Genomic DNA, 288,358 nt, shown 5'->3' on the forward strand with positions numbered 1-288,358 from the left:
TATGCCATTGAACTGTGAACTGGCCTCTCCAGGTCCGAAAAGGTTTCAGTTCTGATGGTGACAGCCCTTTGGTTTCCCCCATCCCCACCAGCTGTTTCAGTTTGGCCAGGACCAGAGCTTTCTGCTTCCAAAGTCTGATATTGTCAGCTGTGACTGCAAGTTCATCCAGAAAATTTAAAACTATTAAACCACTGGTGTTGTATCTGCCAATGGGAAGCAGCTCAATTCATCTGTATTGGCTATGTGGGCTCCCAAACGGTGTTCCAACTTGTAATTAGACCCCACCACATAGTATTAGAGCCCACCACTGAATTCAGCCAGAAGCCATGGGCGGTACTGTCTTCTCCTCTTTAAATAGACCGAATTATTACAAATTTACCTCCATAAAGATATTGATGGAACTTCCTGACTCCAAATATGACCGCCAAACCTTCCTTCTCTATCTGGCTGTATTTATGCTCTGCATTAGCCAAAGTCCTGGATGCAATGAGTATTGTTTGTCCCTCTCCATTGGGCCACTTATGAACTAATACTACCCTGATGCCATATGGGGAAGCATTGCATGTCAATACCAGATCTCATTTGGGATCATAGTGTATCAACACCTTAGAGAGTGAGAGCTGTTTCGTCACTTCCCTGAAAGCTATGGCTGACCTTTTTTTAAGAGTTGATGCAAAAGTGCCAGGATGGGGGCTAGGTTATGTATGAACTTTCCATAATAATTCACCAGCCCAACAAAAGACATAATCTCCAATACTGATGCGGGAGCTGAGGCACCTTTGATTGCCCTCACTTCATTTTCCAACGGGTGTAACCCATTTTGGTTGACTCTGTAGCCCAGGTAGGTCACTAGGGGTGCCTGCAACACACATTTTTCCAACTTCTCCAAGTCCTCCTTATTGGCCTTCCCTGTTATTAACACATCATCCAGATAAATGGCAACTGAGTAGACCTTGTAAAATGTTCTCAATTGTTTGTTGAAAAATTGTGTAGGCAGACAATACCCTAGTTGACAATCTCATATATTGGTACAAACCCTTACGGATATTAACCGTAGCATATTTCCGAGAATTCTCATCTAACCACAATTGGAAGTATGCATGGTTCATGTCTAGCTTTGCGAAGGACAGCCTCTTGCCAGCTTTGTGTATGGGTCATTTGTGTAAGGGATTGGGCATTTATACGGCTGCAGAAAGTGGTTTTCCATTTGTTTAAAATTCCCATAAAGGCAAACTGACCTGTTAGGCTTCACAACTGGTATGACCAGTGCTGCCCATTCCACAAACTGGGCTGGTTTGATGATTCCCTCACTTTCCAGAAATCTGATTTCTGCCTCTATTTTTTCTTTATCAGCTAAGTCTTGTCAATTTTTGTATTGGTATCTGAGACATTGGCACAGTTAATATGAAATCAGTACTTACAAGCCATACAAAAGACAGCCTTGTGAAAGTTTTGGTAAGTAATTCATTAACCCTGCATTCAGTGTTCAGTCTATTTGATAAGATAATCAGGAGGAGCACTATAACTTCCTTTCCATGATTTGGCCATTTCTTTAATACAAGGTAAACCTGCTCTGTTTGACATCCATTATTAGCTCATCAGGAGTGAGGCAGAGTCTAACTTTGTTGCCTGCATGCAGTGGAAACATGTCCAGCAGGTGAACACCATCGAGGATTACTAACAGCCATAAGAAATCAATATTTTGTTTGCACAACACAAAATAAAAAAAAGTCTGTTACATTTCACGATAAACAAGTAGAAATGGGGAGTTTATTTAACAATGAGGTTGTATTCGGTAATCTGAACTTGCTGTATAAATTCCAAAGCTGCTCCCTCCTCCCTACCTCAAGGATGTCACTGGGGAGTGGGGGGAATGATGGTGGAGGTGAGTGGCACATGACCATGGAATTGGAGGCAAATTATTGACTAGGTTGAGAGGTTTATTAGGTGATAGAAGACAGCAATGGACATGTATTTAAAGGCAGTGACTTGCAATTTCTCACTAGGATCTCGGCACCTCAAATGCTTACTACATTTATCAATGACTTGCGTGACACGAAGAGCCACATGTCCAATTTTGCCAAAGGCACAGAGATTGATTGTTAGTAAGTGTACAACTAAGAAAAATAAATTGTGAAATGGCATTAATAATTAAGTGAGTGAGACAAAATATGACAGATAGATTTCAATGCAGGTTAGCATGATGTCATCCACTTGAGATCAAGTTTGGACCAGAACATTATTTTAATGACAAAAGCTGGTAATACTGGAGGTTGAAGAAACTTATGGGTTTATGTATGCAAATACAACACACTCGATGTATCTACTCGCATGGGCTGAAGTAGTTAAAAAAAAACACAGATTAGAAACTGAGGGTGGAATTTTCCCAGCCCCTTGTTGTCATGGGCTATGGTGAGAAATATTGCCAGGTCAGGTGAGATGTCCAACAAACCTCTCAATGTCAAGGCCAGAAATTCCCACTTCCAACCAAATATTAGACAGTGAGATAAGATTCTAGATAGTGAACTTTAAAAGGCCAATTAGCATGGATTATCACACACTATCACTCAACACAACAAAATCATAAATCATTAATATGGAGGCTTTCTTTTTCCTACATGTCAGTTGAAACTAGATGCCAACAATTTCCCAGATGAAAATCAACGTGGGTGCCAGGTGATGCCAGGTGACTTTCAAGTTCCCCGGTTCACTATTATCTTGCTGTTGTCGCTGAGAACCAATGGCTTGAGGGATGGAATACAGGCCAGTGTGCATGAGAACCAGAGAGTGCTGGACAGGGTTTCCTGTCATCTGCCAACCTGTTATTGAGGTAGCCAGACAGTCACAAGGCTGAGGCAGCAGCATCCCAACCATTTTACAGCAATCCTGTCTGTCATGTTGAGAGTGTGTTGCTGGAAAAGCACAGCAGGTCAGGCAGTATCTGAGGAGCAGGAAAATCAACGTTTCAGGCAAAAGCCCTTCATCAGAAATGAGTCTGGGAGCCTTGGGGGTGGAAAGATAAATGGGAGAATGGGAGGGTGGTGGGGCTGGGGGTTAGGTAGCTGAGAGCACGATAGGTGGATGGAGGTGGGGCTAATGGTGATAGGTCAGAGGGGAAGGTGGATCGGTTAGGTAGGAAGGAAGATGGACAAGTAGGACAGGTCATGAGGGTGGTGCTGAGCTGGAAGGTTGGAACTGGGATAAGGTGGGGGGAGAGGAAATGTCAAAACTGGTGAAATCCACATTGATGTCATGGGGTTGGATGATCCCAAGGCAGAAGATGAGATGTTCTTCCTCCAGGCGATGGGTGGTAAGGGAGTGGCGATGGGGGAGGCCGAGAACTTGCATGTCCTTGGCCGAATGGGAGGGGGAGTTGAAGTGGTCCATCACGGGGGTGGTGCAGTTAGTTGGTGCGGGTGTCCCTGAGATGTTCCCTGAAGTGCTGTGTGAGTAGGCGTCTGTCTCCCCAGTGTAGACGAGACTGCATCGGGAGCAACAGATACAGTAAATGACACGTGTGGAAGTGCAGGTGAAACTCTGATGGATGTGGAAGGCTCCTTTGGGGCCTTGGACAGAGGTGAGGGGGCAGGTGTGGGCGCAGGTTTGCAATTCCTGCGGTGGCAGGGGAAGGTGCCAGGAGGGGAGGGTGGGTTGATGGGGGGCATGGACCTAATGAGGGAACAGTCTTTACAGAAAGTGGATAGAGTGGGGAGGAAAATATATCTCTGGTGGTGGGGTCTGTTCATAGGTGGCAGAAATGGCGGAGGATGATGTGATGTATACAGAAGTTGGTGAGGTGGAAGATGAGGACCGGGTGGTTCTGTCCTTGTTGCAGTTGGAGGGATGGGGTTCAAGGGCGGAGGTGTGGGAGGTGGAAGACATAAGCTGGAGGGCAACATCAACCACGTGGGAGGAGAAATTGTGGTCTTTAAAGAAGAGGCCATCTAGTGTGTTCTGTGGTGGAACTGATCTTCCTGGGAGCAGATGTGGAGGAGGTGGAGGAATTGAAAATAAAGGATAGCATTTTTACAGGAGGCAGGGTGGGAGGAAGTGTAATGCAGGTAGCTGTGGGAGTCAGTGGATTTGTAGAAGATGTCAGCGTTGAGTCGGTCACCGTTGACAGAAATGGAGTGGTCCCAGAAGGGGGTCACTGTTGATGGAAATGGAGAGGTCCAGGAAGGGACTTATGGCAACCCCACGGCATCAATGTGGATTTCACCAGTTTCCTCCCCCTATCTAATTCCAGTTCCAACCTTCCAGCTCAGCACTACCCTCATGATCTGTCCTACCTGTCCTACCTGTCCATCTTCCTTCCCACTTATCTGCTCCATCCTCCTGTCTGACCTATCGCCATTAGCCCAACCTCCATCCACCTATCACACTCTCAGCTACCTTATCCCCAGCCCCACTCCCCTCCCATTTATCTCTCCATTCCTGAGGCTCCCAGCCTCATTCCTGATGAAGGGCTTTTGACTGAAACGTTGATTTTCCTGCTCCTCGGATGCTGCCTGACCTGCTGTGCTTTTCCAGCACTGCACTCTCGACTCTAACCTCCAGCATCTGCAGTCCTCACTTTCACCAGTCTGGCATGTTGCCCTCAGAGCTGCCCTGTGTATGTGTGAGCCTGCCAATGAAGCCATGAATTGCCACCAAACGATTATCTCCTGCCTAGGGCTAAGCAGCTGCTTAGTTTCCAGCAGTCTGCTGAGTCCCAGTGACCCAGAGTATTTCTTTCACAGCCAGTTGTGGAGACATAGCAGTGACGTGCTCACCAGCTTGTGCTCCCAACTCCAATCTAACTAACATAGCCCCAGTATTTGAGCTGCCAGCACCAAGAATCCTGGGATATCCTGGCAGTGTTGAATATATCTACATACAATGAGTCGGAGATTGGACTCGCGTCAGATGAGAGAGGCACCATAGGTATTAGTAAATAGCTAATGGGATACATTTGGGATGATAGCACACAAAAAAAACCTCATTTAGCTTTGTGAAGAGAAATTCTCCATGTTCCTCAACAAAAATGCCATTTGCCAATTTCTTGTAAGATTCAGCCCACAAAAAAATAGGAGCCCCATTTGGCTCGTCGAGTCTTCTCTGCCTTTCCACACGAATGCAGCTGATCCCCTATCTCAATGCCATCCTGTCCCCTGACATCTTCAACCTCTTCAAATCTATTAATGTCTTTCCTCAATATTTTCATTGAAATTGAAAATTTTCTGTCACAGAGAATTCCAAAGATGCATCATTCTCTGAGTAAAGCAATTGCTCATATCATGATATGTCCTATCGTGTATCCTGAGACCATAATTCCTTGTTCTGGATTCCCGGTCAGGAGAAATTTCATCATCAACAAATCTGTCCAGCCCCATCAAGATGTTATGTAAACAATAGATCCTGACCCATTCTTCTGAACTGCAGTGATTACAGGCCCAGTTGACTCAATCTCTCTTTTTATGACAAACATCACGTCTCAGATATTCCTCTCTGAGGAATATGTCTAGGAATTTTCATTGCACTCCCTCAATAAAGAGTGCAATAATTCTTAGGTAAAGAGACCAACAGCACCCAGTATTCCAGGTATGGTCTCACCTAGGTCTGTAAATTTCCAGTACAATTTCCTCGCTTCTACTCTCAAACCTTTTACATTGAAGGCCAATGTTACCATTGCCTTCGTGACTGCTTGCTGGATTTATATACTTGCTTTAAGTGACCAATGTACATCAGCACACAGGTCTCTTCCACAGCTTTCCACATCATTGACCCCCAACACCCCACAGCCTGCTTTGACCTCCCTCCCAAATTCCACAAACCAACTGCCTAGGCAGGGACATGTCTGTCTGTCCCTGTTCCATTGAATTTGTTTCTTCTGACCTTGACTCTAGCTGTACGCCCCCTCCCCTACCCCACCCCACCCAAGAGCACATGTTCAGCTTCTTCCCACCTACAGGTATGATTATTCTGGCGCTTTATATCCGTTCCACAAATTCCAACTTCTTGATCTGTCCATCCATTCTCCATCAGGCAAGTCTGAAGGCTTTCTGCTTCTTCTTTGGAAATAGACCAGAATAGTGCCCAACCAACTCTAACCTCCTTCACCTGGCTGAGCTTGCTCTCTGTGAGAAAATTCTTCTTTAACTCCTCTGACTTTCTCCATGTCAAATGGTGGGTGGGGTTCACATGGCTCCCAGCTATGCCTGTCCCTTTGTGGAGTATGAGGGACATTTCTTGTTCCAGTCCTACTTGGGCCCCTACCTTCAACTCTTTCTCTGATATATTGTTCATTTCTTCGGTGCTGCATCCTGTTCTCATATGAAATTGGAAACGTTCATCAGTTTTGCTTTCAGTTTCAATCTTTTCTCATCTTCACCTAGCTCAGCTCTGATTCATCCCATTCCTTCCTTTGCGTTATTGTTTCCATTTCTGGGAATAGCCTGTCCACAATATCCATTACAAACCCACCAACTCCCACAGTTACACTTCCCCACACTTGTTTCCTACAAGGATTCCATTCCATTTTCCCAGTTTTCCATATCATCTGTTCTGGTGATACTATCTTGCACCAGGGTGCATCTGATACGACCACCATTCTTCTCAACGGAGGATTCCCCTTATTGTTGTTCATAGGGCTCTCAACCATATCTAACCCCTCTCTGTGCCCTAACCCTTTCCCCTCTCCTTGTCCCCACTTCCTACCCCAGCAGTCTCCGTATTCAAAGGATCATCCTCCATTCTCTTCACCATGTCCAACAGGATGCCACCACCAAATATATCTTCCTCTCCCCTCCATTGTCATAATTCCACTGGGACTATTCCCTCTGTGACACCATGTCCACCTCTCTATCACTCCTAACACTTCCTCACCACCCCCATGACACCATCTCATGCATTTGCATATTATGTGATACTTATCCACTCATTTTCTTGTCCACATTTGTTCAAACATACAGAATACTGAATAGCCTGGACAGAGTAGATGTTAGGAATATGTTTCCTTTGGTAGGAGAGACTAGGACCCAAGGGCATTGACGTAGAGTAAAGGGAAGACCTTTTAGAATGGAGATCTAGAGAAACTTCTTCAGCCAGAGAGTGGCGATTCTATGGAATTCATTGCCACAGAAGCTGTGGAGGTCAGGTCATTGAGTATATTTTAAGTCTGAGATAGATAGGTTCTTGAGTATCAAGGGGATCAATGGTTATGGGGAGAAAATGGGCAAATGGGTTTGAGAAACTTATCAGCCATGATTGAATGGCCGAGCAGACTCAATAGGCTGAATGGCCTAATTTCTGCTTCTGTGTCTTATGATCTTATGGTCTTATTTCCTCCTTCCACATTGTTCAAGGCCCCAAACACAACTTCCAGTTGAAGCAAAATTATACTTGTATTCTTTCACTCAAATCTACTGCATTTGCTGCTCACAATTTGATCCCTTTTGCATGATTGAGATCAAATGCAGACTGGGTGACCACTTCTCCAAACACCACTACTCTCTCCATAGGTTCCTTCCTATCCTTTCCAGTTGCTTGCCATTTCAACAAACTATCTTGTTCTCGTGCTTGCATTTCCATCTAGCACAGATGAATGCAAACTAGAGGAACAACTCTTCATTTTCCACTTGACCACTTTCGAGGACTCAAAATTGAGTTCCCCAACTTCAGAGCCTAATCTATGTTCTCCATTTTTCTCACAAATTCACCACACCCCCAACTATTGCCAGCTCTTTTCTGTGTGTCTTGTTTACTTTGGCCTACAGATTAGACCCATATTCTTCTTTTTAAACCTATCATTTACATCCGATGTATCACAATTTCTCCTTCACAATGGGTACTCCCTTTGTCTTTTATTTTGGGATCCTCATAATCTGTTCAACTTGCTCCTCATCCCCCTTGGTATGACAACATAAAAGCTATAATTTTTCCAGCCCATTTCAATTCTGAAGAGCAATATAAAACTTTAAACATTAACTCTCGTCTCTCTCCACGGATATGGCCAGACCTGCTGAGTTTTTATGTCAGGAAAATGCAGGATTTTGTTTTTATTTAACAAGTGTTCCTGCCAGTTAGTCGTATTTAAAATCATTCCCATCACTGAATGGATTAAACAATGTATAACGATATTAGCAGAGATTGTGATATTGAAACGATGGAATATGGCCACTAAAATGCAAGAACATTCATCAGGTTTAGAGTTAGTGGAGACGTGGCCAAGGTATGATGGTGTTGGAAGTAAACAGGCAGTTAATGTGTTTGTATGGTATTCCTTTGTTCTCTCTCTCAATAGGAGTATGCATCTGTAAACCAAGCAGGTTTATGCCTGCATTAAATAGCTGGCAGTGAAATCTTATACAAACCCATTAAGCCACTAATATCATGAACAGTAATTTCAAGTCTATATCTGGATGCTACAATATGAATTATTGCTGTAACTCTAGCTTCTACAAACATTTATCTTCACTGGCATATCAATGTGCTGCTTCATAGCTTTTTAAAAATTTTGTCAATTTTCTTTCTTCTTCTCCTGAAAATATTGGGGGAAATTGGATCAGACTGGAAAACAGGCACAAGAAGAGTGATGAAGAATTAGCTTGCACTTGTTTGTTGAACACAGGCAACACAAAGTACATGTTATCTGCTAATTTTTATGACAACAAATGCTAGCTAAACACACTGCTGAGTGGTTCCATACCATAACATGGGACTATGATAGATGTTGCTACCACTAAAAGCTAGTTTGTACTACTTAACACCAGCCTGTACTTCTTAAAGCTGAAAATGTGTTGCTGGAAAAGCGCAGCAGGTCAGGCAGCAGCCAAGGAGCAGGAGAATCGACGTTTCGGGCAGGAGCCCTTCTTCAGGCTCATTCACATTTTCAGCTCTGATCTCCAGCATCTGCAATCCTCACTTTCTCCTGTACTTCTTAAAGGGCAAGTGCATTCTTGCTACAGTAACAATTTATTCTCAGTGATCCAGGAGCATCACTTAAACTTTGCCCTTCTCCCCCAACGTTTTCACAATGTCAGAGGCCTGACAAAAAAAAAGTACCACAATTCAGCAATACCTCCCTATGTGTTCTCCAGAAGGTTGTCCAGGAAAAAGGGAAATGCCATTCCCAGGAATGACAGCAAGAGGTCATCCCAATTGATGAAGACAGCCTGGACAGAAGTGACTGCAAAACTCAGTATCTTTGGGCAGCTCAAATGAACCTGCCTGCAATGCCATGAAAGAATGAATGATCAGCTCTGCTCTGCCAGGGTATCTGTCACTGTCGATGCAATTCTTCATTTTCTAAATGTGTGAATTAGCTTTATAAGTGCCACTGCAGAAGACTGTCTCGCACAAATGTCAGGCATTTCTGTCTTGCGCTCATTCTAAACATCATTGCAGCTCCCAGTGCAACACAACATGCACCACAGTTTTCGTGGTTATCATGTATTTGCCAAGGCTTTCATGTAAAACATCAAAGGAGCTACAACTTAGCCGCTCACTTATTACTCACTCACTGAGGCCCATCTACCTTCCTTATGGAGATAAAACTATAAGATATGGCCATTTTCCTTTCTTATTGCCTTTGTTTCTTGTATTTCTGCTTTATTTTAATTCTCTTTTTTCTGTCTAAAATGGTTATTTTGTTTTTTTGTCTAAGAGAATTGTTTCTGTTCATTCTGGTTTTTTACATCTGAGATGACACTGGAGAATAATGGCACTGCACACTTTTCACTGCACTCCTGTACCCCTGTACTGTGCACATGTGACAATAAAACCTAATTCCAATTGACATTTCTTCACTACAAGGGGAATGTTTACATTTGATAGCTTTTCACCGATGATTTGCATGGGACAAGGACACAATCATAAATGATGACATAACATTGAACACGTCTCAGATATCTCAGCTACTTAGATCATTCAATGTTTTATTGATTTACGTTAACTAACCCTTTGATGACAACTTTCACTCAAACTCCTTTAACTCCTAACTTGTCTCTACCATATTGTTCTTACTAGTACATAGACAATAATAGCTCTAAGAGTTAACATCTCTACCTATATGAATGCAGGCAAAATACCCATGTTGCCATGCTACGCTATCTCCTTCAGGAGAACAAAATGCACAACCAGAGCAAATATGTACAGGCAGGGGGTGTTTCTTGATGTAAAGCTTCTCATCCATTCTAAGAACCGGGCTACCAGGCTGTTGGGACAGCTTGAGGAACTTGTCTGTGCTACAGGAAGAAGTTGGATGTCTAGAGCCATCTAGCAATAAAGCATCTATCCAATACTCTCAGCTCTGTAGCAAACACTAATGTCTTCATTAAAACATTGGAAAGGGCGATGGCTCATCACTCAAACAGATCTTTTTTTTAAGCAGCCTCCAGATCCTACTTCTAATTTGGGACTATAAGAAGAACAGCCTCAGCCTCCAGTCCCATTTCTTAATAGCTCCTCACAATATTTCACTGAGGAGTCACAGATGATACACTATCAAGGCATTCCTCCCCGTCCTCCACTTGCACAGAGACATTCAGCTCAGTGAGTAAGTGATCTAGAATAGACTCAGAGGTCACATCCCAGTGAATACAGCTAGAGGAGAAGAAATGGTCAGGGTCTTTGACTATATTGGTGAACAGGGACCTGCAAAGCCTGATACAGATGATGAGCCTCTGGACTTAACCATTGGTGAGTTGATAAATATTCATAGTCAAACAGGGATTCATTTGGCAGGGATGCCAGACATTATGTTCAGATTAGAGTGAAGGACAAGTCTGTCTGATGTCTAAATTCCTGCTGAGTGCATGACTGCTCACATGGAATGGTTGGAAAATTAGGTCAAGCAGAACAATCAGTATCTACTGGAAATGTTCAGGGAAATTCAATCCATCACTGAAGCTAAGGTTGCATTCATTCACTTGGTAGGTGAGAGGAATCTAAGGGAAATCACCTCCCTCCAATCTATTTCACCCTCTTTATTGGTGAAGGAGATCCATAGTGCACAGGAAGATAAAATGGCAGAAATCCACCCAGGGATTATCATCTCAATACAGTGCAGATGGACGCTACCAAAATACCTCTCTCTGTCGAGGACTCAAAAACCTTTATCAGGTCAGGCTGGGCAGGAGATGCCCCAGCTTCACTGCAGTCTGGAGTGCTGTAGGCCCTGAATCTCCAGATTGTCCACACCAAAGTCTTCTGAAGCAAGGCAGCAAAGCAAACAACAGATCAACTGTTTCTTTTAGTGGCAGCAAGATGCAGCAGGAGGAAAAGAAAGATTAGAGAGCATTGATGTCACTTGGAGTGAAAGGACGTCAACCCTATACACAATATGTCACTTCACACAAATACGTCACTTTGTATGGTCGTTCTGTGATCTTTATCAATGTGTTAAGACTCTGGCCATTTTTGTCCTCCTTGAGGGGTGATGATCACCCGAGGTTCTCAAATGTGCATTTTATGCTACAGTGGAGTGTGCACAGTGGCTTTCATTCACTGTGTGTACTGGAATACCACCTGGAAAGCAGAACAGTTTGGGTTTGAGAGTTATTCAGCAAAGGTTAGCCCCTCTAGAGTCCAGTGATGGATGATTGCCTGTTGCAATTTAAGGTGACAAGTGTATCTCCTGATGTAATGTTATGTAACTCCATAATGAAGCTTCATCCAGAAAACTGAATAGGAGGCTATTGCATCAGGGGAACAATTTTTGTCAAAGTATCTTAATCATTTAAAGCTTAAGAAAATTATCTTGAAAGCAGGAATGCCTTTCAATAATTAGCTCATAATTCTGAGTGTCCATACATAATAAAGCAAAGTCTTTTGCCCTCAAATATAATCACTATTGGCTTATTTTGGGCTAGTCTGCTTCATCTCGTTACTGCCCAGGCTCCTTCAGCATACTTCTCATTATTGTTGGCTTGCTCATCCTGTCTGTCAGACCTGGCCATCTTCTTCACTGTCTGATGATATAGGTGGTGGCCCATCTCCCCTTTTCTAAGTTACATTTTGCAGGGCACAGCAAGTGACCACTCATCTGGAGATCCAGTCTGATGAGTGCTGGAGTACTTCTCTTGAGCTATCTGGGCGATAGAAATGCATCTTCAGAGGTCAATTTCATGTTCAAAGACAGTCTTAATTGATGCAAGGACACCATTGTAAAACTATCCAGCATCTATCAGAGGGTGTCCACTGTTGTCATTAGCTTTTATAGAATAACCAATATCATCCCTGAACCAGCCCCAGAGACGATGTGGGGAGTGAAATTCCTTCCTGTCCAGGAACCTCTGAATGTCATCTTATGTCACTGAATGTCAGCTGATGGCATCTTGTACTTGAGGGAAGCCAGCGATGACTGCAAGTTCAATCCTTGGTCTATTATGATCCCAGCTACTGGACAAGTTGGATCTCAGAATGAAGCCTGTATTGATTTTTTTTCCTGTTAATTAGCATGATGGTTCATTTCAGAAACATTTTGACATGAGGTTACAAATGTTCTTTAACAACTGAACTTAAGTTAAATTTATAATTGAAAAAAACTACTAAAGAAAGCTTCACATATATTATATTGAGAAAGACCTTAATGTAATCAGTAAAACAAAGCTCCAGTTCCCAACACTATCCATTACAGAATTTAAGTCAAGAGAAAAGAGTCTTACCTCAATTCTGTAATTTTCATTTTAATTCATTCATTCTAATTCTTTTTCGTGAACTGTACATAATTTTATAATTCCTCCCTGCATCTGATACTAAGAACTTTCCACAATTGTGGCCCAACCATTTCAATTATAATAACTCGAAGATTTCTATTCCAAACTGACCCAGCTTGGAAACCTCTCAAACTTGGGAAAAGAAGCATTCTGCAGTGCCTGATTCCCTCTGAACTGAATTACAAGTACATGAGCAAGGAACAAGAGTAGGCCATTTGAGCCTGCACTTCAATAAGATTGCGGCTCATCTGATTTTAGCCTCAACTCTATATTCTGCATATCCCCAGTAATCTTTCATTCCCTTCGTAACCAAGAATCTGTCCATCTCTGTCTTCAAAATATTTAATGATTTTGCATGTTCTACCTTTTGAGGAAAGGCATTCCCAAGACTAACAGACCTCTGAGAGAAAGAAATGTTTCCTAATCTCTGTCTTAAATGCATGATCCTTTATTTTAAACTATAGCCCCTTGCTGTACCTTGCCTCACAATAAAAAAACTTCCATTCAATATCCATCTCGCGAAGAGCCCTTAAGATCTTATTAGTTTCAGTTAAGTTATTTCTTACTCTTCTAAACTCCAAGTGATATGGAGTGAGCCATTCTAACCTTCCCTTTCAAGTAATCCATTCATTCTAGTTAATAACCGAGCAACCTTTTTCTGAACTGCTTTCAATATATTAACATCCTTCTGTAAGTATGGCGACCAGTACTATTCACAATATTCCAGATGTGGTCTTGTAACCTCTCTACTCTTGCATTCAATTACTCTCCCAATAAAATGTAACATTTTATTTGTTTTCCTGATTATTTGTTTTACCTGCATTTTAACATTCAATGGATTAATGCACTATGACACCCGGATCCTTCTCCATCTAACAGATCTGCACCCTCTCACCATTCAGTTTTTTAAAAAATTCTTTCTGCCAAAATGAACAATTTCATTCTTTCCCACATAGTTCTATGTTTGCAGGATCTTTTCCCATTCAGTTATCCTAAACATATCCCTTTGTAGGCTCCTTATGTCTTCTTTACAACTTACTTTCCTACCAACCTTTGTGCCATCCACAAATTTAGCTCTCGCATCTTGTCCCTTCAACCAAATCAACTAAGTCACACCACTTGTGAAATCCTGCCAGCCTGGAAAAGACTCACTTATTTATACTTTCTGCTTCCTGTTCACCAGCCAATCTTCTATATTCATCAATAGGTAGCCCCCTATACCACAAGCTTTTATTGTCTACAATAACCTTTGTTGTGGCACCTTATCAAATGCCTTCTGGAAATCTACATCCACTAGTTCCCCTTTACACAGCATAAATTACTGCTTGAAAGAACTCCAGTGAATTAGATTACAATGATATGCCTTTGACAAAAACATTTTGGCTTTGCCTGATTACCTTGAACTTATCCAAGTGCCTTGTTCTAACATCTTTAACAACAGTTTCTAACATTTTCCATATGACAGATTTTAAACTAACTGGTCTCTAGTTTCCTGCTTTCTGCTTCTTTTTGAATAAAGGAATTACAATAAGATATTTTAAAATATAAAGGCATTGTCTCTGAACCTGATGAGTTTGTATTTAAAACCAGTGCACAAATGCATAGGTTTCTCTGGGCACTTCGGTTTCCTCCCACGGTTCAAGAATGTGTGGGCTAGACAGATTGGGCCATGCTAAATTTTGCATGGTACCCAGTGGTGTAGCGATGGATTAGCCAAGGGAAATGCAAGGTCACACGGATAGGGTAACTGGGTGGGTGTGGATGGAATGCCCTTCAGACGGTCAGTGTGGACTTGATAGGCTGAATGTAGGGATTCTACATTGTATGAACTATCTCATTCACTACTTCTTAGTCTTAACATGAACTTAAACTTAACACTCCATCTTAGCCACCTCAGAGACTCTTTAGAACCCAAGGAACAATTAACCTGTATAATTTGTCCATGTTTGGTGATAGTAAGAGATCTGACTTTAATTTCCATTAGGAATACAGGTGAAGCAGATTTACTTTGGCAGCATGTAAAATGGGTAGGCAACACACTTTTTTAAAATACCCATGCTTTTGAATTACAGTGGTAATATATCTGTCTCTGAACCAAGAGAACTAAATTCAATTCTTGTCAACTCAGATGTGTGATAGCATCTAGAAAACAGGTTAATTTGGAAAATAATCTATCCAGCAAAAGTTAAGGCTAGCCTCTGTGTACTGATGTTTGCTAGAGAAGTAAAAGTATTATATTTTGTGACAATATTCCAACAAAAATATTGAGTCTGAATATCAAGTTTTTTTTTGTTTCAAAATACTTGTAAAGTGATTTGGAAATCAAACGGTTTGATTCCAAGTTTAGAGTAATATTAAATTTGCAACAACATTCTAATTATGTGTTTATTTTCCCCTGAAACGTTATTATGGTGGATAATTCATTAAGGAAAGATAATGAACATTTTCACTCAAGGCTTGCCTAAAATTCAGTTTGACAAGATCTTCCATTGTTTTGGAAGAAATTTGGTGGTACAATGTTGGCACAACACTTAGCAGAAGCATCTCCTGGAACCTTTCCTCAGTTCGTTGGATTATTTGGTTTCAGGTAAAAAAAAGTTCAGCAACAGGTTTCCATGAATTATTTTTGTTCATCATCATAATGGAAGCATTGACCCCATTAGCTAATATATGGGTGAATGTTTTCACTAATGGTCATAGAAATTAGGTATAAATATATTAAAGTGTAATGTCAGTGCTCCTATGTTACCAGCATACTGTAACCATTCAAAGGGACCTACAATGTGAGAGCATTGATTCTCCAATCCAGGCTTCCTTTGATTTTGGCTCTCCTTCCAGGATTCATCGGATTTATCCTGAAATGTTCATATCCTTCATCAAACAGTGCAGTTTTGTGAGGCCAACAACCGTATACATATATTTACAAATAATGTTAGGTATTTACAAACATTACTTCTTATCAAACAATTAGCTAAGAATGAAAATATAACTTGTAAACTATATGATCTCCATAAATGATGAAATGCCTCAATAATGGGTTGTATTACAAGATTTTTGGTTTGTTAGTTATGATAATTCAATTCTGTTCCAGATTTAATGAGGCTTCACCTGTTTCAAGCGTAATTGTCTCATTCACCTTGAGATTCAAGTTGTCATTTCATTTGCTGTAAGTATAGATATTGTTGAAATGTGTGAATAAAACATCCCATTGCAAAGTGCTTAATTATTGCTATCATGTGAATCCTGATGTTAATTATTAGGTTTCTGCATGCAATTATCTCAGTGTTATGTTGTTGAGAAATTTAGCAATTCGAAGAATAATAGATGATTTTGGTTTGGGTTTCCAACAAGTGGTCATGCAGACTGAGTTTATCCAGACATATTTAACTCTGTATATATAGTCAGCAACAAACAATAGGTGATGGTAACAACATTACAATTCTGATATCTGTTCTATGTTGAACATAAACTTCATTTCAGAAAATATAGTAAATAATTAGGAAAGTCAAAAAATTGCACACAATGGTATTTGATCTTACTCAATGAGTTAATACAGATTATTGCTCAAATAATTTAAGTCATGAGTATTTTTAAAGTAGCTATGAATATGATCAGTAAGCTAACACCACAGAAGCCAGTATCCTGTTACCAATACTACCTTTATTTACACATGGAGAGCCGTTGGTACTGATCCAGTTCCCTCAGAGCTAGCTCTCAGAGTGAGCATAACCTCTGACACTCCTCAAGAACAGGAATATTATACATCATCTCCTCTCAAGCTTTTTTCTAGTTACTAACTTCTTTATGCAATTGCTTGAATAAAGGAGTTAGATTAACCAATACCCCCATCATCCTGCAAGTGCCTGACTTTTATAAAATCAGTCAATCCAGAATTCTGACAATCCTTCCTGATCATATTTCATCTTCAAGTGAGGACAGCAGTTTGGTTGTTGATTTCATGTTGGAGTTGTTTGTGGCTGCTCAAGCTCTTGGCATTATTTGGTGGACTTATTCCATTGAACTGCCAATGTTTATTTAGTAAGACAAGATATGTATGGCTTTGACACATCATTTCATCTGCTGTGCTCATGAGATATGACCAATGTTGATTTAGTACATGTTGCATGACAGTACTCTGCCTATTGTATGTTTCATCTGCACTGTTTCAACTTGTTCCAAATTTGGTGAGACATGAAATTATCTGTGGTCAGATTAAATTCTCACTGACAAATTTGTTTTTGTTTAATCCAGGAGGAATTATTTATGGAAGCAACACTGTGGAAGAATAGGAAACTGTTTTTAGTTTTGTCCCCATGATTTTCTAATAGTGAATAGCCATATTGGAGTGCTGTGGAAAGATAATTTAGTGTGAAATAATCTGTCTTCTTTGTTAAGGTGCTTTTAACTATCTGGACTACGCTTTCAATTTTTCCATTTGACTAAGGATATATGTCAATGTCCTGAAATGGTTGTAATGTCAAATGCTTTATTAGCAAACTATGGTCCAATAAGTGATATAATCTGAGATTCTATAGATATTAACAAGTTTACGTAGAACCTTGATGTCCCTGTTGGTACAGCATAATTTATTTATTTGATCTATCAAGAGAAATAGTCAACTACTATTAAATAAGAATACTTCTCACACAGGATGCATTTACTATCTGAACAGTCATTTCTTTTAAGAGAATAGAATTAAGTCCATTATGACCTGAGGACTTTTCCACCTTTATTTCAAATAATTTAACTCAAATTATTTTCAAAATACTCTTTCACTGGTGGATGTAATTGATTTAAGCTTTTCCCTCCTTTTTTACCTGTCGGTTTATGGCTATTTGGGAATGTTATTTAAGCCTCAGCATACTTTTTTCCCCCACTATTTTCCATTATTTGTCAGATTTTCTCTTTAAAATACCAAAGCTCACTTGCAAATTTTATCAAAGCAGGAAATGCTAGAGAAACTCAGTAGTTCTAGCAGCACTTCTAGAGAGAGAAAAACAGATGTAACAATTCAAGTCTGGGGACTCTTCTTTGGAACTTTATCAATGTTGATTTTACTTAACCAGTTTCTTTTTAAATATTGTATAAACTCTTCGAGTCTGATTTTATACTTCCAGCTAGTTTTCTCTCATACTCTCATAAAAAAGGGAGAAATTGGTTATTCTTCACTGCTTTATATATTCTATCCAATCTTCTGACCTGTTATTAATGTTTGCAGACCTTTTTTCTTTGAATATGTAGAAATTATATTTGCTGTTTAGGTTTCCATGTGGATGTGAGTGGCACAACTCAGAGTCAAAAGTCTCACAGCATGTCACTAAATCAACAATGCTAAAATAAACTAAAAGTTTAACTGAATATCTTTATATATACAATGTTTTTTTAATGGAGGGCATTGTTAGCATTCTTATCCAGCAAACAGCTTTCCCTCAACCATTACAGGAAGAGGGACCTGTAAATTTCCTAAATTTCCTGTTTTCCAGTCATGGATCCATTTTTCTTTAAGGGATGGGAGTGATATGTTTTTTTTCAAAAATCATCTTCTTGTGGGAACATGTGGGCTTGGTGGGTGGGAAGGGTTCAATTGTCTGGATTGATTTTCACTGAGATCACAATTGTCCTTGTACAGACTGTCTTCATTTACCTCACTCTATCAATCCTGACAGGTTATCTCCCCACCAAGGCCTTCCCTTCTGTTGTAATTTCCTTCCAGAAATGAATGACCATAATGACAGATTTTGAGGGCTGTCAGATGACCTCAAAAGGACTTTTATCAATTCTTAATGAAGGACCATTAAGTGAATAAAGTGTCAAACTCCCAAGATAGTTCGAGTAAATAAATCAAAGCCCATCAAAAATTAACAGAAGGAATAAAGAAGATGAAGGCAGAGATCTCTACTGGTTTAGGTTAATGTTACTCTGATCTTGATTGGACGTGGGTAGAGGGGCATAGGTTGGCAATGAAGGGTAAGAGGGCCACTGGGGTCATGTGCAGGTTATGTGTTGGCATGGAAGGGACATGGGTAAGATGTTCTGAAGTAACTCTGCCTCTCTGTGTTGAAACTGTCACTCATTTCATCCACTTTGCCTTGTTGGATAGACTCAAATCACTTCATCAGTAGTCACCCTTCCTCTGCAGGAAGAATGGAACAGGATGAGGCTAGCAAAGCAGCTCGAAGTTATTGTTGGAGAGAGTGATAGGAGAGTGAAGTTGACTCCTTCCTCCTTATGGGTACAGAAAGTTTCTTGTCCCCTGATCTCCTCAGCAAGGACCTACATTGTTAGTGTTAAGAAGCTATATACTTCTTTTCTTTCTCAGTCTCTGATGCATTCTGAAGTACATATCAGCATTTCAGCTAGCACACTCCACACTTTCAGTGGAAGTGGGACAACGGATCAAAATTTGCTCCTAGTCACGTCCTCACAGCAAAGTTAAATTATGATAATCAGCAATTAGTACCAAAATTGCACGATAAATCCAGACTTTAATTAATAAAGTGAGATTAAGTAATCATTAGGGTGATAATGAGTGATAATCCCCATTAATAGTATCTTGCCACTCACTAGCAAGAATCTCATCGCAACAACTGAAATTTATTTGGAAAATGCAATGTTATTCTTGCTCTTGTCAGCAATTCAGTTTTATGCAATTCTCACAAATGTCCTATTATAGTCTATTGTTCAGGGTGTGGGAAGATTCTGTCTCATGAATTAAGGCCTTTGCTACAGTATAATTGAATCTGTTTGAACTCAACACTAACTTCAAATGATGTTTACGAGTTTTCACTTTCCTATACAGAGGAACCTCGGTTATCCAACGACACGGACGGGCAGTATTTTGTCAGATAATTGAATGTTCGGATAATCGAATGCCAGACAACACAGTTTAACCAACTAACCTTGCGATCTTATTTGGAAAATCCAAAATTCGGATAATCGAATGCCAGATAATTGAGGTTCCTCTGTATTTCTAAGTCTTCCCCATACACTTCGCACAACCACAATGGGATTTGCTGTAAATAAGGGTCCCACTCATTATTTTTCAAGATTGTTGGATTCAAAACTTCAACTATTGTATATGCTATTCTGACAGAATAAGTAGTGAAAATGTTAGTCATACACCACTGAACTGAACTGATTCGTCAAATTCTTATAATACATATATCATTTAAAAAGAAGAACTTGTAGTAAGTTCACTCGCTAAAAAAAATCATAATATAATTGAAAGGATTATGGTGGTCAAATGGTATGAAATGTTGATTTTGTTTACATCAGAAATATCTGGCCATCATGTAGACAACTCTTCAGGATGCCACATATGTGCGCCGACCTGCATTCTATTGTTGTGGCTATGGGTGCTAGCCAAGCGGGGACAAGATTTTCCCAGTAACTCCCTAAAAATGATCTGCTGGGAAAGAAATTATGAATCATAGAATAGAATCACAGAATCCCTACAGTGTGGGAACAGGCCCTTTGGTGCAACAAGTCCACACCAACCCGCTGAAGAGTATTCCCTATTATTTTACATTTACCCCTGATTAATGCACCTAACCTACACATCCCTGAACATTATGGGCAATTTAGCACGGCCAATTCATCTAACCTGGATATCTTTGGATCGTGGCAGGAAACCGGAGCACCTGGAGGAAACCCACACAGACACAGGGAGAATTTGTAAACTCCACACAGACAGTCGCCCGAGGCCAGACTTGAACCCTCGGGCACTTGATGCCCCCAAAACACCTGTTACCTTTAGGACTACAATTGGATAGGATTGTCACCCAGTCTTTGTGCCCTCAGTCCTGGTCCAGTCTTTCTGTCCTCATTCCCAATCCTGTCCTTGTGTCCTCAGGTTCTGGTCTAATCCTTGTGACCTCATGTCCTAATCCCCTCAGGTCCTGGTCAAGTCCTTGTTTCCTCAGGTCCTGTTACAACATTTGGTATAAGTGTGTCATGATGGCTTGGGAGATCTTGTGCCATCTTTTGAACTGCTTCTCACTCACTTGCAGATAGCTGCACCTAAGCCTGTTGATCCCATTTTACACAAGTGCTCTTCTCTTCTGGGGTAGCTCTTGTCCTGCTGCCTCTCCCTCCACTGTCTATTCAGCAGCTAATGTTGGCTGTTGCTATTGCTGCTGTAGATAACTCAGTTGTCTTCTGCAGCAATTCCTGCGCAGTAACATGATCTCAAATACAACTGCTGAGTTTTCCTATGACTTGTTTTATTAATTTTCAGTACAACTGTGGGAACATTAGGTGAAAGTACGCAGTCTTAGAAAAGGGGCACTTTATCGTTGTGGTTCTGTTCGCCGAGCTGGGAATTTGTGTTGCAGACGTTTCATTCCCTGTCTAGGTAACCACCTCAGTGCTTGGGTGCTTCCTGTGAAGCGCTTCTGTGTGGTTTCCTCCTGCGTTTATAGTGGTTTGTCTCTGCCGCTTCCGGTTGTCCATTCCAGCTGTCCAGTTTGTACATAGGACAAACAGGAAGACAGCTAATGATCCGTATCCATGAACACCAATTAGCCACGAAACGACACGACCAGCTATCCTTAGTAGCCACACACACAGATGACAAACAACATGAGTTCAACTGGGACAACACTACTATTAAAGGACAAGCTAAAAAGAGAACAGCCAGGGAACTCCTAGAGGCATGGCACTCATCCACAGATTCTATCAACAAACACATCGACCTGGACCCAATATACCGGCCACTGCAGCGGACAGCTGGAATGGACAACTGGAAATGACAGAGACAAACCACTATAAATGCCAGAAGAAACAACACAGAAGCGCTTCACAGGAGGCTCCCAAGCACTGAGGATGTCACCTAGACAGGGGACGAAACGTCTGCAACACAAATTCCCAGCTTGGCAAACAGAACCACAACAACGAGCACCCAAGCTACAAATCTTCTCACAGGGGCACTTTATTCCTGACATGAAGCTCCAAGTTGTACCCTCATACAGGATTGTCCCACACTTGGCCAAGGCCCCAAGTAACTCACATGATTCTGCATTCTATGGTTCTTGAAAGCTATTTGCCACAAATGTCATAGAAGCTTTCAGGCATCTGTTACTGTCAGAATATCTCCTAGCCTGACACTACCCCATCTTATGCACAATAGCCCGCCTCTCCATCATCAGCAAGATGGACCAATAAAGTGTTAAACGTGGCTTTGGCATGAAATGGCTGCCAAGAGTCTCTCTGCCAGCACACATCCCAACCGTCCGACATGAACCCTATCCTACCAGTCTTAATCTTGTGTCTGAAAATATGGCAAATACAACGTAATGGTTTGCAGCCCTCAAAACTATGCCTTGGAAAACTGGGGTTGATATGTTTCTTCATGAATAGCCCTCGCTCCAATGACTCTTGCTGACATAAGAGATTACAAGATGCCCATTAGGTCACTGTATACTCTTAGTAAGCATTTTATAACATCAGAATTGATCTGAAAAATTAATTGAAACGAACTGAATCAAATGAAAGAGTAATGGCCTAATAAGGAGTACTGTAACAAAAGTAAATGTTCAAATTACATTAAAAATTTGAAAATAAAAATTATGTTTTTAAGATAATGTGCTCCAGTCCCTGTGACACCCATTACTCAAGAGGCCCTTTAATTAGCCTTAAAGCCTCAAATACTGAAGCCTACCCTATTTTGAAAAGATTGACTTATTCCTCCCAATATCAGTGTGATGTTTGTTAATACCAACTGCTTATTGCACAGTTCAGATCAATATGGTGAGCTTTAGAATTTTGTTCGCTGCATTGATCTGCAACCTGTGACCTCCATTATTCCCCATTCATCACTTTTCTACTGTAACTTGACCCTATTTCCCCATTGACCATTCACCTTTCTCCATCTTGGTGGAACCTCTTTATGTTACTGTATGACTAATTTATCCCTGACAGCTATGAATATCAAGGTGTTGACGTCCTTGCTGGGCCTGCACCCTCTCGACATATGACCTGAATGAACTTGAATACCTTTGACTTTTCCTTCAGACAATCCAATGATCTCCCCTATCCTACCTGCTCCAATCCTACAATCTTCAAATGCCCCTTTTGACTGTAACCATTACCTTCAGTTAGCTAAAATACCTTGGCCAATCCCAAGACTTGAGCCATCCCAGCCTCAATGACACATGAGCAGATCTGAAAACCCATCAAATTATGCACAAAGTACCCTCCTGACTTACTGTGGCCTACCCTGACTGAATTTGCAAGGTACCCCAAACTGACCAATCAGTAAGGCCCAGAATGACTTTGCTTGAATGCCAGGACTGATCATGGCCCAATCCTTTGAATGAGATGCAGCCAATCTCCAGGCTTGCTATGGCCAATGCCACTATCCCAGGCTAGAAATGATCGAGAAGAAAGTGAGGTCTGCAGATGCTGGAGATCAAAGTTGAAACTTTATTGCTGGAACAGCACAGCAGGTCAGGCAGCATCCAGGGAACAGGAGATTCGACGTTTCGGGCACAGGCCCTTCTTCAGGAATGAGCAGAGAGTGTTCAGCAGGAGAAGATAAAAGGTAGGGAGGAGGGACTTGGAGGAGGGGCGTTGGAAATGTGATAGGTGGAAAGAGGTCAAGGTGAGGGTGATAGGTCGGAGTAGGATGGAGGCGGAGAGGTCAAGAAGAAGACTGCAGGTCAGGAAGGCAGTGCCGGGCTGGAGGGATTCGGCTGAGACAAGGTGGGGGGAGGGGGGGATGAAGAAACTGGTGAAGTCCAAGTTCATCCCCTGTGGTTGGAGGGTTCCCAGTCGGAAGATAAGACGCTCCTCCTCCGACCGTCGCGTTGTTGTGGTTTGGCGGTGGATGAGTCCAATGACCTGCATATCCTCGGTGGAGTGGGAGGGGGAGTTAAAATGCTGTGCTACAGGGTGGTTGGGTTGGTTCGTCCGGGTGGCCCAGAGGTGCTCTCTGAATCGCTCCGCAAGTAGGCGGCCTGTCTCCCCAATATAGAGGAGGCCACACCGGCTGCAGCGGATGCAGTAGATGATGTGGGTGGAGGTGCAGGTGAATCTGTGGCGGATATGGAAGTTTCCTTTGGGGCCTTGGAGAGAAGTGAGGGGGGAGGTGTGGGCGCAAGTGTTGCACCTCCTGCGGTTGCAAGGGAAGGTGCCGGGAGTGGAGGTTGGGTCGGTGGGGGGTGTGGATCTGACAAGGGAGTCGCGGAGGGAGTGGTCTCTACGGAAAGCTGATAGGGGAGGGGAGGGAAATATATCCTTGGTGCTGGGGTCTGTTTGGAGGTGGCGGAAGTGACGGCGGATGATGCGCTGTACATGGAGATTGGTGGGGTGGTAGGTGAGGACCAGTGGGGTTCTGTCCTGGTGGCGGTTGGTGGGGCGGGGCTCAAGGGCGGAGGAGCGGGAAGTGGAGGAGATGCGGTGGAGGGCACCGTCGACCACGTCGGGGGGGAAATTGCGGTCCTTGAAGAAGGAGGCCATCTGTGTTGTACGTATTTTGAACTGGTCCTCCTGGGAGCAGATGCGGCGGAGACGAAGGAATTGGGAGAATGGGATGGCGTTTTTACAGGGGGCAGGATGGGAGGAGGTGTAGTCCAGGTAGCTGTGGGAGTCGGTTGGTTTGTAGTAGATGTCCGTGTTGATTCGGTCGCCTGAGATAGAAACAGAAAGGTCTAGGAAGGGGAGGGAGGAGTCCGAGACTGTCCAGGTGAATTTGAGGTTGGGGTGGAAGGTGTTAGTGTAGTGGATGAACTGTTCAACCTCCTCGTGGGAGCACGAGGTAGCGCCGATACAGTCATCGATGTAGCGGAGGAAAAGGTGGGGGGTGGGGCCAGTGTAGTTGCGGAAGATGGATTGTTCCACATACCCTACGAAGAGGCAGGCATAGCTGGGGCCCATGCGGGTGCCCATGGCTACTCCTTTTGTTTGGAGAAAGTGGGAGGATTGGAAAGAAAAGTTGTTCAGGGTGAGGACCAGTTCGGTCAGTCGAAGGAGGGTGTCGGTGGAAGGGTACTGGGTGGTACGGCGGGAAAGGAAGAAGCGGAGTGCTTTGAGTCCTTCGTGATGGGGGATGGAGGTGTACAGGGACTGGATGTCCATGGTGAAGATGAGGCGTTGGGGACCGGGGAAGCGGAAATCCTGGAGGAGGTGGAGGGCGTGGGTGGTGTCACGAACGTAGGTGGGGAGTTCTTGGACTAATGGGGACAGGACCGTGTCGAGGTATGCCGAGATGAGTTCGGTTGGGCAGGAGCAGGCTGAGACGATGGGGCTAGAAATGAGCCAGTCTCTGAATTAAATTTGCTCACGAAGAGAATCCACTCCAATCCAAAACAAAATATACCTCCTTTGTCCCTTTTTACACATTGTCATGTTAAACAAGGACATATATGCTTGCCATATCAGCTGCAGGCACAAGCACCACTTCTGACATTGACACACTGCATGTGCATATCTCCATGTTCCCCATTTCACATTGACTCTTTACTGTTTCCTCCAGATAGATGTTTCTGCCATGCCTTCTGCACTAAAGGACACTCCGATACAAAATCTTCTTCCTGGTCTTGTCCATGAAAGTACTACCTGTAGATCTGAAGCTGGTACATTGCTACTTTCCAGTTAGGTCCAGGGGCACATCCTGCTTTAGTAATAACTGTAGACATGCCTAATGGAGTTGGAGAGGCTGCAAAAATGTGAAGACGCAGACCTTTGAGAAATTTTCAATGGAGGCAGCTAAAATTAGGTACTCACCCAGACTGGAGTCCAAAGCCCAAAATCAGCAGGTATATACTTGGATTATGGATTAAGCTTTTGAAGAATCAAATTTCTTGATTGAGCAGAAGTTAATTATGAAGGGAAATTTAATCCCTGAGAGTTGTATAATTAATTTATTGCAAACACACACATATATATCTAAGCTTCTTGCCACCTAATGATGAGAAATTCATCTCACTGTTTAAAAAGAGAAGACTTAATTGTTAAAGCTTATCTCAAAGACGAGACTCTGCTTTTTGGAATCTTGCCAAATTAACTCAGTATGCTCATCATATTTTTGCTACTCCCGGTAATGAAAATTCACACACCAAGTGTTTTCTTTAACTCTGTGCAAAGTCCTTATTCATGATAGATCTAGTATTTGGTGAGAGAATGTAGTCCATTGGGGCTATGAAATATCCTGAAGTCAAGCAAAAAGTATAAAAGACAGGGACAGTATTTGAACAAACAGGTTTGAGTATCTCACAGATTCTTTGCTGATTTCTGTTGTCAGAGAAACATTGCAAAGCCTCAAGTGCAGAGGTGTCACATCCCCAGTCTTTTAAAGTGAGCAGCATGTAGGCATTTTTTTTCTTCCAGCACCACAATGAAGTGTACTATACTACAGAGATTCCCCTAAGCGTCAGGGGATTGAAGCTCAGCACGCACTGACAGCATAGGTACTGAACAGACCAGAAAAAAATTGCTTTCTCCAGAGCTTTGCAACTCTCAGATCACAAAGCTGTACATTATTAGTGTTTCACTGTCAGTAAGGACTTTTTTGCTGAGCTGTTAGAATTTTAGATGAGACAAACAAAATACATTTCTTTTTAATACAGGCACCAATCAGCAGCCTCCAATGTTTGCCCATACTGCACAACTGTTCATGATGACCTGTATTTACACACTGAAGAATTGACATTTGTAAACTACAATTTATTGGAAACTATGATACATATTACAAAATAAATAAGTAAATAAATATTACCGTTAAGACATTATTCCATTTATAATATAAATAGTAAGTCTGGCAGAAGAGGGAAAGAAAGATTTTGAGCTCAAAATGGCTCTTCTTCATAACTGAAGAAAGAGTTGCAGAAGTGATGGTTTTATACTGTGGAAAAGGGGAGGCACAAGCAAGTAGAACAGAGGGAAAGGTGAAGGGAGATTACGTGCCACAGAGTAAAAAGCAAAAGGAGTGGAAATGGTTGTAGGAGAGTCCAGAGTAGATGTTAGTACAGTAATGGTGTAAATGCCAGAATATAGGTCAGTCCTGCAAAACCAAGAAATCCAGAATCTGGTGTGGGCTAAGGAATCAAAACAGAAGACAGTCTGTGGTCTGAAGTGAACCTGATGTTGAATCCAAAGGCTGTAAAGTGCCGAAATCAAAATGAGGTTTCTCTTGCTTGTGTTAGATCTAACTAGAATATTGCAGCGGACCTAGGCCAAAAATATAACCATGACAGTAAGATGGTATATTAAAATACAAGCAATATCAATCAAGTCAAGGTTTTGCTTGCAGGCTGAATGGAGGTTCTGTGAAAGACAGTCACCCAGTCTGTGTTTGGTCTTCCCACTATATCAGAGACCACATTGTGAACAATTAATGCTGGAGATCAAATTGAAAGCAGTACAAATAAATGGTAGTTTCAACTGTGATTAGGGCTTTGGACAATGAAGAAGGAAGAGCTAAAAGGGAAAATCTTACACAATGTACAATTATATGGGGATATGTTGTTGAAGAGGCATAAAGTGTTGGGCATGATCAAAGAGTGATCGAGGGTATGATGGGGGATCAGTCATATAGTCATAGAGATGTACAGCATTGAAACAGACCCTTTGGTCCAACCTGTCCATGCCGACCAGATATCCCAACCCAATCTAGTCCCACCTGCCAGCACCCAGTCCATATCCCTCCAAACCCTTCCTATTCATATTCCCATCCAAATGACTCTTAAATGTTGCAATTGTACCAGCCTCCACCACTTCCTCTAGCAGCTCATTCCATACAGTACCACTCTCTGTGTGAAAAAGTTGCCCCATAGGTCTCTTTTATATCTTTCCCCTCTCACCCTAAACCTATGCCCTTTGGTTCTGGACTCCCTGACCCCAGGGAAAAGACTTTGCCTATTTACCCTATCCATGCCCCTCATAGTTTTGTAAACCTCTATAAGGTCACCCCTCAGCCTCCGACGCTCCAGGGAAAACAGCCCCAGCCTGTTCAGCCTCTCCCTATAGCTCAAATCCTCCAACGCTGGCAACATCCTTGTAAATCTTTTCTGAACCTGTTCAAGTTTCACAACATCTTTCCGATAGGAAGAAGACCAGAATTGCACGCAATATTTCAACAGTGGCCTAACCAATGTCCTGTACAGCCGCAACATGACCTCCCAACTCCTGTACTCAATACTCTGACCAAAAAAGGAAAGAATACCAAACGACCTCTTCACTATCCTATCTACTTGCGACTCCACTTTCAAGGAGCTATGAACCTGCACTCCAAGGTCTCTTTGTTCAGCACCACTCCCTAGGACCTTATCATTAAGTGTATAAGTCCTGCTAAGATTTACTTCCCCAAAATGCAGCACCTCGCATTTATCTGAATTAAACTCCATCTGCCACTTCTCAGCCCATTGGACTATCTGGTCAAGATCCTGTTGTAATCCGAGGTAACCCTTTTCACTGTCCACTACCCCTCCAATTTTGGTGTCATCTGCAAACTTACTAACTGTACCCCTTATGCTCGCATCCAAATCATTTATGTAAATGACAAAAAGTAGAGGGCCTAGCACATGGGAGGGAGAGGAAGATGGGTTTGGTGGTGGCATCTTGCTGGAGGTGGCATAAATAGCAGAGAATGATGTTTTCAGTATGGAGTTTGGTGACCATGAGGATAAGGACTCTCTTGCCCTCATGCTTACATTTCCCTTCCTAGATCTGCAACAGTGTTCCAGTTAAGTCCAAAGAAAGCTAGAGGAACAACTTTATTCTCCAGTCAGATACCTTACAGCCTCTGGACTCAGCACTGAGTTCACTGCAAACCCAGAACTCTATCTTCCAGTTTCTCTCAAAGTTTTCAGCATCAAAAGTGTTTCTCTTTCATTTTATTGTTAAATGTATGCTAAATAACATGTAGAATGAGCATTGGACTTCATTGACCTTGTTACCATTCTAGCTATAGTCCCTGGTAATAAGGTAATTCACAGTTTGTTTTGACATTATAATAGCAAAGAAAATATTCCAGTCGTAACACCAAATCATATTCAGTAAATAAGTTAAATAAGTTTAGTTTAGACCTGCAAAGTAAATCCTACTTTAGCAGTTTCTCAATTTTATCAACTTAAAGATTTTTCTATTTGCAGAAGACTTACTGGAGTCCTCAAACAAGAACAGCAATCAGTCAAACTGAAACATAGATTCAAGAACTAGTCCAGGCGACTGTTTGTGATGAAAGTGTTCCGGCAGCTTCCTAACTCAGTTGGGCACCTGCAGCTTTGGATAATTATTGATGTGCAGTCTTTCTTTTTAAGTAGCAGATTTAAGTCATTGGCCAAATTTAAACTGAACTATTCTTCTAAGGAGGTGGTTCACGAGGAGCTCATCATTTGTAAATCACAACAATTGCATCACATTTGTTGAAGTAATGTAAACTTATCTTTGCTTCTGTACAGTAATGCAAAAGATCCTGTGAGGCAGTCTGCAGAATGTATTTCTCTGACACCAGAGGTGTTGCAAAATGAGCAAAACCAGAATATTCTAACAGGTGAATGGCTTAAATCTCCACTCTGGGATGATTATTATTTCATTTTGTTCCATTCTTTTGGCCGTTTAACAAATAGTTTTACAAAAGATCGGAAAGCTCAGAAAAAAAAGAAATCTGTTAAAAACTTATAATGGAATGTTTAAAGCAAAACTGTATTGCCCTTTCTGTCTCATGGCTGAGAGTTTTTTTTAATCCCTACAGTGTGGAAATAGGCCCTTCAGCCTAACAAGTCTACACCAACACTCCAAAGAGTAACTCACCTAGACCCATTCCCTTACCATGTATTCACTCCTGACTAATGCACATAATCTACACATCTTTGAATACTATGGGCAATTTAACATGGCCAATTTACCTAACCTGCTCATCTTTGGATTGTAGGAGGATCACCTGGAAGAAATCCACACAGGCACAGAGAGAATTAACAGACAGGCACCTGAGGCTGGAATTGAACCCAGGCCCCTGGCACTGTAATGCAGCAGTGCTAACCACCAAGCCACCATGCCACCCCTATGTATGTTGATGAAAACTGTTATCCTATGCATCATAACATACAACGACCGAACAAATTGTCATAAATTAATCGTTGGACTCCAAGAATATCCTCCTTCATCTGTCCCTGGAAAATTGTAATTGCACCTTTTAATGAAAGCTTCTGGCAGGCAAAAAAAACGTCCTGTTACCGAAGCGGCAGCTCAGTGTCATTGTACGGCTTTTCACATCAAACTACAGAGCAAATGTTCCACTTGGCAAAATTAATTGCTCAGTTGTACTTTGAGGCCAGTGGAAACAGAAAATTTGGTGTTTAGGCCTCAGGCATGATGCTCACTCTATTCCTTCTGCTTGTGAGTTTTCAACTGTTTATTTTTTGAACACTGTAGTGATTCCATCCAAGGCAGAGTAAGCTTTCAACTTTGGGGTTTCTGCTGCAGAGTATCATACATCAGAACCACATAATGAATTGGAACATTTGACATTCATATTTTTCTGTCCATTCACATGTTCCAATTTTGCAATTCCAGATTTGCACTAAGTTCATAGTAGTGGGGCTTTTTAAAAGTTATTTTTTTCAAAATTTCTGGAATTTTTATTGGAAAGAAATTGTAGAAGGGATGTTGGTGAGTACGCATTCTAATTCCTTAATTTTTCAAACTATCCCAAATTATTTTGCAAAATAAAATCTACTGCTGCCAACTAAAATAAACAGTTGAGGCCAGACAGCAGCAAAAGTTCAATACATGGTCCATGAAGGGGAGATTTTTTCTTTAATTCTGACTTGCATAAATACAACTATCAGGGTCAAGTTAATATTTAGGGCTACTTTGTGCTGCTCCAAATGCTTTGCTTTTAGGTGAAATGTGTAAGCTGAACGAGCCACATGTTTCGTTAATGTATAGACTACACACTCATCCAAGAGGAGAGTGATTCACCAGTGAAGTTGGTCAACACTTCGACCTTTTTTCTCATCAAACAGCAAGCCCATAAATAGCTATTCAATCCTAACACACTATTTGACTTTGAAAAGTATAAAGCTGTGATGAAGCCTTGTTATATATCCATTAGTACTTAATCATATCTCACAGCTAAACAATGCATTGCTGGTGGTGATTTTCAATTGGCACCTACCTCCTTCATGTTCAAAAAGCTGACAGTCAGCTATTGAAAACTGGGGACAAAGCGCTACTCAGCTGCCTCATTGATGCTCAATGCCCAGCCAATAACATTTTGAATACCATTTCTTCCTGATGAAGGGCTTTTGCCCGAAACGTCGATTTTGTTCCTGATGAAGGGCTTTTGCCCGAAACGTCAATTTCGAAGCTCCTTGGATGCTGCCTGAACTGCTGTGCTCTTCCAGCACCACTAATCCAGAATCTGATTTCCAGCATCTGCAGTCCTTGTTTTTACCTTGTTAATACCATTTTGAGACCAGCCTATTAATGAATGAGCAGCCTGTCTGTCTGAAGCAGGTTGGAGGCTGTTTATACATGTAGATCAGGCCCTTGTGCTAGGTATAAGACTCTAATTGCAATTTTCAAGTGCAATTCAGGTGCAGTGGGAGCATGCCAATGTACATTCTTCACACATTCGTGCCAAACATTAAGAAGACTCACAAACAGACCTTAAAGGGATTAAAGGAGATTGCTGAAAAAATGGCCTGAACAGCTTTACCTCAGTGGGACCAGGAAGAATGGAATTCTCTTGATATTCAGTCCACCTGTGATCCTTCCTCATGGGATTGTCTCCCATGCCAGTTGGTTGTCAATGGCATGTTAATGATGCTCAGACCACTTCATCAGCTACCTTTCCCGTCCATAAATAACATTAAATCGGCCCATACTCCCATGTGAAACCATGGAAAATGTGACTGCAATGTGGTTTCAACTGTAAGCTACAGCTTGAATGATTACACTTGTCTAAGTGCTTTAGAAAGTTTTTCTACAATAAAGATGGAATGTAAATGCAAGTTAATAATCTCCTGCTTCACCTGGACAGGCTCTTCAGCCAGCTAAGAATAGATCCTTGTGAATATAGGATCGTATTTTTCTATGGACTTTGCAACCCTGACATGATGACCATGTGGAGGTCCTGAGACAACATTCACTGGCAGTAAGACAGTGATGTTTCTGGAAGCAGTCTCCTATTTGGCCACTTCTGTGTTTGTCATTCAATCAAGGGAGAGGTTTGCACTGTTCTGCTGTGTTGGAGATTTTCAGGGCACCTCACCATTCCTGATGAAGGGCTTTTGCCCGAAACGCCGATTATCCTGCTCCTCAGATGCTGCCTGACCTGCTGTGCTTTTCCAGCACCACTCTAGTCTAGGCTCACCATTGAGGCCTACTTGGAGGGTTAACAAAAATTACTAAGTCAGGAAGAGAATATGTCCCTCAAATCAGAGGGATATTTTATTACCCTTTTTGGTCCATTGAGCCTCTGGCTACGAGAGTACCCCAGCTGCTTCAGACAACGGCCTATGTGGTATCTAAACTGGTTATTGCCCAAAACCTTTATATACAAGTGATGACCTCAGAGATCATATCAGCATGACAGATCAACAATGTACATGCATATTTCTTCAAACATTTACCTTTTCACAAAAACTAAAATAAAATGTATACTTTATAATTTTCAAATTACTCTGGAGAACTAGTTACTTAGATACAGAACTAGCTCAAAGGTGGAAGATAGAGGGTGGTGGTGGAGGGTTGCTTTTCAGACTGGAGGCCTGTGACCAGTGGTGTGCCACAAGGATCGTGCTGGTTCCACTGCTTGTCATCATTTATGTAGATAGGAGGTATAGCTAGTAAGTTTGCAGATGATATCAAAATTGGAGGAGTAGTGGATAGCGATAAAGGTTACCTCAGCATACAATGGGATCTTGATCAGATGGGCCAATGAGCTGAGGAGTGACAGATGGAGTTTAGTTTAGATAAATGTGAGGTGCTGCATTTTGGAAAAGGAAATCAGAGCAGGACTTATACACTTAATGGTAAGGTCTTGGGGATTGTTGTTGAACAAAGGGACCTTGGAGTGCAGGTTCATAGTTCCTTGAAAGTGGAGTCTCTGGTAGATGGGATAGTGAAGAAGGCGTTTGGTATGCTTTCCTTTATTGGTCAGAGCACTGAGTATCGGAGTTAGGAGGTCATGTTGCAGCTGTACAGGACATTAGTTAGGCCACTGTTGGAATATTGCTTGCAATTCTAGTCTCCTTCCTTTCGGAAGAATGTTGTAAAACTTGAAAGGGTTCAGAAAAGATTAACAAGGATGTTGCCCGGGTTGGAGGACTTGAGCTATAGGGAGAGGTTGAATAGGCTGGGGCTGTTTTTCCTGGAGCGATGGAGGCTGAGGGGTGGCCTTATAGAGGTTTATAAAAACATGAAGGGCATGGATAGGATAAATAGACATGGCCTTTTCCCTGGGGTGTGGGAGTCCAGAACTAGAGGGCATAGGTTTAGGGTGAGAAGGGAAAGATTTAAAAGCAACCTAAGGGGCAACCTTTTCATGCAGAGGGTGGTGCTTGTATGGAATGAGCTGCCAGAGGAAGTGGTGGAGGCTGGTACAATTACAACATTTAAAAGACATCTGGATGTGCATATGAATACGAAGGGTTTATAGGTATATGGGCCAAGTGCTGGCAAACAGGACTAGATTAGTTTGGGGTATCTGATTGGTATGGATGAGTTGAACTGAAGGGTCTGTTTCCGTGCTGTACATCTCTTTGACTCTATGACTCTATATATGTGGTTCATAAAGAAAATTAACAAATTGAACAAAACAAAATTGTTTGTTCTTTCTGTGTGGTCCCAGTCTCATTTGACCCTCCACACACATTTTGAACTATTGAAAGCAAGAACGTCTTTGAATGGTATTTCTGTGAGTTGTTGTTGACTGATTGTCTGGTGTCTGCTCACTCATTGGATGCCATGTCCCTACAATTATCAAACTCCACTCAATCCCAAATGTACTCTTTTAACACTATATTCCTTTTGGTGTGTAAAATGGCTACTACGCATAACCTTTATTGACATAACCACAACATCAGAGGTCACATTAGTATGAAAAGCTACGGTTATACAAACATGGATGAACCCTTCAGTCTCTATATGCGTTAAGGGCCACTCAACTGTGAGCAAGATGCTGGTAGGCCCTTTAAATCACCTGTTTGGGGATTTAATTAACTACCTCCATACTGCATGCAGCCAAACTATATTCCTGCTTGTATTTCGGAAACTTCGATGTTGGTAGGAATATTTCCTCCTTACCTCCACCCCGCTCCTATCCCTGGCCCCAGTCCCAGTCCTCCAGTCTCCACTTTCCTCTCAAGCCTGCTGCTACCTGACTGGAAGCATTCTATTTCTAGAATCAACCCATCCATTTGATATCCCATTTCCACTCAGTCAATAGCCCTTAAGACATTCTGCTTCACAGATGTTTCCTGCAGCTCTCTTAACAGGATGAGGGATAATGATTGTTTCTTCAACAGAAGTATTTTTTAATGCACAGAATATTGGGTATGAGAAGGACCCAAACAAGGCACATGCTTAAACCACTCATCACTATCAATGTCTTTTTAAAAATAAATCACACCATTTTGGGGTAATTTCAGATAAAAAATAATTGAATCTAACTTTCTGACTCGTGGGATTCCTGAGATTGTGCTATTAAAATCAATGAACTCAGAATGACAGATGTAGGAAATTCAGCAGATTTATGGAAAAACACACTAGTTCATAAAGTTTCAGAAATGAATATCACTGTACAATTTCTGAATAACAGATTAAAGTGAAATTAGCATTCCTGCCTCCTCTTCTCTAATTAGTGCAATTGCTGTCAGACAAACTGAATACAACTGGGACACATCGAGGTAGCATTTCAGGAAATGCTGAATTTAATATATTAAAAAGTCAGAGTTCGTCCATTTGTTAACTGAATCTTATGTTTAATTAAATACTTTTTTTTTAAACACTCACCTATTATTTCACCCTTGGGGTTTTGAAATAAAACATAATTTTGCTATCATGTTGAATGAATGTTCCCCATTCAAAGCGTATTATGAAACATTTTCAATAGTTGTCATAAATAATAAATATTAAGAAATGGTTTTATGGTGTGTTTCCTTCACACAAGCAGTGAAAAATATGAAATAACAGCTCAGTAAAACAATATCTTTATGCTTTTGAGCCAAGCATAGCAGTTTGGAATTTATAAAATACCATCAATTTGAGTTCTAATCATGAAATATGGTTCAGCATAATTTATGTATTTAAACATATCATTGACATTGAATGTTCACTCCAGCTTCAGAGGAAGGCATGCTAGCTGCCAACCTGATGTGAACATCTGCATTTATATATGGCTTCTTTTTAACTTATCCAGCGGGACTTCTGGATATCTGAGATGGGTAAGAATTATCCTTCCCTGAGTAAGTGGTCCTAATGATACAATGCGATCAGTTTTAAGTTGCGATGTGCTCAGGGCGAGTGGGTGTGGAGTGGGTGGCAATTCCAGCAAATCTGAAGCCAAGCTCAGTTTAACTTGACAGTGACATCAGTGCTGACATGAGTGGGAGTTGGCATGGGAACCCATATTTCTGGGGTTCCAAAAGAACGGGTCCCAACATGAAGTTTGACATTTTTGTTGCATTTGTACAACATTTGAATGCAAAATTGATTCTCATCTTTGATGGGCACCTCTTTTGAATATGTTTTGAAGTGAGTTAATATGATAGGTAAATAGTTAATACATTGTATATAGTAACTGCACAGTATAGTATATAGTAACTGCAATAAAGTAACTGCTCAGCCACTTAAAGATATTTTCATGTTTTAAACATGATCCTTTGATTGCACATAAGTTTCTGAATCATGGTGGTTTAATGATCACTGCTTATCACCAGCAGTTAACGTGAGCTGCAAAGCAGCCCCAAAGTCATCTCCATTTTGAGTTTCCAGGATATGCATCATTTATATTTCATGGATTTTCTTATATCAGGGAAAATTTATATCAAGAAAATTATATCAAATTTTCTTCAAGCATCCTCAGTTAGAACACTCCGTTTTGACTTAACTTTGTCCTCCCTCCACAAGCTACAGTTACTCCAAACATTCATTAAAATTCCACACAGTCATCCTCTCATCTTTAAGAATTTACATTGGTGCTTAATTGAACAACAAAAATTTTAGGTTTCTGCTGTTATTTGTAAGTATATTGAGAGCTTCGTCATTACATTTGGCTTTGACTTGCTTCCACTGACAATAACCTCTTGATTCATCCTATTTTTTTTTCCCTCATCTCTCTCTTGGTGACAAGTCTTAAGTTATTTTCAATTAAGGCCACATGTTCCTTGAATCCCTTTGTCTATCAGTCTCTTTTCACTTCTTCGAGTTACGTCTTAAAACTAATTTCTTTGCACAAACTTTTATCCTTTTCTTTTATTTTCCTTTTCCTTAATTTACTATTTCCAACTACAGCTTGATAAACCTTTTTGAAGCTAAAGACTGTGTATAAGTCAAGATCTTACTGAATCTATGGAAAACAGATAATCAGATCATTTTGTTCGTACTAAAGTTATTCATTAAGTTTATTGCAAGAAGAAAAATGTGCAGCAGTGAAAAAATGTATCAACAGATAACTGGAGCAGATATATAACTTTCCACCATTTGTTCCAAAATAATAAAAGAAGATTCCATGCAATGAGTCCAAGACAAGAAACTTCATGAAATTAACTTCATGGGGCCATTATTAGATTCTAGCTTGTTTAATGCCACAAGGAAATAAGATACAGAGAAATGTGGTTAAATTTATTTCTTTTCTTAGCTCCATTCAGATATTTCTGGACTACATAAAGCACTGTCAGGTCTGGCTCATATCTGCTAAAACCACTTATTAATTCAGAACCATCCTGCAATACACAAATAGCCATGACTTAATTTTCTCATCTGCAAACTATTTCCTTAAACACCACTCCTGACTCCTCCATGCTCACCTCCAACGTTAAGTTTGAGAATGCATGGACTTCTTTGTCAATAAGTTCTCAATGTATTTATCAGCTTGATCTGCTGCATGCTTCTCTTCCACTGGCCTACTTAGTTAAAATTCCTTTAATGCTCTCTCTTCTCCAGCTTTGAACCCATATCTTCATGCTATTCCTATCTCCCCTCGTTCTCTTTCCGAGCTCACCTTGTCCACAAGTATCACCTCCTTCTCCTATTACTGTATTCCCAGTAAATTGATGATGATTCAATTTGTCACCTGAGGTCCTTGTTATCCAAAATGCTTCTTTCCCTTCAGGTGTTATCCTGTCTGAGCTGAGGGCTAACAGATATCTTGTCCAAGTCTAATATCACCTCCTTGCCCTTGTAATCTGTGTCGAGAGAGTGTGTTGCTGGAAAAGCACAGCAGGTCAGCCAGCATCCAAGGAGCAGGAGAATGGATGTTTCAGGCCGGAGCCCTTCATCAGGATTCCTGAGGAAGGGCTGCAGTCTGAAACATCGATTCGCCTGCTCCTCGGATGCTGGCTGACCTGCATGTGCTTTTCGAGCAACACACTCTCAACTCTGATCTCCAGCATCTGCAGACCTTACTTCCTCCTTGTAATCTGTGACTTATTAATAAAGCCAAGGGCACTGTATGTTTTATTAACATCTGTGCATCTGTACCTGTCCTCCCACCTTCAATTTCCTGTGCACATACACAGCCAACTCTCTCTGCCCCTGCAACCCCTTTAGAATTGTACACCCTATTTGTATTGTCTTTCAATGTTCTTCCTGCCAAAGTACATCACATAACACTTCTCTACATTGAACCTCATCTGTCACCTATCTGTCCACTCCACCATCTTGTCAATGTCCTTTTGGAATTCCACACTGTCCTCCTCACAGTTTATAATTCTTCCAAGTTTCATGTCATCTGCAAAATTTGTAATTGTTCCCTGTACAACAAGCTCCAGATCATAAATACTTATCAGGAGAAGCAAGAGTCCCAATACCGACCTCTGAGGAACTCCACTACAAACCTTCTTCCAACCTGAAAAACATCCATTACCTGTTACTCTCTGTTTCCTATCATTCAACCACATAGCTCGTGTCATCCAGGTTTCCACCTAATCCCACTACTAAAAAGGCACTTATCAAAGTCACAAATGACATCCTATGTGTCCGGATAAGTAAATATGTCTTTCTCCTCCATTTTGATCTGTCTGTAGCCTTTGTCTAGGATGACAGTTCATCTACTCCAACAATTTCCACCAGTTTGCTGACATTATTCTCACCTGGTTCCATTCTGATCAATCTAATCGAACGCAGAGTGTCACTTGCTACCCTATTGTTTCTCTTCCCACACAAATACCATTACCTCTGCTGTCACCTAAAGAATCTATACTTGAAACCATGACAATTTCATATCTCCTTGCCATCCCTCAGCAAATTCAGCATTAGTTTTCACATGAATGTTGACAACGCTCAGTGATACTTCACCATAATCTCTCTTGACTCCTCCATTGTTGCTAATTCATCAGATTGCCTTCCCAAACCTACAACTATGTGAACAAAAATATACTTCCGTTAAATATTGAAAGGACTGTTTCCCAGTTGATGATCTCATCTCTCTATATGACCATTGACTGGAACCTAACTAGCCTGTTCCCAGCCTTGGTGTCAGATTTGACCCCGAGATACACATTTAATCCCATATGCACACCATCACAAAGACCATCTACTTCCACCTCTGTTAGATTTTGGAGGTTCATGATCATTTGTAAGGAATTTTTAAATAGTTTATTATGTTCGTTAAGAAGCAGCGCTTTGGACTTGATACAACAGCTAATTAGACAATAAACATTTTCAACCCATGACAGTTAAAGATAGTTCACTGATACCATAGGACATACAAGCTGTTAGCATAGAGTGTGTTTATCTCATAAAGTTTTGAAGGCAACATCTCTATCTTCAACTCTCTAACCACAATCTTCTCTGTTTCTCTCGTGGATTATCTTCTATCTGAAGAAGACAGCTTCCTGATGAGGACTTCGCCTACAAGCACAGTCTGCTCAGGACTGCCCTTTGAGTATTTGGTGATGCATTCTATTTCTATAGGCTGTCAATCACCTATTTAAAACTTACTGGCCAATGAACATGGGATAGCTACTCATGACATCAGCATGTCTATTCTCCACTTTACTCGCCTTCAATTGCAGGTTAGTTTTTATTCTTTTTTGGAGCAAAACTTCTATATCTATGAACACTGCAATGAAAATAGGGTACATATTGTGCCATTTGTTCTTTGATACAATTTATGGAACATAATGTTCTAGATGGTCCTTATAGCCGGTTTCCTTTTGTCTTAAGATTAAATGAGTTCACGTGCTTTGCAGAAAATACAAGAAAATTTCAGATTTAAAGGGACCTTATTCTCTAATACATTTGTAACAATGCCTGACTTTTTCCTGTCTCAACTGAGCTGCTGCCAAAACCCTCATTCATGATATTGTTATCTCTAGGTTTAACTGTTCCAAAGTGGTCTTGGCTGGTCTCCACATGGTCACCTCTATGAACTTCAGGTCATCTAAAACTATATTGCTCCTGTCTTTACTCAGATCAAGTCCCATTCACCTAGTGCTCCTGTCCTTACTAACATATGTTGTTCTTAGGTCAACAGTGTTTTGATTTTTAAATTTGCATTTCTCATTTTAAATTGCTCGTTGGTCTTGCCTTGTGTACCTCCGTAATCTCCTCCAGCCCTAGAAACCTTCTTGATAACAATTCTCCATTAATTCCATCCTCTCGTGAATTCCCAATTTTAATCACTTCACCATTGGTGGCCATGCTTCAGCTTCTTTTGGTACAAGGGTAATGTCCCTACCTTTGGACCAAGAAGCTCGGGTTGAAATCCTCAGATGTCAGAACATCTCTGAACAGGATGTTTAAAATTATTTTAAATTCTGGAATTGCTTCCAGAAAGCATTTTGCTTCTCTCCTTAACTTTCTTCTTTTAACACTTTCCTTAAAACGATCAACTTTGACCAAGTTTGTGATTATCTGACCGTATATCACTTTAAGGAGCTCAATGCCAAATTTTGTTTTGTAATGCTCCCATGAAGAAGCTTGATTTGTTTTATCATGCTAAAAATGCAATACTAAATTGTCGATGTTCACATTGATGCAATGAAAATAAAATAATATCCTTCAGCAATCCTCAGAAATTGTCTTTATATTGAATTAAAGATTGCAGTTATGAACCAGAGACAAAACAAATAGGAGAGTGTAACATCAACCACAAACAGCAGGCTACCTAAAAAGGATTGGAGTTAACTTGATTAGGATTCCCTTGAAACTACCATTACAAGCAACTACCCTAACTGTATTTTACAAGAGAAACCTCACACACTCTGTCTTTGAAAGCAAGTAGACCTTTTTGTCCTGACAAGGATCTGTCTATGTATCATTAATACAAACACAAGAGTACAGTAGCACTCAAGGTGTGGATGATTCCTGAACTAGGGGCACTGTTCTAAATCTAGATGTCACTTTTCATTGAACAGAGATGAGGAAATTCTTTTTCTCCCTGAAAATTGTACAAGTTTAGAATGCTCGACATCAGAAGACAATGGATATGGGATGTTTAGATATTTTTAAGGCAGCGGTAGATAAGCAGGGGAATCAAAAGTTCTTGGAGGTATGGAATTCAAAACGCAATCAGGTCAGCCATGGTCTTGTAGAATGGCAGAGCAGGCTTGAACAGTCGAATAGCCTACTTCTGCCCTTAATTCGTATGTTCCGATGTTTGTTTGTATGTCAGTGATATCAAACCACCATGAAAATCTCTAATAAGATTAAAATCAACTTGACCGACTAATATCAAATGACGCAACAAACAGAAAAAAACATACCTTGCCCAGTTAAGCCTTTGAATAGAATAGAACAATATAGAATGGCGTATCCTTCATTGACAGGTGTATTCAAGTACAAAGGTACAGGACTACAGTGAAAAGCTTCACAATGTCACCTTTTATGGCACCATCTTAGATATAAGTACCTAGGTACAATCTTAGATACAAAAGAGGAATAAAAAAGTGATTGCCTTACTTTGCAGTGTTTAGAGAATAAGTTAGAAATAAGACATAGTTAAAGGTTTGACATAACAGTCAGATAAAAAAACAATTTGAATAAGCATTATGTTACAGTAGTTGAGCACAGGGGATTCCATGTAGCCTTACCACCCACTCCAACAACTACCTCACACCAAGTCCCCAGTATGCTCGGCATTGGCTCTCAGCTGCTCCAAGGTAAGTTTTCTCTGGGACTGCTTCCCCTCACTGGCCTCCACCCAGGGCTGCTTCCCCCCACTGACCTCCACCCAGGGCTGATTCCCCTCGCTGGCCTCCACCCAGGACTGCTTTGGCTCACAGCCCTCTACCCAGGGCTGCTTCCCCTCACTGGCCTCCACCCAGGGCTGCTTCCCCTCACTGTCCTCCATCTAGGACTGTTTCCCCTCGCTGTCCTCCACCCAGGGCTGCTTCCCCTCACTGGCCTCCACCCAGGGCTGCTTTCCCTCGCTATCCTCCACCCAGGACTGCTTCCCCTCACTGGCCTCCACCCAGGGCTGCTTTCCCTCGCTATCCTCCACCCAGGACTGCTTCCCCTCACTGGCCTCCATCTAGGACTGCTTCCCCTCGCTGTCCTCCATCTAGGACTGCTTCCCCTCACTGTCCTCCACCCAGGGCTGCTTCCCCTCACTGGCCTCCACCCAGGGCTGCTTGCCCTCGCTGGCCTCCACCCAGGGCTGCTTCTCCTCACTGGCCTCCAGCCAGGACTGCTTCCCCTCACAGTCCTCCATCCAGGGCTGCTTCCCCTCACTGGCCTCCACGCAGGGCTGCTTCCCCTTGCTGTCCTCCACCCAGGGCTGCTTCCCCTCACTGGCCTCACCCAGTGGCGCTTCACCTGCTCCGACTGCTGCTCTGGGAGTGCTTCCACATGCTGGCTGCTGCTCTGGGGTTTGCCTCCAGGGCTCACCAGCTCCTCCATTCAAGGCGAGAAAAAAAGAGAGAAAAAAAAAGTACAGGCAGAGCTGAGGAGCTCCGGCTGGAGTGCCTTACTTTGCTGCCATTTTGGATTCTCTCCCATTTACCAACTCATCAAAATTATGAGGTTTGTCCTACATAGTTATACTCATGAAATCATTCCTTTCGCCATTCTTCTTTTGTCTGAGGTGTCTACCCCATCCACAAATCAAACCCACAAGTGGAAGTGGGACCATGGTACTTAGTCAGGTGGGAGTAACCATGGGAGTTCTCGACATTCATGCCAACGCCACTGAAATCTCATGATATCCTGTCAAACATGGGCAAGTAACCTCTTGCATGGGTAATCTACCTGAGCTCCTCCTGGGGTCGCCATCATAATAGATGTTGGTCTTCAGCCAATTCAGTACTCTCTACATAGCATTAAAGTTTAGTTGAGTACATTGAATTCAGTAATAACTATGGGCTTGGGGACTTACCCTGGAAGTAAGAGAAATCTTATATCTATTCATCAAATATATCAATCAGTCATACATTTCCATGAAACTGATGTTAAGTCAGAAATTCAGAAAGGAAACTTCCATCAAGGCCATTCAAGTCAAGGCACAAGAGTTTAGAGCTAACTATTGGTCTAAGTCTGATATGGATACAATGGGCAGCTATGAAAGCTTTTGACATATTGAGCATGGAATATCGGCATTTGGAGATGGGGGAAGATAGTGCAGCATCTAAAAATGAATGAGAAGATGCTTGAAGTCATAGGGCAGGTTTCAATGTTTGAGTTTTAAGAGTTAATGTCTGAAACTGTGTGAATAAAACCACCCAGAATGATAATATAACGGAACATATGATAGAAAAAATTGAAAATAACTTGATCATGGCTTCAATGGTATAAAATATGCTCATGTAAAGCTGTCTATAGTTTCTTAGTATGTAAAAATGTATTAATGTTTAATCCTGTTGAGGTCTCAGTAAACTTTCCAAAGCTAGAATAACATGTCATATCCTGTCAGAGCTGGATAGACCAGATGCAAGGTTGATGTTTCTCTTTGGCAGGAGGGCTCTAGAACAAAGGGTCGATGTCTCAGGAGATGCCAACTTCTGTTTCAGACTGAGAGATAAAACTTTTTCATTCAGAGGATACTGAACCCGTGGCATTCTCTGCCACAGAAAGACATGGAGGCCAAGTTATTCAATATGTTTCAGAAATAAATTGATTGATTCCTACAGGCTATGGTGTCAGACGGTGAGAAAAGAGTGGGAACATCACATTAAGAAAGACATCCATGATCACACTGAATAGTGGACCCAGCTTGATGGGCAGACATGTCTACACCGGCTCTTATTTTCTATGTTTCTATGTTGCAGAAGCAACATAAGTATTGACTCATCAGGCATAAATAACCAGTGAAAGGTAAGCTTACCACTGTTACAGATATCACTATAGCTACAGCAGATCATAATGGCAGACACATCTAAAGAGCATTAATTGCTTTTAACGATATTACAATTAAACATTACAGTGGCCAGCTGAAGCTTGTCTTGCAAATCTGAAAATACTTGGATATCAATTATCATCAGCATAGCTTCTGCCTGGCAAAATGTGCCTGTTCATCAGGATGTCAGAGATTGCAGTTCGGGAACCTTCTAGTTTATACTATGCCAAATAATGCAGATCCTCTTGTATCAGGCTTAATCGATGTCTGAAATATGTCCAATCCCAGTCTGAGACAAATGGAAATGTATCACCTGAACAGCCAATTAAAATAGAAATTGGATCTACTTTATAAATTACTGAAAAAGCAAGCATCATTACTCCTAAATTTGTCAACATTGAAAATAGTTAGGTTACAAATAAATGCCTATATCATTGTTTCAACTTATAAATGACCCAGTTTTGTAACTTCTGGCACTTACAAAGTCAAGAGCCATTTTGGAGTTAAAGTATGATTCTGAGTGTATTAAAGATCGTTACTTCCACCATGACCCTGAGGCGAGTTACTTCACATGATCACATGCGTTTTAACATATTATCTATGTGTGCGATAAGTTGGTGAATCATTTGGAGCCAGAAGTGTTTGCCCTGGAGGGAAGCTTTTCAGGTCATAGGTTCTGCTGCCATATTTAAAGGCCAGTTAAGTTCCACTGTACTCACTGTGGGACAGAAGCTTCCATTTAAGTTGTGCTGGCCACTCCAACCCCAGTGAAGATGCCACCCAAGAGGCAGGAGCACAGCACATGTTCCAGTGCCACTTTGCTACAGATGTTGCTGGATAAAATAAGGGACAGAGAGGAGGACTTCTTCCCAAGGAGTAGCACCTGGAGATCCTCCCATCATACACATCTAGCCAGGAATGGGTTAGCGGTGAAGGCCAGTGCCACTGACATTTACAAGTGCTAATGTCAAAGGTAAATGAATGAATTGCTCTGTTCTACAAAGGTATGTGGCACTATCTTCTTTCTGCAGCTCACATTCGTAGTTTAACTCTGTAAAGGCACTTACATCTAATAAAGCCTTATGACCAGCATGCTTCAACATTGCATGCATTAACTGAGCTAAAGGGCTCACACCTAATGCTCTGAAAATACTAACCCTTTGTGGACAGTGCACTTCCTCTTCACTTACTGAGAATGATTCTCCATCTGGCAAGTTTATGAAGGTTCAAAAAGTCCTCCTGCTCTGATTACCATCATACTCAATCCCTCTCTTTATCTCATTGCAGGATAAACTGGTCCACAACAGTGCAGAGAGGGTCAACACCAGAAGCGGGTGCTGGTTATGAACATCTTCACTAACATTGAGAAACAGGCGATAGAGCTAGCTAAGGAAGACCAGAACCATTCCCATGGTGACAGGAAAATAGGTGTGGCCCAGGAACCCAAGAAGCAAATTTGCTGTCTGTTCATCTCAGACTTACATGGAGGCAAACAAAGTGATCTGCACACATTACTGTGCACCTTCACCTACTGATTCTTTGTCCTCTCTTCTACATGGGCTGGCAGTATCCAGGAGCATGCCCAATGATTGAGGCCATGGCCTGAACATTTCAGCATTACCTGTAAGGATGAGCTGTGTACACATTCCGAGGGAGCCCCGGAAAGATATTCACTGATACCCTCCACCAGCTCCCAGACAACCATCTCAGTCAGTAGTCTAGCTAGGTTAGACATGAGGATCTGATCCTATATGACCACACTGAGAATTTGGGTGACTGTGTTCATGGGAAGTTGTGAGGACACACAAACGGCTGAGCACCTCATTGACACAGGTCAGTAACTGGCAGCATAAGAAAGACTCCAGGTATCCAACATTCAGCTAACTGGCAGTTACCAAGCTGCTGCTCAGCTCCATGCAGAAGTCAGGCCTCTGCACTCAGCCATAAGTCACATGATCAACCTGAAGAGAGAGGCAAGAAAACATCAAGCCGATGTGACAGAGGGTCTCTGTAGACACAAACAAAAGATGAAGGAATCCATCCATATCCAGGTTCTCGCTGTTGTAGTGACTCCAGCATGAGGATACTTTGCCAACCTCAATAGAAAGCGTGGTATCTACCTTGAAAACACAAACTGCTCAATGTTGCCAGACCTGCATTCTCTCGCTCCAGCTTAGCATAAAAAATAAAGTAACAGGGAGATGAGATAGCTCAACCTCACTCAGGTGCCCCTCCTTGTCAAGGAGTCAGTGCAATGTTTGAAATCTTTGAATAAAGCTTAAAATGAGAGAGTTAATAGTTAAATTGAAGGTATAATTAAAAGCAGAATCTTGTAAGGATGAGATGAAAACAAAATGCTGAAGAAACCCAACAGGTTTACTAACATTTATGGACACAGAAATAATGTTAACATTTCAAGTCCAAAATGACTTTTCCTCAGAACTGAAAGAGTCTGGACAATGATGCTTCTTTACTGATGACAGAGGGTAAGGCTTTCTCATAAGAATTAGATATTTCACGTGATTGTCCATTATTTAGAATTGTAAGAAGGAAGCATGAATTGGTATTTCCCAATTGGAGTGAGCCAGCATACAGCTGAAGGTGAAAAGTTTTGAATTGGTGGAGAAAGATGAACAGAGACCAAGGGCCATAGAGTGAAGAAAATGTGACATGGAAAATGGGGATGGATAAACAGTGAAGGATGAAAATAAATATTAATGGATCATGGAAATTGGAGAGAATAAAAAGCAGAGAAATCCTGGAGCATGCATGCAAGAAGCATCTCTCACACTTTCTCTTTATGAGTGAAAAGGCAATAAACCTATAGGTTTCATGAAGAACGAATTCCACTCCGTGAGACTTGGGTCCACCTGATCAGCTATCGAATTGAAGATCAACTATCTCTCTGTGGATAACATCGGGTCACCATTTCTCAGATCAAAAGAACAATGAGAAGCCAAATGGCTTCATGGTGGAATCTGTTATGCATCTACAGGTTCTGGGAGTCAAGATCTGTTCCATATCTCAAAGCCATATCTGAAAGCCTAAGGGTATGAGGTTGGCAATAACCATATCTCTTAATTCTAGTTAAATGGAGGGTATAGCTCAAAGCTTTGTGACCTATCGCAGTGGAAGCATTGTGAGTGAGGTTGCTTAGGCATTGCAAGTGAAGGAACATCGTATTCTGGAGCACCACAAAGAGAATAATGGCGTAAGATAGATGAGAAGCAGTCTCTGTATTTGGAACATTTTGGTAAGATTCACCACAGAGTGGACTTGTTCATGACACTTATATGCCTTCGATACAAAGACCATTTCAATGCAACCATAAAGAGTGTGAGGTAGATGAAGTGCAAACTCAATCAAAGCTGCTTTAGTGCAAACATCGGTTCAATGCAAGTTTTGTGTACACACTTTAGCTTTTACAGAAGTGATTATATTAATATCAGGAATGGAAAAGCAGCATTTTATTCCAATGTTAAAGGAAATTAAAGTCCATCTCAAATCATGAAGAATGTTGAATACAGGAAGCAAAGATCTGAAAATCAACTATGTAAATGAAAACATAAGCAAAAATGTCTCTGGATAGTTCAGTCATCCAAAAGTAGGGTGGCTGTAAGATTATCTCTGGTCTCTGTCTTCTCAGCAAACCATTGCCCTGTCTTTTTCATCTCTTTAATGGTTATTCTAGCTCAGGATCCTCACCATCACCTTCCAAGTTACAACTGGATAGTATGAGTTCACAAAACAAATTTTAAATCAACTTATTTGCACATGGTACAACACAACCTTGAAGCAGGTGTAATGTGAACACAGAACTTCCAGCCAGATAATAGAGACATTACCACTACATTGAGTTTGCACATTTTCCCCATGTCTGTGTGGGTTTCCTCCGTGTGCTCCAGTTTCCTCCCACAATCCAAAGATGTGCAGGCCAAGTGAATTGGCCATGCTAAAATTGCCCATAGTGCTAGGTGCATTAGTCAGAGGGAAATGGGTCTGGGTGGGTTACTCATTGGAGGGTCGGTGTGGACTGGTTGGGCCGAAGGGCCTGTTTCCACACTGTAAGTAATCTAATCTAATTACAACATCTCATTGAGTGAGTGATATGAGCTACTCTTGTTTTAAAACAGGAGAAACAAATTAAACAAATTAAACCAAACTGATGGCCCTTAAAAGGGTTCATCTTTTAAAGCAATTTTAAATTAAACATCAAATTAAACAAAATTAAAGGGTATCACTCCCTTAAGGGGGCATGGCAACTAATTAAAATCCCAAATGAAACTTACAAATTCAATGAAGATGTCTTTTTGGGGCCTAATAATGTAATCCAACCCCCACGAAAGGTAAGAGCTACACTTTTATAAACTTCTATGTCTTTTATGAACCTCTCTCCTCTTAACTTAGAAATGTGTCCCCAGTCTTGAAATCCCCCATCTGAGGGAAACAACACCTCAGATAATGAGAAGTATAGATAGATTTAATGAACGTCTATCAAATCACCTCTCAACGCCCTATGCTCCAGTGAAAAAAGTCCCAGCCTATTGAGGCTTTCTTTATAACTCAAACCTTCCATACCTGGCAACATCCTGGGAAATCTCCTCTGGACCCTCTCCAGCTTTGTAATCTCCTTCTCATAACTGGACAACCATAACTGGACACAGTATTCCAGAAAAGGCCTCACCAATGTCCTGTACAACCTCAACATGACTTCTCAACTTGTATACTCAAAGGACAGAGCAATGAAGCCAAAAATGCCAAATGCCTTTTTAACCACCCAGTCTATATGTGTCACAAACTTCAAAGAATTATGTACCTGAACCCTTAGGTTCCTCTGTTCTACAACTCTACCAAAGGCCCTACCATTTATTGTGTAAGCCCTATGCTTGTTTGTCGTACCAAAAATGCAATACCTTGTGTTTATCCAAATTGAACTCCATCTGCCATTTTTCAGCCCATTGAGCCATTTGATCAAGATCCCTTTGTAATCTGAGTAAACCTTCTTCACTGTCCACAGTGCCATTAATTTTGGTGTCGTCCCCAAACTGATTAGAAAAAGAGGTTAAATTAAAAGCAGAAGGAAATTTTGGGGTCCTCTCATGGTGCAGTGGGAGTGTCCCTACCCCTAGACTGAAAGGCCTGGTTTCAAGTCTCACCTTCTCCAGAACTGTGTGATAACATCTCAGAACAAGTTGATTAGAAAAATAGGTTAAACAAAAAAGACATGTAAAAGTCAAAAAGAAATTTTGGGGCCCTCTCATAGTGCAGTGGGACTCTCCCTCCCTCTGGACTGGTTCAAGTCCCACCTGTCCAGAGGTGCATAATGGTATCTCTGAACAGGTTGTTTCAGAAATTAGGTTAAATGAAAAGAAAATGTTGGAGTTCTTATGGCACAGTGGTAGTGTCCCTACCTCTGGACCAGAAGCCCAAAGTACAAAGCCCACCAGCTCCAGAGGCATGCAAGAACACTTCTGAAAAGGTTGATCAAAAATATCCTCAAAAAAAAAATTATTACTCCCATTTGGGTGCAGCCTTGTCAAAATGGTAAATGCATTTGAGCAGTTTGTGTTTCAGCTCAACATTGCGAGCTTCAAGACTTCTGTTCACTGCAAAGAATTTCAGGCTTCCCCTTTAATCCACAATATTGGCCCTATTCTCCACCTCTGTACCTTTTGGTATTTAGTGGGATACACATTTATGTTTCCATATTATCGACTGTATTCATTAAACACTTTTTGCGTCTTCACTTAATATATTTTTTTCAAAATGAATGTCAATAATTGTGTGTTTAGTAAAGAAACCTGATGGAGCTTCTTATTTTAACACTAATATAGAGAAAACATTTGATTAGCCATTTCTGAAACTGTGTACAATATTTAAATTTATGTTGTGATCCCTGGAGTTGCAGACTATGGAAGGCCAATACACCCACCTATCATAACCATAACACCATTCCCTCAACCAGCCAATACAACGAGGCTAGATCCCAGAGTTGGACTGCCCACAACCCTGACAATACCATGATCAGAGCTTAACACCCTCTAAACCTCAGCTTCTGTAATACACAATCTCTGACTGATTATGTCCCACCTCCCTAGACAGATCTTTCAAGACATATCTGATAGACTGTGGCCTATCCCCTGGCTGACTGATCAGCAAGGCTTGGACTAATGTTGCTTAACTTTCAAGACTGCCTGTAGCCTAATTCCGAGACAGAAATAATGCTAATCCCAAACCTGTATTGGACTAACTGCCTGACTGTTCATGGTCAATTACCTGGACAAAAAATGGCTAGGGAATCTAGGCTGTATATGGTGGTATCTCTTGACCATAATTGCCCCATTAACTATGTGTTCCCTTTCCTGTTCATGCATCACTATTCAAAGCACGTGGCAAACAGCGTACTTGTTTGCCACGTACACTGAAGACATATGCACCAACTCTGAGGAATGCCCGTTAGCCATGTGTGTCCACCCTTTCATGTTGTCTTATCATTATGCCCAAAGGCCACCAGTTGAAACCTGAGCTTCTGTGTATGACTATTCCCCTGATCCACAAGTTGAAATGTTGCCATTTTTCAGCTGTGTCCTATGGAGGCCAAGGTACACATCCAGCCTTGGTCTCCTTGGATGTGTCCACTGCAGTTTTTGAGTTCTGCAGCAAAACTGCAGACAATGAACATTTGTAATGTTTTGCAAAAAGGGGAGAAGGCAGATAACTTACCTGGGCTGGAGGCTGTAGATCAAACAACTAGGTTTTCTTTTGTTATCCATGGTCAAGGATCTGAGGTAAAGATCTCAAACGAACAAAAATTAATTGGGAAGGATAAGTTTGTTCCAATTACACATAAGATTCAAATGTATGCATTTTAATTCCTTGCCACCTGTTGACAAGAAAATTAACTCACCTTCTGAGGACTTGATTGTTAAATTTGACCTTGATACAAGAATCTATTTTCTCTACTTTTACCCAATTAAGTTATCAAGATCACTATCACTATCACCACCCCTGGGAGCAAAAAACTTTGCCCTATCTCCAAATTCTTTTCCAAGTCACACATCAGCTGACTTGGATATATACAGGTGTTCTAGTATTATCAATAGGTCAAAATACTGGAATTACCGTGGCTAACACCGTTATGAGTGGTGCCATTATCATTGGGACTGCAGTAGTTCATGAGAAAGATTCACTTCCATATTGTCAGGGTCAACAGTGTGCGGAATAAAAGCACCCATGATATTTTAAACATCACATCTTAATTCTGTACAAAAGATAATTTTAAATGACAGATAACTTCCAAACATTATCACCTACATCCAATTCATTCTCACATCCCACTGCCAAATAAGCTTCTCCATATCCAAAGTATCTGAGGTTCAATTCCTAGTGTTTTAGGCCTTTGCACTCAAGCCATGCTAAACATGTGCCAATTTTCAGCAGAAATCAAATTATTGACTAATATATCAACAAACCAATGTCAACACTGTGTAATGCAAAAGTGATTTAATTAAACATACGTGATTGAGATCTGTTGGAAACTGGGGAATGAGATTAACACAACTGCGGCCACTGAGGTATTAGTGTTTTAATTCTCCTGTTACTTACGTAATAGATAAACATCCAGACACCAATCCTACATAAGGAATTGATTAACACGAAAGAGTATTTAACTTCATTTATAACAGAATTGAAAAGATGGCGGGAGTAATACTCAGTTTGAGAACTTGTGCACATACCCGAGTTGATAGCATCCTCAGAATAAGCTGCAACTATTTCTGAAAAACATAATACATTGCACAATTTCCAGTACTATACACAGAAAATGTAGCCAAGCCATTTTAAATGTGTGCCATAACAGGAGCAGTACTTGAGCAAACCTTCATGAGGGAACAATAAAATTTCTTTCCACACTACTACCAATCAGAGTCCACATGTCAGACAAACAACACTGTCTTCATCCAATGTAAAATGTAGTGTCCCCATGACATTGGTACTTCTTGCAAATGTTCTAATCAGTACAAAATGCAAAATTTCAATAAAATATATCATTTTTTCAGCAAAACTCAAATTCTGTACTAGAAAAAGACTATAACAACATGATTAATTAAGATAACTTCAGAAATTTAACCAGGATAATAGTTTTCTTCTTTTTTAGATTAGATTACATTACAGTGTGGAAACAGGCCCTTCGGCCCAACAAGTCCACACCGACCCGCCACCCACCCATACCCCTAACCTAACACTACGGGCAATTTAGTATGGCCAATTCACCTGACCTGCACATCTTTGGACTGTGGGAGGAAACCCACGCAGACATGGGGAGAACGTGCAAACTCCACACAGTCAGTCGCCTGAGGCGGGAATTGAACCCCTGACTCTGGCGCTGTGAGGCAGCAGTGCTAACCACTGGGCCACCGTGCCGCTTTTATAGAGCTTTGTCAAAAATGAGCTACAATTATAAAAACAGAAAGCATTGGGGAAACTCAACAGGTCAGGCAGCATCAGTAGAGAGAAAAAGGGAGTTAACATTTTGATTTTAGTACAACTTTTCTTTAGAATACCATTCAAAGTAGTAATTTAGTCACCTTGATTAGAATTGTTATTATAAATCTGAATTGCAACTGAGAGGTGAACTTAGACTTTCAGACTAAGCAATAGGGTCATTAGCACTATTGCAGCCACTCGCTCCCACCCCAAGCCCCCTGCCCTTCCACTACCTCCAAAGCACCCAAAGCAAGATCTAAAATGAGATGCCAATTACCTATTGCTTGATTTCTGTTTCAACTGTTAAAATTAATGCAATAATATTGTGTTTCATTTCAGTCTCTCACTTCTGCATTTCACAGTAGAACAAAATACTCTTAGATCTGATCAAATAATTTACACTTTAGTACAAAACAGACTGGCAAAACAAAAAATTTTGTGGAAAAGGTACCTTACAAAAAATATAACATTAACTTTTGATGTGCATTTCTTAAAAATATTTGGGAAGGAGGGTATTCTGATTTCAGAGCTCTGTGACTCTAACAAGTAATATAATTCACAAGGCCAAAGATTCACAAAAATTTGCCTGCACACATTCAGAGGTTCCAAAACCAAATGGAGGACATTAACATTTGTTAAATTTAAAGAAAATAAAATAACAAATTGACTTAAATTAACTGAAAAAGTCAATAACAAATTAGTAGCTGGGCAGCCATTTTGGACACTACAGTTTTCTTGTCAATTGATTACTCTTACAGCTTGGTTGGGGGTGGTTACGACGAGTCTATCAATAGTAATTATGCTTCATCTCATTTCCTAAAGAAAATCAACCATATAGCCATCTGTAAATGCATGTCAATTTAATTTTGATACAACCATTGCTATATTTTCATAGAACCATATACAGGTATTTTCACCCTGTGTACAGACAAACGTGTATCTGCTCACAAGCAAACTGACACAGCAATAAACCTTTCTCTATTCACTTCACACAAAAAGCAGCCTGATATGGTACTGCAAAGGTAATTCCTTCCTATTACCCTTTAATTCAAACTTCCCAGATGCTAAAGGAAATGTTTGATCAGTAGCTCAGTTCTTTACAATGAATGGGGAGACTTTATAAAATTAGACTTTGAATTTTTGTTTATCCATGGCTTTTAACAAATATTTTATGTTTGTTATTACCTGGTGTTTGAATTAGAAATACATAACACTCCAAACTCAAAATCTCAAGATTACATATGTGCAGTTACTGAAGGGATCAGAAAGACAACCACCTTATATTAGAAAAGTTGCAATAAAACCATATTGTAAAAGTCACAAGGATGTTGGTGTTTATGAATCTTGGTTCAGTGAATGTTTTATGTACACAGCGCTGCTGAATTGCAGTGAACCTTTCTTTCCAACAGACAATTTAGCTATGACTCAACACATAAAAACACTGAAAATTTGTGCTGCAAGTAAGCTCAGGGTTATATTGAAAAAAATCCATGCCCCTTTGTAAACACAACAAGTGTTGGCTTGTTGGCTATGACAGAAAAGCAACGTCAAAGGATACTGCATGTAGAGCCTCAGAGGAAAATATGATGTATTGCAGAAGGCAGGGAATAAATCATAGCTACTGTGCCTGGACAATAAGATAATTCACCTGAACAATCTTTTTTCAAGGGTAAAAGGAAACAAAGTAATTAAGTAGAGAGATTGTGCAGGTTGGCTCAGTGTGTGAGTGCAACGAGCTACTGTTATTCCAAGTTTCTAATATCAACACAGCGACAGCTTCCACCACTGAAGATGCAAACCACATTTTATCATCTGTTTATCTCATTATCACTATGACAGGAATGAAAGTACACCTATGCTTTTGACAAATAAATACAAGTATACTCAGAATCGCACATACCTTACGCCCCAAAATTTTGTAAAGCAGCTTGAATGCCAGGATTTTAAAGATTTATCAATGTTACTGATACACACAGTACAGCAAAATTAAATGGAAATTGAAGATGTCAGAGTAGAGAAAAGAAGAGAGGTCAGCATGCAGGTATGGCGTAAACTAAGTTATCTATAAATATATACACAAAACACAGCTTCAAAATTGTTCTTTATTCATTGCCATTGCTTTCAATGATCCTATTAAGACATCTTGCTGGGAAAAAAGATATATATATAAAACAATCATGAAAGCAAAATGTTGTGAATGCTGGAAATTTCAAATGAAAATAGAAAATTCCAGAAGTAGAGTACTGCTGTGTTCTAATGCAAGTTCATCAACTTAAATGTGTCCAATATGAGCCAAATATTCTGGTCCGAGCACGGAGACAGCTGCATGATGAATACTACATACTTTCCAATAAGCAATCAGCCAGCATCTAGAACCCTCCAAGAAAGTCTCCATCTCACATACCTCAGAAAAGATGAAGGTATTAAACCCTGTTCTAACTCCTGGCTAAATATTAAACTGACTCCCAGTCACTCTCACTACCTCCCCTCCAAGGAGCACTCAGCTGGGGAGGTGGCATTATTGATAGATTATTAAAAGCCGGGTAACGCATTGGGGATCTGGGTTCTAAGCCCAACACAGTAGATTGTGGAATATGAATTTGATTAAAAATCTTAAATTAAGAGTCTAATGGTGACCATTAATCATTGCCAATTTTCAGGAAAAACCTATCTGGTTCAATAATGCCGTTTAGGGAAAGAAATTTCTGTCCTTACCTGGTTTGATCTACATGGAACTCCAGCCCCACAGCAATATGGTTGACTCTGAACCACCCTCTGGGCACTTAGGGATGGGCAATATGTGCTGACCTAGCCGGTGACGTTCACATCCTGTGAATGAATAAAGAGATCCGATTGCATGCTCACCCTGAGAGACCCACCAGCAGCCATTTCCCCCACCAACTCAGAACCAGGTACTCAACTGTGCCCCCATCAACATGTGAAAACTCTCCCAAGACACGATATCCACCCCGTCAACATTTGACCAAACCTCCCAAAATTCAACTGCCACAGGAGCTGGCCCATTTCTTTACTCTCACCCACTTACCTGCCACCTTCATCCTCAGCTCAGTGGTTTGCACTGTTGCCTCACAGTGCCAGGAAACTGGTTTGATTCCAGCCTAGGGGACAGTCTGTATAGATGTTACACGTTCTCCCCATGTTTGTATGGGTTTCTTCCAGGTGCTTCAGTTTCCTTCCACATCCAAAGATGAGCACATCAAGGCCATGTTAAATTGCCCATAGTGTCCAGGGATGTGTACGCTATGTGGGTTAACCATGGTAAATGTGGGGTCATGGGGATGGGGGTTGCTGGGTCTGGGTGGGATGCTTTTTGGAGGGACAGTGGGGACTTGATAGACCAAATGGCCTATTTCAGCACTGTCAGGATCCTATTATTTATGAACTACCTTCTAATCTAACACCTCTCCTACCCCCATCTGTCCACCAACCAACTTACCCACCTGACACTGTCCCCTCACACATATGCCAAAATATCTACTCACCCACCTACTTAATCTACCTTCTTTGTTTAGTCATATCCATGTGTCTTCGAATTGCACTGTACTAACAATGTAATCTTCTCATTTCAGTGCATTCTAACAGCTACTGACCCTATGGTATTTATACTCAGTGATGTACATGCAGTGATTGTAACAAGGTCAGCGAGGTGAATTTTATAGAATATGAGTTTCCTGTTTCGGACTCTAACTCTGATCCAATCAGGGAGCCATGGCTTACAGAAATAAACAGGAGTGTCAGAGGTTCTGTTCACTCTGAGAGCTGGTACTGAAGGAGATAGATTAGTGCCAAGGACTGTCCATATGTGAATAAATTGATGACAGGATACCAGTCTCTGTGGAGTTATTTCAGCGCAGTTTCCTGAATCATTGTAAAGTTGCTCCAGCATTCTATATAGAGACAAAAAAAAACTACACATGATGGAATCCAAGGTAGACAGGAAGGAGGCTAGAAGAACACAGGAAGCCAGGCAGCATCAGGAGGTGAAAAAGTCAACATTTTTGGATGTAACCCTTCTTTGGGGTCCTGAATGCCTTGCTCAATGCATTGCATCTTTGGGAAGAATCATGCTTTGGAAGTCGGGCCCTAAAATGGTTGAAAGGTTAAAAGGTAAGAAGGTGATTACAAAGTAACTTTTGTCTGAACTGAATTGAAAATCGGGATTTTGACCCAGACTGGAAGACCATCGACCCTGATATTACAATACAGCATTGAGTAAAATTAAACATTACATTATAAAGTCAAAAATCACCAGGTTATAGCCCAACAGGTTTATTTAGATGTACTGCCTTTCAGAGCACTGCTCCTTCATCATGTGGTTTTGGAGAGTAAGATCGTAAGACACAGAATTTATAGCATAAGTTTACAGTATGAAATTACGTATTTAAAAAGACCTGGATTGTTTGTTAAGTCTCTCATCTTTTAGAATGACTATGTTGGTTTCAGTTCTTTCAAATGTATAGCCCAGAACTTTTTTTTAAAGTTACATTCTCAAGTGAACTTTAACAATAGGTGCCATGTCGTCCCAGATAATGTATTGAAGGTATGAGGTGCTCTGTGTGAAGCTGTCTGTGCCCCAACGTTCAGATTGATTCTATTTCTAAAAAAGGAATTTACAGAATCTTACATGGATTCATGTAATGTAACAAAATATAATTCATGTACTGTAACAAAATGTAATTCTGCAAGTACAAATTCACCCAACAAACGAATATGGGTGTGTGTGTACAGGGGGTAGTTATAAGTTTCTGTGAGAGAGTGTGTGCATGTGTATGAGTGTGAATGTAAAGGGGTATAAGTCTGCGAGAGGGTGTGCGTGGGTGTGAGTGTGGGTGTGTATGTGTGAGCGTATGAGAGAGAGCTTGTGTGTGAGAGGGTCTGCGTGAGTGTGCGTGTGTGTGTGTGCACAAAGTTAGCTGTCAGCCACTGCTCAGCCACTTTGCGTTGTTGCCTGTCCCAAAGTCCGTCTTGGAGGATGGTCACCCAAAGGTCCGAGGTCGAATGTCCTGGACCACTGAAGTGTTCTCTGACTGGGAGGGAAGACTCCTGTCTGCTGATTGCTGTGCGGTGTCCAATCATCCATTGCCATAGCCTCTACTCGGTCTCGCTAATGTACCATGCCTTGGGGCACCCTTACTTGCAGCCTTACCTACAGAAAATTGCAACATTAGTCATTGTGCCAACAATGTTGCCTAAATAATACCTAAATGACTTATTTTAAACATGCTGCACAAATGGAGACTGACTTTTCTCTGTTTGAATTATCCTACTTCCACTTTTGGCCTCTCAAAGTTTTTAATGCATACGCTGTTTGCAATATTCACAGTTAAATTGCCGTGGCTGTTACTTATGTGGTTGAGAGTACAGTATATTGCCCCATTAAAAGAGCAGGTCAAGTGACCCAGAGATGGGAACAAAGTAGGCAGTCTAAAAACTGACGGTGGAGCTAAGAGGGCACGCAATAAAGTATTCCCTGTTCTCGGTTATCCTCTACCTCCCTTGTGTTCTATTTATGGCTCTGGTGAACCACAAACACCATAACAGGTGATGAGGGTGAGATCCAGCCCAGAAATTATATGCGAACGCCATTTTTTGGGGATGGAAGGACGTCACCCAGACTTGGAAAAGAGTGCAGGATTATAGAGATAACATCAATGGAAGCAATCGCAAGGGGGCTTAGGCTCTGGTTGACACCGGAGGAGGGGAGTACTCACTCAGAAGCTACCAAAGTCTCGCAGAGCGTGGTTGTGGGGAGACCCAGCTGTGGGCAACATCAGGGAAGAAAGGTATGCTAATGCGATCAGTGGAGGAGTGGCTGGGGCGGACAGCATTCACTAAGGGGACTTTGGTTGTGAACTTCTCAACTCAAGTGATGGGAAAAAGTCTTACCAGTGGAGAAACAAAATGGCAGGCCAATTTGAAGCAATGGGAATGATTGACAAAGAAACAGAAAGTTGGATTCTGTACACCGGATGTTTTGATATTGTAGGGTTCTGGTTTGTCATCAATTATTTGCTGATTTTAGGTGTTGGAATCACCTTCAGATCCCTGGTTCTGACAGTGAAATTATTTAGGACATGTGAAGCGAAGAAGGCAGTAGACAGGTGTTTTAGGGCAAAACATCTCTGCGTTTATTTTAATACAAAAAGTTAAATATAATACAAGAAATAAAGGCAAGTGTAATAAACATGAAATTAACACAATTAACAATGCAGAGGATGGCAATTACAAAGAACAAAGAACATTACAGCTCAGGACGGGCCCCTCAACCCTCCAAGCCTGTGTCAATCCATATCCTCTATCTAAATCTGCTGCCTATTTTCTAAGGATCCATATCCCTCTGCTCCCTGTCCATTCGTGTATCTGTCTAGATACATCTTAAATGATGCTATCATTCCTGCCCTACTACCTCCACTGTAAACGCATTCCAGGCACTCACCATCCTCTGCGTGAAGAACTTTCCTTGTATATCTCCCCTAAACTTTTCCCCCCTTACTTTGAACTCGTGACCCCTAGTAATTGAGTCCCCCACTCTGGGAAAAATGTTCTTGTTATCCACCCTGTCTACACCTCTCATAATTTTGTCGGCCTCAATCAGGTCCCCCCTCAACCTCCTTCTTTCCAATGAAAATAATCCTAATCTACTCAATCTCTCCTCATAGCTCGCACCTCCAACCTGAAATAAACCCAAAAAAGGATGTCAGAGCACAGTCTACAAGTAAGAAAGTGGATATGCAAGTTTTTTTTTACATACCTGGGCCATGTAATCAATAGTAAGGCACCGTAGAAGACAGAGGCTGTCATGGAAGTCCCTAGACCCAGAGAATGTGTCTCAACTGAGATTGTTCTTGTGTCTTATGGCAAGTTTGTATCTGATCTCACAACCATGCATTAGTTACTGGGAAAAGGGTGACCATGGAAATGGACTCAGGAATGTGAGGAAGCTTACCAGGTAGTGAAGCAAGCCTTAAAACGGTCGGAAGTGTTGACTCATTTCCACCCAAAGTTGCCCCTGCAGTTGGCGCATGACACCTGGCCTTATTGGCTGGGTGTTGCACGTTACACATCTTACCCAACAGAGAGGAAAGGCACATTGTGTACACATTGAAGTCTCTAACAAAGATGGAGGAGAAATATGCCCAAGTGGAAAAGGAAATCGTGTTCAGTGTTCAGTCGTTCACCCATTTCTTTATGGCAGGCACTTGGTGCTGCTGACGGACCACATGCCGCTAACCTGTATTTTTAGCCCATATATGGGGATACTGTCGATGGCAGCAGCACACCTGCAGAGATGGGCATTGGTTCTGACAGCTCACTCATATGAAAACAGATACCGACATTCGGAGAAGCGCAGCAATGCAGATGTTTTGACAAGGTTACTACTACCAAGGAATAACAATGTTCCTGACTGGAACCTGAAAACCTACTTTTCCCCAGGAAGAAAAGGTACCAGTGTCGGCAAATCAGGTGCAGAATGTTACCTGGAATGACCCAGTCTTGAGCCTATTAGTGGACTTAGTCTGGAGGAGAAAGACTTGTCATAGAAACAGCCCAGAATTACGCCTTTACCTGTCCAGGAGTTGGGAATTGTCCATATCAGATGAGTATTTAATGTGGGGAATGAGAGTTGTTATCTTTCCCCATTAAGGTAAAAACTGGTGGAACCAGAGCACCAAGGGCACCCCGTCATGGCGTAAATGAAGAAAATAGCCAGGAACACTTCCAGATTGAGGAGAAAACAGGATTGTGCAAATCCTGTGCATTAATATAGAAGGCATGCAGCTGTGGCAGCAGATTCATATTAACTTTGTGGGAACCAATCGAGCAACTAATTCTTTTAGTGATCTTGGATACCCACTCTAAATGGCATAAAGTGGTTATGTAATCCTTTGTTATCAGTGTAGCTTGAATGGAGCTGTTGGCATGTCTTCCTTCTTCTGCCCACATCTCAATATTATCGAGGTAAAAACAATGACAGCAGATGCTGGAAACCAGATTCTGGATTTGAGTGGTGCTGGAAAAGCACAGCAGTTCAGGCAGCATCCGAGGAGCAGGAAAATCGACGTTTCGGGCAAAAGCCCTTCATCAGGGATACAGGCAGAGAGCCTGAAGGGTGGAGAGATAAGTGAGAGGAGGGTGGGGTGGGGAGAAAGTAGCATAGAGTGCAATAGGTGAGTGGAGGAGGGGATGAAGGTGATAGGTCAGGGAGGAGGGTGGAGTGGATAGGTGGAAAAGAAGATAGGCAGGTAAGACAAGTCATGGGGACAGTGCTGAGCTGGAAGTTTGGAACTGGGGTGAGGTGGGGGAAGGGGAAATGAGAAAACTGTTGAAGTCTACATTGATGCCCTGGGGTTGAAGTGTTCTGAGGCGGAAGAAGAGGCGTTCTTCCTCCAGGTGTCTGGTGGTGAGGGAGCGGCGGTGAAGGAGGCCCAGGACCTCCATGTCCTCGGCAGAGTGGAAATGTTGGGTCACAGGGCGGTGTGGTTGATTGGTACGGGTGTCCCAGAGATGTTCCCTAATCACTCTGCTAGGAGGCGTCCACTCTCACCAATGTAGAGGAGACCGCATCGGGATCAACGGATACAATAAATGATATTGGTGGATGTGCAGGTAAAACTTTGATGGATGTGAAAGGTTCCTTTAGGGCTTTGGATGGAGGTGAGGGAGGAGGTGTGGGCACAGGTTTTGCAATTCCTGCGGTGGCAGGGGAAGGTGACAGGATTGGAGGGTGGGTTGTAGGGGAGCGTGGACCTGACCAGGTAGTCACGGAGGGAACGGTCTTTGCGGAAGGCGGAAAGGGGTGGGGAGGGAAATATATCCCTGGTGGTGGGGTCTGTTTGGAGGTGGCAGAAATGTTGGCAGATGATTTGGTTTATGCTAAGGTTGATAAGGTGGAAGGTGAGCACCGGGGCATTCTGTCCTTGTTACGGTTGGAGGGGTGGGGTCTGAGGGCGGAGGTACGGGATGTGGACGAGATGCATTGGAGGGCATCTTTAACCACGTGGGAAGGGAAATTGCGGTCTCTAAAGAAGGAGGCCATCTGGTGTGTTCTGTGGTTGAACTAGTTTTCCTGGGAGTAAATATGGCAGAGGCGGAGGAATTGGGAATACAGGATGGCGTTTTTGCAGGAGGTAGTGGGAAGAGGTGTAATCCAGGTAGCTGTGGGAGTCGGTGGGTTTGTAAAAAATGTCAGTGTCAAGTCGGTCATCATTAATGGAGATGGAGAGGTCCAGGAAGGGGAGGGTGGTGTCAGAGATGGTCCAGGTAAATTTAAGGTCAGGGTGGAATGTGTTGGTGAAGTTGATGAATTGCTCAACCTCCTCGCGGGAGCACAAGGTGGCGCCAATGGAGTCATCAATGTAGCGGAGGAAGAGGTGGGGAGTGGTGCCAGTGTAATTACGGAAGATCAACTGTTCTACGTAGCCAACAAGGAGACAGGCATAGCTGGGGCCCATATGGGTGCCCATGGCTACCGCTTTGGTCTGGAGGAGGTGGGAGGATTCGAAGGAGAAATTGTTAAGGATGAGGACCAGTTCGGCCAGACAAATGAGAATGTCGGTGGAAGGGTACTGTTGGGGACGTCGGGACAGGAAGAAATGGAGGGCTTAGAGGCCGTGGTCATGGCGGATGGAGGTGTAGAGGGATTGGATATCCATGGTGAAGATGAGGCGTTGGGGGCCAGGGAAAGGGAAGCCTTGGAGGAGGTGGAGGGCGTGGGTGGTGTCTCGAACTTATATGGGAAGTTCCTGGACTGGGGGGATAGGACAGTATCGAGGTAGGTAGAGATGAGTTCAGTGGGGCAGGAGCATACTGAGACAATGGGTCGGCCAGGGTGGTCAGGCTTGTGGATCTTGGGAAGGAGGTAGAACCAGGAAGTGCGGGTTCCCAGACTATGAGGTTGGAAGCTGTGGGTGGGAGATCTCCTGAGGTGATGAGGTTCTGTATGGTCTGGGAGATGATGGTTTGGTGATGGGGGGGTGGGGTCATGGTCGAGGGGGCAATAGGAAGAGGTGTCCTCAAGTTGGCATTTGGCTTCAGCGGTGTAGAGGTCAGTGCGCCAGACTACCACTGCGCCCCCTTTATCTACTGGCTTGATGGTGAGGTCGGGATTGGAGCAGAGGGATTGGAGGGCTGCGCGTTGTGAGGGTGAGAGGTTGGAGTGGGGGAGGGGGGTAGACAGGTTGAGGCGGTTAATGTCCCGGCAGCAGTAGGAAATGAAGAGGTCGAAGGGGGGTAATAGGCCAGCACGGGGTGTTCAGGTGAATGGAGTGCGTTGGAGGTGGGCGAAGGGGTCCTCTGAAGATGGGTGGGAGTCCTGATTGTAAAAGTAAGCTCGGAGGCGGAGGCGACGGAAGAATTGTTCGACGTCACGGCGTGTATTAAATTCATTGATGTGTGGGCGGTGGGGGGTGAAGGTGAGTCCTTTGCTGAGGACTGATCGTTCATCCTCAGTGAGGGGGAGGTCAGGGGGAATGGTGAAAACTCGGCAGGGCTGGGAGCTGGGATCTGGTGTGGGTGTGGAGCTGGGAGTGGGGGCGGAGCTGGTAACTGGAGTGGATGAGATGGTGGGGGGAATGGGGGTGGAGTCATGAGCAGGGGTGGTGTTCCCCTCAGGGTTCTGGGGTGCGGGGATGGTGACAATGGGATCTCTGGGGGGCATGTCAGCAGAATGCAGGTGAGTGGCGTTGGTGGGGGCGGAAGTGGTGACAAACATGGCAGTGGGGGGGTGGAAGTCACTGAGCGTGTGACATCAGCGATGGTGTGAGGGGCGGAAGTGATGTCACATGTGGTGCATGAGAAATTGTGAGGGGCAGAAGTAGCCATGATGGGGGCGGAAGTGACATCATCAATCAGCGTGGGGTTGGTGGCTGCATGAGCCGCACGGCTAATGGCATTCGAGCAGTTCCAGAGGCTGGGGGAATCTTCTGGAACGTTTGAGGAGCGCTGGTTATGGAGCTGGGTAGATAAAAATTTGTTGTACTTACAGTTTTTGGTGAGATGGAGTTGAAATACTGTTTGTTGAGAGTATGAATTCTCCTGAGGATGTAGTACAGAAGGGGTCCTTTGCAATTCTGAGAGAGTGTGGCCCTCAGCTGAGGCAGGGCTGACTGTAGAGAGGTTAGGTGCCGGCGCATTACTGCAAGCGTGGAGCAGAGGATCTTGAAGGAGAACTGTTGCTGGTGTTTTTGAATCTGTAGTCTGTACTGTTTGTCCTGTTTGGTTCCGAACTCTGCTGGTTTAAAGGTGGTCCGGAATCCATGTGGGATGAGTTGGTTATGGAGGCAGGCACTGAGGAAGCAAATTTCTCACTCACTGTGGTAGCGAGTTTGTTTCAGGACATGGTTGAAGAGCTTCAGGGCAGAGGAAATGACCTGGGAGTTGAAATGGGAGAGGGACTCTGAGATTCTTGTAGAGAATCCAGCACCACTCTAATCTCAATACTGTCTACCCTATGCAATTTCTCGCTGTCCTCACCTTCATTTTTTTTTCAAATTCACTCCTTCAAAATAAGTTGTGCCAGGACGATGCTCCTATGTCTTTGTTCCAAATGTCAGCCCTTGGCTATCTTTCAAAGAAAATAAGAGCAGGAGTAAGCCATTCAGCCTATCGAAACTGCTCTCCATTTAACACGATCATGGCTGGTCCTCTACCTCAATGCCATACTCCCTCTCTCTCCCCATACCAGTTGGTATCTTTAGCTTCTGAATATGACTTACATTTTTCTAAAATGTATTCAGTGATGTAGCACCCACAACTTTCACTAGTAGAGAATTCTGCAGGTTCACCAACCTCTGAGTGAAGAAATTTCTCCATATCTCAGTCCACAACTTACCTGCTCCATAGCAACCCGAAGCTTCAGCTTTTATATTCGATCTAATCAATTCGTTCGGTTTTCTGTTCTGCAATTTCTAATGCACCACTAAAGTAAAACAAAGCACTGTCAATGCTGAAGATCTGAAACAAAAACAGAAATTTCTAGTGAAATTCAGTCGATCTAGCAGCACCTACAGAGAGAAAGCACAGTTGACATTTCAAGTCCAGTGAGTGGAATAGTATAATATTTACCATACTTGGATCAAATTTTAAATTGAACTGTGGCCCTAAATAGTCAGAGGGAAATTGAGAAACAAACTTGTAAGGAGATCTCAGCTGTCCGTAAGAAAAATAGGGTGGTTATGGTAGGGGATTTTAACTTTCCAAACATAGACTGGGCCTGCCATAGTGCTAAGGGTTTAGATGGAGAGGAATTTGTTAAGTGTATACAAGACAATTTTATTATTCAGTATGTGGATGTACCTACTAGAGCAGGTGCAAAACATGACTTACTCTTGGGAAATAAGGCAGGGCAGGTGACTGAGGTGTCAGTGGGGGAGCACTGAGGGGCCAGCGACCATAATTCTATTAGATTTAAAATAATGATGGAAAAGGATAGACCAGATCTAGTAGTTGAAGTTCTAAATTGGAGAAAGGCAAATTTTGACGGGATTAGGCAAGAACTTTCGAAAGCTGATTGGGGGCAAATGTTCGCAGGTTAAGGGATGGCTGGAAAATGGGAAGCCTTCAGAAATGAAATAACGAGAATCCAGAAAAAGTATATTCCTGTTAGGGTGGAAGGAAAGGTAGAGGAATGCTGGATAACTAAAGAAATTGAGGGTTTGGTTAAGAAAAAGAAGGAAGCATATGTAAGGTATAGACAGGATAGATCGAGTGAATCCTTAGAAGAGTATAAAGGAAATAGGAGTATACTTAAGAGGGAAATCAGGAGGGCAAAAAGGGGACATAAGATAGCCTTGGCAAATAGAATTAAGGAGAATCCAAAGGGTTTTTACAAGTACATTAAGGACAAAAGGGTAATTAGGGAGAGAATAGGACCCCGCAAAGATCAGCAAGGCTGCCTTTGTGTGGAGCCGCAGAAAATGGGGGAGATACTAAATGAGTATTTTGCATCAGGATTTACTGTGGAAAAGGATATAGACTGTAGGGAAATAGATGGTGACATCTTGCAAAATGTTCATATTACAGAGGAGGAAGTGCTGGGTGTCTTGAAACGGGTAACAGTGGAAAAATCACCAGGACCTGATCAGGAGTACCCGAGAACTCTGTGGGAAGCTAGAGAAGTGATTGCTGGGCCTCTTGCTGAGATATTTGTATCATCGATAGTCACAGGTGAGGTACCGGAAGACTGGAGGTTGGCAAATGTGGTGCCACTGTTTAAGAAGGGCGGTAAGGACAGGCCAGGGAAGTATAGACCAGTGAGCCTGACGTCGGTGGTGGGCAAGTTGTTGGACGGAATCCTGAGGGACAGAGTGTACATGCATTTGGAAAGGCAAGGAATGATTAGAGATAGTCAACATGGTTTTGTGCATGGGAAATCATCTCGCAAACTTGATTGAGTTTTTTGAAGAAGTAACAAAGAGGATTGATGAGGGCAGAGCGGTAGATGTGATCTATATGGACTTCATTAAGGCGTTTGACAAAGTTCCCCATGGGAGACTGATTAGCAAGGTTAGATCTCACGGAATACAGGGAGAACTAGCCATTTGGATACAAAACTGGCTCAAAGGTAGAAGATAGAGGGTGGTGGTGGAAGGTTGTTTTTCAGACTGGAGACCGGTGATCAGTGGAGTGCCACAAGGATCAGTGCTGGGTCCTCTACGTTTTGCCATTTACATAAATGATTTGGAAGCAAGCATAAGAGGTACAGTTAGTAAGTTTGCAGATGACACCAAAATTGGAGGTGTAGTGGACAGAGAAGAGGGTTACCTCAGATTACAACAGGATCTGGATCAGATGACCAATGGGCTGAGAAGTGGCAGATGGAGTTTAATTCAGATAAATGTGAGGTGCTGCATTTGGGAAAGCAAATCTTAGCAGGACTTATACACTTAATGGTAAGGTCCTAGGGAGTGTTGCTGAACAAAGAGACCTTGGAGTGCAGGTTCATAGCTCCTTGAAAGTGGAGTCGCAAGTAGATAGGATAGTGAAGAGGACGTTTGGTATGCTTTCCTTTATTGGTCAGAGCATTGAGTACAGGAGTTGAAAGGTCATGTTACGGCTGTACAGAACATTGGTTAGGCCACTGTTGGAACATTGTGTGCAATTCTGGTCTCCTTCCTATTGGAAAGATGTTGTGAAACTGGAAAGGATTCAGAAAAAATTTACAAGGATGTTGCCACGGTTGGAGGATTTGAGCTATAGGGAGAGGCTGAACAGGCTGGGGCTGTTTTCCCTGGACCGTCGGAGGCTGAGGGGTAACCTTATCTAGGTTTACAAAATTATGAGGGGCGTGGATAGGATAAATAGGCAAAGTCTTTTCCCTGGTGTTGGGGAGTCCAGAACTAGAGGGCATAGGTTTAGGGTGAGAGGGGAAAGATATAAAAGAGACCTATGGGGCAACTTTTTCACTCAGAGTGGTACGTGTATGGAATGAGCTGCCACAGGAAGTGGTGGAGGCTGCTACAATTGCAACATTTAAAAGGCATTTGGATGGGTACATGAATAGGAAGGGTTTGGAGGGATATGGGCCAGGTGCTGGCAGGTGGGACTAGATTGGGTTGGGATATCTGGTCGGCATGGACGGGTTGGACTGAAGGGTTTGTTTCCATGCTGTATATCTCTATGACTCTATGAGATGTGTAACTTTGGAACTTTGGATCTTTGAATATAAGATACATTAAGAAAGTAAACATTTTGTATGTCCTTAAAATGTCCATTTATATAAGAACACATGAAATAAGAAAAGGTTATTGGCCCACCAAATCCACTCCTTTTTCAGACCATAAATGGTCAGTAATGTCCATGTGATTGTCTAAAGGGAAATTCTGCTTAAATGCTCTGTAACAATACATTGATATCGAAAGCATTTGAAGCAAGAAGATTAACTCATTATGTTTCATTCTGTGTATCTGACGTCCTGTTACATAGACATAATACATTTCAGCACACACTCAAGTTGTCAGTCCATTCTTTTCAAAATAAAAGTATTATCTTGAGTAATACGTGCACCAACACTACTCTCATCATCCAAGTTACCACTCTGATCGGACACAATCATAACTTCATTGTGTAGAATTTCGCAACATTCCAAATGCATCCACATATACACGAGGCAAATTACTGCCAACTCTCGAAGGTCATCGAGACAGATGATTCCAGCTGTGTGCATCTATGCCTGGCAGGTTTGTTATTATAAAAATAAATGTCTTCTTCCGGTAGCTAAATCTGTTTTAAATTCTGTTAATATCCCTAAAGATGGTAACATTTTGAAGCTGGATTACTAAGCTCATGAGAAATTTTCAGGTGAGTGAACTCCGAAATAGCCAGCTGCCTAAAACTCAACTTCTGAGCCGTCAAATTATCCTTTGGGAAAGTCCACAGCACGGCAGATACACAATCTCATGAATGTGCTCCCTGGTCATGCCCACATCTCAAGATAATTTTTTATCTCTTCCAGTGACTCATCTCACTCTATTTTACTATATTTTAGCAGTTCAATAATAGCAAATGTACAAATTATTTAATACAGCTTCTCACCTTTGAGGCTTGCATAAGTCAGGAATAAGTTAATCATTTAAATAAATTGTAAAGATTCACTTCATTGTTTGATTTATTTCTCAGATTGTGTGGTGCTACAAATGTTTTTAAAAAGTATAAACTTGAGGTTTCTAGCAGGAAATTAATCAGCCAAAATAAAATACCTGGAATAAGCAACAACACGAATCAGTGTTACAAAATGCTTGTGATGAAATCATTATATAAAATATGGTATGACAGTACTATTATCATAAAACAGCAATTTGTCATGAGCCACACCAACAAAGCTATATATGGCTATATAGAACTTCAAAGGATTTATAACACAGAAATGGACCATTTGACCCAACAAACTCACACTCTACTTGAGCTTCCTCATATCTTTCCTTATCTATTCTCTTCTCCAAAATATGTTTGGCTATCACCTCCTTCAATGCATCTATACTAATCACTTTAACCTTTCCCTGCGGTGCTGCACTGGTATATTTTCATAGAGTAATAGAGATGTACAGCATGGAAACAGCCCCTTCAGTCCAACTCGGCCATGCCAACCAGATATCCCAACCTAATGTAGTCCTATTTGCCAGCACCCGGTCCATATCCCTTCAAAACCCTTCCTATTCATATACCCATCCAGATGCCTTTTAAAATTGCAATTGTAGCAGCCGCCACCACTTCCTCTGGCAGCTCATTCCATACACGTACTACCCTCTGCGTGAAAACGTTGCCCCTTAGGTCTCTTTTATATCTTTCCCCTCTCACCCTAAACCTATGCCCTCTAGTTCTGGATTCTCCCACCCCAGGGAAATGACTTTGTCTATTTACCCTATCTGTGCCCCTCATTATTTTATAAACCTCTATAAAATCTCCCCTCAGCCTCTGACACTCCAGGGAAAACAACCCCAGCCTGTTCAGCCTCTCCCTATACTCAAATCCTCCAACCGTGGCAACATGCTTGTAAATCTTTTCTGAACCCTTTCAAGTTTCATAACATCCTTCCTATAGAAAGGAGGCCAGAATTGCACGTAACATTCCAAAAGTGGCCTAACCAATGTCCTATACAGCTGCAATATGACTTTCCAACTCCTGTACTCAATACTCTGACCAATAAACAGTCATAGCGATATACAGCACAGAATGAGGCCTTTCAGTCCAACTCGTCCATGCCGACCAGATATTCCATATAAATCCAGTCCCATTTACCAGCATTTGGCTCATATCCCTCTAAACCCTTCCTATTTATATACATATCCAGATATCTTTTAAAAGCTGTAATTATACCAGCCTCAATTACCTCTTCTGGCAGCTCATTCCATACGCACACCACCCTCTGCATGAAAGTGTTGCCCCTTAGGTCCCTTTTAAATCTTTCCCCTCTCACCATAAATCTATGCCCTCCCATTTTGGACTCTGTCATCCCAGGGAAAAGACCTTGTCTATTTATCCTATCCATGCCCCTCATGACTTTATAAACCTCTATAAGGTCACCCCTTAAGCCTCCAATGCTCCAGGGGAAATAGCCCCAGTCTATTCTCGCTTTCCCTATAGCTCAAGCCCTCCAACCCTGGTAACATTAAGTCACTGGAAAGACCAGCATTTATTGCCTAGTCCCAAATGCCCTTAAACAGAATAGCTTGCTGAGTTATTGCAGTGGGCAGATCAGAGTTAACTACATTGCTATGGTCTGGAGTCACATGTAGGTCTGATTAGGTAAGAATGGCAGATTACTTTCCCTAATTGACATTAGAGAACCAGTTTTATTTTCTACAACAACTGATGATAACTTAATAGTTACCAGTACTGAAGTAAGCTATTAATTTCAGATTTTTTCATTGAAGTTAAATTACATCAGTTGACATTGTGGTATTGAACCCATTCTGCTAGAGTATTATCTGGATTACTTGTCCAGTGACATTACAATTATAACAACATCTCCACTTGTATTGTCTTTGAAAGGATTGTGTTTAACTGTGTTTTTGAATACCTACATTTTATGTAGGTACGTTCACAATGCTGTTAGGTAGAATGTTTCAGCAATTTGACTCAGTCACAACGAAGGAAGATCCTTTAATTTCAAGTCTAAATGGTCTGTGACTAAGAAAGAGACATTGGAGGTTAAACGTGAAGGTGCTCCATTTTTCCAGAGGATTTCTGAGCCTTCCCGCAAAGGTGGATGCAAATTTTGCTAGTTTACTCAGTCAACCTGAGACATGACTGGACGCCATCCCTATTGAATGGCATGGTGGCTCAGTCGTAAGCATTGCTGCCTCACAGCACCAGGGACCTGGGTTTGATTCCAGCCTTGGGAGACTGTCTGTGTGGTGTTTACACATTCTCCCCATGTCTGCGTGAGTTTCCTCTGGATGCTTTGGCTTCCTCCCACAATCCAAAGGTGTGCAGGTTAGGAAATTGGGCATGCTAAATTGCCCATATTGTTCAGGGATGTGTAGATTAAGTGCATTAGTTAGAAGTAAATGTCAAGTAATAGGTTAGGGGAATGGGTCTGGGTGGGTTACTCTTTGGAAGGTTGGTGTGGTCTTGTTGGGCCGAAGGACCTGTTTCCACACTGTAGGGATTCTATGATTCTGTTTTCCCCCCTTGTTCTTCTAATTGGTAGAAGTAATGAGTTTGGAAAGTACTGTCAAAGGAGGCCTGGAAAGTTATTGCAATGCATCATGTAGATTTTGTACATTGTTGTCGCTGTGAACATGTGATGGGGGGAGTAAATATTTAAAGTGTTGGATGGGGTGATGAGCAAACATTGTCCTGATGGATCCAGGCTTCGTGACAGCTTTCGGATCTGCAATCATCCAGACAAGTGGATAGTATATGATCACGCTCTTGGCTTGTGCCTAGTAGATGATGCACAGGTTTTGAGGAGTCAAAAAATGAATTACTGTAATAGAATTCCCAGTCTCTTGCCTGTTCTTTTAGTTGCAGTGTTATATGGTTGGTCCAGTTAAATTCCTATCTAACAGTAATCCCCAGGATATGCATGTTGGGAAATTTATTGAGGTGCTGGTGTTGGACTGGGGTGGACAAAGTTAAAAATCACACAACACCAGGTTAGAGTCCAACCGGTCCACTTGGAAGCACAAGCCCTCTGAGCTAGCTGCCTGATGAAGGAGCAGTGTGCCAAGAGCTTGTACTTCCAAACAAACCGGTTAGACCACAACCCAGTGTTATGGTAAATTTAATGATATTCAATGCTGACAGAGTTCAATTTTAGATTCTCTCTTGTTAGAGATGGTGACTGCCTGGCACTAATTAGGCCAAGTCTGAATGTCACCTGGGTCTTGCTGCCACGTAGACATAGCCTGTTTCAGTACCTGAGGACTTATGAACGGTGCTAACCATTGTGCAATCATTAATGAACTTCCCCATTTCGGATATCATGATGAAAAGGTCATTGGTGAAGCAGCAAAAAGTTTCATTGTGAATCTCCTTTCAGATTTCTTGATGACTATATTACAATAATGGCCTCTAGCTATGATCCACCCAGCAGAGGATATATTCTCTTTATTCACTCCATCAGAAAACCTTTCCTAATTTTAAAGATCTCTCTTTGGACTCCCATCAGTCTTCTTTTTTCAAGCAAAAAGAGACCAAGTCTGTCAATCTTTAGTTGTATACATCTTCATTTCCAATATAATCAGAGAGTCATGGAGTCATAGAGATGTACAGCACAGAAACAGACCCTTCAGTCCAACTTGTCCATGCCGACTAGATATCCTAAACTAATCTAGTCCCATTCGCCAGCATTTGGCCCATATCCCTCTAAACCCTTCTTATTCATATACCCATCCAGATGCCTTTTAAATGTTGTAATTGTACCAGCCTCCACCACTTCCTCTGGCAGCTCATGAGTGGGTTGAACAGGGTTAATAGAGTAAAACTGTTTCCACTTGTAAAAGAGAAAAGAATGAGAGGGCAGAGATTTAAAGTGACATGCAAACAAAGCAATTGTGACAGGAGAAAACTTTTTCACACTGCAAGTTGTTAGGATTTGAATGCACTGCCTGGAAATGTGGTGGAGGCAGGTTCCACTGAGATATTCAAGAAGGCATTGGATGTTTGGGTAGTAGTGGTGAGCATGGATATGGGGAAAAAGCAGGAGACTGGTACTAGATAATAGAAATGGGTGAAATTATAGGACCAGTGTAGGTACAATGGGCTAAACAGCCTCCTTCTGTCCAACACATCACCCTCTGCATGAAAAAGTTGCCTCTTGGGTCCCTTATAAATTTTTCTCCTGTCACCCTCACCCTATGCCCTCTAGTTCTGGACTCTCCCATCTCAGGGAAAAGACCTTGTCTATTTACCCTATCTATGCCCCTCATGATTTTATAAACCTCTATAAGTCCCCCCTCAGCCTCTGACGCTCCAGGAAAACAGCCCCAGCTTATTCAGCCTCTTCCTTTAGCTCAAATTCTCCAACTTTAGCAACACCTTTGTAAATCTTTTCTGTACCCTTGTCATGTTTTTAAAATATTTTTTCTAAAATAGGATAGCCAAAACAGCAAATAATGCTTTAAATGTGATGCGAACATGCGATTTAGGTTTAGCATATTTTTTCTACTTTTCAACTCAGTCCTTCAAGAAATTAAACCTTATGACTGGATTGTATTTTTTTATAGCCATACTAGTATGTGTTGAAGAGCTTGGTGCATTTGTACTCCACTATTGTTCCTACATCCCATGTATTCTTGGGCTTTTCACATACTTCATGACTTTTCTATTCTTCCTAATTGTTACGATTTCAGTTGATTTTATCTATGGACAAGTCAAATTCCAGACCAAAATCTGGCTTGATAAAAATATTTTGTTTTGTTTTTATTCAACAAGATGGTCTTTCACTGAAATATAAGTATGCAATATTAGTGATATAGTTTTAACAATAAATCAGACGTTTGTTACACAAAGCATATGGAATGAACCAAGCTATTTACATATAGCATAATTTGAAAGATTTTGAAACACAGTAAAAATATGCCATTTATCCCAACATCATCGTTTAACAGTATCCAAACATCAAAAAGAGTTTCTTTCTCTATCGCATTCATAGCTTGAATGTAACTATTTTTTGAATGCCTGGTTATGAATGGTCTTTCTTGATTTCACAATCACAGAATTGTTATGGGACAGAAGGAGGCTTTTTGGCCCATTGTACCTACACTGGACCTATAATTTCATCCATTTCTATTATCTAGTGCCAGTCTCCTGCTTTTTCCCCATATCCATGCACACTACTACTACCCAAACATCCAATGCCTTCTTGAATATCTCAGTGGAACCTGCCTCCACCACGTTTCCAGGAAGTGCATTTCAAATTCGAACAACTCGCCGTGTGAAAAGGTTTTCTCCTGTCACACTTGCTTCGTTTGCATGTCACTTTAAATCTATGTCCTCTCATTCTTATTTCCTTTATAAGTGGAAACAGTTTCACTCTATTAACCCTGTTCAACCCACTCATGATTTTGAAAATCCCTATTAGATCTATTTTCAGCCTTCTTCTATCCAGGGAAAAAAGTCCCAACTTCTTCAAACCATCTTTAGTTTATGACGTTTCTCTTTATTGAAAGCATTCTATTAAATTGCTCAGTAAATTAGTCACACACCTAATCTTAGACTTGCTCAGCTTCAGAGTTATAGCCAAACAATACTGATCTGGACTTTTCCACTAAAACCCAACCCTTACACAAAGGCAATCTATTGCCTAACTTTTCTGAACCACTTCCTTTCTCCAGGCGAAATAGTTCTGTATTTTTAATTTCAACCAGGATTTCTATGAACTGAAATGAAAAACTTTCCAAGCTATGGGTTTATCCCCCTAAAGAACAAAATCAATTCCTCGTTATTCTAAACTGAAAGCAATCATATGATTTTCAATGTTTATTCTATCCAATTGTAAATCTCACACAATGCAAGCAAATTCCCACTATCATTCCATAGACACTCTCTCTCTCTTTCTCTCTCTCTCCCTCTCTTGCATACTGGTTTAAAACTACTGACTCCAAAAAACCTGAAAAGTTATTTATTATCCTCTTATATATGCACATACCACAAGTTCAAAGTCCAAAAACTGAAGTAAGTTATATAAATATAATTTTTAAAAATATCATGCACCCTACATCACACTAACAAAATGTACCACTTCACATTTATCTGTGTCAGCCAATTTTTTTGCCCAATTTACAAGTATATTAATGTCCTCCTGTAATTTGGTACAATCCTTCTTAGTGATGACATTCCTGCCAGTTTGGTGTCATGCACAAATTTAGAAATTGCGACACTTATATCAACGTCCAAATTGTTCATGAAAATTATAGAAACATTGAATCGTAAAAGGTAGGAGTACGAGGAGGTCTTTCAGCCATTTTAACCTTCTCCACCATTCATCACGATCATGGCTGATCATTCAACTCAATATCCTATTCCTGCTTTCTCCTATAATCTTTGATCCCTTTCACCACACATGCTATATCTAGCCACTTGTTCCATACATTCAATGGTTTGGCATCGACTACTTCCTGTGGTAATGAACTCCACAGGCTCACCATTCTTTGGGTGAGGAAATGTCTTTTGATATCCGTCCTAAGTGGTCTAGCCTGAATCCTCAGACTGTGATGCCCAGTTCTGTACACACCTACCGTTGGGAACATCCTGCCTGCATCTACCCTGTCTAGTTGTTTTAGAATTTCATAAGTCTCCCCTCATTTGTCTGAACTCCAGCAAAAGCAATCCTAACCTAGTCAATCTCTCCTCAGACATCAGTCCTGACATCACAGAATCAGCCTGGGAAACCATCGCTGCATTCCCTCAAGAGCAAGAGCATCCTTCTTCAGAAAAGGAGACCATGTACAGCATTAACCCTTGCACTGAATACTGTCTAATGCCAGTTTCTCCTTCTCTGCCTTTGAAAACCCACCCTTTGGTCCTCTGCTTTGTGTTTCAAAGCTAGTTAGTATTCCATTCTGCCAATCATTCTCTGACTTCACATCCTCTGACCTTATTCAATAGTCTATTTGGAGCATCTTATCAATATTATAATACAAATAATTATATAAAGAGGGGGTGATGGGCCGCAGATATGGATACAGTCAGAATTTCAAGATGAGAATTCTGGAAATATAGATTTCACACACATCTTATAGGTGTTACCTGCAGGACAACATTTATCAGCTTTCATCAGACTTCCTGCCTAACACGCAGGTTCATTGTCCACCTCTTATAAAGAGTGCTTTAAATATCTTGCCAGTTATTTATCACCTAGTCTTTATATAGGTCATCTAATACTTTACAGAAATCACTGTTTTCAGCTTTGATTTGTAAAAAAATCAGAATTGCAAATAGGAATGCCTATATAATTCTGACAACTTTCTACTGAAGCTCTTTCCCTGTAAAGGGATAAAAGAGATATTGATTTGAAGTCTAACTCGGTGTATTTTGATGCTTGAAGTTTAATCAAAAAGTAACAACATCCCTCAGGGGGACAGGAGTCTTTTAATACAACTTAGAGAGCTATTCATCATATCTTGCTGCTGGATATGACAATTTGTCTTTTATGAAATAAAAATATGAACTCCTTTCACAGTTCAGTTCCCACGAAAAAAAATCTGTAGAGAACTTCTATACTAATTACTTAAGATGAGTATTGCTTAAACTGTTCACTGTTAGTGCAACAGCTCTAGTAGCTCATTTGCATCAACACGTGTCACGCACGATGGAGATGGTTACTGAAGAAGTTGCAGCAGACTATATTACAAACCCCAGTAACTCAGTGGAACAATACATAAAGGCAAGGTAGTCCCAGAGTTGTCTTATCAATGGAAAAAGCACATCTGCTGTCAATCATAGATAACACTATAAGGTGATAAAGACCAACTGCCTACTGAAGCGCACTTCATTTGGTCAAATATACAACAAGGCATCTGTAATATTTCTACTAATGTTTTCAATTGTTCTTGATAAAAGTGGAAATTTCTGCTTTCTAGCTGTATTTTGCACATCATGAAAATAAATATGATCATAAAATTATAAGATGTAGGAGCAGAAGTGGGCCATTCAACCCGAGTCTGCTCCCCGATTTTACAAAGATCATGGCTGATCTGATAATCATCAACTACACTTTCCTGCCCTTTCCTCATAACTTCTGATTGCCTTAATAAATAAAAATCTGTCTACCTCAGCCTTGAATATACGAAATGATTCAACCTTAACAGTTCTCTGCAGTAAAGAATTCCACAAATTCATATCCCTCTGAGAGAAGAAATTCGACCTCATCTCTGTAGATGTCTTAAAGGAGCAACCACTTACACTGAGATTATGGCCTCTGGTCCTAGATTTTCTCACAAGACACATCTACCCCATTAAATTCCCAAAGAATTCTGTATATTTCAATAAAGCCACCTCTCATTCTTCTATATTCAAACAAGTGCAGGCCCAATCTAGTCAACCTCTCCTCACAAGACAGTCTTTCCATAGTTTTGGCAGTGTCTACAATATATGGAAGGATTGTACTGACTGGGTAGAGTATTGACTTCTGACAGCTTTGCAGTTTGCTTTTCATCAACTTACACTCGTGTACAAATAAGTATTTGTATATTGAACCTGCAGTGCTGCATGTTTAATGACAAGCTCTGCAAATTTGCTTAATTCCATTCATCTCTTTATGGTTCATTTAATCCTAGCTTGACCAGCAACACAGTCACTGTTGCAGCCTGTTCAAAATTTTACAGGGTTACACATAACAGGATTTTTCCCTACCCACTTACCAACAGACAATATTTTGATAACTTTTCTCAATCATGCTGAATATATAATTTTGCAAACACATATCTTCACACATTTCTACTTTTCCTGACCTGTCACCAATAACTCTAAACATACAATGGCACCTATAAATGTCACATACCTTTTCCTCTGAACTAACTGAAACTTGAATGCTGAGAATAGGTCTCAGATAAAATACCTGCCACAGTACTTCCCAAACAGTTATAATTAGTTCACCACTTTAGTCAAAAAGTCTTAAGTCAGTTAGTCAATTTTAATATAATTTTCCAGAACCCAGAATTGTCTATAAAACAATTATGAAAAGAGAACCAATTTCATCCCCTAAACTAAACAAATGAAAATATTAATGTATTCACGTTTTCACTTTGGAAGAATAAACCTTTTCATATTTCCAATTGAGTTTGATGCTAGGAAACACATTGGCATGTGGATTTTGCAAGTAATTTGTGAAATTTACATGTTATCTTGTTTTATTTGCCAAAAGAAATGATCAAATGCTAATTTGGATTTGAGGAAGCAACATCTTCAATGAATATGCTAAATGTTAAATACTTTTGCAGTGTGATAAACATATAAATATTGAGCATTACAATACTGTGCTTTTGTTAAATAAGTTGTTATTTTGTTTTGTGCTATCCTGAGATCCAACATCTTTGTGTGGTCTTCTATCAGATTTGAAATACTATGGATTAGTCCACTTGTCCCAAGATATCAGGACAACTCAGCGGTTCTATTTTTTTAAATAGACATATAAAATTCTTTGTTTTAACAGTTAATAACTTCTGTTTTTGTTGCTACTGCCTTTATGTTCCATGTGTTTTCCCATATCCTATTTGTTTAACTTTGTATGCATTCCAAACACCCACTCTAAAATTAGCGATCAGCTTTGCAAACATTCAAAATTATCATGTCTATAATCATAGAATTAAAGAGCACAGAAGCAAAACTGACAATCCTCAAACAAATTTAGAAGATTATTATCATCCTTCCCCCTCTATTCCCTATAAATTGTAGATCATATGTAATTAATGCTATATTAAGAAGGTTACCTCAAGTTTGGCTAAAAATATTTGACTAAGAATGTTACTAAAGTATGAACATTGACAAAAATTCTCAAATTCTTTCTGGACCACTGTAATTTTAGTCCTTCTGGAAAATAAAAAGTGCCTCTGAAGCAAAACCTGTCACTATGAAATATGTAGGTGATCTTGAGAATTTGGTGAGAAATTTAATAGCATTTTCTCATGTTTATACATCTCATCTTGGGAAAATAAAGAAACTGAAGTCATTAATGATGTGAAATGTGTGATAAACAAAGGACATTCTTCTCATTACATTCTGTATTCCTCAGTTTATCTCATATTTCTAAGTGAGGAGATTTTGAATTTGAGCTTAAGACAAATACATTAACACATAGTTAACCTTGATACTTCAGTGTAGTCTTAAAGACTACATTGTTAGAAATGCTCTATTTTGGATGAGATGTTACATCTAACTGATGTGAAAAACAGGCAGGATCGTGATGTGGGATTACTAATGCAACAGCACAGCGACATTGTGAAGCTGGCTAATTTACTTGATTTTTCTGTGAGCTCAATGGTAACAGTGCTGTCTTGTGACAGCATGTGTTAGTAGGGGTCTAAAGCTGAGAGGTAAAGCCATCCTGACCTTTCAAAGTGGATTTGCAATGTTGCTGTCAGGCAGAAGATATAAAAGTTTGAATACAAGCATGAACAAATTCAAGAATAGCTTCTTCCCCGCTGTTGTCAGACTTTTGAATGGACCTCTCAATGTTAATTTTGATCTCTCTATCTCTGCACCTTCTATGCGGCTGTAACAGTGAATTCTGCAGTCTGTTCTGATATCCCAGTATTCTGATATTCTGCACTTTGTATGGTACAATCTGCCTGTATAGCACGCAAGACAACACTTTTCACTGTAATTCGTTACATGTAACGACAATAAATCAATCAAGGAACTTACTCTGAAATCAAAAAAGACATAGTAATGGTACAACATACTGGAGGGCAGGCCAAATGATCTCCTTACACAATGCTAAAGGATTTGATCAAAGGAAAAGGGGTGTGTTTCATCTATGGGGGACAGAAAGTCCTTCAGACATACTTTTAGAAATCAGGTATAACATGTGGCCAAGGCTGTCAGTGCCAGGAGTCAAGCAGCAGTGGCCTAGTCGAATGTCACAACATGGTCAATGACTTCCACGAGTGACAAGATCAGTAATTCAAATGCAATATTCCACCAAATGCACTACTACTCTCACCTTGGTCCAACTGCCAAGTGCACCACATCATACTCTCTCATCTACTAAAAATCTCTATCAATCACAACTCATGGCTAGCATTCATAACATCAGCTCACCCTCAACACTTGCTCATCAGGGATTGATTGACTTTGTGGATTAGTTTACTTAAATCAGTAAAGTATATTACAAATCATGAAACAGGCATTATAACAAATCAACTGACTGGAACAGAAGTAAGGAGAAACTTCTTCAGCCAGAAAGTGATGAATCTATGGAATTCATTGCCACAAGAGGCTGTGGAGGCTAGGTCATTGAGTATATTTAAGACTAAGATAGATATGTTCCTGAATATCATGGGGATGAAGGGTTATGAGGAGAAAGTAGAGAATGGAGTTGAGAATGGGGATTATCAGCCATGATTGAATGGTGCAGCAGATTCGATGGGCTGAATTGTCTAATTTCTACTCCTATGTCTTATGGTCTTATGAATTCCTATGTCTGCAGCTGGTAAACCCACAGTAAACATATTAGCAAGTGTTGTCATAACTTTGTATGCATCAATGTGGATTTGTTAAAGATGAACTCTCTTAAAGGCAAGGTAGATTAGATTAGATTAGATTACTTACAGTGTGGAAACAGGCTCTTCGGCCCAACAAGTCCACACCGCCCCGCCGAAACGCAACCCACACAGACTCCTACATTTACCCCTTACCTAACACTACGGGCAATTTAGCATGGCCAATTCACCTGACCTGCACATCTTTGGACTGTGGGAGGAAACCGGAGCACCCGGAGGAAACCCACGCAGACACGGGGAGAATGTGCAAACTCCACACAGTCAGTCACCTGAGGCGGGAATTGAACCCGGGTCTCTGGCGCTGTGAGGCAGCAGTGCTAACCACTGTGCCACCGTGCCGCCCACTCATACAATAACCCCTCTTTTCCAAAATAAAGTTTAACTATTTACAATAATAAGTGAATCTACAAGTCTCCACAATGTAAAGACAATTTTCTGATATGTCTAAATTTCATGATGATGATTTTACCGGGTAATGGTACTGTTTTCTCCAGTCACCAGTTATATTTTCAGTCATTTCTCTTTGTCACATTTTTTTGTCATGCACTGCAGTAGCTATTCTAGGACTCATTTACTGGATTAGTGGTGCTGGAAGAGCACAGCAGTTCAGGCAGCATCCGAGGACAGGCAAAATCCGAGGACAGGCAAAATCGAAACGTCGATTTTGCCTGTCCTCGGATGCTGCCTGAACTGCTGTGCTCTTCCAGCACCACTAATCCAGAATCTGGTTTCCAGCATCTGCAGTCATTGTTTTTACCTTAGGACTCATTTATCCTAATACATTACAGCCAGGCTTTCCTTCAGATTAACCATTGTCTGATTTTGTTCCTCAAGCTGCTCCAATGGAGCCTAATCTGTTTTATTGCAAGTTGCTCCAGATCTTTCTGTAAATTGTTAATTTTCTCACCACATTGATGATGGATTTTGTTAACTTTCTTTCTCTTCCAGATCTTCATTCATCTGTATGAGCTGAGGTATCCCTTAGAGAAGATGTCATCATCAAAGAGATAGAATTTTCAAATTTGGATTTTTTCTCAGTCTCTTCTTCATGAACTTTATTTTTCTTCTCTCCATAACAGAAAGATTAGATTTTGGTTCCTCTAATTCAGAAAGAAGTGTAATTTTCCATTCCTTCTTCATACAAAGTTCTGCAAGTATTTCTGGAAGATTTGGATGTGGTTTCTGTCGTTTCTGTGCTATTTGACTTCTTCCATGAATTACATCCAGAGTGAAGTCACAGCATGCTGATATACCTGCAGTTGCTGTCCAACATCTACAATAGAGAACATCTGAGGTATCCAGGCATATTGCATATTTACTCTCGCACAAGTGATGTTGCACATGGAATTGGTGAACAGTTGAATACCGAACGTTTTATATTCATACAATTTATGGCTTCTTGTATCTGTAGGTTTCTTACAATTTGCAGGAGTAGTATATTGGCACTTGTCCCTGTGTCAATCTTAACCAATAGTGAATTGTCAGCAGTTTTCTGAGAATGGTTCATTTGAATTTTCACAAACACATTAGGTAGTGTGATGACATTAATGTGAAATGTGATCATTCTTTGTCTCTAAATTCTAAGGCTCCTATAACTTAAACTCAAATGACAATATTAATATGCTCATTTAAGATGTTAAGTAATAAGGTAACAGGAGGCACCATCTGCACAAAACTCCACACAATAACTCAATCTCTGTTGTTATCATATCTATTGATTCTGTCCCTGTTCATCTTTTCTTTATTTATTTCAGCCTTACAAACATACTCTTGGTTTGATTTTAGTTCTGATGCAGAGTGTGCTCAGTTGGCTGGACAGGTAGTTTGTGATGCAGATTGATACCAACAGCTTGGATTTAATGCACACACCAGCTTGTCATTTGTAGAATGTGGGTGTCACTGGCAGGCCAGCATTTTTTGCCTGTCTCTAATTGTCTCTGTTTGAAGTTTTCCTGAACTCTGCAGGTGTGAAATTCCATGGATCCTACAGGGGATTTTTGCCAGACAGCAACTGAATTTACATCTGCTGTCCTCTTTTGGCCTGTAGCAGACTTCTTCTAAAAAACACATTTTGAGATTAAAGTTAACAATTTCTCCCTTGCTTTGTTTTTTCTGATTTCTAACAGTGAACGTAGTACCCCAGATGTGATCTCACAACCATACCTGTACAGCTGCAGTAAAATTTTGTACTTTTACATCTCATTCCTCTTGCAAAAAAAAGTTCCATTATGTGCTTAATCACCCACTGTACTGCAAACTGACTTCATCTGATTGATGTACCAAAAGGCCTACAACCCTCTGTATCACTGATTTCTGCAATCTTTCTCCATTTATTTTCCTATTCTTCCTTTCCAAAGTGGACAAGTTTACCCATGTTATATTCCGTCTGCCAAATGTTTGCCCATGTCTGCAAAAGGATTACCTCCTCCAATCTGAGGCATCTGTAAGGAGAGAAAAGAGCTGATCGTTCGAGACTAACTGACCCTTTGTCAAAGCTTTGACAAAGAGTCAGTTAGACTCGAAACGTCAGCTCTTTTCTCTCCTTACAGATGCTGCCAGACCTGCTGAGATTTTCCAGCATTTTCTCTTTTGGTTTCAGATTCTAGCATCCCCAATAATTTGCTTTTACCTCCTCCAATCTATCTGACTTCTCCAATCTTTGTTCATATCTAACATTCCTCATCCCTCATTCTCATGAATCTTTTCTGCATTCTCTCCAATGCCTTTACATCCATTGTTAATTCTGGCACTCAGAATTGGACACAATGAGCCAGCTGAGCTGAAATGTTCACGTACAACAAGTTCAGTGTAACTTCCTTGCTTCCATATTTTATGCCCCTATTAATAGTGCCCTACCACCTTCAATGACTTGTGCTTATAAACATTCCACTGCACATTAAAAACATTGCTCCAGCATTGTTCCAGTAACCTTTTTTGAATTACACCCTGTTAAAAAAAATAACTTAAACAAAAATGGGACACTAATTGACTCCCTCTACCTGAATTAGCTGTTATTAATCCATCATTATGTAGTGATTAGATTTAGACGACAACAGTAAATAACTTCATGCACAAATGAAGTCTTGTACAAATGTAATCCACTGATATATCCATGGTCTGTACTATTGATGGCAAAGAGTCAGATAAAAGGAATTCCTCAAGTCCACAAACATAAGTCCACCATAATTCTCTAGTCCATGTTTAAACTTTAAGGTCACAAAAATACATTAAAATAATCCAATCCCAACCCTCCCACCTTCCTCCAATCTCAAATTTAATTTTCCAATAGGATTGATCGATCAAGTTCAGATTGGGAAAAACATCAGATGAAAATGGACACTATTTTCTGAATGTAAACTATGAAAACTTAATGATATCTGATAAATCTACTTCATTGTATTTCCATTGGAATGTGGTATTCCACCTGATATATCAAAGGGTAAATAAATCCATGGTTATGGGCCATTATCAAAGTACCAAATGATTCTTGAAAACCTGGCTTTAAAATATATTGAAATGGATATTGAAATGTGCAAGAACTATCAGTTTAAAAACTACGCTATTTGAATAATACGGACAGTGATTAACTTTGCAGGTAGATATGGAATTGAGGCAAAATACTATAATAAATCTTTCAAGTCTAATGATATATTATTTCAAGATAGAAGTTCATTTAATCCTGACTGAATAGCTTTTGGAAAATTCAAGTCATTTCTCTTAAAGCCAGATGTTTATTAAGAAAGCAATCAAAATAACTTAAGCCATGCTGCGAAAAAAAAATACTCATTCTGATACCATTCTTCCTAAGAAACTTAGAATTATGTTGTTCTCTGCTGAAAGATGAATAATTATCTTACCTTGTATCTACTGTAGCACTGCATTACTTTATAAAGAAAACCATGTCTTCCCCACTCATTTTGAATGATTTTAATTATTATTTTATCTTGTTTCAAAATTCTATTATTATGACAATAAAAAGGGATTAATGCTACAGACAAAGAAATGAAGGCTGTTTCTGCTCCCTGGGTTCATTATCTCAACAGTACGTGTGCTATGGCAAAGATTATTGCAGGTGCCATCATTGATGCATCATAAGATGTATTTCTCATACCTGAAGGTCCTGCAGTATAGAAAACAAAACAAATATAATCATTGAACCATATTGTCATAAAAGCAGTAAAGTCCTTGGAAATTCCAACATGGGATCCAAACAATTTTTACTCCTGAGTTGTATTTTAACAAGGACAACATCGCTTCTTCTCACCATATTCTTTTCTCTCTTGCCATCATATTAGATTCTTAAATGTTAGCAGATGAACAATCATTAATTCTTCCCACTACTCCTTCCTCAACTCACATTATAAACAGTCCTCTTTATATTCATCATCCACCCAGCCTCATTCCTGCTTTTGCTTTCTTCAGCTCTCATATTTAATAAACCTATAACTCTATCAGCTTAACTTGACCACGCATAATACTATGGAGTGGAAGAAAATAAGTAGCAAAAGTGCTATCTAATTGTCCTTTTAAAGCCAGAAGCCATGGCAGAGCAGAGTCATGAGGATCAGGGAAAGTGACGCTCACAGCTTACCTTAACAGGGCATCTGCATACTACTTAAATCCAAAAAATGCAGCAAGCTTCTCAACATCAAGCTGTATTCTCATCACCATCCTTATAAATATCCCTTCCCTCTTCCTACGTGTCCTCTGTAAATGCAGGAGGACCATGCAAAAGAAAGGAGTATTTCTGAAGACGAATTGTCACAACTTAATCTCTCAAAGCACCTTCACAGATACGAGAGTTTCATGTGGAGTAGATAATGAACTTGATTTTTGTACATGGTGAAACTTCCAGGAGCCATAGCCAGCAGCAGAGGCCAGTAGTAATAATAACTAGGGCAATGGAAAACAGGCTAAAGGACAAGACCCTCTCCCAGCTCTTCTAAAGAGGAGTAACATGTGTCCAGGTTTGGGAGGGAAACTGCTAGCCTTAGATATACAGGTTTTGGAAGAATGCTTATGCAACCGTTTCCTGGAACACTACATTGTGGAACAAACTAGGAATAGAGCTATTTTACATCAAATCTTGTGTAAAGAGGCTAGGGTTTATGAGTAATCATAATAAGCAATCTTCTGTGAAAAACAGGACACAATACAATGGAATTCCATTTTAAGGTTGAGACTGACAAATCTAAAGCTTAAATCCAAATACATGCACGTGAGGAGGAGCTGTCTCAAGTTGACTGAGTAAATACACTAAACAAAGCTTAGCAAATAAACAATGCAAATATTTAAAGAAGCATTTCAAAATGTTTGGTAAAAATACACTCCATTATAAAAGAAAAACTCAGTGAGAGAGATCCATTTATAAGTTGCAAGAGTAGTTAGGGATAGTGTAAAATTAAGAGAAGAAGCTGATAGCGTTGCAATGAAAAGTAGTAAGCGTGAGGATTGGGAAGGTGTTTTGAAATGAGCAACAATCTCCAAAATATAAAACGCAAAATAAATAATATGCAAGTCATCAAGTCAGAAGTATAAAAACAGAATGTAAGGACCATGACTAGTGCATGAAAAGCTGGAGAGTAGCTAAAGTAAACAATAGTCCCTTAGCAGCAAAGATAGGAAACATTATCATGAAAATGAGGAAATAGGAAAGACATTAGACAAATATAGTGGAAACTCCATTATCTGAACGAGATGGGCGGGCACTATTTGGAAAATCGATTAAATGCCTTTCCTCTGGGGCTCGGAGTTTTAAAACCTGCTCCCCGTTCAGGAGACTGCAGCAGCACACAGCGTGCGAGGCCCGCCCCCCCCCCAACAGCCCCCGCCCCATCCAACACTGCCCCCGTCCCCCAGCATAAAGCGTGCGAGCCCCCACCCCCAACGCCACCTGCAACCCTGTCCAACCCTGCACCCCCCAAACCCGATCCGGCCCAAACCCCACTTCCCCGCCCCCAACTCCTTCCAACCCTGCCCCTAACCCGGTCCAATACCACCCCCGCTCCCCAGCACAAAGCACACGAGCCCCTGCCCCCCAACAGATCCCCATGCCCCTCCCTCCCACTCTGGCCCCTCTTCGGGTCAGCTGGACTGCACACTAACAAGAACACTGCTGCTTTAGCTGCCTTTGTGGGGTAAGTCTCCAAATAGCGCACACACAGCCACAGCCACACACACAACGTTTCACTGCAACATTTTGACAGGTTGCACATTTGCCCTGCACAGGACAATGTTGGAGAGATTATTCCTGGGAAGCAGGGAGTGGGTTAGGGTACACCCCTCTGTAGAACTCCAGGGAAAGTGTGGAGAGAGAGAGGGCGGGGTGGCGGGGTCAGTCATTTGGAGACGGTGCCTGTTTAATCACTGTAACAAAAGACGCAATCACTGTTGGAAACACATCTTTGATGTAATGTTTCCATTGGGACCTTGAGACCTCCTTCAGATAATCCGATTTTCGGATAATTGGTATTCAGATAATCGAGGTTCCACTGTATATTATGCCTGGTTTTGGGTAGAAGATATAAATTACATGGCAAACATTAAGGGTAACCAAGAGGCTAATACAAGTAAAGAAATTAAAGTAATTCATAACAATAGAAAAATGTTATTAGATAAACTTTAGGGACTTGATGACCTACACCTAAGGTATATATGGTGAAAATGGATGGGCTAATTACGATTTTCAAAGCATCCCCAGATAAGTCCAGTGGATCCAAATTTAGTGCTGAACTACATCCATGGTTAGTGCAAAAGGGTGCAGGTCTGAATATATATCTGTTAGGCACTTTCTGTTCTGTTGTATCTTGAGTCTCCAAAACAGACACAACCATTTTCAGGAAGGTAGCCAAGTATTTGCCTGCTGGAATTAGACCAACAGACAGAACTTGTATACAATCCTCCTAAACCTAAGAAAAGTCTTGATAGAATTTTCAAAATCAAAAGGATCTGATCAAAGTAGACAAGAAGAAACTCTTCCCTCTAATAAAAGGATTGTGAATGAGAGAGTACAGACTTAAAATGTTTTTAAACAAAGCAAATGTAATATGAGAAAAAAAATCAGCAAGTAATTCGATGGAATGCACTGCATGGAAATATGGTGAGGCAGATTCAACTGGGAAATTCAAGAGGGCATATCACAGTTATTGGAATAGAAATAGAGTGCAAGGTTATGGAGAGAAGGTCATAATGCTTGTTCCGAGAACAGGTGCAGACAAAATGAGGTAAACAGCGTCCTTCTGTAGAATAAAAGTCTATGATTCTGAGAACTTTATCAGTTGCACCTATCTGAGCATGGACTCTAACATCTCTGCCAGACATGACTCCTTGATGCCCATTTGTCAACAGCAGACTGGAGGTAACCTCATTGGCTTGCTGTGATCTTTGGTCTCAGTCCCAGTCCCTCTCTGGCAGCCTACTCCTTCAACCACCTCCTCAAAGGAATTGAGGATTCTTATAAAAGGTGATATTCCTGCCCTCCAATCGTAAGCTCTATTCTGCTGCAAACAGAGGGAATGCTGGAGTTTTTTTGAGCATGTAGAACTCTGACAGTTTCCATATTCAGTGTTCCAAAATGACACTGTCCTGGACTGGTAATTTTCACAACATGAAGTGGGGCCTGTACATCTGCTTGTTTCATTTGACAATGAGGCCTACAACGCAAACCCTTATCTGACAGCCATTCACACTTTCACAATAGCACCATGTGTTGCCCTCATCAGTTTTTAGGGCCTTTTTTGTAGTTCTTGGGTCAAACATACAAGAAAAGTAAGCAATGTTTATGATTGGAAAACAGAAAATCTGACACCACTGTTTAAAAAGGAGATGGACAAAAGATGAGGAATTATAGACAGGTTAGCTTAACTTCTGTACTGGGGAAAATGCTTGAATCTATTATCAAGGAAGAGATAGCAAGAAATATAGATAGAAATTGTCCCATTGTACAGATGCAGCATGGGTTCATGAAAGGCAAGTCATGCTTAACTAATCTATTAGAATTCTATAAGACATTATGAGCACGGTAGACAATGGAGGCCCAGTAGGTGTGGTGTATCTAGATTTCCAAAAGGCATTCAACAAGGTGCTGCACAAAAGGCTGCTGCATAAGATAAAGATGCATGGCTTTACAGGTAATGTACTAGCATGGATAGAGGATTGGTTAACCAACAAGAAGCAAAGACCTGGAATACATGAGTGCTATTCTGGTTAGTGATCAGTGACTCGTGGTGTGCTTCAGGGATCAGTGTTGGGACTGCAATTATTCCCAATTTATATAGATGATTTGGAGTTGGGAACTACGTGTAGTGTGTCAAAGTTTGTGGATGACACTAAGATAAGTGGTAGAGCAAAGTGTGAAGAGGACTGTGAATCTTTGCAGAGGGACATAAATAGTTTAAGTGAGTGGGCAAAGGTCTGGCAGATGGAATACAATGTTAATAAATGTCAAGTCATCTATTTTGATAGGAATAACAGTAAAAAGGACTATTATTTCAATGGTAAAATATTGCAGCATGCTACACTGCAGAGGGACCTGGATGTCCTTGTGAATGAATCACAAAAGGTTAATCTGCAGATGCAGCAGGTAATTAAAAATGCAAATAGAATTTTGTCCTTTATTGCTAAAGGGATTGAGTTTAAAAGCAGAGAGGTTGTGCTCCAGCTGTATAAGGTGCTGGTAAGGCAACATCTGGAGTACTGCATGCAGTTTTGGTCTCCTTACTTGAGAAAGGATGTACTGGTACTAGAGGGAATGTAGAGGAGGTTCACTGGGTTGATTCAGAGTTGAGGGGATTGGCTTATGAGGAGAGACTAAGTAGACTGGGATAATATTCATTGGAATTTAGAAGAATGTGGGGGTATCTTAGAGATACATATAAAATTATGAAGGGAATAGATAGGATTGAAGTATAGGGGATGTTTCCGCTGGCGGGTGAAACTTGGAAAAGAAGACATAGCCTCAAAATTAGGGGGAGCAGATTTAGGACTGAATTGAGAAGGAACTTCTTCACCCAGAGGGTTGTGAATCTGTGGAACTCCCTACGCAGTGAAGTAGTTGAGGCTTCATCATTGAATGTTTTATAAAGCTAAGATAGATCATTTTTTGAACAGTAAAGGAATTAAGGGTTATGGTGGGAGGGCAAGCAAGTGGAGCTGAGGCCACGACAAGATTAGCCATGATCTTATTCAATGGTGGAGCAGGCTCAAAGAGCCAGATGGCTTATCCGCTCCTATTTCTTGTGTTCTTATGATACACGGTCAGGTGTATCATAAATTTCAGAAAACAGATACTTATTCAATGGAGGAGCATCTCTTGGATAGATAACTTTAACAGATTGCATAAGTAATTGGCAAGATCCAATTTGAGGATCTCTAGATCAGTACTAATATTTAATTGTGTATTATATATGGTTTACTGTTGATTCCAACTGGTGTTAGGCTATGGAAGAGGGAGACATTGTTGGATCAGATGGCTGGAAGTACTCCCAGTGAATCAATCAATTACTTCAGCCTTTGTGGGACAAATGGAACATACCAAAGTTAAACAAAGAATAGAGGATGCAACCATTGCCAGATTTTTAAATGGGAAGACCAGCATTTATTGAAGTTGGTCTCAAAAGATGTTTGTATGAATTGCTTTCCCAAGTTTATTGAACTGCATTAATCAATTGGACCTGTTCCATTAGTGGAACTGATTTAAAATTTTAGCATTGGAGCCACCTTATTTATCTGCCAAACAGATATGCACAGACTTTATGATGATATATATGAAATAGTTTTCATAATCGTCCTCATCATAGCATAAATTCAGCTTCAAGAAGCAAAATGGTGTTTAATAGGTTATTCGATAGCAACCTCTCAATTCATTATGAGGAGAAAATTGCTTTGTGTACCACTTTTACCTAAAGACAAAGTTATTTACTCACTCACTCAAATGTTTTGCACAGTGTGTTTGTTTTGTTTGTGGGTTTGTTTTCACCTCAGTTAGGTTTTGTCATCAATGGATCAAAATATTAGGTGATCTTCTTTTGAGTCTACTGAAATTTAATTGTGGTGTACTGGCATAGCATCATATTTAAATGGTTAATGGCATTATCTTTAGATATCTACATTGCACGCTGTGGAAAACCCTAATTAATGTGATATGAGAAATACTGCCAGTGAAAATTGGTCATTTTCTTGCCACTACCATGGCAACTCATAATGTAGAGATCCATCACGTTCTGTACATCTCAAAATGTCCTCCTTGCTTCCTGAGCTCTGATATTACACCTGTTCATCCTGCTCCTCTGTGCTGTGCCCTGTCTGACGATGCTGCTCCTTTAACAAGGATATGTTGTCCTTTTTTTTTGAGAGGTCATAAAAGACACAGACTCTGAAAAGTCTAAGTTGAAACGTTTCAGGGCCAATTTGATTCTTGCTAACAGATACTGTCTCAGGCAAAAGGCTTTTAAGTTTAAAAAAACACTTGTACAATGCAAGGGGAATCTCCCAGCTCAGTTTTTCTCTGATTTGGGTTGGGTTGGTTTTAGCAATAGTGTTTGGAAGCTGCTGAACTAAAAGAAGCAGGTCCAAGCTGATATTGTCTCTCTGACTTCTCTCCTGTAAAACCCTGTGTTTGATTTTATCTTTTATGCCAAGGGGTATTTATGGAAATTGTTGCCAGTATTGGGAACAGTATTATTAAGTTAGGATTATCCATTGGATTTTTGGATAGATTAAGTTATTCTGTATTCTGTCCTTTTTTGTTTGTGTTTCATTCGGAATTTTGTAAATAAATTCCGTTTGGTTTAACACTAAATGGTTTGACCAGTGACATTTCTCCTAGAATATCTACTTTCCACCTGTAAAGCAGTTCACAAAGTTACGGTTTGGTATACCTTCTTGAAATGTTTTGAGGGTGTCTGATCTGGTCCATAACACCTGTGACAGTCGCTGTGGTGGTCATTGCCAATAACTCCTGTCCTGTAGCCCACAACTTCATTCTGCATGACCCCATTCTCATTGGGTACTCCACACTCCCTCACCCCATCACAATTTTCATCCTCACCAAATCCCTCCCATTAACTATGCCCTCTCTGCCCGACCACTGACCACTGACCTTTTCTTGCCCCACTTCTCTTGGTGGTGATTCCCCCTCAATGGCCTGACAGGACCCCCTCACTAGCTATCAGCACAGCTAATATTCCCACCTCCATGCAGACTCTTCATTCCTTTGGAATGCCTCTACATCTTTGTCTCTCGTACTCCAGCCCTAACTGCACCATCATCCACTTCCATTTTACTATTCACTCCTTTTATATCATTACAGGAAAGGCAAGGTCTGCTGCAGCTTTGATGTGGAGACATCTTTGCCCCAACACCCGATTCAGTGACAATTTGTCATCCCATTGCAACAGTCACATTAACCAGAGATCAAACACTATGACTAACCAATGGCTGCAAAGATGTCTGTCTCTTCTGTCTTACAGTGGATCCTCGTCACAAGGACCAGCCCATCTCCCACAGAGAAAATATCCCTGAGCTCCTTGGATGATTATGCTGTCATAATGGAGGAGCCATTGTCTAACCCCCAGATAATGATATCTGACTGGGCTCTGAGAGGTTGCCCACTGAGTTCCACACTGACAGCTCCACAGACAGGTGAGAGAGGAAGACTCCAGGCCACTAATATCTAGAGAAGTGCAGAGACCAGGCAACCTGCTGAGCCCTTGGCAGGAAGATGTCCCCGAGATGCTGGGGCAATGCAACTAATGTATCGATTCACTGTCTGTTATCACTCAGGCAACTCAATGCAGCCTGTCCTGCAATCATCTGACTGCTGCCATGGAGATACAGGCTCAGCACCCTCAGAGGCTGCTGGAGAGTTGACACTGCTTGTACTCCGTCGCCCTCAGGACTGAAGACAAAATAAGAGTTGGGATGGGGAACCTGGAGCCTAGTTCATGTATCCTGTCCTTACAAAGAGGCAGGGCAATGCCATATGGCAGCCAGCAGGAGGAAGAGCCACACACAGGCCCCTCGACAGTCTTCCCTCCACCTCTACCCTGACCTCTGACTATTGGAAGTTGCAGCTGAGAAGGATCTGCTTCCCCGGGGAAGAGGACCTCAGCCTGTCTGGCCATTCAGATACAAACATCCTCTCATCAACCGATCAAATCTCCATAACCAATAGGATCCCTCACTCCAGCTGTGGAGCAAGGGAGCTCTGCGCATCACATTTGGAGGGTCAGAAGGAGAAACGTGTATAAATCTCAAATGCAGACGATAGCCGGAAAACCTGTACAATTTGTTATATCAGATTATATCTAATGCAAAGACTTCAGATACCATGTTATATCCCCCATTTATTTAGAAAATAGTTTCATGTCAAAAGTTTATTTCAAAATCCATGGTATGTAAACAGTTTTAATAATTAACATACCCTTGAGTTTCATTATTCAGTTGGTTGTCCCTGTCTCTGTTTTGTGTGTGAAGACACTTTGTAGTCTCCTGCCCTTCACTCATTGTCCAGCTGCGAAGATTTGGAGATGCCGGTGTTGGACTGGGGTGTACAAAGTTAAAAATCACACAACACCAGGTTATAGTCCAACAGGTTTAATTGGAAGCACACTAGCTTTCGGAGCAACGCTCCTTCATCAGGTGATAGTGGAGGGCTCGATCGTAACACAGAATTTATAGCAGAAGTTTACAGTGTGATGTAACCGAAATTATACATTGAAAAATTGATTGTCTGTTAAGCCTTTCATCTGTTAGAATACAGTAATAGTTTCACTTCTTTCATGTGTAAATCACAAAACCTTTTTTTTAAAGTTGCATTCTCGGGTTAGCTGTTAACAATGGTGATAGCTAGCAATATGTTGAAGGTGTTGGCCCCCTGTGTTCTCCGAGCTTACTTTCACAATCAGGACTCCCGCCCACCTTCCGAGGACCCCTTCGCCCACCTCCAACACACTGCATCCACCTGGACACCCCGCGCTGGCCTATTACCTGACCCTCGACCTCTTCATTTCCAACTGCCGCCGGGACATTAACCGCCTCAACCTGTCGACCCCCCTCCCCCACTCCAACCTCTCACCCTCACAACGCGCAGCCCTCCAATCCCTCTGCTCCAATCCTGACCTCACCATCAAGCCAGCGGACAAAGGGGGCGCAGTGGTAGTCTGGCGCACTGACCTCTACATCGCTGAAGCCAAACGCCAACTCGAGGACACCTCTTCCTACCGCCCCCTTGACCATGACCCCACCCCCCATCACCAAACCATCATCTCCCAGACCATACAGAACCTCATCACCTCAGGAGATCTCCCACCTACAGCTTCCAACCTCATAGTCCGGGAACCCCGCACTGCCCGGTTCTACCTCCTTCCCAAGATCCACAAGCCTGACCACCCTGGCCGACCCATTGTCTCAGCATGCTCCTGCCCCACTGAACTCATCTCTACCTACCTCGACACTGTCCTATCCCCCCTAGTCCAGGGACTCCCCACATACGTTCGAGACACCACCCACGCCCTCCACCTCCTCCAAGACTTCCGTTTCCCCGGCCCCCAACGCCTCATCTTCACCATGGATATCCAATCCCTCTACACCTCCATCTGCCATGACCAGGGCCTCCAAGCCCTCCGTTTTTTCCTCTCCAGACATTCCCAACAGTACCTTTCCACCTAAACTCTCACTCATTTGGCCGAACTGGTCCTCACCCTTAACAATTTCTCCTTTGAATCCTCCCACTTCCTCCAGACCAAAGGGGTAGCCATGGGCACCCATATGTGCCCCAGCTATGCCTGTCTCCTTGTTGGCTACGTAGAGCAGTTGATCTTCCGTAATTACACCGGCACCACTCCCCACCTCTTCCTCCGCTACATTGATGACTGCATTGGCGCCACCTCGTGCTCCCGCGAGGAGGTTGAGCAATTCATCAACTTCACCAACACATTCCACCCTGACCTTAAATTTACCTGGACCATCTCTGACACCTCCCTCCCCTTCCTGGACCTCTCCATCTCCATCAGTGACGACCGACTTGACACTGACATTTTCTACAAACCCACCGACTCCCACAGCTACCTGGATTACACCTCTTCCCACCCTACCTCTTGCAAAAATGCCATCCCGTATTCCCAATTCCTCCGCCTCCGCCGTATCTGCTCCCAGGAGGAGCGGTTCCACCACAGAACACACCAGATGGCCTCCTTCTTTAGAGACCGCAATTTCCCTTCCCACGTGGTTAAAGATGCCCTCCAACGCATCTCATCCATATCCCGCACCTCCGCCCTCAGACCCAACCCCTCCAACCGCAACAAGGACAGAACGCCCCTGGTGCTCACCTTCCACCCTACCAACCTTCGCATAAACCAAATCATCCGCCGACATTTCCGCCACCTCCAAACAGACCCCACCACCAGGGATATATTTCCCTCCCCACCCCTCTCCGCCTTCCGCAAAGACCGTTCCCTCCGTGACTACCTGGTCAGGTCCACGCCCCCCTACGACCCACCCTCCCATCCTGGCATTTTCCCCTGCCACCGCAGGAACTGTAAAACCTGCGCCCACACCTCCTCCCTCACCTCTATCCAAGGCCCCAAAGGAGCTTTCCACATCCATCAAAATTTTACCTGCACATCCACTAATATCATCTATTGTATCCGTTGCTCCCGATGCGGTCTCCTCTACATTGGGGAGACTGGGCGCCTCCTAGCAGAGCGCTTTAGGGAACATCTCCGAGACACCCGCACCAATCAACCAAATCGCCCAGTGGCTCAACATTTCAACTCCCCCTCCCACTCTGCCGAGGATATGGAGGTGCTGGGCCTCCTCCACCGCCGCTCCCTCATCACCAGACGCCTGGAGGAAGAACGCCTCATCTTCCGCCTCGGAACACTTCAACCCCAGGGCATCAATGTGGATTTCAACAGTTTCCTCATTTCCCCTTCCCCCACCTCATCCTAGCTTCTAACCTCCAGCAACTCGATCCCCTGACCTGTCCGGACTTGTCCGACCTGCCCAGCTCCTTTTCCACCTATCCACTCCACCCTCTCCTCCCTGACCTATCACCTTCATCTCCTTCCCCACTGACCTATTGTACTCTATGCCACTCTCTCCCCACCCCCACCCTCCTCTAGCTTATCTCTCCACGCTTCAGGCTCTCTGCCTTTATTCCTGATGAAGGGCTTTTGCCCGAAACGTCGATTTTGCCTGTCCTCGGATGCTGCTGAATTGCTGTGCTCTTCCAGCACCACTGATCCAGAAGAAGGTTTCCAGCATCTGCAGTCATTGTTTTTACCCCTGTGTTCTCTGTCTATGCCATGATGTTTAGATTGATTCTAATCTAAAAAGTGAGATAACGGAGTTTTACATAAATTCATGCAGTTTTTGAGCTCAGAGTTCTACATGAATGCATGCAGTTTTTGAGCAAAGTACAATGTAACTCTGCAAGTACAAATTCACCCCACAAAATATATGTGTACATGTGGGTCTTTGTCTGTCTGTGTGTGTGTGTGTGTCTGTCTGGGGTGGGGGTTGTGAGTGTGAGAAAGTGTGTGTGTGTAGTGAGTGCAGAGTGTCTTAAGTCTGTGAGGGGCTGCATGTGTGAGTGTGGTAGTGTGTGGGTCTATAAGGGTGTGTGTGGGTGTCTGTATGCGCGTCTGTGTGTACCTGTGTCCGTGTGTATGTGAGAGTGTGTGTGTGTAGGAGTATCTGCGTGTGTGTAGTGCAATGATGATCACCTGTAATGTGACATGAACCCAAGGTCCCGGTTGAGGCCCTCCCTATGAGGCGAGGTGTTTGGGGGTCTCTGACGATCACAGAATGCAGTTAGCAGATGGTGTACTTGGCATCAGCTCGCAACGACACCTGAACCACCGCCCCTCATCATTGCCTACTGTTTGCCTGACTGTGTGCTCAGGTGTGGATAGCTCAGAGAATTCTCCAGCAGTGATGGTGACAGGAGGTTATAGCTGAGACCATCAATGTTGCAGGATAGCCAGGAGTTAGGCACATTTCATGTCTATGCGGCCAATTATCGTGTGCTGGAGGACAATGTTGTTTCCTTGTGAATGGTTCCAGTATGCAGCCCCCTCCCTCAGAAGTCAGCTCTCATACTCTCCCCATTACAAATCATTTCACAATTGTTCTCCTCAACATAAGTGCCATCCATGTGATTCATGATTAGCATGATAATGAATGGACTCTGTGAGTGACTTTCAGCCTCAATATTAACATGCTGTTGAGACCCAACCATTAAACTCCTTTTTAAGTGCCTAAACCATTAATCTCACAGGCTTTGCACTTCTCCGGGTCATCACCTAAGACATGTACATGTGACTAAAGTTGCCTATCTTCCAAGTCTTGTTTGCAGAGCAAGCACATTAAATGGAAGTAATGTTGGTTTCAAAGGTATTCCATGTTTGGCCAAATGTGTATCTTAGGTTGTTCAATGTCTGCAGAAATGATATACACTGTAGATATTTAAAATGTTACTAGTGCATGAAATTGCCTCATATGATCTGTAAATGTTTGCCTAGAAGCAATTAAACTTATGCTCACACTAATTAAGCATTGATTTGCTCGTGTTATATTGCAATGAGGTTGTAAGTGCTGAACATAAATATTCCCTTTTCACGTTAATTACATATTTCCCTGCTGCAATTGTGAAAGTCTATTGATTCTACAAATAATTCTCCAGGAGGTGCTGCAGTGCATTGTTGAATCAAAAGCTGCAGGTCTTCTCTTTCTGATAACCTGTCACCAAATTAAGTCTAATTTGTGCATTCTGCCTTTAAAATGACACTAAGCTAAATCTTGTCTCAGTTTTTTCCTGCTTTGCCAGAGTTTAAGTGGAAATGGAATTTTACTATAATCACTGCAATTCACTGAACCTCTACTGATGTCACAATGGGTGTAACTGCAATAGGAACAAAGAAATTTGGCCTCCACATAGAACAAGGTGAGCTCAGAATTTCCAACAATGACACAATCATCCAAATTGTCCCCACCCCTTGATCAGCATGGGGCAATAGCTTAAAATTTGGGAGAATATGGGGTGAATGAAACAAAATCAGATTCTAACATAGAGAAAAAAAAGACTGATTTTTTTTTCCTTAAGTTTTCAGCAACTGTAGAAGAATCATGCAATTAAGCAGCATCTACCTTTGTTTACATGGATTTATTTTTCATTATTAGTTAACCTCTCCTTATGCCCATGTAGTTCATAATTTTCCCAGGTGTGAAACTGGATGGATCTAATTCCCAAATTAAACTTCAAAGTCAAAGCAAAACTGCGGAATGCTGGAAATCTGAAACAAACACAGAGAATGCTGAAGAAACTCAAGAGGTCTGACAGCATTTGTGGAGAGAGAAACAGAGTTAATGTTCTGATTCTGGTATGACTTTTTTTTAGTTCTTAATATGGTGAAAATTGCTCAAAGTTCCCTTCACAGCAAGGATAATCATTAGCCCTTTCTCATTACATTATAGTCATGACAATAGCCAAACTCCTAATTGATTCGTCACTGTACTGTTTCAGAAACCCAACTTGTAACAAAATATAGGAGATTGGCAACGTTATTTCTTGTCATCAATGCTGGGTCATCCACCAAAGCCATGGAAGATGAATTTACTCTGATCTATTGCAATATATTATGTTTGGTCTGACCACGAGAGGTGTCAAAAATTAGCTGCAGTGTTTGTTTCAAATCTGTTGTCTTTCCGAGTACAAGTGGGCGGCACGGTGGCACGTGGGCGGCACGGTGGCACAGTGGTTAGCACTGCTGCCTCACAGCGCCTGAGACCCGGGTTCAATTCCCGCCTCAGGCGACTGACTGTGTGGAGTTTGCACGTTCTCCCCGTGTCTGCGTGGGTTTCCTCCGGGTGCTCCGGTTTCCTCCCACAGTCCAAAGATGTGCAGGGTCAGGTGAATTGGCCATGCTAAATTGCCCGTAGTGTTAGGTAAGGGGTAAATGTAGGGGTATGGGTGGGTTTCGCTTCAGCGGGGCGGTGTGGACTTGTTGGGCCGAAGGGCCTGTTTCCACACTGTAATGTAATCTGTAATCTAAATCTAAGTGCTGACCAGCAATTACATTTGAGAAATTGAATCTTTCCTTTTAACTTTGCCACAACAACTGGAATAGTTTAAACCTAACTGATTCATTTTAATTCTGGTCACTAGATATTTGAATAATTAGTTTTGGTAAACAATTTAAATCAATTAATGTTGGAAGTTCCCTTCACAATACAGAAAACGTTAAATAATTTACATTGAAGTATTTCCATTTCCAAAGAGAATAAGCTGAAATTCTCTCATCTTTTATTCCAGTATATATTTTAATATCATCTCAGTTGAAAATTTCTATGATTGGGAGATTAGAAATGAATTCTGTAGATGTGGTCCAACTAGGCATGGACAACAATAAAATATTTTTAATTCCATACCTCTGGGTTAATTTTGAATCACCAATAGTGTTTTCTCTCAGATTCTGTATTCTTGTAATTCAAAAGGAGCTTACAGATAAGAATTCTGCAGAGCCTTTATAAAATATTTTGCTCTTCATCTGGACTCTACCTAGACAATCCAAAATTAACAGATGGTGAGAATGAGATTGGCTGCTTAATTAAATTTGTTGATTCTGTCTTTCCACCAACTGTTTAGCCTCCAGAACTTGGCCACATTAGAACATAAGAAAGAAATATAAATAATAGGATGATTTGGAGATGCCGGTGTTGGACTGGGGTGTACAAAGTTAAAAATCATACAACACCAGGTTATAGTTCAACAGGTTTAATTGGAAGCACCCTAGCTTTCGGAGCACCGCTCCTTCATCAGGTGACAATCACCTGATGAAGGAGCAGTGCTCCGAAAGCTAGTGCTTCCAATTAAACCTGTTGGACTATAACCTGGTATTGTGTGATTTTTAACTATTTAATAGGAGCAAGACTAGACCAAACAGTGCCTGGGGCTTGTTTTGCTATTCGATAAGATTTTAGCTGAGCTTCCAAGTCAGCTCCATTTTCATACCCTATCTCCACATTTCTGGAAGCCCTTAGTAATCAACACTCCTTCCATCTCTATCTTGAACATAATCAACAACTCCAGTATCGACAGCAACCTGAGGTAGAGAATTTCAAAGGTTCACAAAGTGATGAATAAAATTTTTTATCCTTAATTGAATCAGAATTCGTCAATCTCTAATCCTGAAATTATTATCTGTCAATTGTCCAATGAGAGAAATGAGTTTAAGCATCAACCCTATTCCAGCACTAAGAATGTAATATACTTCAACGAGACAACCTCCAAATCTTCCAAATTTCAGAGAATGTGGACCCAATTAGATCTCTCCTCATAGGACAATTCTCTTAACCCATGAATCAGTTTAATGTGCCTTCATTGTACCCCTCCAAGGAAAGAATTTCCTTCTTTGATAGAACTGCTAAAACTGATCACCATGCTCTTTTTAATTAATATAAATTACTTCACTCTTACACTGCAATCCCTTTGTAACATAAATTAAAATACAATTTGTTTTCTTAATTGTTGTACCTGCACAATAACTTCTCATGATTCATAGACAGACACCAAATACCTCCTTTTAACAACAGTTTCTAATCCTTTAAAAGTAAACATTTCTATTCTTCCTACCAAAGTGTATAATTTCCCCATATCATAGCCCACCTAGTACATTTTTGCCCCAACACCCACCCCTAGATATAAATTCCTTTATTGCTTCTTTGCATCCTTTTCACTGTTTATTTTCCCAGCAAACTTAGTTGCATTACACTTGGTTCCTTTAGCTAAGCTATTCTTCTAAATTATAAATAGTTGAAGTCTAAGCTCTCATCCATTCAGCACTCCACTCATTACCTATCATTCCAAAAATGACTTTTTGTTCCTAATTCCTATTTCCTGGGCATTAACCAAATCTCCAAATATGCTAATATTTTACCGGAATCCCATGAGATCAATCTTGTCTGATAACTACTTATATAGGGTCTACTGAATGCCTTCAGAAAATTTAAACTTACAACATCAACTGATTCCCCTTATCTATGCTGTTTATTAAATCCTCAAAGCAAACAAATAACAAATTGAGCAAGCATGATTTCCTAAAACTATATTGGCTTTGTCCTTAAAGATAGATTGATAAGTGGGTGTATGTAAATATAAATTCTATAGGAGAAATGGCAAAAGAAATTTATCAACAGTATGGTGTTCCTTTATGTGTGGCACAAGCACATGCAGTTCTGATGCTAAAATATCTCATACATCTTCCCAAGAAAGTTATCTCCATAGAAACAGAAGTAGGCCATTCAGTCCATCAAGTGTACTCCCCCATTCAGTGAGATGTGATAATCCTCAATTCCACTTTCCTGCCTTTTCCCTATAACCTCTGATTCTCTTAATGATTAAACATTGCCTTTCTCAGCCTTGAATACACTCAATGACCCAGCCTCAACAGCTCTCTGTGGTAAAGAATTCCACAAATTCACAATGTGATGAGTGAAGAAATTCTTCCTCACCTCTGTCTTATATGTACGACCCCTTATTCTGAGCTGATGCTCTCTTGTCCTAGACTGTCCCACAAAGGGAAACGATCTTTCTAACCTGTCAAGTTCTCTAACTATCTTGTACATTTTAAAAAGATCATCTCTCACTCTTCTGTACTCCATTGAGTACAGGCCTAACCTACATCACTTCTCCTCATAAGACTGTACCTCCATATCTGGTATCAGCCGAGTGAACCTGCTTTGGGCTGTCCCTAATGTCAATATATCTTTCCTTAGATAAGGAACCCAAAACTGTTCGCAGTACTCCAGTTGTGGTCTGATTAGCACCTTGTACAGTTTTAGCCAAGCCTAACTAGTTTTATATATTATTCCCTTTGAAATAAAGGTTAAAATCCACACCCTCTCTGTTACCCACCCTACTTCGATGCTAGCTTTTTTCTGGTTCATGGATGAGGACTTCTGAATCCCTCTGTTGTGCAGCTTTCTGCAGCCTTTGTCCATTTAGATAATATTCAGCTCTTACATTCTTACTGCCAAAATGCAGAGCTTCACATTTCATCACATTATATTCCATCTGTCAAGTTTCTGCCCACTCACTTGACCTGTCAATAACCCTGTGCAGGCTCTTTGTGTCATTCTCACCACTGTCTTTCCACTTATGTCCTCACATTTTTGTGTCAGCCACAAATGTGACTGTATGACTGTTGTCATTCAGTTACACCATCCAAATCAATGTATATTATAAATAATTGTGACCCCAGAGCAGATCTTTTGGTCCACCACTAACTACACTGAAAACAAACCCTTGTCCCAACTCTCTGCCTTCTATTGATTCCTGATAAAGGGCTCATGTACAAAACATCAATTCACCTGCTCCTCGGATGCTGCCTGACCTGCTGTGCGTTTTTCCAGCACCACACTCTCGACTCTGATTTCCAGCAACTGTAGTACTCACTTTCTTCTATCAATTAGGCAATCCTCTATCTGTGCTTATATAATATGTCTAATGTGTTGCACTAGATCAAGAGCCTTCTGAAATCCAAATATATCATGTTCACTACTATCCCTGTATCCATACTGCTTGTTACCTCCTCAAAGAATTCTAGCAAATTTGTCAAACATCATTTTCCCTCATGAAACCATAATGGCTCTGCTTGATCATATTATGCCTTTCTAAATTCTCTACTACTACAACTTTTATAACAAACACTGACATTTTCCCAATAACAGATATTAAAAGCAAACTGGCCTCTAGTTACCTTCTTTTTATTTAATATGTAACATTTGCAGTCTTCCAATCCTCTGGGACTTTTCTAGGATGTAAGGATCACTGGAAGATTATTACCCGGGCATTCATATTATCTCTGTGTCTTCATCCTTTCATACAGTCGTTCTTCTATAATGCGATGGTTGCATTCTTGTCCAATCCTGTGTTATAGAAAAATTGCACTTCAGAAACAGCACTTTAAATGTTGGCAATGTAATCACATTACAGCCAACACTTGCTTTAAAAGTTGGTGCTTTAGAAACAGTGTCCCCAATTTGTCAATCGTATTATAGTGAATTAGCATTAATGAAACGTGCATTATAGCAGAATGACCTGCATCCAAAGATGCATCCAATCAAGTTAAGGGAACCTATTGGTTTGTAGCCCCATTAGTTTTCCTATCACATTTTTTTCTACTTGGAAATGCCGGTGTTGGACTGGGGTGTACAAAGTTAAAAATCACACAACGCCAGGATATAGTCCAACAGGTTTATTTGAAAGCACTAGCTTTCGGAGCACCGCTCCTTCATCAGGTGGTTGAGGAGTATAAGATCATAAGACATAGAATTTATAACAAAATAAATCGTGTACGTGGCAGGTACTCATGCAACTCAGTCAATGTTGTCTATCTCATATTGCAGGTAAGGATACATGGTATACGTTGGTGAGACCGAGCAGAAGCTACAGCAATGGATCAATGGACACCATAAAACAATCAACAGACAGAAGTCTTCACTCCCAGTCAGAGGAGACTTCAGTGTTCCAGGACATTCGACCTTGCACCTTCGGGTTACCATCCTCCAAGGCGAATTTCAGGACAGGCAACAATGCAAGGTGGCAGATCAGAGGCTGATAGTCAAGTTTGGTACCCATGGGGATGGCCTCAACTGGGACCCTGCGTTAGTGTCGCACTACTGGTGACCCCATTGCACTATACACACACGCACGCATACACATCCCTATAGACACATACACACTCCTCCAGACTCACTCACGCAGACACTCTCTCATACACAAGGTCTTTCTCATACGCTTACACATACACAACCCCCACGCACACATGCACGCACACACACTCACCCTCTTATAGACTTATACCCCTTTATACTCATACTCAGACATATACACACACTTTCTCACAGACACTCATAACCACCACCACCCCAACAGACACTCCCACATGCACACACATATAAGTTTGTGGGGTTGATTTGTACTTGTAGAATTACATTTGTTTTGCTCAGAAAGTATACGAAACCATTTAAGATTTTGTAAATCCATTTTTAGATTAGAATCAGTCTGACCATTGTGGCACAGACAGTATCACACAGGGCAGCTCACACCTTCAATGCATTATCCGGGCTGACAAGATACCTATTATTAAAGTTCACTTGAGAATGTAACTTTAAAAAAGTTCTTGGATTAACATATGAAAGAACTGAAACCAATACGTTCATTCTAAAAGATGAGAGACTTAACAAACAATCCAGGTCTTTTTTAATATATAATTTCAGTTACATCACACTGCAAACATTTGATATAAATTTTGTGTCTTATGATCTTATACTCCACAACCACTTGATGAAGGAGCAGTGCTCCGAAACTAGTGCCTCCAAATGAACCTGTTGGACTATAACTTGGTATTGTGTGATTTTTAACATTTTGTCTCGTGTTGGTTGTTGTATTCAACTCCCATCATTTTGCCCTTTGACTATTGTGTAAATTTGAGATGCTATTTGTTTTAGTTTAATTCAAGGACTGACTACACCAAGCGTGCAAAACTTAATGTGTCCAGAGAAAGCCAGAGGTGTCACAGCTGCAAAGATCCACCAAGTACCAACAACAATGACTGCCACTTCTGAGAGACATCTATGCCAATCACACATCAGTCATCAGATGATCAATAGAATACAGTGAAATCACTTATATCTTAGACATACTCAAATAACAGGAGATACCATTGGACTAACGTACTCATTAATAGGAGCTAATTCTCACTCTATTGCCTTGGCTTGAATATTCATGCACATTAGTCTCATGGCCAAATCGATTTTCAGCTAAAGTAACGTCCTAACCTATGCTCAGTGAAGTTTCACTTAGTCCACTAGCACAGCACATTGCACCGACAGGAAACTGCCTAATGACTCTGACAGGAATTCATTATGATCTGATAAGCAATGCTTCAGTTGAAGTTACGTAATTAGAACAACTCAGTTCATACAATTGACATTGCTGCTCAAGTACATAATTTTTTTTAAAAACTTGTTTCATTCAGCAGAATCCTCACACAGCCTCAGTGACAGACACTCACTGCAATATCACCATCTTGTTTTAGGCAAATTTAATGCCTTAACATTTCTAAGCAAGCTCCACAAATTTGAAATCTCACATACATAACAAATTAGTATAAAGTATCGTAACAGCCTTAGGGAAATGCAAACAATTCTAGTTGTTTTCTCTATCATGGGAGTAGTCAGTTCAGTTGGTTAGGTTGTTAACATGTAGTTGAGAATGCACATGGGGTCAATTCTAATTCTGACTGGGGAAGACTTGAGACCTGCCTCATGACTGTTTCCTTGAGAATACAAGACAATAGGAAACCGAATGACAAAAAAAACCTGCCGTGAAAACAGTTCAGGATGAAGCATCAGCAGAAATGAGCCAAGGACCTGCCTTTGGGCAGAAAACACTTGAATAAATGGATTTTTTATCCCAGCTGTTTCTTATATGGAGAATATCTCAAATACCTAACTTGATGGACATGGTAATAAACCTTACAATTTTTTTTATCAGTCCCACTACCACCTATTATAATAAATATGAAATTAAATGTAATATTTGTCACCATTATTTGCAGAATAATTTTTCACAGCTTGGGGCTGAACAATTAACAATGCATTTTTGCCAACTGAAACTTGACGTAACGATCACACACAGCACAGCTAGGTTTCAGATGTGGCAGGGAGAAATGGTCACCCAGTATCATGAGTGGTACATTTTTTGAGAACAGTGAAACCCCATTCTACTACTAATGTCAAAAGTCAACCCTTTAGTAAAAATCATGATAAAAGCATGTAGGTAAAATTTGTTTTGATATTCCAGGGCCTCCATTTGTGCAGCATGACTGCAGTGCCTTTTGTTAGCTATTAATCCAGTTAGGTTATGTTGCAGCAAAGTGTGTAGTCACTGGTAGGTGAATTACAAGCAATTATAAAAGTAAAGCATATGTCACAGGAGCATGTATCTTAAATTTAAGGTCAAATAGGAAGGCATAACTGTTTTACTATTGTTGAAAGTCTCCATTGAACCTCTATAAAATAATAATCAAAATGATTCCAAAATGTCAAAACTGGATTACTGTGGGATTGATATCTTATCTGTAGATTTCCAGGATTAAGTTGTTCAGCCAAAGTGAAGAGCAACCATCTTGTTTGCACCTAGAACAACACAGTTTCTTTAATAACCTTCAGCTGCACTTATGAGCAAAGTGAGTAGAGCACGTTTCCCATTACCTGTCAAGCCTGTGTAGACAGCTATTTTCCCCTACAGTAATAGCAGGCTGCTGTTGAACAGGGTAATAAACACCTACTGAGTGGGATGTAGCGTGAAAAGATCTCATCACCTGCCATTAACACGCTAATGAATAATTCAGCAAGGCCTGTCGTATCTGTCAGAAAAGCTCACGTCTAACCACTCTGCTGTGTGCAGCCTTGCACCAAATGAGCAGAGACAGAGTCACTGAAATCCACATGACAAATTGGTGGCTGGGTGCTGTGTATTTCAGTGATGGAGCAGGTGTGTTTACCTCAGGACGACTGTCTTTACTACACCGATTCACTCTGATGAGGACCCTAATGTGTAATATCTCACAATAAAGGGAGCTTTTGTGAAAGCATTAAATTATTTATTTCCAGTTCACTCTGCTGAAGATAAAGACTATCGGTTGAGGGAATGGGAAAAAAGAAATGTAATTTACATTTGTCCTTTCTATTGCCTCTGCATGAATAAAAATACTTCACCAATAAAAATTCTAAATATCGACAATTATATTTATGTCTTGCTTACAAGGCCACATTTTCAAATTTTCTGCATTAATATATTGTGAGTAAATATTTTGCAGTTCACTACAAAATAGGGAAAAAAAACTTAGATTGTTCTGAAATATATAATAAAACACATACAATTTTTATTTGCAAGTAAACAACACATAAATGTAAATAGCATATGATTATTTTATGTATGTAGATAAAATTTGAAAATATGTTTAAATATTGAATTAATGCATTAAATACTTGACATAATGTAGTCAACATTGAAGATTTAACCCACAGCAGTATCACAATCTGTTACAGTTCATACAGCACAAATGGAGGAGCAAGTCCTTAGATTATGGGTTCAATGAAGAGGGATTGTTTACTTAATGGCAATGCAATACATTTTTTATTCTTCAAGTTCCATGATGATAAAGCACACTTGACCTTTTTACAAAATTAATCCTTGAAGAAACTCAGTCATTCATATCATAGAATCACATTCGTATATTTCACTTAGTCAAAGAAGTTTAAAGATTAAATGAGAAAAAAAAGGCCAATAGTCGATTGCAGAGATAACTGAATATATTAGTTTGATTACCAGGATGTTAAACCAAGCATACGATTGCCTCAGTACAATATTGAGACACAAAATTAGGATACATTAAAGGAACACAGAAGGATGGGTTTGCAAATTTACACTTAAACTTAGTGTTCCCAGGTGAGAAAAAGTAGCAGCTGGAAATCACTATACTGTAAGTCCTCCTGGGGGATGTGCCTACATCATGCAGGATTGGATTTGTCTCTGACCCTCTCCTTAGAGAAATAAGCTGTTGACATTCAACGTCTAGGCTTGCTCATGAAGAATGATTACTTGACTAAAGTTCTGTCAGCCTACTAGTATCCAGAAAGCATTCCCAACAAACCTTTGCCTTGAAGCTTAAGTATCAACAAAATTCAACCCACGTCTAAACTTTCCACCTCACTCCAGACTCAGTGGACTTTGTCTCCACTAATAGTTTTGAAATCTTAACTTTTAGTTCATTCATTGAATAAGAATAAAGCTGCTAGTATTTATTATATAACCCTTCAGTGTGGAAGCAGGCCATCAAATCCACACCAACCCTTTGAAGAGCATCTCTTCCAGACCCATTCCACCTAACCTACACCTACAACCCTGCATTTTCATTGGCTAATCCACCTAGCCTGTATATACCTGAATACTATAGGGAATTTAGCATGGTCAATCCACCCAACCTGCATATCTTTGGACTATTATCAATTGGGATTGTGAGCATTAAGTCAGTGTTAACCACATTGTTGTGTGTCTGGAGTCACATGCAGGCCAGCCCAGATAAGGAAAGCAGATTCCCTTCCTTTAAAGATATTAGGGAACAAGATGAGCTTTTTTTTTCTGTCGATCAATGAGGGTTTCATGGCACCATGACTGAAGTTAGCTTTCAATTCCACATTTTAATTAATTAATTATTTAATTGCATTTTAATTCCACAAACCTGTTGGTTTTGAACCCATTTGCCCAGGATATTAGCCCAGGGGACTTGATTGACTAGTCCAATGATATTACCACTAGTATCCCCTAAAAAACACAATCCTTCCCAATTCACCATGAACCCTGAACCAGTGGCACAAAGTTCAGAAATCAAAGAGCTGTCACCATGGTAAAGGCATAATAAAGACAGACAGCTACCAGCAGCACATTTGTTGAGGTCATCCATCAACTGAAGACAGCGCTAACAACTGATTTAAAAATCACACAATGGCAGGTTATTGTCCAACAGGTTTAATTTGAAGTACTAGCTTTCAGAGCGCTACTCCTTCATCAAGTACCTAGTGGGGCAGGATCATAAGACACTAAATTTACAGCAAAAGATCACAGTGTCATGCAACTAAAACAAGACATTGAACAAGCCTAGATTGCCGTTAGGGATTTCATCTTTTAGAATGGGTTGCAGGCTTCGGTTCATTAACATGTAAATCCCAGAATTTCCTTTAAGTCACATTCTTGAGATAACTTCAGGTTTTATAAAGAAAGGTGACATCTCAGTTCAGGCAATATATTAAAGGAGTGAGGTTGGAGTCTGTCTGTATCCTAATCCTGAGTCAGACTGGTTCTATTTCCAAAGATGAAATTCATAAAATGTTAAATGCTGCATGCAAGGATGCCCTGAGGTATGGTACATTGGTGAGATCAAGTAGATGCTACACAATGGATGAATGGACACTGCGCAACAATTGCCAGACAGGGATGTTCCATCCTAGTCAGGGAACACTTCAATGGTCAGGAACATTGGGCCTCAGATCTTTGGGTGACCATCCTCCAAGGCAGATTTCAGGATATGCAACAATGCAGAGTAGAGACCAATAGCCAAGTTCAGTACCCATGAGGGTGGCTTCAACCGGTACCTTGGGTTCATGCCTCACTGACCCCACTACACTGTACACTCTCAAGCACACACAAAAGCACACACACACTCTTGCATGCTCACACACTTATGTACACCCTCTCTCATATACACGCTCTCTCTCAGAAACACACACATACACCCCCACACTCACATCCATGCACACACCCTCTTCCAGGCTTATACTCCATCACACTCACACACACATCTACCAAGCATGCACACATGCAAACACACACTTTCTCACACTCAAACGCACATACTCACATATACACACTCACATGCACATACTCACATGCACACATTCGCATTCTGTCTGTCTGTCTCTCTCTCTCTCTCCCTCACATGTACATGCACACACATAGGTCTATGGGGTGAATTTGCATTTGCAGAATTGTTTTTGCAATACATTTCATTCTTGCTCAAAATGTACACAACCTGCAGGCAGTCAATGCAGGCATTAATCCATATCATATTTTATAAATTCCAACTTTGGAAATATAACTAGACTGATTCGCAATCGGGATGCAGACAGACTCTAAACTCACACCTTTAACATATTGTCTGAAATGAGATGTCATCTATTTTTATAAAACCTTACATTATCTCGAGAATGTGACTTAAAAATGTTCTGGGATTTTCATATTATTGAACTGAAACCTGCAACCCAATCTAAAAGATGAAAGATTTAACAGCAATCTGGGTTTGTTCAATCTGCCATTTTAATTGCATGACACTGTGATTTTTAACTATAAATTCTGAGTCTTATGATCCTATCCCACTAATTACCTGATGAAGGAGCAGGGCTCTGAAAGCTAGTACTTCCAAATAAATCTGTTGGACTATAACCTGGTGTTGTGTGATTTTTAACTTTGTCCACCCCTGTCCAAAACCGGCACCTCCATATCGTATCAACGGATGTTAGAACACACTGACAGCTGACAAACTGAAGATACCTGTTTTCAAAATACCTCCCTCTTCCTCTTGGCAGACAGATTAAAGTTTGATATACCCTCTCAGATGAGGTCCACTTCAGGTCGAAGATTCTTATTGAGGTCTGTTGCTTTGTTTGCCTGCTTTTAACATCAACAAGGAATGGGAGATATCATTAAGAAAAATCTTGAAATAACGCTATTAAAATGTTCCCAATAATAATTTTTAAGCTTAAAATGCATTCTAACCAAGTCAAAAAGTAACTTCTTTGAATAAATATTGCTGAATGTGGAAGCACAGCAGGCTCTTTACAGCTTTATGCAGTATCTTGAACAGATAAAACCAACTCCTGCCAATTTTAGACACATTTCTTCTGCCATGAAATATTTCCCATTCCTGAATGTGAAGTGGAGGTTTGTATAAACTGTCACATGCACATGTCACTGTCACTGAAAAGACAGTTTTGTCCGTTTCTGAAACAGTCTATAATAGGTTCAATTATGTATAATGGTTATTTTTAAAATAGCTTCTATTATGAATAATCTCCCTGTCAAACGGTTGTTATCTGACTTCTACTGCTGCAAGTTATTGTAATGGCCACATTATAGACAGAGACAGTCAAACTGTCAAACTTTAACAATGGGTGTGTTTTTTTTCCCCAAGAGAAAAATTGATAATCATCATCATTTATCTACTAACAGCTCCATAAGGTCAGTGCAGGGAGAATGACCATTAGTACTTCTACAAGTAATAGAAAAATTGCATGAATCATCTACAGCTGCATGAAAGTGCAGCTTAAACAGTGCATCAACAGGAAAATGCAAATGTGGTCCTCTCATATATGATTTTAGAGCATTTCCAATGTATTTTTGTGGGCTCACAAGTCTCAGTTTGAGTCAGTAGACACTGATCTCAGGGTAGAAGAGTGTGGTGCTAGAAAAGCACAGCTGGTTAGGCAGAATCCGTGGAGCAGAAAAACCAATGTTTTGAGCATAAGTTCTTCATCAGGAATGAAGGGGTGCCCCAAGGGGGCTGCAAGATAAATGGGAGGGAGTGGGGCTGCAGTGAAGATAGCTGAGAATGCAATAGGTAAATGAAGTTGGGGGTGAATGTGATAGGATGGAGAGGAGGGTGGAGCGGATAAGTGGGAAGGATTTTGGACAGGTTGGACAGGTCAAGAGGGCTATGCCGAGTTGGAATGTTGGATCTGTGATCAGGTGGGGGGAGGGGAAATGAGGGAGCTGGTGAAATCCATATTGATCCCATGTGGTTGGAGGGTCCCAAAAAGGAAGATGAGGTGCTTTTCCTCCAGTCGTCGGGTGGTATGGGTCTGGCGATGGACCTGCATGTCCTTGGCAGAGTCGGAGGGGGAGTTAAATGCTCGGCCACGGGACAGTGGGGTTGTTTCGTGCATATGTTCCAGAGGTGTTCTCTGAAGCGTCCCTCAAGTAGACATCCTGTTTCCCCAATGTAGAGGAGACCACATCAGGAGCAACGGATACAGTAGCTGATGTGTGGAAATGCAGGTAAATCTCTGACAGATGTGGAAGGCTGATCTCAGGGTAAACAGTTCTCCATTGCTTGTTAAAGCTGCTTGCCCAAAAATGTCACCAAGTTATTTTAGAATATGTGCCATAGTTGTAAGTGAGCTGTATAATGCTGTACAGTCACTATAATGCTGAAAACCTGTGCTTCAAAACTACCTGTTTCTCTAACCAAGCTATCCATTTAGAATGCATCCATACTCCATTAATTTTGAGTAGTGTAGTTTACTAAGAAGATGTTAAGGGCCAACATTTTCAACCTCAACACATTATATCATGAGTTCTCAGGATGTTGTCCCAGGAACAACCATCTTCAGCTACTTCATTAAAGAGCTTCTCTCCATCATTAGGGTCAGAAGTGAAGATTATCACTGATGATCGCACAATACTCAGTTTCATGCACAACTCCTCAGATACTGATGTTGTCCTTGGTAGCAGTCAATAATACCTGAACATCACACACAATTAGATTGATAAATGGAAACATTTGATATCAAGATTCATGTATAGAAGTGTCAGCGAATAGATGGCACAGTGGCTCAGTGGTTAACATTGCTGCTTCATAGAACCAGGGATCTGGGTTTGATCACAGTCTCAGGTGACTGCATGGAGTTTACACATTCTCCCCAGACCTGTGTGGGTTTCCATCAGGTGCTTGGGTTTCCACCCGCAGTCCAGCAATATGCAGGTTAGATAGTTTGACCATGCTAAATTGCTCATAGTGTCCAGGGATTTGCAGGTTAGATGGATTAGCAGGTTACAGGGATAGGGTAGGGGGTTGGTCTGTGTGAGATGTTCTTTGGAGATTTTAGTGTTGACTCGATGGGCTGAATGGCCTACTTCCCCACTGTCAGATTCTATAATGCTCAAAGTATCATTTCCAATACAAGAACCTAATCACCACCACCTTCCTTTGACAAAAACATTCCTAATGCTAAATCCCCATCAACAACATCTTATAAGTCACCACTGACCAGAAACCTAACTCAGCCATATGTATTATGGCAACAAGATCCAGTCAAAGACTGAGTTGTCGACAGCCAATAACAAATGGCCAATGGCCAGCTACAGCTTGTCAAGCATCTACAAGGCACAAGTCACCGATGTGATAGAATAATTTTGTTTACCTGAATGAATGCAGCTCCAAGAACATTTAGAAAGTTGAGTCATCCAGAACAGGTAACCTGTTTGATTAGCACTTCATTCACCAGCATGCAACCATACATGCAGTCTGCCACTGCAAAACTGCGGCTGCAACAACTCACCAATACTTCTTTGTCAGCACCTTCAAAGCTGCTGCTTTTACACCATAGAAGGTCAAGGTAGCTAATGCACAGGAGCACCTCCAACTGCAAATGATTTTTAAACAGTGATTCCTCGTTCTAGATTCTTCTATAAGAGAAAACACCCTCTCCACATCTATCACATCAAGCTTTCTCAAGATCTTTATGTTTCAATGAAATCACCCCTTACTCTTTTACACTCCAGGTACTTGTCTAGTAAACCTTCTCTAAACTGCATTCAATATATGTGCATCCTTCCTTAAATAAAATGACCAATATTGTTCATAGTACTCCAGATGCTATCTCACCAATACTTTATATAATTGAAGCATAACCTACCCACTATTGTATTCATCTCCGCTTGCAATAAATGATAAAATTATATTAGCCAGAGGCTAGAAAATAGATCAGGAAAGAAGCAGTGACTGACAGTTAAAGGGATATTTAAAATGCTCAGAATAAGTACATTCCTACTACAAAGGAAAATTCCAAGGGGAGAACAAGCCTTCTGTGGTTAACTAAATAAGTTAAGAAGAGTATCAAATTTAAGGGAAAAAAAATACTTGTGCAAAGATAAATGGCAGATTAAATGAATGGTCAGTATACAAAGAATGTCAGAGAATGACTAAATGGTTATACAGTTGAAGAAACTTTGAGAGGAAGCTACACAGGGATGTAAAACCAGATAGCAAGAGTTTTGACAGATAGTTAAAAAGGAAGAGATTACATGAGTCCTCCAGACCATGAGAATTGGGAGTTAATAGTGGTTAATGATAAAATTATGGAAATAATGAATACATATTTTGCTTCTGTTCTCAGCATAGAGGGTGTAATAAGTACTCCAATAACACCTGTAAGTCAGGAGGTTGAAGGAAGGCAAGCATTTTATGACATTATAATCACTAGAGGGAGTATTACTCAGCAAATTAATGGAGCTGCAGATTGATAAGTCTCCAGATTCTGATAGGTCTCACCATTGGCTTTTAAAAGTATTGACGAATGAGTTAGTGAATGTATTAGTGTTAATTTTCTAAAACTTGGCAGATTCTGGAAAGGTTCCATTTGGCTGAAAAGTAGCAAATATCATTCCTCTATTCAAGCAAGGAAGGAAGCCAAAAACAGGAAATTATAGGCCGGTTAGTTTGAGGTTTGCCATGGGAAAGCTGTTGGAATCAATCATTAAAAGACAATTGCCGCACACTTAGAAAATCTCAAGGTAATCATGAAGAGTCAGAATGATTGTTAAAAAATGGAAATTGTGTTTAACCGATTTATTGGAATTCATTGAATAAATAACATCCTTGTGAATAAAGGAGAGCCAATTGATGTACTCTACATGGATTTCTAGAAGGGATTCAACAAAGTTCCATTTAAAAGGTTATTGTGCAAAGTAGGAGTTTATGGTACAGTGGTAACATTCGCATGAATACAAGACTGGCAGGCTGGTAGATAACAACGAGTATACATAAATGGGTCTTTGTCTAATTGGTAGAATATGATAAATGGGATCTCACAGGGACCTGTGTTGGCCATCATCTTTTTACAATTTGTATCAGTGATGTAGATAAGGGAATCAAAGGCAATATGGTTAAATCTGGAGATGACAAAAAGATAGTCACGAAATTAAATTGTGAGGATGATGTAACACAGATGCACACTAATCTAAGAAATTTGTCCATAATCAAGCAATCCAGACTCTAACAAAACAAAAAACTGCAGATGTTGGAGATCTATAACAAAATAGAAATTGTTGGAGAAACATTTTGCCTACAGCCCTACTAGTATGAAGTTGCCTGATCTCTAAAGCTAAGTAGACTCAGGCCTGGTTAGTACTTTGAAGGGAGATTGCCTGGTCAAGGTGCAGTAGGATAGGGGCCCTTTGTGGTACAGTAGTAGTATTCTTATCCCTGAATTGGGAGGCCAAAATTTAAGCCTTACTGCATCCATAATATCTTTAAATAATATGGTTTAAAAAAAAATTAAATAAAACAAATTAAGTGAGTAGGTATAAATCTGGCAGATTGTGAAAATGTGAAATGCTTCACTTTTAGATGAAGAGTATTTTAGATTAGATTAGATTAGATTACATTGTGGAAACAGGCCCTTCGGCCCAACAAGTCCACACCGACCTGCCGAAGCGAAACCCACCCATACCCCTACATTTACCCCTTACCTAACACTACGGGCAATTTAGTATGGCCAATTCACCTGACCCTGCACATCTTTGGATGGTGGGAGGAAACCGGAGCACCCGGAGGAAACCCATGCAGACACGGGGAGAACGTGCAAACTCCACACAGTCAGTCGCCTGAGGCGGGAATTGAACCCGGGTCTCTGGCGCTGTGAGGCAGCAGTGCTAACCACTGTGCCACCGTGCCGCCCACAGTATTATTTAAGTAGAGAATGATTGCAGAATTCGGAGGTGCTGAGGGATCTGGGTGTCCTAATGCATGAGTCACAAACAGTTAGTAAGCAGGAACAGCAATAAATTAAAAAGGAAAATGAATAATAAAAATTGAACATGAAAGAAAAGATTTTATGTTTCAGTCCTGCAGGGCATTCGATAGCTATCATCTCAACTACTGTGTCTAGTTTGGACTCCTTGGAAGGATGTAAATGCATTGGAGGTGGTTCAGAAGAGGTTTACCAGATTGATACCTGAAATGAGCAAGTTGTCTCAAGAGGAAAGTTTCAACAGACTGAGCTTGGTTTACAGCAGAGTTCATATGGATGAGGAATGATTTGATTGAAGTTTATAAGATCCTGAATGGCCTTGACAAGACAGATGTGTAAAGGATGCTTACTCTTGTGAGTCTGTCCAAAACTAAGGGGCATTGTTTTTAAGTTAGGACAGAGATGATAGGAAATTCTTTTCTCTCAGAGGTTGTGAGACTTTGGAACTGGTTGCCACGGGCAGAAGTGGAGAAGAGGTTGTTGGATTTTTTTAGGCTAAGGTAAATAAATTATTGCTAGGCAAAGGAATTAAAGGTTATTGGAGTTGATGGGAATATGAAATTTGAAACCTAAACAGATCACCATTATCATATTGAATGGCAGAGTATGCTTTAAGGGCGAAAGGGCCTTGTTCTGTTTTGAATTCATATTTTCATAATTGTCCTGCTTTTTGTGAACAGGGCATACCTCAGCAAATTTCCACATTGCTGGATGTATTATCAGGTTGAAAGTACTTAAGGAAATCTTTTAGGTTTGATCAAAGTTAATACAAGAAGACACTTGCATTTTAATATGAAGCAAATTTATTAGCTTAATCTACTTTACATATATTCGAGACAGATGCAAGCTAATAAGTGAATCTATTAGCTTAAACTACTTAAAATACATATCTTTTGTATACTTAATATACATATACATATCTCACTAACTCCAGCCTGATGGTGAAAAGTTCAATAAGTGGGGCAATGTCTCTGATATTAATATTATTCTGAATCCAATATGATGTGCTGAATCTCCATTTTGTAATGACTACACTACTTTTCTAACCTTAACGACAAGCTAAGGAACAAATCCAGGGGCCCATATAACAAATAAAAACCGGACAGTTCTCACAGACAATTCAGTTGTCACAGACTTACCTCCCAGGCTGTTTTTGCCTTTGGCCTGATTTTCATGTACTTTTCCACTTTCGTTCAATTGCTCAATGCCATGGGCATTCTAATGATTCATACTTAATGGTCTGGTTTGAAGAAACCATTTTCAAGTCCAAAACAATACTAGGTGATGTGCAGCCAATTCTGGAACACACCACTTCAGTACTATTGCCAGGGTGTTGTCTAGGCCCGTAGTCTTCAGCCATTTCTAGAAATGAAGTGCAATGAATTGTGCTGAGGCAGTCAGGAGGAAGCTGAAATGGATAAGCCACTCAGTACTTTTAACAGACAACGATTGCAAATACTTCAGTCTTATCATTTTGCATTGATGTCTTTGACCCCCATGTTGTTGAGGATAGGGATATTTGTGGAGCCTCCTGTTAATTACTTAACTGCCAACATCCTTCACATTGAATGTGGCAGGAGTGCAGAGTTTAGATCTTTGGTTGTGGGAACCCTTAATCTTGTCTATCAAATGCTGCTTCTGCTGTTTAGCATGAACGTAGCCCACTTTTGTAGTTTCAATAGGTTCAGCCCTTAGTCTTAGTTTGTCTGATGCTGCTCTTGGCATGCACCCCTACACTCTTCATTGAATCAGTGTTGGTTACCTGATCTATGATCTCATCATATTGTGTCATATTTTGTTGGATCATGCTCCTGTGGTGCACTTTGGAATGTTTTATTATATTAAAGGAACTATATAAATCCAAGCAGTTATTTTGCATAGGTTACTTGGGGCTATCACAGACATAATTATTGCCTTAAAGGTTAACATTGGCTTAACTTTTGCATAGTTTTTATTTAAACTTTAAAAAGTTTAAAGACAGTGAAACAAATTTGTTTAGAACCAAAGCCGTACCTGCATCTGCGTACTTTTGTCACTCTATCGTCACTGCCAGGAATTAGTGGAAGCATGAGAAAAATAGAAGAGCTTTGTTTGGCATAATTTGGTGTGACTTTCCATAGTAAGAGTCATCAAAACAGCTAACGACCATTGAATTACTAGCAATGAGCCTTTATGTGTACAACGTGTGAGACACAAGAAACCCCCATTTAGTGTACAGAGCTTTGTTTATTATTATTCACAAGCATGTAACAAAAATAAGTTACATGGTTCGGAACCACAATTGAAGTGAGTGAAACTTGACAGGTCTGATTCAGACTCTCAGAATCAATACAGCTATAAATATACAATTGTCAACATTAATATACACATTTCCTTATTCTGTACTCACTGTACACTGACAGCCACTGTAATAAGTCACATTTGTTGTGCCATACTTCCTCTATTTTTTTCTCTCTCTACTCCTCTCTATTATTGAAACAAAGGGGCTGTATGTCTTCGTCTATTGTTTAAACAGAGAAGCAGTCGGATGGCTTGCTCTGCGGTCACAATCAAAGTTGTTTGGTGGATGATTGACGGAAGATAGAAAAGATGAATTTCAGTGTGTTCAAATCTATCCTGACTGCTAAAAGGAGGTGTTCACTGACGGCGACGTTAATGAGAATCCACAGCAATTGTCTACAGTCTTTGACCTCTCAAGCCACTGATGACTAACAACCTTCACATGCAGTTCATGTTCCTTTACAATGCATGACTGAATAATACAGTCACATATCAGCTCCTGTAAAGGAGTCTCATAAATGGAAAAAATAATAGAAACCAAAAGAGGGTGCTGAGTGCTATGTTTATAGCATTGAAGTCTGTTATAACGTGGTTCAATTGACCACAAATTCACTTATGGCATTGTGATCTCATGGCTCCCAAAAGAAGTAATTCTCTATTTAAATTTTTATTTTGCTAATTAAATATAGGAGAAAATAGGAGTTTTTTTTTTGTTAATGCAGCCTAGCTATAACAAGGTTTCACTTTTTGAACCTAAAATCTACATTATTATGGTCTTCATCTGTACATGTGAGTCATGAATTTCATTCAATAACATGAGAATCTAAAATGGACATAATGTTTAAAAGGATGTATTTGTGCAGAAGATGGTGTCGGTCCCACTGTTGGGTATGAATAATGGCACAGAATTAGGATGAGTGATAGTGCACCTTTCATGTGATGCCATTAATGCAGACATTGTGAAATTAATTTCAGAATGCCTTATGAGATTGCAACAAATTTCCTTTCAAAATGTCAGTATTTGTTTAGCTGTCTTGAATAGATATTGTTTTTAATAGTTTGAACTATACCCTTTTTTCAAATCATCAAATGAGGTGTTGCATCTTAAAGAACAAAGTAAAAGCACAGAACTCTGATATAATATCTCATTAGGAAGGAATGATCAAATTGAATTTCATGTTCTGAAGGTTTACGTGGAATCACTGTAATTTTATTTGAGTCCCAAGTCTCTCCTTTCATTTCTACTGACATCAGCAGGAGTTTGGCAACTTGCCAGTAAAACCACACATTAGAAATGGCACAGTTTTCATATCTGATTGTATAAAATGACTTCAGCAGAAATGCAGACCTGGCAAGTTTGTGGTTTTCCTATAAATTACACTAACACTGTGTCCAATTGTATATATAATTTCAGATTTTCAATTTAAACTTGCTGCTGTGTCAGCTTTGCCTATTCTGATATGTCTAACACATTTAACTTAAAATGAAGGGTATGGCATTTCATTACTTTGAAGATAATATTGTCAAATGTATTTGCTGTAGGGCAGGAGCCCCCTCTTTTGCCATTGTGATCTCTCAAGTGTGCAGTAACTTTTCAATTGCTTGTTTTTTTTTGTTGTTGCTCATACAATTGCAGTAATATTTTTATAACTGGCTCTGTAAGTTCAATTTAATGCACTTGAACATGATTTAATATAATGTTAAATTATATGCAGAAAAGCAACCAAACCTGTATGAATTAGTGAAGCTGCTTAAAGGATTATTTTTCAGGGTGATAAATTTCATCTTGTTTTTGTAATTTCTTTAATCTCTATGTTTTATATGTATGCATCTTTCCCTTTTATTGTGTCAGTAACCCAAACAGAAAATTCCTCAAAAGATCTTAATATCATTTAAAAGTAACTTAGATTCAAATTTTGCCACTTAAATAGAACAAAATTAATTTACAAATATTCTATTTTAATCTGTTAACAGCATAGCTTTTTCCAATGATCTGAAACCTAACCAAGCAGATCAATCAAATTAATATCAAATATATAATTTAAATGTGATACCTTATTTTTCTTTAGTCAGTAGATAAACCTGTTTATCAGCATGTCAAACACAGTGATTATTGAGCTGGATATTTAACATGCTGATAGACATCAGAATTATCTCACAATGGATCTATTCTCCTGGTGCAAGTTATTCACCAAATTTCCTGCAATTAACTAACCAGAGAGATAAATAAAAGCAAAGTACTTCAGATGCTGGAGATCAGAAACGCAAACAGAAATTGCTGGGGAAATTCATCAGCTCTGGCAGCATCTGTGAAAAAAAATTCATTAATGTATCAATTCCAAAGCCTCTTCTTTGGAAAAGAGTCCTGAAGAAGAATCAAATTGGTTTCAATACGTTAAGTCTGTTTCTCTCTTCACTGATGCTACCAGACCTGATGAGTATTTTTGACATTTTCTGTTTTTAACCACACGCTTACCTAGCATCATCCAAACTGTACAGTGTTGTAATGTCACCATACTTTTGCTTGACTCTACACTTTGGTTTTCTTGTAATCTAATCCTCTACTTTCTATACTCCAGGCAATCAATATTCCACATACCAGTCTACCTTTATCCCGTACTCTACAATCCAGACATTTTGTAATTCCATGCTATAATTTCAAAACATCTAACTTAATTATATTCACTGAACAACCCTTATTCACTGGTTTATTTAGCTCTTCAACTAATTCCCACAGGTCAGTCAGTAATGACCTATTGTTTTGAATTTCATGTTGATTATTCCATTAGGCCTGAAAGTCTCTTTAGATGAGTACTGATAGCATCCTTTATAATCCTCTGAAACATTATCTCCACTTGCCCTTTAATTGGCATAATTTTGCCTTCCAAAATGCCTCTTGAAAACCTATCCTGAGAGTTTCACTTCCAAACTAATGTCAATAGCTGTTAAGCGTAAAGCATTGAGGTGGGTCAGGATTTGGTTAAGTAGGAAAAGAAGAGACACTAGATTGCAATGATTGGTGATATTGAGGCAGTTGCCCAGTGATCCAAGCCAAGGTAATATAAAGAAAATTTAATACAGTCTGTAATTTTACTGCTCTTGGCACACTAAACTAAGCAGTCAAATATAATAATTTGATATACTAAAAATAACAATGAGAGATTTACAGTATTTATATGTGAGATAGAATCTAAAGTCTTAGAGAACTCTTACTCAACCCTTGCAACACCAATCCAACCACTACCCACCCACTACCTTTTTCAACCTGACAGAATTTCCCCCAACTTGAACACATCTCCTTTAATGCAGAATATTTCCTCAGATAAAATTGATCACTACAGTAGCACCAAAGAATATCAGCTTCAGTCTTTGTTCAAATATAACGCATTCTGGATTTCTTTTCTCATTACATTGTTAACCAGGTCAGTGCTGTTTCTGGCTTTGTCCCAGTTTGGAAAATCTCATGCTCTTTCCTTCAAATGTTGACCTGTCCTTTAGGTTTAGATAATCAATGTGTCACCCTTCTTGTTTTATACCAGACCTCCTTCCCTTCAGTATTCAATATGATTCTTCTTCAAAACTGCAGAAGAGTGTTACATCATACTCAAAATGTTAACTTTATTCCTCTCTCCACAGATGCTGCCAGACCTGTTGAATTTCTCCACCACGTTTTGTTTTCATTTCAGATTTTCAGCATCTGCAATAATTCATTTTTATTTTACTATTGCCATTGAACTTCCAATGTGGATTACATTTCCTTCTCCATGAGTTCTCACAAAGTAGCGTTTAACATCAATATTTCTAAGATGTTCTTTTGCCTCTGCCAAAGGTTCTCCATTTCCTGGGGCTGTGACCCAACCTTCTCATCTCCATCTCATTACCATGACAGGTTTTGTCTTGTTCTCATCTTTTGCCATTCCATCTTGCCAATACCACTTAAATAGTACAGAATTTATTTACAAATATTCTATTTTAATCCGTTAACAGCATAGCTTTTTCCAATAACCTGAAACCTATGTATGTTTCTGCCATTTCCAATTAAATAGCTTCCCATTTGTCTCCACTTACTTTTCAAAATGATTGACTGTTTAGTCACACACATACACACACTCACACACACACACACACACACACATACCCCTTCCCCTGTCCACCACTACTGTCAGTCACTACCTTTTCCTGGATACTATCTTTTCCTGGACACATGCAAAGTAAGTAACATCCATTCATTCACAATCACCTACACCACAGCACTGGACCTCAAATAAGTCTTACATATGACTTACAACTTGGCAAGCTGTACCAAGTGGGAATTAGAAAGGACTCTTCTGTAAAGAGAAGAATATGCACACCTTTTTTCACCAGAAGGTAGTGGTAATCTGGAAGGCACTGCCTGGGAGGGTAGTTGAGGTAGGAAATCTCAATCTTTAAAAAGTACTTGAGTGTGCACTTGAAATGTCATAACATTCAAGGCTACAGGTAAAGTGATAGAAAGTGTGTTGATGTAGCTTTAAAGTAGCTTAGTCAGAGCAGGCTCGATGGCCCAAAATGCCTCTTCTGTACTGCATGATTCTATAACTGTCATTCTATGAGAGTTTAGTTGACTGTTTTGCCTAAAACTTGCATCTGAAAATGAAACACAGCTCTTTGTCATTCGTCACTTCAATTATTCATTTATTACAAATATGAGACTTCGTAAGACGATGGCATGCTTTAAACTGTCTTCTTTCAATTTAAGGTAACAAAAAGAACCAAATGCCCTGGAATTGGAAATAAAATGAAATTGTGCTGAAATCTGTCCAATGATAGATCCATCTGATTCAGTTGCCATAGGTACAGATTGAAACTCATAAAGCTCAAATGCTAGCATTTTTACCCTGATGAGGTCAGGTCTTGTTCAACATAGACTAGTAGTCAAAGTCAAACAGAGAGATTTAGAGAGAAAAACTGAATGCAGGAGTTATCATGAGAAGCAGATGGGGAGACTGTTTTATGCTACAATCAAGCAGAAGTTTGGCGAGAATAGATTTGCTTTTTGAAGAGAAGCAACTTGAGATTTAAACATCCAAGAGTCACCAGAGGGAAAAGCAGTAGAAGGAAACTGATTGGCTTTTGGGGCTTCGGTTGCACATCAAGCACTACTGCCTTAATGAAATTTTGAGTAAGGATGGAGACTAAAAGATTTTTTTGTTTCTCTTTATGCCACCTTTGGATCCCACTTCCAAACCGAAACAAATAAAAAGAGCTGTGCCTCTGAGGCGATTTCTGCCAGCCATTTGAATATACCTTTGACGGAGAACAGTACGAGCCTCAGAAGATGAATCATCAGGCTTTTCTCTTCAGCCAGTACATACAGGGGTCTACTGAAGAACTGGCTCTTGCTGAGTCCAGTCAAGATAATAAGCCTCTGGACCCAGCCATTTGTGTGGGGATGGAGATGTGCAGACAAGCAACGGAATGACTGGCAGAGGTTATGTGCAAACTGGAACAAAGGGCAGAGGAGTCTGTTCAAGTCTTATTTGTTGGAGTAGCTGCAGCATCCACGTGTATAGCTGCTTCCATGGAATGATTGATGGCTGTCCAGGGAAAGCCAGGTCCAGTGGAGCAATCAGCATCTCCAGGATATGCACAGGGACCTTCATTCCATTGCTGATGCTAAATGGGTGAGACGGGACGGAAGGACATTGATAGGTCTTCAGGTACTCATCACTTCAAAGGGTGAAGGAAATGCCATTGAGCACCAGCAAGGAGGGTGGAGCAACTAACAGGCACACAATGATTGACATCTCAGGGTACTTCAGGGTTTCACTTCTGTACCCTCTTCCTTCTGCCAGGGAACGAAATATTTCCATCAAGTCAGGCTTATCATTGAAGTTTGTTTATTGTATCGATAGGAATGGTTAAAAATGTGTTTAGCACACTTGCCTTCATTGTTCAGTATAGGAGTTGAGAAGTCATGTTGAGGTTGTACAGGATGTTGGTGAGGCCACTTCTGGAATACCATGTCCAGTTCTAGTTGCACTGTTATAGGAAGGGTATTATTAAGCCAAAGAAGGTCCAGAAGTGATTTACCAGGATGTTGCTGGGTATGGCAGATTTGAGTAATAAAGAAAGGCTGAATAGGCTGGGACTTTTTTCACTGGAGCATAGGAGGTTGAGAGGTGACCTTATGGTGGCTTATAAAATCATGAGGGTATACATATCATTAATGGGATGCTTTCTCTTCCCCAGTATATGGTTTTTAAAGGTTAGGGTTTTTTTTTAAAGTCAGAGAACAGACATTAAAAAACAAAATGAGGGGCAAGCTTTTTACACAGAGACTGGTTCATGTGTGGAATGAACTTCCTGAGGAAGTATTTTACTGCAGACACAGTTACAACATTCAAAAGACACTTTGATAAGTTCATGAATAGAAAGGTTTGAAGGGATGTGGGCCAGAAGCAAGCAGGTGGAACTAGTTTATTTTGGGATTATGTTTGGCATGGACTGGTTGGACCGTTTCTGTGCTGAATGACTCTATGTTAGTGCAAGTAATTTGCCTTCAACTCAAACTGCTGCCAGAGATAAAAACAGAAAGTTCTGAAGAAAGTTCTGGCAGCATCTGTGGAAAGAGAAAGAGGATTAAAGCTCCAAATCCAGTAAGACACCTCTTCAGAGTCAAAAGAAGCTGGATTGGCTGAGACTTTTTTTCACTGGAGCGTAGGAGGTTGAGAATGGCAGTTTATAAAATCATGGGGGTATGGATATTGTTAATGAGGTGCTTTCTCTTCCCCAGCAGAGGGGTTTTTAAAGGATAGGGGAAAATGCTGATTTTTATGCTCTAAACATAGGGGAGGAGGAGCAAATGGAACAGATGGTGAGCATTTCCAGACCAAAGAACTAAGGCAGTAGTATGGTGGTAAAGGAGAGATCAGATTTATAAAACGGGTGTAAACATTACCTGTGGAAAGGAAATAGTGGGTCCACTCTGGTGAGATCAAAGTCAGTAAGACATATCTAGGGGAGAGGTGGGAGTATAATGCAAACAGAGGACAGAGGGCATAGTTTGAAGTTGTGGAACTCAATATTGCATCTTACAGACTGTAAACTTTCTAAGTGAAAAATGAGGTGCTGTTCCTCCAGCTTGCATTGAGCTTCATTGAAACTGTAGCAGGCCAAGGGCAGACATGTTAGCATGGGAGGAAGGTAGCTTATTGAAATGATAATCAACTGGGTGATCAGGGTTATTCCTACACAGTGGAAGTGTTCCACAAAGCAGTTACGTGTCTCAAAGGAGTCTCAGCTTGGTCTCATCAGTGTGAAGGAGACGCCAACATTAGCCATGAATACAGGGGACCAGATTGAAAGTAGTACAAGCAATCAATAAAGCAATCAGTAAAATGATCAGGAAAGAGAGATCATGATTAGTAAGGAGAGATCACATCTGGAGTAAGGCACAGCCCGTGTGAGTTTATTGTTGGAATTTTAGAGCAGTATGGGAATTCAATGCAGCAGTGAGGGGGTACATTTTGCTTATTTTTCAATGTATAGTTTGTTAGATTTTTTTTAACAGGATAAATTGAAGCCCAAGATTGAGGGCTGAACACAAAGTAAAGAGGGACATCGTAGGAAAACTGTAAGTTTATTGGTTGGTAATAGCTACTAGTTTGACAATCAATTATAGATTTAAAACTATAGGATAAGTAGGAAATTGTTAAAAAACTAATAACTAAGTAAATAAATTAGAGAAGCAGGGCCAGATGATGTATTGTAACTGCATGATATGAGGGCTGGTGGACTCTATTGTGGTTCAGAGTGACCACAACTGGAGCAAGTATTGATTGCTCGAGGAACTCAAGCTCAGAATTGATGAGCTAGAATCTGTGCTTCAAATACTGTGACACGTAAACAAGGGGGAGAGTTATCTAGGCACAGTTATTCAGGAGGCAGTCATATCCCTGAGATTAACTACCTTAAATTCAGTCAGTGGTCAAGGACAGGAGGGTGTGACTGCAGGTGAGGCAGATAAAGGAATCAAGGAGGTTATGCTGAAGAAGTCTCAGCCGTTGATCTTGTCAAACAGGTTTAAGATTCTTGCTCTCTGTAAGGATGAGAGTGGGGCCATAGGGGGAATGAATGAACTGACTACAGCACCATGGTACAAGGAGCCATTCAAGAGGGGGGAAGAAAAGACAAATGTAGTTATAATCAAAGATAGTATGGTCAGGGAAATAGACACTGTTCTCTCTGGGCAGGATTAAGAGCCCCAAAGGCTGTGTTGCCTAGTTCAGGATCTTTCATCTGGGCTGCAAAGGAGCTTGGAATGGGAGGGGATAGATCCAGCTGTTGTGGCCCACATTGGTAGAAAGAGGAAGAGGTTCTACTGACGAAATATGAGCAGTTAGGGGTTAAATTAACAAGTAGATCCAAAAAGGATTACTACCTGAACCGTGACCTGTCTTACCCACCAGATCAGACCCCTCAAAACATTTCAAGAAAGTAGTCCAGACCCTAACTTCACTAGTTGTTTTAAACAGGTGTAAAGTGGATATTTCAGGAGAAATGTAGCTGATCAAACCACTTAGTTTTAAACAAAACAGAATTTATTTACAAGATTACCGAATGAAACACAAACTAAAGAGAACAGAATAGTGAACAACTTAACCTATCCGAAAGCCCATCAGATTATCCCAACTTAATGATGCTGCTCCAAATACTTGCAACAATCTTCATATATACCTTTGGCACAAAAGATAAAATCAAACTTAAGGTCTTACACGAGAGGGAGAGAGATGGTAGCATGGAGCACCTTCTTCCATGTAGCTGTTTCTTGGACCAGTGCCTCAAACTGACTGACTGCTTTCAGAGAATAGCCAGACTGCTAAAATTAAACCAAACCAGAGAAAAGCTGAGCTGGAAAAACTGGCCACTCCCCTTTCATTGTGCAAGTGTTTTTTTTTAAACTTGAAAGCCTTTTACCTGAGGTAGTCTCTGTTAGTTATAATTAAATTGGCCTTAAAACCCATCTAAGCCAGACATTTCGGAGTTGCTGCTTTTACAACCTCTCTGGAAAAAAAGGACAGCATACTCGTGTTAAATCAGCAGCAGCATCACATCTGATAGACACAGAATGAACAAAATTAAAAAGGTAAATGCAAGGCTCAAAGATTGGCATCGGAGAAATAGGCTCAAACTCATAAGACATTGGCACCATTACTGAGAAAGAGTGAAGCTGTTCCAATGGAAAGGGGCTCCACTTGAGTCATGCTGGGACCAGAGTCTTGGCAAATTGTATAACTAGGGCTGTGTATTGGACTTTAAACTAAATAGTAGGGGGTGAGTTCAGTGGCATGGAAAATGATAAAATTAAAGATGGAGAAGGTATGAGTGCAGGTTAGTGATGAGGCTAATTGCTGCCGGAAAGTAAGAATATGTGAATGTTATATTCTACCAAGGAATTCAAAATGTAGAGAAATTTTATAATAGAACAAAGTTAAAGGCTTTGTATCTTAATGCATGAAGCATTCAGAGTAAGTAAATGAATTTACAGTGCAAATTGAGGTAAACGAATATAATCTCATAGCCATTACAAAAATGTGGTTACAAGTAAATCAAAACTGGGAACTAAACATTCAGGGATATTTGACCCTTCAGAAAGACAGGAGGAATTGAAAGGTTGGTGGGGTAGCACTGTTAATAAAGGTGTATTGGGGACGGTTTTGAGACATGGTTTAGGCTTGGAAGACATAAAGTTCATTTGGGCCGAGGTAAAAAGCAGCAAGGGAAAGAAAACATTGTAGGAGTAGTCTACAGTCAGCGATAGCCCTGAACACTGAAATAAATTCAGAATCCAGCAAAGGAGGACTAAAAAGGGAACAAAGAAACAGAACATAAGCTATGAGGGTAAATGACATTAAAAGCTGCTTTAAGTACATAAAAAGAAAGAGTGAAGTCAATGTGAACATAGAACTCTTAGAAAATGAATCTGGGGAGATAGTTATGGAAAATGACAGAGGAATTAAACAGATACTTTCCATCAGTCTATATGATGGAAGATTCTGAGCACAGCATATTAATTCAAAAGAATTAAGTACCATCACCATCACTAGTGAAATACAGTTACACAATTAATGGGGCTAAAGGCAGATAGGTCTTCTGGCCCTGACAGCTTGCATCTTAGAGTCCTAATAGGGACAACCTCAGAGTTTGTGGATGCATTGATTATAACTTTCCAAAAATCCTTGGATTCTGGAGAATTAACGGAGGATTAGAAAACTGCTAATGTGACACACCTATTCAAAAGGGAGAGAGGCAAAAGCAAGTAACTATTGATTGATTGGCTTAACATCCATTGTTGGAAAAGTTTTATTATTAATTAATAAGGATGTAAAAGAAGAACATTTGGAATATCATAATTTAATCAAGCAGAATCAGCATGGCTTCATGAAAGGAAAATTACATCTGACTAATTTATTGGAGTTTTTCAAGGAGGTCTCAACCTGAGTGGATAGAGAGGAACCAGTAGATGTGTTGTATTTGGACTTCCAGATGGCATTAGACAAAACCCCACAATATTGGAGGTAGTATATTGACATGATAAAGAATTGACTCATGGGCAGGAACCAGTAACTAGGGACAAGGTTTTTTTTCCGGTTTGTGACCTGTGACCGCTAAAGTTCCACAGGGGTCAGAGCTGGGACCTCAACTCTTCATCTATTAATAACTTAGAGGAAAGAAGTGAAAATACTGCAGTCAAATTTGCTGATACAAAAATAGATGGAGAGGCAGCTTGTAAGAGGGATGCAAACACTTCACAGAGAGATATTGATAGGTTAAGTAAATGACCAAAACATAAGTCAATGAAATATAATGTGGGGAAATATGAAATTGTTCATTTTAGAAGGAAGAATAAAGAAGACAGTTTTATTTAAAAGGAGAAAAGTTGCAGAAAGCTGCAACACAAAGAGACTTGGGGGTACTTGCACATGAAACACAGAGAGCTAGCACACAAGTACAACAGGTAATCAGGAAGTTAATGGAATGTTGGCCCTTACTTCAAGGGGGTTAGAGTATAAAAGTAGGGAAGCCTTACTGCAACTGTACAAAGTGCTGGTGAGAACACATCTGAAATGCTGTGAGGTAGTTTTAGTCTACTTATTGAAGAAGGTATATCATTTCTTAAAGGCAGTTCAGAGAAGGTTCCCAAGAATGATTTCTGGTATGGAGGGATCAACTTACCAACAAAGATTAAACAGATTGAGATTCTATTCATTGTAGTTTTGAAGAATGCAACGAGTTCTTATTGAAATATGTAGGATTCTTAAGAGGCTTGACAAGATAAATGCTGAGAGAATGTTTCTTCCCAAGGGAGAGACTAAGACCACAGGGGACTGTCTCAGCGTAAGGGAGTGCCAATTTAAGACTGAGATGCGGAAGAATTTCTTTTCTCACAGAGGTGTAAATCTTTGGAACTCCTTGCCATGGAGAACTGTGGAGGCAGAATCTTTGTGTATATTTAAAGCTGAGGTAGATAAATTCTTCATCAGTAGGGGGAATCAAGGATTACAGGGAAAGGGCAGGAAAGTAGATGTGAGGAGTATTGGATCAGCCATGATCTTACTGAATGGATGAACAGTTTCGCAGGGCCAAGCTGCCTACTATAGTGCCTATTTCTTATCGCCTTTTGGTCTTCTTGTCTGAGTAAAATGCTGTATCACCTGGAAGGTGTGTTTGTGCCTTTTGACAATGAGGAGGGAGGAGCTGAATGGGCAAGTGTTCTTTCTGCTGTGATTGCATGGAGTGGGTAACTGTTAGGAACAATGAAAGAGTGGAACAGGAAGTTACAGAGGGAATGGTCAGTGGTATGCTGACAATTGAGGGAAGAGAAGATATGTTTGGTGGTGGTATCCTGCTGGAGGTGGGAAAAATGGTGGAAAAGAATCCTTTGAATGCAGAGACTGGTGAGTTGGAAAATGAGGACAAGAGGACCATATTTTTGTTCTGGGGGTAGGGGGGAAGAAGTGGGGATAGTTTTGCAGGAGATAAATCAGATATTATTGAGGGCTCAGTCAACCTCGATGGGGGATGCTCACGGTTGAGAACAAAGGAGGACACAACAGAGGCATGCCCATGTAAGCAGACATTGTTGGAACAGATATGATGGAGATGAGAAACTAGCCACTCTCAGGTTCTCTCAGGTCTGCCTCATCAGTACTCTCCTTGCTTCTTTTGCATGTTTGTCATCAGCAGTGGTTGCCTCATCATCTCTGTCAGACTTGGTTTCTTCTCCATCTGAGGAGATGGGTGATTGGTCTACCTGCCTTCAGCTACGTTCTCACTCCATTGCAGAGCTATTTTGTGCAGAATGCAGCAACCAGTCACTAACTGGAGACATTGACTGGCAAGTACTGAAGTGTCCTCCTGAGTGGTCCAGGCAATGGAAGCACATCCTCAGAAGACAAATTGTTTATTCAGTGTTAGATGACCAGCAGTCTGGCAGATGTAAGTGCTGACATTGCAAGTCATCCGCATAAACACCTCTCTACTCCCTTAAGTAAATAATCCTCTGTCAGTACTGTCCTTTATCTCTTTTACATCATTTCCTGACAGATGGCCCCACATGATGCTACAGGCTTTGTTCTTGCTGCACTTCTCCAAGGATCCATCACCCTCACTCATATCCAGTACAGAAAACTGGTGAGTAAGCAGGATCTCTGGGGGATGCTACACTACCTGCCTGTTACTCTTGGACTACTGTTGCTCTCTGCATTCCTGCCCCTAAGTTACTGTATGACCACCTCGCTGAACATGCTATTGACATAATTCCATAAGACCAGAAGACACAGGAGCAGAAATAGGCCTTTCAGCCCAACCAGTCTGCACCACCACTCAATGAGATCATAGCTAATCTGAGAACCCTGCCTTTCACATAAACCTGGTACTGCTAGTAATTAAAAAATCTGTTAGTTTTATTTTTGTTACTCATTCATGCGATGTGGGTGATTTATTGCTTATCCCTAATTGCATAGAGCACGGTTAATATTCAATCACATTTCTGCGGGCCTAGACTCATTGTAAGCCAGACCAAGTAAGGAGGGTTACACCCAAAACATCGACTTCTGCACCTCCTGATGCTGCTCGGATTGCTGTGTTCTTCCAACCTCCTGCCTGTCTATTTCGGATTCCAGCATCTGCAGTTTTTTAGTCTCAGACCAGGTAAGGACAGCAGATTTCCTGCTCAAAAGGGTATAGTGAACCAGATGGGCATTTACAATGATTGATAATGGTTATATGGTTGTCATTAGATTACCTTTTTGATTTTTTTTACTGAACTCAAATGTTATTCACATCTAAATTTAACTTACTTTAACCTTAATTGTGGGCGGCACGGTGGCACAGTGGTTAGCACTGCTGCCTCACAGCGCCAGAGACCTGGGTTCAATTCCCGCCTCAGGCGCATTCTCCCCGTGTCTGCATGGGTTTCCTCCGGGTGCTCTAGTTTCCTCCCACAGTCCAAAAATGTGCAGGTCAGGTGAATTGGCCATGTTAAATTGCCTGTAGTGTTAGGTTAAGGGGTAAATGTAGGGGAATGGGTCTGGGTGGGTTGTGGGTCGGTGTGGACTTGTTGGGCCGAAGGGCCTGTTTCCACACTGTAATGTAATGTAATATAGTTAATCTTGTACTATTAACTAAGGACTGAGTGGGTATTCGGCAAGATGGCAGCGATTCTGTGGACGGGTCTGCCTAACAGCCAAGGCATACTGGTGTTTTTTCCCATCTCTGGCCAACTTATGTGGTGGAATTATTAGTTTAAAACCTTACAGAACACATATTTGTTAATATTTGGGAGTGGGAAGAATCCCAAAGGTAAAAGGATTGAGCAAACAGCAGCAGGGAGAACACTCTCCTGCAGCACATACCACACCATAGACTGCAGCAGCAACAGCCTCTCCTGAACCCCCTGGGACCTGACAGACTCACAGGAATTGGCTGCGGCAATGGAGAGACTTACCTTGAAAGTTGGGGCTGCGATTGAGGACAACGGTGGGGAGATTCGTGCCCAGGTCCAACCTATTGCATCCATGCTGCAGAAGCATGAGCAGGAGATCCAGGGCCTCAGGGAGAGGCTGGAGGAGGTGGAGTGTCGAACTAAGGCCTCGGAAGCTGAGATGGAGTCCTCATCCAGTCGGATTCAGGTGCTGGAGCGAGAGGTGCGGGCCTTACGAGACCATATCGACGACCTCGAAAATCGAGGTCGGAGGATAAATCTCCGAATTGTTGGGCTCCCTGACGGTGAGGAAGGTGAGCAGACAGTCAGCTTCTTTGAAAGCTGGCTGCCGCAGTTTTTGGGCCTTCACATCGAGTCCAGCAGGCTGCAGATTGAAAGGGCTTATCGGGTTACAGTGCGCAGGTCAGGGCCTGTGTAGTGCCCCCGCCTGGTCCTAGTGCACTTCCACTCATATAAGGACAAGCAAAAAGTAATAGAAGCTTCCAGATCCCTGGGAAAAGATCCACAGGCACTGCTGCACAAGGTGTCAAAAATCATGTTTTTCCAGGATTTCTTGGCAGCTTTAATTCAAAAGAGGAAATCCTTCGATAAAGTTAAAAAGAGGCTGAGGAACCTGGGCATCCAGTACTCCACGAGATACCCCGCAGTGCTCCGTTTCAGCCACGAGGACTCAGTTTATACATTTGACTCGGCGGATAAAGCTACAAACCTTGTAGACACTTTAAAATAGATGGATCAGCCTGAAGAATATGGTTAATGTTTGTTCTCTTTTCCTTCTTTTCCCATATTTTCCCTTCCTTTTTGTATTCCTTTCTTTCTCCCTAATAATTTCTTTTTTGGAAAGGGGGATAAATAACTTGGAATAAGTTGTTCCTATTTTCTTTAATAACTGGGTTTTCTAATGGGAAATGTTGTGTATGTTCTTTGTTGTCTCTCCCTTTTTTTTGTTTACTCTGTTTCTCTTTTAGTCACAAGTAGGGGTGACATGAAGCCAGAGATGGGTGGAGTGCTCATCCTGACTGTCATTTTTCTGTTGATTTAAGGATCATCTCCTTGTTTTTTTTCTGGTCTAAGGCTGGGGCACAGTCCGGGTTTGAAGGAGCTATGAAGGAGGGGATGGGTTGGGTGAGTGCTCCCTATGGGCAGGGGGAAGAGTTTTCCATTCAAGGTTTTATAGTTGGTTTCCTTTGTAGTTTTTTGGTAGTAATAGTTGTTTACAGTTATGATAGAGTAGTTTTTGTATATATAGTTTTTCAACTCTATGAGTCTTTATTTATTTGTGCTCGGCACTTTGCAAGTATGATTCTCCCTCCCAAGGGTTCAAGGGTGTCTGAAAGGGGATATGGCTAAGTGACTTATTAAATGGTGCACCTGGAACATTAAGGGAAGTCATTCGTCTGTTAACAAGAAAAAAGTGCTTTCTAGCCTTAAGAGGAAAAGGGTTGATATTGCTTTGTTGCAGGAAACCTATCTTGATGATGGGGAACATTTGAAATTACAACAGGGGGGTTATGACCTGGTATTCTTTTCATCCTTTACTACTAAAAGTAGGGGAGTGGCGGTACTCATCCAGAAAAATCTTCCGTTCACATTATTAGAGCAGGTGAAAAATGAGCAGGGACGGTTTGTGATACTTAAAGCCCTGATACTTGGGGAGGAATTTAGCATTTTAAATGTCTACTGTCCTCTGGCGCATCCCCTCAAATTTTTGATTAGTGCATTCTCTAAGCTGAGTGCTTTTAGAAAATGGCATATTATTATAGGGGGGGATTTTAATTGTCTTTTGGATCCGACAGTGGACAGGATGCCTTGTGGGCCGCCAACTATTTCTTCGCAGGCCAAGCAGGTGGTTGACTTATGTGAGGAATTGGGGCTGGTGGAAATTTGGAGATGTCTTCACCCTACCGGCCGGGACTTCACCTTTTTTCAAACCCACATAAATGTCACACAAGGATTGATCTCTTTCTGGCTCCCTCGCCCTTCTGGATTCGATTATGGGTTGTAAAATTGGGAATATAGCTATGTCTGATCACACGGCAGTATATTTGGAGGTTAAAGCCAAGAGTGAAAGGCTAGGTTTGCGGCACTGGCATTTGGACCCTTTTCTCCCTAGGGATTCCAAATTTGTCGACTACCTTTTGAAGGAGTTTTAGGAGTTCTTGGCTATCAACTCAGGCATGGCTAGTAGTCCATCTATGCCACGGGAGACTGCTAAGGCCTTCGCTAGGGGATTAGCTATTTTCTATTCGGCTAGCCGGAAATGACAGAAGGAGGAACAGCAGTGTCTACTTGAGACGCGGTTGAAAGCCGCTGAGGCGGCATATTTTGCGCAGCCTTCGGTGACTAAGCAACAGCAGATCACAGCCCTCCGAGCTGCCTTGAATTCAATACTGACACAAAACGCAAAGAAAGAACATGTTTTTGCTAGACAAAGGCTGTTCAAATATGGGGATAGGCCAGGGAAGTATTTAGCATCCCTGACTGGGAAAAATCGTACTCCCAAATCCAATACTTCAATCAGAGACTGCGCTGGTGTCCTTACATATGATGCTAAAAAGGTTAATGGGGCTTTTTGGAGCTTTTACTCTGAATTGTATCAGTCTGTAGGTTGTGAGGACAGCAGGGCTAAAATGGACACCTTTTTTAAGAACCTGGACCTCCCGGGGGTAACCTTGGGACAGGCCTCTCTCCTTAATATCCCCTTGACAGTTCAGGAAATACAGGAGGCAGCTAGGCAACTTCAGAGTGGGAAAGCGCCTGGCCCTGATGGTCTCCCAGGTGAGTTTTATAAGGAGTTTATAGGGATTCTGTCAGGGCCGATGTTAGAGATGTACAATCACTCCTTTTTGCTTGAATGCCTACCACCATCTTTGAGAGAAACTAATATTTCCTTAATTCTTAAGAAAGGGAAAGTTCCTGAGGATTGCGCCTCATACAGGCCCATCTTCTCTATTAAATTCAGATTTCAAGATTCTGTCCAAGATCCTGGTGCCGAGATTGGAAAAGGTGTTGCCCTATATTTTTAAAGAGGACCAGACAGGCTTTATAAGGGACTGTAGGTCCTCTAATAATATTAGAAGGTTGTTGAATATTGTCCAAGCATGTCAGCAATGATTGATTCAGGGATTGGTGATTTCCTTAGATGCAGAGAAAGCATTTGACCGGGTGGAATGGCCGTATCTTTTCAATTTCTTATAAGAGTTTGGGTTGGGTGGGGTCTTTGCTAAGTGGGTGGAGGTTTTATATCGCCACCCTCTGGCCACGGTCATCACCAATGGGGTGAAGTCTGGGAATTTTAGGATTGGTAGGGGTAGTCGGCAAGGCTGCCCCCTCTCACCTTTGTTGTTTACATTGGTGATAGAGCCATGGCAGAGGCCTTTCATCTGAACGTCCACATAACCGCTCCGGAAGTGTGATCGAGGGCACACAATATTATACTGTATGCGGATGATGGCCTTCTGTTTTTATTGAACCCGCTGACCTCCGTACCCCATTTGATACAATGTATCAATTCATTTGGGGCTATTTCATGATATAAGATTAACTTTGCAAAATCGGAGGCTATGTCTTTGGGGAACCTTAAGGATGTGCCAGAAGTTGAAGTTCCCTTTTAAGTGGTCACGTGCAGGGTTCCGATACCTAGGCATTTTTATTACCCCCAAGTTTGGTCTGTTATTTCAGATTAACTTTCCTCATTTCCTCGACAATATTAAGCGAGATCTCCAGAGATGGGAGGCTCTTCCAATTTCATGGCTGAGCCGAATATCTCTCATTAAGATGAATATTCTTCCTCATTTGCTTTATCCCATGCGTATGCTCCCCATAGTGTTTCCCAGGTCAACGCTGCAGAAGCTTATGGGATGGTTTGGGTCCTTTGTCTGGCATCGTGGGCAGCCCCTCATCAAACTTACTAAATTGCAGTTGCCTCCAGGAAGGGGAGGAGCAGATTTCCCAGACATCAGGAGGTATCAATTGAGTTCCTTACTGTCCTTTGTCTGCTATCCGAACTCAATATGCTGGATATTGAGGCCTTGCAGGCAAAGTGCCTCCTTATTAATCTGTTGTTCATGGATAAGATGAGGACAGTTATGGACCACTGCCGGAACACCATTGTCTTTACTACAGTCAAGGCATGGAGGGCAAATACGGGTTGCCCAGCAGAGATCTTTTCTGTTTTTTTCAGGTTAGGGATTTCATCCAGAAGAAGACTACGCTTCTCACTAAGCCCTATAAGCCCGATACAGAGAGGTTGTTGCTACATTCCACAAGCACCCTTTCGGCTAGTGACCTCTATCAACTGCTGGGTGGCAGAGCCTGGCAGGATATTAACTGGTTTTGTGAGGTCTGGGAGCAAGGGCAAGGAGTGGAGATCTCTTCTGAAACATAGGAGAACATTTGGGAGAATGCTCAAAAGATCTCAATCTGTAATAGGACATGCGCTACACAGTTTAAAGTTCTGCACAGGGTTCATCTGGCACCAGACCATCTGGCGAAGTTTAAAAAAGGAGCATCTTCAGTGTGCTCCAAATGTAAAATAAGTGTAGGTACTCTTACCCATTGCTTCTGGACATGCCACAGGCTCCATGTTTATTGGAGTGCTGTGGCAGGAGAGATAGGGAGATTATTGAGGACTAAAGTCAAAGTAGACCCAATATCTTAGGTCTACCAAATTTACCATCTTTAGACGGACATGGGAAGAAACTATTTAACATTTTTGCATACTGTGCACAGAAGAATATTCTGATGAACTGGGTGTCTGAGAACCCGCCGGGCTTGCTGGGGTGGCAGAAATTAATTATGGAGCACATTCCCTTCGACCTTTTTTACAAACATGGTTAAACACACAACAGACCATTTTTATTTGGATATAGATTTGTCAGTTATCTTAACTAGGGCGTTTGTTTAACCAGGATGGTTAGGTTTGTCAAGCCCTGGGCCCTGGAGGGGTCTCCTGAGTTAATACAGGTATATATACAATGCTCTCGTTGTTCTGTTTGGGAGATTTGCGCCGAGCATAGCTGTTCTGTATTCTGTGGGGTTTTTTTTGCTTTTCTTTCTTTTTGTTGATCTATTAGTTATTTACTTATCTATTGGTGCTGCTTTGCACAGTGTTAGGGTTTTCTTTTGTATTATAGGGTAGGTTAGTAGTTAGTAGACAGTAGTTGTAATATAATTTCTGTTTTGTTTTCTTTTTATTATACTGATATTTGTTATTGATTGTAATTTTCAATAATTTTATATGTTTGTAAAGTTAAAAAAAAATTGCTAATAAATATATTTACAAGAAAAAACCAAGGACTGAGTATTAATAGGAAGTACAAACTCTTCACCTTGTCTCACAAAACAGATCCCCCTCTTGTGCCGATAAATTCTTTCCTGGCTAGTTTAAATTTTTCAAACTTACTGGAGTCGAAACACAGTTGCTAAAGTTTCAACAACAAATTGATTCACGATTTTCCTGATACCATCTTGGCCTTTTTTTTATTCTCATTCAGCTATTTTATTTGTTATGCACTTCCTCTTCCTATTTTGATCTTTGAGGTGCTGCTCTCTTCAGGTTCTGCTTTCACTCCACTCCTCTCTCCTCTGTCCCACCGCAATACAATGAGTCTCCATCTTGCTATAACATGGATACTCTCAAATCTGACCCAGCTGTTCTTTGCTTCTTCATGCTTCACAGTTTGTAAATTTTAGAAAGGCAATTCTTTAAGGTTATCGTGCAGTCCTTGACTGGCCACTGGTTCCTGAACATCTCCCACTACTGATCTGGGGTAATCCAAGAAAATTCAACAAAATAACCAGAGCAAATTCTTCAGCAATATTTGTTGCAAACTGGTAGGAACAGCTCTTTATTAATTTCTTTAAGTTTTGTGTGTTTTCAAAGTACTGTACAGAACTATATCTCAATGTCAAATCAAGTAAAGACATTTTGAATGTTCTACATTTACTCAATTCCACCAAGAAATGTAATAAAATTATATGTGCATATTTTGAATTACAAAAAAGGTTTTGATTTCCCTTTGAGATTTTTATATGCTTATTTGATTTATTTTTGCCATCTCTTTATTCAGTGTCTTCTCTCTCATGCCAGTGAATCACTTTCATTTAATATATAGATTTAGAATTTGCAACATCTTGCTTTTTCATTATTCTCTGTACAACTTCTATGGTTCCTCCAAGTTTTTTTTCACACAGGGAACTTTTTTATCTTATAGAAATCACTGCCATTAATATGTGCATGTAGAACATAGCTTATGCCAATTGAAACCTACAAACTATATTCTTCACAAACATATTGCAATTGTATTTCTTTCTTTCAGTATTTATTCAGAGCATTGCAGTAGTACAATGTTAGACAAATAGGTTTCTTCACCCATTGAACTAAGCATCAGTGCTGGAAAACCTATTTGTGTCATTTCATGTAGTAGCACAGTTTAAATACTTATTTTTAATTGAGAATTCCATCAAGTATGAAAAGGATGTCACTGAAACTATTACCTTAAGTCTATCAGAACTAATAAAACTTGCTTTCAGTAGAACATATTGTACTGCTGGCATAAAGGTTTTGAAACACAAGAATATGCCTAGTTGTTTAAACAAATTCAATTCCTCACTTTATAATTAGCCAAATTCGCTGAGTTTGATTCCCTGACGATAATCATTCATCGTGTGATACATTCAGAATATCCATACTGCTTTAACTTATTCCAAACACCTTCAATGTCTAAATTGCATTTATTCATCAATATTTATTTAGCAAATTCATAAAATTGCAAATAACGGCCTGATAACATGATAAAAGCTTAGAAGATAAATGGAGGATGCCATTTAATAGTGAAAAATATGTCTAAAAATAACAAAACTATAAAATGAATGATTTTGTGTCCAGTGCATCAATCTTTTAAAGTCCCACAGCTCAAGTGTACCTTCTCTAAAGCCATTTGTACTGAGAAAGGAAAAGCCTAAAGTATTACAGTGCAGTTCAGGCCTTTCGGCCCTCAATGTTGCGCCAACCTGTGGAACTAATCTGAAGCCCATCTATCCTACACTACTCCATTTTCATCCAATAGCCATTTAAATGCCCTTAAAGTTGGTGAGTCTACTACTGTTGCAGGCAGCGCGTTCCACGCGCCTACCTCTGACATCTGTCCTATATCTATCACCCTTCAATTTAAAGCTATGTCCCTTGTGCTAGCCATTGCCATGTGTGGAAAAAGGCTCTCACTGTCCAACCTTTCTAACCCTCTGATTATCTTATATGTCTCAATTAAGCCACCACTCAACTTTTTTCTCTCAAATGAAAACAGTGTCAAATCCCTCAGCCTTTCCTCGTAAGATCTTCCCTCCATACCAGGCAATATCTTAGTAAATCTCCTCTGAACCCTTTCCAAAGTTTCCACATCCTTCCTGTAATGCAGGAACTGACCAGAACTGTATTGAATTGAATTTACTGTCACATGTACCGAGGCACAATGAAAGGCTTTGTACGGAATACTTCAAGTGCGGCCGCACCAGAGTTTTGTACAGCTGCAGCATGACCTCATGGTTCCAAAACTCAATCCCTCTACCAATAAAACTAATACGCTGTATGCCTTCTTAACAAGGCATATCAACCTCGTGGCAACTTTCAAAGATTTATGTAGCTGGACACCAAGATCTCTCTGCTCATCTACACTACCAAGAATCTTACCATTAGCCCAGTACTCTGCATTCCTGTAACTCCTTCCAAAGTGAATCATCTCACACTTTTCCACATTAAATCCCATTTGCCACCTCTCAGCCCAGCTCTGCACCTTATTTAAGTCCCTCTGTAACCTACAACATTCTTCATCACTATCCACAACTCTGCCGACCTTAGTGTCAGCCGCACATTTACTAACCCATCCTTCTATGCCTTCATCCAGGTCATTTATATAAATGACAAACAGCAGTAGACCCAAAACAGATCCTTCCAGAATACCACTAGTAACTGAACTCCAGGATGAACATTTCTCAACCACCACCCTCTGTCTTCTTTCAGCTAGCCAATTTCTGATTCGAACTGCTAAATCACACTCAATCCCATGTCTCCATATTTTGCGCAATAGCATACCATGGTGAACCTTATCAAACACCTTACTGAAATCCATATACACCACATCAACCACTTTACCCTCATCCACCTGGTTGGTCACCTTCTCAAAGAACTCAATAAGGTTTGTGAGGTATGACTTACCCTTCACAAAATCATGTTGACTATCCCTAATCAACTTATTCCTCAATGGATGATTATAAATCTAATAACTCTAATTAATCTCTAAAATCTCTTTCCAACACTTTATCCATAACCAAACTAAAACTCACAGGTCTATAATTTCCAGGATTGTCTCTACTCCCCTTCTTGAACAAGCTGACAACATTTGCTATCCTCCAGTCTTCTGGCACTATTCCTGTAGACAATGACAACATAAAGATCAAATCCAAAGGCACGGCAATCTCCTCCCAGAGAATCCTAGGATAAATCCCTTCCGGCCCAGGGGACTTATCTATTTTCATACTTTACAGAATTGCTAACACCTCCTACTTCTGAACCTTAATCCTATCTAGTCTAGCAGTCTGTATCTCCATATTCTCCTCAACAACATTATCTTTTTTTAGAATGAATACTAACAAAGAGTATTCATTTAGCGCTGCCCCCATCTCCTCTGACACCACATACAACCTCTCACAACTATCCTTGATTGGCCCTACTCTTACTCTAGTCATTCTTTTATTCCTGATATACCCATAGAAAGCCTTAGATTTTCCTTAATCCTCTCCGCCAATGATTTCTCATGTCCCCTCCTGGCTCTTTTTAGGCCTTCCTTGGCTAACTTGTAACTCTCAAGCGCCCTAACTGACCAATCACATTTCATCCTAACACAAGCCTTCTTCTTCCACATGACAAGAGATTAAACCTCCTTAGTAAATCACAGCTCCTGTACTTGACAACTTCCTCCCTACCTGACAATTATATAGTTATCAAGGATCTGCAGTAACTGTTCCTTAAATAAGCTCCACATTTCAATTGTGCCCATGCCTTGTAGTTTCCTTCCCCATCCTATGCATCCTAAATCTTGCCTAATCACGTTGTAATTGTCTTTCCCCCAGACACCTGGCCGGGTACATTACCCAGCTGCTGTAGTCTCCTGAACAGGGAGCAGTCTTTAAAACTCCGAGTCCCAGAGGAAAGGCATTTAACCTATTTTCGAATAATCAATTATCCAAACGAAATAGTGCCCGCCTATCACGTTCGGATAATCGAGTTTCCATTGTATATGGAGGCCTATAGAAAACTCCCAACAGGGTGACCTCTTCTTTCCTGTTTCTAACCTCAGCCCATTCTACCTCAGTAGATGAGTCTCCAAATGTCCTTTCTGTCACTGCAATACTGTTCTTGACTAACAATGACACCAACCCCCCTTTTACCATTTTCTCTGTTTTTACTGAAACATCTAAATCCTGGAACCTGTAATAACCATTCCTGTCCCTGCTCTATCCATGTCTCCAAAATGGTCACAATATCAAAATTCCAGGTACTAACCCATGCTGCAAGTTCATCTACCTTATGCTTCTGGCATTGAAGAAGAGAATCTTCAAACTAATGTCTTACTTGCTGGTGCCTTCTTGCAATGCTGAAACCTTAGTTCTGACCTCAGTACTCTCAACCTCCTGGATACACGAACCACAATGTAGGTTCCAATCCCCCTGCCAGGAGCTATGTAAATTTGGGCAGGGCGCAGCTCTCCACTTTACTAGAACTTCACTCATTGGCAATTCAGCTGCACTTGGCAGTTGGTTCCTATCTCCATTGGTCCTGCAAAAAAAAAAGAACAGGTGTCCACATCTACAACTAAGGAAGTTTCTCACCAGGACAAACAAGAACTTAAAGAGCATATAATACTGAAAGTCCTAACTGACAATCTTTCCAAAATTCATTAATTGGAAATTTCATTGAAGCATTTCTGGTATGTGATACCAATTATCATGCAAATTAATATCTATGACACTAGTTTCTAACCTGATATTTTGCTCTCGTGACAATCCAATGATTGTTATAACTCAGATCGATATAACAGTATGATTAATTGTTCACAACTATATCCACGTCATGAATTATGACTGTATAGCCATGTGAAGAAGTATTTGTATGTATATAGTACTTTAGACACAGATAAATGTCTCATGGTGCTTCATTGAGACAGATGTAGAAGATGGAATGCTGAGCAGACAAGAACTTGCTAAGAGCTAAATCTTAAATTTTCTGGATTAGTGTGAGTTGTATCAGGCTTTTTGAAGGACTAGTCACAACAAGGCCAGCATGTTTTCTCACCGTATCTTACCAACTCACCTCATTAATTACCTACCCTATCCTTATGGCATTCCTCACGTCCGATTTCAGTCCTTACGTACCATCTGCCTTTCCAAGGACATCTCACTCCTACTGGGCTGTCCAGAATTAACCACTGTCCTTTGTGCCAGTGTCATCTTTAAAAGTCCATTGCAGTCAGTGACCTGGAGGTTCTGCTGCATTGTGTGGTGCACAAGCAAGACTTCCTCTTCCCTGAGCACAAGCAGTGGGCCAGCAAATTATATCAGCCTGGTCCAAAGTTGCTATTAAAGTAGTCTCAACCCTTTGGGTAATGCCCAGCAGTATAAGAAGAAAGTCAATGACCTTCTCCATTCCACCAATATTGGTGCCACCATCTTCCCCCTGATACCTCACTTCAGTCTATCTCTGCTTCTGAACCCATCCCCACCGAGGCTCATGCTCCACCACTCTCACTATGGCCTACATCATATTTTCTTAATCACATGTGGGCGGCACGGTGGCACAGTGGTTAGTACTGCTGCCTCACAGCGCCAGAGACCCGTGTTCAATTCCCGCCTGAGGTGACTGACTGTGTGGAGTTTGCACATTCTCCCCGTGTCTGTGTGGGTTTCCTCCAGGTGCTCCAGTTTCCTCCCACAGTCCAAAGATGTGCAGCTCAGGTGAATTGGCCGTGCTAAATTGCCCATAGTGTTAGGTAAGGGGTAAATGTAGGGGTATGGGTGGGTTTCGCTTCAGCGGGTCGGTGTGGACTTGTTGGGCCGAAGGGCCTGTTTCCACACTGTAACGTAATCTAATCTAATCTAAACATTCATCCATTTCCAACCCCTGACCCTAGTAACCACACTTGCCCTCTGTGCATCCTCCTCACTCACTCAGAACCATCCCTCCCCCCCCGCCACCTGCAGCAAACGTAGAACTGTGCCACCCATTCTCAGGTAGTCTCAGAGTGAGTGAGTGCTATGACGATGAGTGAAGAGACCAGAGATGCAACATAGTCCCCTTTATGAGCTGGATGCATGTCTGTGAGTGCCCAGAACCCTTACTGCAATGTTGCATTGTCAGATGCTGGAGCAGGCCAGGGTCAGCATTGCAGAGCAGAAGTGTTCTGTGGTTGGATCAGAGATGCACCATGTGGGTTCTTAGAGACTGGCAAGAGTTGGAAACCAATATTTGTGAATGCAGTGGGCATGTGGCCAGAATTCATGGAGTATGCCCTGAGATGTTGGTGCCCATTATCCAACGTGGAAATCCTTCAGAGTAGAGTTTTCACGATGTCCAGCTTGTTTGGCACTTTTGTTAAGATTGGGGCTGAATATTAATGAGGTCAGTTGAGCAGTTTAACAAACAACAATCTACCTTATTTGGCGGCTCAGCGCTGACTAGTGAGAAATCATTGCTGTTGGTTGTCAAAAGCATAAAAGATGAAGTGAGATATTCCCTTAGTCAAGATAGGCCTCACTGGGTTTCTTGTCTGATCTTGCCATAGGCCACGTCGCTCAGACCCTGATAGGTTTTCATCCTAAGATTTTGCATTACAGGAAAAGTCTTGGCTTCCCTTTGAGATTTATACAATCCTCTGATTTATTTTTTATCATATCTTTATTCAGTGTCTCCCCTTTCATGTAGAGAATCACTTACATTTAGTATAAATATTTGAGATTTGTAGCATGCTGTTTTCTCATTATCTTCAGCATAACTATGTTTTCTATAATGCTCTGTTACATGGCACACTCTTTTACCCTAAAGAAACTTCTGCTATTTAAATTTGATCAAAGTGAAGAGTCTTAAAGGAGGAGAAGTAGTTGGATATACTAAGGGATTTTCAGAGGAAATTATAGCATCTGGAGCCAAGGCTGCTGAAGGCATGACAGGTTATAGTTGGGCAAGAGTGAAGGGAAAGATTCACAACACATTTAAGGCTGACAGAGGTTTTAGAGATGGGTGAGATGGGTAAGGCCCTGAAGGAATGTCGTGACAATAGAATTTTAATGTAAGTTATAGGGCACAGAGTTCATGAGTGAATAGCATTTGATGCAAAATATGAGCTAAGGTGGAGCATGGAATGTTGACCAGGACACTGTGAATCTGTAGATGACAAAGACTTGATTGATGGTTTTAATAGCAGCTAAATTGAAAGCAATTCACTGTCACCACATTAGTTACCGCATAAGGCTGAATGTTGGCAGACTCTTAACTCACAGATAGGGCCCTTTCTAACACGAGCATTTGCATTCCAACAGAATTCATAATCAGTAATGGGAACCCTGACAAATTTATATACTCCATGATCTAGGAATGCTGATAGAACATAGAACATAGAAAAGTACAGCATAGAACAGTCCCTTCAGCCCACGATGTTGTGCCGAGGATTATTCCTAATCTAAAATAAAATAACCTAACCAACACACCCCTCAATTCACTGCTGTCCATGTGCATGTCCAGCAGTCGCTTAAATGTCCCTAATGACTCTGCTTCCACCACCACCACTGGCAATGCATTCTATGTATTCACAACTCTTTGCATAAGAACCTATCTCTGACATCTCCTCTATACCTTCCTCCTAATATCTTAAAACTATGACCCCTTATACCAGTCAATCCTGCCCTGGGGAAAAGTCTCTGGCTATCGACTCTATCCATGCCTCTTATTACCTTATACCTTGATCACGTCACCTCTCTTCCTCCTCCTCTCCAGAGAGAAAAGTCAGAGCTTAGTCAGCCTTTTTTCATAAGGCAAGCCCTCCAATCCAGGCAGCATCCTGGTAAACCTGCTTTGCACCCTCTTCAAAGCCTCTGTATCTTTCCTATAATAGGGCAACCAGAACTGGACACAATATTCCAAATGTGGTCTCACCAGAGTATTGTAGTGCTGCAGCAAAACCTCGTGGTTCTTAAACTCAATTCTCTGTTAATGAAAGCCGAAACACTATGTTTTCTTAACAACCCTATTCACTTGGGTGGCAACTTTGAGGGATCCATGCACTTGAACACTCCACACTGCCAAGAATCCTATCTTTAATCCTATATTCAGCATTCGAGATAATGTCACTTATTGTGGCCTCACTTGCTCCATAATGGAATGTGAACATATTTTGAACTAGGTTATCAAACCTTATTTGAGAGCTGTTACAATATCTGGCAACAGATATTTTGAGCAGTTAAACAATAGGTAGCCTCAATTATTGAGCAGGTAGGCCTAATACATCAGCACTAGAAAATTACAGATAACACTGTAAACATTGACCTGGGGACATTCACAGATGAGATTCCCTGTAGTATGGAATAAGCCCTTAGCCCAACAAGTCTACTCTCACCCTCTGAACAGTAACCCACCTCAACCCTATATTTACCCTGATGAATACACCTAACACTTTGGACAATTTAGCATGGCCAATTCACCTGACCTGCACATCTTTGGACTGTGGGAGGAAACCGGAACAAACCCATGCAAACACAGGGACAATTCACAAACTCCACACAGTCACCCAAGGCAGGAATTGAACCTTGGCCCCTGGCGTGGTGAGGCAGCAGTGCTAACCATTGAGCCACTGAGCCACCATGCCACCCTGTCACAGCTGAGACAATAAACTGGCAATGTTTCGAATACTATAAAACCAACATACGAACATAAAAACTTAAAAACCAAGCTTAGAGATCAGCAATTTGGAAACTCAAGCCTTCTCCACTATTCATGGCTGATCTGAATGTGACCACAACCCCAATTTCCTGACTATTCCAATACCCTTTCACTCTCTTAATAATCAAAATCAAACCTGCCTTCACCATCTCTGGGGAAGAGAGTTTCACAGATCCATAGACCCTCCAAAAGAAAATAAATTCTCCTCATCTCCATCTTAATCTTATATTTAAACTGTGTCCCCTAGTTTTCTACTGTCTCCTACAACAAGGAACATTCTTTCAATATTTACCCTGTAAAGTCTTCACAGGACCTCACATGTTTCAAAAATTACCTCTCATTCTTCTTAACGTCAGTGAATACAGATCAAGCTGTCCAACATTCATAACAAAGCTCATCATCCCAGGAATCATAGAATCCCTCCAGTGCAGAAACAGGCCTTTCAGCCCAACAAGCCCACGCCGACCTTCCAAACAGTAACCCACCCAGACCCATTCCCCTCCCCATTACTCTACATTTACCTTGACTAATGCACATTGCCCACACATCCCTGAAAACAATGGGCAATTTAACATGACCAATTCATCTAACCTGCACATCTTTGGCTAGGAATGACAGAGTGGACCAATAATATATCAGAGCACAAGCAACAATTTATATAAAAACTGAAAGAACTGCAGTTGCTGCAAATCAAAAACAAAAACAGAAGTTGCTGGAAAAGCACATGAGAAATCAGAGTTAACGTATCGGGTCCAGTGACCTTTCCTCAGAACCAATGGTAGGTAGAAAAATGTCAGTTTATATACAGAAGACAGGGGGTAAGGAGTAAACAATAGATGGGGACAGAGCCCAAAGAGATAAAAAAAAAGTTAGACAAAAAAGTCGATAACGATCTGGCTAAGAGGGTGAATTGCTGTTAATGGAAACTGTTAGTGGCAAACAATAGGTAGTGTGTAATGGCAGACTATGTGAGAGTCACTTAGGTAGACAGCAATTTATCTGTTATTTTTAAACATTTTTGTTTAGGTAAAATTATTGCACAGTTGGACGATTATCCTGTTCATGTCTCAGTGTTTTATAAACTGTCCAAAATCAGTACCACAGCTTGTTGCTAAAACTGCCCTCAGTACTGAAAACTACACTTCCCTGAACAGACACAGGTTTAATACAAATGATTGTATTCTGTTCTTTAAAAAATGAACAAAAGCATCGAATGTTTCACAGCAACACTAGACGGGAGCAGTTAGCTTCAGTGGGTTGTATTGATGATTCATTCAACCCAGAGGACTACCCAAACAGACATTTCTAAGAAAACATTGTAGAATACTGTTGTTACTACTGCACTCAGGGGCCATAGATTCTGCTTGCTTTTCTGAAATGCGAGTATAATTACTGCACTTACTGATGTTGTAACATTCCCGCTGTTCCAGATATTTCCAAGGCCTCTGTAGTTCAGGTTATTATTTTTGTTGAAACTCTGAGTTCCTGCAGGTGTTCAGTGTTAGGTGCATCAAAATTCCAATAATTGATTGATACATTTTGACTCGGTTTTTTTTTGTCAGCTGTACTGCACAAGGAATATCCTGTGAAGCAAAAGAAAATTCACAGTAAATGCTTTGATCTAACAAGAATTATTTAAATCAATGAATGGTGATGTTAAATAAAGACCACTTCAAAAAAAAATAGACGCACATAACGCAGTTATAGGTTCCAATTTGTTCTTCTATAGAGAGGGGGAATATAAAATATGTGCATAGGTTTTGTTTTTTCCACTTTTATGGTGTGCTGTTTTCAAATATGTTAGAGATTGAGGAAAGCATTTGGAGTTTCAAAATTTATGGCAGGGATGAACGTTTATGTTTCCCATTCTCAAATTTCTCTAGGTCTTTCTCCTTGGATAGGCTTTGCACTCCTCTATACTACTGTAATTATTGCTCAATCTTTTTAAAATGCAACTTGAACTCTGTACATAATGTTACAACCGGCATACTTTTGCACCAACCTTTGCACTCCATTCTCATTTTCCTTTCCTTATGATTTTTAGTTACCATTTCTAACTCTCAATATCTTTACACAAGCCACTTCTACTGTTAATCTTTCATCCTTGAATTCCTTTTCTCGCTTTCCTGATGAACTCTTTGAAGTTGATCACATCAGCAACAGCAGCATTGTGATCAGTGCAGTCGGCGAGCTATCATCTGCATTTCTGTGATTATTCACTGTAACTCTTTCAAGCAATTGTTTTGGTTAAGATTATATCTGGCCACACTTTTATTGACTGCTTCTGTATTGTAATGGTGCCACAGCCTACTGACTGTAAATGCAGCATTGAATTTGAGAATTAGTTCACCTTCCTCTGGGTGTAATTTCTTATACCAGAGGTTCCAAACTCAGTCCTAGGCTTTGTGTACCCAAAGATGACCAGTTATAGTTAGGGCTATCCATTTTCATAAATAATGAAGACAGAAAATGCTGAAGAAACTCGGCAGGCCTGATAGTCTGTGGAGAGAGAAATAGAGTTAATGCTTAAAGTCCAATATGACTTTTCTTCAAAACTGAATTGAGCGGGAAAATTGTGATTTAAACACTGTTGATAAAGGAGGAGGAGCAAGTGGAAAAGATATGCAGGTGCCCAGAGGAAAAGACAAACTAAGTGAGAATGATTGTAAAGCAGAAATAGAAATGTAAAATTGGTGTAAGTGATAGATGTCAAAAAGAAAAAGTGAGTTGACTTTGATGAGAGTCGAGCATGTGGTGCTGGAAAAACACAGCAGGTCAGGCAGCATCTGAGGAGCAGGAGTCATTTAGGGTATAAGGTCTTCATCAGGACTGAGGGGCTTGTGCCTAAAACATTAATTCTCCTGCTCCTTGGATGCTGCCTGACCTGCTGTGTTTTTCCAGCACCACACTCCTCAACTCTGATCTCCAGCATCTGCAGTCCTCACTTTCTCCTGGCTAACTTTGATGAGAGCAAAGCCAACAAGGCACGAACAATCCAATACTCACAGATGTTATAATCGAAATAGTCGGACAGAGGTTATGCTCTAACATATTGAATTCAATGTTGAGTTCTAAAGGCTGTAAATTGGCTAAATGGAAGAGTTATAAAGAAAGACTGGAAAGGCTGGGACTTTTTTCACTGGAGCACAGGAGGTTGAGCACAGAAAGTTTAGGGGAAAGTGAGGACGGCAGATGCTGGAGATCAGAGCTGAAAAATGTGTTGCTGGAAAAGCGCAGTAGATCAGGCAGCATCCAAGGAGCAGGAGAATCGACGTTTCAGGCATAAGCCCTTCCTCAGGAAGGGCTTCCTGAAGAAGGGCTTATGCCCGAAACATTGATTCTCCTGCTTCTTGGATGCTGCCTGACCTGTTGCGCTTTTCCAGCAACACACAGAAAGTTTATAAAATCATGAGAGACATAGAAAGGGTTATTGGTAGCTGTGTTTTCCCTAGGATGAGGGATTTCATGATTAGGGGGAACATTTTTAAAGTGACAGGACAGAGATTTAAAAAAGACATAAGGGACATATTTTTTACATAGAGGATGGTTTGCGTGTGGAATGAACTTCCTGACAAAGTGGTGAATGTAGACACAATTACAACATTTAAAAGACACTTGGATAAGTACATGGATAGGAAAGTTAAAAATCACACAACACCAGGTTATAGTCCAACAGGTTTAATTGGAAGCACACTAGCTTTCGGAGCGATGCTCCTTCATCAGGTGATTGTGACAATCACCTGATGAAGGAGCGTCGCTCCGAAAGCTAGTGTGCTTCTAATTAAACCTGTTGGACTATAACCTGGTGTTGTGTGATTTTTAACTTTGTACACCCCAGTCCAACACCGGCATCTCCGAATCATGGATAGGAAAGGTTTGGAGGGATATGGACCAGGAGCAGGCAGATGGGACTATGTTCAGCATGAACTGGTTGGACCAAAGGGTCTGTTTTCATGCTGTATAATTGTAAGACTTTATGAGGTGTTGTTCCTCCAATTTGTGTTGTGCTTCACTAGAACACTGCAGCAAGTCAAGGATGGGAACGTTAGCATGGGAACAAGGTGGATTATTGAAACAGTAAGCAACTGGAAAGTCAGGATCATCCCTATAGTCAGAGCAGAGGTGTACCACAAAGCAATCACCTATTTACACCAGTCTGTATTTGGTCTTGTCAATGTAAAAGGATGTTGCATTGTGAGCAGCAGATACTGTAGTCTAGTTTGAAAGAAGTTCAAGTAAAATGCTGCTTCTGATGAAAGGTATGATTTGGGGCCTTGAGCAGTGAGGAATGAGGAGATAAAAGGGTGAGTGTTCTAACTTTCACAATTGCTTGGGAAGGTTCCAGGGTGGGAGTTGGGTGGTAAGGGGGTGTTCGAAAGTATGGAAAAGTCAATCAGTCTGCCAGGTTTGGGAATTACGGTATCCACATTGAATGCTGACAGGAGGGGAGAGGGGAAAATATGTTTTATATGGTATCCTGATGGAGGTGTTTGAGATGGCAGAGCATGACTCTTTGTGTGCAGAGACTGAAGAGGTGGAAAGTGAGAGCAAGGGGATTTCCATCATTCTTCCGGGAAGGAGGGGAAGGAATGAGGATAGAAATGGAAGATGGATCAGATACAGCTAAGTGTGCCATTAGTTATGAGGGAGCATGCAGGGATGGGGGAGGGGAGGGGGGAGCGTGTTGGTTGGTGGTGATGGCAGGGACGTGGAATCGCATGTTAAGGAAAAAGGAGAACATGTTGATGAAGATGGCATTAGCGGAATAGATGCGACAGAGGTGGAGAAGCTGGGAAAATGGAATGAAGCCCTTGCAGGAAGTAGGATGTGAAGAAATGTAGTCAAAAGTTTTTGGAATTTGCTATCTATTCTCATAATTGCAGCAGGTTTTAATATCTGACCTGACATCATTCAATTCCATGGACTTCATTTATTGCCCTTGTACATTAACCTTTATATGTTGATCATCCATATTCATATCAGAGCACAAATAACTGAAGTTATCCAAGAAAATCTGGGAGGAGCAGATAGATGGTTATCTCAGAATAACATGGGGAACAATGACATGTAAACAACTAACAATTGACATTTGTTCAATTAAACCACATTATATTATAGATGCCAAGGTTTAATATCATATGCTGAATGGTTCATCTAATAAAATGGATTAGCATGAATGGTTGGCATGAATGAGTTGGAGGGAATGAGCATCCCCTCCTGTTTCCATGTTGTACACCTCTATGACTCTATAGACAATGTGATCCTTGCCTGAGGTATATCTGTATATCTTCAATTCGTTTATCTCAGTTGCGTGAGTCACATGAGTTCTTTATCAATCACTAGAGGGAGCAGCACAGCACAGACTCATATAAAGTATGGAATTCCAGCTCTGGCCTGAGGAGCTGGGGGAGAACACACTGACCATATGAAAGCATCTCCCACTACCTCATTAAGGAGTGACACTGTCTGTCATGAAACTAGTTCACATTCAGATGCTCAGCAGAACACATTTTTCAATCTCGAGGAAAAGGAAAGGTGGAAAGATACATTAATTGAAATATAAATGGCAAAAATAGTATAATTACTAAAGAGTGCAATTACTGTACTTAAAAGATAAAATTAGTAGTAAGCTGAAACAATACATGTGGTTATCTGTGACTTTAATACTTTGCAGATTTGAATTTTGCTTGCCTTTTTATCAAAGAATGACAAAGCTTTTACCTTCCCATATGTTTTTCAATGCATTGTTCATTTTAATTTAACATCCCATTCACTTTTTTTTTTACTTTTGAGGTCTTTCAAACCAGCTTTATTAATAATTATACCTTATTGTGTGATTTTTATTTTTATAAATTACCCATTGCTGTCCACCACTGCTGTCACAAACCTGACCAAAAAATGATGCTCAATTGAACATAAAAAAACAGTTCTCTGTAAACCTCAATTAACCATGATGTCTTATGACAGTCAGCATTTACAAGGTATAATTACACGATCACATCTGACATTTCAAGACTAAAGATAATTTAAACGACCTCTGCTTCAAGGGCTCCGTGCAAGCACTAATAATAACATCAATTAGCTTGGCACCATTACAATATAATGAGACTTCACTTAACTGAACCATTAGCTGCAGCAAAACTCTTCATTTAACACTCTTAATTTTCCAACTATCATCAAGCTCAACACTTTGTTAAACTTGATGAAAGGATAGTACATTTGCATGGTATTCACATATGACCACAAGACTTAGGAGCAGCAATAGGTTATTCAGCTCTTCAAGCCATCTTGCAATTCAATAACGTCATGGCTGATCTACTTATATTTCCAATTCCACATTCCCATTTTTCTCCAATAATCTTTAATTCCCTAGCCTATCAAGTAACTGCCTACCTCCAACTTAACAAGAACATTCAATGACTCCAACTCCACTCCACTACCTTCTGAGACAGTTACAAGAACACCTGACAAGAATTCTCATCATCTTTGTCCTAAAAGTGTGACTCTTAATTTTAAAGTAGTGTCCCCTAGTTTTGAACAGACCCACAAGAGTAAATGTCCTTTCCACATGTATTATGTCAAGGCTATTCCTGAAGAAGGGCTAATGCCCGAAACGTCGATTCTCCTGTTCCCTAGATGCTACCTGACCTGCTGCGCTTTTCCAGCAACACATTTCCATATTCAGAATCTTATAAACTTTAATCGAACTATCCCTTACTGTTCTGAATTCAAGTGAATAAAAGCCCAGTCTGTCCAATTTTTCCTTATAAGATAACTCATTCATTCCAGGTATAAATCTAGTTAACCTCAACTGAATCACCTCCAATTATGTTTTTCCATAAATAAGGAAACCAAAACTGCACATAATATTTGACATGTAATTTCATTTGTGCCTTGTAAAACTGAAGCATAACATCTTTTTTTCTGTTCAACTTCTCTTATAATTAAGGCTCACATTCCATTAGCCTTCCTGATTACATGCTGTGTCTAAATGCTAACTTTTTGTAACTCGCACACTAGAACAGTAGATATCTCTGCACTTCAGAATTCTGCAGTCAATCTACAGTTAATCAATATCCTGCTTTTTTATTCTACCTGCCAACATAACATTTTTCCATATTATACTCCATCTGTCAATTTTTTTACCCAGTCACTTAACCTACCTATATCAGTCTGCATCCCCATCCTGCCTATTTTATATCATCTGAAAATTTAGCCACATGCCTTCACTCCCACAACTAAGCAATTGATATAAATTCTAAAAATTGAGGGTTCAGCACAGACCCCTTTGGGACTCTGCTTGCATCATTCTAAAAATCCAAAAATGTACATTCTGTTTTCTGCCTGCCAGAAATCTTTCTCTCCATGCTAAATGTTATCCCTACATCATAACCTCCGAACTTATGCAATAATTCTTTCTGTAGAACCTTGTCTAAAGTCTTCTAGAAATTCATGCACAGCACATCAATAGGCACTTTTATAACATTCTCACTCCTTAATTTTTTTTTCAATATCTATTATTGTCTATTTTTATATTTCTAGCAAATTGCCTCTTATGGTCTAACTGATTTATTCATATTAAACTTTTAGTCATTCGCTGCCAACGTTTACATTCTGATCAATCATCTGACCTCTCATTCACTTTGCACAATTATGTGCTTTTGCCCTAAGTTTGACGTTCTCTTTAAATTCTTTAGTTAACTGCAAATGTGGGTTCTCTCAAAATTTTTCTTTATAGTAGATACTTACTCTAAATATTTTGAGATATCCCTTTAAATGTCTGCTATGTTTCTGTACTGATCTATCTCCGAGCCTTATATCCTAGATCGCTTTAGCTAGCTCAGCTTTCATGCACACATCATTGCATTTTTTTCAGGATTCAAATACTAAATCTTAAACCCATCCTTCATGCTTTCAAATTGGATGCAAAATTCATTCATATTGTGATTGCTGCTACCTAGAAATGCCTTTGTCCTGAACCTTTTAAGTAATCCTGTCATATTACACAATGACAAGTCTAGAATGTCTCTGGCTTGTTCCAGAATGTGTTGCTCTAAAAAACAATATTAAAAGCATTTTATGCTCTCTTCTTTGAGGCCACTACGGATGAAGGCTATTCCTGATAAAGAGCTTATGCTTGAAATGTCGACTTTCCTGCTCCTCAGATGCTGCCTGACCGACTGTACTTTTCCATTTCCACACTTTTTGACATTGAGGCCATTACTGCCAATCTTAGTTTGCAAGTTTATACGTTGATTTAAACCTCCCATAATTATTGTTGTCCCTGCATTGCAAACACCTGTTAATTCTTCAAGTATAATTCAACTGAATTGTGGTTACTGTTTGGGGTCCTGTAGACCATTCCCACTATGACGTCTTTCCCCTACAATTCTGCATCTCTAACCAAACCGATTCTACATTCGGTCTCCGGAACCAAGGTCATCTCTAACTATTATACCAATACCAGCTTTGATTAGGTGAGCTACTCCTCTGCCTTTATCAAGCTATGTATTCTTCTTGAATGTCATATATGCCTCAATATTCAGAATCCAATCCTTATCATCCTGCAGTCATGGATCTGTATTCCTTATTCAATATGCACTATCAATTCATTAACTTTGTTGTGAAACCCATATGCATCCAGAAAATGAGCATTTAGTATTTTTGTCATTTTTATAGCATCTAGTATTCAATGCCAGTTAATTCTTAGAACTTTTTCCTGCCATTCTTTGACCTTCTTTGTTGATATTCATATTTTGTTGCCCTGCCTCAACTCTATCCTTTGATTTGTTATAATCACACAAGCTTGATCACACACTCTCTACTTCCCTAGGCATGCAGCTCATGGAATCACCAATCCCAGCACAGTTTAGGGGTAGACCATCCCAAATGTATGGAATCCTTGCCCCCATACTCATGCCAGTACAACAACTCACTTCTCCCACATCAGTCTTTAAGCCATGCAATCTCCAACTTTTTTCATCCTATACCAGTTCACATGTAGCTCAGCCATTTATTGCACGTGATTCCTTTTTTTGTTGTTTCAGCACCCAAACTCTCATACTTCCTCCTATTCTATTAATATCTTTGGTATCAATTTGGACCATGATCAGTGGATCCACCCTTCTTCACTGCAAGCTCTTCTCTTCTTTTCCCATCGTAAGTTTATATCCAGCCCAGAGCAGATATCCTGAATTCTAGCATTAGGAAGACAATGCAGCCACTGGACTCATAATCTTTGCGTCAATATTAGAGTGGTGGTGAAGATGCACAGCAGGTCAGGCAGCATCCGAGGAGCAGGAAAATCAAGGTTTCGGGCAGGAGCCCTTGATCAGGAATGAGGCTGGAAGCCTCGGGGGTGGAGAGATAAAATCACATTCTTTGTGGCAGAGAACAGTGTCAATCCCCCTCATGATACTGTCCCTTACTAACACTACAGAGTGGAGAGTGGGCTGGAGCATCAAGGAGCTTTAGCAAAACTGGAGTTAATAGAAATTGGGGATAGCTCTCAAATGGTTGAAGTCATACCAAGCAGAAAGGAAGGTCTTCAAGACCAATCATCTGAGCCCTGGACATCCCTGCAGGAATTCTTTAGTGTAGCAGAAAGTGAGGACTGCAGATGCTGGAGATCAGAGCTGAAAATGTGTTGCTGGAAAAGGAATCCTGAAGAAGGGCTTATGTCCGAAATGTCAATTCTCCTGCTCCTTGGATGCTGCCTGACCTGCTGCGCTTTTCTTTTTTAAAATTGTTACATAATGTCCTTTACATTCACATGTGAAGGTAGATGGAGATTTAACTTAATATTGCAACCAAAAGCAGTACCTTCAACATTGTATTTTAACACTGTGGGATTAACCGGACCTATGTCCAGGTTAGGCCCAATTAAGCTGGGCAGCATGCTTCAGGTCTCCACTGTCAGTTTTCTCTGTGACACAAGGACAAGTTGGTGTCATAGCTTTCTCTGTTACTCCGCATGTCATAGAGTCTACAAAGTTTCAGCATAAACTGAAACGGGCATGGCCGGAGCTGTTTGAGAAGTATTGTGTCATGCTCCTGGATCCAATGGAAAAAATGCTTTAATAATTGAATGAGGCCAGGAAATGTAACTTCAGTTTCTCATTCACTTATATCTTACATTACCTCACGCCACTCTGCCTTATGAAGCCTACTCCACCTCTTTATTCCCTATGCCCACTAATTTTCTAAATGCCTCCATCAATTTTTTCTTGTGCACTTCTTACCAACTTTACATCATCCACTAACATTCATCCTGATCCTTATGGCATTTGAGACCTATCCATTATTGTCACCTTCATCAAATGTATGCATTTTACCAGGGAAACACATTAAATTACTTGAGTCTTCTCTTTACGCTCTGGTAAAACAGGGTACAAAACAGAAGGTGAGAACTAGAGGTAACCCTCCACGTAACTGATGATGAAGAAAATGCTGGAGATCAGTGGTATCTAAGATTCTTCCACAATGCAGACAGAGAAATAGGTTCTCTGGTTACCAAGCGGCAGAATGAAATATAATGCACCAAAGTGTCATGAACTGTTCAATCACATTGATTTGATTTTGCAGTAATTCAAATATAATCATCTTGACAGCCACTGCTACAAATGCAAGGTTTTGTAATCAAGATTTGGAGATGCCGGTGTTGGACTGGGGTGTACAAAGTTAAAAATCACACAACACCAGGTTATAGTCCAATAGGTTTAATTGGAAGCACACTAGCTTTCGGAGCGTCGCTCCTTCATCAGGTGATAGTGGAGAGCTCAATCCTAACACAGAATTTATAGCAAAAATTTACAGTGTGATGTAACTGAAATTATACATTGAAAAATTGATTGTTAAGCCTTTCATCTGTTAGAATACAGTGATAGTTTCACTTCTTTCATGTGTAAATCACAAAACCTTTTTTTAAAAAGTTGCATTCTCGGGTTAGCTGTTAACAATGGTGATAGCTAGACAATATGTTGAAGGTGCTAGCCCCCTGTGTTCTCTGTCTATGCCATGATGTTTAGATTGATTCTAATCTAAAAAGTGAGATAACGGAGTTTTACATAAATGCATGCAGTTTTTGAGCTCAGAGTTCTACATGAATGCATGCAGTTTTTGAGCAAAGTACAAATTCACCCCACAAAATATATGTGTGCATGTGGGTCTTTGTCTGTGTGTGTCTTTCTGGGTTGGGGGTTGTGAGTGTGAGAAAGTGTATGTGTGTGTGTGTAGTGAGTGCAGAGTGTCTTAAGTCTGTGAGGGGCTGCATGTGTGAGTGTGGGAGTGTGCGTGTCTGTAAGGGTGTGTGTGTATGTGTGTCCATGTGTATGTGTGTATCGGAGTGCCTGTGTGTGTGTGTGAGTGTGTGTAGGAGTATCTGTGTGTGTGTATAGTGCAATGGTGGTCACCTGTAATGTGACATGAACCCAAGGTCCTGGTTGAGGCCCTCCCTATGGGTACCCAACTTAGCTATCAACCTCTGCTCGGCCACTTTTCTCTGCTGCCTGTCCCGAAGTCCACCTTGGAGGATGGTCACCCGAAGGTCCGAGGCTAAATGTCCTGGACCACTGAAGTGTTCCCCAACTGGGAGGGAACCCTCCTATCTGTTGATTGTTATGCAGTGACCATTCATCCATTGTCGTAGCCAATGTACCGTGCCTGCAACATATAAGATAGACAAAGTTGGCTGAGTCACATGAGTACCTGCCATGTACAAGATGGGAGGTGTCCCCACGCGTAATGGTGGTATCTATGTCCACACTCTGACACGTCTTCCGCAGTCACACTGGCACCATCCCCCACCTTCTCCTCCACAACATGGATGACTGTATTGGCATCACCTCTTGCTCCCACGAGGAGGTTGAACAGTTCATCAGCTTCACGAACACTTTCCACCCTGACCTCAAGTTCACCTGAACTACCTGGACCTACCTACCTACCTATTATTTACTATCTATGCTACTTAACTATGTGATCTGCCTGTATTGCTCACAAGACAAAGATTTTCACTGTGCCTCGGTACAAGTGACAATAAATTCGATTCAATTCAATTCAGATACCTCCCTCCCCTTCCTGGACCTCTCCATCTCCATCTCTAGCAACCAACTCAACACGGACATCTATTTCAAATCCATAAACTCCCACAGCTACCTGGAAACACCTCCTCCAATTCCACCCCCCCCTCCCCAACCACTGTATAAGCCCACAATTCCTCCACCTCCACCGTATCTGCTTCCAGTAGGAGCAAATCCACTCCAAGACATCCCAGATGGCCTTCTATTTCAAGGACCCCAATTTCCCCTCCCATGTGATCAACAGTGCCCTCCAGCACATCTCCTCCACTTACCCCACCTCCGCCCTTGAGTACCATTCCTCTGACAGCAACAAGGATAAAGCCCCCACACCCATGCCGGTCCTCACATTCCACCCCACTAATCTCCAGATACAGTGCATTATCCTCCACATTTCTGCCACCTACAATCTGACCCCACCACCAGAGATATATTTCTGTCCCCTATATTTGCATCCCGCAGAGACCATTCCCTCCATGACTCCCTCATTACGCCCATGCCCCCCCACCAGTTCACCCTCCACACATGACACTTTCTCTTGCCACCACAAGAGATGTAAAACCTGGGCCTATATCTCCACCGTCCCTCCATCCAAGGCCCAAAGAACATTGTCACATGTGGCAGAGATTTTCTTACACATCCATACACCTCATCTACTGTGTCTGTTGCTCTTGATGTGTTCTTCTCTATACTGGGGAAACAGGACGCCAACTTACACAGCAGTTCAGGGAACATCTCTGGAACACATGCACCAAACAACCCCACCACCTTATGATCGACCACTTCAACTCCCCCTCCCATTCCACCAAGGACATACAAGTCCTGCACCTCCGCCAAATCCAAGCCACCCGACGACTGAAGGAAGAACACCTCATCTTCTGCCTTGGGACCCTTCAACCACACGGCATCAACATTGACTTCACTAGTTTCCAAATTCCTCCCCCCCCAATTGCTCCCCACCTTAGCCCAGATCCAACCATCCAACTTGACATCGTTCTCTTGAACTGTCCTACCTGTTCATCTTCCTTCACATCTATCCACTCCTCACTCCCCACCAACCTATCATAATCACCCCCCCCCCCCCAGCTGTATCTACCTATCACCTTCCCAGCTACCTTACCCCCAGCCGCACCTGCAGCCTCCTATTTATCTCTCAACCCCTATCCTCCCCTCACATTCATTATAAAGGGCTTATGGCTGAATTGTCAATTCTCCTGCTTTTCGGATGTTGCCTGACCTGCTGTGGTCTTCCAGCGCCATACTCTTTGATGATGATCTTTAGTATCCTAATGTTCTCTTAATGATTTAGTGCCAAAGAGGAGACCCGCTTGTTTTACTGATAAGAAAGGGCAAAATATTCCCATATTTTTAGCAATGGCGAAGGCAGATGTGCTGATGGTGGCTAGATGTTGGTTGTTGCCTGGCTGGAGTATTTTAGCTATGAAGAGCAATTGCAAGTCTGATTATTTTCCTTGCAGCACAGAGGACTGAGGGTGGGACATGATAGAAATGTATAAAATTGTGAGGGATATAGATAAAGTAAACGGGAAGGAACTTTTTTCCTTGATGGAGTGATCAATGACCAGGGGGTATAGATTTAAGGTAAGGGCCAGGAGGTTTAGAGAGAATGTGAGCATTTTTTTTTACCCAGAGGGTGGTGGGAATCTGGAACTCACTGCTTGTAAGGGTGGTAGAGACAGACACCCTCAGATCATTTAAGAAATATTTCAATATGCACTTCCAATACAAAGCATACAAGGCTATGACCGAAGTGCTGGATAGCTAGGTTAGATTAGCTGGATTAAATTCATTAGGAGGTTGTTTTTTACTGGTGCAGACTCCATGGGCTGAAGGGTCTTTTACTGCACTGTAGATCTTTGTGACTCTGACTTCAGAATTAATTTAACTTCAAGATTGAACAGGGAGATGATAGATAACTAACAATTCTTCTGGATACAGGCCCATGTGATTTATATTGCCATGCAGTTAGGCTTTGAGGATGGGAAGAATCTATAGGAGGCCATTTCAATATCGAGTTACAGGCTTTCCTCATTACTGCTGAACCTTACAGACAGAGCCTGTCTGCGAGAATATAACATGGGCAAAATACAGAGAAATTGAGGCAGTGAATCTCGATCATTCACCACATAAAATGTAGGTGGGAGCACAAGCTTGGATTGAAGAGACACAAGTTGTGGGAGTTAAATATAGTTGGATGATTTGTGTAGCCTTAATTGATGGAAGACAATATTCCTAATGAAGAGTTTATGCTCGAAACGTCGATTCTCCTGCTCCTTGGATGCTGCCTGACCTACTGTGTTTTCCCAGCAGCACACTCTTTACTCTGATCTCCAGCATCTGTTCTCCTCACTTTCTCCCCCTGGAAGACAATATTCCAGGATAACTTATACTGTGAAAGTTAGTTCCAGGATTGGAAGTTATCCAGCTGGAGAAAAAAAACAAAGGAGTTAAGAATCACTCCGGATTAGATCTGGGATCATACAATTTATGTAAGAGACAGAATAATGTGAAACTATGGGGGGAGCATACCAAATGGGTAATTTTTTCTGTAAATTAGAATGCCAGTTGCTAACTGAAATGATGTTTAGACAATTTTACTTTAAGTTTGTTTGCTTTATTAAAAATTTTATGAGTGAAAATTCTATTATGTGATCCTTTCGGCAATCACTGGAAGCTTGAATTTATTTTAAATTTGGTTGTTGGCCTGTATGGGCATTAAGTGAAGCTGCAACTCCCCTACCTTGCCAGTATTCATTCATATCTTGTGTCTCCGTCAGATCTTTCGGTTGAGCAGCAGCAGTTGGTGGGCTTTGCCAATGACAAACCTGCAGAGGAACTGTACCTTTCTGAAGCTGTGATCATCAACGGTTGAGTATAAACTATGAACAGAGCAGTATTCTCACTTCCACGGCACCAGATAGGCAAATAGCTGGACTTTCACCTGGTGATTTGCATTTCACAGGTGACCAAGATTAACTTCTACTAAGAAGGACAGCAATGGGAGAGTCTGTGTCAGAGGCTGTAATGCTCTTTAAGTTATTCACTGCTGGGCGTAGACACTGCATCCTGAATCATTGATGGAAAGAGTTCTCATTAAGGGCTGCCAAAAAAGGTAGACATTTGACACTCACCGCCCACGATTGCAGAGAGAATAGATGAGTTCACCTCAAGCATTAGTGAGTTGATGGTTTACATGGATATAGTGGCAAACAATATGGACCAACTGATATTCCAATTAACTGAGTCCATTCATGTTTTTAGCAAAGACTTGATATGTCAACAAATGTGGTAACTTAGACTTCATCTTCTTCAACTCCTTTCTCTGCAGCTCCTCTTGCTGATACCCAGGTTTAGCCTCCTGTATTCCAACTTACCGTGTTGACACCATTGGATCATACTACTTCTCACATTAAAGTTAATCAAAGGCAACCAAAGGACTATTCATTTTGATGTGATTTTTAAAATGTCCAACGTGTAGAAGGCAAATTCTTAACAAAACTGAAAATGTGTTGCTGGAAAAGCGCAGCAGGTCAGGCAGCATCCAGGGAACAGGAGAATCGACGTTTCGGGCATAAGCCCTCCTTCAGGAAGGGCTTATGCCCGAAACGTCGATTCTCCTGTTCCCTGGATGCTGCCTGACCTGCTGCGCTTTTCCAGCAACACATTTTCAGCTCTGATCTCCAGCATCTGCAGACCTCACTTTCTCCTCAAATTCTTAACAAAAGTATTGCTTTTGCCATTGTTGGACTTCAATTATCCAAATAGAGATTGAGATACAATTAGGGTAAAGGACAGTAAGAGGCAACTGTTCCTAGATGTGTTCAGGAAAGTTTCCTATAGCAGTGTGTGTCCAGTCCATCAAGAAGGAATTGTTGAACCTGGTCTTTGAAAATGAAGTAGGCCAAGTGGATCAAATGTTGGGGGGGAATAAGACTGATATGCAACAATCCAGAGTAATAAAGATTAATTGGCAGAGACCTGACTTCAATGGGGTAAGAACAGAGCTGGGCAGGATTGACTGGAACAAGAGGTTGGTGGAGATAACAATAGCTGAACAGCTAGCTACTTTCAAAAAGTAGATGGTACAGATATAGTAGAGGTACAATCCCTCAAATGGGAATTGTAGGACAAACAAATCTAGAGTTTCCTGGATGACACAGGAAGTAGGAATAAACATTAGAAAGAGAAACTGTGCTCATGATATGTGTATGGCAGAAAAATACAACTGACGACCAACCCAAGTACTGAAGGTTTAGAGAGGAGGTGAAGAAATAAATAAGAAATGTGATGAGGAATTACGAGAAAAGACTAGTCGTTAGCATAAAGTGGTATTCCAGAGTCTTCTGTAGGCATATAAATAATAAAACAGTGGTTACGGTGGGGATAGTACCAATGGTAATGCCAAAAATGGATTATACATCAAGGCAGGGGCCTGACAGGGATGTTGTGCAGTCATAGAGTTATACAGTGCGGAAACAGACCTTTCGGTCCAACTCATCCATGCTGACCAGATATTCTAAACTGATCTAGTCTCATTTGCCAGCATTTGGCTCGTATTCCTCTAAACCCTTTCTATTCACATACCCATCCTTTTAAATCTTGTAACTGTACCAGCCTTCATCAATTCCTCTGGCAGCTCATTCCATACACGCACCACCCTCTGCATGACAAAGTTACCCCTCAGGTCCCTTTTAAAGCTTTCACTGCTCGCCTTGAACCTATGCCCTGCAGTTTTGGATTTGCCTACCCTTGAAAAAAGATTGGTAATTCACTCTATCTGTGCCCCTCATGATTTTATAAGCATCTATAAGGTTACCCTTCAGCCTCCGATGTTCCAGGGAAAAGAGCCACAGTCTATCATAGCTCAAACCCTCCAATCACAGCAACATTTTTATAAATCTTTTCTGAACCTTTTTAAGATAACAATATATTTCCTATAGCAGAGAGACCAGCACTTAATGCAGTACTGCTTAAGATGGAGAAAGATAGGTTCTTGAGTATCAAGGGGATCAAGGGTAACAGGGACAAAGATGGAGAATGGGTTTGAGAAACATATCAGCCATGCTTGAATGGTGTAGCAGATTCAAGGGCTGAATGGCCTAATATCTGCTCTATGTCTTACAGTCTTATGGTCTTTTGGTCTAAATTGGCATTGTCCCAGATATTCCAACCAGGCATGTTTCCACTGTGCAGGGAGGGAGCATGTAAGATTAAATAGCTAGCCAACTACCTTCCCATGTACTTCGGAGCTTTCCCTCATTTTACTGGAATGGGCGAGCACCGAAATCAATAGGTTATTTGCCACATGTCAGTAAATAATTATTGGTCAATTGAAAGCTTGTTGAATAATGCCCTTTATGCTGCAGTGGCAACCCCAGAAAAGAGTGACTCCTCTTTCGTTCCAATTTGCTTATATCCCCAAGATATCCTGCTAAATAACATCACTTAACTTGGTCCAGCAATCCATGTCTGCTTTCTTCCCAGGTCAATGAGCAATGCTGACAGCATCTCAGCTGGGATGCTGCAAGGACTGAAAGGCAGGAGCTCCTCCAACTGAAGGGCAGACATCCCACGATTATCTTATTAATGCTGTCTGCAGCATAATATTGTGCCTGACCAACATTTTAGTCCTCCCTCTTCCCCATCCTTAACCTTCCTTGGGCTTTGCAAATGACCTTCTAATGGAGGACCCTTCAAAACTAACTCAACGCCCCATACCTCAGTTGAAGTAACTCTGAGAATCAATGCAGGAGCTGCATCCCACCTTTACGCATTAGCTGACATAAGTAAAGATTTTAAGTGTCCAAAAACTTCTTTCAAAAACTATGGAGAGAAGGTAAGTATGGCAGGCATGTGCATAAGATGGTGGCATAGGTAATGATGAGTGAAGTAAGTGAGTATGGGGACAGAAAGGCAAAACCCCTTTGTTCTCGTCCCTGAGTGCACCCAGTGCTCTCCACGGTTGTCAATCTTCCATACTCTGAATGTCAACATGGATCATGTTACTAGCCTATTGTATGTTCAAATCTAAATTAAGTTTAACAATCAATACTGTACCTAAAACAGAAGACAGAGGATAGGGTGTTTAATTTCATTGGAAAAAGTGGGAAGGACTGATTACCAATAGCATAGAGTCTGGGGCTTGCTATAGTAAAACCAACTGTATACATGGGTTAATAAGATTTTCGAGAAAGAAGACCCAAATGAATTAATTTAGGACTAGTTACCTTAAGTTTTAAAGCCTGAGTCAAAAATAATAAGATTGGAAAGAACTCATAGGGTTGGAAAGCAATACCCCAAATCTAATAGGATTCAAATGACCGCGATAATGCAATTTCACGATTACAAAGATTGCTAGAAGGCTCTTGATATGGAGCCAGGCTAGAAGGAGAAATTAAGATGGATGGCAACAGGATAATAAGTTCTTCAGACATTTCACCACATTTTAAAAAAAGGAGAAAATCTGACAAGGTTAAGAAAATACTTTGGAAATCTGGCCTTCAATTTAGATTGTGCAGTAAATGATTTGACTCCTTTTTTCACTGAATCTTGAATTTTATTCACAAAAGAAAGCCAACAAAAATGTAGGATAGGGAACGCCTAATAAGAACAATTACTTGGCAAAATAATCTTCCTTAACATAAAAGGTATATAGATATGAAAATAAACATAGCCTGTGCAGTATAAAGCATTTATCAATATTCATGCTTAATGTTGAAGGGATAGCTATTTGTAAGTATTTTCATGAGCTATTTTAAACACTGGTCTCCCTTCTATATCCTTTATTACATTGTGTTACAGTCTGATCTTTTCAGTTTATTACACAAAATTAACAAAAACAAATTGGCTATATAAATACAGAAGAGAAAGTGAGGTCTGCAGATGCTGGAGATCAGAGCTGGAAATGTGTTGCTGGAAAAGCGCAGCAGGTCAGGCAGCATCCAGGGAACAGGAGAATCGACGTTTCGGGCATAAGCCCTTCTTCAGGAATGGGGAAAGTTTGTCCAGCAGGCTAAGATAAAAGGTAGGGAGGAGGGACTTGGGGGAGGGGCGTCGGAAATGTGATAGGTGGAAAGAGGTCAAGGTGAGGGTGATAGGTCAGGCTGGGGTGGGGGCGGAGAGGTCGGGAAGAGGATCTCAGGTTAGGAAGGCGGTGCTGAATTTGATGGATTTGACTGAGACAGGGTGGGGGGAGGGGAAATGAGGAAACTGGTGAAATCCGAGTTCATCCCTTGTGGTTGGAGGGTTCCTAGCCGGAAGATGAAGCGTTCTTCCTCCAACCGTCGTTTTGTAGTGGTCTGACGATGGAGGAGTCCAAAGACCTGCATATCCTTGGTGGAGTGGGAGGGGGAATTGAAATGTTGAGCTACAGGGTGGTTGGGTTGGTTGGTCCGGGTGTCCCAGAGGTGTTCTCTGAAACGCTCCGCAAGTAGCCGGCCTGTCTCCCCAATATAGAGGAGGCCACATCGGGTGCAGAGGGTGCAATAGATGATATGTGTGGAGGTGCAGGTGAATCTGTGGCGGATATGGAAGTTTCCTTTGGGGCCTTGGAGGGAGGTGAGGGGGGAGGTGTGGGCGCAAGTCTTGCACCTCCTGCGGTTGCAGGGGAAGGTGCCGGGAGTGGAGGTCGGGTTGGTGGGGGGAGTGGATCAGACGAGGGAGTCACGGAGGGAGTGGTCTTTACGGAATGCTGATAGGGGAGGGGAGGGAAATATATCCTTGGTGGTGGGGTCCGTTTGGAGGTAGCGGAAATGACGGCGGATGATGCGCTGTACATGGAGATTGGTGGGGTGGTAGGTGAGGACCAGTGGGGTTCTGTCCTGGTGGCGGTTGGAGGGGCGGGGTTCAAGGGCGGAGGAGCGGGAAGTGGAAGAGATGCGGTGGAGGGCATCGTCGACCACGTCGGGGGGGAAATTGCGGTCCTTGAAGAAGGAGGCCATCTGGGTTGTGCGTTTTTGGAACTGGTCCTCCTGGAAGCAGATGCGGCGGAGTCGAAGGAATTGGGAGAATGGGATGGCGTTTTTACAGGGGGCAGGATGGGAGGAGGTGTAGTCCAGGTAGCTGTGGGAGTCGGTCGGTTTGTAGTAGATGTCCGTGTTGATTCGGTCGCCTGAGATAGAAATAGAAAGGTCGAGGAAGGGGAGGGAGGAATCTGAGACTGTCCAGGTGAATTTGAGGTCGGGGTGGAAGGTGTTGGTGAAGTGGATGAACTGTTCAACTTCCTCGTGGGAGCACGAGGCGGCGCCGATACAGTCATCGATGTAGCGGAGGAAAAGGTGGGGGGTGGGGCCAGTGTCGTTGCGGAAGATGGATTGTTCCACATATCCTACAGACCATCTTTTCCTTTATAAAAAAACAAACTATCAAATAGGTTTGAAAAGTGTCCACAGACAAAATCAGGTACATTTTCAACTAACTGTTAGATGAATAAATTTCTTGCAATGTATGCATCCAGCAAAGGAACATGATATCAGTACGACTTACTCAGAACACGTTTGCGCTCTGTTTTTATTAATGTACTTTTCTGCATAATCGTTTTAGTACTCATTCATGGAACATGGATATCACCAGCAATTATTGCCCATCACTAATTGCCCTTGATAAGGTGATGAGCTACCTTCTTTAACCACTAGATGCCTTTGGGGCTAACGCAGTGCTGTTAGGAAGGGAATTTGACCCTTTGGAGGTAAAAGAATGGCAATACAGTTGCGTGTCAGGGTGATGTATGACTTGGAAGAGTACTTGCAGATGGTCACCTTCCCATGCATCTGATACCCTTACCCAGTTTTAAATTTCATGACCTGTTTAAACTCTGTCCCATTTAGCATGGTGGTAGTGCCACAGAGAAAAGATGGTGAGTATCCTCAATGTGGAGAATGGACTTTGTCTTCACAAGGCCTGTATGGAGGTCATTCCTGCAGATGCCATTGTAGACAGAGGCATCTGCAATAGATAGATTGCTGAGAATGAGGCTTTTCCTTTATTGTCTTTTCCTCACCACCTGCTGCAGAGCCCATCAAACAATTATGTCCTTTAGGACTCAACCAGCTCAGTCAGGCATTGAAGTTCCCCACACAAAGTATATTCTGTGTCCTTGGTACCTTCAGTTTTTCCTATAAGTGGCATTCAACATAGACCCATTACCTGAGGGGAGATGCTTGGTAATCAGCAGAAAGTTTCCTTACTCATGTTTGATCTCATATCATAAGACTTCATGGTGTCTCTGGTGGTCAATGTTCACATCAAATTGCCCTATGTCCAATGTCTCAATCATGCACTATACATTGCAAATCAAGGGAATACCTATCCCTACCACACCCTCAAATGCACTGCATTTAACCCACTAGTGTCAAGCAACCAAACAAAGGTAGTGGTAACAGTACATTAAAGCAACAAAGCTATATCAGATGCAGTAGGAATGGTTACATAGAAATAAACTGGATCAAAAACTGAAAAAAAGAAAAATCACGATTGTATTATAGAAATGTAGCAGTCAGTTTGCTTAAAGCAAATTTCTCAAGAACAACAATGTAATAAAAACCAAATCATCTATTTTAGTAGAGTTGCTGGAGGGATAAGTATTGAGCAAAACAAGAGGATAATTTCTCTCCTTGTTTTCTTTGAATTGCTATGGAATGTTTACATTCACATAGGAGGGACACAAGGCCTTTGATTAATATTTCAGCTGAAAGATGGAACCTCTGACAGTGCAGAACTCCCTCAGTACAGATATGGAATAGATCTTGAACTGACAGCTTCAGTCTCAGAGAAGAGAGAAGTACCAACTGAGTCATAATGAGAGGCACAAGTATATTCACAGTGTTTGAAGAGGAAAGGGTGTTTGAAGTTAGGTTGCATATTCCTGCAGGAACACATGGGTGAAGAGAGTTTTTTGAGGAGACAGGTGATGAGATGGCAGGTTTGAAAGGGAGGGTATAGTACCTGAATTGGGTATATTGCTGACAATATCAGTTAACACGGCCAACTAAGGCATTATTTGAAATCTTTATTGTTTCAAGGGCAAGCTTTGCATGCTTGAAGGCTCTCTTGGTAATGCGCGTGTGTTTGACAACCACAGTTTGCTAAATATTAAACCTAATGAGTGGAAATTCAAGGGTACGAGAATGCATCCAAATTGCTAATTTGAATAAAATAAAACAAAGAACTGCAAAAGATAAAAATCTGAAAGAAAAGCAGAAATTGTTGGAGAAACTTAGTAGCTCTGGCAGCATATGTGGAGTGAAAGCCAAGTTAACGTTTTAAAGTCCAGTGACCTTTCTTCAGAACTGATAGTAGCTACGAAGAGATGGCATATAAGCTGCAAACAGGGACTGGGGGAGGTGGGGGGGGAGAGGGATGGAAGCTGGTTGGAGTGATGGAATTGGAAGGAAGGTGTGGTTTGACTTCCTGATGTGATTTGAACGAAAGTTAAAAATAAAAGCCATAATTTATTGTCTCACCTTGTATCAGATGTGAAGAGAATTAGTAAGTTTACAGTGAAACTTTCTCTACTGTGTTTGATCTAGTCCCTAATTTATATTCAAAATATTTTTCCAGTTGAAGGGGTAAGTAACTCAAATGTTAAGTATCAACATCCATTTTACTGTGTATTTCCTTCTGTTCCTATCTGAAATTGATTGTCAGCTGATTCAGTTGCTTGGTTGATTGGTCTTGTTCAGTTCGGAGAAAGTGAGGACTGCAGATGCTGGAGTATCAGAGTTGAAAAATGTGGTGCTGGAAAAACACAGCAGGCCAGGCAGCATCCGAGGAGCAGGAGAATCGACGTTTCGGGCATAAGCTCTTCTTCAGGAATGAGGCTGGTGTGCCAAGCGGGCTGAGTTAAAAGGTAGGGGGGAGGGAATTTGGGGGAGGGCCGCTGGGAATACGATGGGTGGAAGGAGGTGAGGGTGAGGGTGATAGGCCGGAGAGGGGGTGGGGGCGGAGAGGTCGGGAAGAAGATTGCAGGTCAAGAGGGCGGTACTGAATCCGAGGGTTGGGACTGAGATAAGGTGGGGGGAGGGGAAATGAGGAAGCTGGAGAAATCTACATTCATCCTGTGTGATTGGAGAGTTCCTAGGCAGAAGATGAGGCACTCTTCCTCCAGGCGTCGTGTGGCCATGGTCTGGCGATGGAGGAGGCCAAGGACCTGCATGTCATTGGCGGAGTGGGAGGGGAGAATAAGTGTTCAGCAACGGGGCGGTTGGGTTGGTTGGTGCGGGTGTCCCAGAGGTGTTCCCTGAAACGTTCCGCAAGTAGGCGACCTGTCTCCCCAATGCAGAAGAGACCACATCGGGTGTAGCGGATACAGTAAATGATGTGTGTGGCAGTGCAGGGTACTGTATCCGCTGCACCCGATGTGGTCTCCTCTACACCTGATGTGGTCATCTCAAGCTCAGATATTGTCCAGGTTTTGCTGTATTTGGATATGGACTGCTTCATAAGAACAGAGGAACATAAGAAATAGGAGCAGGAGTAAGCCTGCCCTGCCATTCACAAGATCATGGCTGATCTGCCCCAGGCGTGAACCTCCCAGAGGGAGGTTCAGGCTCCTTATAGTCTTCAACTCTCTGATATTTCAAATTTATCTACCCCCTTTAAATATTTCAATGATCTCGCCTCCACAACTTAAGGAGGTAGAGAATTCTAGATACACACTATCCTCTGAGAGAAGAAATTACTTTGTATCTCAATTCTATATAAATGCCCTTTTATCCTGTAAGTTTTTCCCCTGTTTGATATTTTTCCACTAGTCTTAATATCTTCTCAACATCTAACCATTCAACCCACTTCAGAATCTTGTATGTCTTAATAAGATCACCCCTCATTCTTTTAATCTTTGATGAGTAAAGGCCTAACTCGTTCATTTGTTCTTTATAAATTAACCACAACATCCCAAGAATCAGACAAATGAATTTCTTTTGAACAGTCTCCATTGTCTGTCCATCCTTTGTTAAATTCAGGGATCAAAGTTAAACACAGTGCCCCAGGTATGGACTCACCAACACCCTGTACAGTGTAACAGGACTTCTCTGTACTTAAACTCCAACATTCTGGCAATAAAGGCCCAAATTCCATGATTTACTTGCTACATCTGCAAATCAGAAGTCACATGACACCAGGTTATACCCAATCATCAGGCTTACCTGATGACAGAGCAGCGCTCTGAAAGCTTGTGATTTCAAATAAACCCATTGGACAGTAACCTGGTGTTGTGTGACACCGTACTGTTTATTGTGGAGATGCTTTTCATTTAAATAATTGGCAGGTTTTTATTCTTCCTCACAAAGTGCACGATCTCACACTTTACTACAATAAACTCCATCTGCAAGCTTTTTGGCCATTCACTGAACCTATCTGTATCATTTTCCCTCCACCTAATTTTTGGAACAACAGAAAATTTAGTTGCATTATACTTTACCTCCTCCTTTAAGTCATTAACATAGTCTGTAAATAATTGTTCCTTGTAACACTTCACTAGTTTTGGTTTTCCAACGTGTAAATAAAATGCATCGCAACTCACTCTCATTCTGTGTCATAACTAATGCTCAATCCATGCTAATACATTACGTCCAATACCTGTATTGCCCATCTAGTGTGATAATCTTCCACGTGGCCCTTTTTCAAATGCCTCCTGGAAATCAAAATACACTCCATTCAGAGGTTCCCTTTAATCGACTCTGCTTGTTTTATACTCAAAAGGACTCCAGCAATCCCTTACAGTGCAGAAGCAAGCCATCCAGTCCATCGAGTCCACATCACCCTACCAAAGAGCATCCCAGCTAGACCTAACCTCTTACCCTATCCCTGTAACCCTGAATTTCCCATGGCTCACGCAACTAACCTGCTCATTCCAAGACATCATAGGCAATTTAGCATGGCCAAACCACCTAACCTGCACTTCTTTGGACTGTGGGAGGAAACTGGACGCTTAGAGGAAACCCACACAGACACAGAGAGAATGCGCAAATTCCACATAGACAGTCGCCCAAAGCTGGGATCGAACCTCGGTCCCTGTCGTTATGAGGCAGCAGTGCAATTCACTGAGCCAGCTTGCCAAATTTTTCAAGCATGGTTTTATTTTCACAAAACTCTGTTTATTCAGTTTGATTGTGTTAAACTTTTTCATATGTTCTTCTATTTCTTCTTTAATACAAGACTCTAGCATTTCCATACGACTGTTATTCTGCAAACTGACCTACAGTTTCCTCTTTTCTGTCACCTGCCTTTCTGAGCAGTGGCATTGCATTAGCAGCTTTCCAATCTGCTGGAACCCTTTTGGAATCCAGTGGGTTTTGGAATATTTTGAGCAATGCCTCTAATGCAGCCATTCCCTTTACAATCATTGGTTCTGGGAACCTGCCTGTCTTTCGTCACATTAGTTTGTCCCTCGTGATAGAGGCTGTTACATAATCTTTCCTCCCATTAGCCACAGTCTTTCATTGCAAAAATTTATAAAAGCTCTTGTTGTTTGTTTTTATATTTCTTACCAACTCACTTCCAGAATTAATTTTCTCAGTTTTTATTAGATATTTAGCTATCTGTTGGTACCGAAACATTTCCTAATCCTCTGGCCTACCATGCATTTTTGCTACTTTGTATGCCTTAGTTTTTTATTGGATTCTCTCCTTGATCACTTTTGCTAACAATACATGTTTCACCCTTCATTTTACCAGAACACATTTTTGTTCAGCATCTGTTTAATACCTCTGGAACTTTGTTGAAAAATGCTACTTGGTGCAAGTAAGACCTTACGTGACTTGTCACGCAATTCTCTTAGATTCCTTGGCACAGCCCATATCATTCAGAGCTTGGTAAGATTCCAGCCAAACTATTTGCAGAATAAAACAATTAACATCCAACACACATGGCATGATGATGATGTAGTCATTATGTCAGAGTCCTAGGATTACATTGAGAGAATTAAAAGGAGCAGAAACTCTAGCCTTGTGTGAAGAACACGTATGTATTTAGATCAAATTGTAAGTGAGCAATTCTCTCCGAAAGAATCATAGACTTCAGCAAACAGAATCACAATTCAATTTTTATTTTGACATCTTGAGGAAAGTATTTAAAACAACACAGAAACATTTGCTTAGATATTGACAAAGAGCTATGCATAAGGCCAACATTTACAGATATCAGCAAAGGAAAAATTAAGATTTTACCTCCCAGTAAAAAGTACAATAAACATTAATATATAAAAATCATATTTTGTAATTTCTTAAGACTTGAACACAGCTAGTAATAAAATATTTTCAAGTCTTTAAAGTGCACGTCAGCCACTGATTGTTCATCGTCTCAGCAAATATCTCGCGGAAATCAGTTGATCAGTGAATCGATAACTTAGTGTTGAAATTGCTTCACAAATCTTGATTTACCAGTGTATATCTAAAGCTGAGCTGAGTCTGTTGTCTTTTCAGAGGTACGAATTTTGAGAAGTTCTGAAAGACTGAATTTTGAGAGTAAAATTTCCTTTAGGTGCAGCTGAACATTTTGTATAGTTATTCTATAACTGTTTCCTGTTCTACTCAAATCAGACACACTTTTAAAATAATTAGTTATAACAATTTCTTTTTGTTAGCTTCAGTATTAAAGACACATAGAAAAAGCCAGGGGCAAACAAAACTAGTTGGCCCAAAGCTCTGATACGTTCATTTTTTCAACAGTTGATTGAATTTGAACAGTCTATGTGTTCTGTGCTGCAAGGCTCACCAATATTCCCAGTGATTTTGGAATATTGCAACCAATTCTAGACCCCCACTACAGGAAAGTTGTTGATTTAGAAAACATTTACAAAGATATTGCCAGGGCTGGTGAATTTGAGCTATAGGGAGAGACTGAATAGGCTGGGGCTACTTTCCCTGGAGTGCCGAAGGATGAGGGGTAACCTTACAGAAGTTTATAAAATCATAAGGGACATGGATATGTTGAATAGTCAAGGTCTTTTCCCACGAATACAGGAGCCCCAAACTAGAGGGCATAGGTTTAAGATGAAGGGGGAAAGATTAGAAAGGGACAACTTTTTCACACAGAAGGTGGTGCATGTATGGAATGAGCCACCAAAGGAGGTTGTGGAGGCTGGTATAATTACAATGTTTAAAAGGCATCTGGATGGGCACCGGATTAGGAAGGGTTTAAAGGATATCATGGAAAGGATGGCACATGGGAATAGATTAATGTAGAATATCTGGTCTGCATGGATGAGTTAGATAGAAAGGTCTGTTTCTATGCTCTGCATGTCTATGACTATGATTTTCCTCCTATTTTTGTTTGACTATTCCACATTTGAAGGATTTTTCTGATATGTGTTCTAACTTATCAGGTCACAGCGACATTGTAGTTACAATTATAACATTGGACTTGCAATTCGGACATGTGAGTTTAAAAATGTATCACCCTAAGATATGAAATTGAAGCCTGCAAATCTGGTCATTTGTGGGCTGACACCAACAAACATCTTGAAAACTAATGGATTGCTGAAAAAAAACACATTTGGATCTCTCAGCAAATGGAATCTGCAACCCAAAACCAGCTTGATCTCTGTGTGACTTTAATCCATGCTGCATGGTTGCATTTTGATGGACTCTGATGTGGTTGAGCGAGAAAGAATAACTAAAAGCGGGCAATGATTGTAGTAACATCACCTACACTGAGAAAAAAAATCACTTGTCAGTCATTTCTACTCTTTTCTCTGCTCCAATATCCTTAAGTTACTTCAAACTAATCATCTGATTTGAGCTTGTCTTTAAATATTTATATATTTTCAGGAGGCTGCCTTTTAAAAGAGCAGTTTGCGACATCACTTAGGCTGAATCAATGATGTAGCGCCAGAACTGTAATTTTCATCTCTTGATACCCAGGCGACATCTTCATTCGTACAGCTAAACACGCAGCGGGAACGACCACAACTATTTAAGGAGGCCATCATCTCTTTACTGGTTAGTTTCTGATTGATTTCTGCTGTCTCTCGCTGCATCTGTAAAAGTGTTTGGTATTATATACTGCTATTGAATTCCTTATAAGTCCCTTGGTTTGAAGCATGACAGGGAAAAGCAACTGAGAAGACATGAAGAAGGGCAAGCCATTCGAAGAAGGAGGAGAAGAAGCCTGAGACAGCTCTCAGAAGATGGTCTTTCGAGAAATGCAGAAATGAATATTTAAAGACTGAGACCTCAGACCAAAGACTAAGTTCATTGCTTACCAAGCATTTAAGATCTCTAACAACCACAATGCTGAACTATAAACCACCACAAAACAAGTATTCCAACAGCTTTATAAATCAAACCATAGCACTTCTGTGAAAACAAAAAAATGTTGAAGAGTCATCTAGCCTCGAAACATTAGCTTGCTTTCTCTCCACAGATGCTGCCTGACCTGTTATGATCTTCAGCATTATTTGTTCTCAGCACAGATTCCAGCATCTGCAGTAATTTGCTCCTGCATAGCTCTTGTGTGATCCTTAATGCCTATCTAATGTCTTTCCCTACGATAGTGTTTCTATACCGTGCTAACACTGTAGCTGTAGCAAAGCTGGTGGAAGACAGATAACCATAAGTGAATGAGGCTACAGACCCTTTGCAGGATGTCCTCATTAACATTAGTAGACAGCATAAGGTTTGTGCGCTATCTGCATCACAAGGAGCGTGCACAGATTAAATGCATGTTATAATCAGTTCCTGTTGTCTCTGGCTGTGAAATTTTGCTCCCATGCATTTCAAATCTTGTCTAATAGATTATTTCTTTTATACTTCTGTTCTCCCTACTCTTTCCATGTATATATTGTTGTTTTGTGTAGTCTGGTGACAAACATTGATGGCATTAACTTATGCGTGTTTTACAAAGTAAATTGTAAAGCTTAACATTTTCTTTGTACATTTAAAATCTATGCATTAGACTTATCCTTTTTTTAACCATAGCTGCATCCCCACATTCCCTGAACACTCAAATGATATATATGCTATTGCTGTCTGATATATTTTTAAATCTCTTTGAAAATTCACATTTATACTGTCCCATTGATTTTGACTATGTGTAACACTTTGGACTTAACAATCTTAAATGTTATCTGCATTGTGAATGAGGCAGTAAGCAAACAAAATCTACCAATCTAATTTTCACGCTGACTTGGTATATGTAACAAATTAGGCTGAGGTCTCAGCGAATTCTTAAATCAGTGCACTTTACTACATTTGCTGTCTAAGTGGAAGTTGTGGCATAATGCTAATGTCACCAATAATCCAAAGGCCCCAGTGCAATTATTCTCTTCTTACTCCCTACACCTTCCATAGAGGGGAAGTAAGGATTCAGCAGTCAACCCATATTGCATTGATTTTCAGAGAAAAACAACTTCAGTTGTTTTTTTTAGATAGGACTATTCTAGATTTTCCTTTTGATCTGTAACCTTGCGTAGCGTTGTGAACCCCTTACAATTTCTCACTTCTGGCTTGAGACCACATACGAGCTGCTGGATTCCCCTCAGCAATACACCAATCAGCAAGTTTCCAACTGGATCCTAAAGAAAAGGTATATATGCTTTTTTAAAAAAAATTATGATCAGTCGCCTTACAAATGGGTCCACAGGGGCACATGATTTTAATATACTGGGCAACATCGATGCGCTTAGTCAGCCTCATTCAGCAGGCGGACCATTTACAATGATTGTGACAAGGTTGAAGAGGTCCTTGATACAAAATAATGAAATTCTAATTGGGACTGAATTTAAGTCATTTAAATTGAGCTTTGACAATTGTGGTATATCATTCTGACTTTAAAATTGCCTATTGCAAAATGCAATTTGCACAAATCAGACCCACAAAGCTGATTTTGTACCACAAATTTGACATCATGTTGCAAATCTCTGACTTCCAATGTCAAAGCCTCACAAAACCAAACCTTGAATTCTTTATTTTAATGTACTTCAGAAAATCTTATTGCTCTTAACACTCTTCCTTTTAACTTTGCTTTTGGTTTTATTCCATCCTGGTTGATTGTCTCTCCCAGTTTGACATCACTCTTTTTTTGCCCAGAATCATTGTGTTGGCCTACAGACAACATTCTGCTGTTGATCTAATACATTTAAGTAGTTTTTATAAAGAACCATATCAGCCCAATCCCAACTCAACATTTTCTCAATTATAACTGATCACTGCTGTCATCTGCAATATAATAATTGCAATAATAAAGTCAGAAAATGCTGGAGAAACTCAGTAGATCTGGCAGCATCTGCAAAAAGAGAAACAGAATTAAAATACTTTTGTTTAATGAATATAACTCTAAATGTTTTGAGGTCATGATTGAGTTATCGGGAGTTGTCTAGTATTTCCACGTTTTATCAATAAGCTATCTCTGTGAGTATATTAAAGATAGCTTTCAAGATAGGATTCATGCATTTTCAGTTGTTAATGATAATTTATACTAGGGTGCTGTGAATAGAAGGACACCAGCCTGAAGCATTACACAGACGTTACACTTAGGGATATTTGGCTGAATTGTTAAAGAGTGTGGACAGAGTTTAGCAGTTGCCAGCTGGCAGCAAACATAGAAAAACATTAGGGCATTTCTCATGGTTTCTGGGGAATTGTAGGTGGTATTGCAGTTAATGTGGCTGTGGATTGTAGAGATCTAAGGAGAACTTGATGAACAGAAAGTAAATATGTTTGGTCAAAGTATGTTTACAGTCAATCAAAAGAGATGCTTGAAAGACAGGTATTGTTTAGGCATATTATGTTTTTTTCTGCATATCAAGAGATTATTCTATTTAGTACTGAATTCTTTATGCAAGCAATCTCAGGACTGATTGAAGTAAACGTTAATAGGGTGAATGTGCAATTTCTCTTTGGTTTCTAATTCTGCCCAGTGAACATTATTTGTGAATTTGTAATTGGATGTCATCTCTTTCATGTCTCCTCTAACTTAGAAACTGCACTCTGAATATGCATCGCTTTTAATGAGATAAACTGAGGTAAGCAATTTTAAAATGAAAGTGAGAAAATCTAATTTAACAGTAAAATGGCGGAAATAAAGATCAGAAATTAAGGCATACTTTCAATACCAAGAGCAAAAGAAAGATATTTCTCATCATTGTAGATTTATTTGTTTGACAGTGTGAATGAAATGGAATAATATAGTAAGCAAAGGGAAACTAATCAGAGAAAAAGCATCAGCCATTGAAGCGGATATACCACAGAGAGCCTTTGTAGAATGTCTAACACTAAATGTATTTCAGCAGGATATTAGTGACCGTACATTGGATGCGGAGTGGGAGCTGAGGCAATTGGACACAAAAGATAGAATCTTGTAAAGGCCTAAACAACTTGGATGGTGGTGAAAAATCTGGGAGAATCATGAAAGAAATTGGGTAAGGCTTTTCTCAACATCAGGAGCAATATTTTACATATTCAAAGTTCCAGGCATTGAGACAAGTTTTTTGCTGGAAATCAGCAAGATATTAATTAAGGTGAATTATTGTTTGTTAACAGCCTCATTATCAACAGATCTGACCTCATCAGATGCAGCTTCTTACTCTACTAGCTGCCATGAGGAAACTGGACCTTGACAATTCCCAAAATGAATGTCAGAATAGTTACCTGGCGACTTCTGCCTGTTGCTTACTCCTCTGGTACATAGTATTGCACAGTTGGAAACAATATGTCAGGGCACACCCCAAAGGCACCAGTTACATGCACCGCACATTCACAGTCTCTGGCAACCAATATCGCCAGGCTTTCAGGACCCTCATAGCACTTCTCTGATCCCACTTATAGGAAACATTTGCAGTTTGAGGTTGTTAACTTCCTCGCTGAGCTGGTAAGTTTGTTTGCAGATGTTTCATCACCATTCTAGACAACATCATCAGTGCGCCTCCGGTGAAGCTCCGGTGTTCTGTCCCACTTGCTATTTATGTGTCTGGGTCTACTGGGGTTGGTGGTGACACTTCTGGTCAAAACCTGAAGGGAGAGACTCTAGCAAAACCCCGAAGCAAAGCCAAGTCTCAGCCAAATGGTTAAAAACATTTTCCAGATTCCGGTCGGCAATCCGTGGTAGTTGCTGCCAGTATTTGGACTCAAGACAACAAGAAGCTCACCAGACCTAACTGGAGTACAACAATGCATAGGCCAATATCCAGGAGAGTGAACACCCTGGAAAGTCTACTTACATCTGGCTTGGAATAGTTAAATTGCTTAGCAACATCCAAATCAGAACCAAAGTCTGGTTAAGCGGTCACCCAGTTCTAATGGAGGTTGATTCCAGCACAGCCACTTCAGTGATTGCAGAAGCAGTCATTAACAAAATTCGATTTGGACTCCAACCCTTAAGTTTGCACAAAACCTAGATGGATAGACAGAGAACCTGGGTGTGCACCTGGAGCAGTTCATTGACTTTGCCAACAACTTCCACTCTGCCCTTAAATTCACTTGGTCTATCTCAGACAACTCCCCCCCCCCCTTCCTTGGCCTCTCTGTTTCTACCTCCAGGGAAAGTTTAGAGATTGACATTTACTACAAACCCACAGACTCTCATAACTATCTGGACTGCACCTCCTTCCATATTGTATCCTGCAAAACTCCATCCTATTCTCCCAATTCCTCTACCTCCATCGCACCTGCTGCGACAAGGAGACATTCCACTCCCAAGTATCCCCGATGTCCATTTTAAACAGTGTGATTTTCCTCCTGCTGCCATCCAGACAGCCCTTCACTACACCTACTGCATTCCCCACTTGACTGTTCTAAACTCCACCCTGTCCAAACATAATAAAGACAGGATCCCCATTAATCTCACCTAGCATCCTTCCAGTCTACGCATCCAAAATATCATCCTTAAACACTTCCACCAACTCCAACTAGACCCTATCACCAAGAGCATCTTCCCCTCTCCACCACTCTCTGCCTTCCTCAAGGACCATTCCTTTCGCCACCCTTGGTTCATGCCAATCTTCTCACCCACTCCTCCGATCTCCTGGTACCTTCCACTGAAACCGTAAAAAATGCAAAACCTGCTGGCACACCACCTCCCTCACCTACATCCAGGGCACCAAACAGTTCTTCCAGGTGAGATAGAGGTTCACCTGCCTCTCCTCCAACCTAGTTTACTGTATCCGGTGCTCCCAATGTGGTCTCTCGACATCAGTGAGACCAAATGTAAACTAAGGGCACGTTTCGCTGAAGATCTCAGCCAGGCCCGTAAGGGCAAGTCTGACCTCCCAGTGACAGCTCATTTCAATTTCCCTTCCCATTACCTCTCCGACATGTCCACCCTCAGTCTCTTTCATCGCCACAGTGAATCAGACCGCAAATTGGAGGAAAAACACTTCATTTTCTGCCTGGGCAGCCTACGGGCCGTACAACTCAACATTGAGTTCATCAATTTCAAATAACCATTCCACCCACCTCCGCTCCATTTCCAGCCCTGCATCTCCCCTCCATCCCGCCTACCAACCCGTCCTTTTAATTACTAAACAGATTCATTCCTCCTATCGATCTACTGGGTTGTGCCCACCATCTGTATTTACCTATCACTACCTTACCATTCTGCCCCTCTCCCACCCCATAACCCTTCTCCCCCTTCTTCATCTGCAGTCCCACTATCCCCACCTCCGTTCTTGAAGAAGGGTTATATCAAAATGTCAACTTCTCCACCTCCTGATGCTGGCTGGCTTGCTGTGTTCTTCCAGCCTCCTGCTTGTCTACTTTGGATTCCAGCATCTGCAGTTTTTTTGTCTCTTATTACCTTGTATGGGCAGGTTATCATATGAGGAAAGGTTAGGGTGGTATCTCCTCGGGTTTAGAAGAGTAAGTGGTGACTTGATTAAAAGGTAGAAGACCCTGTGGGGTCTTGATAGGCTGGATATGAAGAGGATGTTTTATCTTATAGGAGATTCTGGGACTGGGATGTTGGGGTGGTGTTACTGTTTAAAACTCAAGGGACAACCATTTAAAACAGAAATGAGGTGAAATTTTATCTCTCAGGCTTATAACTTTTCGGAACTCTCTTCCTGATAAGATGGATGAGGCAATATCCTTGAATATTTGTGAGACAGAGTTGGATAGCTTCTTATTCAGCAAGGGAACAATAGGTTATCAGAGGTAAATAGGAATGTGGACTTGAGGTTATAATCAAGTCAGCCATGATTTTATTAAATGGCAGAGCAAGATCGAGAAGTTGAATTGTCTACTCCTGCCCCCAAGTCAGATGTCTGTTTACCCATGTGACTTGTTGCCATCATTGGTAGTCTGAAGATTCAATATAGCTGTAGCATTGTGACAGTTCCACAGATGAGGAACTTCGATTATGAAGGTAGGTTGGTGCAGTTAGGACTGTTTACCCTGGTGGAGACTGAGAAGAGATTTGATAAAGTTATCTGGAGTGATTGGAACCAGATGAGCATTGCTGACTATGAGATCCTTGATTAGGGTTGTTAACCTGCGCCAGTCAGAGACTGACTCCAAACTGGATGGCCATACTCAATGTACTGTGTACATGTAAATAAAGAGTGACATGGTGATAGGATCCCAGCCTCTTTGCAGTTATTTCAGTGGCGACTAGAGAAAACAGTATGTGCCTGAAGAACTTTACTTGCCACAGTCATCTTTGAGTTGGGGTAAGCATCTCTGGCATCATGCCTTTATTTGGGAAGCTTAATTCATTCGATCCTGCTACCAAAGACTGCGCCCAGTATGTGAAAAGAATGCAATATTTTTTCCAGGCATAAGAGACTGGGGCAGATGAAGAGCAACGAGTAATCTGGCTGCTTGCAGACCCACAGCATTTTCAGTTATTAGGCGCTTAACTTCCAGACACCAGAGGCACCAGACACTAAAACCTTCCAAGAGTTGACAGATTTGGTTAAGGAATATTACAACCCCATACTTCCTCTAATTCTGAGACACTATCAGTTTTATTCAGCTGTTCGAGAACCATGGGAATCGGTATCGGAATGGGGTGAAGACAACAGGCAAAGGCATGTGAGTTTGGGTTAACCTTGAATAACATGTGAGAGACTGTGTGGTATGTGGGATTAATGACATAACTGCAAAAATGCCTACTAGCTGAAGCCCAACTGGACTTCAAACAGACACTACAGCTGGCTTTGTCATTAGAGCAAGTGGAGCATGGGAGCTACAGGACATCCCAGTGGAAGTGGACACCCTCGCCTGTCCAACTGAGCTTGTGGAACACTACTCGAGTGTAGTCAATCACAAAGCCTTACACAGGGTATATCCTGAGCAGAAGGACCCTAAGACAGTCCACAGCAGATTCCCACAACAAAGCTGAGTCTCGGCCACAAGAGTTAAAAAGGTCTTCATGGTCTGGCCAGCAAGCCATTGTAGTTGCTGCCAGTATGCGGATTTGAGAAGCAAAGGACTCCTACAATGCCTGGCCTGATTAATAAAACTTATAGGCCGGTATCAAGGAGGTGTACGCATGTGGATTGGAACAACTAAATTGCTTAGTTACGTTCAATTCAGAACCAATTAAAATGAATGTTTGGTTAAATGGTCATCAAGTTCCGGTGGAGATCGATACCAACGCAGCTCTTTCTGTAGTTGGCAGAATCTGTCTTTAACATGTTTACATAAGACCTCAGCCAGACTAGGGAAGCATTGCATTTTAAGGGCACAACTCTGGTTCACATCTCTTATGAGAAGGAATTGGTGAATTACCACTGGTGGTAGTAAAAGGCTTGGGCCCAAACCTATTAGGGTGGAATTGGTTGAGAACAATTCACCTCGCTTGGCTCAACATTTTTTGAATAGAAAATGACTGCCTCAGTGAAATCCTCATAAAATACCCAAGGATTTTTCATTAAGGGCTAGGAACTATCAAAGAGGCCAAAGCCACTTTACAATGGTGACCAGGACCCAGTTCTGTGATTCTGCAAGGCCTGCCTGCTGCTATTTAGATTAGATTAGATTCCCAACAGTGGGCAAAAGTAAAGGTGGAAATCAGGGGGCTGGAGAGTGAAGGAATCATCAAAACAGTGCTGTTTGCAGAATGGTAGCACCCGGTCATACTGACTGTGAAGCTCAGTTCGCCTATGTGGGAAATTTAAGCAAACGGTAAACTGTTTCTTCCAGCTAGATAAATACTGAATCCCTCACATAGAGGACTTGTACATAAAATTGGCGAAGGGGCTGTCCTTCACAAAGGTGGACATGAGCCATGGCTCCATGCAAATGCAATTGGATGGGGAGTCCCAGAAGTACGCTACAATTAATGCCCAAAAGGGTTATACCAATATACAAAGCTGCCATTTGGGGTATCATCTGCTGCACCCTTTTCCAGTGGACCATGGAGAACATTTTACAGGAGCTCCCCCAGGTTACCATTTATCTGGATGACGTACTAATAACCGGGAAGACCAATAAAGAGCACTTGGAGAACTTGGACATAGTGGTTAAACATTACTCCCAGGCAGGTATATGCCTTAGAAGGGAAAAGTGTGTGTTTCAGGCACCCCAAGTAACCTACTTGGGTTAAAGAATTGATAAAATCAGATTACACCCATTGGAAGAGAAAGTAATGGCGATCAAAGGTGCTCCAATTCCCACATCTTGCCTGAAGCTGAGGTGTTTCCTTGGGTTGGTGAATTATTACAGAAAATTCATACATAACCTGGCCTCCACCTTGGTACCCTCACACCTGCTATTGAAAAAAGGTCAGCCTTGGAAATGGTCACGTAGTCAAGTAGCCTTTAGGGAAGTGAAAAAGCAGCTGTCATCATCTAAAGGTGTTAGCCCACTACGATCTGAAGTGAGAAGTAGTACTGACATACGATGACTCCCTGTACGGTATTAGGGAGTCCAACGGAAAAATAATGCCTAACAGCATACGCTTCCTAGACTTTGGTTGATACCAAATGCAAATATACCCAAATAGAGAAGGAATAGAGATAGGTTTGACGGTCATCTTTCATGTGAGGAAGTTCCACCAATACCTTCACAGACGTGAATTTGTCATTGTAACAGATCACAACCCCCCTGCCAAGGCTACTGAAGGAAAACAAGGAGGTGCTGCCCATAGCTTGCAGTTGAATTCAGCGGTGGGCCCTTATGCTCAGTACATACAAGTTAGAACACTGTCCAAGAAGCCAAGTGGCTAATGTGGATGCATTCAGCCAGCTCCCACTGGCAGATACTCCACTGTTGGTGCCTCTCCTGGAAAAGTCTGTTCTGGCTTCAGAGTTCCTGGATATCCTTTCAGTCACTGCGGCCAATATCTGACTATGGACACAGAAAGATCCTGTCCTAGCAAAACTGAAACAGCTGGTGGGTAATGGGGAAACAGAAGGGTCATCACAACCTGGATTGAAGCCTTTCTGCACCTGGCAAGACCAGATCATCGTGGAGGGCAACATATTGCAATGGGTCACTAGAGTGATAGTCCTGAGTAAAGATCATCGCCAGATACTTGCAAAATCCCACCAGAGTCATCCAGGGGTCACCAGGATGAAGATGCTGGCAAGATGTTATGTCTGCTGGCTAGAGTTGGATGCTGACATTGCTGCATTAGTGGGGCAGTGCCCAGTGCCCAACAAGGACAAAAATTGCCACCTGTGGTGCCCCCACATTTGTGGGAATGGCTGGGTAAACTCTGGACTCAGTTACATGTCGATTATGCCAGCACTTTCATGGGCTCAATGTTCCTGATCATTGTGGATGCCCATTCAAAGTGGTCATTGGCAAAAGCAGGGATGATGATTAAAATGCTGCAAGCATTGGACTCCCGGAAGTAATGGTCATGGAAAATGGGACATCATTTACCAGCAGGGAATTCGAGTATTTCCTAAAGTTGAATGCCATTTGGCACATAAGGACAGCTCCATATTATCCATCATCTAATGGTCTGGTAGAAAGAATGGTCCAAATGTTGAAGGGTGGCTTAAAAAAAGTGCCAATAGCATCACTCAATACCAAACTGTCCTGGTTCCTGTTCATTTACAGGACTACAGCTCTCACAACTAGAGAGATAGCTCCAGCAGAAGGCTTCAGGGAGAAGACCATGCACCAGGTTAAACCGGATATTTCTTGAGGTGGTGGGTAAAATGGCAGCAGGAACTCCAATAGCAGCCACATTCTTCCTAGAAGCAAGAGAAACAATTTACTTCAGGGGACTAAGTTTAGTGCCAGAACTGTGGAAATGGCCTTGTATGGGTAGAGGCAAGGTTGCTGCAAAGTCAGGACCCATAACTTACAAGGTTCAGGTAGGTGGGATAGTCTTGAACAAACACGTGGATCACCTGAAAGCTGCTATGTTGTAAAACATATCTGGCCCCTCAGGACAACCAGAAGGCTTGTCAGAAACCGTGGGTTCTTCCCCTCCATCTAGTATCAAGGAAACCTCAGAGTCTGAGATGAATGCAGCCTCAATACAGTTAATGCCAGAGGAGAAGGAGAAACTCTTCCAAGGACACTCCGGATGCATGAGATGTGCCATGGCCTGTACACCACTACCTGTGTCAGAGTCCAAGTCAGAGAAACCGGACCTGGAGCAAAAACATTGCTGGAAAGCTACAAGAGAAAGACCAGGCCTATATCCCTGGACTTGGTGGGGGTGGGGGAGGGGGGGGGGGGTGGTGGTGGGAGCGAGGATCTGCTGATTGGAACCAGGTAGATCACAGTGACTATGAGATCCTTGATTGGCATTGTTAACCTGGACCAATCAGATAGCCCTGGCTGACAAATGTAAAGAGGGGATTCGGAATTTCCTCAGTACAGGGACTGATTCTGAACTGACAGACCACAGCCAGTACACTGGCCACGCGTAAATAAAGGGTAACTTGGTGACAGAATACCTTTCTCCGTACTGTTATTTCAGTATTCAAAATCATGAGGGGTCCTATAGTAAATACAAAGTTAGGAGAAACTGTTCCCAAACTGCTCATAAAGGAACAAGAACCAGTGGTCACCATTTTAAAGTAATTAGCAAAATAATCAATAACAATAAGAGAGAAAGCTTTTTTTTCACACAGTGAGTTGTTAGGATCTGGATTGCAATACCAATGAGGCAGGTTCAATTAATGCATTCAAAAGGGAATTAGACAGCTATTTGATAAGGAAAAGCACACAGGGTTACAGATAGCAGACAGAAGAATGAAAATAAGGGAAATCTTCATTTGGAGAGCCAGTGCAAATACAAAGAAACAAATGGCCTCCTTCTGTGCTGAAAAGATTCTGCGATTCTGAGAGTGTATGTTTGCAATCTGTGGAAACCAGGTCATCCTGCAAATTCCCTACCTCTAGAAACAGCTTTCCAGTAACATTGTTCACCATTTTGGCCAGCTTTTTTCTCAGAAACAGTTTTGGAGCAGGGTGCATTTTTAAAAATTGATTTACAGAACATGAAAGGCTTCATGGAATTTCAATTTGGATTTTAGTAAGCATGAAATAAAAATGTTGTTAAAGAGCCTCTTTGTAGTTACACTGCTACAGGTTGGAAATAGAATGAATCATGTCCTACTTTTGAAAATTGTTTCCTTTAATGCCAAACTGCACTGCCAGTTTTATATTGACCTCTTGGCTCTAGGAAGCTGTAAACACTGGCACAATACAGGTGCCAGAGCTTTTGTAGTAAGACAGCGTTATCTTGCTGACCAAATAGAAATTCAACATAATTAATACAACTAAACACAATGCTGGCAAGAGCTCAATTGATGGTTGAAAAACTGAAAGAATTAAAAATAGAGAACTAAAAATAGTTCACAGAAATAGCCTAGAAAAAGAGATGTTTGCTAATTCTAATATTTCATAGTAACTTACAAAACTTGACTGGAGCTTTAAGCTATGAACTCTAAATTGAGAAATTTTCAGATGGTCTCATTCCTTAGCACATTCAGCAAGGTCAACTTTTGAAAAATTGTCATGAATTTTCATGACTGTCAATGAATCTTCATTCATGTTGGGGGTTTCAAATTAGTATGTTCATAACCTGATTTGACTGTAAATGGGGCTTCAGTTTACAATTTGCAAACATTTAAATAATCAAAATCAAAATCAAAATATGATTAAAAGCATTCAGTGTGAACCAAGAAAACAATTGCCTTTGTACGATTTGATGGGACTTAAGCAGAGTATAATCAAAGCACAGAATTCCTTTCTGTTTTGTTGAACACTACATGTTTTATCACCTGAATTCCACAACAATGAATTAAAACAGACTTGGTTTTGTTTGTTAAAACATGCTTATTACAATAATATAGCACATTCCTTACCACAATCATAAACAAACACCTTGCTTCAGTACATAACCTATTCTTGGTTAGGGGGTGGAGAGGTAGAATGGAGATGAAATTGGTCTATTCCAGTAACACAACTTGATCTCATTGCGAAACGCTGTTTCATTGGACTCAATATTCTATCCATTGAAGTTGACAGAATGATACTGCTAACATTTCTTGGATACTTGATTTCTCGTGCTACTATTCTTTTTTCTTGGCTTGCCTTGAAAGTACAACCTTACCAATATTTTCCAACTTAATGGAAAGTAGAACTGGCACTGTATGTACATGGTTGCTGATTCTCTACAAGTCCATTTCACCCTGCTGATGTTGACCAATGTGATCTCAAGGGAGAATAATTCCAATTACTCCAAATTCTCCACATAAATATCCCCGGTATCATCCTAGCAAATCTCTTTATCCTTGACATGCATCCTTCAGTGTGAAGCCCAGATGTGCATGAAATACTCCATCAGGGGCTTAATCATTGACTTGTAAACGTTTCACATACTTTTCTTGCTTTTGAATACAATGTTGCCATTTACAAAGTTTCTGAATAGTCTCATCAACTTGGACAGTCAATGTTACAGATTTGTAAACTTGCATCCACACACACATCCACTGCTCACTCCACTTTCCCCACCCCACCCCTCCCTCCCCCCGCTAGGTCCTTCTGCTCTTGCACCCACCTCAAAGTAATAGAATGTTACATTGCTTAAAGTATGCCAATTCACACTTACCTGCATTAGTTTACTTTTGAATTTAGAAGCCTTGAGTTCCAAGTTCACACAACCCTCTGAAAAAAGAAAAATTGCTTCTTCTCTAACTAAAAAGAGCAATCTCTAATTTTTAAACAGTGCCCCTAGTTCTGGACTTACCCACAAGAGGAACCATGACTTTGTCCAGATCATTCCGGATCTTATATAATTCAATCAAGTCACTCCTCACTCACCTTAACTCAAGCGGAAAAAATCCAATTTGCATCTTCCAGTCTGTTTATGTCCTCTTGCTGTTATTTTGCTCAATGTTTACCACAACTGGTTATTTGAAAAAGTGTTATTATCCTCAAAATTCAAAATCATACCATTTATACCCGAGTCCAAGTTATTTAATGTAACAAGAAAAGTAATAGTCTTGATACTGAAGCCTGGGATTCCACAATATATTTATCTCCAACTAAAAAATGTCCATTCGATATCCTCTGTCACCAATTCCTTAGCTACTGTCCCTTTAATACAACATATTGCTTTATTTCTAAATAGATCTATTTGATGTGTTAATCAAAAACTTTCAGAAATACATGCAAAAAATGTCTACTACACTACTTTTATTTTTTCTGTTACTTCATCAAAGAACTTAGAAGAGATTTTCCTTTAACCTACAGGTAGTTCTCCTATAATGCAGTAGTTGCATTCCTGTACAACACTGTTATAGAAAAGCACATAATATAAATAATGGTGCTTATGGGAAAAACATAGTTGGGGCAAAAATATCAGTAAAAATCAAAACAAAAATAATAGCCTAACACAAATGATAGCACAGTCTCAGTACATAGACCATAGAACATAGAACAATACAGCACAGAACAGGCCCTTCGGCCCAAGATGTTGTGCCGAACATTTATCCTAGCTTAAGCACCCATCCACGTACCTATCCAATTGCTGCTTAAAGGTTCTGACTCTGCCACTCCCACAGGCAGCGCATTCCATGCCCCCACCACTCTCTGGGTAAAGAACCTACCCCTGACATCCCCCCTATACCTTCCACCCTTCACCTTAAATGTATGTCCCCTTGTAACACTCTGTTGTACCCGGGGAAAAAGTTTCTGACTGTCTACCCTATCTATTCCTCTGATCATCTTATAAACCTCTATCAAGTCACCCCTCATCCTTCGCCGTTCCAACGAGAAAAGGCCTAGCACTCTCAACCTATCCTCGTACGACCTATTCTCCATTCCAGGCAACATCCTGGTAAATCTTCTCTGCACCCTCTCCAAAGCTTCCACATCCTTCCTAAAGTGAGGCGACCAGAACTGCACACAGTACTCCAAATGTGGCCTAACCAAGGTCCTGTACAGCTGCAACATCACTTCACGACTCTTTAATTTAATCCCTCTGCTAATGAACGCTAAGTAAATCTTTAAATCATATATTTTTTATGGAATAATACAGTAAATTTAATACTTTAACACTAAAATCACTGACTACAGCACTGTACCTTTCACGAAGCTCTTCACCAGAAAACGCACAAGCTGACTGACCACATGATGCCAAGATTCACCCCTGGTTTGAAGTAAAGTTCCTTCTAAAGTAGACTACAATTCCCAGTTTCAGGCTAAGTTTCAAGGCTTGCAGAACTGATTACGTTCCTGTTTTATCTAAACAGACTTAATTTGCATTTTGCAGACAGGATCGTGAGGCTGCGTTTTGTTGTTCATGTAAGTGCATGGGATGGAATCGTGTTATAGCCAAATCACATTTAACAAACATGTGTTATAGGAGCACTACCTGCATCTGTTTTCTTTGCTTATTGTTCTTGAATTGAGACTTAATTGATCATTAAAAATGGTCTCTGGTATAGGGCTTTCCAAACTGGGTGTCAGATGAAGAGATGCAGGTTTGCAAGTTCTGAGGCAGCAATTGCTGCCACAAGGTCTGACACAGTGCTAACAGCCGGGAGGGCTTTTTAAATCTTCATGTGTTTTTTCCATTGGTGGGTTGTGGCTTAATAGACTACTCTCTCAGGTCCCATTGCTGGGCAACAACACAAGAAATAGAGTAAGTTAGTCATGTTTTGGCCAATCAGGTTTGCTCCACCATTCAATACGATCATTTCTGACTCATATTATGGGCTCTACTTTTCCATCTTTACTCAATAACCATTGACTTAATTAATTATAAACAAAACTATGCAACTGAGCCTTGAATATATTCAATTATCCAGTCTCCACCACCCTCTGAGGAAGAGGATTCCACAGGCTTACAAGGTTCTAAGAAAAAGAATTTCTCCTCATCTCTTAAATCGGAGACTCCTAATTTTAAAACTATGTCCCTTAGTTCTAGACTGTCATACAAGGGGACACATTCTTTCAGTATTCATTCTCTCAAGATCTCATATATTCCAATAAGATGACATCTCTTTCTTCTAAATCTCAATGGGTAACGGTCCAACTTGCTTAATCTTTCTGCATAAGATAACTACTTCATCCCAGAAATCAGTATAGTTAGCTTTCTCTGAACTGCTTTTAATGCAGTTATTTCCTTTTCTAAGTATGGGGACCAAAACTGTACGCAGTACTCAAATATGATCTAAGGCCTGTACAACGAGAGCAAAATTTCCCAACATTTATAGTTGCTTCTGCCTGCAACAAAGCATGCCATCCTATTTGCCATCCTGATCACTGCTGTACTGCATACCAGCTTTTTGTGATTCATGCACCAGAACAGCCAGAATCCTCAGGACTGCAGAGTTCTGCAGTCTCCATCCATTTAAATAACATGCTTCTTTCCAAAGCAGGCAAGTCATATTTTCTCACATTATACTCCATTTGCCAAGATTTTACCTAGTCACTTAACTTATCTAAATGATGGATGATAGTAAATTGAAGGGTATGTAGGTTAGTTTGATCTTAGCGTAAGATAAAAGGTCGGTACAACATCAAGGGCCAAATGGCGTATACTGTGACATACTGTTCTATGTTCTAAATCAATTTATAGTCTCTTTATGTCTTCTTGATAACTTACTTTAATATCTTAGATGGTGTCATCAGAAAATTTAGCAACCATACATTTGGTCCCCTTGCCCCAGTCATTGATACAGGCCTCAGTCCTGACCACTTTGGCACTCCACAAGTAACAGCTTGCCAAACTTAAAATAGCCTTTTTATCCATACTTTCTGCTTTCTGTGAGTAACCAATACCTTATAGAAACTGTCAAGATAGTTCATTGTATTACATTGTTGCTTGGGAAGTGAGATTCTCAAGTGAAGAAAAAAAAGATTGTAATTTTTAATTCTGTGAAGGTCTGATTTTTGTTTAATAGTTCAGAAAGTCATTTTGAGCAATGAAACAGCATTTCCAAGAAATCATGCTGTTAAAACTATGTGTCTAATGGGCCCCTGGGGAGTTCATTGCTAAGATTGCTGACCTGAGTATTACAACCCATGGACAGAGGGTCAGCAGCAGGTTCATTCAAAAGGAAGAAGTCTGTAACAGCATAGGTGCTGTTCGTAACAGTTTCCAAAAACAATCAGCACAAGGCATGTACCATGACTGACCCCCATGGTGAGCAAAAAGAAAAGTAAACTTGTGGTCTATATAGCTGAAAATGTGTTGCTGGAAAAGCGCAGCAGGTCAGGCAGCATCCAAGGAGCAGGAGAATCAACGTTTCGGGCATGAGCCCTTCTTCAGGAATGAGGAAAGTGTGTCCAACAGGCTAGGATAAAAGGTAGGGAGGAGGGACTTGGGAGAGGGGCGTTGGAAATGCGATAGGTGGAAGGAGGTCAAGGTGAGGGTGATAGGCCGGAGTGGGGGTGGGCGCGGAGAGGTCAGGAAGAAAATTGCAGGTTAGGAAGGCGGTGCTGAGTTCGAGGGATTTGACTGAGACAAGGTGGGGGGAGGGGAAATGAGGAAACTGGAGAAATCTGAGTTCATCCCTTGTGGTTGGAGGGTTCTGCAATGCTGGAAGGTTCTATCTCAGGAGGCAAGGTCATTGTGTATTTTTAAGGTGGAAGTCAACAGATTTTGGTCAACAAGGGAATCAAATATTATCAAGATTAGATAGGAATATAGAATTTGAAACACAAACAGCAACCATAATCTTATTGAATGGTGGAGTAGGTCATGGGCAAATAGTCCACTTCGCCTAATTCATATGTTTGAATAACTGCTGTTGTACAACCATCTCTGGCTCTGGAAAATCCATTTTATATATTTGTATGATTTTGGATTTTTCCATTTTATTCAACTTGCAAAATGTTAAAACTTTAAGCTAATTAATGATATTTTATTTCAAAAATTTTTCTTTCTCTAACATTTATTAAGTGAAGACTAGTCAGTGAAGTTTACTTCATCTTTGCTGTCTGATAATTTTTCAGCATAATGATTAGATTACTTACAGTGTGGAAACAGGCCCTTCAGCCCAACAATCCACACCGATCCTCCGAAGAGCAACCCACCCCCCTACATTTACCCCTTCACCTAACACTACGGGCAATTTAGCATGGCCATTTCACCTAAGCTGGACATCTTTGGACTGTGGGAGGAAACCGGAGCACCCAGAGGAAACCCACGCAGACACGGGGAGAATGTGCAAACTCCACACAGACAGTTATCTGAGGCGGGAATTGAACACAGGTCTCTGGCGCTGTGAGGCAGCAGTGCGAGCCACCGTGCCGCCCTATCTGTTGGCTTATCTTTTATGATGACAAGAGTCACCTGGAGATCCCCTTGACTGGTACCAGTCAGGTTAACTTTCAGTAAGATGAAATCCACACTTCAGAGGTTTTTTTTCTGTGGGTAGTTTTCTCAAGGTCAGCTGAAAATGCCACTGCTTTGCCACTGACTGCAAGATCTGGAAGTCATACCCTGTCTGGTTAGCGTTCATACAAGACTTTGATGAAGTAAGTTCGGTATTGGAACAAAAACAGAAATGTTGTGGTTCTGTTCGCCGAGCTGGAAGTTTTTGTTGCAAACATTTTGTCCCCTGTCTAGGTGACATCCTCAGTGCTTGGGAGCCTCCTGTGAAGCGCCTCTGTGGTGTTTCCTCCGGCATTTATAGTGGCCTGTCCCTGCCGCTTCCGGTTGTCAGTTTCAGCTGTCCGCTGTAGTGGCCGGTATATTGGGTCCAGGTCGACGTGTTTGTTGATGGAGTTTGTGGATGAGTGCCATGCTTCTAGGAATTCCCTGGCTGTTCTTTGTTTCGCTTACACTATAATGGTAGTGTTGTCCCAGTCAAATTCATGTTGCTTGTCGTCTACGTGTGTGGCTACTAGGGATAGCTGGTCATGTCATTTCGTTGCTGAAAATCTCAGCAGAACTGTTCTGAAGAAGGGTCACTTATTACAAAATGTTAATTCTGCTTTCTCTCCACAGATGCTGCCAGACCTGCAGAATTCCTTCAGGAGTTTCTGTTTTTGTTTCTGATTGCCAGCATCTGCAGTCCTTTCAGTTTTTTGTTCTGTATTGGGAATATCAGATTAGGAATATGCCATGAGAATCTTTAGTCTATTCCACTGTTTGCTGAGATCAACCTTTAATTCCATATACTCTCCTTCTACCACTTTCATTAATACCTTTGGCTAACACAAATGTTTAAAATTAAAAAGTGATCTAATGTCAACTGTTGTTTCTAGATTCGGAGATGCCGGTGTTGGACTGGGGTGTACAAGGTTAAAAGTCACACCACACCAGGTTATAGTCCAACAGGTTTAATTGGAAGCACACTAGCTTTCGGAGCGACGCTCCTTCATCAGGTGATTGTGGAGAGCTCGATCGTAACACAGAATGTATAGTTGTTTCTAGAAGTGGTCCAAATTCAACCATCCTTTGTGTCAAAGTGTTTCCTTATAGTACTCGACTTTAAGTAAAACAGACTTTATTCTTAGCCTACAGTTAAAATATAAACAAAAGAAAGAAGAACAAGTATAACTTTACTCTATTGGAAAATTTGACTGAATAATAAAGTATTTAGCTACTAAACAGCAACTGTTCCAATATAGAAACAGCTATAAACACACCCCTGGCAAAGTCAAATTCAGTAAAATAGATTGTCTCACGTGCAATGTTTATCCAATACAGGAGGAAAGAATACCAAGAGAAAATTCTGTTAGAGAAATAGATTTGGAAGCTTCCACAACCAACTTCAAAACCTCAACAACTGCTGAAAGCTAAACTAAAATCCTGGTTCTGTGGGAGCCTGCTCCACCCTTCATGCTGCTTCTATTGTTCCAGTTTTTAAAAAACAACCTAAGGCCCCACAGGCTGTTTACTTTATTGGCTTGGAAGAGACACCTCTCCACCTATGGCTCAAAATCTATATTTAAAAAAAACTAGGACAAAATACATCTCTTAAAGCCATCATATCATCACAATTGTTAGAGCAATTATAGTGGTCAGCATGGATGAGTTGGAGTGAAGGGTCTGTTTCCGTGCTGTACATCTCTATGACTCTGTGACTCTAATTGGTGTAAGAGTCAGGAGTTTTATCACAAAAGAGCAGGGTTTCAGATAACATTTGGCCAAATAGCCTCTTTTGTATTTTTTCGTATTTTGTGAACAAAATTTGTGTAGAATTAAAAGTCAACTCTGATTCTTTCGGTCATATCACAAGAATAGTATCTGAGTAAAACAACTTTACACAGAAACTGGTTGAACTGTCCAAAGCACGTGCAACATTTGGTCAAGTATTGTGTTTTCACGTACTTAGTTCACAGTCCAACTTCAATGAGAGTGGTCTTTACACATTCTATGTCTATAACTCAGGAGATTCAACAGTGAATAGATGAGTAATTTTTATATTTAACTTGGAGAACAGGAGTGGTGGGGTCTGGGAATCAGGGTAGTCAGAGGCATGAGCAGCTGGTTTTCAGAGGCAGCACCTTTGTCCTCAAATCATGCCCCCAATTGCCCATAACTAACCCAGCAACAGGTTATTATATTTTCCTGCCATCATTTCCCACATGCTGAGGAGGCATTTCATAGGAGAGTTGACAAGTCAAGGCCTATAAATGGTGATTAACTGGCCACTTTTGGACATTAATAGGTGATGGATTCAGAAGGTATGCACAGATCTTCTTACATAGAACGTAATTAGTAAAATGGCAAAAATGGGATGGGTTTCTCTCCAGGGCCAAATCACTGAAATGTTTCTCCTTTGTGCCATATCGAGGGAAAATAAAAAAAGGCTGTCCATTATTTGCTGAGAGTTATACTTTCTTGAATGTCTGCCACTGTGTTTCTGCTGTTTTGATTATTGGCCAATTTGCTCAGTTCCCTTTAGCAACCTCTGTCCTCATTCCACTGTATTTGCCTTGAAGACACATTTCACCCTCACACTGAAGATGAAGCAAAATAGAAGCCTTTGGAAAGGTCAGCTTTTATACATTTCTTGGAGATACCCTATCTTTTCATCAGCTCTCATGAAGAAGATGAGGTATTGGAGGCAAGGGAGGTAGACTGAAAGGGAGTGTGAAGTAGGGGTAGAAAGCAGAATGAAGAAGGGGGTGAAGTGACTAAAGGAAAAGAATATGGATGGTTTAAGGAGTGAGAGATGGGAGGTTTGTGAAGCATCATTAACAGAGGAGGGAATATAGATCTGATGAAGCCAAGTACGGTGCATCGGCGAGATGGATATGGGGATGAAGGAGAGGAATATGGTAAAGGAGATGGGGATGGCACAATGGAGAGATGAGGGATGTTAGGGGGGTATAGAGAAACTGGAGAGGGAGATGGGGAGGTGAATGAGATGAAGATTGGAAATAAAGGAGAGGTAGCATGCTTACTCCTTGCCCACCGCACTCCACCCACTCAGGAACGTTTATGACAGCCAAAAACATAACCAGTGGGTCAAACAATGACTCAGAAATTGTGTGGTGCTCAAATGAAATGTTGTGGACTGTACTCCATGCTTAAAAATTTGTTGTTGGAAAAGCGCAGCAGGTCAGGCAGCATCCAAGGAGCAGGAGAATCAACATTTCGGGCATAAGCCCTTCTTCAGGCTTATGCCTGAAACGTCGATTCTCCTGCTCCTTGGATGCTGCCTGACCTGTTGCACTTTTCCAGCAACACATTTTTAAGCTCTGATCTCCAGCATCTGCAGTCCTCACTTTCTCCTCACGGATGAAAATGACTGGTTCTCCTTCAATGACACTGACAATAACCAGCATAGCAAGTTTACATCTGGTTCTGACAGTGTTACATGAAAACACAGAGGGCTATTATGCTTACAGAGCTAGCCATACATTTGAGTATTGTATTTGCACAGTGCACTAAACACACTGAATGGTAGTAAGTCATAGAGTCATAGAGATCTCCATTAAGATCATGTAAGTCGCATATTTAACTGTTTGAATGGATAAAAGTGACAAGCTATGCTAGTCACTCAAGGTAATTAACTAGAGTTAGTTCTATACATTGGAGTACAGGGCAAGTTCATCAAAATGTGACTACTGAAACAACAAAGCTTTTGACTCAGTAACACTTTAGCTTCCCACCCAGGGGCTTACTGAACCCCATGGAGCCTGGGCCCTCCACCTTCCACCCACCCTCCAAGTGTGTTGAACTCCATGGAAAGTAGACTGCTCTGCTCTACCCTCACCCCAGATAGGACGAACCATGTACAGGCTCAGATACCACTGCTCTTTCTTCTGCAATCAATCGCTGAACCCCACAGCTCCACCAATTCATTAGCAGCAGAACACAATGCTCTGGTGGGATGAGTGACTGCAATTCGATTCAGGTTGCCACATGACTGAGTGATCATCTCCCAGGCCTGTTAATGAGCTCATAAAGGACAGATCAGAAACAAACTAAAAAGTCAGAGTTAAATTATCCAAACTTTCAGTACTCTGCCAAACGATGGAAATTTCAAATCAAATCCAATGTTGATGTCACTTTGCTTCTTCTGTAACTACACCAAACCCAGTTATGCCTAGATCACTGCAACTAGATGCTCTTTCATTGAAACACTTTGCATAGCTACAGTTTAGGGGAGCTAATGGCTTAGTGGTATTATCACTGGACTATTAATGCCAAGACCTAATTGAATTCTGGGACTCAAATTCAAATGCCTGCCATGGCAGATGGTAGAACTTGAATTCACTAAAAATCTGGGATTAAGAGTTGAATGATAGCCACACATTCATTATCAATTTTAGGGGAAAGACCCATCTGATTCACTAATGTCTTTTAGGTATTAAAACTGTCATTCTTACTTGGTCTGGCCTACGTGTGTTTCCAGGACACAGTAATGGGGTTGAGTCTGAACTACCCTCTATGCAATTAGGGATGGGCGATAAGTGCTGGCCCAGCCAGTGATGTCCTCGTCCCATGAATGAATTGAAAAAAAGTTAGGTCCAGCATTGGGATTAGAAAGTTCTCCTGTATACATATTACTGCTGCTCCACACTGCTTTATTTCTTTGAAATTTGCCTTCAGATTTGCTCCACCATTTCCTCAAACAAAAACAGGAGAAACTCAGCAGGTCTGGCAGCATCTGTGGAGAGAGAAACAGAGTTAATATCTTGGGTCCAGTGACACTCCAGTTCTGATGTGGAGATTCTGGTGTTGGTTGGAGATGGAAAAGGTCAGAAGTCACACGACACCAGGTTATAGTCCAACAGATTTATTTGAAATTGCAAGCTTTTGGATGCTTTCCTTCATCAGGTGAAGTCACGACAAAGGGGCAGTGTTCCAAATGCTTGTGATTTTAAATGAACCTGTTGGACAATAACCTGGTGTCATGTGACTTCTGACCTATTCCAGTTCTGAAGAAGGTCACTGGACCTGAAATGTTGACGCTGCTTTCTCTCCACAGATGCTGCCAGACCTGCTGAGTGTCTACAGCTAATTCTGTTTTGATTCATATTTCTGGCATCCACTGTTTTTATTTCAAATATTTGCTTACTTCCTTTGCACTATTTTGTATCTAGAGTACATGTCAAGCAACAGCACAGCTCTTTATTTGTTCCTTAATGCAAAATAAATAGATAGAGTCTTTGAACCCATTAATATATTCACTCTTTGTAAATCTGTGACATTTTATCCTTGATCTATTTTGCCATTCCTTCTTATATTTTTATGTCCTTCCCTATCCAGCTTGAATTTGAGATGTTTTTATTAAACTACCAATTCTTTTTCTACATTTAGCTTGAACTATCTTTCCAAATGACTTCTTTATTCGCACTAATACTTTTTTAAAAATCCATATGAAATATTGCCTTTCTCCTTCACAAGTGCAATTTTGCATCCAAGTCTTCTTTTATGCTTTATATGTTATAGCTTTATATGTTATAACTGTGCTTGCTAATTCCTTTCACATTCTCTATTAGCCTCATGCCATGTTCCCTTCTTGCTCTTCCAATCTCATTCTCACCTCCCTCCATAATTTTTATATTTCTCATGATTTTCCTGCCCTATGCCCTTCTTTTCAATTTCAGCTCAATTGCAATCTCAAACAACAGAACCTCTTGCCTCCCTCACATTATCTTTCTGTCTAAAATCTGCACGCTTTGAATTTCATAAATTTGTAGGTAACCTGCCCTTGACTACTCAATGTACATCATTTTCCATTCAGTTCATATTTCCCCTCAATACTTTGGCCCTTGCCTTCGACATTTCAATGTTAAAGATTATTTCGAGCAGCACCATATTTGTGGAATCTTATCAGTCTTGTGGCCGTGGACCTGAAGTTGGGACCAAAGAATTATTTTGTAAAGGAATGCATTGAATCAGTGGGACAATACACTCCGGATTCAAGCCAACTTTGCCAGAAGCTAGTGAAGCTGACAGTGTGGGCAACAGTTTGAATAATTAAGTAGCCATTTGTAGAGAAATTGGAGATAAAGGATGCTGCCAGGCATCATTTTGCCAATGGATCCCCGACTCCCAGCTAAAGCCAAAACACAGCTGATCCCTGGGGGCAGTTAGTTAGTGGAGCATGAGTCTTTAGCACCTCCACTTTGCAACTGAGCCACAGGCAACTGCAGATCACAGCTATCATCACAGCTCATCCTGTGGCCAATAAACAAGATTCTGCACTTTCTGTCAAAATTAACAATTTCTTAATAATTTTGCTATGAATTCAAAGGTAATTTACTACAATATTTAAACTAATTTAACTTAACTGCATTTCTACAGGATTGTAATGTGTGTATAATTAAGTTACAGAATGCAAAACAACTGACTTTGTAATTATTATAACCTGATGTTATAAATTTCTATTCCTAATCTTTGGCTGTTTCTTAGTCATACAAGTTTAAATAAACACAAATAAGCTCAAATAAAGCACAAACAGACTGCATTATTGCAGAAAATATGCTTGTGGATTTGTGGCATTTTGTTCTGTAGAATAGGGAGAAATGTTTGTTGGCAATGTCAGAGGCTGAGGCATTGCTTCAGTGGGAATTATGCACAAAGATAAACAGGACATTTTCTATTCTATCATAAAGAGCAAAAATAAGAAGAGAGTAATAATAATTGAATACATAGCTATCCATCACGATGGTTGATATGTTTTTATACTTCTGTGATTTTGTGCTTCTCTCACCCTTGTAGTGAATTTCTCCTCACACATTAAGCCCAGTTTTCAAGTAAAAGAAACAGGTTAATAACCATTTTGGAATAAGATTAAGGGTTCACGTGGATGGACGTAATTGCATACTGTGTAGAATACTATGACCTACTTATGATCATACAAATAGGAGCAAAAGCAGACCATTTGGCCCCTCAAGTCTGCTCTGTCATTCAATAATATCATGGCTGATCTGTTCATGCTTTAATTTCCACATTCCATCTACCCTTGCTAACACCCAATTCTCCTGACAAAAATCTATCCACCTCTGTCTTAAAAACATCCAGTGACATTTTCTCCACCATTTCTTTTGTGGAGGTACAGGTCGGTTAGCCTGAAACCAGTTCCAGGTGAATTGCTCAAACCCGTTATTAAGGAAGTGGGAACAGGACAATTAGAAAATCAATATATGATTAAGCAGAGTCAGTATGATCTTATGAAAGGTAAATCACATTTTTAAAAGCTACTTGAGATTTTTGAGGGTGCAACATATAGGGTGGATAAAGATAAATGGGATTTTCAAAATAGATTCAATGAGGCATCACACAAAATATAGTCTAACAAGACACAGTTTTATGGATTTAAAACAAAATACTGCAAAAGCTGGAAACCTGAAATTAAAATAGAAAACGGAAAACTCAGCGAATCTGGCACAATATGTAAATAGAGTTAATGTCTCATGCCTAATATGTCTTGAAGCCTAAAGAATTTCTTTGGAATTCTTTTTTATATTTTATGTAAATGTTCATGGTATTGGGAGCAACCTGTTTGTATGGAAGTTGGTTAAAGGACAGAAACATTAAGACAGAATAAAGTGATCATTTTCAGTTCGTACATCACTGAGTAAACCTTAAGGATTGGTGCTGGTTAGATAAAGGGACAAAATCTAATATACACAAGGTTGATGATGGTACAAAGCTAGACAGGAAAGTAAGTGGTGAGGAGGACACAAACAGCAGAATTCTACAAGAACTTATCCATCACGATTGGGGCCTGGAAATCTCTCTGTTGATCGGAGTAGGATTTGTCATGGCTACATTAACACCTCCTGCCTCCAGGCTTTCCAACCAGAGTGCAGGTATGATAACAAGCCACGCCCACAAATAAATGATCCTCTATTTCAAGGCACCTCATCACAGAATAGAATGGCTGCATTCAATATTGCTTCTGAAAGCATCAGGAAGAAGGATGGAAGCAAGACATAACGGAGCAAGGGAAGGATCTGCCTAAATCTAGCCCTGTTGAAGTCAATCAAGGTTGTATCATGTTGGAATAATAGAGAGTAGAAAATAAAAGATATCATTGTTGCACAAGAATATTCACTTAAGTGCTGATATGTTAATGTCTTTATGTATGTGAAAATTTAAATAAATAAAGTGCTTCATTTGAATTCTCCATTATCCTGCCATTTCCAGTGTTACATTCTGAATTGCAAATGGATATAAGTTTTAAGGAAAATGGCATAACATGAGTGGAGGACAAGAAAAAGAAGCATGAATATAATTTAGAACTGTGGGAATAATTTGTGTTTTGCTGAAGGAAGGATACAATGGTTTTTGCTGTCGTTGCTCCCTACAGCTGCAGACACTCACTGAACCTGAAACTTGCCTAGATGAAGTTGTTGTGGACATCTCTGGTTTACCAGGTAAGCAGCGTCTCCCTATCAGTCCTTCCTCATCAGGAAATGCCAAACACTTCTCCTCCAGCTACGTTCTTCACACCACGTTTTACAAAGGACAGCAGACCACTACCATTCTCAAGGGCAGTCCAAGATCCAGGCAGACAGCTGAATGGATTCCTCAGCAAACTAATGCTTTTCCCAACCATTGCTTCTTTGCTTGTGTGGCTCCTATTGTACCTTCCTTCTGCTTTAGTTGCAGGCCTCCTTACAGGTATATTGTGGCTGGTTCATAGAGACAGTCTATATATCCACCTGTTGATCATGCAGATGCAAATATCTGTAGGATATGCAACTTTTGCACATTGAACAAGTCATGGCAGCCTCCAAAATATCCAGCTCAGGCTTGCAGAAAATCTTCCAGTAATTAATTAGCAGTTGAACATTGAGGAAGTGGAATCCCTTTAAACTGATGAACATGCCAGGGAGATGTGAGTGTTTTTTTTTGCCAAACGTACAGTCGTACCTCCCTGTATCTCCTGGCTATTCAGGCATTGCAACAACTGCCCTCTGTCTCTGAATAGCCTCATCATCCTACACTGTGGTATTCTTCACTAAAGTACTGTCTCCGTCACATGCTCCAGTTGTTGTTCTCTACTCAGGTTTCTTCAGTTCTCTATTTGGCAAAGTTATTTGTGGATCTTCAATTAATGTTGTCTCTGGCATATTTATTCTGGATTGCAAAGAGTGGATTTGCATGTCTTCTACATACTACAGCATCTCTCATCTGTATGGTGTAGGAGACCAATCCAGTCTGTGCTTCAGTGTTGGCTGTTACCTCACTTCTCACCAGTGGTGTAATTCCTTGAGAAAAATTCTTGACCTCTTTGGAAAATGTAATGTGTGGCTCTGTTCTCTTATTGGAAAATCTGATTCTGTTGTTTCCTGTCAACAATGTTGTTTGTCATTTGTGGTTTCAACAAATCAAAAGCTGTCTACCACTGACACTTCACCATGAGTGATGCCAGAGAACTTTGAATTAAATGGGTTGTGCTCTGGTATGTTAACAAAAATTGGCTCAAGTTTTTGTTCTCGATTTACCCATAAGGAATGTTTCATTATCTGAACAAATCTTTCTACCAAGCCATTTGTGCCTGAGTGACAAAGATCTGGATGTGTTAAATTATATTGTGCTTTAAATAGTTCATAAACGTTTGTAAGATATACTGTGAACCATTGTCAGTAGCAAGTGGTTTTGGATAGTAAAACCTCACAAGAGAAAAGATATGCTCCAATCTTTCAATTAATTTTTCTGAAGATGGCGACGTCATGATGGCAATTTCTGGCCATTTAGTATGTGAATCAGACACCATACAAAACATTTAACCTTCTAAAACTCCGGCATAGTCAATGTGAATTCTTTACCATGTGCTTCTGACCATTGTCATGGATGCAATGGCACAAATGGAGGTAAGTTGTGAACTCTACTGCAAGTTTCACATATTCCTGCCTTCTCCTAAATTCCAGAGTCAAGCCCTGGCCACCAAAATTGATTCTGGCTATCTTATTTATTCTGATAATGCCATCGTATCCTTTGGATGGATGATCTAACACACACTTCTTTTGCGTGGTTGACTGACGGCTCTCATTCCCACTGGAGACATCCCATCATTATCAAACCAAGGGACCAACTCTGACGATTTTAAAAGAACAAACCAGCAGCATAAGGTCATAAGATGAGTAATAGAAATAGAAACAGATGTGGATTATATGTCTGTGTGATCATATAATATGCATGCATACAATGTTTGGTATTTGTGCTTTTTATCTAAGGAAAAAGCACCGAAACATTTCAACACAAATGCTCAAGGTAATACACTACATGATTGCATCGTCTAATACAGAGGTAGTGAGTACAAGAATAAAGCCCCAAAAACAGAATAGAATCTCTACAATGTGGAAGCAGGCCATTCAGCCCATCAAGTCCACACTGACCCTCAAAACAGCATTCCACCCAGACCCGCTCCCCCTACTGTATCACCCTGCATTTCCTATGGCTAACCTACATATCCCTAAACAGTATGAGTAATTTAGCATGACTGATCCAACTAATTTGCACATCTTTAGACTGTGGGAAGAAACCCCACTCAGACACAGGGAGAATGTGCAAACTCTACATAGACATTCGCCTACAGGTGGAATCAAACTGAGGTCCCTGCCTCACAGCTATGAGACAGCAGTGCTAACCTCTGAGCCATTATATCATCCCAAATCACAGAACCCCATACAGTGTGGAAACAGACTTTCTGGCCCAGAAAATCCACACCAACCATCTGAAGATCATCCCACCCTATGCCTGTAACCATGTATTTCCCATGGCAATTTGGCAGGGCCAGCCCAAATAACTTGCACATCTTTGGACAGTTGGAGGAAACTGGAGCACCCAGAGGAAACCCACACAGAGACAGGGAGAATGTGCAAACTCCACACAGACAGTTGCCCAAGGATGGAATCGAACCTGGGTCCCTGGTGCTGTGAGGCAACAGTGCTAACCACTGAGTCACAATGCCATTCCAAGGAATGGAAAGAATAATCCTTGCAAAATCAAAATATAGTCCTTTTGCATGCCTTACAAAAGGGCAGAAAATTTGAACCCTGAAGTGATCCCACCAACAACAGGTCAGAGCAAAGCTCTGCAGTCCTGTCACATCTAGCTGTGAATGTTGGCGACGAGGCTAATTAGCAACCTGATTCTTATTGGTGCCACAGCCCAGTATGTGAGTACAAAAAACAAGGCTGAAATATTTGCAAACATCTTCAGCTAAAATCTTCAGCTGACTGCATGGTCTATGCTAACCTTTTCCTGAGGTACGTTCCTACAGAGACTGAACTTCAGCAACTTCCATTCACATTGTGTGATATCAAGATACAGCTAAGTTCACAAAACCAGCAATGGCCAAGCTCCCTGGTAGCATCCTGGTGTTGTTGTGATGAGGTGTTCTTCAGAATCAACCAGACCTCTAGTCAAGCTGTTTCAGTATAGCTGCAGTACTGTCACCCTGACAAAGTGACTTCCTCACAGTACCTGAATGAATCTACACCAGATATTATGTACAGTTCAAGAAAGCAGCTCACATTCTCATGGGTAGTTGCAGATGTGAAACAATTGCTGGCTTTTTCAGTAATGCTTATATCTTCTGAAAGATTTTTTTTAGTGATACGTCACATCTCCTATTGCGTACTCTGTCCATAAAAAGTGGGATAAATCCAATCTTGCCATTTACAATCCACTCCTAATCATCAGTAAAGTGATGGAACATGTTGCCTGTACTGCTATTAAGCAGCGCTTATTCGGTTGGAATCTTCTCATCAATGCTTAATCTGGTTTACATCAGACCTCATTACTGAGTCAAGCTCTGCTAGCGAGCAAGTTAGTGAAAATATGGGGACATTGTTCCAAATCAGAATGGTTATGACTTAGAAGGAATTTGCAAGCATTGGTTTTCCCATCCATCTGCTTTTCTTGTTTTTCCAGATGGCCAAGGTCTCATATTTATGCCCATGCTATATGGGCGGCATGGTGACTCAGTTGTTGGCATTGTTGTTTTGTAGCACCAGGGACCCGGCCTCAATTCCACCCTCAGGTGACTGTCTGTGTGGAATTTACACATTCTTCCTGTTTCTACGTGGGTCTCCACCAGGTGCTCCAATTTCCTCCCAGTGTCCAGAGATGTGCCAGGTTAGGTGGATTAATCATGCTAAATGTGGGCATTCTCAAAGCTCTACTGTACTCCCCGTACACCACGACTGTGTTGCCAAATTCTGAACGTACACCATCCACATTTGCCGACGACATTACTATGGTAGGACGGATATCAAACAATGATGAGTCAGAATACTGAAAGGAAATAGAGAGCTTGGTGATTTCGTGCAATGAGAACAACCTCTCTCTCAACAGCGACAAATCTAAAGAACTGATCATTGACTTCAGAAAGAAGGAAGGAGAACACGCCCACCCACCCACCCCACCAACACTAACTGTGCTGAGGTTGAAAGAGTGGAGAGCATCAAGTTCCTCGGAGTGACAATAACCAACAACCAGTCCTGGACTTCCCACGTAAATGTGATGGTCAAGAAGGCACATCACACCTCTTCTTCCTCAGATGGCTCAGGACATTCAGCATGTCCACATGTCCCTCACTAACTTTTACAGATTCACCATTGAAAGCATACTGTCCGAGTGCAGTATTGGTATGGCAACTGCTCCGCCCAGGATGCTAAAAAATTAGAGAAGGTTGGGTGCACAGCCCAGACCATCATGGAAACAGACCTTCCATCCATGGACTCTATTTACATTGCCCATTGCCATGGAAAGGCTGCCAGCATCATCAAAGACCCAGTGTGTTCCCCAGTAATGCTATCCTACAATTTCTTCCATTAAGCAGAAGATACAGAAGCTTGAACACACGCAACAGCAGGTTCAGGAACAGCTTCTTTCCAACTGTTATTGGGATTGATGAATGGACTCTGTAACTTCAAATAATGCTGATCTTGGTAATGTTGATTTTGCCTAGCACATGCCATGTGCAGTTTAACTTGTATGCCTGTCTAGTTTTTTTTAAACTCTATGATCTGTATGTCCTTGCTTATCTGCCTGTACGCTCATAAACAAAGCTTTTCACTGTGCTTCGGGTACACATGACAAGAAATCAACCAAATGTCAAACAATCCATAGTGTCCAGGGATGTGCAGGCTAGGCGGATTAGCCATGGGAAATGCAGGGTTACAGGGATAGGATAATGGTGGATCTGGGTCGGATTCTTTTCAGAGGATCAGTATGGACTCAATGAGCTGAATGGCCTGTTCCACATTGTAGAGATTCTATGTTTTGGAAGGTACTATTGAAGGAGCCGATGAAGTCATAGAATCATAGAACCCCTACAGTGTGGAAACAGGCCATTTGGCCCAACAAATTTACAGCAAACCTCCAAAGAGTAAACCACCTAGACCCATTCCCCTACTCTTAGTCTACATTTCCCCTGATTAATACACCTAACCTACACATCCCTGAACACTGTGGACAATTTAGCATAGCCAATTCACCTAACCTGCACATCTTTGGACTGTGGGAGGAAACTGGAGCATCTGGAGGAAACCCACGCAGACACAGGGAGAATGTGCAAACACAGACAGTTGCCCAAGACTGGAATCAAACCCGGATCCCTGGCTCTGTGAGGCAGCAGTGCTAACACTGAGTCATCGTGCCACAATTCATCTTGTAGATGGTATCCAACACTACCACTATGGGTGGTGAAGGCAGTGAGTGCTTAATGTGAGGAATAGGATGCAAAATAAGTGGGCTGTTTTGTCTTGGATGGAATCAAACCCCTTGAGTGAGTAAGGGAATATCATTACCCTCCTGTCTAATGCCTTATAGGTGAATGGACCAGCTGCCAGTAGTCAGGAGCTGAATTATTCACTCCAGAATTAATAGTCAGTGCTCTGCTCATGTAGCCAAAGTTTTAACATGGCTGGTCCAGTTCAGTTTCTGGTAAATGGAACCAGTTTCCTCTCCCCACCCACACCAGGAATCATTTCTAGCTATATTACAATGCTGAACACTATTTATAAATGTAAATGAAACTGAATTATATTAAACAAAGTCACAACACTTTGCATATTTTGGTATGACTAGGTGAGGAGGTGTGAATTGGTTCCTCTCTTTCACTAACCACCAATTCCACCATTCCCCAACCCACCCTACTCCCACCTCAGGATTCCTGATGAAGGGCTCCTGCCCGAAACGTCCTGCCCGAAACATCGATTTTCCTGCTCCTCGGATGCTGCCTGACCTGCTGTACTTTTCCAGCACCACTCTAATCTTGACTCTGATCCCCAGCATCTGCAGTCCTCACTTTCGCCTGATTGCAACATATATTTATAATCCTTTTCAGCACATAGCCAAATCACATTTCAATGAACACATAGTCCACTAAGTCAAAATCAAGGAACCAATTGCAACGTTTTCTTGAATGAAAGAGAAAGGAGTTTTATTACTTATCAATCCCAAAAAGGAGACTAAATTGCAACATTAAATATGCACAGAAATACAGGTATAAAGATTATATTCTTCTCCAAGTAGCTTCTCTTGGGGCATTGTCTTTGAGACACCAAGAGAGGGAGAAATAATCTGGGGGTGACTTTCATCCCAATATGTGAAACCTCCAGAAAGATATAAATAAGGAGATACAGATCTAAGTTTTATCATCTTTTTATAACAATAATTTCAGCTCAAATTGATTCTTGCTTACTGTTGGCTTCATTGTCTTGAGTTAACCTGGTCAGGTGTGACCAATGTAAGTCAATGCTTTTCCATTTTTAAAATCGTTTTAGTCCATGAAAAGTTCAGGTATTAAAATCAGATAATAAAATGAAAAATAGTAGTCAATTTTTATTATTATCATAGAATAGTACACAGTACCTTACAAAGCCCCTTCAAACAGCAATGTGGTAATGTTTCAGTGATGTTGATTGATGGATAACAATGAACTGTACACCAAGGAGAACTCAAATGCTCTTTTCCAAAGTTACATTTTAGCATCTATTTTCTCCAACTGAGAAGGCAACATCAGTTTAATATCAAATCAGAAATGTAGCACCTGACAGTGTCACATTCTTACTGCGTTATAATGGAACATCAGCTTAGATTTTGTACTCATACTTCTGAGGTGGGGCTTGAACCCACGTCTTTCTGACTTGGTATTATTGAACCATTACTAATATTTTAAAAGTTCATGTATCTGAAGAGAAATAAATCATAGGATAAAGGCAATAAATAGACTTCATCTTCAATGTCATGAGGTGACTATAAATTGCATTTTCAACATTTGCAATGAGTCAAGGAAAAATCTTGGAACTAGAAGTAGTCATGAGGTGTTAACACTTCATGAGGTGTCATGAGATGTTAATTCTGGATGGGATGCTAAGAATGAACTCTCCCAATTTCACAACATATAAAGTACAGTCCATCTTGTCAGGAAAATAACAAAATAGAAAATATGGAAATTGATGAATAGTATATAAGAGCAGCTAAGTGGTGAGGTGGGACCAATGACAAACTGTGATATGATTGCACTATATTGATGGGACTGGATCACAAAGTTCACATCTCTCCAATAAAGAATGCAGCCATTGTCTTGCTATCTCCCAGAAAATAGCACAGTCAAATGTTTAGAAGGAACAAGGAAAGATAACACTGTGTCATTCAGGAAAAATTTGTTGAAATTAACTTTTAAAAAGTTGACTTGAAAAAATGTTTTCTAGCTTCTATGTGTGTTTGTGTGAGAGAGAGGCTAATTCAATTACTGATGTTTAATGTCAGATAGCTAAATGGTCTATTATTATCCATGATCCATAGTTCAAAATAGCTCATTGTCCTGATTGATCCTGACTGGAATGCAATACCTGAGAATCCACTGGCAACAGATTCTTCCAAAGCCTTCAAAACAAAATTGATTAATTATCTGAGTAAAAACGATTTGAAGAGCTATGAAGATTTTTGAGAGAATTAAACTAGAAGAATTGTACTTATGGAGAGTGAGCAAAGACATAACCGCCTTCCTTCTGTGCTGTAAAATTTACATTCTATTCTATAGTTCAATCACGTTACAGCTATAACTTTTGCCAGTTTTAATTTTAAAAATTATCAACCTCATACATTAACTCTGACTCTATACAGAGTTGAAGAAGGGCTCATGCCCGAAACGTCGATTCTCCTGCTCCTTGGATGCTGCCTGACCTGCTGCGCTTTTCCTGCAACACATTTTCAGCTCTGATCTCCAGCATCTGCAGTCCTCACTTTCTCCTCTATACAGAGGCCATCATACACAATAATTCTAATATTTTTTATTTTTTAGGCTCGTTCCTCCTGTAGGATAGCAACTTATTAGCTGTTTAAATTTCCATCCAGGCCTTTAGCAATGCTGGATGTTGATGGGCACAACTAGAGAAGAATGTGTAATATTATATATTCTATTATGTACATTGTGTCATTATGGGCAGAATTGGGGTCAGAGCAATATGGGACATGGCAAGATTTGTGACAGAATCAGATGAAAAATCTGGTGATGCCTATCTCCATATTGGGAATATCTCACTCCATCTTTATACTTTTGATAAGTGTTGCAGTGAGTTTATTGCTTGTTAAATATCTTGTTAATGTCCCAATTTGCCTCAGTATTATACAGCTTCCTATTTTAGCATACATGCTAAACAAGCCAGACATCAAGAAAATGCAACTTGGAAATCAGAGCAGGTACTTGATGACTTTAACTCACCACTTATTCTGAAGGATCTCCATTTTGGACATGGGGCATTAACATTCCATAAGCATGTTATCTTGTCACCAGCTTCTAAAGGCCCTCGTGGCACACCTACACTCCACTTATAGGATGCTTCTGCACTTGAAGGCTGCATCTCGGGGAGCAACAGCACCTGTTATTGTAATAATACTGCAAGGAAACTGTGTGCACAGCGACACATAGCTCACTGCTGCTTCATGTTGCCTTGCCTTTGAGCACTTTTGCCCTCAGACAGGGATTTTATATTAGAATTAGTAACTCCCTGATTAGAAAGCTGAAATCACTCAGTAGATACTTGTCCTGTCTTTGAGCTGGAAGTCCATAGGCCTGTTGACCATGAAGAATCCAGCCACTGTTGGAGGACAGATATTGTGTATTGGCACCAGTCCCTAACCCCAAAGAGTAGGGATCAGGAAGACATGCAGCAGGAAAACCACCTGTCAAATGCAAAATAAAATTGTTGATATAAAGCTGATCAACTGGTGATCCCATGAAATAGAAAGTAGTCATGCTGAGCTCTTCACTTGAAACAAGACACTACTGGCTGCCATTCCAACACACAAGTTGTAAATTCTTATCGTTCTTTTCAAATCTCCCCATGATCTTACACCTCAATACCTTCGCTCAGAGCCAAATCTTTTTTCAATTATGCTCCTATGAATCACTTTCGAACATTTTGATCCATCAAATGCACTATATAAATGCAAGTTATTGTGGTTGTGGCTTCTCCTTTGTCTTTTGTCTTGGTAACAGGCTCAATCAAAAGCAGCACAGGCTCATATCACTGCAGCTCATAAAAAATGCTATTTGTGGTCACTAAAGTATATGCTTTTTGTCAGGTACAAGACAGAATAAAAGAGAAAATAACTTTTTGTTATAAATCCTTCAATCATTTCTCTGCTCCCACATGATGCTACATGAGTCAGCACCATCTCTAGAGGCCTAATATTATTACAAACTGGACCTCAGTGACTACTGAATTAACTCATATTGACTGCATGATGGTTTTTCTCTGCTATGTAGTCTGACGCAAGGAATGAGGGCACATGCTGCTGCTTGCACATGCTGTCATTCAATGTGCTGAGAAAACAGACAGAAATCTTGTCATTTGGAGTTCAACCCATCTGGAGATCAATGTCAGTAAGTCAGCTTACAGTTATGGCACATAGCTCACTCAGTTCAAGGGCTTTGCCACCAGCAGCACAGTGTGATAGCAATCATTGATATGGACAGAAAACCTGGTTAAAAATTCCAGTCAAAACTTACTGTCCACTGCATGGACACCACAATGCATTCACACACCAATTCAGATCATACTAAAATGTTATCCATTAAGTAAATATGTCTTTAAATATTTCCATTTTTTAAAACTGTGAATAAGACCACTCTTTTTTTTGGTTTCTAAGGAAATAAAAATTGCAGAACCCACTAAAATAGAGGCAGTTTTACAATTCAACAAGACTCTACATCATCTCACTACCTGAGGATTTGTTTCTCAGTAAGATAGATACATTTCTTTTTCGGTTTGTATGCAAACAGTGGGGTTGTTTTTAAAAACATACATAAGAAATAGGCACAGGAGCAGGCCATTTGGCCCCTTTATTTAGCAAAAGTAGTGCTTGCCCAGAGACAGGCACGTAACTGTGCCGCAAAGAAATCTGATCAAAATTCTGAATATGAAATAACTCCAATTTAGAGATAGGAATATACGAACAGGAGTAGGCAATTCAGTCTGTCAAGCCTAATCCTCCATTCAATTAGATAATGGCTAATCATCTACCTTGATGCCATTTTCCTCACTATCACCATTTCCCTTGATGTTATGAGTCTCTCAATTTCTGTCTTGAACATGTTCAATGATTGACTTTCCACAGCCCTCTCATGTAGAGAATTTCAAAGATTCACAATCAAAAAAAAAATTGCAGGACAATCTGCATTATACAGCTTAGTATTATTTATCTTTAAATGGAGCAATAGCAAATATTTACCCTAAGTTTACTGATTTCTTAAGTAGCTTTTACATAGTTTAAAACTTGAACCAATTAAGTATAGGATTTGTAGAATTAATAGGAAAATGTTAACAACAGACTGTACATTTATATAGTATATTTAACATTGAAATGTCTCAATGGGCTTCACAAGAGTGATTACCAAAGAAAATTTGACAGCAAACAACATAAGTAGATCTAATAAAGGAATCCATTGTAGATTTACTTGAAGTATATATGGACTCCAAGGGTTAAACTATAGGGAGAGCATAAACAAATTAGTTACATTTCCTGCACATTTGAAGATTAACAAAAGATGTGATTGAAGTTTATAAGACATTACAGGAGAATAAAGAGGGTACAGGCCGCATCACTATTTCTGCTATTTGTGAAGTCTAGAACTCAAAGGTATCATCTAACAATATAGCCAGATATTTCAGGAGTGCAATAAGAAGCATTTCTACATGGTAGTAGAGGTTTGGAAAACTCCACAATGTCAACTAATGCCAGGTCAATTGTAACTTACAAATTTGAGATTTTTGTTAACCAAGGTATAGACAAAGGTGAGTATATGGAGTTAGATCACAGATCATTTATGATATCAATTAATGATGAAGCAGGCTTGACGGATTAAATGAGCTGCTCCCATTCCTATGTTCCTCTGAAAATAGGGGATTAGTTTACACGTGTGCATTCATGACATCCATTTTTATCTCACTGCCGCTTCTCTTGACCTTTCCTCTGTCTGTTGATTAGTCAGAGCACATATCCAACATCCAGTACTGGATAAGTTGAAAATTCCTCCAAAATCTGAAGCCTTTCTGTTTGGTTCTAACACAAATTTTGTTCTCTAGCCACTAACTCCATCCTTCTCCCTGGTAACTGTCTAAGGCTGAACTAGATGGCTTACAATAAAATGAGTTTCCAGTCACATATTCACATTTCAGTAGACTAGCCATTTCCATCTTTTTAACATCTTTTTAACTGCTCCCACTAGCGAAAGATTCGCTAACTCCATCTGTTTCAAAACATTAGTTGTTAAGACCCACACCCATGTCTTAGTTGTCTCTAAATGAGACTATTCTCATGCCAAAGATCTCTCTCTTTCTTCCTTCCATAGGTTTGATGTGATCCAAATTTCTAGTGCCTAAACTCACACTATGTCCTATACACCTACCATTCCCTGTCCTAATTGAACTACTTTGGCTTCCAGTTAAGAAATATTTCAATTTCAAAATTCTCATACTTTTTTAAAATCACCTCCTGCCTGTAATGTCCGCCACCCTCCCAGATATTTGCATTCCTCTGACTCTGACCGACCGAACATTCCTGGTTTTTATCTCCTCACCATTTACGATCAAATATTGATCTGTAAAGTCTCAAGCCCTGGAATTCTCTCCCTAAATCTCTTCATCTCCCTTTCTCTTCCCTCCATTCAGGCTCTACATAAAAAAAGTTATCACTTTTGCAGTGTCACATTTTAATAACGCTACTGGGAAGCACTTTAGTGACATTTTATTACATGGAAGTGTTATATAAATACAAATTGTTCTTGTAGTCATCTTTGGTGGATTTAGATTATTCGCCATGGTGATTCATTGTCCATTCCACAATCCTTATGTTGGATTAGTGGCAGTTAATACACAAGCAACTAAAACGCAGCAATAAAAATTGGTTTAAAATTTGGCTTCAGTTACAACAGTGGTAGAAGAGAATTCACAAAATCAAAGCACAAAGGAGGCCAATTGGCCCGACCTGTCTGCACTGGCTCTTCAAGTAAACAACTCATCCAATGCTAATCTCCTCATAACCTTGCGTATGTTTGCTTCGCAAATAATAATCCAAATTCCTCTTGAATGCCTTGATTGGACTTCCCTCCACCACATTCTCAGACAGGTCATTCCAGATCAATTCTATGCAAGACATTTCTCCATTGCTTCTTTTGCTGATTCCCATAAATCCATGTCCTCTCGTTTTCGAATCTTTCGCTAGTGGGAGCAGTTTTTTTGTTTCCATCTCTTCCATCCAGACTCTTCATGATTTTAAATATTTCCATCAAATTTCTTTTAAGTTTTCTCTTCTCCATGGAAAACAGTCTCAACTTCAGCAATCATTTCCTGTAACTGAAGTTCCTCATCCCTGGCATTATTCTCATTAATCTTTTCTGTGCCGTCTCTTAAAGTGTAAGAAACCCTTTGTTTTGTATTTTTCATTTTTGTGGGCTTTAAATTGAATTGGAATTTGGGCTGCTATGTAACTGAAATACTAGGAGAGTTTTGCAACTTGATAACAAGTTCCGCATATTTTCGAGCTGTTTTATACAGACTTGCTTTTTGAAGCAGTGAAGGACAGACTTTGAGACTGAGTGGCATCGAGAACCTTTTGAGGTAAGGAAATTCTGTGTGATGATGCCTTTTGATTTGTTGAACTGCAGAATGTCAAAAGCTGTAACTGTTGGGGCAGCAGAGAGGAGGGAACTATCTGGAGTCTGCAAACAGAAGGCATGCATCTCTTCCTCTAACCATCATTTTCTCCCCATGTAGGACAAGGACAGAAACACCAATAAAGCTTAAAAGAAATAATTCTACAAGAAAGGACCTTGGTCCACCTGATCAACCATCAAACTGAAGAACAACCATCACCCTAAACAAAACAGTGTGTCATAGAACATAGAACAAAGAACAGTACAGCATAGTACAGGCCCTTTAATCTAAGTTCAATTTAACCTACACAACCCTCAATTTACTGCCATCCACGTGCTTGTCCAGAAGTCACTTAAGTGTCCCTAATGTCTCTGACTCTACTACTGCTGCTGGCAGTGCATTCCATGTACCTACTCTCTTCCTAAAGAACCTACCTCTAACATCTCCCCTATTCCTTCCTCCAATCATCTTAAAATTACGACCCCTTGTGACAGCCTGGGGAAAAATCTTTGGCTAGTTACGGTATCTATGCCTCACATTGCCTTGACATCTCTCTCAAGTCACCTCTCTTATTTTTTCTCTCCAGCGTGAAAAGCTCTAGCTCATTCAACCTCTCTTCATAAGACAAGCTTCCAATCAAGGCAGCATCCTGGTAAATCTCCTCTGCACCCTCACTAAAGGAAGAGGAACAGAGCTTTAGTCATTGGGAACTCCATAGTTAAAGGGACAGATAGGAGGTTTTGTGGGAACAAGAGAGACTCACGGTTGGTGTATTGCCTCCCACGTGCCAGGGTTCGTGATGTCTCTGATCGTGCTTTTGGAGTCCTTGAGGGGGAGGGGTGGCAGCCCCAAGTCATGGTCCATGTAGGCACCAACAACATTGGTAGGAAAAAAGTTGGGTATCTAAGGCAGAAATTCAGGGAGCTAGGATGGAAGCTTAGAGCTAGAACAAACAGAGTTGTTATCTCTGGTTTGTTGCATGTGCCACGTGCTAGTGAAACAAGGAACAGAGAGAGCGCGGAGCTGAACACGTGGCTGCAGAGATGGTGCAGGAGGGAGGGTTTTGGATTCTTGGATAATTGGAGCTCTTTCTGCAGTTTGTCGGACCTCTACAAACAGGATGGTCTTCACCTGAACCAGAGGGGTACCAATAGCCTGGGGGGGATATGTACTAATGCTCTTCGGGGAAGGTTTAAACTAATGCAGCAGGGAGCTGGGAACTTGAATTGTGGTTCAAGTGTGCAGGAGGTTGAGGGTAGTGAGGTCAGGGACAGGTATACAAGGTCACGAGAGGTCACTGGCAATCGGGATGTTGGTTTGAAATGTGTGAACTTCAATGACAGAAGCATCCGGAATAAGGTGGGTGAACTTGCAGCATGGATTGTTACCTGAGATTTCGATGTTGTGGCCATTTCAGGGACATGGCTAGAGGAGCGACAGGAATGGTTGTTGCAGATTCTGGGATTTAGATGTTTCAATAAGAACAGAGAAGATGGTAAAGGGAGGGGGTGGTGTGGCATTGCTAATCAAGGGTAGTATTACAGCAGCTAAGATAACATTTGTGGACGTATCCACTGAGACAGTTTGGGCTGAGGTTAGAAACAGGAAAGGAGAGGTCATCCTGTTGGGAGTTTTCTGTAGGCCTCCAAATTGTTTTAGGGATGTAGAGGAAAGGATGCCAAAGATGATTCCCGACAGTAGCGAGAGTAACAGGGTAGTTGTTATGGGGGACTTTAAATTTCAAAATATTGACTAGAAATACTTTTGTTTGAGTATATGTATTGCATCCATAATGGTATCTCTTTGTAACACTGGCTAGCCACTCATGAATCACAGATTTTCAAATCTGGTCAGAGGTCTTCGGTGAATACAGTCCTGGGTGCTTGCCTGTCCATCTTTCAGTAGGGGTGAACGTGGAGGGGCAGTGGGAATTGGGGAGTCAAGGCTGACGGGGGAAGCAGAGGGAGTTGTAGAATTGGGCATAAGGACAGTGATGTGGAGGATCTCAAGGTGAATGGGGAAGTGCGGGACAGCATTGGAGGGCACAATAGAAGGTGGGACAGTTATTGACTGCAACCATTGGTGTGGCCTCCTCGGGGGTGGGGTGGCACAAGAAGGACATTTTAAATGTAAAATGATGGGGTTCGGGGGAGGGAGGCAATTGAAGATGACATTCAAGATAGCGTGTCTTCACATTGGGAATGATGAGTAGAAATGGGCAATCAGGATCGAGTGTGGTAATGAGACAGATGCAGACTCTGAGTGTGGGGGAAAGATGGTGATTGTGTCCGGCATCAGCTGTTGTTTATGCTCTCTAGGTGTGAAGTGCTACTAGAAAATAATGGCTGGAACAATGCCCAGGGTGAACAACGTATCAGTTTGATGCGCAAGAACACTGAATCCAGACTTACGAAATGTTGTGACATTGTACCAACAAAAGCAGGAATCATCTATGTGGCAGCATGGTGGCTCAGTGGTTAGAACTGCTACCTCACACCCCAAGGACCTGGGTTTGATTCCACCCTCGAACGACAATCTGTGTGGAGTTTTTATATTCTCCCCATGCACAGGTTTCCTCCAGGTGCTCCAGTTTCTTGCAACAGTCCAAAGGTTTACAGATTAAGGTGAACTGGCCATGCTAAGCTGCCCATTGTGTGTAGGGATGTGTAGGATAGTTGGGTTAGCTATGGGAAATGCATGGTTCCAGGGATATGATAGTCGTAAGATGCTTTTCAGAGGGTCAATGTGGACTCGAAGTGCCAAATGGCCTGCTTACACACTGTAGGGATTCTATACTCTATGATCCAAGTGCACCTAAGTTGGACTTGTAATCATTTCATCACCAATTTGCAGCGCATTCTGATTGAGGATGTGTAATCAGTCTTGCACTGTTCGATCTGTTTGAAGTCTGTCCCATTTAGAGGGGCGATAGGGCCAGACAATACAATGGAGAGGATTTTCAATGTAAAAGCAGGAGCCAGCAGATCGGTAAGGATGAGGCCAAGTATGTTTTTCCCTCTTGTTGGTTCCCTCACCACTTGCCCATCTACCCATTCTAGCAGCTGTACCCATCAGGACCTGACCAGCTCAAATGGTAGTATTGCTGCCAATCCACTCTTGGTGGTGGACATTGAAAGCCCTTTCCAGAGTAAATATTACACCCTTACTACCCTCAGTGCTTTCTCCAAGTGTTGTTCAACATGGAGTAGTACTGATTCACCAGATGAGGGAGAATGCTACATGACAATTTGCAGGACTCTTTCTTGCCCATGGTTAACCAACTGCCATGAGACTTCATTGGATCCAAATTCAATGTTGAAGATTCCCAGGGCAACTCCCTCTTGACTGTATACCTCTGTGCTGCCACCTCTACTGAGTCTGTCCTGCCGTGGGACAGGACATATCCAGTGATGATGCTGGTGACATCTGGGACATTGTCTGTAAGGTATAAGTCTGTGAGTATGACTATACCAGGCCATTGCTTAACTAGTCTGTGAGACAAATCTCAATTTGGTATTCGCTTAAGATGCTAGTAAGGAGGACTTTGCAGGGCCAGGAGGGCTGTTTTTGCCATTGTCAATCTGGTGCTTCGGTCAATGCCAGGTGCTCTGTCTGGTTTCACTTCTTTCTTGAGACTTTGCAGCAATTACCATGACTGACTGGCTTTTTAGGCCATTTCGGAGGGTAGCTGAGAATTAACCATATTGCTGTGGCTCTGGACCAAATGAGAATGGCAGATTTCCTTCCCTGAAGGATATTAGTGAGCAAAATGGGTTTGTCCGACAATTGACAATGATCAGAAAATCCTTAGTTCAAGATTTGTTTTATTGAATTCAAATTCAAACTCAGATCCCCAGAATATTAGCTGAATTTATGGATTAAAAACCTAGCAATAGTACCACTAGGCTATTGCCTCCCTCACTGTAATGGGCACTATGAGCCAGACAAAACTTCATTGATACCCCCATCCAGTTGATGTCGCTGGGTGCAGCAGAATATCATCAACTCTCGGACATTTTGGTCACGATGCTAAAAATGCTCATTTTTGTTCATTTTCCCTTCCTGGAAATAAAAGCTAACATTTATATCTGTATTTATCTGTTTGCTATCCCGTACATGATGTTCCCCTGCTGGACAATGATAAACTGCAAGACTACACTGGGCAGTATGATTAGGATAAGGCAGACTAAGAGGTTGCTCAAACGAGATGTAGCTTTGGAAATGCAAAGTATGTACCATGGTGGTTAACCAGGAACTGAGGGGACAGAATGGGGTTTTATGTATGAGGGTGTGTCAGCCATAACCCCATGCTGCTGTTCCACTACATTTGCCAGTGAGGGGCAACCCAGACTACTAATACTCATCTAAGTGCATAATACTGTAGTCCTTTAAAGAAGGCACAGGTATGATGGATTCTAGTGTTTCAGCAGACTTTACAGAATGGCAAACTCTATCAGAAATAGTTAATGGGAAGATGGAAAGGAAATCAGATGTGAAAAACCCATGGTGTAGGCTAGGTACTTAATGAGGTGAATATGGGATGATAGGTCAAAAAGTCTCGTGATGCATCACACTGAATAAACCTCCAATAACTTCAATGCAACTTTGACTTTGCCAGAAAGCAAAAGATTCAGGTGAATATAAAGTTAACCAACAAAAGGAATTTAAAACTTGAGAAAAGAATTAGTGCTTCATCACATTATTCCCTTCCCTCATTTAGTGACACTACTGGAAACAAATTCTGGTGCAATTTTGCTTCTGTACATTTTGAAACTGAAAGGAACATTAAAGGAAAAAGAAAGGGCAATTTAAAGAAAACTACTTTGCAATTTTATCGAGAAGAATGGTCATAATCTAGGAACACTGGGATTGATTGATCAGACCTTTCCTGGCTAAATGCAATAACATAACTTTATCTCTGTACTCAGATTCGGAGCGCTAAAATGACAGATGTATAGAAGGATCACTCGCATACATACGTTTCTTTTCTCATAAGTTATTTTATCCATCTATTTGATGTAAGGTCATGCTTCCTTCTTTCTTTTCTATCTAAGATTATGCCTTGTTCCATTTCCATTTTCTTTGTGTTACCTGGTCATATGTGAGCCAGAATTCACTGCATTTCCATGTAAATTGAATGTCATTTAAAATTAACCATGTAACAAGCATCCAGTTGCAAGTGTGTTAAACACAAGAGAAGATAGCAAAGGTTGCAATTCTTGCACCCAGTTATGACTGTTGCTTAAGATAATTTAAGCCAATTTGGCTGTTATTATGTGTTTCATAATCATAAATGTTCAATAGGAGTGAGACTTGACCCAATTCAAGTCATTTTTATTTGATTTAATACCATGAGGTACTCTATCAGCATTACAAATCATATTCAGATTAGACCAGAACTGCAAGAAAGCAAATGTTGTCACTTCTAATTCTCAGAAAGTTTACAGTCAAAAATGAGGATGTAGAGTGAGAGCAGGAGGTTATGTAAGGTATATCCATTTGACAATTTATCTTGGATATTAAGGACTCTGCCTTCAGAGTCAGGAGATCGAAGGACTGACCAGTCAGATTCACATTAGTCATATTTGAGCAGAACTCAATTGTAGTATTCAAAATTATTAAAAGAGCAAATAAAAACTATCCAATATTTTATCTATGGGAGGGTGCTGTCTGCAAATTAGCTGCCATATTTCCTGCACTACAACAATCAGCACAATTCAGAAATCCAAATTTGGCTTGAGAATACTTTGGAACAGCTTGAATTTGTGAAAGTGTCTGTTTTTCTATATTTAACACTTATACATGTTATTCGGTTTCAATTTCAATAAAGTACAATTAGTTGCAGGAAAACTTAAGGAAGAGCAAGCAATGCACAGAACCATCCAAGCATTCTAAATACATATTACACAAACACTGGGAAAAACATTTTCAAGCAGCAAGTCATTAAGATTTGAAATGCATTGCCTGAAAGTGTGGTGGAGACAATTGAGGCAATCGAGAGGGAATTAGACTGTACTCATAGATTCATAGCTGTCTACACCACAGAAGGAGACCATTCAACCCATTGTATCTGCTTCAATCCGCAAAATATCTGACTATACTAATCCCACAACCCTGGAGGCAATGGCAACACAAGTGAGTATCTGAATACTGCTTGACTGTTACAAGAGTGCCTAACTCAACCAGCATTTTAGGCACTGAGTTTCATTCTCTCATCACACTCTGTGTGAAAAAAAATTCTCAACACTCCTCTAGCTGTCTATCTCTTATCTTCAATCTATGCCCCCAGGTTACTGACCCATCTACTAACAGAAACAGAGTCTTTCTATTCACAATTCCTATGCTCCTCGTAATTATACAGATATCTATCAGGTCCCCTCTCAACCTTGACTTTATTCACCTGCCTTGCTACTTCCAAGGATCTATTGATGTGCCTTTCAAGTTTTCTCTGATCCTCAGTACTTTCCAGGGTTCAACCATTCATAGTCTGACCCGTCGCTTTATTAGCCCTCCCCAAACGATTTACCTCACATTTTTCCAGGTTGAGTTATATTTGTCACTGCTCTACCTGACCAGTCTATTGATATCCTGCAGTTTATAGCTATCCTCCTCACTATTTACCATCCCACCAATTTTTGTGTTATCTATGAACATTCTTGATCATACCCTCTATATTTAAGTCTAAAGCATTAATGTAAACCACAAACAGCAAATGTTCCAGCACTGACCCTGCATGACCCCACTGGAACCAGCATTTCAGCCAAGGAAACATATCTCTACAATCACATCCTGCTTCCTGCCTCACAGTTAACTTTGGATCCAGAATACTAATTTGTCTTTGATCCCATGGGCTCCTACTTTCTTGACCAGCCTGCCAGAAGGGATCTTATCAAAAGTCTTGCTGAGGTTCACATAGACCACATCAAATGCATTATCTTTATCAACACTGCTCAAAATAAAATTAAGGTTTTCAAGCACAAACTTCCCTTAAGAAATGCTGTCTTTTCCCTGATCAATCCATTTCTTTCCAAGTGCAGATATATTCTGTCTCTCAGATTTCTTTCTAATAACTTCTCCACCACTGAGGTTAGACTGACTGGCCTGTAATTTCCTGCTCTATCTCTTCCTCCCTTTTTTAATAACGGGATAATAATAGCAACCTTCCAGTTCTCTGGCACTTCACCTGCATCCAGAGAGGATTTGAGTTATTTGAAAAGGAACAATGTAGAGGATTACATCAAGAAGGCAGGAAAATGACATTAAATGTCATGCTCATTTGGAGAGATTTGCAGACACAAAAGGCTCCTCCTGCAATGTAACAGTTCTTTTCTCCAGTGGTGCTGTTCAGACATTGAAATTACACCATACAGCAAGGATTTAATCAATAACTTTTGTGAGTCATGATGTCTGACAGTCTATCAAATAAGTAGTGCGGAGATAGTAGGACAAAAGGTTTATTTCTGTCTTATAAGCATTGTTGGTTGTCTGGTACAAAAACTTTCAGAGTCACAGATACTTCCCTCACACCTTGCACATGGAACATGCAACAGTTGATAGCATGTGCATTGTGTGTGTGGTCCTGAGCACTGGGGTCATGAACATCATGTTAACAGGACTAATATATCAAATATAGTCTTGTTGATGAACTTTATAGTTAGAATAACTTACAGCCAAATATCTGGAGAATATATTGCAGTTCGTGATTATTCTTAATCAAACTGAAAGTGCAGTAATAATACAAAGGATAATACAAAGGATAATACAAAGGCAAAACTCAGACATGGAGTAAGTCAATGCCATCCAGTCCAATTATCCCAATTAACTTTGGACATAGCTGCATCACAAAGAAAAATACATCCCAGACAGTTATCATAATATTTTATCAGTTATCAGGTGCAATCTTTGTATAGTATTGACCTCCATGGCTGTTAATAGTATGATACAGATTTCAGGAGAATTTCCACTTCTGCCAGTCATCTTGGATAGCTATTCATTTTTTAAAACGTTCATCTACAATGCCAAATATTAAATTGTTTGGATCAGATAGAACTTTACTCATCCTTACTGAAGAAGTATGAGCTGAAAATGTTTTGCTGGAAAAGCGCAGCAGGTCAGGCAGCATCCAAGGAGCAGGAGAATCGACGTTTCGGGCATGAGCCTGAAGAAGGGCTCATGCCTGAAACATCGATTCTCCTGCTCCTTGGATGCTGCCTGACCTGCTGCGCTTTTCCAGCAACACATTTTCGGCTCTGATCTCCAGCATCTGCAGCCCTCACTTTCTTCTGAAGAAGTATAAGTCATACCTAGCTTTGTTTTTATACTTGTTATTGACTGTTCTGAATTGAATTGTCATGTGGCTATTGATTTCATGCTGTAGTATTGATAGAACTATTGGCCTAAAGGCACATTGAAGACTGAATAGTAAAGATGTTACAGCAGCTGTTATTCGCTTTTTGTTGCATGAGTTTTGACACCACTGAGTTTAACTTTGATTCTTACTTACAGCTGGACTTGACCTTCATTGATTTTTAGTATTCCCCAACAAAAGCAATGGGCAGTACCTTGTCAGAATCTGAGCAATGTAGGATGTGGTGAGATTTATGGGAGATTTGAACAAGAAATGTGGCAAGGGTCATCTGGGTTTCAAGGTCCATCTTTTATGCTTGCCACAAATGGCAAGGCAAGAATCATGTCAGACAGCAGAGAGATGCCAATTGAAGCATGCTAAATATCTTGTTCATGTCACAACTCACCCTCATTAATATTTTGCCACCCATCTTTGAGCCAAACTCAAACAAGCTCGACATTGGAAAATCTCAACAAGGAACTCAGAGCAGATACTCAGAGCACTCAGCTCACCACTTGCTCTGAAGAACTTCCATGTTGAACATGAGACAATAACATCCACAGGTAAGGATAGCCACAGGTGAGGTGCTGGAAAACTAGAGGTTGGTTAACTTGGTGCCACCATTTCAGAAAGGTGGTAAGTAAAAGCCAGGGAACTATAGACAGGTGAGCCTGTCATCAATGGTGGGCAAGTTGTTGGAAGTATCCTGAGGGACAGGATTTACATGTATTTGGAAAAGCAAGGACTGATTAGGGATAGTCAACATCGCTTTGTGCATGGAAAATCATGTCTCACTAACTTAATTGAGTTTTTTGAAGAAGTAACAAAGAGAGTTGATGAAGGCAGAGTGGTGGACGTGATCTATATGGACTTCAGTAAGGTGCTTAGCAAGGTTCTGCATGCTAGACTAGTTAGCAAGGTTGGAACACTTGGAATACTGGGAGAACTAGCCATTTGGATACAGAACTGGCTCAAGGGTAGGAGACAAAGGGTTGTTTTTCAGTCTGGAGGCCTGTGACCAGTGGTGTATCACAACGATTGGTACTGGGTCCCTGGTTTTTTGTTATTTATATAAATGATTTAAATGTGAATATTGAAGGTATTGTTAGTAAGTTTGCAGATGACACCAAAATTGGAGGTGTAGTGGACAGCAAAGAAGGTTACTTCAGAGCACGATGGGACCTTGATCAGATGGGCCAATGGGCCGAAGAGTGGCAGATGGAGCTTAATTTAGGTGCTGCATTTTGGAAAGTCAAATCTTAGTAGGACTTATACATTTAATGGTAAAGTCCTAGGGAGTGTTACTGAACAAAGGGACCTTGGAGTGCAGGTTCATACTTCAGTGAAAGTAGAGTCACAGGTAGATAAGATAGTGAAGACGGCATCTAGTATGCTTGCCTTCATTTGTCAGTGCATTGAGTATAGGAGTTGGGAGGTCATGTTGTGGCTGTACAGGACAAAAGTATGGCCACTTTTGGAATGCTGCATTCAATTTTGCTTTATCTGCTATAAGAAGGCAGTTGTGAAACTTAAAAGGGTTCACAAAAGATTTACAAGGATGTTGACAGGGTTGGAGGGCTTGAACTATAGGCAGAGGCTGATTGGGCTGCAGCTGTTTTCCCTAAAGCATCAGAGGATTAGCAGTAATCTTCTAAAAATTTATAAAATCATGAGGGGCATGGATATAGTGAATCACCTAGGGTAGTAGAGTCCAAAACTAGATGGCATAGGTTTAAAATGAGAGAGGAAAGATTTAAAAAGAGCATAAGAGGCAACTTCTTTCCGCAGAGGGTGATGTTTGCGTGTAATGGGCTGCCAGAGGAAGTGGTGGAGTCTGGTACAATTACAACATTTAAAAGGCATCTGGATGTGTATATATATAGGAAAGGTTTAGAGGGATATGGGCCAGATGCTGGCAAATGGGACTAGATTAAATGAGGATATCTGGTCAGCATGGGTGAGTAGGATCGAATGGTCCATGCTGTAAAGCACTATGAATCATAGAATGACTATCTTATGGCACAACCAACTGGCAACAGCCACACACACACCCTTTGTAAATGGGTATTGATACATTTTGACATGACTGAGTCCAACTTTGACTCTTGCTTCCAGCTAGGCTTTTACTCCTGTACAAAAATGAGAGTTGAAAGGTATTGTGGACAAATTGTAAGTCTCCATTTCCTCTGTTGTGGCTTCCAGAACTTCAGCTTGTATAAGATAAGTTTGTGCTATATTTTAGTTCAGTTGGTAGACTACTTGAGTTTGATGTTTGATATAATTTCAATAAATAAGTTTTAATGGCTAAAGCTTCTATTAAGTTGCAATTTTTATAATTCATTCATGGGATGTATATGTCACTGAGTAGGTCAACATTTATTGACCATCCCTAATTGCCCTGAAGATTGTGGTAATGAGCTGTCTTCTTGAACTGGTCAAGATTTGAATAAAGACAGACTCTACAACTTCACACCTTCGTCTGATCTGAGGTGTCACCTTTTTAAATAAAACCTTAATTGATCTTGGACATGTGATTTGAAAGCAGTTCTGGGATTTACACATTAATGAATCAAAACCTGCAACCCATTCTAAAAGATGAAAGACTTAACAGCGACCTAGGTTTATTCAATATATCGCATCAGTTGCATACACTATGATCTTTTGCTATAAATTCTGTGCCTAATGATCCTGCTCCACTAGCTATCTGATGAAGGAGTAGTGCTCCAAAAGTTGGTATTCCAAATAAACCTGTTGCACTATAACCTAGTGTTTTGTGATTTTAGCTCGGTTGAGAATGAATGACAGTCTTAAGAGACTGTCATAACAGGTTGTGTCTTTGATATGTTTTCTGGTGTTTTGAAACAGACTAACAGTTTTATAATTCTATAGCATTTCTCACATAGAAAAATGCTTATTTTTCAATATTAGTCATAGTGTTGTTGATGGAGGCTTTTATTAGATCAGTGGGCAATTGAGTCAGAAAATAACCAGATTTATAAATGTGCTTCCAAGAGAAGAATACAGCCTAGTGGTTTCCCAAATTTTATCAGAACAGCCATTTCCCAGTGGTATCACTGTCACAACTGAAATGTTGTGAGTTCAGGTTTCACTCAGAGACTTAACTATATATTCAGTGCTAAGGAAGTTAGAAATGCTATCTTTCAGATAAGAAATTAAACTGACCCCCTTTCAGGACGAAATAAATAACCCCTTGGCAATACTTCAAAGTGGAATAGAGGAATTCTTCCAAGTATATTGGCTAATATTTACACTTAAGCTACATCACTAAGATTTATTATCTGGTCACCTCATTGATGTTTGTAGGGCTTGCTCTGTACAAATATCTGTCTTGTTACTAGTGACTACTTTAAAAGTACTGAATTTATTATAAATTATAGTGTAACATCCTGAGGTACTGAAAGGTGTGATATATATATGAATTTCTCCCCTTCATTTGGTTACTGGACTTGAAAATTGTCTTGTTTTCTATATTTCAAGAAGTATTCATCACCAGTAAAATGCTTTGAGGTATGCTGCGATCATGAACTGCACAATTTTTCTTTTGTTTCTTTCAGCTTTATTTAAATGTCTTGCCTCATTATTTCATTCAATCCAGCTATATCAAACTTTACATTCATTGCGCTTCTGAGTCCAGACAACAATTTCTTTCTGCTCTTCTCACTTTGCTATCATTGGCAATGCTTTCAGTCATAGCAATGGGATTTTCATTCGAAATCCATCAGTTGTGCTTCAATGCTCTCCACGTTTAACAGCCTTCTCAAACCTACTTCTTTGACAATGTCTCTGATTACCTCCCCCTAATTTTCCCCCTGTTTCTGATTGGTGCCTAATCTGCCCCATTTATGAAGAGCTTTGGGATGTCTTACAACATTACGGACATTTAAGCATTAGTTGTTGCTGTTGTTCACAGGTACAGTTTAATTCTGTTGGAAATAAAAGCAGAAAATGCTGGAAATACAGTGTATACCAATTACGATCTGAAAAGGTAAAGATCTTTTTCTTGAAACTAACACAGTGAGCAATGGTTATTCCTTTCAGGTGCTGACACCACTGCTATGTCTTTCCATTTTTTCATTTCAGTTTCATATGTATTGTACACTCCTATCATGCTTCCTGTAGTGATACTTTACATTATTTCATCCTTGCAGTTCTGAAATTATATTGATTTCTTCCTTACATTTTTTCTTGCTGGTGTTAAGCCACATGAAGAAAAACAGCAAATAATACTTGTATTAAAAATAGACCAAAACAAGTTTTTCATCAAAAAGTAGAATGGGCATGAACTAAGACAGTTTACATTGATTTTCCCATGTTTTATGACTCATTCAAAGTCAGAAGTCTATATGTGTATGATGTATGTGGCCCACACAGGAGAATTAGCCTCTTTTGTAGGTTTGATCTCTAATTCTCTGGTTAGCACTTTAATTAAGTAACATAACAGCTCCTCACCACTGCAATGACTGAATGAATCCAAATTTATAGAAAAAATCCTAACTACATTTGTGCAAATGCTTTACAGGGATTAAAACAAAATGCCTCTTTTAACCCACTCACATGTACATAGAGGCAACAAATCTATTAGACATTCAATAAATTTTCATGTTAATTCAATAAATTAATGTAAAGCAATTGATATGCTCTATAGAAAGTCTGTAAATGATTTGAACTAGCTATTGTTTCATAAATGCTCTATTTAAATGGATGTACATCCTATAAAAATTAAGTAATATAGATTTTGTTATATTTTGTAAGGCTCAGTTAGATACCTTCTAAACATATGAGCATTCTATTTAGATGGACAAGAGAAGAAAAAACATATGGGAAGGAACACCTGCACCTGAATTCTGCCTCCGAGCCACTCACCAACCTGCCTTGGAAATATGTAAGCATCATTGTTTTTATTTTGAATTGCTCATGAAGGTTACATTTCTAGAGAGTCATAGAAAATAAGAGAAAGAATAGGCAATTCAGCCCTTCGTGCCTGCTTCACCATTCAATATGATCATGGCTGATCATCCAACTCACCAGCTTTTACCCCATACACTTTGATCCTTTAGCCTTAAGAAACATATGTAACTCCTTCAATATATCAGCCTCAACCACTTGTATCTATCTGGTTTGTCCACATCAGTTGGTTCCCCAAGGAATGTTTTAGATATCTCCTCTATGAAGCTTTCTCATGCAAGAAGGATAGTGGTGGCTGCTCTATTTGTAGATCTTTACATATGCGACTACCAGTATTTTTATTTTATTAAACTGTGTCTTACATCTGCACATATTCTGAAACTGGCCTACAGTTTGCAAATGTAGCATTCCTTTTAATAAATGGCCATTGTGTAGGGACTGTTTTACCATTCCACCAGCATCCATATCCATAGCCATTTCCACCACCTCCAGCAGAATGACTGATATGAGACTGGTCTATCTCTACTGCTCTCTTATAAAGTTGAATCACATCAGTTCTCTGGCACATCCCCTGTGACCAAATAGAAATTAAAAATTTGCGTCAGAGCTCCTGCTATTTCCTCCTTTGTCTTCCATAGCAGTTTGGGATACAAAGCAAAGCAGTCCTTCTTCTGCTTCTTCTTCTTCTGAGTAAAGGCAAATATGAAGTATTTGTTTAACACTCTCCCAATGTCCTCCTGCTTCACGCATAGATTTCCCCCTTGGTCCTTAAAATGCCCTACTCTTTCCCTGATTATCCTCTTCGCCTTGATATACTTGTGAATTATCTTGGGATTCTCCCAAATCTTTCCCATCCTGCCTTGGAAATATATAAGCATCATTGTTTTTATTTTGAATTGCTCATGAAGGTTACATTTCTAGAGAGTCATAGAAAATAAGAGAAGGAATAGGCATTTTCTCTTCACCCTCTTTGCTCTCCTAATTGCTTTCTTGGGCTCCCACCTGCACTTCCTAAACTCCTCTAGGACCCCAGTTTTACTTTCTTTGTACCAATTATACAGCTCTCTTTTCCTTTTTATCCAGTCTGAATACACATATAAACATTTTTGTTGTCCTACATTTCATCCTAAAGAGAACATGTTTGACCTATACTCTCCACCAATTCATTTTTGAATGCCTCCTATTGTTTTGTAGGAGATTTACCCTCAAGTAGCTGTTAACTGTCTATTTTGACCAGATTCTGCCTTTCCCCAGTCCTGAAGAAGGGTTACACCCAAATGTCGACTTCTCTGCCTTCTGATGCTACCTGTGTTCTTCCAGACTCCTGCTTGTCCATTTTCCCAATCCAAAACCTTTTTTTTTCAGAACATCTTTTTCCTTTTTCATAACAACCTTAAAACATATAGTGTTGTGGCTGCTATCCCTAAAATGCTCTCCCAGTGTTACCTTGATATTTGCACACCTGTCTGGTTTCATTGCCCTGAATTGAGGTGTTGTGTTGCACCATCCCTTGTTGGACCTGCTGTGGTTCTGTTCGCCGAACTGGAAGTTTTTGTTGCAAACGTTTCGTCCCCTGTCTAGGTGACATCCTCAGTGCTTGGGAGCCTCCTGTGAAGCGCTTCTGTGGTGTTTCCTCTGGCATTTATAGTGGCCTGTCCCTGCCGCTTCCGGTTGTCAGTTTCAGCTGTCCGCTGTAGTGGCCGTATATTGGGTCCAGGTCGATGTGTTTGTTGATGGAGTTTGTGGATAAGTGCCATGCTTCTAGGAATTCCCTGGCTGTTCTTTGTTTCGCTTGCCCTATAATGGTAGTGTTGTCCCAGTCAAATTCATGTTGCTTGTCGTCTGCGTGTGTGGCTACTAAGGATAGCTGGTCGTGTCGTTTCGTGGCTAGTTGATGTTCGTGGATGCGGATCGTTAGCTGTCCTCCTGTTTGTCCTATATAGTGTTTTGTGCAGTCCTTGCATGGGATTTTGTACACTACATTAGTTTTGCTCATGCTGGGTATCGGGTCCTTCGTTCTGGTGAGTTGTTGTCTGAGAGTGGCTGTTGTCTGAGAGCCAGGACAAACAGGACAAATCAACCTTTAAAGAACTGCCAATTCCTGGCCTTCAGAATATAATTTCTGAAACTTTCATTAGCATAAACTAGCCGGAATTGTCAGAGGCAGATTAGGAAGTATTGAACTTATTCATTATCAACAAACATGACACCAATTATCTCACAATCTTCCACCAGAAGGCCAGGGAGTCAACTAGTTAAATTCTGTCTGAAAACCAAAAGAACTACAGTTGCTTTAACAGAAACAAAAGTGGAAATTGCAGGAAAAGCTCTGCAGATCTGGCAACATCTGTGAAGATATCTATATTGTATTTTTGTTTCTAAATTCTGTATGATTTCAGTAGGTGGTTGCCAATGTCAGGTGGAAATATTTACTCAAACTATGAAGGCTTGATTTTGAAGCAAGTCCTTTCCTGACAAGAGAAGCAGTTTGGATCTTGCAGCAGCTCCTGGGATTGCAGGCTTAGTTAAAGATTTATTATAGTTTTTTTTAAATTATTACAGTCATGACAGTTTACTAATATAGGATCTTCATTCATTTTGTTTCATTAGCCTTCAAAAAGACAAACAAAACAATTGTGATTTTCTTTTTATTAAACTGACTTTTTTCTTCAATGAACCTTACAGGGTCTCTAGTGAATGTTTAGGTTTATTTATTCTAAATTCAAAAGTTAAAAAAGACTGTATGTGTTTTAGAAGGTTTTATTTATATTGCAAAAGGTTGTTTATTTTTTGAAAAACCAAAGGATTTTTTTAAAAATAAGGAATTGTCTTATTGTTCCAGAGAGTTCTACAAATGGTCGTATCTGGGGAAAACTTGTTTTCTTCAAGGAATTTATTGAAGAAGAGTCATTTTTTTTATTCCGTTAATCAGGTAAGTGGTTTATTTTATTTAAGTTTCATAAGTTTGATATGCATATTTTAGCTTTTTCCATTTTAACATTATTTTCTGTCAGTAATGAGGGGTAGTTTATTTTATATATAAGGTATTATTGAAACATCCTTTTTTTAGGCTTAGTAGTGTTAAGAGCATATTTGAAATACAGAGTGAGATGGCTAGTAGATTTAGAAAAGTTATTACACTAATAGGATCAGTCAGAGAGATGGGTGACTGTCAGGAAAGGTAAGAAAATAGTTCAAAAGTCTCCAGTGGCTATTCCTCTATCATATAGATATTCAGTTTTTGTAACTGTAGAAGGGGATAGTCTCTCTGAGGAAAATGGAAGGGGACAGTCGTTTATTGGACACTTGGAATGACTCTTATGTTAGGCTGCGTTTGACAAGATTTAATCGAATTATTCTTATCAGGGATTCTCCTAACAGGAGCATAGACAGGAAATTCTGTGACAATGAGCATAAATTTATGATGGTTTGTTGCTTTCCTGGTGCTACGATTAAGGATGTCTCTAAACGTTTCAAGCATATTGTTAAAGGTGAGATTGAGAAGGCAGTAATTATTGCACACATTGATAGAAATGACACTTTCAGGGAAAAGATTAAAGTAGTACAGAATGAATTTAAGATGTTAGGTAAAAGATTAACAAATAGAACCTTAAAAGTAGTAATTTCCAGTTTACTCCCAATGCCAAACTCAAACGAGAGAAGGAACAAAGGGTTAAAGTAAATAAAGCAAAGACTGATGAGTTGGTGTGTTGTTCAGGAATTCAGGTTTTTGGACAATCGGAATGTCTTTTGCGATAGAGGAGACCTGTTCAAAAAAGATGGATCTAACCTAAACTGGACTGAGACTAATATCTTAGCAGGGAAATTTGCTCATTCCATTAAGGGAGACCTTATACTGATAGAGAGGGGGAGTGAAGGTATTCTAAGCAGAGTTGTAATTAGAACGATTGATGAGGAAGATTCTGAATGTGAGGAGAGCATGTCAATTAGCAAAGAAAGACAAGAGAGATTCAGAGTATGTAATAACTCTGAAGAACTGAATTGCATTTACTTCAATGCAAGAGGTCTTACAGGTAAGGCTGACGAACTCAGGACATGTTTATGAACACGGGATTGGGACATCATAGCTATTACAGAAACTTGGCTGAGACAGACAAAACTGACAACTCAATGTTCTGCATTTTAGATGCTATAGGAAGGATAGAAAAGGAGGCAAGAAAGGAAGGGGAGAGACAGTGTTTTTGATTAAGGAATACATTAATGCTGTAGCTAGGGAAGGTATTTCTGAAAAACCATCCAGTCAAAATATATGGGTAGAAATTACAATTATGAAAGGAAAGATCTCTTTGATGGGATTCTACTATAGACCCTCCAATTAGATTAGATTACTTACGGTGTGGAAACAGGCCCTGCAGCCCAACAAGCCCACACTGATCCTCCAAAGAGCAAACCACCCAGACCCATTCCCCTACATCTAACACTACAGGCAATTTAGCATGGCCAACTCACCTAACCTACACATTTTTGGACTGTGGGAGGAAACCCACACAGACACAGGGAGAATGTGCAAACTCCACACAAACAGTTGCCTGAGGCAGGAACTGAACCCAGGTCTCTGGTGCTGTGAGGCAGCAGTGCTAACCACTTTGCCACCATGCCACTCAATGACAAGTGGGAAATTAAGAAACAAACATGTAGGGAGATCTCAGACATATGTAGGCATAATAAGGTTGTAATAATGGGGGATTTTAATTTTCCAAATATTTACTGGGGCTACCACAGTGTTAAAGATTTGGACGGTAAAGGATTTGTCAAATGTATTCGAGAAAACCTATTTTTATAACAAATGTGGATAGGATACTCCTATGAAAAAAGGAGCAAAATTAGACCTTCTTTGGGACACTAAGGCAGGGCAGGGAACTGAAGTAAAACTGAAGTAAAATTGCTAAACACTTTGGGTCTAGCAATCATAATTCTATTTGTTTCAAAATGGTTATGGAAAAAGATAAGCATTCCATAAAAGTTAAAGCTTTTAATTGGAGTACAGCAAATTTTAATGGTATGAGACGAGAACATTCAAAACATTGATTGGAGTAGACTGTTCACAGGTAAAAAGACTTCTGACAAGTGGGAAGTGGTGACAAGACTTCAGAAGCATTTTGTTCCTGATAGAGTGAAGGATAAGGCTGGTAGGATTAAGGAACAATGGATAAGTAAAGATATTGAGGTTCTAGTCAAAAATAAAAGTGAATATTATTCTAGATATCAACAACTTGGTTCAATTGAATCTCTTAGTTAGTATAAAGAGTGTAGGGCATTCTTAAGAGAGAAATCAGGAAGACAAAGGGGGGATATGAGATAGCCTTAGTAGATAAGGTTAAGTATAATCCAAAAAGATTCTACAAAAACATTAAGAACAAGGGGGTAATTAGAGAGAGAGAGTAGGGCCCCTTAAAGATCAAGGAGGTTGTCTTTATGTTGAACTCCAGGAGATGGAAAAGATACTAAATGAATATTTCACATCAGTTTTTACTGTGAGAAAGAAATAGAGTAGATAGAACGCAAAGAAATAACTTTGATGTTTTAAAAACCGTTCACATTACAGAAGAAGAAGTGTGGAATGTCTTACAGAATATAAACATGGATAAATCTCTGGGACCTTATTTAATGTATCCCAGAATGTTGTGGGAAGTAAGACAGAAAATTATGAGGCACTTTGCAGAAATACTTACATCATCTATTAGTATGGGTGAGGTGCCCGATGACTGAAGGGTGACTAATATGGTACCTTTGTTTAAGAACTATAGAGCTGTGAGCCTGACTTTGGTTCTGGGTAAATTGTTGGAGCTGATTATAAAAGATAGAAATTAGAGAGGCAAAAATTGATGAAGGACAATCAGCATGGTTTTGTGTGAGGAAAATCGTGTCTCACAAACTTGGTTGAGTGTTTTGAGGAAGCTACTAAAAAGGTTGACGAGGACAGAGCAGCAAACATTGTTTATTTGGATTTAACAAGATTCCACATGGTAGACTAATTAGTAAAGTTAGGTCACATGGGATTCAAGGTGAGCTTGTGAGTTGGATACATATTGGGTTAATGGCAGGAGACAGATAGTAATGGTGGAGGGTTGCTTTTCAGACTGGAGGCCTGTGACCAGAAATGTTCCACAGGGATCGGATCTGGGTCCTCTTTTGTTTGTCATTTCTGTAAATGATTTGGCTGAAAATATAGAAGGCATAGTTAGTAAGTTTGCGGACAACACCCAAATTGGCGGCATTGTAGATAGTGAAGAAGGTTTTCTAAGAATACAAAAGGATTTTGATCAAATGGGTCATTGGGCTGAAAAATTGCAGTTGGAGTTCAATCTGGATAATGTGAGTTATTGCATTTTGGTACAACAAACAAGGATAGGGCTTACACAATTAATGGTAGAGCCTTTGGGTAGTGTTGTAGAACAGAGGGACCTAGGGTTGCAGATATATAATCCTTTGAAGTTTGCGTCACATATAGACAAGGTGGTTAGAAAAGCATTTGGCACGCTTGCCTTCATTGCTCAGTCCTTTGAGTATAGGAGTTGAAAAGTCATACTGAGGTTGTGTAGGATATTCTGGAATATGTGTCCAGTTCTGGTCACCGATTTATAGGAAGAATATTATCAAGCTGGAGAGGGTTCAGAAGATATTTACCAGGATGTTGCCAGGTTTGAAATGTTTAAGTTATAAAGAAAGGCTAGATAGGCTGGGACTTTTTTCACTGGAACATAGGTGGTTGAGAGGCGATCTGGTAGAAGTTCATAAAATAATGAGAGGTATAGATAGAGTTGATGGTAGTTGTCTTTTCCCTAGGATGGGGGATTTCAATGCTTGGGGGTAAATATTTGATGTAAGAGGAGAGAGATTTAACAAATGAATGAGGGGCGATATTTTCACATGGAGGGTAGTTCTTGTGTGGAATGAACTTACTGAGAAAGTGGTGGCTATGGGTATAATTACAATTTTTAAAAGACATTTGGATAGATACATGAATCGGAGAGGTTTAGGAGGGATATGCGCCAGAAGCAGGCAGGTGGGACTAGTTTAGTTTGGAATTATGTTCGGCATGGACTTGTTGGACCAAACGATCTATTTCTGTGCTATATAACTCAACGACTCTATAACTCTATTGGCATTAGACAAAGATAAATGTAAAATCACAGACCTGAAGCAGAACCCCAAACACAGAAATCTCACACATACCATTTTTAGACCAGGAGGGAAGTGGAAGCAGAGCAGTGTTTGCATATGTGTGCTTTCTGAAGGCAACATTTAACAGTGCAGCTCCATTTACTTAGAAGCAATACTCATTGGAAGAAGTTCTAGAATACAATGTGTGGCCTTTTCACCTTCAAAGCAAAACCTGCCAGAGTGCTTTGGAGAGGTCAGGTACCCATTTAGAGAGCTCAGGTACCTTTATGAAACATTTAAATTTTTTATCCAAGCATCAGAGACCTGAAAGAAAATTAAATACAGGCTGAACCAAAGGGGGTTTTGAGGATGGAGCCTATTGCCTAGGAAAGGCAAATAATTTTGCCTCTGATGATTAAGCACCCAGGTGGGAAGTCGGTAACTGTGCCAGGCAAAAGTTAATGTGATGAAAACTGGAGATGGCACCTTCATACAGTCACATCAAAGGGGCACGGGAGCATGTATGGCCAGAGAGGTGGAACAAAACCAGAAGCTAAAGGCAGTGCAAGGAGAAGAAATACAATCTGGTTTTACCAAGAAATAAGGGTCTATGAGCCATTTACATCACAACTAGATATGATAAACAACCCTTGCAGAAGATACCTTAACTCATGAGGAGTATGATCATCAACATGCTGCAGGAAGAACTGATGCCATATAATATTCTTAGTATTATTGACCTGACATAAAATATTTAAAGAATATTCTGAGGTAAGGAAAATTATAACTGACTATGGAATATATCTTTCCATATGTGTCTATAAAGAGAGAGAGACAATATTGAATGCCATTTAGGTATTATCAGATTGGGTAAAGCCAATGCAGCTTCATTTTAAACCTTTCAGAACCAATACTTTACACAATCCAAGCTTTCTTTCCCCACAGTTTACTCATTATACAATCATGTATATAACCATATTAACGTTATCACTAACACTTCTCCTACATTTCCAACTTCACAAATGCAAAGAGTCTAGATATTTCACAACTTAACCAGAACACTTTCTCTTCAGATTTGGGAAAATAGATCTTCTGCTTGAGATCTGTTTACCTTAGTTCTGATCTATGGATCATTTCTCCATTGAAGGATCTTATCTCTCTTGGATAGCCTTTGTGGAGGAAATATCCTTGGAGACCTTGCCAGCAGTGCATTTCAATATGTAGATTACCCCTAATCTCCTGAATTTCCTTTGCAAATGAATTCTCCTCTGCTGACTTAGATAGTTGCCAGTATATCATGTGTGGGACCTTTAAACTCATGAATGTCCTTCTTAAAAGGACTTGCTAGTTTGTTAAAATAAGGACTTTCACAGTATCCAGGAATTCTGGACATGGAAATATTTTTCTAATTGGAAAAGGTATTCTCTTTTTTTGCAGACATTGGGTGCTTAAACCAAGCAATTTGCTTCTTCCTGATCTTGATTCTGGTTCTCATGGAATTGTTTGGTGTTCATCTCCCTCAAGTTTCTGATTATGTAGGGTACATGTGTAAAACTAATAAAACTGCTGTGTAAGTCATGTTACTGGAGGTTTGCTGCTGCTCAGCATTATCGTTGTCACTAGTTTTGACTATTCTACCACAACAATATAGAACATAGAACATTACTGTGCAGTACAGGCCCTTCAGCCCTCGATGTTGTGTTGACCTGTGAAACCAATCTGATGCCAATCCAAACTAAACTATTCCATTTTCATCCATCTGTTTATCCAAAGACCATTTAAATGCCCTTAAAGTTGGCAGGTCGACTACTGTTGTAGGCAGGGCATTCCACGCCCCTACTACTCCCTGAGTAAAGAAACTATCTCTGACATCTGTCCTATATCTATCACTCCTCAGTTTGAAGCTATGTCCCCTCGTGCTGGCCATCACCATCCGAGGAAAAAGGCTCTCACTGTCCACCTTATCCAACCCTCTAATTAACTGAAATGTCACAATTAAGTCACCTCTCAATCCTCCTCTGTCTAACTATAACAGCCTTAATTCCCTCAGCCTTTTCTCAGAAGACCTTCCCTCCATACCAGGTAACATCCTAACAAATCTCCTAAAGCTTCTACATCCTTCCAATAATGTGATGACCAGAACTGTATGCAATACTCCAAGTGTGGCCACACCAGAGTTTTGCACAGCTGTAACTTGACCTCATGGCTCTGAAACTCAATCCCTCTGCCAATGAAAGTCAACACACCATATGCCTTCTTAACAACCCTATCAACCTGGGTGGCAACTTTCAGGGATCTATGCACATGGGCACTAAGACTTCTTTGCTCATCTACACTACCAAGAATCTTACCATTAGTCCAGTACTCCAGTATTCCTGTTGATCCTTCCAAAGTGAATTACCTCACACTTTTCCGCATTAAACTCCATTTGCCACTTCTCAGCCCAGCTCTGCAGTTTATCTCTGTCCCTCTGTAACCTGTAACATCCTTTGGAATTATCCACAACTCCACCGACCCTAGCATCATCTGCAAATTTACTAACCCTAAATTTACTAAATTTCTATGCCCTCATCCAGGTCTTTATAAAAATAACAAACAGAAGTGGCCCAAAACAGATCCTTGTGGTACCCCATTAGTAACTGAATTCCAGGATGAACATCTCCCATCAACCACCACCCTCTGTCTTCTGTCAGCTAGCCAATTTCTAATCCAAACCACTAAATCACCCTCAATCCCATACCTCCGTATTTTGTGCAATAGCCTGGCATGGGGAATCTTATCAAATATGTTTACCACCCTGTCCTTCCAACTGAATAATATCAATTTAAGATTCCTGAATGAGCTCAAGTGGGTTTTATTGCTCATTCTTGTTCTCAGTATTGGCTTCTTCTTGCAAACTGAATTGCAACTGAGTTGCTGAGTTTTCTCTTCAGGGAGTTCAGGAATGTTTTCCAGTCTTGACAACTGTAGATTAATGAGATCTGGTAAATTCAAACTCTTTGGAGATAGTTGTCCCCTCCAGTTCTAATGAGGTTTGGCTGCACATCTGGCAAAGTCTAAGTACATCCAATGTATCCTTTCCAATGCACTTTCCTGGACAGAACCTGGAATAACTAACCTACTGTCATAAATTAATAAGCAAATCATGAAATGCTTCTGTGCTGAAGATTTGTATTCTCGGCTAACTCACTGGATTTTTGTTCTTCTTTCAATGAAATATTGGTAAATACTAGCATAGTTTTCTTCATTCTTTTGTACTTGTCAAATTTGATTGAACGTCTCTTGGTTTTCTGGCCACAGTTTCTTCTCAGCCATAGAAATCATTTATTTTATGCTGTCAGAGGGAATTCCAAGTGATTTTTTTTCTATGTTTTGGGCTCTGCCATTGCTGCATAAGGCTTTTGTTCCTAAAAGGTTAATGTTCATACATAGATTCCACTCATCTATGGATCTCCCTCACAGTTCTCCACCAGGTTTTGGAGACAGCAAATGTATGTACAGCAGCTCCCTAAGATTGTTGGAATTATGCCTGATCAAATATAGTTGTACTATCATGCTAGTTATTGCAATCATGTAATCTTGTTACCTACGATCAATGCTTCCTTTACTGGTATTCCATGGTGGTGTGTCCTTTCCCAATAATCATGAGACACGGCGATGAGAAAACAAAGACAAAGAAGTATAGATGGCAGCAAAATACCTCAAACATGCATTTCCCATTACTGCATGCAAATAACACAAGGTACCAAGAATGGTTAGCTGGGAAAATACCACATGGTTACAGTAGTATTAGTCTGCTCCTGACCACAAAAAGAAGAAATCTAGAGGAGCCAAAAGGAAACAGAAACAAGCAATCTTCAACAACTTTAAGAGCATTAGCCCGTAAAGAAGACTCAGTCAGTCAACAACTGAAACAAAATTACTGACAGAGAAACAGTAGTAGTCATGACAGCAGCAAAATAGCAAACTCACGATGGCTAAAGGCAAAACCAAAATAGTTTACTGAAGAATTCGGTTGTAGAAGTACAAAGTAAAACATATGGGCAAATAAAGGAAAATCGGTAACATTGTGAATGTATTGCATCCAGCTGGGTCTGCAGCCACTTACTTTAAAAGGACAATGGTGAATATGAGCTTAACTAACAGCAGACTTAAAGCAATATGAAATAGTACAGATTTAAAATACATTTACAAGAATAAAATTAACCAGCACATTGGGAAGGAATTGAAAAGATTGCAAAATTACAAAGATTCAAGGTCAGAGAAAGACTGTACAGAATACAAGAACTGAACTTCATGAAAGTGATAGACCTTATAGCACTGCCTCAAAATTAAACACTCAGGTTGAACTTAATTCTGGAGAATGAAACCTGACGTGGCAGATTCTGGTCAAAGTAGACTGGGATCAGCTACTTCTCTGTATATCTGCAGCAGAACAGTGTGGGACATTCAAAATGTAATCAATGCGAGTACAGGCCCAACAGGTTCCCTTGAGGGGGAAATGTAGGAGCAACAAGCCCAGAGAATTGTGGAGGTCTAGAAATATTTAGCACTAGATAAAAAGGAAAAGGTTTTTAACAGGTACAAAGGTAACAACTCAATGGAGGCCTTAGTGCAGTACAGAAAGTACATGTGGTGGGTGGTCATAAAAAAGTAAGCATATCAAGGGGAAGAGGATGACCAGGGAAAGAGTAGGGCCCTATTAAGGAACAGGTGTTCAAACTGCACGTGGAGCTGGAGGACATTGGTTTGGTGTTAAATGAGTACTGGCAGAGTTTAGGAATAGAGGGCATAATCCCAGAAGAAGAGGTCGGCCGTTTAAGACAGAGTTGAGGAGGAATTTCTTCTTTCAAAGGGTAAGAATCTATGGAATCTTTACCACAGAGGGCTGTTGTTGTTGTGTCATTAAGAATAATCAATGCTGAGATAGACAGATTTTTAATCAGTAAGGGAAGCAAAGGTATGAGAAAAGAGAGGAAAATGCATTTGAGGATTATCAGATCAGCCATGATCTCATTGAACGATGAAGCAGACTTGATAGACCAAATCACAACATTCTACTCTTTAGTGTTCTGGCCTTGTGATTCTTTTCTAGTTACCAAAATTTAACAAGTTTTATTTCACAAGATCTCAACTGTTCGCAACGTATATAAATCACTTGGATGAAGGGATTAATGGTTTGGTTGCCAAGTTTGTTGATGACACAAAGATAGGTCAAAAATTAAGCTGTGAAGGAGGAATGCAGAGGCTACAAAAATACATAGATAAGAGAGAGGGCAAACACCTGGCAAATGAACATAATATAGAAAAACGTGAAATTGTCCATTTGGCAGGACAAATAGAAGGAAGCATATTATCTAAATGGTGAGAGATTGCAGACATCTGAGATGCAGAGGGCTGCGTGGCATGTGTATGAATTGCAAGAGCTTTATACGCAAATACGACAACAACTAGGAAAGCTAATAGAACATTATCATTTATTAATACAAAAGCAGGGACGGTATGCTTTAGTCATACAAGACATGTTATAAAGATGACGTACGAGGAAAGCTTTCCCACAGAGGGTGATAGGTGCCTGAAATACACAGGCAGGCAAGGTACTAGTGGCAGAGATATTAGCAATGTTACACATGAACAGGCAAGAAATAAAGGGATATGAACCATATGTAAGCAGATGGGTTTAGTTTAGAGTGGCATCATGGTCAGTGCAGACATGGTGAGCTGAAGGCTGAAGGGCTTGTTCCTGTGCTGAACTGTTCTATGATACTGATGAGACCACATACCTGGAGGATAATGTACTATATTAGTCACCTTTCTGTTTTGTTCATTATGGACTAAAATAGAAACATTAGGGGCTATGGAAGGCATAGCTGCACTCTTAAAAACAGATTACTGAAATTCATTGTGTGAGATGTTGACAGTGCTGTTTTGTTCAAGCAGTGAGAAGAAAATGTATGCAGAGTGAAATTTGACTTACAGCTGGTTGGTTTGTACAACCAGTAAAGGATATCGAAAGCCATCAGCCTGACAGCAACTCCAATACTTTAGATGGGTCAGTTTTTGTCCAATGTGTGCAGGAGGGTTCCTGACACAGTATATAAATATGCCCAACAAGAGGTGAGACCACATTAGATTTGGTACTGGGTAATAAACCAAGCAAGGTGTTAGATTTGGAGGCAGGTGAGCATTTGGTGATAGTGATCATAATTCAGTTACATTTACTTTAGCGATGGAAAGGAATAGGTCTCTATCACAGGGCAAAACTTATAGCTGGGGGAAAGGCAATTATGATGTGATTAGGCAAGATTTAGGATATATAGAATGACAATAGACAATAGACAATAGGTGCAGGAGTAGGCCATTCAGCCCTTCGAGCCTGCACCGTCATTCAATATAATCATGGCTGATCATTCGTAATCAGTATCCTGTACCTGTCTTATCTCCATAACCCTTGATTCCACTATCTTTGAGAGCTCTATCCAACTCCTTCTTAAATGAATCCAGAGAGTGGGCCTCCACTGCCCTCTGGGGCAGAGCAATCCACACAGCCACCACTCTCTGGGTGAAGAGGTTTCTCCTGAGCTCTGTCCTAAATGGTCTACCCTGTATTTTTAAGCTGTGTCCTCTGGTTCGGCACTCACCCATCAGTGGAAATATGTTTCCTACTGCCAGAGTGTCCAATCCTTTCATAATCTTATATGTCTCAATCAGATCCCCTCTCAATCTTCGAAACTCAAGGGTATACAAGCCCAGTCGCTTCAGTCTTTCAGTGTAAGGTAATCCTGCCATTCAGGAATTGACCTCGTGAACCTACGCTGCACTCCCTCAATAGCCAGAATGTCTTTTCTCAAATTTGGAGACCAGAACCGCACACAGTACTCCAGGTGTGGTCTCACCAGGGCCCTGTACAGCTGCAGAAGCACCTCTTTGCTTCTATACTCAATTCCTCTTGTTATGAAGGCCAGCATGCTATTAGCCTTCTTCACTACCTGCTGTACCTGCATGCTTGCCTTCATTGACTGGTGTACAAGAACACCCAGATCTCTCTGTACTGCCCCTTTACATAAATTGACTCCATTGAGGTAGTAGTCTGCCTTCCTGTTCTTGCTACCAAAGTGATAACCATACATTTATCCACATTAAACTGCATCTGCCTTGCATCTGCCCACTCACCTAACTTGTCCAGGTCACCCTGTAATCTCCTAACATCCTCATCACTTTTCACCCTGCCACCCAGCTTTGTATCATCAGCAAATTTGCTAATGTTATTGCTGATACCATCTTCTATATCATTAACATATGTTGTAAAAAGCTGTGGTCCCAGCACGGATCCCTGCGGTACCCCACTGGTCACTGCCTGCCATTCCGAAATGGAGCCGTTTATCACTACCCTTTGTTTCCTATTAGCCAACCAATTTTCAATCCAATCAAGTACTTTGCCCCCAATACCATGCACCCTAATTTTACTCACTAACCTCCTGTGTGGGACTTTATCAAAAGCTTTCTGAAAGTCCAGGTACACTACATCTACTGGATTTCCCTCGTCCAACTTCATAGTTACATCCTCAAAAAATTCCAGAAGATTAGTCAAGCATGATTTCCCCTTCATAAATCCATGCTGACTCTGTCCTATCCTGTTATTACTATCCAGATGTGCAGTAATTTCATCCTTTATAATAGACTCCAGCACCTTTCCCACCACTGAGGTCAGACTAACTGGTCTATAATTACCTGCTTTCTCTCGCCCACCTTTCTTAAAAAGTGGTATAACATTAGCCACCCTCCAATCCTCAGGAACCGACCCCGAATCTATTGAACTCTGGAAAATAATCACCAATGCATCCACGATTTCCCGAGCCACCTCCTTCAGTACTCTGGGATGCAGACCATCAGGCCCCGGAGACTTATCAACCTTCAGACCTAACAGCCTCTCCAACACCAAATCCTGGCAAATATAAATTCCCTTAAGTTCAGGTCCTTCAGCCACTGTTACCTCAGGGAGATTGCTTGTGTCTTCCCAAGTGAACACAGATCTGAAGTACCCATTTAATTCCTCTGCCATTTCTTTGTTCCTAGTAATATATTCCCCTGTTTCTGTCTTCAAGGGCCCAATTTTTGTCCTAACCATTATTTTGCCTTGCACATACCTAAAAAAGCTTTTACTATCCTCCTTAATATTCTTGGCCAGTTTACCTTCGTACCTCATTTTTCCTCTGGGAAGGAAACTGCAGAGGATGGGCACAGTTGAAATGTGGAGCTAGTTCAAGGTACGGCTACTGCATGTCCTTGATAAGTATGTACCTATCAGGCAGGGAGGAAGTGGTCGAGCAAGGGAACCATGGTTTATAAAAGAAATTGAATCTCTTGTCAAGAGGAAGTAGGAGGCTTATGTAAAGATGAGGTGTGAAGGCTCAGTTCGGGCACTGGAGAGTTACAAAGTTTGAACATGTTTGAGGTGAGGGATGCCATGGACGTCCCTGCTGATTACACTTGCAGGAAGTGCACCCATCTCCAGCTCCTCCAAGACCGTGTTAGGGAACTGGAGCTGGAGTTGGATGAACTTAGGATCATTCGGGAGGCAGAGGGGGTCATAGATCGGAGCTTTAGGGAAGTAGTAACTCCAAAGATTCCAGACAGATGGGTGACAGTGAGGGGGACTGGGAGGAAGCAGCCAGTGCAGGGACCCCCTAAGGCCGTTCCCCTCAAGAACAAGTATACCGTTTTGGATACTTGTTGGGGGGGGGGACTTACCAGGGGTAAGCAATGGGGCTCAGGCCTCTGGCACGGAGCTTGTCCCCGTTGCTCAGAAGGGAAGGGTGGAGAAGAGCAGAGCAATAGTAATTGGGGACACGATAGTTCGGGGCACAGATAGGCGGTTTTGTGGGGGCGAGAGAGACTCACATTTGGTATGTTGCCTCCCAGGTGCAAGGGTATGTGATGTCTCTGATCGTGTTTTCCGGGTCCTTAAGGGGGAGGGGGAGCAGCACGAAGTCGTGGTTCACATTGGCACCAATGACATAGGTAGGAGGATGGCTGAGGATGATAGGCAGGCTTTCAGGGAGCTAGGTTGGAAGCTCAGAGTTAGAACGAACAGAGTTGTTGTCTCTGGTTTGTTACCCGTGCCACGTGATAGAGAGTCAAGGAATAGGGAGAGAACAGTTAAATGCGTGGCTACAGGGATGGTGCAGGAGGGAGGGATTCCGGTATTTGGATAACTAGGGTTCTTTCTGGGGAAGGTGGGACCTTTATAAACAGGATGGTCTACACCTGAACCTGAGGGGCACCAGTATCCTTGGTGGGAGGTTTGCTAGTGCTCTTGGGGGGGGGTTTAAACTAACTCTGCAGGGGCATGGGAACCTAGACTGTAGCTTTAGGGTGCAGGACCTGGAGTGTAGGGAGGTTAGGAACATGGCATCAATCTCAAAGGAGGGTGCCTGTAAACAGGAAAGTGGCTTGAGGTATGTATACTTCAATGCAAGAAGTATACGAAATAAGGTAGGTGAACTTGCAACGTGGGACTTCGATGTTGTGGCTATTACGAAGACATGGGTAGAACAGGGACAGGATTGGCTGTTGCAGGTTCCAGGGTTTAAATGTTTTAGTAGGGTCAGAGGTGGGGGTAAAAGAGGGGGAGGTGTGGCATTGCTTGTCAAAGATCGTATTACAGTGGTGGAAAGGACGATGGATGAAGACTCGCCATCTGAGGTAGTTTGGACTGAGGTTAGGAATAGGAAAGGTGAGGTCACCCTGTTAGGAGTTTTTTACAGGCCTCCTAATAGTCCTAGAAACGTAGAAGAAAGGATTGTGAGGATGATTCAGGCGAAGAGTGAAAGTAATAGGGTGGTTGTTATGGGGGACTTTAACTTTCCTGATATTGATTGGGAAAGCTATAGCTCAAGTTCGGTGTTTGTCCAATGTGTGCAGAAGGGTTTCCTGACACAATATGTAGATAGGCCAACAAGAGGTGAGGCCATACTGGAGTTGGTTCTGGGTAACGAACCAGGCAGGTGTTAGAATTAGAGGTATGTGAGCACTTTGGGGACAGTGACCACAATTCGGTGACTTTTACTCTAGTGATGGAGAGGGATAAGTGTGCATTGCAGGGCAAGAGTTATAGCTGGGGGCAGGGAAATTATGATGCAGTGAGGCATGACTTAGGATGCGTGGTTTCGAAAAGTAGGCTTCAAGGCAAGGGCGTAATTGATATGTGGAGCTTGTTCAAGGAGCAACTATTGAGTATCCTTGATAAGTATGTACCTGTCAGGCAGGGAGGAAAAGGTCGTGTGAGGGAGCAGTGGTTTAATAAGGAATTGGAATCCCTTGTTAAATGGAAGAGGGCGGCCTATGTAAAGATGAGGAGTGAAGGTTCAATTGGGGCGATTGAGAGTTATAAGGTAGCCGGGAAGGACCTGAAGAGAGAGCTAAGAGCAGCAAGGAGGGGACATGAAAGGTCCTTAGTTGGTAGGATTAGGGAAAACCCTAAGGCTTTCTATAGGTATGTCAGGAATAAAAGAATGACTAGGGTAGGAATAGGTCCAGTCAAGGATAGTAGTGGGAAGTTGCGTGTGGAGGCTGAAGAGATTGGGGAGACACTGAATGAATACTTTTCGTCAGTATTCACTCAGGAACAGGACATTGTTGCCGATGTGAATACTGAGTCACAATTAAGTAGAATGAATGGCTTTGAGGTATGTAGGGAAGAGGTGTTGGAAATTCTGGAAAGGGTGAAAATAGATAAGTCCCCTGGGCCTGATGGCATTTATCCTAGGATTCTCTGGGAAGCAAGGGAGGAGATTGCAGAGCCATTGGCCTTGATTTTTATGTCCTCGTTGTCTACAGGAGTAGGGCCAGAAGACTGGAGGATAGCAAATGTGGTTCCCTTGTTCAAGAAGGAGAATAGGGATAACCCTAGTAACTATAGGCCGGTGAGTCTCACTTCTGTTGTGGGCAAAGTCTTAGAGAGAATTGTAAGGGATAGGATTTATGAGCATCTGGATAGGAATAATGTGATCAAGGATAGTCAGCATGGTTTTGTGAAGGGCAGGTCATGCCTCACAAACCTTAATGAATTCTTTGAGAAGGTAACTAAGGAGGTGGACGAGGGGAAAGCGGTAGATGTGGTGTATATGGATTTTAGTAAGGCGTTTGATAAGGTTCCCCATGGTAGGCTACTTCAAAAAATACGGAGGTGTGGCATTGAGGGTGAGTTGGAGATTTGGATTAGGAATTGGCTGGCTGGAAGAAGACAGAGGGTAGTAGTTGATGGTAAAAGTTCATCTTGGAGTGCCGTACTAGCTGTTTTGGGACCATTGCTGTTTGTCATTTTTATAAATGACCTGGAGGAGGGGCTAGAAGGTTGGGTGAGCAAGTTTGGGGATGATACGAAAGTCGGAGGAGTTGTTGACAGTGAGGAAGGATGTGGCAGGTTACAGCGGGATAGAGATAAGTTGCAGAGCTGGGCAGAAAGGTGGCAAATGGACTTCAATGTAGCTAAGTGTAAGGTGATTCACTTTGGTAAGAGTAACAAAAAGATGGGGTACTGGGCTAATGGTCGGATACTTGGTAGTGTGGATGAGCAGAGGGATCTTGGTGTCCATGTACACAGATCTTTGCAAGTTGCCACCCAGGTAAATAGTGCGGTGAAGAAGGCATATGGCGTGCTGGCTTTTATTGGTAGAGGAATTGAGTTCCGGAGTCCTGAGGTCATGTTGCAGTTGTATAAGACTCTGGTGCGGCCGCATCTGGAGTATTGTGTGCAGTTTTGGTCGCCATACTATAGGAAGGATGTGGAGGCACTGGAACGGGTGCAGAGGAGGTTTACCAGGATGTTGCCTGGTATGGTAGGAAGATCGTATGTGGAAAGGCTGAGGCACTTGGGGCTGTTTTCATTGGAGAAAAGAAGGTTTAGGGGTGACTTGATAAAGGTGTACAAGATGATTAGGGGTTTAGATAGGGTTGACCATGAGAACCTTTTTCCACGTATGGAGTCAGCTATTACGAGGGGGCATAGCTTTAAATTAAGGGGTGGTAGGTATAGGACAGATGTTAGGGGTAGGTTCTTTACTCAGCGAGTCGTGAGTTCTTGGAATGCCCTGCCAGTAGCAGTGGTGGACTCTCCCTCTTTATGGGCATTTAAGCGGGCATTGGATAGGCATATGGAGGATAGTGGGCTAGTGTAGGTTAGGTGAGCTTGGATCGGCGCAACATCGAGGGCCAAAGGGCTTGTACTGTGCTGTATTCTTCTATGTTCTATGTTCTAAAGTAGCCAGGAAGGACCTAAAGAGAGAGCTAAGAAGAGCCAGGGGAAGCCATGAGAAGTCTTTGGCAAGTAGGATCAAGGAAAACCCTAAAGTTTTCTGCAGGCATGTGAGGAATAAAAGATTGGCTCGGGTAAGATTAGGGCCAGTCAAGGATAGTACTGTGAAGTTGTGTGTGGAGTCTATAGAGATAGGAGAGGCACTAAATGAATACTTTTTGTCAGTACTCATACAGGAAAAATATAATGTTGTCGAGGAGAATACTGAGATACAGGCTATTAGACTGGACGGGATTGAGGTTACAAGGAGGTGTTAGCAATTCTGGAAAGTGTGAAAATAGATAAGTCGCCTGGGTTAGATGGGATTTATCCTAGGATTCTCTGGGAAGTTAGGGGGGAGATCGCAGAGCCTTTGGCTTTGATTTTTATGCAGTCATTGTGTGGCTGTTTTCCTTAAGAGAAGAAGGTTAAAAGGTGACTTAATAGAGGCATACAAGATGATCAGAGGATTAGATAGTGTGGACAGTGAGAGCTTTTTTCCTCGGATGGTGATGGCTAGCACAAGGGGGCGTAGGTTTAAATTTAGGGGTAATAGATATAGGACAGATGTCAGAGGTATTATCTTTATTCAGAGAGTAGTAACGGCATGGAAAGCACTGCCTGCAACAGTAGTGGACTCGCCAACATAAAGGACATTTAAATGGTCATTGGATAAACATATGGATGATAATGGAATAGTGCAGGTTAGATGGGTTTTAGATTGGTTTCACAGGTCTGTGCAACATTGAGGGCTGAACAGCCTGTACTGCGCTGTAATGTTCTATGTTCTATGTTTAACTCTCTAATTGGCTCCAGAGCAGCTAAACTGCTTGTGGATGTAGCAGGTACAGAGAAAAGTCTTTGGATTACTGGAAAGGCGATAATTTGTACCTCTGTCAGCAGTAAAAATACCTGAATCCTAGAGAAAGTTATTTTTTCTTTCACTGATTGCTACAAGTTATTGTATTTAGCCAAAAACTAAAAGATTTTGTAGTTAGTGTACCAATTCCTGAAGAAGGGCTCATGCCCAAAACGTCGATTCTCCTGCTCCTTGGATGCTGCCTGACCTGCTACACTTTTCCAGCAACACATTTTCAGCTACCAATTGCTCTGTACCTACTGCAGGAAAGTAAGCGGACCTAGCAAAGGAAAATCGAAGAACAGAAAGTCTTGGCAAGCCAAAAAGATGTTTCAATGAACCCTGTGGACTGGTGCTACTGAACTGTGTTTCCCATTTATTTTCCTTCCAACCGTAAAACCAATTTTCTTTTCTTAATCTATATTTGTTTTTATGTGTTTATAGGGGTTTTAAAATAAACTTACGGTTTTAATAGATAGATAGTGTTATCTCAAATCTTTTCTTTTGAGTAGTATTTACTTATTTGTAGTAAACAGTAGATCTTGTTAAGTACAGGAACCTGGTCAGTGTTTTCTGTTAACCTGATTCCAACAGACAAGTAAATCAGCAAATTTATACCCTTTGATTAAATCATTAACTTCTGTGGAGACTTGGGAGTAGTGGGAATTGTGAATCAATGCACTTTCCCAGTGAGTCATACTCATTCTAGTTGATAATGTTCCATTGCAGATCCTATGCCATTGTTTCATTTCAAACTGAATAGTTGCAGGCAACTTTCATCTCTCTGTATCTGAATTTACCATGAATAAAACAAGAGATGTGGATTTCTGGAAATATCAGTAAGTTTCAGAGCCTCTCGGTTGAAATGGTAATTCTAATGCCGTGTACTTCATATATTCCATGTGGGTTGCTTTGGCTTATTAAGTAATCACAGCAACTATTTTATGTCAGAAGGGTCCTTTTTAAAACCAGTTGCTGTCCATGAAAGTCTCAAGTATTAAGGTCAAATGATGCAAGTTGAAAATTGACAGTTCATTTTCACTACATTGTAACAAGAGTTTTGTGGTTCGTATGTTCCAGGAGGGGGTCATCACACAGGCAGTGAGAGTCAGGATAATAAATGGGTGAAGGGCCATCTATAAGTCTTCAGGGTGAGTGCCACTTTCAAACCAATGTTCAGCACTGATGTCTGCTGGTGCTTGAAGGAACACAGTCCAGACCATGGTACCAAATTGCACAGAAAGACAAAAAGGCTTGAGGTATTGTGTATGAAGGAGGAATTCAGATTCTAGGGATATTAGGACAAGTTCTGGGTCAGGAGGGACCTATTCAAAAGGAATATATTGCACTTTGATGCAAATATTGACAGGAAAAACTATTAATAATCTTTAAAGAAGTGATGTTTCAGGTACAGCATAGTTCCATTCCAACAAGAGAGAAAGACAAAGTAACCAAAGCCAGAGCACTTTGAATGACAAGAGAAATAGAAAATATGAAAGTTAAAAAGAGGGTGTAAAATGCAGGTCAGATGAAATCTTTAAGCAAGAATCATGTCAAATTGAGTGTTAAAGTGACGAGGAAATAAGACTGGCAAAGAAAAAAATGAGTAGAATTGCAGTCAGCATAAGTGGGGAAACAAAACATTTTTTACCAATATGTAAACAATAAGCAGATATTAGGAGAAGAGGTGAATCTTGTTTAAAAAAAAGGTAAAATTTGATTCAAGGCAAACAGCAAGGCCAGAAAACCTAATAAATAATTTCCATCAGTATTTTCTGAAGAAGAGGATGCTGATAGAACTTTGATGGAAACAAAGATGATTGAGGAAATGAAGGGGTGAAAATTGATAAAAAGAATGTACTGGAAAGCTTGCCTATGCTTAGAGACAATAGATCACTTGCTCCATATTGCTTTCATTCAGGTTGTCATATTCTTTGAATATTCTCTCAATATGAGGAGAGGTGCAAGAGGTTTGAAGAGTGGCAAATGTGACAACCTTATTTAAAATATGAGTAACTTTAAAAGGATAAGAGGAGATCAGCCCATGGTACAATGAACCAAAGACTGACAGGAAAAACAATGAATAATGTTTAAAGAAGTAATGTTTCAGATACAGGGTAGAAAATAATAAGATAAAATGTAAATAGTAAGTGGAGTTTGGGAAGTGGGGTGGTCTTGTTCAGAAAGAAATGGGAACATTTGATTCAAGGCAAAGGGAAAGGTCAAAATACTTAATGAATAATTTCCATTGGTATTTTCTGAAGAAGAAAATGCTGATACAAGATCATTAGAAACAAAGGTGAATGAGGTAATGAAGGTAATGAGGAGAGGTCCAAGAGGATTAGAAGGTGGCAAATATGACAACCTTATTTAAAATATGGTATCAAACATTCCTTGTAACTACAAGCCGATCAGTTTACTATCACGTATGTGTAAGGTTTTAGAAACAATAATCAGAGAAAACTATTTACAGGCAAATGAAGAGCTTTGAGCAAATTAAGGAGAGGTCATCCTGATCTGTAAAAGCAGGTCATGCTGGACTAACATTATTGAATTGATTGATGAAGTAACAGAGAAGGTTTTTGAAGATAAAGTGATGAATATTGTCCATGTGGATTTTAAGAAGCATTTGACAAAGTACCGTATAAAAACCTGGTTAGCAAAATTGAGAGTTATAAAATAGGAGATCAGCACCAACTTTCTGGTCAAAGGGAAACCCCAGGATTTTGGTAGTGGAGGATGCAGCAATGGCAATGCAATTGAATATCAAGGGATGATGGTTAGGTTGTCTCCTTAGCAAGGATGCATTGCCTGCGGTTATGTGGTGTAAATGCTACTTGCATTTGCCTAATATAAGCCTAATGTTGACCAGGAGTTGTTACATTTGACATAGATAGCTTCAGCATCTGAAGAATTGTGAAAGATGTCGAGTACTGCGGAATTATCAGCCAATATCTGCATATCTAACATTTTTATAGAGGGAAAGATCATTGATGACAGAGCTGAAGATAGTTGGGCATAAGCCATTACCATTAGAAATTCCTACAAAGAGGTCCTGAAACTGAGATGACTGACCTCCAACAACTGCAACCATCTTTCTTTGTGTGAGGGCTGTTTCATGCCATACTCCATCAAATGTGGCCTTGATGTCAAGGGCAGCCACTCTCACCTCACCTTCAATTCAGCTGATTTGTCCATAGTTCACCAAAGGCTGTAATGAGGTCAGGATTTGAGTCACCTTGGAGAAAGCCAAACTGGGCGACAGTGAGCAAGTGTTGCCAAGCAAGTGCTACTTGATAGCGCTGTTAATGACATATTCCATCATTTTGCCAATGATCAAGAGTCGATTGACATAGCAGTAATTTGCCAGGGTGTATTGGTCCTTTTTATTTAATACAGGCCATATCTGGAGAATTTTCCACATTGTCAGATATATGCCAGTGTTGTAGCTGTACTGAAACAGTTTGGCTGAGTGCATGAGAAGTTCTATAGCACAACTCTTCACGTCTATTGCTGAAATATTGTCAGGGTCCATAGCCTTTCCAGTTTCCATTCCCTCAAACCACTTCTTGATATCACATGGAATGAATGGAGTTGGTTGAAGACTGACATTTGTGATGCTGTGGATCTCTGGAGCAGGCCAGGATGAATAGTATGGTGGCACTTTGGTGAGGATGTGGTCAAATGTTCCTTTCTCTCTTGATGGCTCTTTTTGCACCTGTTGAAGACCTAGTCTAGAGCAATTTCCTTTAAGGGTTGACCAGCTCAGTCAGTACAGGTGCTGCTCAGCCACGCTTGGTGATAGTCATTGAAGTCCCCCTTTCAGAGTACTCTTGTGCCCTTGCCACCTTCAGTACTTCCTCTGAGGGTACTCAACATGGAGGAATGCTGATTCATCTGCGAAGGAGGGGGTTAGATACATGGTAACATTGGGGCCTTTCTTTGCCTATACTTGAACTGATTCCATGAGGCTTCATGGTGTCCAGAACCAATTTTGAAGACTCTTTGGGCAGTTCCCTCCTGACTATATACCATCTCTGCTGTGCCTGTCCAGCTGGTGGTACAGGACTTATCTAACAATGGTGAAGTTGTTGCCTCGGACACTGTCTGTGATGTACAATTCTGTGAGTACTACTTGACTAGTCTGTGAGACAGCTCTCCAAAGTTTGATATCAGCCTGCAGATTTTGATAAGGATCATGTTGCCGAATTGACAAGGCTGAGTTTGCAGTTGTTAGGAAGCAGGTAACTATGTTGGCTCTCTGATAGATTAATTCTATTAATTCCACTCCTTTGCTGTTTTTCCATGACCATAAAAAGTTTTCATTTTCATGTGTTTTTCAAATTCCTTTTTTGAAGCTTGGTATTGAATCTACACATAGCAACCTTGAGGTAATACATTCAAATTCACAACACATGACATGAATGAAATTCTCTTCATCTCCCAATCTATTACCACTTATCAAAAATTAGTGTCATCGGGTACCTACTAATTAGTGTAAGGGTTTCTCCTCATCTACACAATTGTAATCCTTCACAATGTTGATCATCTTTATTAAGTCCTTCTTTAACCTTCTCAGGTCTGAGTGGGACTGTATTAGCTTCTCTCAACCATCCATCCCTCAGTCCTAGTGCCACTCTAGTCTATATATTTTCATCCTCTTCAAGGCCGTGGAACTCTTTCAAAAGTTTGGTGCCTAAAATTGAAAAAGGTACTGCAGCTGAGACCAAATTTTTTTTAACAGCTGTATCAACCCCAATTTTTTTCTGCTCTTGTGTGCTTTTTAAAACTGAACCAAATTATTTATAAGTATTTCTTGAAGCCAAGAGAACAAAGAGAAAAACTACAAGTGTATACCCAATACCATGATTTTTGTTTTGTTCTTAATCTCGCTCAAACACATGCACAGAACTTCTCCTTAGAGACTCTTCACTTGAACAAGCTTACTGAAAATTTGTCCTCTAGCTTTTACTCAAATTTTGAAAAACTACTGAGGTCAAACTGACAGAATATTTTTCTTTACATTCTATCATTGCACCTGACTGAACAATGCAAACACACTCTCAGAAATTAAGTACAATGCATACATCATACTTCACAATCTAAATTCAGCTAATAGCATGTAGCTTCCGGCAAAAAATGTCAAACCAAAGTCCAAATTGCTAAGGGAAGCTGATGTTTAGAAGTAAACATTTTAATGAAAGCATTAAAAGCCATAGAAACAATTCAATGCAATCACGACATTGTGATTTTTTTTTCTATTTTTGGTTAAGCACTTATTTTACACATTGGAAAAGCAATGAAGTTTATTGTTGAGCATGCATTTTGTGTGATTTGTGAGGAAAGGATAGATGTGGGGATGAAATAGGAATCATTTTTGCCATTTTTGATTACTAGAATTGCCCTTGGGCCATCAAATGATGATTGTGGTATTAGTGTACACTTATAGGCAAATCATGTCAGATATATATACATGCATACATACAAAATGGGAATAGGAGTTGACCATTCAGATGCTCCACCATTCAATAAGATCATTACAGATCTGTTTGTGCTTCAAAGTTCACATTCTGCCCTGATAGTCTTTCATTCCCTTCACCAACAAGAATCTAATGACCTCTGTCTCTCCACCTTATGAGGCAAAGTTACAGAGTACCTAAACCTTTAAAATAACATTTTTCCTTCATTTCTAAAAACATGTCCTTTAATTTTAAAAGGTGCCCCCTAGTACTGAATTGACCCACATATTTCTCTCATAATAAAGAATTGCATCCCATTCACCCCCTTAATTAAGTATTGTACCTGCATACTCATGTTTTATGACTCATGAACTAGAACACCCAAATCCCTCTGTACCTCAGAATTCCATAGTTATTTGCCATTTGGGTAATAATCTGCATTTTCATTCTCTATTTCAAAGTGAACAATTTGACATTTTCCCACATTGTACTCCATGTGCCAATTTTTTTTTTATCCTTTTAATCAATCTATTCACAACCACCTTCAATTTACTTGTGTCTTCATCACAACCTACTTTCCTACCTATCTTGGTGTCATTTGAGAATTCAGTTCTATGTCTTCATTCCCCGCAACTAAGTATTCGATGTAACATGTCAAAAAGTTGAGGTCCCCGCACAGAACCTCTCAGGACTCAGTCATCGCACCCTGTCAAAGACGGATTCATGCATTCTCTCTTCTCTTCTTTCAGCCAATCTTTTATCAACAGTAAAATGTTACCCCATACCATGAACTTTTATTTTCCACTGTAACCTTTGAACTTACATCTTATCAAAAGCTTTCTGAAATCTAAGTACAGCATGTCCAAAGGTCCACCCAATTTGTCTAAAGAGCAAGGTACACTTCCAAAGAACTCTGACAAATTGGTAAAATAAGTTGACTCTTCCTAATTAGCTTGACTTTTTTTCCAAAACGACGATTCTCCTGTTCCCTGGATGCTGCCTGACCTGCTGCGCTTTTCTAGCAACACATTTTCAGCTCTGATCTCCAGCATCTGCAGACCTCACTCTCTCCTCAAAGATTTTTTTCTAAACGCTCAGCTTTAATCACTTTAATGATCAATTCTAACACATTCCCCACAATAGATGCCAAGCTAGCTAGACTACGGTTTTCTGTTTTATGCTTCACTCCCTTCTTGAATAGAGGCTATGTTTCCTACTTTCCAATCTGATAGCAACTTTCCTGAATCAAGACAATTTTCAAAGATTAGCGCCAATGCATTTACCAGTTCATTAGCTGACAAATCACCTGACCTGCCACTCACCTTTGCACACTTCTACACCTTTTTCCTCAAGTATGATGCTTTCCCTATTTTCTTTACTTAACTATGGATAGTGGATCCTCCTTTTCAATTTTTTCTTTATAGTAGAAATGAACTGGTTTGGAATATTCTGAAATAATCCCATTAATGTCTGCATTGCACCTCTGCTGATCTACCCCTGAATCTCCTACACCTGTTAATTTCAGCTACCTCAACTTTCATGCTCACATAGTTGCCCTTAGTTAGGTTTCAAATACAAGTCTTAGCCCTTATTTCCTCCCTTTGAAACCAAGTATAAAATTTACTTTGAGGCTTTTAAATTATCCTGTTGCATTAACGATACTAAGTCTAGTATAGCCTGGCCTCTGGTCAATTCCAGAAAGTGCTGCTCTAAGAAACAATCTCAAAAGGATTTAATGAACTCTTCATCTAGGCTATTACTGTTAATCTGTTCTTCCAGTTTTAATCTAGATCAAAGTCACCTAAGATTACTGGCATCCCTTTATCACAAGCATCCAATTTTCCTTCCTACGAACTTTGCCATATATTATGGTTGTTTTTACAGGGCCTATAGACCACTCCCATGAATAACCTATAACCTACTATTCCTTACCTCCACACCAAATGATTCCACATCTTGATCTCCCCAAATAAGGTAATCAGTCAGAGGGTATTCACTTACACACAATAAACAGCCATTGGAGAAATCCAGGGCAGGTATATTATAATGTAAATCAACATTCAATAATGAATCGAAGCTGAGGTGCCACTTCAGAGCTCATTGCTACACCTGGCATGTTTTCTTTATCTCACCCAACACATATACAGCACAGGAAGGATGTATCCAGTAATGCTATATAAATGAATCATCAGCTACTACCTAGCTGCCTGGTGTTGATTTCCTTTATCTGTCACTGGCCAGGCCCAACATTTACTGTCCATTCCAAATTGCTCTTGAAAAGATGGTGGTAAGCTACCTTCTTGAACCTCTGTAGGTCATCAGGGATAGGTATACCTACAGTGTTGTCATGAAGGGAATTCCCGGCTCTTTTGACACATGAAGAAATGGCAGTACTATTCCAAGACAGGATGATATGTGACTTGGAGGACAAACTTTCAGCTGGTGGTGTTCTTGTGTATCTGCTGATCTTGTACTTCTCGGTGGAAGTGGTCATGGGTTTGAAAGGTCCTGTTGGTGGAACCTTGGTGAATTTCTGGAGTGCATCTTATAAATAGTACACATTACTGCTGCTGAGTATCAGTAATGGTGGGAATGACTATTTGTGGATGACATGCCAATCAGGTGGACTGCTTTGCCAAGGTTGGTGTCAAGTTTCTTGAGTGTTGTTGGAGTTGCCCTAATCCCGGCAAGTAGGGAGTGTTTCATCATATTCCCCACTTGAGCCTTGTAGATGGTGGACAGGCTTTGGGGAGTCAGGAGGTATGCTACTCGCTGCAGCATTCCTAGCCTTTGACCTGTTTTTGTAGCCATAGTACTTTTTATACCATGTATCAACTGCTCTTGACCTTCTAATGGTAGAGGTTGCAAGCTTGTCAAAGGAACCTTGGTGATCTATTGCAATGCACCTTGTAGATTGTAGACACACTGCTGTCACTGTGTATAGGTGGTTAAGGGTCTGAATGTTGATAGGTTGCCAACCAGACTGTTTTGCTTTGAATGGTGTTGAGCTTCATAGCTGTACCTATGCAGGTAAATGGAAAATATTTCATCATACTCCTGACTGGTGACTTGTAGGGAGTTCAGCCAGACTTGCTCTGCTTCTGTAACCACAATATATATAACGTTCATACAGTTCAGTTCTGAAGTACGGTCACTGGACTCAGAATATTAACTGTGCTTTCTCTCCAGAGATGCTGCCAGATCTGCTGAGCTTTTGCCTCTCATTTCCAGTATCTGCAGTTTGCGGACCCTCATTTTCCCGAAGGCACCAGTTATGAATACCTTTCAAGTGTTGATGGAATTAGTTAAAGAATATTATGGCCCCAAGCCTTCTTTGATTCTGAGACACCATCGGCTTTATTCAATAGTTTGAGAACCGGGGATTCCTTATCAGGATTTTTGACTAGCTTAAGATGACTGGCAGAGACATGTGACTTCGCTTTAACCCTTAATGAGATGCTGAGAGATTGTTTGGTATGTGGGATTAATGATGTAATCATGCAAAAGCATTTACTGACTGAAACCCAACTGGACTACAACTGGCTTTATCATTGGAAAATGCGGTTAGTGAAGCATATGAGTTGCAGGGTATTCTGATGAAGTGAACACCCTCGCCAGGCTGACTGAACTTGGCGAACTTCGTTTGAATGAAGGCAATTGCATAGCCTCACTCAGGAGGGACTCGAGGTCAGCCCGCAGCAAAACACCAAAATAATGCCAAGCCTCTACTAAATGGTTAAAACTTTCTTCAGGATTCAGGCTGGCCATCCATTGTAGTTATTGCCAATGTGCAGACTTGAGAAAGCAAACGAATCCCAATAGAGCTAAATGGAGTAAGAGAACTCATAGGACAGCAACCAAGAGAGTGCACACCCCAAAAATTTCACCCCAAAAACATCTGGTTTGGAACAGTCAAATTGCTTCGCAACATTCAAATCAAAACCAATCAAAATAAATATCTGGTTAAATGGTTACCCAATTCGAATGGAGTTTGATGCCAGTGTGGCCATTTCAGTGATTGCAGAACCAGTCTGTAACAAAAATCAGTCTGACCTCCAACACTTATGTTTGCACAAGACCTCATCTAGACTGAGAACCTGTACTGGGAAACCTTTACACATTCAGGGTACAACTTCAGTTCTGATTTCTTATGAGAAGCAGTTGGTTCAGTTACCATTAATTGTAGTAAAAGGCTCAGGCCTGAGCTTGATGGGATGAAACTGGTTGAGAAAGATTCACCTAGATTCACTCAATGTTTTTCGATTAGTAAATGGCTGCCTGAGTGAAGTCCTAATTGAATTCCCAGAAGTTTTTCAGAAAGCCATAGGGACTATCAACAGAACCAAAGCCACATTGCATATTGACCAGGAAGCAATGCCACGATTCTGCAAGGACAACCCAGTAGGTTAAAAACAATGACTGCAGATGCTGGAAACCAGAATCTAGATTAGAGTGGTGCTGGAAAAGCACAGCAGTTCAGGCAGCATCCGAGGAGCAGGAAAATCGACGTTTTGGGCAAAAGCCCTTCATCAGGAATACTCAGTCATCAGGACAACCCAGTGCCATTTGCCTTATGGGCATAAGTAGAGGCAGGCATCAGAAGGCTGGAAAATGAAGGAATCATCAAACCTTTCCAGTTTGTGGAATGGCCAGCACCAGTTGTACTGATTGTGAAGGCCAACGGGTCAGTTCACCTTTATAGGGATTTTAAACAAATGGTAAACCACTTTTTGTAGCTGGATAAAGATCCAATCCATTGCATTGAAGATTTATACACAAGGTTGGCAGAGATATTGTCCTTCACAAAGCTGGACATGAGCCATGCATACTTGCAATTGCAGTTAGATGAGGATTCCCAGAAGTATGCTACAATTAATAACCATAAGGGTTAGTAATAATAAAAGAGACTGCCTTTTGGGATATTGGCAGCCGGTGCAACTTTTCAGTGGATGATAGAAAACAAGGTCTATCCCAGGTCAATGTTCTCAGTCATTGGGGACGCCGAATCAAAGTGATTAAACATGCATAGAATTCATTCATCAAATACGGAGATCAATAGACAAACCGTGTGCATCTTTTGCAGTAACTGGACTCCCAGGAGTGTTGGTCACAGATAATGGGCCATCATTTACTAGAGTCATAGAGTCATAGAGATGTACAGCATGGAAACAGACCCTTCAGTCCGATTCGTCTATGTTGACTCGATATCCCAATCTAATCTAGTCACATTTGTCAGCACTTGACCGAAATCTCTCGAAATCCTTCCTATTCATATACCCTCCAGATGCATTTTAAATATTGCAATTGGACTGGTCTCCACCACTCCTCTGGCAGCTCATTCCATGCATGCCCTCTGTGTGAAAAAGTTGCCCCTTAGGTCTCTTTAATATCTGTCTCCTCTCAACCTAAACTTATGCCACCCCAGGGAAAAGACTTTGTCTATTTACGCTATCCATGCCCCTCATGATTTTATAAAGCACTATAAGGTCACCCCTCAGTCTCTGACGCTCCAGGGAAAACAGCCCCAGCCGATTCAGCCTCTCCCTGTAGCTCAAATCCTCCAACCCTGGCAACATCCTAGTAAATCTTTTCTGAACCCTTTCAAGTTTCACAACATCCTTCCGATAGAAAGGAGACCAGAATTGCATACAATACTCCAAAAGTGGCCTAATCAACATCCTGTACAGCCGCAACATGATCATCCACCTCCTTTACTCAATACTCTGACCAATAAAGGAAAGCATACCAAATGCCTTCTTCGCTGTCTTATCTACCTGCAATTCTACTTTCAAGGAGCTATGAACCTGCACTCCAAGGTCTCTTTGTTCAGCAACACTTCCTAGGAATTTACCATTAAGTGTATAAGGTAAAAACAATGACTGCAAATGCTGGAAACCAGATTCTGGATTAGAGTGGTGCTGGAAAAGCACAGCAGGTCAGGCAGCATCTGAGGAGCAGGAAAATTGACTTTTCGGGCAAAAGCCCTTCAGCAGGAATACAGGCAGAGTGCCTAAAGGGTGGAGAGATAAATGAGAGGAGGGTGTGGGTGGGGGGAAAGTAGCATAGAGTACAATAGGTGAGTGGGGGTGGGGATGAAGGTGATAGGTTAGAGAGGACGGTGGGGGAAGGTAGCAAAGAATACAGTGGGTGGATGGGGGTGGGATGAAGGTGATAGGTCAGAGAGGAGGGTGGAGTGGATAGGTGGAAAGGAAGATAGGCAGGTAGGACAAGTCATGGGGACAGTGCTGAGCTGGAAGTTTGGAATTGGGCTGAGGTGGGTGAAGGGGAAATGAGAAAACTGGTGAAGTCCACATTGACGTCCTGGGGTTGAAGTGTTCCGAGGTGGAAGATGAGGCGTACTTCCTCCAGGCGTCGGGTGGTGAGGTAGCGGCGGTGAAGGAGGCTCAGGGATCTATGTCCTCGGCTGAATGGGAGGGGGAGTTGAAATGTTGGGCAACAGGGTGGTGTGGTTGATTGGTGCTGATGTCCCAGAGATGTTCCCTAAAGCACTCTGCTAGGAGACGTAGAGTCTCCCCAACGTAGAGAAGACCACATCGGGGTCCCTAAAGCGCTCTGCTAGGAGGCGTCCAGTCTCCCCAATGTACAGGAGACCGCATCGGGGTTCCATTAAGTGTTTAAGTCCTGATAAGATTTGTTTTCCCAAAATGCAGCACTTCGCATTTATCTAAATGAAACTCCATCTGCCACTCCTCAGCCCATTGGCCCATCTGGTCAAGATCCTGTTGTAATCTGAGGTAATCTTCTTTGCTGTCCACCACACCTCCAATTTTGGTGTCATCTGCAAAATTAATAACTATACCTCCTATGTTCATACTAACAGGGAATTTGAGTATTTCCTCAAGTTGAATGGTATTCAACGTATAAGAACAGCTCCATAACATCCATCTTTCAATGGTCAGGCAGAAAGAGTAGTCCAAACTTTGAAGGCAGGCTTAAAGAAACAGCTTACAGCTTCACTAGATACCAAACTGTCCCCGTTCCTATTTGATTATAGGACGAATGTTCATGCAACTACAGGAATGGCTCCAGCAAAGTTGCTAATGTGCAGAAGACTCCACACCAGGTTAAATTTAGTCTTCTGGACCTGAGAGAGAGTGAAACAACATCAGGAACTCCCATGCCAGACAAAGACTCCACTACTCATGAGAGACATTTTAATTCAAATGACAAACGCTTGCTTGGAGGAACCACAGGAATCACCCTGCAAAAGGTATAGTCAACGGAAGGTCAAGCCCAGTGATGTATAAAGTTTGGGTAGGTACGATGATCCTGAACAGGCTCTGGGCAGAAAAGACAAGCTACTGTGCATTACCGAGGCAGAGCTGGAAGAACCTGATCCTGTACTAAAATGCCCCAGGAGGAACTACAAAAAAAAAGTCTATGGCCTCAGACTCAGAGGGGAAGAGATGTAGTGACTATAATGAGGTCAACTGGGCAGATCTCATAGAGTATGAGTTCACTGATTGGGGCTGTTAATCTGGTCTAATCCAGGAGCCCTGGCTGTCAGATAAGAACAGGAGTGTCAGAGATTGTATTCATTCTGAGAGCTGACTCTGATGGAGCTGAATCAGTTTCAAGGACTTTCCACATGTAATTAAAGAATGACTTGGTGACCAGCCTCTGTGAAGTTATTACAAAACAGAGACAGTTAGGATCTCTATTATTGGAGATGATCTTTGCCTGGCCATTGTATGGTACAAACTGACACACACCAATTGCTCCTAAAATGTGTGCACAGGTAGTCCTTTCCCTGGAAAGCAGCATGACACAGAGAATGAACAAAGAATGAGAATGAATTAAGCTGCTGGCAATATTCATCAAGTAAATATTTCTACCTCAACTCAGCAAGGAACAATGAGTCAGGTGTTTGTATTTCAGATTGATCTTCTTCATTGAAATGTGTCACCTGTTGCAGTCAAGACTGCAACTTCAAAACAAGGCAAGGATCACACTCTGAGGGGTTGTGAACGAGACTGCTACTATAAATTCAAACGTGCCTGGCTTCTTCCAAGTTGGAGGTAGAGATATTTGAAACATCTCACTGGCTGGTGTCTACTGTTATCACTGGTGCTATCTATTTATTTAAAGATTTCATTTCATTGTCTCTTACCATGGTGGGACAGTGCCTTTAACTGCATGCACATTACTTTGTGGATGCTGCATGTCAACTCTGCTCTATTCAGAACTGAAAGAGAAAATATTTCCTGAATTTCCATGTTATACACAACCATAGATATCAAATCACAGAGGTCAATGCCCATTTTCCTGACAGCAGCCATGATGCTTTTGTTCTGTAAGAACCCATTGCACTGACTGAGTTTGATCCACCCTGGGAAAGCAAAGAGTGGTAATTGGGCAATGATGACAAAACCAATAGCTGCAATCTCAAATTGCCAACCACCCATAACTTCTGTAACTGACCTTGGTGTGGTCTGGTTGGTCACAACACTGAAATAAGACACAATAAAACATAGAATAATTATCCCAAACCATGTTTGTAAATGAAATCATGTCATGTTGCATTCAAAGTTCAATAAACTATCTTCATATAGTCCTTTAGTGCCTGCCTTCCATGTGGGTTTTTCAGTCCTAGTGTGCCTATACAAGCTATTTAATTTCAGTACAGGAGACCGCAAATGGTTGTGGATGACAAACACAAGTGGCACTACATCAACAAGGTGTGGTTGTGAATTGTGCCAGCTTGACATAGATAACAGCAATGGCACTGGCAAAGTGACAGGAACTAAAAGATGAATTCTGTCTGTCTGAGAAAGAACAGAAGTTTCTGCTTCAAGCCACTGCTCCTCCTGCAAGGCTGCATGTCAGCAATCTGAGTAATCATGTTCATAGAGGTTGCTGGGCTGCTGTGACATTCTGCAAACCATCTTGCATACCATAACCTACAGCCTTGATAACAAGGTGAAATTCAACTGCAAGACTTACACTGCTTGTATAGCAATGCAACTGAATCTCTGCCCTCAGTCTCCACAAGTATACAAATAGAGTTGGCCACCACTTTTACACAGGAAAGCATGGAATGCAATCTCTGAGTCAAATCCTGAGTCGAGGTGATCCTGTACTCCTCCATGCTCCATTAAATAACCACATAATTTCTGGTGGGCTTCCCGATGCACAAACAATTTCATTGTGTATATCCATCATCATCCCTCTGTCCCACTTGAGAGCTCGCTGACTCCCTAGCAGCAGAACAGTTGTGTGACTTGGTCGTCCAGCAAGCAGGCAGGAGATCTGTTTGCTCCATCGCCCTTGGCTGCAGCTCACTGGCCAGTGCTCTGTCTCTCACCACATACAGAGCCCACCCCTGTGCTATGCTTTAAATTACATGCATAGTATTTGAGCTGATGTTTACAAATGAAATTGTTTCACAATCCACTTTCATTCTTGCTTCTTTCTTGCTATTCCTCCACTGTCAAGTTGGATGGCCCTTCATGGATATCTGAGAGGGGAAAAGCACAAGGGTAAAAATGTGATCGGCAAAACAGCAAGGCAATGATGCAAAGCAAGATGTGTATGTTTAAATCATCTGAAGATTGTAAATTGGAAGGACTGATAGATTGCGAGAAGAATTAGGTACAAGGAGACATCAATTTCCAAACAATTGCAAGAAAATCACCAAATGAATACAGGTAATAAGCATTACATTTAGAGCACAGCCTATGCCTTGTGCCATGTTAGTTAAAAACTGTGATACTGCGTATTCAGTGAATTGAACATTGCATGAGTCCAGCACTGAAGTTGATCGGACATGGCCTTTGCAGATGCATTGACTGACATCGACCACTCAAAAGAGATCAAAGAACTTCTTGTGCAAGACATCCAGATCTTCAGAGTTGATTCCTGACACTGATATTCAAGACTAACTGTTCCATTGCCTTTTAACATGAGACTGGAGGGCCCCAAGCCCCTTGTAGGGTTTCTCATTATTCACAACTCCTCCACCAAGACTTCCACCTAAAAATCTTGAAGCCCACACTTTCCAATGTTGTACCACTACATACCATTCAAAGATTCACAGATCAGATTCACTCTCTGTGTGGCAACCTCCACAAATTCTATCCAATTTCACTAATCCCTATTAGAGATGCAGGTGAATTTTAAGAAGTGCAAGATAACTTTAATTGGTACTGGCTGCTTATAATATTAGCTCCTGGATGAGATGTGCAGCCAATTATGAGCATTTCTAATGCGAGCTGGATGCTTGAGTCATTGAAAAAGGCAACGCAACATGACGTTGATATGATCAGGAGAGACTGAAACAAAGCATTGACCTTCTTCAGAGTGCAAAACTGCCATGGCAGGAAGAGCAAGGTCTTTGGTGACTGATGATTTGGCAAATCTGAAATAACATATCAAATAATCAGCAAGAAAAAGCTGGAACATGCGCTAAAGATTTAATGAAGAGATACTGCATGCAGGATTTATTAAAGAGGATTCCTCACTTTACCTTCTGGTGAAACGAAAACATTGATCTGAATTGGATATAATCAGGAATTTAAAACAGAGCTGTACAAGCTATACAGCTATACAACTGTTGGCCTGCAGGCTGTATAATGAGCATCTCTACCATATTACACATAAGGCATGGTACACTGTATTGTAGCATATTAGAAATCACCAACTTCCATAATGAGAATGGAAATTGTTACAACTGCATGCTCAGCCAAACTATATCTGGAAGAAAAAAATGTTGTAATATTCAACACTCTAATTGACTTATTACATACTTCTTCTGTTTTCCCAGCTGTTATAATCATTTCTGTTAATTATTTTATTACCATAGTTGCAGCTACATAATGACATTTCCCTACCAATGGTGTCTTTATTACTCTTGCGTCTGTACCATTCTGTCTCTATAATATTCAGTGTGCCAGCCACATTACAATAAAATAACTAATATTAGATAAGGTATATATCATTAACAATAAGAAATGCTTTGTGAAATCTTTCAGTAACTGGGATCTGCCAATATTCACAAACACTTTTGGCTTTATATGTAATGATTTATTCAGAACCTCTTGATTGAATTGTTGCCTTATAATTAACCGCCAGCTATCTATTATCCTACATTTATCTGACAAGTGAAGACCTCATAAACGTTGTTTCTATCTCTTTCGCAAGCTGATTGCCACCATGCATTATATCCAGCTGAGATATCAGAATGCTCTGAGCTTTGGTTTTGCTCCAGAATCACTTTCCTGCTGCTCTGTGATAATTTCCACGACTGTAATTCAGACAGGCCAATAGACATTTATTGAATTTTCAATCATGGTGGCCTAAATTTTTTGTATTTAATACAAATGTAGAGAAAATCAAAGTTAATCCATGCCAGCAACTCAAGCAGAAAGTGCTATACCTGAAATATTTTTAACTTGTCATTTCAATGTAAAATGTAACTTTTGAATTCTATTGAAAAGCATCAGTTTATCCTATTCATGAACACTACTTTAAATAATCTAGGAGAAAGTGAGGACTGCAGATGCTGGAGATCAGAGCTGAAAATGTGTTGCTGGAAAAGCGCAGCAGGTCAGGCAGCATCCAAGGAGCAGGATAATCGACGTTTCGGGCATGAGCCCTTCTTCAGGAATCAATAAATGATCTACCAATGGCAACTGGAGTTAAGAGATTCCTAGATTGTCTGAGAAGGCTTGTAAAATGAAATAGTGTAGTTAGATGTCATGAATTACTAGTAATTAAGTAATGGACACAATACTATTTAAAATCAATTTAATTATTTTGATGTTATTTATTAAACTCCAATGATTTTCCATGAAAATGATTGACAGATATTCTGGGATAAACACGACATCCAAGACTGTCCACTTCATTCGTTGAACGCCTCACAACATCACCACCACCATTAATTTTAATTGTCAGAAAAATCACAGGCTGTGAGCACATAAGCAGAAATCCCTAACTCATGCATGTTATCAAAATGCAATTATTAAATGTAATTCTTCATTTGAAATGTTGCATATGGACACAAATTAGTGTATTTTTTGTGAGTAGATAGAAAGCCCCTGACTGTAAGATGTACTAGTTGCATACTGATGAATTGATAAGTCTGGTGAGAACGAAGGCGAAAAATCACATGCTTTGCTAGAGCTGTCTCTTAAAGTTACAATAAATCAGGCAGACAGTGTCGGCCTTTGAGGATAAATCTCTGAAGGCTTGTTGTGCCTCTCTGAACTGCCTCTGAGGCCAAGGGACTGAAAAGTGCCTGAATGTCACATTAAATCTACTAGGAGAATGGAGCACTTCAAAGAGGAATGCAATCATATCTGATGGAAAATACATTTCCTGAAAGCAGCTGACAAAAAAGTAATCTTTGATGGGTCTGTTGAATAACAATTGATATTGTCTTTTCCAACATTTTTCATTATTATTGCCTTATGCTGGCTTCTTCATGTATTAGAGCAATATTAACTGTTTGACAGGGACAAACCAAAGAATCCACAAACGACACAGGCAGATGTTCTTGAACTATTTTACTCGATATAATTCTTTATATTGAAAGAAAGGACAATAGTTTCTAGTAATTGAGTTTTTAATTGTGTTCTGTTTTGCTTTATTCAACATTGGTCAAAAATATCTTCCACAAGTCAAAGTTGGATAAATTTGAAGATTTGAGATTTGTATGCAATGGATCAAACTCCAGGGAACATTGTTTGATCTGCAATATCTATACAATAAGAATTGGTTTTCAGTTAGAACTGGAGTCATTATAATTTCATTTATGTAGGCATTTTTGACAAGGTGGCTTTGAAATAAGAACATTACAACCATCTGTAGGGACCACAAACATGAAATTCTATAAACTTTGTTTGACTCTACGGATGCTGCTTGACCAGCAGTATTTCAACCATTATGTTGCTAATTCAGCTTTATAATATTCACAATAATTTTAGTTTTATAAACGTAATACTGGTAGCAGCATTGATTCTAGTAGATTCATTAATATTGCCATCATTTTAGACATATTTCCATAAGCCAATCAAATATTCATAAATGAATGCCAAATGTACATTAATTGAATGGAAATTACCTTGATAATATTATAAATATATGTAACTATATCCTCTGGTTCCAATCCAAGATGCCAGCAGAGTAGGACACTCCAGACAAAGCTCCTCTGCTCTGCCTACTTTTTTCTTTTTCTCTTGTCTTTCCAAACTTCTAACTTTAAACTTACGTGGAGGAGAATGGATGAGGTGACTCCCGAATCGAAGGCTGTCCCAGAGTGGTGTGGGAGGCATGTCCCAGAGTGAGTCCTAAACCAGACTGGTGCGGGAGATGAGTCACAGATCGGAGACCTGCAAGGGGAGGCAAGTCACTAAGGAGAGTTCTAGACTGGAGGCTGCCATGAGGAGGCAGGTCCCGAACTGGGGGCCGTTGTGGGGAGGTGTGTCCCAGACTGGAGGCTGCCAAGGGGAGGTGGGTTCCGGACTGGAGGCTATCGTGGGGAGGCAGGTTCCGGACTGGAGGCTATCGTGGGGAGGTGGGTTCCGGACTGGAGGCTGCCAAGGGGAGGTGGGTTCCGGACTGGAGGCTATCGTGGGGAGGCAGGTTCCGGACTGGAGGCTATCGTGGGGAGGTGGGTTCCGGACTGGAGGCTATCGTGGGGAGGCAGGTTCCAGGCTGGAGGCTATCGTGGGGAGGTGTGTCCCAGCCTGGAGGCTGCCATGGGGAGGCGGGTTCCGGACTGGAGGCCGTCACGGGGAGGTGAGACCTGGACTGGGGGCCATCGTGGGGAGGTGTGTCCCGGACTAGAGCCCGTCCTGGGGAGGTGAGACCTGGACTGGGGGCCGTCATAGGGAGGTGAGATCCGGATTGGAGGCCGTCGTGGTGAGGCCAGGCCCGGACTGGGGGCCATCGTGGGGAGGTGAGACCTGGATTGGAGGCCGTCGTGGTGAGGCCAGGCCCGGACTGGGGTCCGTCATGGGGAGGCGAGACTTGGACTGGGGGCCGTCGTGGGGAGGCCAGGCCCGGACTGGGGGCCGTCGTGGGGAGGTTAGACCTGGACTGGGGTCCGGCCTGGGGAGGCGAGCCCCTTGCAGGCTAGAGGCGAGGCCTCGTGTTTTGAAGGCCGACATGGTCTAGAGACTTGGCCCAGAGCAGTCTGAAAGCTAGTTGCTGGCATGGACTTGGATGATAAAGACTGTAATTCAAGTACTTTTCTTTCCTTTTTGTTCTTATGCTGGAATTTTATTTAGTATTTTTTCAATTTTGTACCAAATACTTTAATATCTGTACCTGGATATCTTGTATCTAAGATGGCGTCATAAGTGGTGACATTGCAAACTTTTCAATGCACTTATTCGAGTTGACATGACAATAAAGCCAGTTCTAATTTGATTATGTCCGTGAAGGAAGGGAATAAAATGCTGCTGAGAAAATCTATACAAACTGATAGCAGACCCTATAGTGATCACATGGTGGAACCATTTTGTTGAAGAAATTCTCAAGTTTTACAAACAGGCAAAAATTTGGAGGTAATTCCAAAGAAAGTTTAATGGAGTTTGCTGTGATCTGCCTTGGTTTGATATCATGAGGCTGTATATCACTGAGTATAAATACCACAGTGAGCACAAAATTAGTACACTCTCAAATCTGAAACTCTGCACCAGGGCAGATTACATCATGGACATGACAATACAAAGAAGATAAATTAGTCCTTGCTTAACGTAACTATAAATCTATGATTACCAAAATAGACACATTAATACATTATATATTGTAATTTGAAAATCTAGGCCAGATCAGTCTATAAAAACACAAACTCAAAGAGGGGCATCAAACCACATGATAAAAGAGAGACAGTAACTAAAGTCAATGTTTCCCATTGGATCAAAAACTGAACCAACCCCATCAAGTATACTTCAATAATGACAATAAGAGAAAGTAAAATGTTCAGGCAGTGCAAGAACTTCCTGAGGCATAGTCACTGTATCACAGGAATTGAACCTAGCACTGGGGTACCATTTCACTCTGTTAACTCTAAACACAAGGGTAAAGTAAAAAATAGCATCATAAACCCTGGATGAAATCAGCTAAGCAAAAACAACACAAATCACAAATGGTTTACCATACAATCTTAGAACGTACGAAATTTAAAAAATTACCATTTCAATGTTAATATTCTACTTTCTGAGGCCAATTTCTATCTCAAAATTGTCCTATATTCAGCTATGGTAATAGCTGGACAAAAAAAAGAGACTAATGCCAATTTACTATTAGTGATTTCAAGACTAGATTTCATTTTAGGCAAATAGCACCTGCACTGAAACAGGCAGTACGTTCTTCACAAATACACATCAAGGTTAGATAGTATAATCTCATTTTTTATCTCTTCCTGTTTTGCTATACCATGAGCAGAGTAAGTAGGGAGATAGCCGTTTTCAATGATATTTAAAATGTATTTACCTACCCTCAGCTAAAGCATTGCGACAGTTTGGGAAAGATTTTCCTTCTACTTGAAAGTTTTCTTGGTTATTGACATGGTTTTAAGGAGTATCTAGTCTCTGTACAATTCTTCATGGGTTCCTGAAAAAGCATTTCTCTCTTCAAGATGGCAGTTCCGCCAAGTAATTTCAACATGATTACAGGAAGATGGGAAGGTGAAGTAGGAGCAATAAGGGACAAGAGATAAGTCTCCAGCTACATGGATATATTTTCTCAAGAATCCATATCATTTTAATTTGGTTTATGGAACTATGTCTACAGACCTACACTTCTTGGAGAAGTAGTATGTAAAGAGAATAAGCTTTTTTAAGAACACTGTCACAGATTTATGTTCACCTTTCACTGAAATATTTAACATTGATTGCTGCAAATTACTCAACATTGCCTGTTGCAGTCATGGTCACTACAACCTTGAACCTCAATGTCTTATTACCTTCTAGGCTGGAACAGATGCTGGAATGTTACATAAGACTTTGTCAATCCTTCAGTCTGCTCAAGCCTACTACCTACTCAACTGCGCCACCCCTCCCCACCACTTCCATTTCCACACCTGTCCCCCATACAAACACTACTCTTTTCGCTGACACAATAAAAGGTCAGCTGCTTGGGGATATAAACTATGCCCTGAAACTTAGCTGATAATTCTTCTTTCTGGTCACTCTGTTATAGATGAGGGTTTAGAAGAGATTTACCAGGACGTTGCCAGGTGTGGAAAGCTTGGATAAAGAATGACTGGATAGACTTTTGTCACTGGAGCATAGGAGACTGAGAGGCAATCTGATAGAAGTTTATAAGATAATGAGAGGTATAGATAGAGTTGGTGGTAGTTGTCTTTTCCCTAAAGTGGGGGTTTTCAAGAATGAGGGCACATTTTGAAGGTGAGAGCAGAGAGATTTAAAAAAGACATGAGGCAATTTTTTTACACAAAGTGTGGTTCATCTGTGCAATGATCTACCTGAGAAGGTGGTGGATGTGGGTACAAAGACAACGTTTAAAAGACATTTAGATACATACATGAACAGGAAAGATTTGGAGCGATATGAGCCAGGAACAAGCAGGTGTGCCTGATTTAGTTTGGGATTATGTTCGGCATAGTTGAACCAAAGGGTGTTTTATGACTCTATGACTATGCAATTAGCTGTTCTTTAGAGCAATATCCCTGTCTGAGCAGATTACTGAAATACTTAAACAATGGCTTAATCACATTTTTGTTATTTCAGTGAGGGAATTTCAGGCCCTTTGGGAGTCAGTAGGGAAATCTTCCACATTGTCAGGTACACGCGATATTATTGTAGAGTAAATGGTTGATGGTTTTTTACTGTAAGAATAGTTACTGAGTATGTCTGAAAGGAGTTACATCAGAATGATATCAGATTACATGGAACAAAAATTCAAATAATCAAGTCTCTGCAGCATGTCCTCTCTTCCCATCCCTTGCACATCATTACATTTAATATAGTCTGTTAAAGTTCACTTATAACAATGGTGACTGGACCCCAAAAGCAGAAGCAAACTGTACTAAGAGCATAAACTGAAGATCAGCAGTGTTCAGGGTTAGCAATGAGACCAGCCAGTAATATCAAACACACCCAGGCACCAAATTGTGGGGAGGTAAATATCTTGCACAAAAGCTAAAAAAAAAGGCAGAGAAAGCCCACAGCAAGAAACAAGTGAAAATAAATCAACTACATTGAATAAAACACTAAAGTTAATCAAAAGACTTATAGGACAGTGAGTGAAAAGAGCATTCACTAAACCCACCAAAAGGAAGTTTGCAAATAAACTGATCAAAATCATTCAGGTCGGAACATAGTTCAGTCAGTTTTATAGTGAATGACAAGTATTGAGAGACACCATGTTACATCTGCAGTCACAGCAGACTACTGGTCACATCAGTATACAGGTGTGCCAAAGTAGAAGGCACAGAGGGTCAACATAAACTCTTGCTGGGAGATGTGGCTAGCCCGCTGCATGATTTTGACAACCCTGATTATGCAGACCACAGGATGAATTCTGGCATGCAGATATCATGGCAATTTTAATTTGGACACAAAGGCATATGTATTCATTTGTTCAAAGGTCATGCCATGAAAAAATTCTCAGACCATCCTGCATTCAAATTTCCAACACAGGAGTTACTAAAATCAAAGTGGAAGGGAAGATATATTGCTACACTTTACTACGATAGAAGATAAATCTCAGAAATCCTGTATTTCATTCCTAATCACTCGATTTATTTGTTAAGTGGATCTGCCTGGAGAACTTTAAATATTCTCTGATAAGAGATACTGGAAATGCTGACGTCAATTCAATATGCCAGTTATTACTCTCCAATGCAGTCACTATAGATCTAGACAATGCAGCCCCTCCAATTTTCACAAAACAGAAGATACAAATGATTGAAAAAGGCACCAAAGAAGGCAGTGATGAGCCACAGAGGCCATTTCAAATGCAGGTTTGCTTTTCAGCAAATAGTCACAGAGAAGAAACCTAACCACTTACATTTTTAGATTAAATTATATACAGTGTGGAAACAAGCCATTCAGCAAGGAAATGGTGGAGGCTGGTACAATTGCAACATTTAAAAGACATTTGGATGGGAATATGAATAGGAAGGGTTTGGAGGGATATGGGCCAGGTGCTGGCAGGTGGGACTAGATTGGGTTGGTATATCTGGTCGGCATGGACAGGTTGGACCGAAGGGTCTGTTTCCATGCTGTACATCTCTATGACTCTACGACTAAGTCCACACTGGCCCTCTGAAGAGTAACCCACTCAGACCCATTTTCCTCTGACTAATGCACCTAACATTTTGGGCATTTTAGCATGACCCATTCACCTAAACTGCACATCTTTGGATTGTGGGAGGAAACCAGAGCACCTGGAGGAAACTCACACAGACACGGGGAGAATGCACAAACTCCACACAGACAGTCACCTGAAGCAGGATTCGAACCCAGGATCCTGGTGCTGTGGGGCAGCAGTGTTAAATCACTGTGCCACCCTCAATTAGTTTTTCATTAGTGCAGGCTGAGAGTTTCAAACTTCTTGTACTCTGGATTCAGGCAGCACTCTTCTTGAAATCTCTGATATCTCTTTCAAGGAGGATCAGTCTTTCTTTGTTGTAATGCATTGATTGTGGAACCACACAGTTTTATTTATAATTAGTTTGTTTATATTTTTAACATTTAAGGAGTGCTATGTAGCCGTTTCAATGGATTAGTGTTTCAGTTTTTGTTATGCTAGGTGCTACCCCTGGCATATTCTTCTGCATTCCATAAGAAACTTGTTTGGTGATATCCTACAATGCAGACTGGAAGCATTATATCTCTGACATGTGACAGCAATGATGCTAGTGTGATGGCACTGAAGATGGAGAAAGTACAGAGGACTCCAACAAATTCTTTGGAAGCAATTCTTTGAAGAATGAGCAATTTCTGCTTACTTCATTAGTAGTCATGTCCGAAATCTCTACTAGTCCTTCCACTCTTAAACAAATTTTATCCTGCCAAGAGCAACTTTAATACTTATGTCACCTTTAAAATTAAACAGCTCCCATAGCAACACACACTGCACAAAGATTTCTAAAAGGCTTATCATTTTACTGCCTTATACTAGCCTATCTTAGGTACTTTTCCACCAACTCAAGTTCGTTACTAGTTAGTCCATGGATAGTTTCAGCACACTAACTGTAAGGCCACTTACAGTTCTGCCTGAGGTGCACACAGTTAGAAAGATCCAGAAATTCAAAGATGAGAGTGCCCAGCTTCAGATGTCACCAAGGTGGCATCTACCAAGGCAGTCTGACCAAGTAGGCTCTCCTGTACTCTCCTGGATATTTTTTAAGTAAGTGGTGAGAATATAGAGGTGCTTCCATGCTTAAAGAAGGCCACATAGTCATTTACTTGCCATCTGAACAAATGAAGCTGCTATCATACTGGGGAGATTCATGACCTCACTAACATCTCTAACCATTAACTCTTCCATTCTGCAAAGGTGAAAGGGACTGTGGAACTCAGTACATACATGGCTCCAGTATAAACATCCATGATACACACTATTATATTTGACACAAATCTTTGTGACAAAATCTTATTCTATTGTTAAACTAGAAAGGGTATAGAAAAAAAGTACAAAGAAGTTGCCAGGGCTGAGGGGTTTGAGCAATAAGGAGAGTTTGGATCAGCTGGGACTTCCTTCCCAGTGTCAGAGGCTGAGGAGTGACCTTATAGAGGTTTATAAACTCATGAGAGGCGTTCACAATGTTAATAGCCAAAGTCTTTTTCCAAGGGTACGGGAGTCCAAAACTAAGCTGAGGGGGAAAGATTTAAAAGGGTCTTGAGGGGCAACGTTTTCACACAGAGGGTGTTGCATGTATAGAATGAGCTGTCAGACAAAGTGATAGAGGCAGGCACAATTGCAATATTTAAAAGACATTTGGACAGGTGCACAAATAGGAAAGGGATATTTGCCAAATGCAGACAAATGGGACTAGTTCAGTTTAGGATGCCTGGTCAGCATGGACAAGGTGGATTGAAGGGTCTGTTTCGGTGCTGTATGACTATGACTCAAAATATTGAATTTCTATAGACGTTTCCTACTTGGATGCTGGAAGTTAAATTTTAAAAAGTATAGAAACACCCCAAAAATGGTGGAAATATTATTTATGCCATTTTTAATCATGCTTCTTCCAAATAAATTGTGACAGGTAAGCAGCAGAACCTTCCGTGCAATTTCACCATCTTTTTGATCTAACTATGGACCACCAGAGGGATAGGAATAGGGGTTGGGTTGTTGATTTTGATTTTGTGCAATTGTATTAAAAATCAGAAAGCACACAAATTTTTCAGCAAAGCATACATTTCAGATTGTTCTTGGCTACTTTGAAATGTTAAATTTCCACAGTAAAAGTATGAAGAAAACATAAGTGAAAAATGATAAATATGATTGAAATGGATGCTATACTGACTCAAGGTGATGATTTTTGCTTTATTGTCAATTTTTCTGTTATTAGTGTATCATTATAGTTATGCAGAGATACTGGAAATTTGGAATTGTTCTTAGAGGGTTTATTAATGTGTAAGTGAAGTTAAAGAGGTGCAAGCAATTAAAACCAAGTCTTTGAATAGATGACCAATAATCTCTGCAACCTTAAGAATGTTTAAAATGTATTGCCTGCCAAGACTGAGAAGACAGAAGGTAAAGAATTAAGAGACAAAAATGAAGTCAAAATAAATCCAAGATAAAGACCTCAATCTACAGGCAATTGACACTGCAGCCCAGTATTCAATTATACTTGATAGCTGTTGATGTGAAAGTGTTGCTGTATTTGATGATTATAAGGAGCATGATCCATCTGGTTCTCTTTACCATCCTTATCGAGCAGCTATGCAGCATGCCTGCATGGTAGTCGAAAGAGCTTTCAGCCAATTGTTAACCATCATTGCAACTATCAGCAACAAACCTGCTATTGTCATCCTTACAGCAAATTCATCGAGATCTGAACACCATGAACCTGTGAAAACAGAAGGGTACACCAGGTCCCACAGTCACATTCAGTGGCAACTTTATATGTGCAACCAAGAACATTGACAGTTAGTTAATCTGCCATGTCTTCCAAAGTCCAATATATATCTGATTGAGCATTCACATATCTTAGCGACGCTATTGGATTAGCTTCCTTTGGATGCAAAAGTAGACATTAATCAAGTGAGCTTGTCATTGCTGGCCCCCTTCAGAAAGACTCAGGTATATGGAGCATAAAGCAATTGAGTCATATCTCAGAAATCACTAAAACTCTTGAAAGGAATACCTTGCATAAGCATTCAAGTGGAGCCAGTCCAAGTTCTTGCCTTAGTTTTCCTTTTTGTTCATCTGTGATACATTCTAGTGCAGTGGGTGCCGTAGTGAGAGCAACTAGTAGATTACAGTATTGACAAATAATAGCACAGATGCAAGCTTTTTGGGCCTTTAACTATGGTCTTTTTTCTGCCATACCCAGCCCACCGCCCACAGCAACCCCCCTCCCCAACCAACTATCACCCTCCTCCATCCCCAGGTGTAACCCTTGATGGAGAATAATTCTGCCTATGTTTCTCATAGAGATAGCATTGGGATATAAGAACAAAAACCTATTCCCAATTCCTGGCACCATGATGAAAATCCTGCCCAAAGTCTTCCCTGATCAGGGAACTACGAAGCTTCGGAATGATCATAGTTGACTGTGTTATGCCTGAAAGCAAGAATTGCTCTTCATTTTTCTGCCCTGAGTTATTTATATGGAAAAAGAAAATTATAGGTTTTCTATTCACATTTTATACTCTGCCAGCTTCCAGTCCATGGTTCATACTGCAATTCTGCAGACATGATTTGGGAAGTCTCCCAAACATGCCAACCTTACCAGAAATTGTAGAAACTCTGACATACCCACTTCCAAATAATTGTCAACAACGTCCAAAAAAACAGGCATGAGGGGTTTTCCACCCTGTCTCTGTTTTCCCATTACACTGAAAATAGCCAGAAATAGAAATTAAGGCAGAACTTTTGCCATTACAACTCTGGAATGTTGTTTTCTATTTTCTGACTTTGTGTGGTGCCTAACGATGTGAGAAAATCCAGCCCCATGAACCACATCTGGTTCATAATCATCAATGCACATGGAGAACAAACTCCGAAAGTAGTACAAAAGGCCACGAGACATATCCTTTCACTAGAAGACTGAACTATGAAGAAATGTAACATAGGGGCATAACTCTGTTGCTGTGGAATTGCATAGGCAGCAGGAGCCCCAAATAGTGGTCCCAATTTCATGCACTACCTCAGGCAGCTTCCACATTGAAGTTGTTGAAAAGTTAGCCACTTGCCTTAACTTCAACCATTGAAGTAAAGGGAAGGAATAATGCAGGCAAATTGACAGGCAGATGGGGAGTCATTCATGATAGCTGTGGAGTGAGAAGCTTATGGTCATTTCTGTTTGAAAACAAAAACTTTAAAGTTTTACCCACAGGTTATCAATCACTATTTGCTTTAGTTGTTCCCTCAGATGCTGAATTTATCCCTTTTAATCTTTAAGTCAGACTTCTGATTTTAGACATTTCTGACTCCCTGATCACTTAAAACTTGATCAGCCTGTGGTCATTATCTCTCTCAGTGCTACTATTGCAGTTAGTGTATATTTCTGGATAATTTACAATATGTATTTTCAAACTGCTGTCTGGAATTAGAAGATTGCAGATAACCAGCTTATTAAAGAAACCACACAATTTTTGTTAGATTTAAATAACAACTGCCAAGATTGTCTTGCAATGTCAGTTTGATACTTTGGCAGAAAGTTAAGAACATGCATCATTGAGTGTAACCCACTCAAGCATGTTTTTACTAATTTTGACTTTAAAGTAATTGCGGTTTGTTAGTTTGCATTCAGCAGCAATTTCCCACCAAAATGCCAAAGATTGCTTGACACATGAATTAACCACCATGGAGGTATCATTTCCTTATTTTAAAATATAAATAGTGTCTTGTGAATGAGGATCACTCAGCTTTTGGGGATGGGAAATATTTATTTAGTATATTCCTGCAGCTATCAGCAAAATAACATTGGCAGTGGACCTGATTTTTTCTGTCTTACTCTTATGGAACTGATGTGCCAGGAAAGGGGATAGGGTGTTAGAAAAAGACGATTTAAACAAAGGCATAGTATGGCGGACCATTAAAAGAATTGCCTAGGAATTTTTTTTTAGTTTAATCAACTGACAACTGATAGTTCAACCAGAACATAATAATGGGACACTTCTACTGATTTGTACATGTGCAGTCTAAGAGCAGGTATTAATATGTTTTGAAAGATCATTGGCCCCATCTGGTGGATTATTTTCAAAACTATGCATTTTTGCCATTCTGGCTTTACATTTGCTACAGATAACATTAAACAACTCTCTGCTATCTACTGCTTTCCCTCCCAAAGGGGTAGCGTATAGCCCACAGTTCACATGCATTCCGGCATCATGTTGCATTCTTATTTTAAATTCCCACAATTGTTGTTTTTTGTCTGTCCCCATATCATTACCTCTGAATTAACCCAAGAATCCATTCTTGAATCTCTTCTGTTTTTTTATCTCAATACCACTCCGAGGTGATCTCTTACAAAGAATGACATCAGATTCAAAATGGACTCGAGAGACAATTCTGTATCTCACCACTACCTCTCTTCATTCCTTCATTATTCTGAATTGTCAGATTGGTTGCCTATCATTCAGAACTGGATGAAATGCAATTTTCTCCAGTTAAACGTGAGAGAAACCCAAGCTTTTATCCTTAGTTATCACTATAACTCTGTTCCATTTCCTGGCACATGCTTCAGCTTATACCAGAATGTTTGCAATTTCAGTTTCCAACTGAATCTGAGCTGAGCTTCCAGTTCCATCTCCTGTCCATTAAAAAGATTAGCTACTTTTACCTTTGTGCTCTGCCTAAGTAATCTGCCAATGAAACTTTCATTCATTCCATAGTTTCCTTCCAAAATGACTATTCCATTGATTTCCTGTCTAACCTCTCTTCTATCACCCTCTGTAAACCTGAATTCATGCAAAGTTCTACGGTCTGAAAATCATATCACTCCTGTTCTCTCTGATCACTAAAAATTTAATAATTCTCATTCATATATTCAAATCACTCCATGGATTTGCCCCTTTCTACATCTTTAACCTACTCCAAGTTTACAAACTTTCTGTTTTTCTCAATACTGGCCTCTTTTTCAAACATTTCTTCCTTTGCCTAGCCACTGTTGCAGTTATACAGGGCCTTCGTGAGGCCACACCTTCACTATTGTGTGCGGTTTTGGCCTCCTAGTCTGAGGAAAGACATTCTTGCTATTGTGAGAGTCCACTGAAGGTTCACCAGGTTGATTCTCAATTGGCATATGAGGAAAGATTGGATCAACTGGACCTGTACTCACTAGAATTTAGAAACATATAAAATCCTGATTGGACACCATAGGCTATATGTGGGAAGAATGTTCCTGATGATGGGGAAGTCCAGAACTAGGGGTCACAGTTTCAGAAAAAGGGGTAAGCCATTCAGGACTGAGGTGAGGAAGACTTTCATCACTCAGAAAGTTGTGAACCTGTGGAATTATCTACCACAGAAAGCTGTTGGGGCCAATTCATCAGATATACTCAAGAGGGAGCTAGACATGGCCCTTGAAGTTAAAGAGATGTAGGGATATGGAGAGAAAGCGGGAATGGGATACTGAGATTGCATGATCAGCCATGATCATATTGAATGGTAGTGCAAGCTCAGAAGGCCGAATAGCCTACTCCTGGACTTATTTTCTAAGTGTCTCTGTTTCTGTGCCTTCAGCTGATTGAGATCCACTCCACGGAATACTCTCCTTAAATCACTCTGCCTCAGTCTTTCTTTCAGGCACTCCCCAACCTACATAACATCCTCCTAACATCTCTTACCCCCACCCTCCCCTACTCCTTCCCCCACCAGAACACAATATCCGTGACTTTGGTATGATTCTATTTTCAGCGTTTCTGCTCACTTTACCAGACACGGATGTCATTAGGTTTGCAAAGAATAAATAAAGGTGCCATCACACACAGGCCTAGCTGAGAATTCCTGGATCCAAGCATTTTCCAGATTTTCTACCAGACTTCTGCCAGAAATGTGATCAGGGTCCAAAGGAAAACCTGAGGAAATCTGGCGGCTGTGGGCATCTTTTTCAAATAATGTTGAATTAAGACGTTTAAAGGTTGTTGGCAGCTGGTTTAGTCTTTCACTAAAACTAATCATGGGATACCAGTAATAGGCAATTATTTACACAGTCAAATTGCATTATTTTTTAATTAACTATTGGAATTATTCCAGCTATCTGACTTCTGAGAAAATATTCATAGTATACAAACACTGCTAGTTTCACAATTACTTTAGAATATTTTGAGGTTATGAAAAGTACTCCATAAATGCAGATATTTCTTTTTATAATTCAGGACAGGTATCAACCAGTGCAACATTCCTATGATAGTTTTGCCTACCTGGCTCAAGGTTTTATATTTGCAAAGGATTCTTGAAGGCAAAAAACAGTCTATAAAAACTTTCAGCTCTGGTGTCTGCATCATGATTTCTGTCGGATCTTGATGCATATCTCCCAAATGCATTTCCAATCTCAATGATGCATGCACCAGAAGATTTAAGCCAATGCTCTGGAAATGAAACATCCATTAACATAGAGAGAAATCACGAGAGAAACTCATCAGGTCTAGCAGCATCTGTGGAGAGAAGAACAGAGTTAACATTTTGATTCCAATGGCCCTTTGTCAGAATTGTACTGACAAGGGGTCACTGGGCTCAAATCACTCTATTTGTGTCTCCAATGACACTGCCAGACAGACTGAGTTTCTCCAGCACTTCTGTTTTTGTTTCAGATCTCCAGCCATCTGCTGTTCTTCATTTTATCCATCAACCTAGCCTGTCTGCTCTTACTCATTGGATTTCAAATGGCTGATTATTCTCTGGCTGACTGCATACATCTCTTCTCCTCCCTTAACTTTTCTTCTTTCAGATGAAACATTAAACCAACGTCCCACCTAACCTAGATGAATGACAATGATCCCACAATACTGTTCAAAGAAGAACAGTTCTTCCAGTGACTGACCAACATCTATACTTTATCTTTCATAGTAAAACATTTAAAAGGGACGGGGGAAATGGACTAGGGAAAGTTGATGGTAGAAATGGTCAAGTCCAGTGAGACCTATCTTGACGTTGGGAGCAATTTACTCCACCTTTTATGCTTTTGTTGAGAAGTGTGGTGAGATGAGGAGAAAATATATGAAACTTGGTGATGACCTACTAATGAGAGAGATCACAGCTTGTTACAGTGTTTGTGTTTAGGCTACGGTAATGTGTGTATTTGCTTACATCAAGCCTTGTAGCTCAACAATAATGGACTGAATGGTCACAGTTACATTGGAACAGCTGAAGTATTTTTAAAATACAGATACAGTGAATAAGATATGATAATGTGGACTATTTATCATTTTTGAAACTGTGATTGTCATGGAGTTGTGCTGTGTAAATATCATACAATTGATTAGATCACATTTAAGTGGTGAACAGCAATTGTAAGCTAAAGTATCATGTCAAAGTTTATTCAGTGCAAAAGATGTGTTTTTTTCCAAGGAGACACAGACAAGTCTTTCTGAGTTAATTGATCAAATTGATGTGGAACACATGACACATTTGTGACATTTGTTAACGGTCAGATTGTTCATTTTCTGAAAATTGGATCATGTAAAAGACTTCAAATATTCTTTTGAAGCTTTCTTTATATGGAAACAATATAAAAACAGCTTGCCTCACAGTAAAAATTTAGCTAGCTTGAGGGAAGGTCTATTGACCAACAATGATTTGATTTGATTTGATTTATTTTTGTCACATGCACTGAGATACAGTGAAAAGTGTTGTTTTGCAAGCTCGAGAGGCAGATCATACCATACAAAGTGCATCAGGATAGTAGAACAGAGTGCAGAATACAGTGTTACAGCTGCAGAGAAGATGCAGAGAGAGAGAGACCAACATTAACATTTGAGAGGTCCATTCAAAAATCTGATAACAATGGGGAAGAAGCTGTTCTTGAATGTGACTTTGAAGTTGGAACAGAGCACGTTGATCATCTGTTCTGGTCTGATCTTTGGGACAAGCTCATCTGAAAATATCACTTGTAATAGTAAGTATTTTATTCATAAGATAAGATTTTTTTTACTTTGCTTTATTAAAGGACATTGGGAATATTTCATTGTTAGAACTCCCTTGAGTTACTGATATCCAGAATAAACCTGAAGGATCAGGAGAAATGAGAATGATTATTGGCGAGCCAGCCAGGAGGATTGAAGATAAAGAAATAACCAGGCTAGGTAATGGAAGAGGCAGTTTTTGTAGATATGGCAGAGAATCCATTTAAGGAATGGTGTGTCCAGACTATTTTGAACAGTGAGAATCCAGTCCAGAAAGCCAATGAGTGGACTCAGGGGTCTACTTGTAAGGCATGAATGAGAAAGGCCATTTGGTTAATAACATTGCAAAGGAAAGAAAATAATTCACCACAAGAGATAAAGGAACTGGACGAAAACTAGAAGGGAGGATGGAAGTTGTAGAAAAGTTATTGAAGCAACATGAGGAGGGGAAGTGGGAACAAATAGAGGAATCAAACAAATATGAGTGAGGAACAGAGAAATGGTATAGCTGATTGCAATTTGTTGAAAGTCAGTGTATCAATGATCAACAGTACCATGACAGTCTGAAAGAAAAGGAATTTTCACAATGCTGCAGAGCTGAGGATTTAGAATAGCAATGGGCAGACCTGAAAATTGCTTATCAGAGCCTGGTCAAAGAAAAGTCTTAAAGACAATATCAGGAGGAGAATCATTTCAGGATAAAGTGGATAAACTACAGGAGGCTCTGAGCTAGTCAGAGGATGACAGCAGGGATGTTCAGGGTACTGGACAGTCAAGTGTATGGACCTCATCCCAGAACACCTGTAAATACCAACCGATAGTCCCTGTGATACAGAGCCAACATAAACCAGGTTCAAATAGGCTGGATGGGATAATAGAACATGATTACATGGTACCATATACCCCTGTACAATTATGAAGAATGGCTGAAACCTTCATTAATTAGACTTTGGGAAGGACCTGTTCCGATATTTCCAGAAGTTGGATCAGACAGCTTTCCCCCATAATTTGGAGGAACTAAAAAGTGTTTTTATCTACCTTATCCAGTAGCCTGTTTGCTGTGCTCCCCACTACTCCTAAACAAGGAATGAAGAAATATGTTGCACTGCAAACTGATGTGCTAGATGCCATGGATGGCATTCAGGGAATACCGACCAAGCTCTTAGATAATTTCCAACAAGGCCGAAAGAGTCTCCTGTTTCAAATGTGGATCGATTTTAGACAGCCATTCCTGGGGCTGTCAAATGCAGAAATGAACTTACACATGTTGCTTTAATATATATTCAGGCTATACTTGAGGAATTTGATCCTCTGGCCACTAATAATGCAGAAGCTGCAGTGTTGAGGAAAGTAACTCCTTATTTGAAAAAGAGACAATGGGAAAAGCATGTAGGGCCTTAACGGAAGGTTATGGAGGAAGTGCATTAAGTAAAAAGTAGACCTTTACTCTGAAAGAGATCTGGCCTGGTAAGCAGGTATCAGCCTTGAGGCCAAATCTGAGGAAGGGAAGATTATGACAAAAAAGAGGGGAATCGGTCAATGATCTGATGACTGGTTTTAATACATGAGTGCCAGTGATTAACTGCATAAATTTGGCTAATCTATATAAAAGGTTAGGACCCTATGGCCCAGTTAAAGGGAATCTTGAAGTCAGGCCAGTAGATCCTGATGGAGGAATGACAGAATTTCCAGTAACTAGGGTCCCAAGGTCAATCCCTACCTGGCAATAACAATTAACGCATTGCTCAAGGCCCAGAGGCTGCATGAGGAGCAACTGGCACAAAATGATGTTTGTTTTACATGAGGTCACTGAGCAGTAGAGCAGAGCCAGGAAAATTTGCAATAGATACATTTGGGGGAAGTTCCTTCTGGATCACTAATGACTAGCTCAACAGCTTCATATCAGGATCAATGATGTGACTAGTTCCCAATGCAGGAGATTAACACGTGTATTTGGCCAAGGCTGATTGTGTGGCTAAAGGTGGAATATTGATATAAGTAGTGTTAGTTATTCCCATAATTGTAGGGAAAGAGAAACGCAGATTTACCATGAAAGAAACATTGGAGTCGTACAAGAGAAACATCACGTTTTCTACAGCTACATTCACCCAATACACTGTAGTCAACAGATGTGATTACGGTATAAACCCTGATTTTGTGTAGGATGGGGAAAGTAGCTATCATCTGTGCCCACCTTATCTCCATCACAGAGGAAACTTTGTGTGGTTTTAACGTTTCTGTTGAATGTACTATGCAAATAGTCTCAGCTTTATGGGAGTCATGTTCCCACCTATGAAAGGATAAAAAATGCGGGCACCGATTCATAAAAAAGGAACAATGACGTGAGGAAAAGATTTTCCATGCAGTGACTGCTTAGGGTCAAAAATGCCCTGAGAGTGCGATGGATGCAGATTCAATCAAGACATTCAAAGGGAAATTAGATGGTTATTTGAAAATGAAGAATGTACAGGACTATAGGGAGATGGTAGGAGAATGGCATCAGGTAAGACACTCATTTGGAGAACTGGCACAAATACTATAGGCTGAGTGGCCTCCTTCTGCCCTGCATCAAGCTTGATGAACCAGAAAACTAAAATGTAATGACTCAATGGCTGTCCTTCATTGTCTGTCTCACTGCTAACACATCTCTGAAAGTAAATAAGATAGCAAACATTGTAAAAGGCTGCCACCCTGAACATGCAGCAAATTCAATTAATCAGATGCTTTTTCACTGAATGATAAATAATGGCTCAAAAATGATGCTTTTTAATACATTCAGCTACTTTGCATCACCCTCCAATTTTCCTCTTTCCCAACATGCACATGAATTTAAACCCCTTGGATTGGGTGAGTGTCACACCGAACCATAAAATGCACTATTGTAACATGAGTTCAGAATCATAAAGTCAGTTGATCATTTTATGGGAGGTATAGTGATTGGAATGAGTTTGGCCAGGTAGATCTCATTGAGTATGAGTTCCCTGATTGAGCTGTTAACTTGTCCAATCAAGAAGCCCTGGCTGACAGATATAAACAAGAGTCTCAGGTGTGTCAGGGCGAACCGAGAACTGGAAGGGGCATGGGGTGGACCGAGAGCCGCAAGGTGGGTAGGGGCGGGCTGCCTTAGAGTGGCTGGAAGGTGGGAGGGACGGGGGCTTGCTGGGTCTGTATTGTCTGCACTTTTTTTTATGTAACTGGATTGTCTTATGTATAAAGGTCATTGTTGTTGTCTTTTTATATTTGAAACTGGGATTTGTGGTTTGTCCTCATTTCCCTGTAAACTGGCTGAACAGTAGGGTCTGGGGCCCAGCTTTGCTGCTCCTCTCCCTTGTAAAATTGCTGTTGTATACAGCTGTAAATGTTAACTGTTCTTTGTAAATTGTTTTGTAATTTGTTTAATAAAATATTATAAACAACAGTCTCAGGTATGTCAGGGCGGACCGAGAACTGGAAGGGGCATGGGGTGGACCGAGAGCTGGAAGATGGGTAGGGGTGGGCTGCCTTCGAGTGGCCAGAAGGTGGGAGGGACTGGGGGGAGGGGGGGCTTCCTGGGTTTCTGGGGGTCCGTATTGTATGCACTTTTCTTATGTAATCGGACTGTCTTGTATGTACAAATGTCATTGTTACTGTTTTGTAATGATTGAAACTGGGATTTGAGGGTTCTCATTTCCCTGAAAGCTGGTTGAATAGCAAGGTTTGGGGCCTGGCTTTGCTGCTCTTCTCCCTTGTAAAATTGCTGTTTCTCTGTATACTGCTGCAAATGTTAATTGTTTTGTAAACTGTGAATTACTTGATAAAATAAAAAAAACAAAATTCTCAGGTGTGTCAGGGTGGACCGAGAACTGAAAGGTGTGTAGGGGCGGGCTGCCTTGGAGTGGCTGGAAGGTGGGAGGGACGGGGGGATACTTGCAGGGTTTCTGAGGCCTGTTGTTTTATGCATTGTTTTTTATGTAATTTGATTGTCTTGTATGGACAAATGTCATTGTTATTGTTTCGTAATGAGTGAAATTGGGATTTGAGGTTTGTCCTCATTTCCCTGAAAACTGGTTTAACGGTAGGGTTTGGGGCCTGGCTTTGTTAATGTTAATTGTTTTGTAAACTGTGTACTGTTTAATAAAATTTAAAAAAAACAGGAGTCTCAGGGATTCTGCTCTAGTGACAGTTCTGAGTTAGCTGGTTAGAGCCCATGTCCTTTGCCCATGAAAATAAGGGGTGACTCGGTGATGGGATACCAGCCTCCATGGAGTTACATCAGGGGGCAAGCAGACATCAAATTCAGGGGCACCCCCTACCTAATACATTTTTTTTAATTAAATCAGTTATGACCTTGTGAAACATGACAAGGATGATTATTAAAAGGTATCACTTGTCTGTCTTTTAGCCCAACGGAAGCCTTGTGAGAATTGGATAAAACTGAGGTAAAGGACCCCATGGAAATTGCCTGCTCCACTAAAGACTGATCCTCTTTTGGGAAATGAAGAGAAGGAGAGAGTGGATGGCAGTGAGCCATGGCCAATTACAATCTGCGAGCCAGGCAAAGGAGGAACCCAGTGCTGCTGCACACCCTGAAAACCCAGACAACCAGCTACAAATGGAGACAAGCTTACTCTGTGGGATGACAATATGTTTCTTTCCTCTGTTTATTTCCAGGAGCGCTCTTACACACAAATCATCCATGGTTTTTTTTATCTCTTTACCACCGCCTATAAATCACCCATTTCTCTATTGATTACTTTATGCTGCAAAACCCGTTAGCAGCAGTGAGATGTGAATATAGGCAGAAGCTCAAATACCTGAAGCTATCCCAGATCCAGTGACTTTGAAGATTGCAATTATTTCAACAGACAGTGATGTCTATATGATATGATGGCAAGGGAGATCAGCTCCAACTGCATTAAGATTACTCTATGCCAGTATCTCAAAGATGACTATCCCAGTTACCTTCCCATTGATGCATGTGACTATTAAGACACCTTCAGGCCAGCCTGGTGCTTTCATGTACCGCAAGTTGTTCCCATTCCTTAAAGGTGCAGCCAGCACATTTTCACTGGTAAAGAATTCTGCAGGTCTGTGTGCAGTACAATTGGAACAGTATATCCTGAGACCCTCACAGAAAAGACTCTTAATCTCACACCACAATAGGATGAATGGATTTTTGACAACTAGATATACATTGCATGTTTACAGAATCATTCAGCAAAATGTGATTAAAGTGGGAATTATTTAATAAATCTGTGAACAGCAGGATCCATGAAGATATGAAAAAGACTATTTTATCTCCTCATGGTTATATCTCATGGAATACAGGGAGAACTAGCTATTTGGAAACTGGCTCAATGGGAGAAGACAAAGGGTGATGGTGCAGGATTGCTTTTCAGACTGGAGATCTGTGACCGGTAGTGTGCCACAAGGATTGGTGCTGCGTCCACTGCTTTTCATCATTTATACAAATGATTTGGATATGAATATAGGAGGCATAGTTAATAAATTGGCAGATGACACCAAAATTGAAGGTGTATTAGACAGCGGAGAAGGTTACCTCAGAGTAAAATGGAATCTTGATCAGATGAGCCAATGGACTGAGGAGAGGCAAATGGAGTTTAATTTAATGCGAGGAAAAGCAAATCCTCACCATTAAGAACTCATACACTTAATGGTGAGGTCCTGGGGAGTGTTCCTAAACAAAGAGACCTTGGAGTGCAGGTTCATAGTTTATTGGAAGTAGAGCCGCAGGTAGATAGCATAGTGAAGAAGGCCTTTGGTAGGCTTTCCTTTATTGGTCACAGCATTGAGTATAGGAGTTGGGTAGGCATGTTGTGGCTGTACTGGACACTAGCTAGGCCACTTTTGGAATATTGCATGCAATTCTGGTCTCCTTCCTATTGGAAGGATGTTCTAAAACTTGCAAGGGTTCAGAAAAGATTTACAAGGATGTTGCCAGGGTTGGAGGATTGGTGTGATAGGGAGAGGTTGAATAGGCTGGGGCTGTTTTCCCTGGGGCATCGGAGGCTGAGGTGTGACCCTATACAGGTAATACAATCATGAGGGGCATGGATAGGATAAATAGACAAAATCTTTTCCCTGGGGTGGGAAATTCCAGAACTAAAGGGCATAGGTTTAGGGTGAGAGGGGGAAGATGTAAAGGTACTTAAGGGACAACTCTTTCTCCCAGAGGGTGGTACGTGTATGGAATGAGCTGCCAGAGGAAGTGGTGGAGGCTGGTACAACTGCAACATTTAAAAGGCATCTGCATGGGTTTAGAGAGATATGGACCAAGTGCTGGCAAATGGGACTAAGTTAGGTTCGGGTATCTGGTCGGCATGGACGAATTGGATCGAAGGGTCTGTTTCCATGCTGTACATCTCTATGACTGTATGACTCTATCTGCAAAAGGCAGAAATTCTCCTTTTAGCTCCAAAAGGCAGGAATGCTCCATTTCAGCTGCAAAATGCAGAGAAAACTTTCTACTAGAGAGCAGAAGAACTATTATTAGTGCAAAATAAACCCTTTTAAGCAAGAAAATGTTATAATCATTTTGACATGGCATCAGAAATATTATGGCCAGGAAGACTTAATTTGAGAGATGGACTGAACAGAAAACAGAATTGGAAATCTTAGAGAAAGCAAATGCCAGCAAAGCTTCAAAGGCAAAGCAAGCAATTAGTTAACCAAGAAAAGTATAAACTCACCCCTGCCTTGAGCCAATAGACAAATCTATAATTGATGCAACTTAGAGTGCAACACAGGTTGATGAACAAATTGCTATGACATTTTAAGTCTGATATTAGATGTGGAGATGATTCAAGTCAAGCAGAATATTTAGCTTCCGTATCTTCCCAGGAGGAATCCTCAGTAACCGTAATAGAAATCATACTAAGCCAGAAGAAATGTTCAAATAGCAGAACTGAGGAAGTGAGTACTAATAATGCTGTTGCTAAGAGTGAATGGGAGTCCAAATCAATCAATATGTTGAAGTAAAAGGCTTAACTACTTCAGTATGAATTACAGGCTAATTGAGAATAAAAATCTTCTGACATCATGTGAAGATCTGGTGCACCAATCTCTATGGAAGCCACCAGCATTGAAAAGAAATGACCAATGTCAAATGATTCAAGGCACCATAAGGCAGAAACTACCTGTCTCAGTAGGGAAGACATCTTCCATGAAAGGAATCCAAGAGCTTAAAGGTCCTCCAGTTTAAATTGACCTCCAGACCTCAGATAGAGTCATAGAGATGTACAGCAGGGAAACAGATCCTTCGGTCCAACCCGTCCATGCTGACCAGATATCCCAACCCAATCTAATCCCACCTGCCAGCACCCGGCCCATATCCCTCCAAACCCTTCCTACTCATATACCCATCCAAATGCCTCTTAAATGTTGCAATTGTACCAGCCTGTTCAGCCTCTCCCTATAACTCAAATCCTCCAACCCTGGCAACATCCTTGGAAATCTTTTCTGAACCCTTTCAAGTTTCACAGCATCTTTCCGATAGGAAGGAGACCAGAATTGCATGCAATATTCCAACAGTGGCCTAACCAATGTCCATACAGACGCAACATGACCTCCCAACTCCTGTACTCAATATTCTGACAAATAAAGGAAAGCATACCAAACGCCTTCCTCACTATCCTATCTACCTACGACTCCACTTTCAAGGAGCTATGAACCTGCACTCCAAGGTCTCTTTGTTCAGCAACACTCCCTAGGACCTTACCATTAAGTGTATAAGTCCAGCTAAGAGTTGCTTTCCCAAAATGCAGCGCCTCACATTTATCTGAATTAAACTCCATCTGCCACTTTTTAGCCCATTGGCCCATTTTGTCCAGATCCTGTTGTAATCTGAGGTAACCCTCTTCGCTGTCCACTACACCCCCAATTTTGGTGTCAACTGTAAACTTACTAACTGTACCTCTTATGCTCGAATCCAAATCATTTATGTAAATGACAAAAAGTAGAGGACCCAGCACTGATCCTTGTGGCACTCCACTGGTCACAGGCCTCCAGTCTGAAAAACAACCCTCCACCACCACCCTCTGTCTTTTATCTTTGAGCCAGTTCTGTATCCAAATGGCTAGCTCTCCCTTTATTCCATGAGATCTAACCTTGCTAATCAGTCTCCCATGGGGAACCTTGTTGAACACCTTACTGAAGTCCATATAGATCACATCTACTGCTCTGCCCTCATCAATCTTCTTTGTTACTTCTTCAAAAAACTCAATAAAGTTTGTGAGACATGATTTCCCACACACAAAGCCATGTTGACCATCCCTAATCAGTCCGTGCCTTTCCAAATACATGTACATCCTGTCCCTCAGGATTCCCTCCAACAACTTGCCCACCACTGAGGTCAGGCTCACCAGTCTATCATTCCCTGGCTTGTCTTTATCGCCCTTCTTAAACAGTGGCACCATGTTTGCCAATCTCCAGTCTTCCGGCACCTCACCTGTGACTATTGATGATACAAATATCTCAGCAAGAGGCCCAGTAATCACTTCCCTAGCTTCCCACAGAGTTCTCGGGTACACCTGATAAGGTCCTGGGGATTTAACCACCTTTAACCGTTTCAAGACACCCAGCACTTCCTCCTCTATAATCTGGACATTTTGCAAGATGTCACCATCTATTTCCCAGCAGTCTATCTCTTCCATATCCTTTTCCACAGTAAATACTGATGCAAAATATTCATTTAGTATCTTCCCCATTTTCTGTGGCTCCACACAAAGGCTGCCTTGCTGATCTTTGAGGGGCCCTATTCTCTCCCTGGTTACCCTTTTTTCCTTAATATATTTGTAAAAACCCTTTGGATTCTCCTTAATTCTATTTTCCAAAGCTATCTCATGTCCCCTTCTTGCCTTCCTGATTCCCCTCTTAAGTATACTCCTACTTCCTACATAACATTCATCCACTCAGTAAAGTAACTTTCTCAAAATTTGAAGATAATGTATTCCAGGAGAGAAGAGCTTTTATGGTGCAGTGATAGTATCCCTACCTCTGGGCCAGGTGGCCAGGTCCCATCTGCTACAGAGGGTGTGTAGTAGCATCCCAGAGCAAGGTGATATGGATGGTGTACTGGTTAGCTACGGATGCCTCACAGATCCAGGAGCCCAGGTTCAATTCTGGCTTTCGGCAACTATTTGTGTGTACTTTGCACATTTGCCCCATGTCTTGTGTGGGTTTCCTCCAGGTGCTCTGGTTTCATCCCACAGTCCAAAGATATGCAGGTTAGGTTGATTAGCCATGCTAAATTGCCCTGTAGTGTCCAGGGATATACAGGCTAGGTGGATTAGCTATGGGAAATGTGGGTTTGCATCGGTTGGTTGTTGCAGACTGGATGGACCACAAAGCCCCTGTAGGGATTCTAATAGAATAGTGAAGTCTCCATATTGCCTGAATTTATAAAGCCAGAAACTTGGGGTGAGATGGGCAATGGTAAATTAAATTCTCTCGATAGGTGTACAATATTAATAATGAAATAAAAGCTGGGGAAGGATTTGTATATGATTCTGAAAAGGTTAATAAAGTGGTGAAAGCACTAATAGCAATGAAAATGTCAGATGAAATTGTGGGCACAACAGCTTAAGATCTCAAAGGAATGAGACCTAATATCTGATCATCTTCAAAGTCTCTGTAACATAACTGTCATATTGTTATGGATCAGACTAGACCCCTCAAAACATTTTAAGAATGTAGTCGAGACCCTATTTCTTATTTTTAAAGGCAAGTGTGAAGTGTCTATTCCAGATGTGATGTGACTGGTCCAAATACTTAACACTAAGCAAAGTCCAATTTATTTAAACACTTTAGTTCAAACACAACCAAAAACAGAGGAATTTAGAATAACTTAACTGGAAATGTAACAGAATACCAAGTTACAGCAACTATTACCAATTAACTGTTCCAATAAAGTATCATCCCATAAACATAACCCTTGGCAAAAAAAAAATGAAATTTCAGGCACAGATTCTCACGTGCAGTTCTCCAGTCCAGCAGGAAAGAACATCAAGAGAAAATTCAGAGAGAATAGCAGCCAGGAGACATTCATCGAAGCGTCCAACTCTGTTGAGATCCCAATAGCTTTTGATGCTACTGAAAAAACCAAAACCCAGAAATCTGAATCTGTAACAGCTAGCCGCACCCATTCAGGCTGTTAAAAAAAACACAAGGCCCCCCCAAGCTGTTTACTCAAGTAGTCTTCAGTAGCCAGCTTTATATCTCTGCCTTACAACCTCTCTTCAAAAATACCAGGACAAAATAACCTCTTAAAGTGACAGCATTGTCACAATACCAATATAACCTGTAACTTGTACAGGGAATAAACTATATCTTCAGTTTGAATCCCGTCACTGCTACCATGTGGTGGGTACACTCAAATCAAATCGGTACACCATATAGCCTGTGTATTTTTTAAAAATCTACACCTCTCAATATTACAGGTGTTCTACCATATTCCTCTTTCAGTGTAGAGATCTGCAGCAATTGTTTGATCTACTGTGGTAGAGGAAAGCCACTTACTTTTCAATCCAAAAAATGATCTTATAATCAACAAGCGGTGGTTTATTGCATGTTAGCAACTATTAAAAGTTACTTGATACAACAGATATTGTTACGGGTACAATGAGGAGGTCTTGGATGTTCAGTTGCAGTCCTTTGAAAATCAGCCTTTATTGCCCACCTCTAATTGCCCAGAGAGCAGCTAAGAGTCAACACATTACTGGGGTGGAGAAACATAAAGACTGGATAAGGTAACGACAGCAGATTTTCTTCTCCAAATTATAGTAGTGAACCAAATAACTGTAAGGCCAGCTTTTTATTGACTTCAAATTTTCACCACCTGCCATTTAAACTGACATCATCAGAACATTAGCCTAGGAGTCTGGATGATTAGGCCAGCAACATAACTACGACTCCATCACCTTCCCCATGCTGTAATTGCTATTCTATCCTCCCTCCATGACAAGTGCAGTCAATTAACTAAATTGGAAATAGCTATCAAACATATATCTGTCCATTGCCCTGAGCAATCACAAATTCCAAAAGTGGAGTCACAAGTAGATAGGATAATGAAGAAGGTGTTTGGTATACTTTATTGGTCAGAATATTGCGTACTGGAGTTGGGAGGTCATTGGTTAGGCTATTTTTGGAATATTGCATCCTATTCTGCTCTCCCTACTACAGAAGGATGTTGTGAAACTTGAAAGGGTTCAAAAAGATTCACCAGGATGTTGGCAGGATTGGAGAGTTTGAGCTATAGGGAGAGGCTGAGTAGGCTGGGGCTGTTTTCCCTGGAGCGTCGGAGGCTGAGGGGTGACCTTATCTAGATTTATAAAATCTTGAGAGGCATGGATAGAGTAAATAGACAAGGTCTTTTCCCTGGGGTGGGGGAGTCCAGAACTAGAGGGCATAGGTTTAGAGTGAGAGGGGAAAGATTTAAGAAAGACAAAAGGGGCAACATTTTCATGCAGAGGTGGTGCGTATATGGAATGAGCTGCCAAAGGAAGTGGTCGAGGCTAGTACAATTACAACATTTAAAAGGCATCTGGATGGGCATATGAATAGGAAGGGATTGGAGGGATATGGACCAAGTGCTGGCAAATGGGACTAGATTAGGTTGGGATATCTGGTTGGC

This window comes from Chiloscyllium plagiosum, unplaced genomic scaffold (assembly GCF_037043375.1).
Source record: "Chiloscyllium plagiosum isolate Xiang-an unplaced genomic scaffold, Cpla_swu_hap1 HiC_scaffold_2, whole genome shotgun sequence".
Lineage (NCBI taxonomy): Eukaryota > Metazoa > Chordata > Chondrichthyes > Orectolobiformes > Hemiscylliidae > Chiloscyllium > Chiloscyllium plagiosum.